Below are 288,358 nucleotides of genomic sequence, written 5' to 3' on the forward strand. Positions count from 1 at the left end.
ATCCCATGGAGGAGCCCAGATAATACAAATAAAGTGATAAAGTTAATAGGATTCCAAAAGTGACTCTCCCCAAAGATCAGTGACAAGCAAAGTCAATTGGTTGATTCAATGAAGATCACACGTAAACCTCAGGACCATGGATGTCCAGTTCTCAGCAATTAATCAAGTCCAGCTTTATCTGGTGAAATAAAATGCCTAAGCAGCATTGTTTATTGATTATATATAAAAAAAGACTAAAAGTAAACAATATAGAGTCATAATCACTTTAATTAAATTTCACCTTAATTAAACTCTTTATTGCATCACGAACAGAAGGTTATTCGATAATCACCTTTTTATAAAATATATCGGTCTTCAAGCTCAAAGGGCAGGCAGTGGTACCCACTAAAGTTTCATTGGTTTAAACACACTTGGAATTAATGTGAAGATATGGCAACAGTTTATTACACGATTATTATTTTTAATATCGTATTCTAACATTGATACCATATTTTCCTATTTGAATTATATTTCAACTTTAAAATTGTCCAATACATATTACATCCGTGCACTGTAATAATACTATGATATGTGAAATTATAGAATATACTGTTTCCAACATTCAGGATACACGGTATAAGAATGTGAGAAGTATCACCATGATACATATCTATGGAAAAAAATTTAGGTCATCTAAAGTGATTTACACATCCCATGCATTTAAAGCTGTATTCAGTTTGCATTTACTCATGACAATAAAAGGGTTTGGAGTACCCTGAATATTAAGTTTATTTTCTAGCTCTCTTAAGGACTCCGTGTAAAACAGCATTGAAATGTGTTTCCTCTGAACTTACACCACTCGGGATAACGATGCTAAGAAAAACAGGAGCTGAACCATTAGCCAAATCCAAATGGGATGGTGAGGTATACTGAGAAAATATCCCAGAACAGATCCTAATTGGTCCACTTCTAGTTTCACTTCATTTTTATTTGATTTCTCATAATAGTTTATTGTCAAACTCTAGTTATACGGTAAATAAACACCAGCACATCTGTAGTGCTGAGTCCAGGAAACGGATTTCTGATTGGATTCCTCAGGGACCATCAACTACTACTCTCTATGCCACATATTACAGATTATATATATTCCCAAGTTCGTTCTTTTCTTGAGCTCAGAGCTGCTTTGGTTATTATTCACTTTTTGCAGCAACAATTTATAACAAGTTGGCTTATTTTTTTCCCTCAGAAAGTCTAATTTCATTTAGAAACCAGCAAGAAGAAAACTATTATTCATAAAGGAGGAAAAAATTAAATCATCTCAATGATATCTATCCTTGGTACCTTACATATTCTTATGACATTACATTTTAATGGTAGCTTGAGAAATTCCTCTGCTATATGAACCCGCAAGATTCATCTCAGGATGGAGGGAAAGTTTGGTGGTAAAACAGTATGTTCTTCTAACTCCCTTTGGAGTTAGAAAGAAGCAAAGGTGTATCTTTTTTGGAAAGGGAGTATTCTTCTTAGGTTTGGAATGGTCAACATTTCTGGAATCTATGCCATAAGGACTTTTGATAGGCATTTCTGGGTTTTTTTTTTTTTGGTCACACCGTGCTGCATGTGGGATCTTAATTCCCTGTCCAGGGATTGAACCCACACTCCCTGCACTGGGAATGTTGAGTCTTAATCATTGGACTGCCTGGGAAGTCCCAGGCATTACTTATACTCATGTATAAATCTACGTACCAGAAAAGACCCCCCCCCACTCCTCACAGTAATCAGAGTTAAAATGCCACAATTTTTTTCAAAATAGACCTATAAGAACATCGCGTGGAAGTTTATGAATGCAAAGTGAGCTTCTTACTTCTAGAGACATTTCAGAAATAGATTCCATCAAGCCTTTATGCATCTTAGGAAGAATGAGTGAGACAGGTAGTTTGCAAGGAAACAAATCCATGTTCACATTCCAGGAAAAAACAAAACAAAACAACACCTTAAGAAAGGAGCCATGTGCAGGCTTCAATGTGTAAAAGACTAAGAAGCTTGCAATGCAGCTTCGTCTGCAGTGGCAGGTACCAACTGTGGTGGTTTTGCCCCCAACGGGATATTGGTGATGCTGGAGACATTCTGGGGACCTCAGCTCTCATCTGGGGCGGCGGACACTGGCATACTGTTTATCACCCGACAAGGCACAGGGCAGCCGGCCTCAAAACAGAATGATCCAGCCCCAAAGGTCAACCGTGCTGAGGTTTGCGAGCTCCTCACTTGCTCGAGGAGAAGCACGTACCAGAGACAAGGAGCAGAAAATCCGCCGCTGCCACACTGTAAAGGACATCTGGAATCACACATCACAACTGTCGTCACCTTGATCAATCACGTGGCTGGCTTACAGGTCACTGGCTTGGCCTTCGCCACCAGACAAGTATCATGGCAGCACTTTTCCCTAAATATGGATGAACCATAGCAAATGAGCCACGCTGGGTTTCAGGGCATCATTCTGTAAAATGAGAAAGCTGTCACTACTAGTAGTGTAATAGGGTGTAATGGTGTGATTTAAGTTATAGTAAATACTCACTGACAAAGTGACGTGAGGCAAAAGCACTTTCCTCATAAATCAGTGTCTTTCCTAGAAAATGCCTCCAATACTTTTGTGGCAAGATTTTTTAAAAGTTAGTGATACACACATACATACATGTATAACATAAGCAAATACAACCTGTTTAAATGTGAATATAAAGAGATGGATAGATAGATAGATAGAGAGACAGAAGGACATAGATAGATGATAGATCATAGCTATATAGATAAACAGATGGACGGATGCATAGATGATAGATGACAGAATGATAGATAGGTTGATAGATGAATGTATGATAGATACAGATAGATAGACAGACAGACAGATAGATATAGATGAGGGATGGATGGATACATGGATGATAGATAGATAGATAGATAGATACCTAGATAGATAGACAGATGGATAGATGATAGATAGAGATGGATGGATGGATAGATAGATGATAGATAGATAATAGATAGATAGACAAACAGACATATAGATGATGGATGGATAGATAGACAGATAGATAATAGATAGATATGAATAGATGAAAGATTTATAGATTTGATGGATGGTACATAGATCTAACAGATTAATGATAGGTGGATGGATAGATAGATGATAGAAGGACGGATAGATAGCTGGATAGGTAAAAAGAATGACAGATATAGGTATGGTTTTGGCTCAGAATGCCCTATTCTGTATTTTTTGTATATCAATATTCAATTATTAAGGAAAAAACGTAATTTAATGTTTCTTCCTCCCAAGACTTACTTTTATATACTTTTTTCTTTACATTTAGTTGTTTTTACTAATCTATTTAAACTGAAGAAGAGTTGATTTACAACACGATATTCGTTTCAGGTGTACAACATGGTGATTCGCTATTTTTATAGCTTATACTCCGTTTAGAGTATTATCCAATAACGGCTCTATTCCCTGTGCTGTTATTTTTATACACTTTGACAAACTACTGATGGACGCTTCCTGTAAGTTTCCAACAATTAAACTCCATCGCTCTCTGCAACCTGAAATGCGTTCTAGTGGATTCTGGGTGTTTCCGTCTCTGAGAAGTCGTTTCTGAATGCCACTTCATTTGACACAAGGGAAAAGTACATTTTAAGAATCCTGTGTCAGAGAAACGACTGAGAAGGCATCTTGGTGATGTGCTTTAGGGGCACTCTGACCTGATTTCTACCTGTAAACTTAGAAACGCCACAGCGCTTCTCCCCGGAGGTTTTTAAGAAAGTTGCAGAGCTGCGTGATGGTATCTGATTCCAGCATCCCTCCCTGAAGTATTTTCAGCGTCCACTGCTTTATGTGGTTTGTTTGAAAAACAAGCCCCTTGATAATGTGTGGAGAGAGACTGAGTGAGATGCCTGTATTCTGCATGTTTCCAAAGAGCATGTATTAGTACGTTCATCTTTTTGTCATGGGTGGCAGTGTGGGTGTATGTTAATCCTCAAAGAAGTTTCACTTGTGAAAGGCAGGTCTGTCTTGAATAAATGCCCTCTGGTGCGGAATTTCTCAAAGCGCGGGGAAGTGAATGGGCAGTGAGCTGTCACAGGTGACCTACCAGGTCAGAATCTGCCTCTCACAAGATCCCCGTGGGGTCCCCAGACATGATCGTTCGGAAACACGGCTCTGAAAATATCCTGCACCCATCTCCTGTGTTAGATCTCAGCTTTGTGGTCAGAACAAATACTCAGGTGTCCTGGTTGTCAAAACTCTGAAACAGAACTTCCCTGGTGGGGCAGTGGTGAAGAATCTGCCTGCCAATGCAGGGGACACAGGTTTGAGCCCTGGTCTGGGAAGATCCCACATGCCGCGGAGCAACTAATCCCATGTGCCACAACTACTGAGCCTGTGCTCTAGAGCCCTCGAGCCACAACTACTGAGCCCACGTGCCACAACTGCTGAAGCCTGCGCACCTAGAGCCCATGCTCTGCAACAAGAGAAGCCATCACAATGAAAAGCCTGTGCACCGCAATGAAGACCCAACACAGCCAATAAATAAATAAATAAATTTATAAAAAACAGAGAAACAAAATCCAACTCTGAAACACACCTAGGTGCGTTGATGACTAGCTCAGTGCTGGCACTTTCCTTAGCTTTCCAGCTGTCTCTTACCACGGCAGGCTGAATAGCACCGTTCCTCCCTCAGAGATGAACTCTCTATTCAGTAATTAAAAGGACTAATCAATCACCCAAGTCAGACTGTCCAGAAACTGCCAAAATACTAAGTCTGGATGATCTAGATAAGGTCCACAAACATCCAGGACAGAGGGAAAAACCGCCAAGGTTCAGAATTTGCTCAGGCTAAGGAAACCGTGTATCCGGAAGGACGGTGGGTGCGTTTGGAACTTAGATGCATGGTGCTGACTGCTATAAGCCATCAAGGCAGAATCTGGAAACCAGACTAGCAACGGAATAAGTGAACAGCAGACAGTGAACCACTCTCACCCGGGAATGATGGGGAAGCTGCGGGTGACATACGAGGCTTCCTTCTTCCACAAGTAAGGGGACAAGGGCTGTGATCTCCCTTGGAGACGTTCTGAAGGACATCCTCCGCATCGGTCACCCCCCACCCCCATGTGCCGGCAACCCGGGGCCCTGTGAGGCAGTCTCCCTGGCTATTGGGATTTCGGGTCCTAGTGCATCAGTGATTTGTGCTTACCTGAAAAGATGAATCCTCCTATTAACCCGGCTCCAGTGATTTCCACCTGAACTATTCATTTTGCTTGGCTGCCTGGTTTGTTTTTTGGTTTATCTAAAGCAATAAACTAAAGACAGGACTGGATAAAAGTCTGTCTAGTTTGTGAAAGGTCCTATGTTATACGTGTGAGGATACAGTGTTCAGAGGAATGTTATTTCCTCTGTATCACATGTTAAAAATGAAATTCCAGGTCCAAAGAATATATTGATACATAGAGATATATCATATATAAATATACATATAATTATAATATATATGCTTATCCATTGTATATATACTATACGTAATATATAGTATAACTATCATTAATATATATTATGTATTTTATGATGGTACATTATGTAGTATAATATTTAGTAATATTATATATGTTATACATAATAAATATAAATATAGATATGATAATCTAGACAGATTTTTATCCTGACATTATATATAGAAATCTAGGAAGATTTTTATATATAACATATACTGTACTATACATTATATATATATAATAACTAACATATATACTGTTACATACAATCTATAATAACATAATATATAATAAAACAAATAACTGTGATATATATAGTACCATTTAATTATATATAATACATAATATACAATAGTACTATATAATTATAATTTTATCAAGCTTTTTATTTTCTGACCACAACGATATAAAACTAGAAATCAATTATAGAAAGAAAAATGGGCAAAGGACAAACGTAGAGACAGAACAGTATGCTACTTAAAAAAAAATGTGTTAGGGAAGAAATCAAAGAGGAAATCAGAAGATACCTCGAGACAAATAAAAATGGAAACACAGCTTTCCAAAATCTATGAGATGCAGCAAAAGCACTTCTAAGAGAATAGTTTATACTGACATGGATCTTCCTCAAGAAACAAGAAAAATCTCAAATAAACACCTAACCTAACACTTAAAAAGAATTAGAAAGAGAAGAACAAACCAAACCCCAAGTCAAGAGAAGGAAGGAAATAAGAAAGATTAGAAAGGAAATAAACAGACAAAAAAAAAATGGAAAAGATCAATGAAACCACCACCTGGTTTTCTGAAAAGATAACCAGAATTGATAAACCTTTCACCAGGCTCACTAAGAAAAGAGAGGGGACCCACATGAAGAAAATAAGAAATAAAAGGGAGGAATAACCACTGATACCACAGAGATGCAACAGTTCATAAGAAAATACTACGCACAGCTGTATGCCAACACACTCGACAACTTAGAAGAAATGGACAAATTTCTAGAAACGTACAATCTTCCAAGACCACAGCAGGAAGAAATAGACCATCTTAGGCCAATCACCAGCAGTGAAATTGAATTTGTTATACACACACACACACACAAAACTAATAAAAAAGAAACAAACAAAACCAAAATCACCAAACAAAAGTCCGGGAATGGATAGCTTCACAGGGAAAACGTACAAAGAAGAGCCAATACCTTTCCTCAAACTCTTCCCAAAAAATGGAAGAGAAAGGAATATTTCCAAATTCATTCCACAAGGCCAACATTACCCTGATTCCAAACTCAGACAAAGACACTACAGAAAAAAAAAAGGAAAAAAAAGAAAAAAAAAAACAGAAAAAAAGAAAATTACAGGCCAATATTTTTGATGAACATGGATGCAAAAGTCCTCAACGAAATATCAGCAATCCAAATCCAATGATATATAAAAAGGATCATAAAATTACAAACTTCCACACTCCCATCTCTTCACCTACCACACCAAAGCAGGCATCACTCCCTAGCACTTCAATGCACATAATATATATTTCATTTATTTGACGTATGGCCGTGGCTTCCACAGGGATGCCTATGGTGGCAGAAATTAGTCTGTTTCCTTCAGTGGTCACCAGGGACTGGCACATAGGGGAGTTCAGTAAAATACACATACAATGTAGCATTACTTACGTTTCTTTCGTGTATGCACAATGCTGTGAAGCCACCACCTCCACCTAGTTCAAGAACATTTTCCTCCCCTCCAAAGAATATGCTGCACCCTTTAATAGCAGCTTTTCATTCCCTCCTCCCTGCAGCCCCTGACAACCACAAATCTACCTTCTGGCCCTGTGCATTTTCTGACTCTGGACACCTTACACAAGTGGAATCAGGGACGTCCCTGGTGGTGCAGTGGTTAAGAATCCGCCTGCCAGGGCAGGGGACACGGGTTCGAGCCCTGGTCTGGTAAGATCCCACATGCCTCAGAGCAACTAAGCCCGTGCACCACAACTAGTGAGCCTGTGTGCTGCAACTACTGAAGCCTGGGTGCCTAGGGCCCATGCTCTGCAACAAGAGAAGCCACCGCACTGAGAAGCCCGCACACAGCAACAAAGAGTAGCCCCCATTCACCACAACTAGAGAAAGCCTGCGTGCAGCAAGGAAGACCTAACACAGCCAAAATTAAACAAACAAACAAACAAATAAGTAAATTTATTTAAAAAATAATAAATGGAATCATACAATATGTGGTCTTATCCCATCAGCCCCCTCCTAGGTATATGCCCAAGAGAACTGAAAACAGGCGTTCAAGCAAGAACAGGTGTGCTTCTGTTCACAGCAGCACTGTTCACAATAGCCTACAGGTGGAAACACCCAACCGTGCATCAAAGGATGAGCGGATAAATGTGGCCCATCCGTATGACGGAATATTATTCCGGAACTCTGATTTCCCACTGGGAGTTTTATTTTCATTGTTCTAATTTCCCTCCACAGAAGGACATCAAGTGCATTCGATGGAGTGAAGTTTATCTTTTGGTCTAAAGGCTCTGGGATTTGAGGAGCCCGGTTTTGTTTTTTAATTTATTTATCTATTGGCTGCGCTGGGTCTTCGTTGCCGCACACGGGCTCTCTCTAGTTGTGGCGAGCGGGGGCTACTCTTCATTGCGGTGCGTGGGCTTCTCACTGTAGTGGCTTCTCTTGGTGCAAAGCACGGGCCCCAGGCACGCAGGCTTCAGTAGTTGCGACACACGGGCTCAGTAGTTGTGGCTCGCAGTCTTAGTTGCTCCGTGGCATGTGGGATCTTCCCAGACCAGGGCTCGAACCCGTGTCCCCTGCATTGGCAGGTGGATTCTTAACCACTGCGCCACCAGGGAAGTGCAAGGAGCTCTGTTTAGAGTGGAGACAACTTTGCCGGGAGATAAGCTGGCAGAGATGGGAGGATGCTGGCTCCAAGAGCAGTTTCTCCCTGATGCTGCCTCTCGATGCTGGAGTGGAGAGATCTGTGCGGTCCTGGCTGGGGCTGCCAGCGGTGGCCTGCCAGGGGACGCTGGGTTATGATACAAGAGGACTTTTTTTGGATGTGCTGGTTTGGGGGCGGGAGCTGTGAGAGACAGCTTTCCAAAACCTATTCACAGTACCTTCCTTTCTCAAGGGGGTGCCTCCTGGGGGAATAAAATGCATTTATGGTCATCAGTTCTTACATCTTGATAGCCAAGAATGGACATAGAAGGCGAAAAATAGCCAAAATTGGGTGTTGTGTGTGTGTGGTGTAACCAACTCAATTTTTGTTACTATTTTAAGGATTATGTGCACCTTATTTTACAGAAGAGATTTATTTAACTTCTGCAGGAAAATATATCTCTAGACATAGAAATGCATCACAAGCATGGTTATTTGTATCATTTCTCCATTAACTTGAACACTTTAGAAGTAACAGGCGCACAAGTTTTGTTATTTCTGCTACAATAAAGTAGAAACATCCCAGAGCAAGTGGAAACATATCTCTAAGGGATGCAACACTGAATCACATTATTTACTTCCTCTGGCAAGAATTGCTTTATTCATTCATTTAAACTTATTTGTGCTGGGGTAAACTTTCCACAGAAGTATCTTACATCAAATACACAGTGTACTAAAGGAAATGACTGCAGTACAACTTTAGACAAAGACTTTTCTTAGGAAGCGATTTAAGAAAAGGTTTCTCAGAGTTGGCACAACATTGTAAATCTACTGTATTTCAAAAAAATAAATAAATAAAAGAGGTTTCTCAAGATACATCCAGAGAGGAAAATGACTTGTCCACATTGGATGATTTTCTTGAGAGAGCCCAGCTGCCTAAATACATTGTGAAAGAAGAAACAACGGTTTCCCCCAAATTTTTAGCATCAAATTCATTTTGCATGCAGGTGAGCATAGAATTTATTGGAAATAATCTGTACACAAGTTTTTTTGTATCAATACTTCGCTAGTCAGAGACGTGTGGACTAGAATAATGAACTAGAAAGAAAACACCTGAACATCGTGTCACAAAGCTCGGTGTCCTACTCAGCCCTGCAGAGAAGTAAGAATGTGCAGCCTTAAAAAACTTGCCCTCTGATAAGAAAGACCAAACCCGAGAGGCAAAATAACCAGGCATTTGAGGAAAGAGGAGTCTAAGAAATTAAAAATAATTTAGAGGGAAAGGGAAGTTATGAGCATTCAGAATCTGAAAAATGGTGGTATTTTATTCTTAGCTTTTTTTGCCCAGCTTTTAGATGCATAACAAAAATGGATTTTTTGTCACTATCACAGTAATGGTGTTTGAGGCACCTGTAAATTTATTTATACTATGGTCATTTAAGTGCTTATACAATAAGGCTCTGAACGTAGGAACATGCATTTTTATTCGGTTTGCATTTACTTTACTTAAAACTTATTCTATTTTGAAAACTAAATGATTCTATATAAAGGTCTAATGCATGCACACACATCAATATGTCTATGCATGAAATTATGTCAAATAAAAGCTTTTGGGTACACTGCTCAAAATGAAACTTGTTCAAAATTCACATGTTATTGTGAACACAATTACTATTACTAGTGCTATATTTTTATATGTGAGTTGTAGATCTGTTTCAACTTTGGGCTCTCAGATTGTAGATCCTGTCATGAATTGGACTCTCTGGGTTCAAACAGTCATCCTATGAACCTGGGAAAATAACTAGGCATTTGGGGCTACACGTCTGCTATTTGTAAAATGCAGAAAAGAGGGATGCCTGCTTCCATGTGGTAGGTGCAGAGACAAAAGCAGAAAATTTTGGTTAAACAGAACAGGGTCTGGCAGGTGACACCTCTTTTAAAAACCAGAGCCAGTGAGAGAGGTCAAATGTGTTTCTTTTTGAGAGATCAGTTAATAAGACCTGGGGAGTGAACTCGTGTGAGTTACACAAAGGGTGCCAGGGCTAAAACTATTGGTGTGTCACAGGTAAATATAACTGCAGATCTGATAAGCCTGAGTATAAAAGGACACTTCACCTAAACCAATACAAATGCATCTCATAAGTACAGTAAATAGCAAGATGAAAATAAGCCCTATGTAGAAACGGGTAAACAGAAGTGACTTAGCGAATATGCCCATTATGTTAAAAAAATTTCAACTGCAGCTGAAATGGTGTCTGAAACGCTTCCTGAGAATTCAACTCTTTTATGTCCAATTTGTGAATTCACTTTGAAGAACAGATGGGTTTTTAAAAAATTTTTATTGAAATATAGTTGATTTACGATGTTGTATGAGTTTCAGGTGTGCAGCAAAGTGATTTAGTTACACATGTATATTCTTTTTTAGATTCTTTCCCATTATAGGTTACTACAAATTATTGAGTAGAGTTCCCTGTGCTGTACAGTAGGGCCTTGTTGGTGATCTATTTTACATATAGTCGTGTGTGTATGTTAATCCCAAACTCCTCATTTATCCCTACCCCATCTTCCCCTTTGGTAACCATGTTTGTTTTCTATGTTGGTGAGTCTGTTTCTGTTTTGTATATAGATTCCTTTGTATCATTTTTAAAGATTCCACATATAAGTGATATCATATGACATTTGTCTCTGTCCATCTGTCTTCACTTAGTATGATCATCTCTAGGTCCATCCTTGTTGCTGCAAATGGCATTACTTCCTTCTTTTTATGGCTGAGTAATATTCCATTGTATATATGTACCACATCTTCTTTGTCTGTTCCTCTGTTGATGGACATCGAGGTTGCTTCTGTGTCTTGGCTACTGTAAATAGTGCTGCTGTGAACATAGGGGTGTTGTGTGTCTTTTTGGATTATGGTTTTCTCTGGATATTTGCTCAGGAGTGGAATTGCTGGGTCACATGGTAGCTCTATTTTTAGTTTCTTGTGGCACCTCCACACTGGTCTCCACAGTGGCTGCACCAATTTACATTCCCACCCACAATGCAGCAGGGTTCCCTTTTCTCCACAAGATGGGTTTTGTTTTGCACTGGTGACCAAGCAGGTATTTCTCACCTGGCTGTAGGGACACCAGTCAGCATGCACCTATCTTTTGACTTGTGAATGTACAGAACATCTAAGGAACCAGTGGGCCAGGACAATGGAACCAGATAACCACATTAGAAGTATGTAAGATAAGACATCACTACATAAATGAATTTTACTCTTATTTTAAAACATGACAAGAAGTTGTAGCACATGCTGGTATCACCAATCTTACCTGTTGTAAAAAGCTCTGGACTAAGAAACAATCCACTTGGATGCACCTGTTAATTAATCTACCTGTTAATAATTCATGTCAACATTGCTAATTTACATTTACAATATATGTTATATTTTGTAGACATGAGCCCATACTTCAGCATCTTTCTTACAATTGTTTCAAATCAGTGTCTTGCTTCCGTCAAAGCCTCTCTACCCTGAATGCCTCTGACTCTGGAGTTCCCAGCCTCTCTGTTCATCAAGAAGCAGGCCTGGGAATTCCCTGCGGTCCAGTGGTTAGCACTCCGCGCTGTCATTGCTGGGGAGCTAAGATCCCACAAGTCACGCAGCTCGGCCAAAAAAAAAAGAAAGAAAGAAAGAAGAAAAGAAAAAAGAAGGAAGAAGGAAGAAAGGAGAGGGCGGCGGGGGGGGGGGGGGGGAGGGGGGGAGGGGAGGGGGAGGGAGAGGGAGAGGGAGAAGGTGAAGGAGAAGAAGAAGGGCTTATCCCAGCATATCTGTGATTCCAGGGGGGCCTGGTATTCCTTTCCTGCTGCTCTTCAAGTAACTGAAATCCTCAAGTTGTGTGTCATCTTAAGGCTTTCAGTTTCCAGCACAATTTTACAGGCTTGTTGCAAGGACATTATCAAACTAGAACCCACATCCGTCCTTCTGTATTCCCTCCTAAGAATGCCCTTGGAGATCTTTGAATTTCCCTTTTTAAAAATAATGAAGTAATTAATTTAATTGATTTTTAAAAAGTTTTTTGGCTGCATCGGGTCTTCGTTGCTGCCCATGGGCTTTCTGTCGTTGCGGAGAGCGGGGGTTTTGGGGAGGGGGTGCTCCTCTTCCTTGCGGAGAGAGTGCTCCTCTTCCTTGCAGGGCGTAGGCTTCTCATTGTGGTGGCTTCTCTTGTTGCAGAGCACGGGCTCTAGGCGCACCGGCTTCAGTAGCTGTGGCGCACGGGCTTCGTTGCTCCGTGGCATGTGGGATCTTCCTGGACCAGGGATGGAACCTGTGTCCCCTATATTGGCAGGTGGATTCTTAACCACTGCACCACCAGGGAGACCCTGAATGTCCTAATTATTTGTGTGTTAATTTAGTTGCTGATGTCTGTAGAAGTTGTAAAAGTTGCTCTGGGAAAGAGAGTTTGTGGGAAGAGCCATCACGTTTGCATGAGACAGTGGTCCACATCGTTGATCGACTGATTGATTGATTGATTGATTGCTGGATGAGAGAGGCCTTACCCATTTTCACGCTGAGCACTTCTGCTGGTCTGTGGGCTTTCTTTACAGGAAAAGTGCGTGTTACTGCACTTGCTCATAACAAAACGTTACTTCGCTTCGTAATAATAAGGGTTATTTCGCGTCATCACAGGGACACCTACCTTCACTGAAATAGATACCGGATTGCAAACGGCTGCAAGGGAGAGTTCTTCTCGCCTGGAAAGGAGCTGCGTGTGCTCCTGTTGTGATTCTCAGTGAACGACATTATGCTCAAACCGTTGCATGCAAAAACAATTCAATGTGTTTCATTTAACTCTGCTTGAATTTATTTTTTCCCCTCCTGTTACCGTTTTCCCTGGTGGCTTTAGACATTCTCCACCTTCCTAATCTCGTATGACTAGGAGACGCAGAGTAGATGAGCTAACTTAAACGCATTTGACGATAATTTCAATAATGCAATTGATAAAGTTATTATTATTAATCCAGGTTACCTATGCTGATGTTTTTTAAAGTGGCTAAATGGACTTCAGGCATACATCCTCATCTGTGTGACCCCTTTTCCTTTCCAGGCCTGGTCTTCCTCATGGTGTTATCAGAATCAACACAAATGCATTAGAGAATTATTACTTCCATGACACCGAGAGGCGAGTATTTCTTTGCACCAATTAAATTGAACCACAGATTAGTTGCTTTGGGAAATAAGGGTTTTCAAATGCTTTGGATATGGCTGAAGATCCTTGAAGCAACTTTTAAGGATTCAGAATTCAGAGACTAAGTTTAATTAATTATGTTTTCCTGATGTCTATTTTTCTGGAGGGCCCACTGACTTCAAGTCAATTTTTAAAAAGATGAAGCGCATTTCTTTATAAATTATTTCAAATGAATTCTGGATATAGATGAAGCAAACATAAATTATTAAATTTATTATAATGATAACATGATTTTATATTTTTTTATTTAATTTTTATTTCCATTTAAGTCTTTTTAATTGTTGCATACATTTTTCTTACTTAACCCAATGTTTTTATTAGAGGTACATCTATTACTTGGATAGTTGTATGTAAACAATTATGTGGCACTTTAAACTTCAAAATATGTTTTGATTTAATGAATATATATTTTTTATATATATTATGCCACATATATATCCACTTTATATATGTATATGCCTTTTGTGTGTATATTATACATAATATATAGTTATTTATATATTATATTAACATATTTAATACAATATTCTAGGTACATTAATAATATTTATCATATAAAATAATTATAACATTTAATACATAGTTGTAATACTTAATATTGAATAAATGTGATATTTAATATGTAATAAAGTATACAATATACCAATATTGAATCATTTATTATACCAATATTTAGGACTTAAATATAAGTCCTAAAAATAGATCTGCATTCTTTTATTTTTAAGATTTTTTTTTGATGTGGACCATTTTTTAAAGTCTTTTATTGAATTTGTCACAGTATTGCTTCTGTTCTAAGTTTTGGAGTTTTTTTTTTTTTTTTTGGCCTCAAGACCTGTGGGATCCCAGCTCCCCGACCAGGGATCAAACCTGCACCCCCTGTACTGGAAGCTGAAGACCTAACCACTGGACGCCCAGGGATATCCCTAGATCTGCATTCGTGATGATGGTGAGGAAGATTTATTTTTATCAACAGTGAGCTCTGCTCAAGGGCATCAAAGCTGGTATCTTAGGGGAGGTAACAAGAAGAGGTACAGCTCGTATCATACACAAGTGACAACAGAGCCAGCCTCGCTTACACTGTAGCCAAGAAGACGGCTGGAGAGACCTGCATTTCCCCATCAGAACCCTTTAATGGTGTGCTTTACCGGGGTCTGGATTTAGTCCCCACTGCAGGTGATGACTCGCGGAGAATAAGACTTGCACACAGTTGGAGAGATGGCTTCATGAGATGGTGAGTGATCACGCAGAGAGGTTTGAGGACAATTTCGGGAATTTAAAGGGCCGCTCGGTGGGCGGTGGGAATAGTCAGAGGGCATGGGTGTAAGAGTGCGTGGGACAGGGACTTCCTAGATGGCACAGTGGTGAGGAATCCGCTTGCCAATGCAGGGGACATGGGTTTGAACCCTGCCCTGGGAAGATTCCACATGCCACGGAGGAGCTAAGCCCGTGAGCCACAACAATTGAGCCTGTGCTCTAGAGCCCGTGAGCCACAACTACTGAGCCCATGTGCAGCAACTATTGAAGCCCACGCGCCTAGGGCCAGTGCTCCACAACAAGAGAAGCGACTATAATGAGGAGCCTGCGCACCACAGGGAAGAGTGGCCCCCACTCACCGCAACTAGAGAAAGCCTGTGTGCAGCAACCAAGACCCAATGCAGCCAATAAATAAATAAAATAAATAAATAAATTAAAAAAAAAAAAAAAAAAAAGAGTGCGTGGGACAGGATGGCTGGGTCCTGGCTCTGCTTCTGTAAGACATTCCTGCCAACACCAGCGAGGCAAGCTCACCTGCCTTGTCCCACCCTCACGACCTCATCTGAACCTAATCTGGACCAAAGACTCCACCTCCAAATACTATCCCACTAGGGGTTAGGGCTTCAACACATGAAATCTCAGAGGATACACCCATTTAGTCCATAACAGGACTGTAACAGAATAATATGAGAGGGACACACCCATTTAGTCCACAACAGGGCTGTAAGTCATCTCAAGACTGTGGCCTTTTCAAAGAAATTAGTTATTGGCACTCATTTTCTGTGCATCTGCTGCCCTAGACTTGGGCTTGATTCCAAGATGAAGGTCATTTCCACGATGGCTTCGTGCACCTCCGACGCTACCTGAGATAGCGGAGTATCCACGGCAGGCCCTTTGCTAACAAGGGCAGAGTGAAAGGAGAGAGAGTCCCACGGCACAAACGCATTTCAAGCGAATGTACTGGTGTCCCATTTACAAACATTCCACTGGCCAAAGCAGGCTGCATGGCCAAACTCAACATCCAAAAACATGTCTCAACATCAGAAAAAGAGTGCATGTTTGCTGGATAACATTTCTAGGCTCGCACCATTCCTTAGATTCTTACAAAAGTGAAGGTCTTGGATGCATCTGAGGTTTTCTTTCATACAGGAAGGAGATAGTGTATTATATATTAAATGTTAAACTATGTATTAAATGGTAAGTTATTTTATATAATAAATACTGTTACAGAGAATATTAGGTTAAATATATTAATATACTATATAAATAACTATATATTATATACAGTATACACACAAAAGGCATATACATATACAAAGTGTATTGTACAAAATATATGGATGTATATATACATATATATGTATTTGCATGTGTGTATATATTTTTTCTGCATATTTGCCTTTTATATATACATATATAAAGTATATATAAAAGGCATATATAAAGTATATATCTATAAAGCTGCATTGGGTCTTTGTTGCTGCACATGGGCTTTCTCTAGTTGCAGCTAGTGGGGGCCACTCTTCATTGTGGTGCGCGGGCTTCCCAGTGTGGTGGCTTCTCTTGTTGCGAACACAGGCTCCAGGCACGCGGGCTTCAGTAGTTGTGGCACTCGGGCTCAGTAGTTGCGGCTCACAGGCTCTAGAGCCCAGGCTCAGTATTTGTGGTGCATGGGCTTGGTTGCTCCATGGCATGTGGGATCTTCCCCGACCAGGGATGGAACCCATGTCCCCTGCATTGGCAGGCGGATTCTTAACCACTACGCCACCAGGGAAGCCCTAAAAGGTTGGTTTTAAAGCGACATCCAGGAGCATTAAATCATAGCCATGTTTTAAAAGCTAAGCCTGGGGCTGCTTTAGACTATCAGCGTGTTTACTCCTATAAAACAGGCAACGACAAAAGCAAACCCCCTTTTAAAGTTTACATAGTAGTTTCATTTGGAAGAGCAGTAGGAGATTGCAGGGCGTTCGGATTTCCTCCTCATATAGAGACAGCACTTAACATGTGTGCCTTTGACTCTCTCCGGGGGGTACCCAGAAGACATCAACCCCACTAGCAATCCAAAACTGTTTTCCTATTTGCCTTCCACGAATACTGCCAAAAATCCATTATATGTAATCTTGCAAATTACTGACACAAGATGGAAGGAGTTCTTGAATGTCTGAACTTTCTCACAAGTTCAGCAACCTTCCCCAAAAGCCGATGGAAAAAAATTGTGATACGTTTTTTAATTCTGCATGCAGGATGTACGTCTTAAATACGTCTGGTTATCATAAGCACTTAAAAATCCTTAATAATAGATATTGTTTGCAGGGCATACATGTGAACTGAGAGACAGGGAGCTGGAATGGTCAAGGTATTATTCAGAATACCATACTCAATGGGGTCCTTTCTGAACTGCAAAGGACAGCATCTGTGGACACATAAGACATCCTCAGAAATCAGTATACATCCCTTAATGACCAACGTTTGAATGAAAAAGTCCCTGTGGGTCAAAATTTTCAGAATTCAAATAGGGTGGAGAGAAAATTGCAACAGTAAAATGTTAGAAATGTAGCAAACTGTTTAGTACTTTTGTCAACTCATCATTATGAGAAAACGGATACTTGACAAGTCTAATTTGCAGGACTGTTAAACCCAGGTAAGTGTTTTCCATTTTTCAGTTATAAGAAAAGCACATAGGAAATATTCTGCTAATAGATAACTATTATCTACTGCATAGGTTAGTTGTAGTTGTACGCGTTTTCAGTTATTATGAAGGTAAAAAAATAGGACATCCCAGCAAGGCATTTTACTCAGAAGTGAACTGATTATAACTGAAGGATTTCTGAGAACACCAAATGTCTGACAGAGCTAACAGAAGCATTTCTATAATCTCGAAGCAACACTGAAATAGTTCTGCTTCACAGGTTACCAAAATGGATGAGGTCTTTAAAAAAAAATAATGGGAGGAAACCAGTATAGTGATGGTCACCTTAATCTCCATCTTTGAACACAGCCTCCAAAAAATGCAGTCTGAAAACAATAGCTGGAACAGAAACCCCAAGTAAAATTAACCAAAACCCATGCCTGCCACTTAACTACACAAGAGAAGAGTATAAACTTCAAATAAACCGTAAGAAGAAAAATGCAAAAAAAAAAAACCCACCACCAACAACAAAAAAACAAAACCCAAAACAGAAAACAATATCTCAAAGATCTATTTCTTAAGCTCCCACCATATCTCCAAAAATATCTTTTTCAGAGAACTAGGGGTTCTAGACGCAGTGCACGGAAATGAGAACAGAAATAACAAGCAAAGACTGACCTAATGTCCTCCTAAAAATAAGAAATCCACACCAACTGCAGAAACATTCCTAAAGGGTCTAGAATATCAGACCGCTGGTTACAGGTTTGGAAATGGAAGATTTACAGGGTTTACGATGGCAGTCTTGGAAAAGCATCCACTCTTGGGGAGAAATCGGCTGAAAAAAAGGAGTGCAATGCTATCTTTTGAGCACGGAGGTAAAGGGGAATATAAGAAAGAAAGGGACTTTTAGAACCTTGCAAAAAATACTGAAGAACACTCAGTCCTACCCCCAATTACTTAATCTCCTCCACCCACACACAATTAAAAGCCATAATTTGAGGAAATTCAACTTTCCTAGACTCATAGAGAAGGGTCCAACTGAACAAGGAATCTTAGAAACCGTATCCGTATCATTCAGGAAAGACCCAGCAAAAAGCAGGCTTTTCTATACATCTGTGAATTAATTGAAATCACCTCCCCTCAAAACACCGGGAGCAGGATAAAACGTCAACGTAGCACTCCAAATTACTTTGAACATCCAGACTTCTGCTTACTGGACAGGATGGGATTCCGAGGACTGGGTTTACTCTATGGTGACCGAGCAGGGCCTTGTGGGACCTTTCAGGGATAGATCCCCCGCTCCCCAACGGTCTCCACTTACCTCTTGTCTGTAGAAAAACTTTTTTCTCCTAGGCCTTCCCCGAGTTCCAAAGAATAAATTTTCAGAGACGTGAGAAAATGCAGTGAGAAAGGGAAACAGTCAAGCAAGACTAAATAATAATAGTTCAGCCACTGAACAAAGTCAAGGCCCTTTAGTTCCTCCTCAAGGGCTATTGATAACGTGCTGAGCTAGGCCCTTTGAGCTGTTTTGCAGAGACTGAAACCCCCACCAGGTGGGAGACGTTAACCGCATGCTGCCCACCAGCACGCAGACGCCAGACCGGTTGGAACCAGAAGGTTGGTGATGTTCAGAGGAGAGATGTGAACGCTACAAAAAAAGAGAAAAAAAAAAAAAAATCAAATTCAGAAAGGAAATATGTAATATTTGAAATGAAAGGTAAAAAGAAAAAAAACCTGGACATGATTAACAGCCAATGAAACACTGCAGAAGAAAAGACTTGAGAACGTGTAATGCACATGAATGAAAAATTTTCAAGATGAAAAGTAGTGTCCGTGGGTGATGGAACAATTTCAAGCGCCTTAATTTACTCACGTTTGGAGTGTGAAAAGCGGAGAGTGAAAAGGAGACAGAAAACATATACATTTGAAGAAATAAAGTCTATTTTTAAACACTTGCTTAAAAAATTATAAACTAGAGATACAAGAAACTGATTCTGAAGCAGAAGAAACAAGAAATCAGACCAAGGAACAATGCAATATTTGCTCGAGACCCGTGATAAAAATAAAAATCTTAACTGGAGCCGCAGAAAAGAGATGTATGATGTACTAGGAACGAAGTTAGGAAAATAATCATTTTCTAGTCATGAAAAATGTGAGCTGGCACAGACTGGGGTAACAGCTTTTAAAGTCCTGAGGGAGGGACGTCCCCGGTGGCACAGTGGTTAAGAATCCGCCTGCCAATGCAGGGGACACGGGTTCCATCCCTGGTCTGGGAAGATCCCACATACCTCAGAGCAACAAAGCCTGAGCGCCACAGCTACGCAGTCTGTGCTCTAGAGTCCGCGAGCCACAACTACTGACTCCATGTGCTGCAACTACTGAAGCCTGCGCACCTATAGCCCGTGCTCCGCAACAAGAGAAGCCACTGCACTGAGGAGCCGGTGCACCAAAATGAAGAGTAGCCCCCGCTGGCTGTAACTAGAGAAAGCCTGCGCACAGCAACGAAGACCCAGCACAGCCAAAATAAACAATGAAATAAATAAATAAAAATAAATAAATAAAAATATTTTTTAAAAAAAGGAATGTGAGTGAATTTAGAAGAGATCAAATCAGGATGTCAGATACTTTAAAACAAATATTTAGAGGAGATCAAACCAGTGGGTTGCTGCCCACATCAAAGGCTGTTTGAAGAGCCAGCCTCTGCTGCTGAGCAGAAAATAGGAATCTGTTTCTCAAGGGGAATTTTGAGGATATTTTCAATGAGATGGTGCCTCTAAAGGTTCTTGTTTGGGGTAGAAGCTGCAATTAGCTTCACGGCGGGAACCCTAGGGGCTTCCAGAGAAATTCGAGTACTTCCAGACACCAGGAAGCAGAAGTAGCAAAGGAATTAGATTCCTACAGCGTCATCTGTGGCAAAAATCTAATTTTTGAACAAATCTCTAAATGTATGGCATTCTGTTGTATTAAAAACATAGCACCTGCTTTGAGAATCGTTAACTTTGTATTTATTTCAAGTTGCATTATTTTAATCTATGTTGATCATAAAACTCATTATTATAATGTTGCGATTCACTGATACAACAGTATACAGTATTTCATTACATCCTGCAGGTTCTGTCCTTAAAAATTTGGGATTTTTTGGAAAAATTACACGCGTTATGTGAAACCTGTTATATGGATAATAGTTTCCTTTAGAAGTATGAGCTTTGTGACTATATTTACAATTATATAGGATGTTTATGCAATTATGCATTTCAGAGAAGCAGAGAAGAGTGGCTCAAAGAATGCAAAAATATGCGTTATACGCCTTTGTTTAGCAATTGCTGGATAGAAGATACCCCAGAAGATAAGGCCAAGGGTGACGTTGTTAAAATCTCACATTCTGCTTTCCTTTCAAAAAGCTGTACGTGCACTTTTGAGTACCTTCAGGGAGCTGCATGCCTTAGATTTTGTGTTCTATTTTCACCTATAAAGCATCTTAGAGAAGTCGATGAATAGAATTGGTGAATTGATATTGGTTTAAAATCCATCTTCATGTCCAGTGTGGAGGCCTTGAGAAACCGTTGACGTGAATTTTTCCCTCTCATCCATTTCCTGCACACCACTCAGTGACCATATGTCTTTAGGAAGAACGTGACTTGCCCTAAAAAGAGAGGTTATCGTTTATGTCACTGGGATACTGCTTAGCTCATATCCAAAGGGAACAGAATTTAGAGACGAATTCCTAACTGTTAATAACAAAACGTGGGGAGATTTGGAAATGATGAAACAGGACCGTTTTGATAAGTTGCTAAAAACATGCTACTCTGCAAAGAGTTCATACCCCAGATGTCACTAGGAGCTGGGGAGAAGGGGAGACCCCAAGGGCGTTTCAAAGAGTCAATATCAGGGTCATGAACTTCTTAGCCTTATTCCAGGTTTTGGTAAGCAAGATAACTTCTCCAGGCCAGGTATCAGCCACCTTTCTTCCGCAAACGTGAATATTTTCAGCATTTCAGGCCACTTTCAGCTCTTCTGTCATGCCTGTCAGCTCCGCCAGGGTAGCATGGAAGCAGCCTCAGACAACCTGTGAACAAACGTCTGTGTTTCGATAAAAGTTTATTTACAAGTGCAAGTGGTGGGCCGAATGGAGCCCTAGGGCGCCAATTTCTGTTACTCTAAGCCTCATTATTCGACCTGTAAATCTTTCCTCAAAGGAATTCAGTAAGGATAGACCATGAGGGCCTTTTACGTAAAATGCACTGGAAAAAGATCTTTAGATGAATCCAGCTCAGAGGATGGCAGGAACCGCAACGAGGCCTCTGTTCTTCTGATCTGGAACAACCAGTAAACTGAACATTTCTTTAGAAGGCAAGGGTTGGAATACAGGCCACTTTTTCTGACTTTTTCCCCCTGAAGGGAGAAGATGAGCTGTCTCCCCGGAGCTACGGGAAACTATGAAAACTACAAAACTTCATTTGGCATAAACATCTATTCTCCCTGCTGACCTCCAGTCCTGAAAAGAGGATGCTTGGAATAACATCTTGATCAAGCCCAGCAGAGGAAGACCCCCCAACTAGAGAGTTCGGGGACTATTTTTTAAACGGGGAGATCGGCGGGAAATATTGATAGCATTTGGAGGTCTGAGACCTGGAGCTTTCAGCTGGGCCTCTGGAAGGGGGCGTCTGAATGTGGGACAAAGGTTGTGTACAATAGTTTGGAGCTGGTTTGCATCATCGGAGAGCTTTGGGTTGAATCTTGGTGAGGAAAGCGTTGATCTGATAAGCAAGACGGTTCACCCCTTTGAACAATCAGTTATTCTGAGAGGAAGCCTGTTGACCCAGAAGAGTCACCTGAGTTTTGAGTAAATACATCATTCCAAGGTGCCTGAAGGTAAGTATGAAGTTATTTACTGGTCTATAGCCTTCCATAGGCAAGCACTGCCTGGAAGAACTCGAGGTCAGGCTGATGTGGTCTTGGTACCGAATCTCTGGGAGCTGGTATCCCAGTTGCAACCACAGGCTTTAATATTGGCCACAACTGTTTAGATCAGGCGCCAACTTACGGCCCACGTGTTGCTGACTGCTTTTATACATAAAGTTTTATTGAGATACAGCCATACGCATCCCTTTGTGTATTTTCTGTGGTTGAGTTCTTGCTACAAAAGCAGAGGTGAGTGGTTGAGACAGACACCATGTGGCTCCCAGAACTGGTAACACAGACTCTGCCCTGTTATGGACAAAGTTTGGAAATCCTAAAAGGAGCCAATGTTTCCCACAAATACGAGGGGGAGTCCACCATCCTCCACAATACTTTTTATTTTTTAAAAGATATTTGCCAGCTATCTTAATACGTGATGACTGTTTCTCATTTTCTTTGTTTAAAAATTTATTTATTCATTTTTTTTTATTGGCTGCATAGGGTCTTCGCTGCTGCGCACGGGCTTTCTCTAGCTGGGGTGAGCAGGGGCTACTCTTTGTTGAGGTACCCGGGCTTCTCAATGTGGGGACTTCTCTTGCTGCAGAGCACGGGTTCTAGGCGCGTGGGCTCAGTAGTTGTGGTGCAAGGGTTTAGTTGCTCCGTGGCATGTGGGATCTTCCCCGGCCAGGGATCAAACCCGTGTCCCCTGCATTGGCAGGTGGATTCTTTACCACTGTACCACCAGGGAAGTCCCTATTTCTTATTTTCTTAAACTGCTTCTATAAACTCAGGACTGTGGTTTCTCCTTCACCAAACAGCCTCAGATTCTATAGACAGCAAATAAGATATCCTTCCTTCACAAGTCACCTTATGTGGTGGCTATTAAATGAAGTAGGTCCATTTTAAGTGACATGATACCGTATTTTGTACTTTAAAATGATCCAGTCTTCTTGTCCTACCACATAAAGAAATATTACTCAAAAACTGAAATATGTGCATGTAATAGGACATGCCATGGTTGAGATTTATTTTAAATTAAAACAAGGAATAAAAGTAACTTGCACGAGCATATACATTCATGGTTTTAAAATTTCTTTTAAATATATGTGTATATTTATAGTATGTCTATGTATACATGCACATACATGTGTTACATATATGTGTATATAGTCCTTTTTTGATGAAAATACGCAGAACAGATTATATTTTCTTCATTTGCTCGTTAAAGAAATTACAACATCTGTCGCTTCGTCTCAGTTTCCCCTTCACCCCCCGCCCCCTCCCATACCTCGAGTTCTCCAGTCCATTCTCTGTATCTGCATCCTTGTTCTTGTCACTGAGTTCATCAGTACCATTTTTAGATTCCGTATATGTGAGTTAGCATACGAAGCGAGAGAGTAGCACAGATATATATATACTACCAACTGTAAAACAGATAGCCAGTGGGAAGTTGTTGTATAACAAAGGGAGTCCAACTCGAGGATGGAAGATGCCTTAGAGGACTGGGACGGGGAGGGTGGGGGGGACTCGAGGGGGGGGGGAGTCAAGGAAGGGAGGGAATATGGGGATATGTGTATAAAAACAGACGATTGAACTTGGTGTACCCCCCAAAAAATAATAAATAAAAAAAAAGAGTTTTTAACATAGAAACCCCGGTTTTAGACAGCTTTCAAAAGAAAGTTTTCGTTTATTTTAAATTAAACATATATTAACTTAATTTGTAAAATATGTAAGGTATTGTCCTGGATATAAAAACAAGACTAAAAAAAATTAAAAAATCCTTTCCTAATGCTAAAGCAAGTGAATTTTACTATATATAAATAAAAATTTTAAGTGAAAAAAAAAAAGAAATTACAACATCTGGGCTTGTTTTGGTAACAGTAAAATTTCAAAACTGGCTGAAACACAGCATATTTTTTTTTCCATTACGGTTTATCCCATGATATTGAATGTAGTTCCCTGTGCTCTACAGCAGGACCTTGTTGTTTATCGATCCTGTATATATCAGTTTGCATCTGCTAATCCCGAACTCCCCCTCCCTCCCTCCCCCACTCCCCTCCCCGGTGACAGCCACAAGTCTGTTCCGTATGTCTGGGAACACAGCATTTTTAAAGAAAAGTTACTTGAAAATAAAGGCACACGATGTAAGATAGAACCAAAGTGAGAATGAACACAAGGGCAAAATACTTTCAAAATGTGAATTAATTCACAGTCACATTCTGACATTTCTGAGCCAAGTGCCGGTTTATACATTTTCTTGAATATTCTCTATTTTTTAGCTAGAAATTACATACCTTTCAAACCAGATGGTTAGTCATTCTAAGAACTTATAAAGAAATCCTTTCCTCCTACAGACATACTTTCCCTCTAAGAGAAACATCTTCCTCTCATTCATCCCCAAAATATATTCAAGGGATTGATGTTATAATTGTGAAAACGCTAGACAGCAAGGGGAGAAGAGCTGAGAACCTTTCAGAAGTACTTTCATGACCATGAGGTCCGTATGGACAGCACGCATAGAAAAACTGTCTTTCTGAACTAAATTCGGAGTAAAGTGCATTTTGTGCGTGTTTTCCTGGAGTCTCCATCCAATTTAAAGTGGAAGGAAGAGAAAAAAAAAGTGATCCTGCAGATCAAGAGGGAGAACCCCTGGGTCTTTTAAGTGCTGTGATTTCTGAGCACCATTTCCATGCATATCAAATGAAAAACAGTATGAAGACTGTTACGCAAACTACTTTTTTCCCCTTTATTTGCTATGTGCTTGTCTATCATGAGCAGGAGCTGTTTAGAGAATCATACACACTCATCACATACCGCCGAGCCCCTTCCACGTGTCACAGAAAGATACACATTTTTCACACGTGCGGCATCCTGGCTATTCTTTCCTAATGCGTCGCAGGAAAAAAAATATACGTAGTGTTCCATTTGGGCAAGACATTCTTTGGTACCACATGCATATTTTTTCGGGGGGGTGTCAGAGACCGAGTCACTTGTTCATGGATTAAAACACACATTTTATGATCATAAGTCATTTTAAAAGAACACCCAAAATCAATTGCAGAAAATGGGACCTGATTTTCAAATAACAAGTGGTAAGATAACACTACATGATTCTATATAATAACTGTCTTTTCAGAAGGTTAAATGATTTTCAATAAAATATCTAGCACATGTTTGCAGTGGTCCCCAAGCTTTTTGGCACCAGGGACCGTTTTCGTGGAAGGCAGTTTTTCCAAGGACAGGGGCGGGGGGGATGGTTTCAGGATGATTCAAGCACATGACATCTCTTTGCATAACATCTTTATTTCTGTAATTATGACATCAGCTCCACCTCAGATCATCAGGCATTAGATCCCAGGGGTTGGGGACCTCTGTTAGAGGGACAAATAGAGATGGAAAGTGATGGAAAAGCTAGTTATCTGGTTAAAATGACACAGGCGTTGAATGAAATATTTGGGGTGATATTTAATCTCTCAATGTGTCCTTCATTCCACCTGCTTCCTTTCACTTCTCTGTCTTTCCTCACTCCCCTCTCCTTCACTTTCTAACTTCCTTTTTTTTTTTTTTTTTTTTTTTTTGTGGCCACGCTATGACACGTGGGACATTAGCTCCTGGACCAGGGATCGAACCCGTGACCTCTGCATTGGAAGCGCAGAGTCCTAACCACTGGACGGCCAGGGAAGGGAAGCCCCTAATTTCCTTCTTTTCTTAAAATGAAAGCAAGAGGTCTAGCTAATCAAATGTGTCTGATCCAGACTCCTGAGCAAACATGAAACGGCAAGGAGTCAGTATACCGCATCCTTCGTGCTGCCTCTAGGTCATTTCCACAACTTCTTTTAAACCACCTATTGAAATGGTTGGTATTCTTTTCCTCACCGTCTTCTAGCTTGTGAGGTCTCTGAGTGCAAAGAATGAACTTCTTATCCTCAATGCCACCTACACGGTGTGGGAAACATGAGGTGCTCGGCCATGCTTGGTAAGTCAACAAACAAACAGATGCGAATGAATGAATCTTTTTTTAGCAGAGCACTTGGACAATGGTCACAGACCATGCAGAGATGTGGTGTCCTTTGCATTTGGGATGGAGTGTGAGTTAATTTCTCTTGCATGCAGATTCTGGGATGCCAATGCTTATTAAGAGTGGTCTTTTGGGGGACTTCCCTGGTGGCGCAGTGGTTAAGAATCCGCCTGCCAAGGCAGGGGACACAGGTTTGACCCCTGATCCTACATGCCATGGAGCAATTAACCCCATGTGCCACAACTACTGAGCCTGCATTCCACAACTACTGAAGCCCATGTGTCTAGAGCCCATGCTCTGCAACAAGAGAAACCACTGCACAGAGGAGCCCACGCACCGCAATGAAGAGAAGCCCCTACTCGCTGCAACTAGAGCAGAAGGCCCAACGCAGCCAAAAATAAGTAAATAAAAATTTTTTTTAAAAAGTCTATTAAAAACAAAAAGAGTGGTCTTTGGGTCAATACCTGTCAGAAGGAATAGAAAGATACAAGGAAACACATGAAAGGGATGGATGTGGATGGGTGAATGGATAAATGGGTGGATGGAGAGATCACACACACACTCATATGTGGCCCTAAATTCCTGTAGTATTTTGTATCATGTGAAGTATAAATTTGCTCATATAGGCAATATCTAACCATTTTTTAACTTAAAAATATGATCATTTCCTATGAGTCATATGGAGACATGCATCTACATATACCATATATACACATGTACAATACATGATAGAATTATACACATATGCATGGATATATGTAAATATACTCATTAATATTTTTACACATTTTGATTTACATGGAGAGAGAGATATGTACAGAGGCAGAAGTCATAACCAGAATGAAGAGAAACACTCAAATACATAAAGAAAAAATATGTCCTATCAGCAAAAAGATAATTCATTAAAGCACATATTAAAGGGATGTCCCAGGGGGTCCAGTGGGTAGGACTTCATGCTCCCAATGCAGGGGGCCTGGGTTCAACCCCTGGTCGGGGAACTAGATCCCATCGCATGCTGCAACTAAGAGTTCACATGGCACAACTAAGACCCCTCATGCCACAACTAAAAGATTCTGCATGCTGCAACGAAGACCCGATATAGCCTAAATACATAAATAAGTAAATATTTTTTTAAAAAACACCACATATTAAATAATCTGGAGCTCTGTCTACAAACTGATCTTGTGTATCAGGATACATTATTAGTTCTTTTCTAGTATTACATGTAATTTACAGTGTTTCATACAATAGAGGGTAAACAGTTACATTTGAATTTCCAACACACACCAAACTCACACTTTGTATAAGTGCATTCCAACTAGTGCATGAGACATACGTACATGAAAATAAGAGGGTGAGTCACAAATTACCCGCACTCCCGTTATATGAAAACTTCTGTTGGCTGCACTTTCTTATCAGCGCTTTCCGTTCAAGGCTGCTGTCTCCCCAGTCACTGCTGTGCGGGTGAGAACATGTTATATCCATTCATTTGTGACTGCAGTGCCAGCAAATGTGGATGCCCCACTTGTGATGTGCACGGAAGAAGAGCAGCGTGCAGGGATTCATTGTTTGTGGTCTGAGGGTGTGCATGTCCACACTCCTCTGCCCACACTGTCAACACTCTGAAAAAACTTCTTTCTGAGTTTTAAAGCATCCTCCCTAGAGTCCTGATCTTGCTCCATCGGACTTTCACCTGTTTGGTCCCCTGAAAGCAGCCCTACAAGGAAGAAGATTCCCTTCTGATGCAGACGTGAAGACAGTGGTGCATGCGTGGCTCACAGCTCAGCCTAAAACATTTTTAAATGAGGGAACAAGAAAGCTTGTTGACAGATGGACACAGGGTATTGAAAAGCAAGGAGATTATGTTGAAAAATGATGTATTTGTCTTTTCTAAAAGTTAATTAAAATAAATTCTACAGCCAGCGTGCGGATAATTTTTGACTCACCCGCGTACATTTGGTGATTACTGGAGATTCAAATTTAACAGGGTTTGATGTAGTTTATTTGCATACTCCAGTACCCTTCTGCAGAAGGGAGGTGGGTCCTGTACATGTTTAGAAAGTAGGACCACGTCAAATAAGTAAGACATCTTCCAGTGGCTCTATGAGTGGAAATACAGTTACGATGATATCCAGAGACATTTAGGACAGAGAAATAAGTTTCAAAAGTCTTCATACCCTGGATGGGGGTTACCCTATCTGTGTGTGTGAGGGTGCTGGTTCCAAGAAACGTGTTTAAGAAATGCTAGACAGGGACTTCCCTGGTGGTTAAGAACCCGCCTGCCAATGCAGGGGACAGAGTTTCGATCCCTAATCTGGGAAGGTTCCACATGCCTCGAAGCAACTAAGCCTGCAAGATGCAACTACTGAGCCCACGTGCCACAACTACTGAAGCCCACACGTGCCTAGAGCCCATGCTCCGCCAGAAGAGAAGCCACTGCACTGAGAAGCCCATGCACCGCAGTGAAGAGTAGCCTCCGCGTGCAGCAACGAAGACCCAACACAGCCAATAAATAATAAATTTTCAAAAATGCTAAATGGTGTCCCTGTTATCTGTCAGCTGGGCTCACTTTTGTTCTGAGTGCAGGTGACCACAGGCTGCATGTCAGAAACACTGTGATAGCAAACATGCTTCTTCTTCCAAATACTCAGAAATGGAGCACAAGTAAACTGCAGGGTGCACCTGGCCCTTCCAGTCTACTCCTATGCGCTCATTCACCTGCAGCAAGGTAGATGCTGCAAACGGAACATAGCCTCGAATATTAATTACGATGGGATTGTCTCCCATGCTCAGTAAATAGGGCAATGGTTTTTCCAGGTGTAGGCATGATTAATTATAGCAGCAGAGAAGAACGCTTCGGTGTATCACAAGGTTCTTGGAAAACACGCTGCCGTGTGACACCCGTTCTCCGGAGGCAAAAGGAAATGCAGAGAAGAGGAATTGGAGGTGCTGAAGGGAAAAGAACGTTCCTTGGAAAAACACTGCATGAGTGGCTGGCCTTTGGAGGAGAGTCTTCCTAACTCGTTTGCATGTCCTCTTCACACTTTTATAAACAATACAAAAAGTATGCACATCTTCTACGGTAATTTTTGCTTTTAGCTTTGTTACAATTGCGTGAAATACAAGAAGCACAATAAGAATCCAAACCGAACTCTTTGTGTGCATTTATGTCATGATCTGATGTTAGCTTACCTTGAATACTTTAAACTAAATAAAGGTCTATTTATCTCTCTACCTCTATCGATCCATCTATCATCTTGTAAACTCATATTAAACGATACTCCCAAAACACCCTCTTGCAGATCAAAACACTAAATTTAACAAATGTTTGACTTTAAATAGAATGTGCTCATTTTCTATAAACAGAAAGTAAAAAGTGTTTTATTTTTGTGTACACTTTTACTACTTTGACGTAATTTACTAGTACTAGAAGCAAAATGTCAATACATTTGAACCTCTAATAAGCATTCGTTTTTATTTCTTTGCAACCAGAATTCCATTCTTATGTATAAAACGAGTATTTAAGGTGCAAACTGAAAGAGTGTTTTGACCCTTCAATACTGATTTTTGTTGTAGACTCCAACTTTGAAATCATTTCTGATTTGACAAAGGTTTCAATAATTTTAAAATAATTTTCATCCTATGAAACATGATTTTCCTATCTCAACATAGGAAACTGTTGGGTTACATATATTGGTGGTCTTTGAAATCTGTGTGTGTAAAGACTCATTTTCGCATTATCCCACCTATACGTTCACTTAATAAAAACCAAGTGAGCAAAGCAGTGGCTTCTGAGTTTTCTGAATATATTTTCATGGTGCTATTCTGTGTGCAGAATCATACTATCTCTATTTAATCATAAATCAGGAGCTTCCCTGGCGATGCAGTGGTTAAGACTCCGAGATCCCAGTGCAGCGGACCTGGGTTCAATTCCTGGTCAGGGAAATAGATCCCACATACAGCAGGTAAGGGACTGCACGCCGCAGCTAAGGATCCCCCCGCAGCTAAGGATCCCATGTGCTGCAATGAAGATCCCGCATGCCGCAACTAAGACCCAGCACAAACACATTTTTTAATATTTATTAAATATTTAATATTTGTTTTAAAAAAAAAAACACTCAACCAGACTACACACCCTAGGAACGATCTGAAGTGACAGCCAAGAATGAATTAACATGAAAGCAGCTGTAATCACAGATAGATGCGGAACCCGGTGTCGGGAGGGGGCCGCAGGGGCACGCTGACATGCCCTGCGTGTTTCATAAAGAAGTCTAAAAGTAACTTACTGAGGGGAATTTCCAGGTGAGTGAAGAGCGGGACTTTAAAAGACACAAAGAAGGTCTCTCACAGGTTTCAGGAGCGATGTCATCCTCATTTTTCAGACGGAGAACCTGAGAGAGAGCTGTGTCTTTGGAGCCACTGCGAACACCTCACACGTGAATCCACAGCTAGTCTGCATTTTAATCCCAAGTTCCAACAAAAATCACGCATCATTTGATATTCCCAGAGAGACCAGACTCAAATTATGCCAATCTCAGGTAGAGACAGAGAATTAAAGTGATCGTTTGTGATAGTCTTACGCGATGATAGGATGTGGCTTAACTAACACCTGCTACTGTTATTGGTCTGGTTCTTGATTAGATACAAATGTCTTTGAGAAAAAGGTTATTTTTTTTTACCAACATAATTTTTATTTATTTATTTTTAAATTTTTATTGAAGGATAGTTGATGTACAATGTTGTGTTAGTTTCAGTGAATCAGTTATACATACACATCTATCCACTCTTTTTTAGATTCTTTCCCCATAAAGGTCATTACAGAGTATTGAGTAGAGTTCCCTGTGCTCTACAGTAGGTCCTTATTAGTTATCTATTTTACATATAGTCGTGTGTATATGTCAGTCCCAATCTCCCAGTTTATCCCTCCTCCCCCTTATCCCCTGGTAACCATGTTTGTTTTCTACATCTGTGACACTGTTTCTGTTTTGTAGATAAGTTCATTTGTACCTTTTTTTTTAAGATTCCACATATAAGTGATATCATGATATTTGTTTTTCTCTGTCTGTATTACTTCACTTAGTACAACAATTTCTTGGTCCATCCACACTGCTGCAAATGGCATTATTCCATTCTTTTTTATGGCTGAGTAATATTCCATTGTGTATCTGCACCACATCTTCTGTATCCATTCTTCTGTTGAAGGACATGTAGGTTGCTTCCACATCTTGGCTACTGTAAATAGTGCTGCTATGAACACTGGGGTAGATCTATCTTTCCAAATTAGAGTTTTCTCCAGATATATGCCCAGGAGTGGGATTGCAGGATCATATGGTAGCTCTATTTTTAGTTTTTTAAGAACTATTCACCATAATGACTGTAAGGAAAAGGTTATTTTTATTTCATTAATCTACTTAGTCTAAACAGCTGGAGTAGATTCTGGCCAATCGTATGCACATAATTAACATTTACTGAAGGGATGGAAATGGTCTTGTGACATCAGTTTTCCAAAGTTTCACCACCAGAAGAAATACTGACGTCCACATGGGAAGATCTCTCTATTAACATTGGAGATCACGTGCTCACTCCCTGGGAAGGGCTGGGGGACAGAACTAGAATTACTGGAAACAACACAATTCCCCTGCGTAAGCTTGCTCACAGGATACAGCAGGTCTTGCCATATTAATACGTGCTGACCTTCACAAATGTGACTTTCAAACATCCTCCCGTCTCCTTCCAAGAGAAGACGGGTCAGACTCGCCATCTGTCATGTTTGCAAACTTCATCCATTGATAGGAGATGTATGAAGGGACAGGAATTTATAGGAGATAAGGAGGGATTCAGTTTAGATGCTTTTCTATTTCCATCACGAGGGCTTCAGCGTTGTTACCTAACAAATGATTACAGGCTGTGGTTTCGTTGGAGAAATAGAATTGGTTATTTCTCATGATTAAGAATTCGAAGAATGGAATAATTTTCTAGTGCTTCTGAACCAGGTATAAAAGTTCTCAGTTTTCCATCTCATTCTCCACAGTGGTTTCTTCTCTTTTTCTTTCTTTCTTTTTTTAAATAAATAAATTTGTTTATTTATTTATTGGCTGCATTGGGTCTTCGTTGCTGCATGCAGGCTTTCTATAGTTGGGGCAAGTGGGGGGCTACTCTTCGTTGTGGTGTGTGGGCTTCTCATTGTGGTGGCTTGTCTTGTTGTGGAGCACAGGCTCCAGGCATGTGGGCTTCAGTGGTTGTGGCATGTGGGCTCAATAGTTGTGGCTCACGGGCTGTAGAGTGCAGGCTCAGTAGTTGTGATGCACAGGCTTAGTTGCTCCAAGGCATGTGGGATCTTCCTGGCCTAGGGATCGAACCCGTCTCCCCTGCATTGGCAGGCAGATTCTTTTTTTTTTTTTAAGCTCTTTATTGGAATATAATTGCTTTACACTGTTGTGCCAGTTTTTGAGGTACAGCAAAATGAATCAGCTGTATTTACACATATATCCCCACATCCTCTCCCTCCCAGGACTCCCTCCCACCCTCCCTATCCCACCCCTCTCGGTTATCACCCATCATCAAGTTGATCACCCTGTGTTATGCACCAGCTTCCCACTAGCTATCTATTTTACATTTGGTCGTGTGCATATGTCAGTGCTACTCCCTCACATCATCCCAGTTTCCCCTTCACCCCCCACCCCACCCCATGTCCTCAAGTCCGTTCTCTACACCTACATATTTATTCTTGTCCTGTCACTGGGTTCATCAGTACCATTTTTTTAGATTCCATATATATGCTTTAGCCTACAGTATTTGTTCTTCTCTTTCTGGCTTACTTCACTCTGTATGACAGACTCTAGGTCCATCCACCTCACTACAAATAACTCAATTTCATTCCTTTTCATGGCTGAGTAATATTCCATTGTATATATGTGCCACATCTTCTTTATCCATTCACCTGTTGATGGACACTTAGGTTGCTTCCGTGTCCTGGCTATTGTTAATAGTGTGCGCAGGCAGATTCTTAACCACTGTGCCATCAGGGAAGACCCAGGGGTTCTTTTCCTACTTTTCCAAACTGTACTCACTTTTCTCTACCAATTATCGAGTTGATGCTAGCCTGGTTTCTTATATCCATCATCGATAGACAGCCAACAAGCCCCAAGAATGGTTTTGACTCTGAAATATTTCTCTGTAATTATTGCTGTGGGTTCCTTTAGCTACCATACTTTTTTCTTCTGATGGATCTTTTTGTTTGTATATGAAAAAAAAGACTATAATTACTTGATCTATGGAAGTTTCCCTGTGAAAAACATATTGTAAATGTGAATTCCCAGGGAGAGAAGGCAGGAAGACTGGGAAATAAGCATGTATGTACCATCTTAAATCTCCAAATTAGGATGAAATACGGCAATTTTTTACTTGTCTTGAGGGATACATTTGTCTGGCTAAGTTAATTAAGCTAACCCCTCAGCACATCGGCTGTCAAGGAAGAAATGAGAGGGAACTTGTCTGAAGCATCCAAGTATTTGAAAAAACACTGAGAAACAAATTCTCTTTTCCTGAGTGTCCAACTTTTGCAGAGATTATTGTTGGGGTTTTATAAGGCACAGCAGAAGCTACATTCTGAACAAAATGGCTCAAACACTGGTTATGTGTTAACCAAAAGCATTGATCAGTGACACCTTGAATACTCCTCTGCGTGCTAACTCTTTTTTTTTTTAACATAGTCATTTTGTATATTTCTATTTAGTCGTCATAATGTTTTCAATAACTGGCATTCCATGGTACCTTGAAAATTCAAGCCTACGTATGATGCGTGAGGAGTCGGCTTCACAGATGGTGAGGACAGAAGAGCCACAATGACATGTCAGTAGAACACGTACTACTTGCCTTACTTGAAAAATAGAAACCTCCTCTCAAATCGTGAAGGGGAGGTCAAATGTGACCCCGCTTATCGTTCTCGCTGCACAGAACACAGCCATGGCTTCTGACTTCTGTGATGATAGAGTTCCAGGGATCCCTTTGGTCCGAACATGATTTGGTTCCTATTTTACGTCATTTTCTTCCACACCCTCTGCACCTCACAGCCACGCCACGGTCATCCTATTTGTGTTTCTAGATCCAGCCTGGTGCAGCGACTCTCAGCTTGGGCACAGTTTCTGTGCACTTTCCAGTGTTTCTCCCACCTTCCAAATGTTGCCTTCTCTTCCTGACTCAAGCGCAACATCAATTACCTCCTAAAAGGCTTCACCTGTCTATGCTATTTAAATTAGACCTCTTGCATCCCTCTCTCAGCACTTCCTCTCTGTGCTGGGCAAAATTTATGGCTTTGCCAAATTACATGTTTAAGCATTTCCTGATTTTCTTGTGTTTTATGGTTAAAATCCACAAGATTGCCACCCATAAGGGCACAAGCCTTCCCTATTTTTAAAAAATATATTTTATTGAAGTATAGTTGATTTACAATGTTGTGTTAATTTCTGGTATACAGCAAAGTGATTCAGTTATATATATATATATATATATATATTCTTTGTTATATTTTTTGCATGATTTTTTATCACAAGATTTTTTTAAGAACTTTTATTGAGATACAAATTGACATACAATAAACTGCATATATTTAAAATGTACAATTTGATATTTTTTTCTTATTAGTAATGTATATATGGCAATCCCAATCTCCCAGTTCATTCCCCCCCAACCCTCCCCGCCTTCCCCCCTTGGTGTCCATATGTTTGTTCTCTACATCTGTGTCTCCATTTCTGCCCTGCAAGCTGGTTGATTTGTACCATTTTTCTATATTCTGCATATATGCGTTACTATGCAATATTTGTTTTTCTCTTTCTGACTCACTTCACTCTGTATGACAGTCTCTAGGTCCATCCATGTCTCTACAAATGTCTCAATTTCATTCCTTTTTTACGGCTGAGTAGTATTCCATTGCATATAGGTACCACATCATCTTTATCCATTCATCTGTCGATGGACACTTAGGTTGTTTCCATGTCCTGGCTATTGTAAATAGTGCTGCAGTGAACATTGGGTGCATGTATCTTTTCAAATCAGAGTTTTGTCTGGATATATGCCCAGGAGGGGGATAAGCCTTGCTATCTTGGGCCTGTTGCAAATGCAGCCCCAGAACACACGTTGAATGATGGATGTTTTACACACAAACGCACATACATACATATATATATATATGTGTGTGTGTTTTTTACCTAATTATACATATATTAACACATATAGACATTATATATGCATATATGCAGGCAAGGAAATACGAGTGTGTCTATATATATACACATACACTCACACTCATAGGTACACACTGCTATTTTCTCTGATGTTCATAATCCATTACTGTACCTGTTTTATTTGGTGCTCAAATTTCCCCAGAACGGGAGCTCCTTTAGTACAGCTCCTATGTCTTTCCGAGAAGTTCTTCTACTATCTTTGAGCACCTTCTTACTTTTTTTGGCATTTGGAGATAACCCAGGTTCATCTTAACATCTCCCAGCCCTGCAATCAGCCGTATCTGTAAGGCCTGGTTCCTTGAGTGAGGCTTGATGGTATTAGAAAGTCACATATGGGTAGAAGGTTTGCTCACACGGGCACAAGATTTGTTACTGGGTGTCTTGCTTCTTCGTTCTTTGAGTGAATAGACATAGGCAATATATGTACGTACACATGCATCAGTCTTCACGTGCCTGGGGTTACACACACACACACACACACACACACACGCACACACACAGAGTGACTTGCACATGCGTACTTTAGGAATCATTATTTTACAATGATATCATCAATTGCAAGCTGTTCCCATAGGGACCTTATGTTCCTGCCCCTGAATTTCTTCCACTGTGAGAACCCTCACTCTCAACATCAGCACGTCTTCAGTTTTCCTTCTGAATTATCTTCATAACGAACAGTGCCCCATCCACCGGCACCCTACGTGAGTGTGTACACACACACACTACAATTTTCACAAGGTGCCATTTGTATAATTGACACGTACATTTTGCTTGGGATTTTCTCCTGAATAAAATGGGTGGGGATTTTCCCACTGTTTTCCGCAAACAGGGATGGATGTCACTTCCTCCTAGGATAAGTCGGATTTCAGAGAGACTCAGGAGTGAGAGCATATCGAACGACAAGAAGAAGGTTTACAGACGCTTTGTGAAGCTTTATTCTGAGCTGCCTGTATGATGCTAGAAGCCAGAGCCCATTCTTCTAATCCGTACTTGGTAGGAGTAAACACACAGACATGTACGTTATAGAAAGCAGAAGATGTGTTTTATAGTGTCCAGGCAGCTTCGCCAAATGACAATAAATCGTTCCTCTTTTAATACTATTTCATTAAAATACAGGATGGCACCTTTACGTCAATGTATGTTGGTTTTTCTTTTTTTTAACTGAAAGTTTTATGCCTGCTTTCTTAGGAATACATTTGTAACTTTTAACCACATTTTTTTCCCCTCTAAAGTCATTCAAAATATAAAATGGAGACACGGGGTGAAAGGAGAGTGATGGAAAGCGTTCTCCAAGCTCCCCGCCACCCTGGAGAGCAGTAAAGAGGTAGAAAGGCCGTGATTTGTAGTATAGACTTATTTCCCAGGACGCTCACCACCGAGCTCGACAACCTCTTCACAGGATGGATAGACGGGCCGGGCTCAGGACCCGGCCGTGTGTTTGTCAAGCGTGTAAAATAAGGTGTCGCCGCTCTCCGTATTTCCTACCTATATCCTTTACGTTCTGCTCCCATACGATGCTCCCCCAGGAGCCATTCCTTCCTGGAGAATGGTTGGCCGTGGAAGAGGCGAGGCTGTTAAGTGAGCGCTGTAATCACGCCCGCTGTGCCTACCTGCCATCTTTCTGAAAATCAGAGCACCCCTACGTGGGCGGGAGACACCTGCTTTGTTTTCCACCCGTAAAAGAAATAGGAAAGAGATGGGAAGGATGCGACGTCCTGCATGTGGTCCATGCTGCCTTCACTGAAACGGGCTCCATCGGCCCGGGTGCCTGGAATCCCTCACTCTCTGTTGGGGAATAATCTGCAGTATTATCAATCTCTTACAGCCCAAAACAGTGCATCAGGCTGGAGAGGTGCCCTTCTCGGAGAGAGGGCGGGCGGAGAGAAAGGTGAAGAGGCAGAAGACCCCCAGGTCATCAGCTACAGCAAGGTCTCAGGAAGCACAGGGCTTTTTTGGTTTGCTATTAAAACAATGTATATTCTTCTTTCGTTCAACCTGAAATCGCATGACACTTCTGAGGTTTTCTATTGTCATCTGCCATGGTGACCAAGATTCTCGAAAGTGGTTACTTACTGTTAAATTTTTTTTTTTAACTTTTGTGGAAATATCATTGATTTACAAGGTTGCGTGAGTTTCAAGTGTACAGCATAGTGATTCAGTTCCACGTATGTTGGACGGACGTTTCACAGAGACACAGCAGCTGAAGTGAATCCACGACCTTTCCCTAGAAACCCCCTAGTCCCCTGCCCTGTTATTCTTTAGCCAAGACCCTGTGTAGAAGCAGAGCGTCCTACTGCAAACCGAGAAAGCATGACAAGTAAATTATCATGGCTTCTACTCAGAAATATACCAGGTTCATATTAATAAAACAGGAAAATAAATATAGAATGAGGACAGGAAGGAAGGCAGGATGGAAGGAAGGAAGGATGGGAAGGAGGGAGGGAGAGAGGAAGGAAGGAAAGAAGGGAAGAAAGAAAGAAAACAAGCAAACTTGTAGGAGGCAAAAGAAAGGAAGCAGGAGGAAACATCATTTTGTCAGAATGTGAAATAATACTTCAAAGTCATTTGGGATGACACAACTAAATGAAATAAATGATAACCTCTTTGAACATCTCAATGGGATCTGAAAAGGAATGGAAATACTACAGTAGATGAGGAAAGAACTGAAACACACACACACACACACACACACACACACACACACACAGAAAAATTGGAGAGAAAAGCAGTGACATTATAAAAATGAAATGAATATTGAGAGCAACAGACCACAGATCAGAGATACTTAAAGGAGTTAGCCTTCTATATTCTAAGCTACGTGAAATAAAGAACTCAACTTCAAAATACGGTAGATCAAAAAATGATAGCGGCCTCAGGACAGAAAACATTGAATTTATGCAGAATTTAGAATCAATTGATAAGAGATTATGGATGCATGGCTTTTTATCAGTGATCGAGTGACCTAAACGGTAACAAAGCCCGAAAGACCCTGGGGCAAGTCACAGAGATGGAAATATTTTGTATTCTGAGCTGTCATCCTTCAACTGTAAATGTCAGGGAAAGATATTTCCAAACATAGGAGACCTTGGAAAGTATAAAGGAGCTCCCCCCCACCTTTTTTTTTTTAAAGAGAAAGGGAATTCGAATCCAGCAGGTCAAGTGCATGAATTTTAAATTCCAATTCACCATGTATCCCGAATGGTAAAAAGCACGGAGGCAGGTGTTTTTTGTGCATAATTTCTTTGTTATGCAAATGCAAAATAGGGAGATGACTATCATATTACTCCAGAGCAGAGGTGGATGGGGAAAGAGTGTCAGGTACAGGGTGAAACACATCTCTTTATCCCTCTTCTCAGAGGAAGGAAGTGGACGTTGAAAAGATGACGTGTGATGAGAGAGATTTATGGATATTACTCAAGCGTTTGTAGGAATCACTAGAGAAACTAGAAATAATAAAATAGTGAAAGTGAGGAAGACATGAATAAGGTAGGATGATAATTATTTTTCAAATGTCCAAATGTTTGTGAATGGGAATCCACGTCAGGCTTATGTGGATAAAACAAGAAATGATTTTGAAGATATTTAAAGTTAATAGTAATCAACTTTTATTTATTTTTTGGCTGTACCGTGCGGCTTGCAGGATCTTAGTTCCCCGACCAGGGATCAAACCCAGGACCCTGGCAGTGAAAGCTCAGAGTCCTAACAACTGGACCACCAAGGAAGTCCCAAAATTAACCCCCATTAAAGTTTAAGCATAGGTGATGTAAATTCCATGTTTGGGAAGGAAAATAAGCCACACACACAGCAAAGGGAGAAGACCTCCACTAATTGTCATGTAAACACAAAATCAAATATTCAAAGTGAAAACCAGTCTTCTTTTGGTGGGTGACTGTCAATTTTGGATAAGGAGGTTCCCCCCACAACCTGTAAGTTTCCCTTAAGATTAACTGTACTTTTTGGTTGAGAATCTTCCTGCCAATGCAGGGGACACGGATTCGAGCCCTGGTACAGGAAGATCCCACATGCAGCAGAGCAACGAAGCCCGTGCGCCACAACTACTAAGCCTGTGCTCTAGATCTCGCGAGCCACAGCTATTGAGCCCATGTGCTGCAACTACTGAAGCCTGTGTACCTAGAGCCCATGCTCTGCAACAAGAGAAGCCACCACAATGAGAAGCCCATGCACAGCAACGAAGAGTAGCCCCCGCTCGCCACAACTAGAGAAAGACAGGGTGCAGCAACGAAGACCAAATGCAGCCAAAAAAAAAAAAAAAAAAAAAAATGAACTGTACTTTTAAAAGTTGAATTTCAGTACAAATAAGGGTGGGGGTGAAGGTAGAGGATTTCAGTGCTATTTGGAAGAAGGAAACGGACCTGCCTGATGCAGGAGGAGAGAAAAAGGCACAAGTTTGAAGTCCCTCTTTTGGGAGGTCCGGCGTAAACAGCAAAAGCGGATCCCCAGAACACGGTAAAGACACAGAATGATCATTTCTAAAAGACAATCGCTATAAAGGTTTGTGTTTTCTCTCTATTTTATAGAGTGAATTTTTTGTCTTCTCAACATTCACATGTTGAAGCTGTGGCCCTCGATGGGATGGTGTTTGCAGATGGGGCCTTGGGAGGGGTGATTGGGGGGAGTGATTAGGGTTAGGTGAGGTCATGAGGGGTGGGATTAGTGTCCTTGTAAGAAGAGACCCCAGGGAGCGAGCTTTCTCTGTCCATCATGTGAGGATACAGTGAGAAGGCGGCCATCTGTTACCCAGAAGAGAGTCCTCGCCAGAACCCAGCCCTGACGGCACCCTGACCTCAGATGTCCAGCCTCCAGAACTGTGAGAAATAAACGTCTGTTGTTTACAAGCCGTCCAGTCTATTGTAATATTTTACAGCCGTGCAATCTGACTAAGACAACCTTCATACGAAATAACTGGCCTACTGTCAAAGAGGAAGTCAGCATTTCAGTTTTATTTATTGTTGTTTTTTTTTAAAATTTATTTTATTAAAGTATAGTTGATTTACAGTGTTGTGTTAATTTCCACTGCACAGCAAAGTGACTGAGTTACACATATATGCACATTCTTTTTCATATTCTTTTCCATGACGGTTTATCACAGCCTATTGAATATAGTTCCCTGGGCTCTGCAGTAGGACCTTGCTGTGTATCCATCCTATGTGTACTAGTCTGCATCTGCTAGTCCCAAACTCCCAGTGCCTCCCCCCCCCACGCCCTCCCACTTGGCAACCACAGGTCCGTTCTTTACGTCTGTGAGGCTGTCTTGGTTTCGTAGATAAGTCAGTATTTTAAAGACAAAGAGTCTGCTCTATTATCAGTAATAGGATTTGTAAATAGGTGAGAAATACTATATCTTTTCTAGAGAAGATCAGTGCTTTTGTCTTGGGGGAAAAAGAGGTCAATCAGAAAAGAAAAAAAAAGAACTGTTTTAGAAATGCATCATCTAAATGTAAAGTTATTCCCAAATGAAGTAGAAGCTGTGAAGACGGAGAGCATTTAAACTTTGTTGCCGCCACAGATGTAGAAATCTTGCTGATTGTAGAGACACAAAACGCAGTTGTGGCAATGTAATTGATTTTGAAGTTTAAACAGCAATAATGATACAAATGTACAAATACTCTCACTGATTTTTGCTTTTGGAATCATCCAAATCATGGGAAACAGGATAATTGATGCAGATCTAATATAAGGTCCACGACTTGAGGCTAGAAGAGTATGAATACTGTTGACGGAAATTAAAATGCAGAAATGATAAGGAAAAAGCAGGGGAGGTGTTAGAAGAGAGACTGCAGAGGAAAGCAGGAAGGAAGTAAATTTTGTAATATGCAAGTTAATTGATGCATGATATATAAGAAACGTGAAACACAGATGCAATTATTTTCAGGGAAAATAAAAATCACGCAAATAATAATAGATGACATACAAAGTATTATCGTCTAATTATTGAGGATAGTGTCAGTGAGATTCTTAAAAAGGCCCAAGTGTAAATGTTTTGTCCTCTACACTTTATATAATGTATCAGATCAGGCTCTCCCAATGCTACACAAGCTGCTTTATACTGTATATCAAGAAAGAAACGTTTTCAGAAACAGAATCACAGACGTAGAAAACAAACTTACGGCTCCCTGGGGGTAAGGTGGGGGGACGGATGAATTGGGAGATTGGGACGGACATATACACACGACTATATATAAAACAGATAACTAATAAGGACCTACTCTACAGCACAGGGATCTCTACTCAATACTCTGTAATGACCTACATGGGGAAGAACTGAAAAAGAGTGAATATATTACATATATATAAAATATATTGTATATGTATTATGATAATATATTACCATATATTATGAATATATGAATATGTGTATAACTGATTCACTTTGCTGTACACCTGCAACTAACACAGCACTGTAAATCAACTCTACTCCAATAAAAATTTTAAAAAGATAATAATAAAATAAGAAAGAAAACTTTTAAAGCATTATTTTTCTGGATTTGACATAATTGAATACCAATGCCTATAGATTAAAATCATTGACGATTAATGAGGCAAGATTTCTACAATAACAGGTAGATCGCAGGAGGAACATTAATAATATTTTTCATGACCTGATGAGGCTGATCCCAATAATTCCAAGATGCTTTCACGTTAGAAAGTGATGTGTATGTGTGTGCATTTGTGAGTAGAAGTACAAATGATGATTTTTCCCCAGGTAGGAAAATTAAACAGCAGTGAAACCAAAAGGGTTTTGAATATATGGGCAAAATGGTGACGTGGGTGGTGGCGTGAGTTGCTTAAGAGATGGGGAATGCACTCAGGACCTAGTGGAAGAGGAGAAGTTTAGAGTTTCCAGAGGCTGGTGGTGTGCTGGGGCCAGGAGTGGGAGGGACCGTGGATGGGGCTGTGGGATCGCGTGGCTTCAGGTGGGTCCCCTAGGCTGCTGATGCTTCTGGAGAAGATGCGGTCCCTGAGCAGAGTCGGGGAGGACCATCCGTGCACAGGCTGCTACTTCTAGTAGCAGCGTTAGGGCTACATCACGTCTCTGCCTGGGAAGGCACCGCAGAAAGGCTGCGCTTTGTCAATAAACCTGCTCTGGGAATCACAGCAGCTGTGTTTCCTTACATCTCAGGCTAGGAAGACCCTCACTGATTTCAGTCTGGCTGTTTCGATAGAGGTGAAAGCTGCTTATTATTTGTTTGCTTTTTTTCTTCTCTTTCCACGTGAATCAACTATTTGTCTCTTAATGTTACCTGTCTCCCACAAGCAGCAGCAAGAAACAAAAGAGAGAAAAACCCGTAACGCTTTCTCCTTTGAGTACGCTGAAACCCTGAAAAGTATTTCACGAAAACACTGTATTGAATAAACTCATCAATATAAATAACTTGGAATAACGTTTTCAGAGGAGAACTTAAGTCTCATTGAGGACTTTTGGTAGCTGAAAATATATACCGCAGAGACCTATGGGGATAACAGCGTTGTCCACAGAGCACGCTGGACTCGAGATACAATAGGAAATTGATTTTCTCAACTCAAAACAAAATAATGTTGTTACACCCTGGCATTTTCCGAAAGTTATTGCTATGGAGATCCTGGGCTTTTCCCACTTCGTAAGTGAGGGAGAAAATAGAATACGAGGCGGAAAAAGAATATATGTAAGGATCTTTCTTTAAAAATCAAATACTAAGCATGTATCTTAAAAAAAATCAACATGAAATTCCCATATCATACAAGGTACTCATTTAAAATATATAATTTAACTTTTTTTTTAGCTTATTCACAGAGATGTGCAACCACCACAATTCACTTTAGAATATTTTCATTTCTCCAAAAAGAAATCTTGTACCCATCAAATTACTCCCCATTCGTCTTTGTCTCCCAGCCCCTGGAAACCCCGAATCTACCTTCTCTCTCTAGGTTTGCCTATTTTGCATATTTTCTGTGAATGGAATCACACATCACGTAGTCTTTTGTGACTGGCTTCTTTCACTTGGCATGTTTTCAAGGTTCATCTGTATTGTAGCCCGTGTCACTACTTTACTCTTTTTATGATCATATAATACGATTATATGGACAGAGAAGATTTTGTTTATCTATTCACCCATCCATGGATATTTGGATGGCTTCCATTTCTGTGGCTACAAACAGCACTGCTCTGAACGTCCGCGGACAAGCTCTAACGTGGAGATGTGTTCTCATATATGACTTGGAGTGGAATCGTGACAACACAGCAAACGTGCATCGTGAAAGACCGGCGTTCAACTTTATTTCAAAGAAAATGCACGACTGTTTGTGGGTTTGTGTACAAGTCTCCCTACAGCAGAGCCTAGTTCCCATCAAGTCCACACAGGACATGGCGCCCTACGTCCCTTGGTTTCTATCAGTCCCACACGTGCTGTGTATTCAGAACCTCTGGACTCCTGTGTTTCCAATTCCAGGTAAGACTTGTGTTTCTAAACCTCCACTCTTTCTTGGTTATGGACCGAATGCCTTTTGTGAAAAGCCAGTGCAGGACTTTTCCTCAGCTCCTGGCCAAAGCAGTTTCTTCATTCTCAACACTGATGTCTCCTTTTAATTTTCTTTTCAGTCTTCATGAATATCTCAGAATGTGCAAGGGAGAAAAAAAATCAGAGTGCTAGAGCAGAGGGAAATCCTCAAATTCCTCCCTTCCAAGGATCTAAAGTTTCCTTACTCCCTACCCCATCACGTCTGAAATTAGCGGTATTTCTTTCACTTAACTTCAGAACTCACTGATTGAAAAGCATGGGAGACTCTTACATGTTCTTTGTTCAGTCCACCCACTCTTGCGGTTAATGAAAATCTTACAATGGGAATAATTTAAAAGGGAATTGATTTGTATAGTCTTCTGATGCTCACTGGAATTTACGGCTGGTAGTAGAAAAAGAAAAAAAAAAGATTGGAATGTAGCCACAAGAGGAGAAAGATCTGATCTATTTATATCATCCTAGGATTTGTCTCCCGCCCTCTGGAGCCTGTATCCTACCATGACCTCCAAAATTCTCGCCTATGAGTATGACGCTGGGCAGGGTATGGGGTCTGAGGGTGGTTTTGGGTATCTGCACAGTTCTTATCTCTTAAGAGTATATTATGGGACCTCCCTGGGGGTGCAGTGCTTAAGAAAGTGCCTGACAGTGCAGGGGACACGGGTTCGAGCCCTGGCCAGGAAGATCCCACGTGCTGTGGAGCAACTAAGGTCGTGCACCACAACTACTGAGCCCATGTGCCACAACTAGTGAGCGCAAGTGCCACAACCACTGAGACCACGTGCCACAATGACTGAAGCCCGCACACCTAGAGCCCATGGTGTGCAACAAGAGAAGCAACTGCACCGAGCAGCCCACGCTCGCTGCAACTAGAGAAAGCCTGCATGCAACCCAACACAGCCAATAAATAAATAATTAATTAATGAAAAGAAATTTTAAAAATCTCTTAAGAAAAAGACTGTATTATGCCAGAGAGTGAGAAATATATGTCTATTGTTTAAGGCATCCAGTCGGTGGTTGCTTTGTTACGACAGCCCTACCAAACAGAAGCAGTTACTTACAGCTTAAAGAATCCGGTCACAGTAAGAAACACAAATTGATTATGGGACGAAACCCCAGATTATTTCCAAGACCAGATATCTACGCGGTACATTTCAGCATTTGCCAATACTGTTGTGCCGGGGATGTTGGGTGGAGAAGAGCCAACCTGGAGAGCTGCAATGCTATTGCTATTTAGGTAAAGATTATGGCTTCTGGGAAAGAACCAGGTGGCTAATACAGAAGGACCCCACTGGATGGGTCAAACACAAACACAAACTCAGTGTTGACACCTGCCACGAGGCTCATACTGGCACCTGGTATTCATAATAGATTAAGACCTTGGCCTTGAGAAGAGGGAGCTTACAGGACCCTTTATATTTTCATTGCATTGGAATTCAGCTTACCTGAACTGCCTAATCATCAGTGCTCATGCTAGTGTCTGAAGACGTATGCCTCCTACAAATTCATCCCACCACCAAACACTCATGGAGTGTATACATTCTGACGGCATCTGTGCCACCGATACTGCAATGGTACCTAGGAGTCTTTTGTCCCCACGAAACACATAGAAAGGAAAAGAGAATTTTATCACTACAGAAAGTGTAATACAGGGCTTCCCTGGGGGCACAGCGGTTAAGAATCCACCTGCCCATGCAGGGGACACCGGTTCGAGTCTTTGTCTGGGAAGATCCCGCATGCCACGGAGCAACTGAGCCCGTGCACCACAACGACTGAACCCGCGCTCCAGAGCCTGTGAACCACAACTAATGAGCCCACGTGCCACAAATACTGAAGCCCATGCGCCTAGAGCCCGTGCTCCACAACAAAAGAAGCCACCACAATGAGGAGCCCGTGCACCTCAACAGAGTAGCCCCCGCTCGCCACAGCTAGAAGAAGACCGTGCGCAGCAACAAAGACCCAACACAGCCAAAAATAAATAAATAAATGAACAAATAAATTAATTTATGTTAAAAAAAAGAAAGTGTAATACAACTTTGATGAATGCCAGTAGGTATGATTTCTCCTACAACTTACTCCCTCATATGCCGAGGACCCATTTCAACAAGCTAGAGAAAAGAATTAAACTCCATCTGGTCCCTGCTGCCCATGGATACGTCACGTGTCCGGGGGCTGTTTCTTTGTGGTTCACCGTCTCATCCATACGGTTCTTCGGCTCTTACCAGATAACCTGTGTCCATGCTGAGTACGGAATAGACGTTTGCCAAGCGGGAATCATTCCGCTCTCTCGGGTTGAGGAACGGCAGCACAGGTACCTTCCTTGCTCACACAACCTGCGGACCACGCCTCTGATTTCTCCGCCAGGCTCTGCAAAACCCTTGTGTGTACAAGCAGCCTGCCTCCCTCCCAGGGGATGGGTCCCTCAGGATTGTCACACTCGGCATGACACGCACCCTAATTTCCCAGAGTCGTAGGCTCGTTGGAGAAACATACAAATTAGAAAGAGAATTAATGTTCTGACTGATGAGAAGAATCTGGAGTTCATGCACAGCTAGAAAATAGCCTTCTGCCTGCTCTGCTTCTGTAAAACCTGCTCGCTGCACTAGAGTGAGGACAAAATCCTTTAACAATCAACTGGAACCTAAAAGATGATCAGATAAGTCTGGAATGTTCTGTTCCTGCCCCAGCTTGCCTTTGTTTGAAAACCCTTTGCATGTAACCCCTAGCAACGCCCTTGCTGTGTAATCACCTGTAACCTATGGAAACTGAGTAGCCAATCAATTAACGCCAACTGTAGCCAATCAATTAATGCCAACTGTAGCCAATCAATCAAGGCCAACTGTAGCCAATCAATGAATGCCAACTGTCGCTATATGTCTTAACCTATATAAGGAGAGAATTCACCTGGAACAGGGCCCAGAATTTTGGAGCGTTATCTCGTCTGGGTCTGCAGGCTCAATAAACATGAGTTCTCCAACCCTCCGAGTGTGGTGCTTGGTTTCTCATGGGATCGATTTCTGCAACATGAAAATTGTCTTTCTTCCTGGTCTGCAACAAAAATTTCCTGAGCCTGGAAAGCTTAGTACCTGAGACCTCTTTAAATGAGAAAATGAAAACCTAAATATTTAATGTCCTGCCCCCGAGGAAATAAAAAGTGGAATCTTATAGAATGATAGAGGGCTAGAGGGTGCGCAGGGAGAGGAGAAATGGGAAAGTCCACTGAGGTGAGGGACCACTTGAGATCTGAAGAATGATGGATGGATGTTACTCAAAGGTGGAGGAGGAAGAGGATTTCCAGCGGGGGGGGACACAGTACACTTGCAAGGAGAAATTGTAAAATGTACACATGAAATTCAATAGAGTGGATGTAATTGGGTGTGTGGACGGAGAAGAAAGAGAACGGGTTATGGAAACACATGGCAAAAAGCAATAAAATAAAATAAAACAAGAGAGGCGGGGCTTCTATTGGTTACGGATGGTGATACCAAGCCATGAACTGAGAAGAAGAATTGATTCAAATAAAGACTGAAAGTTTCTAAGCAACAGAATATTTCATTTGTAGTTCGTCTTCCTATGTATCTTTCCTCCCTCCCTTCCTTCCTTCCTCCCTCCCTCCTTTCCTTCCTATTTTCCTCTATCTATCTACCTTTCTATCTACCTACTTACCTATTTTTCCATCCACCCAACCACCCACCCATCCATCCATCCATCCATCCATCCATCTATCCATCTACCCACCCACCTATCCATCCCATCCATCTTTTCTTCCATCTATTATCTATCTATCATTCATCTATCTATTTATCTATCTAATCTTTCTATCTACCTATCTACCTACTTACCTATTTTTCCATCCACCCAACCACCCACCCATCCATCCATCCATTCCTCTATCTATCTATCTATCTATCTATCTATCTATCTATCATCTATCTATCTACCTACCTATCATCTATCCATCCATCCATCCATCTATCCATCTATCCACCCACCCATCCATCCCACCCATCCTTTTTTCTATATCTATCTATCTACCTATCATCTATCATCTATCTATCTATCTATCTATCTATCTATCTATCTATCTATCTATCTACCTATCTATCATCTGTCTATATCTGTCTATATGTCTATAATTTATCTAGATCATTAGATCAATGAATGAATGCATGGATAGATGAATAAGTGAATGGATAGATGGAAACACAGACATATCATAGAGATAATCATACATATTTAATATGAATTATGTGCACAAAATAAGGGAGTTGACAAGCAAAGGAGGTGTTATGCAATTCCAACCCTCAGCCATTGGTCAAGTTGTCAACTGTACCCAACCCACTCTTCTTCAAAAAGTGGGGAATGATGGGAACATTCCAAAGGGGAGAAAAAAGAATCTAGTCCCCTGGTGGCAGTGGTGATGGTGAAGGATGATGTACTCACACTTAACATCCATGTCAAACCTCTATGATGTATCCCTCTGTGTTGCTGAACCCAGAAATACAACGTATCTTCTCTATTTCCCTTGCAGATAAAGATTATGCATGCAACTCAGATACTTTTTTTTTTTACCTTTGTAAACTTTTTCGATGACATGGCATGCGTTCATAAAAACGGCTTAAAAATAAATGAACAGCTTTCCGAAGGAGGCAAAACACAGAAGCACCACCCTGTCAAGAAATAGCAACATTGCCAGCAGCTGGATGCGCTCCCCAGCACTTTCTCCATTTGCCCTGGAGGGAACCTCTATCCTGAATTTCATAACAATCACTTCCTTGTTCTTTTCTACACTTTTATGCCTAAGCGTGCACATTTTGGATTTCCTATAAAGGGGCACGTGGCGTATGTATTGTTTTGTTTCTGGCTTCTTTTACTCAGTATTACACACATCCTCCCAGATATTCCGCGTGTAATAGGGAAGGACAAATGTGACGCTACATTGGATCTGTTTCTTTTACTTTAAACTTTGTCTTCTATTGCTTTTTGTTACAACTTAAGAATGTTGCCTATAGCCTGAAATATACAGGATAACCTATTCTCAAGGTTTAAAGGTATAACACTTTCTCACTCTTTTACAGATAAAAAGTTACAGAACAGAATAACACTGGTCTTGCTGGAGGTTTATAGGAACATCACAACTTAAACTACGAGGACAGTTGCAAAAACAAAGGATTCCTGCACCAAGAAGTCTGCAGCAACCAACTACACCCCATGCCCTTTCAGTCTAAAAGAAGCCTGAATTCTGACTTGGGCAAGATGCTTCTTTGGGACAGTAGTCCATCATCTTCTCAGTATGCTGCCTTTCCGAACAAAGTGGCTATTCCCTGTCCCGACAACATATCTCTTGAGTCTGGCCGGTCATGCAATGAGCAGTACAAGCTTGGACGTGGTAACACAAATACCTTATAGCTCACTTCCCCCTCTGTTGTCTAATATTTTATTCTATGAACACACCACGCTGGGTGGATCCATGCTACTGCTGGAAGATGGGATGGATCAATCCCACTTGCAGCTCTTTCAAACAATGTGGCCGTGAACGTTGTTCATCATAGCATCTGGTTCACAGGATTTCTGGGACATGATGTGACGTAGGCTTGGCTGGTTGAATGCTGTCTTCAGGAGGCAGACGTTACATTGCTTCTGCGGTTTCTCACTGGAAGACTCAAACACAGAGTGTTTGCATTACGTTTTCCATGCCTCAGCATTCCAGAGTACAGTTCTCAGCTCTGAGGGCTATGGGCACTGCTGCCAAGTATTTGTTTTGGTTGGTGCAGAGCTAGCTGGACGGGGGGCCAGGATATAAGATTTGCAGTCATGGGCACAGGGAGTCAAAGGATTGGAGGAGAAGATCTCGTTGGACTCAGATGACCCTAAATTCCCTGAACTCCCAAACCCAACTGAATTGCAGTTGATCCTCCAAACTGCCTGTCCTTTCCACGTGATGAGGTAATCCTTCTTGCTGGTAAACACTGCAGGACCACGCTGGGTGCAGTCGCTTTGCAAAAGAAACCCCATTCTCATCATGCTGCACCCCTAAAAGAGCAACAGCCGCTAGACACATGATTAAAATCAGATCACAGGGTTTCCCTGGTGGTGCAGTGGTTAAGAATCCACCTGCCAATAGAACTACAATCTGTCATACAGAGTGAAGTAAGTCAGAAAGAGAAGGACAAATATTGTATGCTAACTCACATATACGGAATCTAAAAATGGTACTGATGAACTCAGTGACAAGAACAAGGACGCAGATACAGAAAATGGACTGGAGAACTCGAGGTATGGGAGGGGGCAGGGGGTGAAGGGGAAACTGAGATGAAGTGAGAGAGTAGCACAGACATATATATACTACCAACTGTAAAATAGATAGTCAGTGGGAAGTTGTTGTATAACAAAGGGAGTTGAACTCGAGGATGGAAGATGCCTTAGAGGACTGGGGCGGGGAGGGTGGGGGGGACTCGAGGGGGGGGAGTCAAGGAAGGGAGGGAATATGGGGATATGTGTATAAAAACAGATGATTGAACTTGGTGTACCCCCCCAAAAAAAAATAAATAAATAAAAATAAAGAATCCACCTGCCAGTGCAGGGGACATGGGTTCGAACCCTGGGCCAGGAAGATCCCACATGCTGCGGAGCAGCTAAGCCCGTACGTCACAACCACTGAGCCCATGTGCCACAACTACTGAAGCCTGTGCACCTAGAGCCCGTACTTTGCAGCAAGAGAAGCCACTGCAATGAGAAGCCTGTGCACCACAATGAAGAGTGGCCCCCAGTCGCCGCACATAGAAAAAGCCTGTGCACAGTAACAAAGATCCAACACAGCCAGTAGGTAAAAAATATAAAAATAAATAAATTTATTTAAAAAAATCAGATCACAGTTTGCCACAGGAGGACAAGTACAAAGAGCCAACCAGGAAGAAACAACATACAGACCAAAGAAATAGGATGAATTTATAACTATACAAACCATGACCTTCCATTTCGAGAAAAACAAACCACACATTTCAATACTCTAAATAGGTAAATCCACTGAAGACAGAACTGAAGAGTGCTGGCAAAGTAAAAAAAAAAAGTACTCTTTGTAAGGATGATAGGGAGGATGTGCAAACTTTCCCTATTTAAGAGGGTGTGGAGAAAAGGGAGCCGTCCTGCACTGTGGGTGGGAATGTAAACTGGTGCAGCCACTGTGGAGAACAGTGTGCAAGATTCCTCAAATAACTAACAATAGAGTTACTATGGGATCCAGCAATCCCACTCCTGGGCATATGTTGGGAAAAACAAAAACGCTAATTCCAAAAGATACACGCACCCCTGTGTTCACAGCACCACTGCTCAGAATAGCCAAGACATGGAAGCAATCTACGTGTCCACTGAAAGATGAACAGATAAAGATGTGGTACATATATACAGCGGAATATTAGCCATAAAAAAAAATGAAATAATGCCATTTGCAGCAGCATGGATGGACCTAGAGATGATCATACTGAGAGAAGCTGTCAGAAAGAGAAAGACAAACACCATATGATATCACTTATATGTGGAACAAAAATGTGACACAAATGAACTTAATTACAAAACAGAAATAGGCTCAAAGGCATGGAAAACTAACATATGGTTCCCAAAGGGGAAAGTGGGGGGGAGGGGTAAATGAGGAGTTTGGGATGAACAGATACACACGACTATGTATAAAAGAGATAAACAACAAGGATACACTGTATAGCACAGGAAATTATAAACATTATCTTGCAATAACTTATAATGGAGTATAATCTGGAAAAAAAATGGAATCACTATGCTTTACACCTGAAACTAACACAGTATTTAAAAATCAGCTACGAGTTCCCTAGTGGCACAGTGGTTAAGAATCTGCCTGCCAATGCAGGGAACATCGGTTTGAGCCCTGGTCCAGTAAGGTCTCACATGCTGTGGAGCAACTAAGCCCGTGCACCACAACTACTGAACCCAAGTGCCACAACTACTGAGCCCAAGTGCCACAACTACTGAGCCCACGTGCTACAACTACTGAAGCCCAAGCGCCTAGAGCCCGTGCTCTGCAACAAGAGAAGCTACTGCATTGAGAAGCCCGTGCACCGCAACAAAGAGTAGCCCCTGCTCTCCACAACTAGAGAAAGCCCGCATGCAGCAGCAAAGACCCAACACAGACAAAAATAAAAATAAAAAATTAATTAATTTAAAAAAAATCAGCTACACTTCAGTAAGGCACAAACAAACCAACCAAGAAACAACCCTTTCCCTATTTAACCCAAGTTAGATCTCATCCATGATGTAGGATCTTTGGGGCGTGTTTAAAATTCTTTTTAATTTTAATTAAAGGCAAAATCAGAACCATATACCCACATATACATGCATTCGGACTTATGTAATTCCACAAGTGCACAACACGAGGAAATTCACATGAAAAATGTCAAGTGAAATAGTGGCATGAGGGTTCTGTCCCAATATCATTGTAATGTGGCCCAAATGATGAGTTTTATTTATTTTTATTCATCAATTTATTTTTTGAATCTTTATTGGAGTATCATTGCTTTACAGTATTGTGCTAGTTTCTGCTGTACACCAAAGTGAATCAGCTGTATGTACACATATATCCCCATATCCCCTCCCTCTTGAGTCTCCCTCCCACCCTCCCCATCCCACCCCTCTGGGTCGTCACAGTGAGAAATCTTAAACCGAGAGGTTGTTTGTCCAGCCCGAAGGAGAATTTTTACTGTAAAACGCTGAGCTCTGAAACACAAAGATGATGTCACGACCCGCAAACCACGGTCTGTCGAGGCGGAGGGGGAGATGGGGGGCGCGGTGGGTGTGCACGTCCTGGCGTGAGGCATCCTTGTCTGGGGCTGGGTTGGGGGGTGAGAAAACAACTGTCTCCCCCTCCTTCCTAAGGATGCACAGAAACATTTGGGGGGACGTGAGCACTTTGGAATTTCACACACCATTGTGTCCAATGATGCCTGCACCCCAAGGCAACGGGGGTTCGGCGGGTGGGACGACGAAACCTGCGGCATGGCCCTTTAGGTAAAAGCCATCTGCCACTCCTTCCACCCTGGGCTTCGCTGTGGCTTGGAACTCAGTTGGATGGAAATGAAGACGGAATCACGTGCTCTATGAGGCAACAGAGTTCTGCTGATAGCACATTTCACTCCATCAATTTAGGGTTCATCCCCCCCACTTTTTCTTATACGTGAGTAAGAGTTGGAGGTAGGATAAAACCTATGTAAAAACTCAGAGCTGAGAAATCGTTGACAGGCTGCATACCAGAGTATACGTTTGTTTGTTTGTTTTTAAATAATTTATTGGCTGCATTGGGTATTCGTTGCTGCGCGCAGGCTTTCTCTAGTGGCAAGCAGGGGCTACTCTTCGCTGTGGTGCATGGGCCTCTTATTGCAGTGGTTTCTCTTGTTGCTGAGTACAGGCTCTAGGTGTGCAGGCTTCAGTAGTTGTGGCATGTGGGCTCAGTAGTTGTGGCTCTTGGGCTCTAGAGCGCAGACTCCGTAGTTGTGGCACACGGGCTTCGTTGCTCCGAGGCATGTGGGATCTTCCCGGACCAGGGATCGAACCCATGTCCCCTGCATTGGCAGGCGGATTCTTAACCACTGAGCAACCAGGGAAGCCCCTGTTTTTGTTTTTGTTTTTTAATTGTTGTAGTTTTGCTGCTTAGTGGATCTCCAGAACTTTTTCATCTTCCATAACTGAAGCTTTCCCCAACACCCTCTCGTCCCCTCCTGGCAACCGCCGCTCTGCTCTCTGCTTCTATGAGTCTGGTTAGTCTAGATTCCACATGGAAGTGACATAACACAGTACTTGTCTTTCTGTGTCTGGCCTATATCACTTAGCCCCATGTCCCTAATGTCCATCCACGTTGCTGAAAATTGCAAAATTTCCTTTGTCAAAGGCTGAATAAAATTCCTCTGTGTGTGTGTGTGTGTGTGTGTGTGTGTGTGTGTGTGTGTGTTACATAGCATCTTCTTCTTTACCCATTTGCCTGTTGATGGGCACTCGGGTTCTTTCTGTATCTTGGCTACTGAATAACGGTGCAATGAACATGGGTGTTCATACCTCTCTGACATATTGATTTCGGTTCCTTGAAATATAATCACAGGGATCAATGATTCCCAACTCACTAAAAACAGCGCTCCTACCAGCTTCCTGCTAAACGTGGATGCTTGCGCCTTCCTTGGTTTTTGAATAATTTTTTCATAATTTTATAATTTGGATATTTTATATAAAGTATAATTTTTTCTGATATTGGATAATTTACAAATTTGCATCACTATAATTTATATATTTTCTAATTTTAAATTTATATATTTTATAATTTTAATTGTATATTTTGTAATTCTTATTATATTGCATTATTTTTGCTTTTCATCCATGGACACGCTGACAGACGCCTGCACTCAGAAACCCTGTTTACATGAATGTCCCTGAGAGTTTTGTAAAATGAAAGGGTTTTATACTGCTGGCATGTAGGTTTCTAATAATCTGGCTTAATTTTTTTAAAAGGCAATCAACCATCCATCTCTTTTCTGATGTTGCCTTCATTCTCCTTTTAGGAGAAAGGCATAACAGAATGTAGAAATGTCCTATAATCCTGATAAAATGTTTATAACATGAATCACAAGTTCCCAGCTACTGAGCGGGGGACTATACTGGCCCAAGGATCCTCAGAATATACTGGAGATTTCATTAGCTACTTGAAGCACATGGAGTCGTCATTTCTGACCTGCAAGAATGGCAGTTTCATGATTCAACCCATTATAGTCTCAGGAAATGTGAATAATACAATAGATAAAAGAAAATGTATTTCTAATCTTAGTTTTATCAAACCAAACCGTGGCTCCTCATTGCAACAAATATCTGTTTCAAAACATTTTTCCAGAACGGGCTTTACAGATGCTCCTGGCGTTTCCAACCCAACAGTTAACAAATTGGGACGCTACCTACAATGTATTTCTTTTCCCTACGCTTTTTGAAGGATGTAGCATGAAGAGCAATGCTTTACATGCTGCCTTTATAAGCAACTGTATAAGCACCTTTGCAAGGATTTTATTCTACCTATAAGTATAAAATTCACTTGCTAACTTGCAAGTGAAATATTTAAACCCTGAGCAGGTATAAGCAAATGCAGCTACATTTTTCCTTTGTAACTTGCTATCATGTATAAAAATAACGTTTTAGTTATTTGGCATCTAATAGCCCAGAGCCATCTTGCGAAATGGCAAACCAATTACCTTGGCAAACCAATTACCTCGACAAAGCGTGGCATACTTAATTTACGACATTACTCTCTGATTACTGAAGTTTACCCATGGATGTAAATGCTTATGCAAACTACACTTGTGTACGTTTGTTTCACCCGCAGGGAAACGAGGTTGTATCTTTACTAGGGATCCTGAAAAATATCTTAACACCTTATGTTCGGGATGTTTAATCAGACTCTGTCGCTAAGAGACTCAGCAACAAGCATGATGGAAACATATTTTGACCCAAAGAAAATTTAATTATATGCTGCATGGAAATAGATGATGTCTGCATCCACGGAAACTGAAAACTGCTTGTTTACTACGTTGTCTTGCAATGTTTTTGGACAGATAGGCACAAATTGGACGTTCACGGTTCACCTTTCAATGTGGGTCTCCTGTCCAGTCTGGTGAGTCTAAACTGCAAGCAGGAATAAAGCAGGGTAAGATCTATCCCTCTGCAAATGGAATTTGGGGCTGGAAATAAGAGCATTTCAGTATGCCAAGCTGTGGTTCCCTATGACATCCTTTCCAAGGCAAAATATTTGATCCTTTGACAGGACGGGCCAGGTTTCTCTTCAGAGGAGACTGCAGAAGAGGAAGAAAAATAGGTTTGTCCTTTCAGTTTCAAGAGTTATAAATGAAGCAGTGGCCCACAAGACAGATGAACAAGCTTGAGAGTTTTGTTTCCATCAAGTAATTTTGGTGTTTTTCTTTTCTTTTATTAAATCAAGTCCCAAAAGATAGAGAGCCTTGTCCATATTTAATCACGACATTTGTTTGCGTCATCCCTACTCTCTGGGGGCCCGTAGAGTAATTGTCCTGGCCGAGCTCTGGGGATATTGGTTCTTAGATCTGATCCTCAAAGTAATGAGAGAGGGTCATTTCTTAAAGGGCCCTTGGAATGAAACGTTGCTATACTTTTCTTATTTCTTAGGAGCAAACCATGGACCTCATATATAAATCCAGAAACTTCTACGTGTGATCACATTCAGTACTTGTCATTTTTGCTACAGAAGCTGGATGTTGGATTGGGTTTTTTTTTTTTTTTTTCATGTTTTGGCTCATTTACTGAATGTAATTCTTTTTTTTTTTTCTGACCCTGTCTTCTGATTTCAGTTCTACTCAGATGATACCCCAATAGTGTAAGATCACGTTAATCTGTAAAAGATATATTTATAGCCATGTGTCCAAACAGGCATAACAGAGATTACTACTGGGATACACTCTTTTCTAGAATTTGTTAGATTCTCATTTGGATTGAACTCCTGGACTTGTGTGTGTGTATATATGTGTGTGTGTGTGTTATATAACAAGACTATATTAGACTTCTATATATATGTGGATGTCTATATATAGAGAAAAAAATACATATTAGACATATATATATAATACAAACACTAGAAATGTATATATCAGAATATATATACTAGAACATGCATATGATATATATACTAGAATATATATGAGAACATATATATGATATATAATAGGATAAATAATATATATATAAAACAAGTGTTTTATATATATAACAAGACTATATTAGACTTCTATATACATATAGACGTCTATATATATAGAACAATATACATTATTAGACTATATTAGACATACAAATATAACACAAACACTAGAAATGTATATATTAGAATATATATACTAGAACATGTATATGATATATATACTACAATATATATGAGAACATATATATGATATATAATAGGATAAATAATATATATATAAAACAAGTGTTATATATATAACAAGACTATATTAGACGTCTATATACATATAGACGTCTATATATAGAGAACAATATACATATATTAGACTATATTAGACATATAAATATAACACAAACACTAGAAACGTATATATTAGAATATATATACTAGAACATGTATATGATATATATACTAGAATATATATGAGAACATATATATGATATATACATAATAGAATATATATATAAAAACATGTATATAATATGTATCTATACTAGGATATATACACAATGACGTATATATATATACTAGACTGTATATATAAGAAAAAATATATGAACGTATATCAATATATATGCATATATATTTATTATATACAATAAAAGTATACACACAAATATTAACCTATGTTCAGCTATGTGTACATATTCATATATACTTGTAGATATGTGTATAAAATTATAATTATATGCATAAATTATATACAAACAAGATAATACTTGTGTGTGTCTGTCTGTCAATAAACAGAACCATCTGTAGTGATGACAGGCGATCGTTTTAGACACCACTGGGGTTTAAGTAATAACTATTAGTATGTGGGAAAATGACTCTTTAAAGATCTATATTCTAGACTGAGCTTGTTTATTACTGCAAGTGTAGTTAATGACTGTGTTTTCTTATCTCCAAATCTCTGATAGCCATAAGTTAAAACATTTCTTCACTGAGGACACAGAGATGCAAAGCAATTGAGACTAATGCACGATCCCCAGAGGCAGTTTCAAAAATCAACGTGCAGGACAGCTTGGTGGCGCAGTGGTTGAGAATCCACCTGCCAGTGCAGGGGACGCAAGTTCGAGCCCTGGTCCGGGAAGATCCCACATGCTGTGAAGCCACTAAGCCCGTGCGACGACTGAGCTTGTGCTCTAGAGGCCACACGCCACAACTAATGAGCCCACGTGCCACAACTACTGAAGCCCATGTGCCTGGAACCCATGCCCTGCAACAAGAGAAGCCACCGCAGTGAGAAGCCCGTGCACCACAAGGAAGAGTAGCCCCCGCTCGCCACAACTAGAGAAAGCCCACGCACAGCAACAAAGACCCAATGCAGTCTAAATAAAAAATTCTTAACAAAAGACAAAAGAAAGGAAAGGGGAAGAATGGAAAGACCAGGAACGAGACCAAAACGTCTTGGTGAAAACGGAGCAGATCCCCAGGTCACAACCACATCCTTGCAGGGAGAGGCACCTGGGAGCCATTCTCAGCTTTCACAGCTCACAGATTTTATGAAGAAAGAACCACTTTTCTTCACTGAGTCCTAACAAAAACCAAGCCCTCTCCACACCCCGGGGGCTCAGTGGGTGTGGAGGCTACTGCAGGCATCTCCCTGTCTGAACACCCGGGAAGACAGGGAGGAGGGTCCTGTTTCTCTCCCTTTTACAGACAAGGACCAGGCACTAAGGAGGGAGGGCCCAGGGAGGGCCCAGCCCAGGGGCACAGTCTTAGGAAGCCGAGAACTTAAACTCCAGAAGCCAGGCCGCAGGACCTGTGCTTCAAACCACACCTGCAACCAGCTTGTGCAAGGTGATGCGGCGAAAACACACACACAGACACGCACACACGTGTTCTCAGGTCCAGAGAGCGCCAGCTGGGTCTTGAAGGTGCACGCATGTGCAGGAGTTATTTTAGGAAAAAAAGAACTCCTGTTTGATTGTAAACAAAGTTATTGGATTTTCAGTGGGAAATAGAAGCATATTGAAATGCATGTGTATATATAAATATATAAATGTGTAATGTATATATAAAAAGCATAGGCATACATGTATAGATATTTATATGTAAATATGTGTAAGTATATAAATATCCATACAGGGACCGCCGAGGTGGTCCAGTGGTTAGGACTCCATGCTCTCACTCCCAAGGGCCTGGGTTCGACCCCTGCTTGGGGAACTAAGATCCCACAAGCTGCTGCAGTGCAGCCCAAAAAAGAAAAAAAAAAACCATCTACATGTCTGTTTCATATGTACACATTACTTATACTTCGATGCTTCTATTTTCCATTGAAAACACTGTAGACGTAACATTGAAAATAATACAGGGGACTCCTAGCTGGCGCAGTGGTTGAGAATCCGCCTGCCCGTGCAGGGGACATGGGTTCGAGCCCTGGTCCGGGAAGATCTCACATGCCGTGGAGCAACGAAGCCCCTGCGCCACAACTATTGAGCCTACGCTCTAGAGCCCTTGAGCCACAGCTATTGAGCCCAGGTGCTGCAACTACTGAAGCCCACTCACCTAGAGCCCATGCTCCTCAACAAGAGAAGCCTTGGCAGTGAGGAGCCTGTGCACCGCAATGAAGAGTAGCCCTCGCTCACTGCAACTAGAGAAAGCCCGTGTGCAGCAATGAAGACCCAATGCAACCAATAAATAAATACATTAATTAATTAATTAAAAAAAATGACAATTCTCTACAAAAAGGGAAACATTCTCAAAAAAAAAGAGAAAATAATACATAACTAATGCAACATTGTAAAGGAACTATACTTCCAAGAAAACTAAGGGGAAAAAGAAAAAAAAAACCCTGTGAGATAACACATTCCTGCTGTTACAAGCCAAAAAAAAAAAAATACAGAAATATTTTTCCTAAAATAACATATATATGTATATATACACGATATGCACATATATAAATAAGCATATGCGTAAGTGTATATATTTACATATGTATACATTTATATAAATCTATACACACAGGAACCTGTTTATATATGTACATTCTGATACCGTGTGTATGAATAGTCTGACACTTCAGCTCAATGGCTGCCAGAATCCTCCAAGAATGGTTTACTTAGCAGACACACACATTGGCCCTTAGGAAGAGCCCACTCTGTGCGGGTGACGTGTCCACAACCAGGTGTCGGCAGATGCAGGACGTGACCTCCATCTTCAGCCGTCTGCAGCCAAGCACAAGCTCACGGTCCACACGGTATTTCAGGGAGTTTTGAAACAGGGCAAGCAGAAGGCCTGCACAGCTGCATCTTGGGGACTCAGAGGTGCTTCCCAGGGGACCATGACGTGGAAGCAGAGGTGAAAGGACAGAGAGAACGTGGCCGGGGCCACAGCCTGGGATGACGCGGAGCAGGGCAGTCACCTTTAGGTACCAGGTTTTTCGCGTCTCTAAGACTTCCTTGGGGACCTTTCCCAGGGACTCTATGTCCTCATCACATACACGTTCTCCTTTTCTTTCCTGACATCCTCATCAGCTGCATCACAGCCTTTTTAATGTCGTTGTCTAGGAATTCCATGGTCTCCGACATTTCTTGGTTGGTTCGCTTGTGAATGTCACCCCAGGGGCCCCACCTGCCGAGCTCTCCCCAGACGCTCCCTCTGTCTCCACGGCCCATGGAGGAGACCGGTCAGGCTTCGGGCTTTCTCCCTCAGCACCAGGCTTGCAAACTGCTCCCCGGCCGTTCACTGGGGCCATCGTAGGGACCGTCTCCTCCTTCTCCGGTCCCTTGGGGACCCGAGATCTGAGAACAGCTCTTCCTCATCTTCCGTCTGTTTGTGCGGTGTTTATGGGAGGAGACGCTTTCCCTTGTAGTTGCCACCAGAGATGGAGTCTGCAAATAAAGTTCTCCAGAGCTGAGAAAGGACCTCCTTCAGCTCTGGCTGAGTCCTGAATCGTGCATGCATCGGGTGAAATGAACTACCAGAGAGCAGAAGAATGCAGGAGTCCGGAAGTTCACACGTGGCTGGAAGAGTTTGCCTTGCTACCCACCCAGGAAGTCAAATCGGTATAACGAACACATGCATCTATATCTCAGGACGACTTATAACAGCCGATAAATGAAGTCGTATGGACCAGTGGCATAAATTAATGCACTGCTTTCATCACTAAGAAAAATCCAGCTAAGAAAAGAAAAAGTGCAGTGCTTTTCCATCTCTGGTGGGTGTTCCTTCTCTTAAGAGGACAGAAGAGCCATTTTGCACAGTGGCTCAGTCTGGGGACCGCAGTACTGCTAAATGTCACCTAGAGATACACCCGAAAGGGATACGTGTGTCATGAAATTCATGGTAAGGATGCATGCTGGCTTTAGGAGGAGTGAGGAAAGGTGAGTATTTATGTGCTAGAGCTGCCATAACAAAGGACCATGAATTGAGAGGCTAAAACAATAGACATTCGAGACTTCCCTGGTGCAGCAGTGCTTAAGAATCCGCCTGCCAATGCAGGGGACACAGGTTCGAACCCTGGGCCGGGAAGATCCCACATGCCAAGGAGCAACTAAGCACGTGTGCCACAACTATTGAGTCTGCATGCCACAACTACTGAACCTGTGCCACAACTACTGAAGCCCATGAGCTTAAAGCCTGTGCTCCACAATAAGAGAAGCCACCACGAGAAGCCAGCACACTGCAACAGAGTAGCTCCCTGCTCACCGACTGCAACTAGAGAAAGCCCATGTACAGCAACGAACACCCAATGCAGCCAATAAATAAATAAAATAAAAATAGTTTAAAAAAAAAGTCCCCCCTCTGAAAAAATATAATTTTTTTTAAAAAAGGGAAGAAAACAACAGATATTCAATCCTCCCAATCCTGGAGGCTGGAATCTGAGACCCAGGTGTCAGCAGGCTGGCTCCTCCTGAGGCCTCTCTCCTGGGCGTGTAGACGGCCGTCTCCTCCCTGTGTCCTCACACGGTCATCCTCTGTGTGTGTCTGTGTCCTGATCGAGTCCTATAATATAGGACACCCATCTGATGGGATCAGGACGCACCCTAGTGAGCTCATTTTACCTTAATCTCCTCTTTAAAAGACCCCGTCTCCAAATGTAGACACAATGGGAGTCAAGGCTTCCACATATGAATTTTGGAGGAACATAACTTAGTCTGTAACAGAGAGCAATAGATGGATGGGGATATTTAGATTTTTTAAAAACACATTCCTCTGCAAAGCTACCGTCACTATGATGCATACAGAATGTCAAGTAACCAAAATGTCCCATCCAAAAACTGCTGTGTAATATGCGCAGATTATAAATCCATCAATGTTCCCGGCAGCGGACGCTATGAACCATGGACCCATCTGCTTGGGTAAATAAAACTGCAAGTTACTCTGACAGAAATAAGTAAAAACGTTGCTTCATATTTTCTTTCTTTATTTTCATGCCACAAATAGAAAACTTTTTAAATGAATTGAATATCAATATGTAAAAATCAAACTCCCAGATCTTACCAAAAATTAAAGACAATGCCTTAGGGAAAAGGAAGAAATTATGAAGCAAGTGAGAAAAATCCCAATCAGTGAAGAAAAGGATGGATAAGTTTAAATTCATACATGTTGTTTCCTGCTTCATATTTTCTGAAACATCTACTTTTATCTGGCCATAATTTACTGAATAAAAAGGTACTTCTGGTTACACATTTGAGGAGCAGACTATCAACGCAGTATCCGCTGTATTTGCTGATATGTGCGTGAATGAATGTGCCCACTGATACAGAATCACACACAACACTTACAGCTCGATTCTGACTTGTCTCTCAATTTTATGTCTTCCAGGCTTCCTCCTGAACAAGATCACCAGGACAAAAGTTTATTGCAAGGGTCAGTTCAAATGGTCACTGGGTTCTTCAGCTTTTCTGCCGCCCATGTCAATGAGTCTGGAGCTGGCTCTACACTGCTTGCAGAGCTGGTTCTGTCTGTGCGGTCCCTGGCCATCTGCCCAGATGATGCTGTAACTTGGAGACGGCCTTCTCTCACCACTCCTCACGCCTCTTTAATACATCCCTGGTATTTGTATTTTTCAAGCATACGTCCCTCGATGAAAGCTTGCAGTCTGCCCTTTGATGTAACCTAGGGTGTATCAGGTGCGCCTGTGAGAGGCTAGGACAGCAGGTGCGCTGGGATGTACTACTGCAGAAGAAGAGCATCTAATTGCCTCACAAGTAAGAAAGCTGCAGGGTCCTCTCTGAGTAAATTCAGAGAGATGTCTGCAGGTGATAAAGCCACTGCCTTTCTCCAGTTTGAGAGGGAGCAGGTAGGTGCTGCCTCACCAGCCTGCTTTAGGGGCTCTTGACAAGGACACAAGCCTAGTAATAAAGATTCTGCAGCAGGAACCCCCTCAGTCCTCCCTTCAGCTCAGGACGCACCTAGCGATGGGTAGACGGCTGGGTTCCCCACATGCCTACAATTCTGCCAAGACCCCAGGCAACATGCAGATCGTTCACAGGATGACTCCTACACATCTGTTCCCCGTCCGAACGTTTTCCGGCTTAAAGATGTAGCATTTTTTAATGCATAAATCAGAGAGGTGGCCTTGAAACTCTGTCAAGGTGGTATGTATATTTGAGTGCATTTAGTAGCCAAAGAAGACATTCAATCTTCATGCCGTGTCTGCTGCTGGAGATATGGGTTTCTGGGGCTGTGATGTGCTCCCTGTGATGGACTGGGTGTAAAGTAACCTACTGCACCGAGAAAACATAATAGACGGAGCGATAAATAGGTTCCTGATGGATAGATAGATAGGTAGATAGATAGATAGATAGATAGACAGATAGATAGATAGAAGATAGAGATGATGGATGGATGATAGATAGAAGATAGATAGGTAGATAGACAGAGAGATGAGTGGATAGACTGACGGGTAGATAGATAAATAGATGATAGATATGATAAGGAGATGGATGGATAGATAGATGATAGATGGATAAATAGAAAATGGATAGGTAGAGAGATGGATGAATGGGTAGGTGGATGAATGGAGAGAAAGATAATAGATAATAGATGATAGGTGGCAGACAGACTGATTGACAGATAGATGATAGATAGATGGATATAGGTAGATAGATGATAGGTGATAGATAGTTGATAGATACATAGATGATAGATGATACATTGATAGATGACTGATAGATAGATACATATTTGGCTGCTTAAGAACCCTCTGATTTTGAAGCTAATTTATTTCCCAAACTAAGTTAGAAATAAGCATTTTACAGAACAATGGGCGGCACATGTTAATTGCTCCCTCTGGGAGGGATGATGGGTTACCCCGCGGAGTGGCAGTGGGAGCATCTCAATGCACGGAGAGCCTGTTTACGGGGCGATCAGGACCCTTTTGTATGAGTCAGAACCTGCATTAATTACCTGACACCTTTGGGTGTCTCTGTGATCAATGTATCATCTATCCTCCGTCATCTATATTTATCTATCATCTATCTATCTATCTATCATCTATATATCTATCATCGATCTATCATCTATATCTATTTATCATCTATCAACTATATATCTATCATCGATCTATCATCTATATCTATCATCTATATATCTATCATTGATCTATCTATCATCTATACCTATCTATCTATCTATCTATCTATCTATCTATCTATCCATCCACCCATCCATCCATCCATCCATCTATCTACCTACCTACCTACCTACCTACCTACCAGTTCTCCACAGCTTCCCATCCTCTCTAAAATAGGGGACTGGTGTTCAGTGTGTCCTGAAGTCCATTCCTGCCTTGAACTATGTACAGTCTGGCACTTTTGTGCTCATCTACTGGGAGAATGAGGCACGGAAAGGCCAAGCTCGGTCTTCAATGTTCTGGACACACATGTTCTCAAATGTAAGGGAGCTGGCCCAGTGTTACAATGCAAGCGATAACCTCCTCCTTATCTTCACAGATGTGAACAGTGTAACGCTTATAAAGACAGCATCCTGGTTGTGGTAATAGTCACAATGGACGCATGTCTTCGTAAGAAAGGGTTTGGGTCTCTTAAATCCATGGTTTTCAGAAGGGGACTGTGAAGCCCAAACTCTGTATCCTAGAATGTTCCCCTTTATGAGACAGATAGCACGATGTCATTTCTTCTGTGTTGCTGAGGTTAATTGGCCTCTGCCAGTAGGCGTATTTGCACTAATCATTGCCGCAAAGTGAGAAACTAAAATGTGTACAAAAATACACCTAAGACCATGAAGACATAATGGATCTTTTATGAGAACAACATTAAGTGTTTATAACTCCATCAATGAAAACGAGAAGTTACACAGTTGAATTCTCACTGGGGCAAGTCTTACAAGACTTTATAAGAGCACGGCATCTTGTGATGGTCAGTTGTTTTGGTTTTTTTTGAATTTTATTTTAATTTTTTAAGCTCTTTGTAGGAATATAATTGCTTTACATGGTTGTGCCAGTTTTAACTGTACAACAAAGTGAATCAGCTGCATCTACACATGTATCCCCATATCCCCTCCCTCCCACAACTCCTTCCCACCCTCCCCATCCCAGCCCTCTAAGTCATCACCCATCATTGAGGTGATCTCCCTGTGTTATGCAGCGGCTTCCCACTAGCCATCTATTTTACATTGGGTAGTGTGTCTATGTCAATGCTACTCTCTCACTTCATCCCAGCTTCCCCTTCCCCCATCCTGTGTCCTCAAGTCCGTTCTCTACGTCTGCGTCTTTATTCTCGCCCTGTCACTGGGTTCTTCAGTACCATTTTTTTTAGATTCCATATATATGTGTTAGCATATGGTGTTTGTTTTTCTCTTTCTGCCTTCCTTCACTTTGTATGACAGACTCTAGGTCCATCCACTTCACTACAAGTAACTCAGTTTCATTCTTTTTTATGTCTGAGTAATATTCCATTGTGTATCTGTGCCATGTCTTCCTTATCCATTCATGATGGTCAGTTTTATGTGTCAGTGTGGCTAGACTACGGTGCCCAATTGTTTGGTCAGCCACCCATCTAGATGTTGCCGTGAAGATACTTTTTAATGCGGTTGGTGGACTCGAGTCTAGCACATTATCCTTCATGATGTGCGTGGGTTTCATCTCATCAGTTGAACACCTGAAGAGCAAAGACTGAGGTTTCCCCAAGAAAAAGCAACTGTACCTTAGCTCTACTGCAGCGCCCCCTGCAGCCCTGCTCACAGGTTTTGAAGTTGAGTGCCCCCATGATCCCACAAACCGATTCCTTAAAGTAAATATACATATTTCCTGCTGGTTCTGTTTCTCTGGAGAATCTTGATTAATGTACACTTTTTGACAAATACACATTTATACGACATTCAGGTACTCGTGAATAACCATGAATGACAGTAGGATGAATCTTGGCAAACATGACCTGGTATCTCAGAGAACATGGCCTTCTTTATTTGCAAATTTATTTCATATTCCATTTCTGATCTTCTGAAACTCAGCAACCAGGAGTTTTATGCTTACAACGTGCATATTGTATGATATGCATCTCTAGAAAAACATGCATATCATCACTGACCAACTCCTCCGCTGTCTTAACCTTTGACACTTAAAAAGCACAAATGCATTCGGTAAGATTTCTGTTGGGAAAGGATGAGCTTCCGGGGACCAAAGCAAGACATTTGGAGAAGTACTGTTTTTCAGGGAAACCTGTTTCGCTGATTCAAGAAGTATAGAACAGACTTGAGGACACGGCGGGGAGAGGGGGAGTGGGGAAGCTGGGACGAAGTGAGACAGTAGCACTGACATATACACATGACCAAGTGTAAAATAGATGGCTAGTGGGAAGCTGCTGCATAACACAGGGAGATCAACTTGATGATGGGTGAAGGCCTAGAGGGCTGGGATGGGGAAGGTGGGAAGGAGTCACGGGAGGGAGGGGATATGGGGATATATGTGTAGATACAGCTGATTCACTTTGTTGTACAGCAGAAACTGGCACAACCGTGTAAAGCAATTATATTCCAATAAAGAGCTTAAAAAAAAAAGAAGTGACCACAAAGAGGGCCATCAATGTGTTAGTGAGGGTTCTCTGGAGATGCAGAACCTGTAGGATGTGTAGGATATAAATACAGATGATACAGATGTAGGTGTAGGTGCAGGTGTAGGCGTAGGAATAGGTAGAGACATATAAGTGTAGATTTATTACAAGAAATTGGCTCATGTGATCACATGAGGCTGAACATCGTCATGTGATCATGGAGGCTGTGGTAGACAAACTGGAGGCGCACAGGGGCTGGCGGTATAAGTTCCAGTCTGAAGGCTCGAGAGCCAAGAAGAGTGGATGTTTCCGTTGGATGCTGAGAGCAAGAAGAGCCTGATGTCCTAGCTCAGCCAGCCAGGCAAGACGAGTTCCCTCTTACTCAACCCCTTTCGACTTTCAGGCCTTCAACGGGCGGGATGAGGCCCACCCACACGGGGGAAGGGCACTCTGCTCCACTCATTCTGCCAACTCCGATGCTGCTCTCGTTCAGAGCCTCCCTTACAGACACACCCAGACTCCTGTTCGGTCACATACGCAGGCACCCTGTCGCCCAGCCAAGTTGACACTTAAAAGTAAACATCACTTTTAGATTCCGTATATGTGAGTTAGCATACAATATTTGTCCTTCTCTTCTGACTTACTTCACTCTGTATGACAGACTGTAGTTCTATCCACCTCATGACATATAGCTCCATCTCATCCCTTTTTATAGCTGAGTCATATTCCATTGTATATATATGCCACATCTTCTGTATCCATTCATTTGTTGATGGGCATTTCGGTTGCTTCCATGTCCTGGCTATTGTAAAGAGTGCTGCAATAAACATTATGGTACAAGTACTGATGAACTCAGTGACAAGAACAAGGAAGCAGATACAGAGAATGGACTGGAGAACTCGAGGTATGGGAGGGGGCGGGGGGTGAAGGGGAAACTGAGACGAAGCGAGAGAGTACCACAGACATATATATACTACCAACTGTAAAAGAGTCCGTGGGAAGTTGTTGTATAACAAAGGGAGTCCAACTCGAGGATGGAAGATGCCTTAGAGGACTGGGGCAGGGAGGGTGGGGGGGACTCGAGGGGGGGGGCGTCAAGGAAGGGAGGGAATATGGGGATATGTGTATAAAAACAGTTGATTGAACCTGGTGTACCCCCCAAAAAATAAAAAAAAAAATAAATTAATTAATTAATTAAAAAAAAAAGAGTAAAAAAAAAAAAAAAGTAAACATCACACGGGTCCTAGAAATGTTTGCCTTCCTGAGACTTTTTCTCCATGAAGCAAACAAACCAATGCCAAGAGGGAGGGGGTTGGGGAAGGGATGGGGTGGGAGGCTGGGGTGAGCAGATGCAAACTATTATCTGTAGGATGGATACACGACAAGGTCCTCCCGGAGAGCACAGGGGACTCTATTCAATATCCTGTGATACACCAGCACGGGAAAGAATATTTTTAAAACAAGAAACACAAACAAAGAAGCTCACTCACGGATTATTTTTTAAAACTCTTTCGCAGAATCTCTCCCTTTGACGTGGCTATTTGGTATTTGATTATATCTCAGATACTGTGAAGCTGCGTGGTAACGTGTAGATTTCTGTCCTGTAGAGAACAAACCCTGAAGTTTACGGGGTGTGTGTATAAACTAGTAATGTTTTTCTAACTTTTTTTTTTTTTTTTTTGGCCACACTGTGCAGCCTTAGCAGTGAAAGCGCACAGTCCTGACCACTGAACCGCCAGGGAATTGCCTCTAAGCTGCTGCTTTTTTTTTTTTTTTTAAGTTTCTTTTTTTAACATGCTCTTCCTGATGGACCACAGAAACATATGTCCCTTAAATGCTCTTGGAACTGGCTTTACCTTTTAAAATAGTCATCCATTATATTAGGAATCTGGGAAAGAGAGTCACGTATGTTCTTTACTTGCATGAGTCAGGTTTTTAGCATTTTAAAAATCAGATTTTGCCATAGGAAATGCCAGGAAGTGAAAGAAAAAAAATCAAAGTTTCCGAGACCCAAATGATGCAAAGGAGAGGGCACTGAAATGGACTTGACACACAAGGGATCAGATATTGACTTTTCAGGGAAGAACATGGACGGGCTATTAAAGATTTAATGACACGGAAGGGTCAGAATGTCCTGCTTCCAGAAAGTTAGCTGTGGCGCAAGGCATGGACTGAGTTACGTATTGGAAGATGAAGCAGGAGACTGGGTTACAAAGCGAGTGTGCTGACCTGGATTTAATTAGGGGAGGGATGAGGGGAGATGTGAGGGGCTCTGCAAAGGAAGATGTAAGACACGTTGAGGGGTTTTTGATACGGTGGGTATATTCGTTTCCTAGCGCTGCAGTAACAAATGCCCCCAAACTGGCTGGGTTACAACAACCGAAATGTATCCTGTCACAGTTCCGGAGACCAGAAGTCTGAAGCGGAGGTGAGGGCAGGGGTGGTTCCTTCTACGTGTGCCTGGGTCCAACGTCCTCTTCTTATAAGGACACCAGCCATGGGATCAGGGCCCCCGCCACGCAGGGTGACCTCATCGTAACACGGGTACCTCGGCCATGATGCTATTTCCTACCAGAGCCACATTCACAGGTACAGTTGACAAACCGTGGATAAATAAGAGGGAATAAGGCATTTGATGCCCTGACCTTTGCAAACGGCTAATTCTGCGTGTCTGTCTGCAATCCAGTTCTTGCTCAAGCGTTTTCTCCTGACACCCCCCTGTAATGTTGAAACGGAGCAGGATCTTGTGGTCCTTCCCCTCCATGTCCTCAGCCTGCCTCCGTCTGTGGAAAAGCTTTAGCCAAAGAATACGTTTAATTAGAGAAGCGAGAAAATGCAGAAATAAAGAAAATACAGTCCAATGAGAGTACATACTAGTTTAGTCATTAGGCAAAGTCAAGGCCCTTTAGTTCCTCTTCAAGGGCCATAGATAATATTCTGAGCCATCTCCTGGGAGCTGTCTTGTAGATCCTGAAACCCCCACCAGGTGGAAGACGTTAACGACGTGATGACCAGACTGTAGCCGTGACGTGAGCTGCCACGGTTCCGAGAACTGGCCTCAAGGAAATGGGAACAAACCCACCCTGGAACTAAAGACTAAGTGTACCTAAAACAATCAAGATGACACTGGTCAGACCACCGATGGCGTGTTTTCCTACCAGCTCCTCGGGGCTGGGGTTCTTAAGCACTTACAGGAAATTCCTGCCCAGAGAAGCAGTTCCCTTTTCTAAGGAAATGCCAGCTCTCTTCTGTGGGACCCTACGTTCCCAGATATCCCTACCTGGCAAGGAAGACTTTTAAAATGAGATGCCTCTACGGAGTCTTCTTCTTTTTTTTTTCAATTAATGAATGAATGAATTTATTGGCTGCCTTGGGTCTTCATTGCTGCACATGGGCTTTTTGTGGCGAGCAGGGGCTACCCTTCACTGTGGTGTGCAGGCTTCTCATGGCGGTGGCTTGCCTTGTTGTGGAGCACGGGCTCTAGGTGTGCAGGCTTCAGTCGTTGCAGCACTCGGGCTCAATAGTTGTGGCTCACGGGCTCCAGAGCGCAGGCTCAGTCGTTGTGGTGCACGGGCTTGGTTGCTCCACGGCATGTGGGATCTTCCTGGAGCAGGGATGGAACCCGTGTCCCCTGCATTGGCAGGTGGATTCTTAACCACTGCGCCACCAGGGATGTCCCTCTACAGAGTCTTAAATCCCAGAAAACTGAAGCAGTTGGGCTCTACCCCCTCGAGTTTACCAGTTAGTAAAGGGTGATCCTTGCAGCCTACAGTGGATGGGGAGAGACCATTGGCTGTTTAACACTGCAAGATATAGGTCCATCAGACAACACTTGCACAGCTGCAAGTCAAGAATGCCCCAAACCAGGAATTCAGTTTGTCTACTTAATGGTAGTTACCACAACTTACAGTGTGGAAACAAAATGATGTATATATTTAAAGTTAACTAGGTAACATTTTGCTTAATCATGAGATTAAAAGAAAATAGTAGATTGGTTACACTATATAGAGTGTATTTGGACCTTGCAATTATCAGGGAGTATTTCTTTGTCAAATTAATAAGCAAAAGTCTTTTAAAAATGGGAATATAAGGCAATATTACTTGTGGATTATTTCACGTCCTAGAATTTTTTTGTTGCTTAATATACAGGCGTATTGAGGGCAGGAGTGGGAAGAAAAATCTCTACCTCACAGTAGTCATGGTTATGGAGTAATAACCTGAATTAAGTAGCTTTTAAAGATAATCGTTGTTTATAACATTATTTAAATTACCAGACATTTGAATGATTTGTGGCAAAAAAAACTTGCGTCTTTTCATTTTCCAAGTTCTTAATTCTCTTGAAACTAAGCAAACAAACCTCCAAGAAAGTGTATACAAGGCCGTTGCATCCCAATGTTCACAGCAGCACTATTTACAACAGCCAAGGCATGGAAGCAACCTAAATGTCCATCGATGGATGAATGGATAAAGAAGATGTGGTGCATACATAAAATGGAATATTACTCGGCCATAAAAAGAAGGAAATGATGCCATTTGCGGCAACATGGCTGCACCTGGAGGTGAGCATACCAAGTGAAGTCAGTCAGACAGAGAAAGACCAATACCATATCATATCACTCATATGTGAACTCTAAAAAAATGATACAAATGAACTTATTTACAAAACAGAAACAGACTCAACAGACATAGAAAACAAACCTATGGTTACCAAAGGGGAAAGGGATAAATTAGGAGTTTGAAATTAACATATACACACTACTGTATATTAAATAGATAAGCAATAAGGATTTACTGTAGAGCACAGGGAACTCGATTCAATACCTTATAGTAACCTATAATGGAAAAGAATCATATAGATAATGACAGATAGATAGATATAGATATAGATATAGATGTGAATCACTTTGCTGTACAGCTGAAAGTAACACAACACTGTAAATCAACTATACTCCAATATAAAATAAAAATTTTAAAAATGCAAAAGCAACAATAAAATTTGAAAAAGTTTTAATCAGAAAGTGATATGTAGAGGATGGGCTTTTTGCAAGTTCTTTCTGGCTGGAGGATGGAGAAATATTTGAAGAGGAGCAGAGAGGCAGAGAAATCAGGTAGAAGGTTAAGAAAGAAAAATCTAAGAAAAAAAAAGGTCGTGAAAATGATGAGAGAAAATCACATGGGTAGACTGGAAAGTGATTACAGGGATGTCACTAAGAGGCACTGGGAAGAGATTAGGGGTCCTGGGAGATGAACTCTCTGGTTGCAGCCAACTGTTGGCTTGAGGGTAGGTTGGTGACTTGACATTGACTAGGGAACCCTGGCGGGAAATGGCCTTGGAGATGATGACACCACCTTCAGACAGAGGGTGTTTAAGGTGTCACAGCTAAGTGATGGTTCAGGCGGGTTGCTGAATTTATCATCATGGACTTAGGAGGGACAGCTCTTGGGGATGTCAACTCGGGAGTCATCACCAACATGGAGACGGTAAGTGACACTGTGGTAGCAGATGGAGATCTCACCGCAGAAGAGATCAAACAGATCACGCCCACTCCCGACTTCTGGACGGAAATGTGAATGTGAACCCACCACCCAGCACACTCTCCTGAATCATGTCAGCACCGCCAAGACCATCTCCACATAACTGTGAGTGTGTGTGTCCGGGCGTGCCCCACGTGGGCACTCTACTTATTTTATCAAAGGGAAGGAGATGTAGCATCATAAAGGGGACAGAACCTTTGCAGCCTAACACAGTTGGATGCAAATCACCAATGAAAACCCAAGACCACACACACTGCCAAGCAAGTGCTAAGAGTTGTAACGTATAGTATCGTTTGCCTGAAAGGTTGAGCAAGTTCAGGGGCAAGAGGGAGAGGGTTGGGGTGGGGTGTGGTGGGTTCACGTCCCAGCTGCACAGTGGCTTGGGTGACTGTGGACAGGTCTGTCCTCTGTTGAACAGATTTACATTCTCCATCTGTAAAATAGAAAGAATTAGGTCTTTCCAGTAGGGCTGATGAGGCATGAATGACTGACATGAAGAGGAAGCAGAGGACAAAAGCTACCTGATATGTCACCTGAGTCCAGAGGACCTGCTCTTCAAGGACAGGGGAGCTGCTTGTAAGGAAGAGGCAGAGCCTTTGAGGATGCTTTGAGGCGGGTAGCTTGCCTTGGCCAGGAAAGCAGCAGAAAGGGGACTGAGCTGAAGTGCAGAATGTAATTTCATACGCACGCACGCTGAACAGTCAATGCCTCACAACAGGGGTATTCATACGGACTGTTCAATAGCCTTGGGTCTACTACATGCATGGAAAGGAAAGATGTGGAGATTGTTGAGAAAGGCAGAATTTCAGCAAGAGATGAGATGGAGCCTAGACACTAAGAATCCCATGTAGTTCGAAAGTCACAGCCAGAGGCAAAAAGAAAACCATCACACACAGGACGGGAGACTCCCTGAGATGTTGCAGACCACAGTTATTTGAGATAAACTGAACTCGTTTAATTTAAAATCCCAGAGAGCAATGATATTGTGGGCGGCCTGCAATGGGCGTCTCTGGTAGCTGGTGCATCTAGTGGAGACCCCCAGGAAATAACTGCTGGGTGGGATGAATCGGGAGACTGGCATTCGCAGAGATACACTATCGATACTATGTATAAAATACACAACTAGTGAGAACTGACTGTACAGCATAAGCAACTCTGCTCCGTGCTCTGGGGTGACCTAAATGGGTAGGAAATCCAAAAAAGAGGGGATGTGTGTGTACGCATAGCTGATGCACTTTGCTGTACAGCAGAAACGAACACAACCTTGTAAAGCGCCTGTACTCCAATAAAATTTAATAAAAAAATCACACGGCTGTTTTAATGGCAGTAGAAGTAGTCCCTGATGTTATCATAAATACTATTATTGATAATTACAGAGAGATACTATTCACCGATAATCTGTACGGTAAGCAGGAAACCCTGCAGTCATTGCAAATATGCTCTTTGGACAATGTATGCGTCTTCTATCAGCCTCTGCTGACTCTTCCAGCACTTTCAGCTGAATTCGGATGTAATATCCACGCACAGTGAGGACACTTGCATTGTGTGGATTTCCCTCTGGCTTAAAACATGCGACCAGAAACACAGATTAATGCACAAAGTCGTGGGTACCATGGAAGCATCCTTCTTCTAGGTTTTTTCATGTTGCTGTCTCCTGTCCCTTAACCGTTTTGTTTTGAGATGCGGAAACATTCACGGCAGGCAGTACAGTGGGATAGAATTGAGCTTCTGTTTAAGAACCAGGGGTCTAATGTCAGGGCCACCCACTGCGTCTTGTGTAACCTTTCAGAAGTGACAAAATGTCTTAGAGCTTTGATTTCTTCGGGTGGAGAGTGAAAAGAAACACTTGGCCAGTGCCATGAATTCAGGGTGAATATTAGCGTGGTACCACATGCAAAGCACTATATTTCTATCAGGAAGATGGGGACCCTGACATCATTTGTCTCACAGAGGCGAGAAGGTCCAAAGCCCTAAGAGGGAGATTTAAATTAGAGTGTGATTTACAGCAACACTTTCCAAAGCTCTCTTCCTATTGACTGTGGTCAAGTGAGGGATGGGTGACTACTTTTTTCTGACTTGGCAAACTCCTCAATCTTCGCTATTTACTCATATTATTATTAACTAAGAATGAGGGCTTTCAGGGACTTCCCTCGTGGTCCAGTGGTTAAGACTCTGTGTTCCCAATGCAGGGGGCCCTGGGTTCGATCCCTGGTCAGCGAACTAGATTCCACATGCCGCAGCTAAGACCCGGCGCACCTAATAAATAAATAAACAAACAAACACTTTTTAAAAAAGAAAAGAAAGACGGATTTCAAATACTAACGTGTAATTTGAGAAAGCCCCAACCCAGAATATTAACTCAAAAATCTCCAAGAGTGCACTTGAGACTTCACTATTTTGTGAAATCCCTTCAAGTAATTCTCACATGCAGGGAAAGTTGAGATTCAGAAAGAAGAGGTTTGGATAGATGCAAATGAGAACTTCATCAAACGCAAGTTCTCTAAAATCAACCTGACCTGTAGACGAAGTGTTTGAGTCCTTACCAGGTATATATAAATCAAGGTCCCTGACTCAAAGCAAGCACTAGAGAGATGAAGATGAAGACAAAGACGAAGATGAAGAAGAAGGAGGAGGAGGAGGAGGAGAAGGAGAAGAAGAGAGAGAGAGAAGGAAGGAAGGAAGAAGGAAGGGAAGAAAGAAAGGAAGAAAGAAAGGAAGAGAAAGAGAGAGAAAGAAAGAAAAGAAAGAAAGAAAGGAAGGAAGAAAGAAAAGGAAAGAAAGAAGGAAAAAAAGAAAAGAAAGATGAAGAGAGAAAAGGAAAGAGAGAAAGAGGAAGGAAAGAAGGAAGAAAATATCTGCAACATTAGAAAGTAAACTTTGTTTGTCATGTGTTGTGTGCCATTGTACATTTTGTAACTTTAGATGTATTGAACTGTCAAGAGACACAGAAGGGAAGAAATACGGCATATGTTCAGCCTTATAAGGGGAAAATTCGTGACATTTTCCAGGTTGGGGCCATTAAAGCGATTTTTGTGAGGGAAGGCTTCTGGAACAGAGTCCAGATGGCTCCGTGGCTGGTGGAGTTATTAATGGGACAGAGATATTTTTCTAACGTCGTTACATTGCATAGTTGTCGATGTTCCTTAAGAGGAAAAAGTGCCCCAAGGTTCCTTTAACACTATTAATGATGAAGGTTTTAGCAGCCATAATTAAATTCCAACATAAATCTCATTGTTAATCTAACGAAACAGAAGATTTGGGGCCAAAAAAAAAAATCCGCTGGAAATAATTTAAGATGACAAAGTGAATTTCCATATAATATTTAAGGGCTTTAGAAGCATGCATATAAAAATCAAATTTCCATTAAATTAGCAGGTGTTGCCTGCCTATTATTTGTGCAAAAAATAACCCTTCATATTTGGTCATTTAAAGTTGGCCAAAGTCTGCTGAAATTAATGTTATTATTTCGAGTTCATAAAGAAAACTGAGAATTAAATGTATTAGGCTTTTGATCAAGGTAATGCTGTTAGGTACAGTGTAATCACATGATTCACATATCATTGGGAAGCAAGGTTGTGAAAATCTCCCATAAATGTCCTTTGTCCTTTCTTATCACCCATGAAATATATGTGACATATGTTTTGGGGATTACACTCTGTATAACAGAAATCTGCACACAGATGTTTAAGCACCGTGAAGAAAAAAAGAAAGTAGGTATTTGCAAATGCTTGGTCATTTAAAATATTCCTCTTAAGTCACCCATTCTCATCAGACACATAAATACTGCTCTCTGAGGTATGTGAGCATCTCATGGTGGCCAAAGAGAGGGAGGGTGACGTTTGGATCTAGTGTGATTTTTCCTGCAGTCGGCAGGACAATTGTGAGACTGAGCTGACCAGGATACACAAAAGTACGACAGCAAGTAGGGTGCTGACAGGTTCTTCTAGACCAAACTGGAACAGTTGGGGACATATTGGTACAGACCGCCTTAAACACTGTGTTCACTTTTTAAAATACAATTAACTTGGAATTTATTCAGTGTACCCAGTTGCAAGAGCTGTCACGAACGCCCACGTGTGTTTGGCCAACAGGGAGATGGGCACGGGTGTCATTTGGTGCTGGTATTCTTGGGGGGTGGGGGGTGGGGAGGACAGACCTGCACCCCATCCTTGGAGAAGCCAGGTGTACGGTCACAGCACAGCTGGCCCATAATCAATTTCAGCGGCACCTGCTGTCACCGCCACGGTGTCTAGTGCAATAACATGTGCGCTAAAGGAACCGGAATATTTTTATTTCAATATTCCTACCACGTCCAACCAGACCACCCAGTCTTAAGAAGGCTTAATCGCGGATCCAAAAAGATCCAGGAGGCAGCATCCAGCAGTTTTGTGGTTCTTTAATCAACGTTGCGACTAATTGCAAATCAGGATATTCTTTTCAAGAGGAGAAACTCCAAATGTGTATTTTAATCAACATTGCAATTAATTGCAAATCAGAATTTTCCTTTTCGAAGGAGAGACTCCGAAACTTTTCTTTTAATCAACAGTGCAATTAATTGCACACCAGATTTTGTTTTTTAAATTTGTGGCCGTGCCGGGAGGCCTGCGGTGGGGTCTTAGTTCCCCATCCAGGGATCAAACCTGTGCCCCCCCGCAGTGCAAGCACAGAGCCCTAACCACTGCTCCTCCAGGGAGGTCCCCAGAATTTTCTTCTTAAAAGGAGACACTGCAACATTTATTTGATTGTATTCAATGCTAATTGATCTCTCACCTGCCTTGCTTACCCATCTCCAAAACCTCACCACATTTAAGGAGCTGTGAAGTCCAAGTATTTACAAACCCAGGTGATTCCAGTGCCACAGAAATTGGGGGCTGGGGTGGGGGAGGTTAAGGGCCTTAAAGCATGGCGGGCTTCACCTAAGAAAAGGTACCATAACGACGTGAAAAGATTTATTGATTCCTCGAAGCTAGACGCTGGAGAGGAATGCGTCAGTTAAGGCAAAGATAAATATTTGGGTTGGGTGACTGACGGGATGCACTTGGCTTTGGGGCGAGGCCCGGCCCTGCCCGGCTGCTGTCTGGCGCCACTGTAGGTGCCCTGCGGTGTTTGCTCGCTCACTGCCCGTCTGTCCATGGACCGAATCGAAACATAAATGGAGTATTAAGGACGCGGAGGCAGCTGAGCCGCGGCCAGCATCGCCCTCGGAGTCCAGGGAGCAGCCGGGACGTGGGGGAGAGGATGCGGAGATGCTGGGAGAGCAGACGATGCCCTTGGCAAGGCACCTCCCGAGAGGGAGGCGAGGAATGATTTACAGCGCTCGGCTGCCTTGGCAAGGCGAGGACCGAGCAGGTTTGCGAGGGGAGGGTTGGAATTAGGAGGAGGCTCTTGCAATACGAGCAAGCCCTAAAAATAACTCCAGGTGGGAGAAAAAAAGAGAGCAACCTCTGAGGCCTATTTCCTGCTTCGGCGGAGGCCCGGCTGGGGGAACTGGAGTGCTGGTTTTGTAACAAAAGACATCTTATTAAATCACACGAGGGCTGGCGTGTGGCTGTCTGCAGGTGCATGCCTGGCGGAGCTGCAGGTCCCCACCGGAGCCGCGCGGGTCGTTAGGAAAAGTCAGCCCGTATTTGAGGACAAGTCTGCTGCACACAGATGTCTCACCTCCTGGTGGTCGCTGAGGGTTTGTCTTTCTTGGGTCTTTGGAATAAGAGCTAGAAAGCCTTCTTTGCAAAAGCCTCTTTATTTTTTTTAAAAAAGAAATCGGTGGCATGCATGAAAAGTGCAAAAGGCAGATCAAGATGCTTAAATATAAATGCCTCCTGGGGATATTCAAAGGCAGGCTTCTGAGATGCTGGGCCTGCAGGCTGTTCTCTTCCAGGGGCAGGTGTGCCTCGGAGGACGCTCTTCACCTTTGCTTTATCAAAGCCCATGGCACTGCCTGGCGGGGAGGGAGGGACCGCGCCCCTCCACTTCAGGCTGCCCAACCCCCCGTGATAAATCAGGTCACCCCACTGCCTGTAAAGGGAGTGAGGCACACATGTTCACTTTCAGGATTTCTCCTTATGATCTGATGACATTACAAAGCAAGAGGTACCTGTGGACCAGGTTTGAATAATTCTATCCTTGTCATCTGATCCCCCTCAGGCTGCTTTAATAGCATCTTAAGCCGAAAATGATTGAATTGACGGCAGAAAATAGAATCCGAGGAAGAGGTTTTTTTTTGTGACCTTGAAAACACGAAAAGATTGGTCTTTGGCTTTGGTAGGAGATTGCTTCTTCTTGAGGAATGAGAGGACTCCCAGCTTTAGATGCCCAACTAGAGGCGGATGAGATGGTTGTGACTTCGCTGTGGAGAATTTGCATTTTCAGGTCAGTTTCAGGTCACCACGACCGAGGACCTCCTAAAAATGAAATTCCAGGTGAACACCAGGGCGCAAACACGTTTGCGATTTCCAAGAGATAAATATTTGACGAGTGCATCCCTTCCAAACCCTCGGGATGAGTGAAGAAAAAAGGGTATGGAGAACAGGGTAAATGAGCAGAGCAGTGCTGATTAGGATGGACTGCACATGGTCCACCCTAACGCTGGTTCCTCTTCCAGCGAAACCTTGGACAGAACATGGAAAGCAATGGCATGAGGACTCTTAAAAGTAAGGAATAAGGAAGGTACAGGAGAAGGAAACTGAAACTCAAAGAATAGCCAGGCAGCAACGGACTTGAGGTGCTTCTCCTGGGCTTGCGGCTAGCCGGATGCCCAGAGCCATGCAGCCCACTGGACAGAAAAAGCACCAAGGAAACCTTTTTGTGTGTGTGTCAGACTCCCAGAGAGAGGGATCCTGCAGGTCACAGGGCACAGCTCACAGCTCTGTGCTGGCCTCCCTCCAGCCAGCTCTAGGGACAGAGCTTTGGCACAAACAGTGGTGACAGTGGTTGCAGCTCTGCCCCCAGGCTGGCTCCCCGTGCCCCTCTGTCCAGGGAACACCTCCCTGTGGAAACGAAGGGACAGCCTGTGGAAGGTAAAACCCTGGCTTTTCAGCTGGGGCACCAGGAAAAGGGGTCCCTGGGAGCCAAAGATTGTTGGCAAAATCCAGTAGAGGGAGAGATTGGAGTAAGGGATGCTTTGACACTGTGTGTGATGCCCTCAGCTGGTCCGCAGCCCTGCTTATGTGGAGGGATTGACATCAACAGAGCAAAGGCTTTAACCATTGTAGCAGGTGGAGGCTACCACCCAGAAACCAGACTGGCCCTTTGGAGGTACTCATGGAGGACAGACTAGAAAATAGCGGAGCGCAGTCTTGGAAAACTAAAGTTAACTGCAGCCCCTAAAGGCAAGTTAGAATTTGTGATTTCAAAGTAACAACAACAACAAAACCCATACAATGGAATATTACTCAGCCATAAAAAAGAACAAAATCATGCCATTTGCAGCAACAAGGATGGACCTAGAGATGATTATACTAAGTGCAGTCAGTCAGACAGAGAAAGACAAATATCTTATGATATCACTTATATGTGGAATCTTAAAAAAAAAGGGTACAAATGAACTTATTTACAAAACAGAAGTAGAGTCACAGGTGTAGAAAACAAATTTACGGCTCGCAGCAGGTGAGAGGGAGGGGAGGGATAAGCTGGGAGATTGGGATTGACATATACACACAACTGTGTATAAAACAGATAACTAAGGACCTGCTGTATAGCACAAGGAACTCTACTCAACACCCTGCAATGACCTAAATGGGAAAAGAATCTAAAAAAGAGTGGGTATAGGTATGCATATAATTTGAGTCACTTTGCCGTACTCCTGACGCTAGTATAACATTGTAAATCAGCTATACTCCAATAAAAGTTTTTAAAAAATAAGTAAAGAGCATAGTATGTAAGTTATGCTCTATGAATAAGTTCCAGGAATCCTCTGTAAAACACTGTGTCTGCAGTGACCAACACCGTTCTGTACACTCAGAAATTTGTGAAGCGAGTAGATCTCCTGTGAAGTGTTCTTACCACACACACACACACAATCATAAAAAAACCAGAAAACCTTGGAAAATCTTCTTTAAAGTTCTGAAGGAAAATGACTGTCAAAGCAGAACCTCCATGTATCAAAAAAAAAAAGAAAAGAAAAGAAATGAAGCCGAAATAGACATTTCAATTCAAGAAAAACTGCAATAATTTGTCTCCAGGATCTACTTTTTAAAAGACATGCGAAAAGAAGTTCTTCAGAGGGAAGAGAAACAGGAACAGAGGGAAGTGTGGAATTGTCAGAAATGAAGAAAGAGAAACGGGAAGACTAGTTACCTGGACGCATATGAGGCTGCGTCAAAAATTATCTGCAGTCTGGCTGTAGAATTTAATTAACTTTTAGAAAAGACAAATACATCATTTTTGCCTTTCAATACACCTTGTCCATCTGTCAACAAGCTTTCCTGTTCCCTCAGTAAAAAATGTCTCAGGCTGAGCTGCGAGCCATACATGCACCGCTGTCTTCACTTCATCAGAAGTGAATCTTCATCCTCGTAGGGCTGCTTTCAGGGGACCAAACAGTTGAAAGTCCGATGGAGCAACATCAGGACTGTAGGTAGGAGCTTTAAAATCTCAAAACGAAGTTTTTGCAGAGTGTCGACAGGGTGGGCAGACGTGTGCGGACGTGCAAACCCTCGGACCACAAACAACGGATCCCTGCACGCTGCTCTTCTTCCGTGCACATCACAGGTGGGGCATCCATGTTTGCTCTCACTGCAGTTACAAATGAACGGAGGTAACACATTCACACCCACACAGCAGTGACGGGGGAGACGGCAGCCTTGAACGGAAAGCACTGATAAGACTGTGCAGCTGACGGAAGTTTTCATATAACCGGAGTGTGGGTAATTTTTGACTCACCCACGAATAATAGATCATTTTCCTCCTCTTAAGTTCCTGGCAGTAAAGAAGACTGTTGAAAGTAAAACAAAAACAACATTGTCTGAACGTTTTAAAAAACAGTCTTCCCTCAGGATCCACAGGAGCTTGATTCCAGGGCCCCCTCAGATACCAAAATCTGCGGTTGCCCTTGTATAAAACGGCCTAGTATTTGTAGATAACCTACACACATCCTCCCGCATACACTTGAAATAAGTCATCTCCAGATGCCTTCTAACACCGGATACAATGTAAATGCTACGTAAACAGTTGTAAAGACAATGTAAATGATATATAAATCACTGCTGCAGGGCAGCACATTTAAAGTTTTTTTGGGGAAACTTTGGAAAAATCTTTTTCTGAACCTTTTCGATCTGCGATGGTTTTACATTTGTGGATGTGGAACCCGCTGATATGGGGTGGGGCTGGCTATCAACTTTAGCGCTCAGACTGGTTTTATGTTCACAGCAAAATTGAGCAGAAGGTACAGAAATTCCCCCACAAACCGCCGCCCCTACACATGCTCAGCTGCCCCCACTATCCACATCCCCCCGCCAGGTGCGGCATCTGTTACATCAGGGAACCTACGCGGACCCATCTTCATCACCCAGAGCCTGTAGTGTCCATGAGGGTTCACTCTTGCCGCTGCATATCCTATAGGTTTTGACAAATGTGCAGTGACAGGTATACATCATTATCGCATCATGCAGTGTATTTTCTGGGCCTTAAAAAACTTCCCTGCTCTGCTGATTTACCCCTCCCTCCCCACTACCGCCCAGCCATCCACGATATTTAACTGTCTCCGTAGCTTTGCCTTTTCCAAGATGTCATAGACTTAGAACCATACCGTAATTAGCCCTTTCAGATTGGCTTCTTTCACTTAATAATATGCATTTAAGGTTCTTCCATGTCTGTCCATAGCTTGATAGCTCATCTCTTTATAGCTGAATGTTATTCCTCTGTCTGGATGGACCACAGTTCATTAAGCCATCAACTGCTGAAGGACATCTTGGTTGCTTCCAAGTTTTGACAACTGGGGATAAAACTCCTATAAACATCTCTGTTCACTTTTGTTTTTACTCTAATATAATATACGTCCTTGCATGTTAGTAAAAGTATTTGAATTCTGAAATGCTTGTGAAGCCGACTGCACCAGTATTTCTGATTCCTGATGTCCATTACTCCCATTTTTTTCTTCCTTTCATTAAAACTTTTTTTTAATGTTTTGCACAAAATTTGAAATAAATTTCCCATTAGACTGATTACAACCGGAATTCACTAGATCCGAGGTCTCTTTGCCTCTGTGAATGAAAAGAATTCATTCGTATTTTGTTTGCAGAATTCTTTTGCACTAACTGCAAATCCTTACTCTTGCTTGGAATTCTGTATTTCTGTATGAACACTCGCCAAGCCAGGGGTGTGTGTGTGTGTGTGTGTGTGTGTGTGTGTGTGTGTGTGTGTGTGTTTCTGCTTATGTCTGAGTGTTAATGGAAGTAGAATGTTAATATGTGACCGTAATTAATCTTTATCATCTAAATCAAGGCTGCCTTTTTAACTTTCTGTGATGATAGAAATGTTTTATATCTACTCTATCTAATAAGGTGGTCACCAGGCACAAGTGAGTACTTGACATGTGGCTTCTTGAAGTGAAGAACTGAACATTTAATTTAATTTAATTTAAATTGATTTGTATTTAAATTTAAGTAGCCATACACAGAGAATAGCTATCATATTAGACAACATAGCCCTACAGAATACTCCTGTTCACTCACTGTCACATTTCCTATACTAGCTGTTTGCATTCCAATCACAAAGTAAAATATCACATAGCATTTTCTAGCATAAAACTTTAGAAAAATTTGCTGAAAATAGAAATATTTCATGGAAAACATTGTAGATATTATACATGGCATCAGATACAAAGATTTTCTTCTGCCACTGGGCACAGGAGTGCAATAATTATGAACTATGTATCTAGTGGCTTTGTACAAAATCATGTAATTAACATTTTTATATACCTACACATCAATAACTTATTTTTTATTGAAGTATAGTTGATTTACAATGTTGTGTTAACTACTGCTGTGCAGCAAAGTGATTCAGTTACATACACATATATATATTCTTTTTTATATTCTTTTCCATGATGGTTTATCACAGGATATTGAATATAGTTCCCTGTGCTCTACAGTAGGACCTTGTTGTGGATCCATCCTATAGATACTAGTTTGCATCTGTTAATCCCAAACTCTCACTCCATCCCTTCCCTACGCCCTTCCTTGGCAACCACACGTCTGTTCTCTATGTCTGTGAGTCTGTTTCTGTTTTGTAGACAAGTTCCTTTGTGTCATATTTTAGATTCCACGCATAAGTGATATTACAGATTTGCCTTTCTCTTTCTGACTTACTTCACTTAGTATGATGGTCTCTAGTTCCATTCATGAATTACTTAAATTTGAATGAAAAATATATTTTTTAAAAAATTTGAGTTCAAAATATTTCGTCTTATTTTTCTTTTCAGTGTCTGTTTTGAAATAAACTTGTCATTGATATGATTTCCTTGTAACGTTAATATTATTATACCAGTAATCTATTAATATCAATATATCATGATTTATATCTTATAATTTATATAATATGCACATATACTATGTTGATGTTATATGATTTCAGTATTATGTTCATAACGCAGCAAAATGTATTTAATAGTGTATGACATCTCCAGGAAAAAGGAGCAGAAAGGTTAAGGGCAATGAAACGTCATTTTCTTCGAGCCAGCAATAAGTTGGGCGTCACACACTGCCTAGAGGTGATGTTCTTTTTCTCTTCAAGGTCATGAAGTATCTCACCAGCAGCAGCATCAGAGATCCAAGCATGTGCACGATGTGGTATGAAATGAGACGTTCGTAGATCGCTCCATCAATTAGGTCTACTCCAAAAGGTCCTCGATATTTGGTCATATTCAGTCCTGTCCAAAACACCCATAAGACATTTGGACCACGCCAAAACGTCCTTGGTATTCGCTCCTGTCCAAAACCATCTGGCGTCAACCAAAGATGCTGATGGGCGTTTTGGATAGAACCAGATATCCAGGACCTTTCGGTGTGGACCAGATGTTTGCGGACCAAACATCTCATGCCCCAAATATATTACCAAATGTCCAAATGTCTGGTGGACTTTTTAGAGCCAGAGCCAAATGTCTACTAACCTGTGAGAGATGCAAAGAACTGAGCCCTTCATCAGAACTCCTGAGTCAGACTGCGGGCTTAGGAAGTGGTAGATTAATAATAGCAGGTAAAGTTGGTAGGATTAGTGTAAAATGTCAACGGTCTTAGGAGCTCTGCAACTTCGCACACCAGGGAGGTGCCGTTCGTTATGTGTCTGGACATCATGAAATTCACTGAGACCAAGATAATGCAGCCAGGAGAGAAGTAGGATTCACAAAAGGGTGGGGTGCTAAGATTCTCGGCCACTCGCCACTTCCTATCCTTTAGTCTTTCAAGTGAAAATTGAGCCTTGGGCAATTCCACTAGAATAATCTATTTCTCCTCACATACAAATCAGGCGTGATTATGCTGAAGTCGGAACAGAGTGTGCAGATAATCATTTGAATTGAGCACGGAATAATGGTCCTTGATTAGCAATACATTGAACCAAATGTGGCGGGTGGGGAGGGGAAATCAGAGGGCTTCTCTGTTCCTTTTTATGTCTCGAATACTTGAAATTTGGTTAAATGGCGCATTTGTTCAAATGAGCCCAGTAAATAACCCATTTGACTCAAGATCCTTTTTACTGAAGAAATCTTTCACATTGCACAAATCAGTACGAGGGCATCAGCTGAGGTCTGGTGAGAAAGAAGATGGAATATTGAATTTTTAATTTATCACACCGTCCTCCTACTATTTTCTCATATTTTATAGCTGAGCCATTTTCAAAGCCTTATTAGGACCTGAAGTTACCTACCCATCTTTTGTCTAAATCGATTGTCAATGGAGTCCTGTAAATACTTAGAAACAGCAAATTGTGAGCTGCAGTGTTAATGCCTTGTGTTTATTCATTTTTGAAAGAACGTCAATGCATGTGGTGTAATCGAAGCACTAATTGTTCAAGTATTCGCAGGATCTGGAAATGTTTCCTTCACATACATCTTAAATACGTTAGAATTCCATAGGGGGATGAAGCTATATAATTTGGGGGGGGTTTAACGTATATTTATTTGGGGACTTAATATTTACTTGCAATGTCACCCACGATGCTGGAGGATGTTTGTCCCGTATCTGTCCCTCCAGTAGACCCTACAGGATGGCTCTCTGCATGTCGTCGGGAGATGCACGAATGTCACCCATGCTCTTTGCTGGCAAAGGGCGTTGTTCCTGTAGAGGACAAGACCACTAGGGAGAAGAGGTAAGATGTTCTACAACACATGTCAAAGGCAGGGGAACCATGCTGACATTGGTTCTCCAAGGAGGGAAAGGATGTCTTCTGATGGGGGATAGACCTGGGGCAGATACACCTGGCTGGAGAATAAAGGAAGAGTGAGAATCCCCTTTCTAAATGAAGGAAAGTGGACTCTCCAGTAGAGCAGAATCAGCTACGGAGGACTTTGAAAGCCAGGCTGCTGATTGTATAGGCATGGAAAGCAGTGGTGAGAGAGCTGATTTTCATTCAGTAAGGATGACTTGAAATAGGTATTGATTATATACAGAAATTAATTTATTGTGCCCCTACTAGGTGTTGTAAAGAATGTTATTTTTAAGGGAAAAAAGAGAAAAAGAAGAAGAGCCGTCAACAAGTGAACTTATTTACAAAACAGAAACAGAGTCACAGACATAGAGAACAGACCTGTGGTTGCCAGGGTGGAAAGCGGGTGAAGGATAAATTGGGAGATTGGGGTTGACATATACACACAACTATATATAAAATAGATAAACTAATACGGACCTACTGTACAGCACAGGGAACTCTACTCAATACTCTGTAATGGCCTATATGAGAAAAGAGTCTAAAAGAGAGTGGATAGATGTACAACTGATTCAATTTGCCGTACACCTGAAACTAACATAACATTGTAAAGCAATTACACACCAAAAAAAATACTTTTAAAAAAGTTAGACAAGTACAAAAATCCATAATTCCAACTCTTCTAATTATACCTGTTATTTTTCTTTTTGTTATCATGGCTTTTGTAAATCACCTTAAATTCTTTTTGAAAAGACCTTTGGTTTAACTGGATGAAAGTGTTTACAACATGATGAAAATTGATGAGTGCTGGAACAAAACCAAAAACAAAGCAAACAAAAAAAAACCGAAACACAACGTCAGTGACGTTAGAATAGGGACAACAGTGGAGGCCAGAGAAGTGTTCTCTTCTTAGATGATGCTAATTGTGCTTATGTGTCTAGAATGCAGTTACAGATAACATATTGGCAAATAAAGTAAATGATTACTTAGTTACCAAAAAAAAACAAAAAACAAAAAAAACAAAAACAGAATGGTGTTTGCCAGTAAAATGAGAGCTTTCAAAGAAACCCATGTCGTACAACACTGCAAAATATAATGATCATTGGGGCGCACTGGGAGGAAAGGAAAATTGAGCTAGAAATAGACTATGGAATATTACACCACTTTAGGGAGAATTTTGATTTTTTTTCCACAAAAATAGCTTAAAATAGCACATGGAACTGGATAGCATTTTTAAAAGCCAAGAGAGAGGCACAGTGATGACTACTGCCTGGTGCCTTTTAGAACTCCTCAGTCCTAAAGGAGGGCGACATCATTTTCCTAATCGTCCTGCAATAGGGTTCTTGGCCACGTGAATATATAGAAATTCTCTATGCAAGAGAAGGGTCCTCTTTACATACTTTTTCAGAGGCTAATCTTCCCAAATCTGCATTTTGCAGCTAAGCAGAAAAGAGTCATTTGTCTTCTGCATGGGAACCCTTCATTTTGTCACCTCTCCCCACCTCCAGCCCTGAAAATTTTCTTCACGATTTTAACATTCCAAAGTGACCTCTGTTCTCTGAAAAATATCCTAATTCTTTCACTCATTCCTGCAGAGAGAATCAGCCCATCTCCTATTTCTGAGGAAAGCACGAGCTTTGTAAATGTCTCAGTGACAAGGCTCAGAAAAAAAATTGGAAACAAAAATACACATTTTACCTTAAAAAAAGCAAAACTTTAAAAAAGCAAAATTTGTGTTGTGTACTTTTACCACCATGAAACATCTATTTAAAATTACATATACTTATATGTATACAGATGTGTGTATGTATGTCTGTACATGTATATACAACTTAATAGAGATAAAAACATCAATTATGATATGTTATAAAGGAATGAAAGTTTCATTTAAATATTGAAGTAGAACTGCTTTTCAAAAAAGCACCAGGGCTTTATTAAATTCATTTGATACTATGTATAAAATAGATAACTAATGAGAACCTACTGTACAGCACATGGAACTCTACTCAGTGCTCTCTGGTGACCTAAATGGGAAGGAAATCCAAAAAAGAGGGGATATATGTATATGCGTAGCTGATTCATTTTGCTGTACGTTAGAAACTAACATAACATTGCAAAGCAACTATACTCCAATAAAAATTGATTAGAAAAAAATAAAGCACCAGGGATGAAATGTTGCAGAGTGAAAAACACAGTGTATCCCCTAAGCTTCAGTGGAAGGGACGGAATCCCCTTGCACATGTCCCCAGCAGCTCCTGACTGAATGCAGGGAAACTGGAGCCTAGAGCTTGGAGGGACAGCACGAAAGAGGCCCTGCAGGTCACACTAAAACTTCTGGGCTCAGGGTTCCTGGACAGGACCACCAGTGGTGACGTTGCTACAGCCCCTGAGCTGGGACTGGCCCTGGCACTGGTTGTTCCAGAGGACAGGAGTGTCCTGAACTTGCACGCCTGCAGAAGAAGACAGGATGCTTGAGGAGGTCTCCACCAAGCTTCTCTCTCCATGTTCAAGTAATGGGAGCAGCTATTCTTCACCCAGACCCCCAGCTAGAAAGAAAGCAGGGAGACGGGACGTTGAGCTTTCCTGCCTCGGTGGCACAGAAGGACGGCCCGCACGGAGGGAGGGGCAGACTGTCTGTGCAGGGTAAGCTCGGACACAGAGAGTCCTCACCAGTCCTTACACAGGGAAGCCCATCATCCTCCAGGCTCTGCACCCAGCCCAGCGTGGGGCCCCCTGCTCTCTCCTCAACCCCGCTTCAATGGGTGGTAATGACGTGACAGTAGGCTGCGACCCATGTAACATAGATAGGGCAACACACAAGCACACACACATAAACCACCAGGAGAGAACCAACACATGGGTACCAAGTCCAGTTCTCACAGTTGCCTTGAGGTCCCTCCAGCAATCATGCCCCGCCCCGTGCCCTCAGCCTCTTCTGAGTCTCCAACTGTTGGAGCGACCCACTGAGGCACACCAGAAACCTCTGCTGGCTCTGACTGGGTTAGGTTGTTCTAATGGTCCACCTGCTTTTCTACGAGGTGTGGCAGCATTAGGACTTACGCATCGGTTCCCAGTGGCCGTGGCAGCCTTATATCAACTGGGGTCATCGGGGTTGGTAATCCCCACCTTTATCAGTTCTGCAGGGAAACAGAGCCAGGAAGCTATATCTATGTACTCAACATATCTACCTATCTACCTTTCTATCTAAGTCTATGTACCCAAATATCTCTCTATCATCCATTATTTATCCATATCTATCTATACATCTGTATCTGTATAGATCTCTATCTATGGCTCTATCGATTTATCATCTATTTATAATCTATATATATTGATCTATCTATATGTATCATCTACCTATCATCTATCAATCATCTATCTGTCATCTATATATCATCTATCTATCTATCTATCTATCTATCTATCTACCTACCTATTCCATCCATCCATCTACCCATCATCTGTCTAGATCTATCTATCCATCTGTCTAGATCTATGTATTCATATATCTCTTTATCATCTGTTATTTATCTATATCTATCCATCAGTATCTATATAGATCTCTATCTATAGTTCTATCGATCTATCATCTATCTATTTATATCTACTGATCTATCTATGTGTGTCTATCTACCTGTCATCTCTCAATGTATCTCTCAAATCTCAAGGGCTTGGCTCAAGCAATTTGCAGAGGATGGCAGGTCTGAAATCTGTAAGGACAAGACTCCAGGCTGGAATGGTGGAGGCTGTAGTCTTGAGGAAGAAGTTCTTCTTTCTCAAAGAAACATAAATTTTTGCTTTTAAGCCTTTTCAGCCGATTGGATGACTCCTGCTCCACATTAAAAGAACTGGATTGAGTTAAAGCTAACTGACTGCAGCTGTTACCCACCTGTGCAGTGTAATGTCACAAGAATATGCAGATTAGTCGTTGACTGGATAACTGGGTACCAGAGCCTAGCCAGGTGGACAGCTAAGACTGGCCCTTATACCACCACCCTCAGTAACCTTCCCTTCTCTACTCTGCTTGCACACAGACACGAGAAACTTAACATCACCAGGATTTCCAGATCGATGTGATCTTTTTGGTGCCAAGAACGTAAAGATTTCTTATTTTTGCCTCTATATTCTTGTTTGTGTTTTCAACTATGGCCTCTCTTTATTCTCTTTGATGAAACCAACATCATGTTATCTTCTCAAATTGAATTTATCTCGTAAAAGCAAGGTAAAGTTACATGATTATTTACCCTGTTCATATAAAAATTACTCAGTAAAAGGAAACTGCTAATAAAAAAACTATTTTGCTAACTCTTTCACTACGTAAATTCTAAATAAATAACATATGCAAAAGCTTTGCTCAAAAAGAAAAAAAAAACTTTAGCAGACTGTCCAGTAAGTAATTAATGTTGATTGCAGAATTGCAAACACCACTGCTTCTAAAAATATATTTATTTTATTCTTTCATTGCTTAGTAGGAAAAAATGATGATGGTCTACAAAATACTTGAAAGTAAAGAAATTCCACAACACTAAAATATATACTCTGTATTTTTCATTTGTTCCAGAAAGTAGTCAGTGATTTTCAGTTTGGTCCTTTTTGGAATACAAGTCATCATTTCTTTCAATCAAGCCAATTCATTTTTCGTAAGACTACCTTGTGAAATTGCAAGAAAAAGATTCCTCTAACTAGATTGGAAGGAGCATTCTGTTGCACTCAGAAAACGATTTACACTGTCCTGAGGAATAGCAGTGGGCCAAAAATGATGTCCATTAAATTTCTGTACTATTACAAGTCCAAATAAAGGGACAACATAAAGGCTTCAGTTGTATTTTATGAAATATGTGCAAATACATATATCTCAAGTGGAACACCATTCCAATACTGGAGAGAGTGGATCAAAACCTTACCATGCTGAAAATGGCAAAGCTAAAATTTGGAATTATGAGAAAGTGCAAAACTTATATAAAATTATGAAATAGAGAATGAGCGATCAATGACTATTACCTCATAAGCCACACAAACTGGAGAAGATATTGGTCACATTGTTCCAATAGTTTCAACCTCAGCAAACAAAAGAAACTGCTTCTGTTCAACAGTCCATTCATCTAGATATTCCTGTTATCCAGCTCATCAAAAAAGATATAAAGTGTTTCTTTAACAATAAGATTTGAAAAGTAGGCAATGGGTAATCACAATTCCAAAACTATTTTAATTTAATTTTTAAAGAAATTATTAAAAATGTAAACCTATTGGTTGGAATTGTAGGAAGGATTTGATTCACTGGTTTCCAGCCTGTCCCACTTTCAGGTAGTAATATATATGTCTGTGGACAGTGTATTTGTTTCAGTTTTACGTAGGTAGTATTTTAGGATCAGTTTCTCCCATCTGTAAATGTTTTCCAGCTCATATCTGTAATTTGCGTTGTTCTCAACTTAACGATAGTGTTTTCCCCACTTGTTAAAAATATGTTATACCTGACACAGCAGCAGAACACACGGCTGCAAGTGTTCAATGATGTTTAAAGAGGGTAAAGTGATACGTAGAAAATAAATACCCGGGCTTCCCTGATGGTATAGGGGTTAAGAATCCACCTGCCAATGCAGGGGACATGGGTTCCAGCCCTGGTCCGGGAAGATCCCACATGCCTTGCAGCAATGAAGCCCGTGAGCCACAGATACTGACACCTGCATGCCTAGAGCCTGTGCTCCACAACAAGAGAAGCCACCGCACTGAGAAGCCCGCGCACCATAACGAAGAGTAGCCCCTGGTCACCACAACTAGAGAAAGCCCGCGTGCACAACAAAGACCCAACACAGCCAATAAATACATAAATAAATAAATAAATAAATAAATAAATAAATAAATAAAATTAAAAAACAAAACAACAAGAAAAACAACTTCACTAATAAAAAAAAAAGAAAGAAAAGAAATACTGAAAAGACTCATTTGTTCTCCTCTCACAGGTTCCTCCACCCCATGAATCAGAGTTGTGATTGAACGTGTTCTAACCACCACCCCTGCAGCCAGATCAACAGCAATCATGACTTTCAGCTTGACAGAAAGTTAACCTTTAGCTCGTTAGCAAGCCTCCCAGCAGCCATTTCATTCTTGAAGATAAACCTAAACAATGTGTCACGTAGTCATAGACAATAATACAAAAATGTGATATTTTTAAATGTCATGGGGACTTCCCTGGTGGCGCAGTGGTTAAGAATCCGCCTGCCAATGCAGGGGACACGGGTTCGAGCCCTTGTCCGGTAAGATCCCACATGCCTTGGAGCAACTAAGCCTGTGCGCCACAACTACTGAGCCTGCGCTCTGCAGCCCATAAGCCACAACTATTGAGCCCATGTGCTGCAATTTCTGAAGCCCATGCGCCTAGAGCCCGTGCTCTGAAACAAAAGAAGCCACCGCAATGAGGAGCCTGTGCAATGCAACTAGAGAAAGCCCATGTGCAACAACAAAGACCTAACACAGCCAATAAATAAATAAATAAATAATTTTAAAAAATGTGGAGAGCACAGGCATGATGTTGAAAGACCAGGTGAACTTGTCCTGCTTCTATCCGTACGGATCTCTTGTTTGTGACTAGAATATTTGATAGGTAACACACATGCATAGTATGCAAGACTACAGGGCCTTGACTACATAATCCTTATATGAAGAAATATGGTTGTTTTCTTTACAAGAATTAAAGCAGCAGGAACTCTCATTCATTGCTGGTGGGAATGCAAACTCGTCCGGTCATTTTGCAAGGTATTTCGGCTGCTTTTTACAAAACTAAACAAACTTTAACCGTAACATCCAGGAATCAAAATCCTTGGAATTTACCCAAACTTATGTTCACACAAAACCTGTACCTGAATGTTTATAGTAGCTTTATTTTTCTTAATTTTTAAAAAAGATTTATTTTTATTTATTTATTTATGGCCATGTTGGGTCTTTGCTGCTGAGCACAGGCTTTCTCTAGTTGCGGCGAGCGGGAGCCACTCTTCATGGCGGTGCGCTGGCTTCTCAGTGCGGTGGCTTCTCCTGTTGCGGAGCACGGGCTCTAGGCGTGCGGGCTTCAGTAGTTTTGGCACGTGGGCTCAGTAGTTGTGCCTCATGGGCTCTAGAGAGCAGGCTCAGTAGTTGTGGTACACAGGCTTAGTTGCTCCGCAGCATCTGGGATCTTCCCAGCCCAGGGGTGGAACCCGTGTCCCCTGCATTGGCAGGCGGATTCTTAACCACCGTGCCGCCAGGGAAGCCCCAATGGCTTTAATCGTAACCGTCAAAACTTAGAATCAACCAAGATATCCTCTGCTGGGTGGATGGATAAGTAAACTGTGGTCCATCCAGACAAGCGAATGTTATTCAGCACTGAAAAGAAATGAACTCGCAACCCATGGAAAGACGCGGAGGAAGCCTAAAAGCATATCACCAAGCAAAGGAAACCAATGCGAAAAGGCTACACGCTGTATGGTTGTAACTCTATGACATTCTGAAGGCAAAACTATGGAGACAGTAGAAGGACCAGTGGTTGTCAGGGTGTTAGGAGGGGGAGGTGTGAAGGGTGAATGGGGGAGCACAGAGGGTTTTCAGGGCCGTGGAACTACTCTGTATGATGCTCTGGTAGTGGGTCCATGTCTTTGTACACGTGCCCAAACCCGCAGCACGTCCAACACCAAGAGAAACCCCTGTTCTAAACGATGGACTGTGGTGACGACGTGTCAATGCAGGTTCATCAATTATAAGAAACGTACCACCTGGTGGGGATGTTCATAACAGGCGAGGCTGTGCATGCACTGGGGCAGGGGGTAAATGCGACACTTCTGTACTTTCCGCCCAATTTTGCTGTGAACCTGAAAGGGCTCTAAAACAATAAGGTCTTTAAAAATAGTCACAGATCATTTCTTGGAAGACGAGAATTACAAACTCATTGCTGATTACAAACTCATTGCTGTGGCACGATTTCTGGGCGTTTTCTGACTCAGACGGGAGAGATGCTGTGCGGTCTTGTCTTTTAGCAACTCATCCTTTTTGTGCTTTACCAATAAGAGCTGTGTTAGGACAAGTGACAGGCAGAGGCGAATACAGCTGAGAAACTGTGAAGGCAAAGGAATAACTCGTTCTTATTTAAAGCAACACATGCTTTCTTAACATTTGATATAAAGAAAAGTGCGGAAGGGCATACACATGTATGTTCACTGTAAGCACAATGTTAAAATTTGTATTTTCCTTTACACATAGATGGATAGAGATACATAGATCGGTAGGTAGGTAGGTAGGTAGATAGATATAGAAGGATGGATGGGTGGAAGGATGGATGGATGTGTGGCTGGGTAGGCAGATTGATGAATAGATACATAGATGATAGATAGATAGATAGATAGATAGATAGATAGACAGATAGAACTGATGGGTAAATAAATAGAAAGAAAGATGAATGGATAGATAGATGATAGATATGGACAGATGAAAGACTGGTAGATTTGATAGATGTTAAAGAGATGATAGAAGGAATGGGTAGATGATCGATAGAGATAGATGATAGATGATAGATATAGATAGATTGATGATAGATAGATAACAGATAGACACATTATAGAGGGATAGATTTTTATATATAGGCTGCATACACATGTATATCTGTTTAAAGTAATACTGTATAAACTATATCTTGCCTGGTTTTCACAGTACAATGCCATAAATCCTGTCTACACTTCAATGTATAGGTAGCTGGTGCTTCTAGAAGGTTGTCCCCTCACATCCTTGAACTTGTCTCCTGCATGGGTCTGTCCCTTTCCCCACCTCTAGACTCTTGTTCCTGGTTCCACATCCCAGGTGACAGCAACGCTCACGCCCTCTGCTTTCAGGTAGCTCTTTCTGCAACCTGCCCCCACCCCCGTTTCAGGGTCACCCCCTCTCTGAGCCTGCTCTGAAGAACCTTTGATTTCCAGGCCATTTCCAACCCTGTGGGTCTGTCTGTCCTGGCCCCCCGCTGGGTCTCCTCTCCTCCTTACACAGCATCCACTGCAAGGTGACTCGTGTGTTTACAGCCTCAACTTACCTCCCCTTCCTGGGGTCCAGCTGAACCAAGAAAACTCAGGAAAAAGAAACTGGGACGAAACAGAACAAAACACAGCTCTGGGTAAATCTACCCTTTCTGTGGACTTGGTTCCTTGAAGCCACACAGCTGGAGACCAAACCACCTTCACGAGTGGTCTCGTCACACGCTGGTGACCTGAGTCTGTCCTGACATCTTCTGCTTTCCTGCTGGTGACAGTCTGTGACCTCTCTTGTGTTCCGCCCCAAATGGAGCCCCTAAACGTGTGATTTTTGGGGCCTCTTCTCTCCTTAACTGTGTACGGACATCTGCCCAGAGTCTCTCCCTTTCTCTCTCTTTCTCTCCTTTCTCTCTCTCTTTTCTCTCTCTCATTCTCTCTTGCCCTCTTACATTTGTCACCAATTATATTTATGAATATCTCCACCCCGCCAAATCCTTTCTGCCCCACGACCCCGAAGGGAAGTGCCTCTCCTGTTGCAAGTTGCCGGCAGTATCAATGGTGAAGGAACGGAGAAGCTAAGTCTTCCTCAAACACGATACAACGCTAATTTTCGTTCATTGGTCACACTTCATTTGATGCATACACCGTGCTGAAACTTTGTATTTTAAAAGCTGTGGCTAAATGACATCTGAGAAATTGGAGGGCGTTACAATCACAGGGCAGGTCTGGAGTCACTGGAAACAGTGGCTGCTCACCTGGTGAAAGACTGCCCGCCCCCCGGCCCCAGAGGCATTTGGCAATGTCTTCAGGCAGTTTTCCTTGTCAGAGCTGGGGTCGGGGAGCTCCTGGCATCTGATGGGTAGAGACCCGGGATGCTACCCCACACCCCACAGTGCATAGGACGCCCCCCCACCTCCCACAACCACAGAGAATTAGGTAGATCCATATATCAGTAGTGCGGAGGCTGAGAAACCTTTGTCCCAGTAAAGGGTTAGAACTAATTTTATGCTGAATCGTTTGACAGGGACGTTTTTTCCCTTGGCTTTATGCTTCCATCACCCATCAGTTGTTGGTGTTTTAAGCACAGTTGTATTCTCTAATTGGACGTTCACACTCTAGGGCCTCCCCATCGTTGAGGACACTGGAAATGTGTCACAGGAGAGCCCTGGGGTGTTTGATCGTCCAAATACGGCAGCTGGACGAACCATCTCCTTCTCACCACTCTGTGCCTTCTGGTTTCTCTAATTTTGTGGGACTATATGGAGGGGAGATGTTTTGATACGATGTCTGTGAGATGGGCTTCTCTCTGCAGTTCATCTGTATAAAGTGGGTAGAATGTGTTCATCTTTGCCCTGGTCCCCAGGGGAAACTGACTGGAATTTTCCTCAGTTCTCCTGCGCTGGAAATGGTCAATTTTGTTGGAGACCATAAGACCACAAAACAATCAAAATTACGTCTCAGGCTGATGGTTTAGGGCTTCCTTTAAGTGTCCAAAGTTCTCTCGTGATTCCCTGGTTCAGCTCACTCATGTGAGAGGCCGTCTGGGGGTGCAGGGGTGACGTTCTACTTGGAAGTCAACAGTTTTTTGTTTGTTTTCATTTTTTTGTTGTTGTTGGAGTGTAGTTGATTTACAATGTTTTGTTAGTTTCAGGTGTACAGCAAAGTGAGTCAATTATACATACATATATATCCGCTCTTTTTTAGATTCTTTTCCCATATAGGTCATTACAGAGTATTGAGTAGATTTCTCTGTGCTGTATGGTAGGTCCTTATTAGTTATCTGTTTTATATATAGTTGTGTGTGTATGTCAGTCCCAGTCTCCCAGTTCATTCCTCCCCCTGCCTTATCCCCTGGTAACCATAGGTTTGTTTTCTACGTCTGTGACTCTATTTCTGCTTCGTAGATAAGCTGGAAATCAAGTTTTGATTGTTTATTCAGTTCCTCTCAGCAATCAAGTGGAAATGGAAGCCATGCAACGTGTCCACAGGTAAGAGACGGGGATTTTAGACAGTTTTTAGATGTCAAAAAGGGCACATGTGTGATATTTTATTTAATTGTATCAATTATCATTTAATACGCAATTAAATGATATTAAGTGTGTTTGTAATATGTTTATGTTCACATGTGACGTCATACCAATTAAAGCTGATTCCTTCTCGTTCTCTCAGTATATATTACTGTAATTAGAGCTAGAATAGTTTCTATATTATCATACTTCCCGATTTGAGTTCAATTAAAATGTCCTAGTAAGAAAAAACTAATTTTCTTAGAAATAATCTCCAATCAATTATTATTCAGTGAGAGCTTATGCCTGCTTTATTTAACTGGAGAAAAAGAATTTAAACAAATGAGTTCTGGGCAAACTTGCTTCTTTCAAAATTGAGTCTCCTGATCACATTTATTAAATAACTGAAGGTATTGAAGAGAGTATGCAGTTATCAAATTTAACCTGAGAAACTCACCACTCTGATACTAACACTTAGAAGCTGTATTTTAAGAAGAACTAAATTAGGGACGTCCCCGGTGGAACAGTGGATAGGACTCCGTGCTCCCCAATGCAGGGGGCCCGGGTTTCATCCCTGGTCAGGGAACTAGATTCCACATGCATGCTGCAACTAAGAGTTCACATGCCACAATGAAGGAGCCCGCATGCCACAACTAAGGATCTGCCTGCTGCAACTAAGGAGCCCGCCTGCCGCAACTAAGACCCAGAGCAACCAAATAACTAAATAAATACTTAAAAGAAAGAGAAAAAATAATGTAGTCATGCTATATATAACTAAATAAATACTTAAAAGAAAAAGAAAAAATAATGTAGTCGTGCTATATATTTTTGAATGCTTCTTCCCATTTCCGTATGAGATGTGTTTTTTTTTTAAGTTTCTTATTTTTAACCTCATAATTGATGACGATAGACAGAGTGCTGTGTCTCTTACGGGGATATGTGTATAAAAACAGATGATTGAACTTGGTGTACCCCCCCAAAAAATAATAAATAAATTATCCTCTTCAAAAAAAAAAAAAAAAAAAAGAAGAGGAACCAGAACTTAAAAAAAAAATTAATTAAAATAAATTCTACAGCCAGGGTGCAGATAATTTTTGACTTATTCCTGTATATTCATGGATTTATATGTGTGTGTGTGTGTGTGTGTGTGTGTGTGTGTTCACCCATTGGGAAGGTTTATTTTACATGTGAACTAGCCTGGCTGACCGGGTGCCCAGATATTTGGTAAAACGTGATTCTGGGTGTGCCCGTGAGGGCATGTGTGGATGACATGAGCATCTCAGTCAGTGAGCTGAGTACAGCGGATGGCTGTGCCCCTCGTGGGTGGGCCTCATCTAATCAGTTGAAGGTTATGGGACTCCAAGGTCAAATAAGAAATAATGTTCTCAAATATATGGACACCAAGTGGGGAAAGTGGGGGACAAGGAGGAGATGAATTGGGAGATTGGGATTGCCATATACACATTACTAATAAGAAAAAAGTATCAAATTGTACACTTTATTGTATGTTGATTGTATCTCAATAAAAGTTCTTAAAGAAAAAAAACAACAAAGAAATAATGTTCTCTGCTCGTCTGACTGTCTTCCAGCTGGCTCACTCATCTTCTCTGGCCTCCTGACTCTGAACTGTACTGGGAACTATTTCACTGGCTCTCCTGGGTCTCAGCCTTTGGACTCTGACCAGAACTATTCCATCAGCTTTCCAGCATCTCCAGCTGGCTGACTAGAGATCTCAGGACCCCTCTGTTCCCCTAACACACGAATCCATTCCTTACGGTAGGTAAATCTATGTAGCTGTATCTACAGCTAAACCTATGCATCTAACATATCCTATTGGTCCTTTTTCTCAGCATGTCTTTGACCAATGCAAGTGCATTGTTCATCTTTGAAACAGTGTGAAGGGGCTGGTCTATAACCTCTAACAATACAGATACAAAGATATATAGATATAAATGATACAGTACACATATCTATCTTATTGGTCCTCATTCCCTGGAGAACCCAGACTAATACGTTGAGTGTTTATTTCTATCATAATACACGATGGCTGGCATTCTATTCATATTTATGAATATTAAGACTAACAAGGTAGTGTCTTCAAAACTGAATAGACTCACCCCTAGGTTATGTGCCTGATAAGTAACTAAAAGCCCATAAAAACCCCAAGCACAATTTAGATTATTTATTCTATTTTATTCCTACCAATGTGAAATGTAAAAGTATCCATTTTATAATATAATTAAAAAAATAAGGTTTGGGGGGGCGGGGGGTGAAGGGGAAGCTGAGACAAAGCGAGAGAGAAGCACAGACATATATATACTACCAACTGTAAAAGAGATAGCCAGTGGGAAGTTGTATAACAAAGGGCGTTCAACTCGAGGATGGAAGATGCCTTAGAGGACTGGGACGGGGAGGGTGGGGGGGACTCGAGGTGGGGGGAGTCGAGGGAGGGAGGGAATATGGGGATATGTGTATAAAAACAGATGATTGAACTTGGTGTACCCCCCCCAAAAAAAATGCTATGCCAGTGGTAGCATTGTAAGTAAGAAGAAGGTTTTTCAAATTTTCAAAACTCAGCTTGGGTTTTAAAATGTGAGCTTTCTTAGCTCACCAAGGGTTTGTTTACAGAACATGTACAAACTGTGGGTGGACTAGTGTGAAATTAAATTCCAGCGAGGGTCTACTAGTTGTATTCTATCCACCACAAATTAATATAGAACAATCGAGAAGCACAGAATCATAACTATAAAGGACTTTGATTGACTCATAGATTTTCCATTGCTTAAAGAAAAGTAAAACTTTCTTTAAAAGCTGAAATATATTTCTTACCCAATCTCTCCCACCTTCAACCCAGGAGAACAAAGAGAAATCCAGCATGTTGCAAAAACATCTAACACATCAACAGAATTTTCAAGTAAATGTCTTAACCATTTCCTTTTCCAGCTCAATGAAAGTAATAACTTTTCTGCGGCATTTTTCATCGAACATAAAGTGTTTTTTTTCCCATTTTATTGAAGATGAAATGGGAATTCTTGAATACTATTGTGAAGAGCACTATTGCAACGTGTACCAAAAACCTGTTCAACTGCTCATATATTTAACCAAGTAATTCCAATGCTGTCAATCTAGGATAAACTACTGTGAATTTTGGAAAAAACAATATTAAAAACCAGACTTACTCCTAATGCTTTCAGTGGGTGCAGGAGGTGACAGAAAGAAAGGTAAAACTTTAAAAGCGGAATGAGAAGGAGTTTTGTATGTAAAGTTTGCCATGACCACTTCACAGAGCAGCTTCAGACCATTCAACTGACGCATAATTCCAGAGAAAATAGTTTTGTTTTTAACCTAAAGCGGTTAAAATCAGGATGGGTACTGATACAGATAAAGTGTATACAGGTGTATAAAACAACATGACATACATATTTAGCTATGTTTAAAAGTTACCAGGTGAATTCACAGATGTGTCATGAATCATTTTTTACTGATTGATGACAGATGGGTAATTCTGAGAATATATCTTAATTTTTCCCACTTCTCATGAAAACCCACTGTCTTTGGTTTAAGCCTCTGCTCTCATTCATCCTAACTTGTGTCTCTCCTGTTGGTTTCCCCATTTCTATTTTTATCCCCCTTACTAATACAAATAACATTGTTTTACTTTCAGGTGTATAATATAAGGAGTCGATACTTGTGTATATTGCAAAATCATTTGTATATACTGCTCAAGGATCACCACCCTAACTAGATATCCCTTACCTTACCACACACAGTCACCAATATTTTTTTGTCTTGTGATGAGAACTTAAGGTCTCCTCTCAGAAATTTTCAAATATGCAATATGTTATTCAGAATAAGTCTACGCATAAATGCATAGCAATGGAGTAGAAAGTGTAACTTGATAACTTATACTTTATCAAGGGAGGGATAAATGGGGAGATAAGGGTTGACTAAAATGGGTAACGAATAAGGACCTACTGGACACCACAGGGAACTCTGCTCAAAACTGTGTGATGGTCTATATGGGAAAAGAATCCAGAAAAGAGCGGATGTATGTATATGTATAACTGATTTGCTTTGCTGTACACCTGAAACGAACACAACACTGTATGTAAATCGACTATACTCCAATAAAAATTTTTTTAAAAATTACACTTTTGCCCCAACATTAATTAGAACAGATATATCACTAAGAAACACTGCATTCTCAAAGTGGTGTAATAACATGAGTGCGGAAAATAAAAGGTTTCTATGTATTTGTGAAGCTTCACTACTTAGATCAAGAGTCAGCATTTTTTTTGTCTCTAAAGGTCCAGATATTAATTTTTTTTGGATTTGTGGGCTCTACAGTCTCTCTTGAAACTACAGTACTCAACACTGCTGTTGTATCACAAAGGAGGGGTAGAAAATAGTGAGTGAATGGCCATGACTCTTCTCAATCATTTTATTGACAAAAATCGGTGGGAAGATGGCTTTGGCCCATGGGATGTGTGGTTTAGACTATTTCCCTTATCTTTGGGTTTTGGGGGGTGACTTTCATATCTGAAACACATAAGATGCCTAGCTGTGAACACTGTCTTCAAAATAAAGTACAATAAGGATAAGATATTTGCTTACACAAAAATTCAACAGATGCAATATGAAATATTTAAGATTCCCATAGATAGTAAATTTTAATCCCAGACAGCTCTACATCCAGGCTGTCAGAGCACTTGTAAAGCGTTCAAGCATGATTTCCTGTCTTTAGATTTTATTGTTATTTTTTATTTTAATGTTTTTTAAATTTATTTATTTATTGGCTGCGTTGGGTCTTTGTTGCTGCACATGGGCTTTCTCTAGTTGCAAGGAGCAGGGGCTACACTCCGTTGCCGGACAGGGGCTTAGTTGCTCCACGGCATGTGGGATCTTCCTGGACCAGGGACGGACCCCGTGTCCCCTGCATTGGCAGGCAGATGCTTAAGCACTGCGCCACCAGGAAAGTCCCTGTCTTTAGATTTTAAATCTGACCTGCCTGCATCTCAGCCTCCTGGCAGAGAAGACCAACACATTTGCCTTCTGGTGATGCCATAGAAATGGTCTTCAGAACAGAGTCCTGGCATCCGTAAGCAGCTGTAAGTCAGGATGCAGTGGAGGACAGAGTGGGTCCCTGAAAGCAGATGCGCTGTGGGGTGGGTCCTTTGAGACGTTGTCACTGAACATGTAGCACCCCCATTGACCATGTTTGGGGGGACGCTGCAATTCATTAGGTCTGTGTGGGGCTCTGGGATTTATGTGGTTGAATTACTCTAGCCAAGAAAAGCCAAAACACCAAAAAAGGGCTCCTTTGTGTTTATAAATCCACACGCCTCTCCTAGGTCAGTTCTATTCCTGAGTGCTCTGCCTTTATTGTTTCCTGACCGGAATCGTCGTTTGTGTTTATATGTCAGCACATGTCATGAAGGCGAGGCTCACTCACGTGTGTTGTTAACGCACGGTATTTGGGGGGGTCACGGTCTGAGTGACTGGGATGCTTACGGGGTGGGGCAGACTAACATACGCCTGCAAGGTGTTCGTGGTCAGGCAGCTAAACAAACACAGGCTGTTCATTTTGGGATTTTCTTGGTTAACAAAACTCCAGGTTGTGGGCTTCCCTGGTGGCGAAGTGGTTAAGAACCCACCTACCAATGCAAGGGACACGGGTTCCATCCCTGGTCCGGGAAGATCCCACATGCCGCGGAGCAATGAAGCCCGTGCGCCACAACTGCTGAACCTGCGTGGTGCAACTACTGAAGCCCAAGTGCCTAGAGCCCTTGCTCCGCAACAAGAGAAGCCACCTCAATAAGAAGCCCATGCACTGCAATGAAGAGTATCCCCTGCTCTCTGCAACTAGAGAAAGCCCGCGCGCAGCAACAAAGACCCAACACAGCCAATAAGTAAATAAGTAAATACAATCAAAAAACAAACAAACAAACTCAAGATGGTGTTCACTCATCACCTGTGACCCGTCTCCTGGAAATTCATTTCCAAAATAACTGATTCTCAGGGGATAGTTTTAATGAATTTCTTGCTGGTTTAATGCATAAAATGACAGAGAACCCAGTATTATACACAACACGAGCCCTCAGCATAGCTTGAGGTGTGCTGTGGGTTCTCACATTGTGGTTAACAAAGCCTTGTGCTGACAAATTGTGTGACCAGTTATATGGCCTGACCTAACAGGGAACTTCACACCCATTTTTATATGTGTGTGTGTGTGTGTGTTATTTTAATTGAAGTATAGTTGATTTATGCTGTTGTGTTAGTTTCAGGCTTACAGAAAAGTGATTCAGATATATATCATCTGTACACACACACAAACATATATGTATATATATATAATTTTTCAGGTTCTTTTCTCTTATAGGTTATTACAGGATATTGAATATAGTTCCCTGTGCTATATGCAGTAGGTCCTTGTTCTTTACCTATTTTATATATAGTCGTGTGTATCTGTTAATCCCAAACTACTAGATTACTCCAGATATTTCTTTATGGAAGGCTGCATTATGCTTACAATCTAATTTGCATTCAGGACAGGGACATGGTTTTCCATTGATGGTTTTTCCGACCGGGGCATCAAAAGGTAGGGCTGAGCTTTCAGTTGACAAAGATTCCCCCAAAGCTACTCAGGGCCCAGAAGCCCTGCCGTGTTATAACCTATGAGGTCAACTATGCCACACTCGTAAGTTAACATGTTTGATACTCATAAAAATACCCCTGCCTTTAAAACATGTGAGAGACCCTATTTTTCTTACTTTATAGCCATTCCCTAACTGGCATGTCTGCCCCTCAAAAATCTAGCCCCGCTGAAATTAAAGGTTTGTTTACAGGGAGACAAATGATGCCTGATATTTATTATAATTATATGCTTATAAGCCTAGAATACTTATATGCATAATATATAATATTCCATTTTATGCATTACTTATCAATCACAATGCAACTGTTTTATGAACACAGGACGTGTATTTGCTTTATAAAGACAACTGTTAGACCTTGGTGTTCAAGTGTGTACCTTGGTGTTGAAACTTGGAAAAACCTTTAAAACTCAAAATACAGGAGTCATAAAGTAATGATAAATTTGATTAAGATGGTTTTCTAATAGTCTTCTTTTATAATTTTAAGATATTTATTTATTTTTTGAGATCTTTATTGGAGTATAATTGCTTTACAATGCTGTGTTAGTTTCTGCTGTAAAACAAAGTGAATCAGCTGTATGTACACATATATCCCCATATCCCCTCCCTCTTGAGCCTCCCTCCCACCCTCCCCATCCCACCCCTCTAGGTCATCACCAAGCATCGAGCTGATCTCCCTGTGCTCTGCAGCAGCTTCCCACTAGCCATCTGTTTTACATTTGCTAGTGTGTATATGTCAGTGCTACTCTCTCACTACGTCCCAGCTTTCCCTTCCCCACTGTGTCCTCAAGTCCGTTCTCTGCATCTGCATCTTTACTCTTTCCCTGCCACTGGCTTCATCAGTACTATATTTTTAGATTCCATATATATATATGTTAGCATATGATATTTTTCTCTTTCTGACTTACTTCACTCTGTATGACAGACTCTAGGTCCATCCACCTCACAAGATTTGTAATAGTCTTTATAGCAAAAATATAAATAAGCAAAGCAAGAAAAATCTGGGGAAATGTTTGCATATCACATCACGAAGGGCTAATATTCCAAATACATAAATATCTCCTAAAAATATGTATGTGCCTATAAAAATCCAGAAAAGCAATAGGAAACAAGGATAATGCAAATAAACAAGGCGTTCACAAAAAGTGAAGTATCAATTATTATTAGTCATATAAAATGTGTAAAATTCATCCACGAAAAGCGGTATTATGAATTAAAAGTACACTAAGCTGACTGTGACTTCCTCTTCTACTAGCACATCTGAAATGTCCTCCTGCTTTTCCAGTGGGTCTATAACTTACTACAACTGAATTTTAGCAAAGGAGGCTTTTAAAATGTCTGTGAATATACCAGATGCATCTCCAGAAACCCTGTTTCTAGGAATAGCACATCCACATGTTTATGGAAAAGGTGCACACGGTAAAATTACTGCTGCATTTTTTATATGGAATCTGATGCTTACATCAATCATTCCCCCTGTGTGGTAAGCAGGAAATCTCCATTTTCATAAAATACCATATTTAAGAATTGCTCTCTGTAGCATTATGACAAGAGGCTCAGGATATACTGCTAAGTTAAACAAATTCAAAAAATTTTAAAGGTCAGTAGAAGGAAGTATGGGACAGTAAGACATCTTTGGGGCAAAGAAGTGTGGGGCACGCCCACCTGTGTTTGGAGTCGCTTACCTTTGCAGAGGGAAGGTTGTGATGGATTCACAAGACACTAACATCAGTGTGGTTCTCCGTCTCTGAGTCAGGGTTTCAGGGGGACCGAGGGTCCCATCATGTGGCGGTAAACTGAGGCGACCTGAAGGGCCGTGGTGCAAAGATACTTGGAGGAAGGCTTCTAGAAAACCAGGAAGAGGTAGGGAGATTAGTGACAAAAGGAAGGTCTGGAAACCAGAAGGTGAGAGAGAGAGAGAGAGAGAAAAGTCTCTGCAGGACATGGCTGCAGAGAGATAGAGGAGCATGGAACAGTGGTGCGGAAGGGATGTCTCAACTTTCTACTCTCCCCAACCCTCTGGTACCCATCAGGCAAAAGCCAATCAGAAAGCAGACAGCAGGGAAGCCCTCTGAGCTGGGCCAGAGAGGAGGCTCCAGCAGCTCAGAACAGGTGCAGAAGGAGGGAGCTTGCATCTCAAGGAACCAACAGAAAGGGCAGGACACGTTGGGTCGGGAGATAGGATGCGGAATTAGGGGAGGGTGCGGGAGCCAGAGTTTTCACTGCAGGACAGGTCCACGTCCCTTCCGTTTGTAAAGCACTTATGTACTCCCTACTCACAAGGCACTCACAATGGCCCGCAGAAGCATCTCTCGTTAAACCGACTGTATGTTCACTGTTTTTATCCAGTGCTTAGCACCAGCATGTTGCAGGTTTAACCACGTGAAAGTGTTTCCCCCCTGAAACAAAATTAGCAACTGCACAGGGTGCGCAGTCCTGCAGAAGACTTTACATCCTCTGAACCAGCCTTGTCACAGCCAAGGCTTTCTTCCAAACAGGTTTGCTGTCGTGCAGAAACTGCCCTCAGGCAAACCCATGGGAAACCACTTACTTTTCTTTAATTGGGTTCATCCTTTTCCAGAGACTGTTATTCAATATCAAAGTCATTATTCTGTTTTACGCACAGAAAATGCGGGCTGAAACTGTATTTATATATTATCACCATTTACGGGGGATACAGTGGCCACTATGGGGTTTTTTTATCATCTATTAATGCATATATGCGGAATATAGAAAAATGGTACCAATCAACCGGTTTGCAAGGCAGAAACAGAGACACAGATGTAGAGAACAAACACATGGGCACCAAGTGGGGAAAGCGGGAGTGGGGGAGTGGGGGGGATGAACTGAGAGATTGGGATTGCCATACATACATTACCAGTAAGAAAAAAACAATATCAAGTTGTATGCTTTAAATATATGCAGTTTATTGTACATCAATTGTATCTCAACAAAGCTTCTTAAAGGAAAAAAAGACAAAATACAGGCAGTTAATAAAAAGTGGTTTCATATAGATGATCAATTTCCAAGGCTATTCTTGCTTGATACATATTTAACTCTGTTTCGCAGAAGCATATTTGACTAACTCAGAACCTGGAACAATAATGAGAACGCTAAGCTCTATTCCCTAAGCAAGAGCGGCAGAGAACATACTTTTGAGTAGTCTTTGTTCAGCGGGGATTTACTGCTGATGGTGACGTGATGAAGAAACTAAGGTGACCAAGATCCATGTCCGCATTCTGCTGCAAATATCTCCGTGCAGTAGTCACAAACATGTTGTGAAAGCATGATCAAAAATACTTTTTTCCTCCACACCACTGAGTGGACGCTACTCTAAATTCATAATTCTACAAAATGGACCCATTTATGATACAGTGTCGAAACCCAATCTTTTCTAAAGCATTTTATTTCTCTTTGTACGAATTCCCCCAAATTATCCAATTTTAGGACCTGGCGAGGTCTAACTGTTCCCATGATATAGAATTGCATCTACAAATTGCCTTTCACTCTTTTATGGGCATGCCCTGGAAATTAGGAATATTGCATTTCACCTGAGATATTTTTCCAGAGTCGTTGAAAAGGAAAAAATAAAAACCGGTTCTCGATAAAGCGGATGCTATGTTTCCTTAACCAGATTTATTTGAACACAATGGGCTACATTTCTACAGTTGTGAGTCACTACTTGCCATATCTGAAGAAATCCAATAAATGTAATTCAGTCAGGTATGGGGTTTTAAACAGTTCCAGGAGGCAGAAGAGAGAAGCATATAAATTAATGCCCCAAAGACAGTTTTTGATACATTGTGTCATGAATTCATCAGTTTTTCAGCAGGAAGGAAAATCTCTCTAAGGTCTTTAACCATCAGAGACTAGGGAGAGCCTAGTTGTTTAATTCCAGAGTTTGCATATTTCCCCAGCTAATCACAGTGCTCCTGTCATACAAAATAGGTGTATTTTTATGTAGTCCTATTCACCAATCTATGCCTTTATAGAAGGATTTTCTCCCATGCTATCATAAAGGTGTTCTTCAGTGCTTTCTTCTAAAAGTTCAAAGCATCTGCTTTTCACAGTGAGGTTTTACATCCACCTGGGATCTTACTAATCAAAGCAACGTGAAGATCTCCTTTCCACGTTTCTCCTCATAGTGTCAGCGGTGGCAATACTGCTATGTGACATCACGAGGGCCAATGTCTTCCTTCCCTACAGATCTTGGATTTGTTCTGCGTGATGGACGCTCACAGCCGGGTATACCCTCCTCTTCAAATGCCTTTTTTTTTTTTTTTTTTTGCAGCCAGAGATAGTTATGGGATGCGTTTCTGGAAAATGCAAGGTGGCTTCAACTCAGCTGGGCAGGCTTCTGAATAAAACTGCTTTCTTCCTAAAAGCAAGGATCCTTCAGTTATGAGAGATCCTCTCCCCTTTCTTTCTGCCTGTAGGGAGAACATGACTTATTTATGGAAAGTGGTCTTTGGGGAACAGTACAGCTGAAATCCTGGCTTTTAGGATAATGGAGAAGAAAACTGCACGACTTTTCTGAGCGCGTCATCCTGCGTACCTTGAACGTATTATGATGGGAGGAAAATAAAATGCTGTTTGAACAAGCCATTGGTATTGACATCTGTCCAATACAAGCAACAAGTAAATGTTACAAAAACCAGTCTTGCGACCGTGATTTACTTTGTCCTCTGCTGGCTACCTGTCACAGAAACTTTGTAATAAGAAAATCGCCGTATTTCTGAATTTAAGTTCCGTACTTCAGGGTTTTATTTTATCCACCCTGCCCAAGCCCCACAGAGATCGCTGTGTTAGTCTTCGTATCCACGGGCAGGAATTCTAACACGTATCGTGCATTCTTGTTGGTCAGTCTCAGGACATTCTGTTTCCATATACTTTGGGGTATCAATTTGTGAAGACAAGAAAAAAATAAAATGAGTCAGAATTTCCAATCAATTTGGAGGAGAACTGACATCTTTACACGATTGAATCTGCAGATAACAAACCCTGATAGATCTCAATTTATTTAGATTTTTAAAAATTTTTATTATTATTAGTTTTTACTTGATGCGTTGCATCTTTGTTGCTGTGCGTGGGCTTTCTCTAGTTGCAGAGAGCAGGGGCTACTCTTTGTTGCAGTGCACGTGCTTCTTATTGCAGTGGCTTCCCTTGTTGTGAAGCATGGGCTCTAGGCAAGTGGGCTTCAGTGGTTGTGGCAAAGGGGCTAGGTAGTTGTGGTTCGCGGGCTCTAGAGCGCAGGCTCAGTAGTTGTGGCGCACGGGCTTAGTTGCTCCACGGCATGTGGGATCCTCCTGCACCAGGGATGAAACCTGTGTCCCCTGCACTGGCAGGTGGATTCTTAACTACTGCACCACCAGGGAAGCCCAGAGATGTTTTTTAATGTTAATCCTATACTTTTGTTCTGTTTTACATAAAGTTCTTAGGTTTTTTAAAAATTATATTTATTTCTAAGAACACATAGGTTTCTTCCTGTTGGGATTGGGAGCTTTGAACAAGTAACAGTCCCAGTTGGCATTTGGTAATGCTTGTGTAAACTAATGCTACTAATACATGTGCACCGACCTTTTAGAGGGTACACCTTTAAAAATTATTTTCTTCATGAATATATCTACCCCAAATAAGTATATCAGTGGTATCATCTGCCAGTAATAGCTGTTCCCCTCAGCTCCTATTCCATTTCTGCACTGATAGGACATCCAATTCAGTGCAGGATAGAATTGTCACAGTAGACACATTTATCTTGTTATTGATTTACAAGGAATAAGTCTAATATTTCACCATTAAGGTCAATTGTTTTTCTGTACTGTTGTGTTAGTTTCCTTTTATTAAGAAAGTCCCCTTCCCTTCCTACTTTTGTAAGCTCATTTTATCATGGTATTTTGAAGTTTACCAACAAAGTTTTTTTTTTAGTTTATTTATTTTATTTTTATTTATTGGCTGCATTGGGTCTTCATTGCTGCACGCAGGCTTTCTCTAGTTGTGGAGAGTAGGGGCTGCTCTGTTGCGGTGTGTGGGCTTCTCATTGCAGTGAATTCTCTTGTTGTGGAGCTCAAGCTCTAGGCACGGGCTTCAGTAGTTGTGGCTCGTGGCTCAGTAGTTGTGGCTCTCGGGCTCTAGAGCACAGGCTCAGTAGTTGTGGCGCACTGGCTTAGTTGCTCCGCAGCATGTGGGATCTTCCCGGCCCAGGGATCAAACCTGTGTCCACTGCATTTGCAGGTGGATTCTTAACCACTGTGCTACCAGGGTAGCTCCCCAGCTACTTTTTGAATCACATTAAAGGCTCATTTCAGAACTTCTCATAAGCAGAGTGATCGGGTGTGGCAGGAAAAGCATTCTCATTTAGGTAAGGCTTTTGGCAGGATGCACCGACAGGCTCTTTTTGGTTGATTTTGGTAAACCAACACGGAATCTATAGATTTTCATGGAGTGCTGTTCCCTGAAAAATTACCTAAGCAAAATAATTATGAGCGTTTAAAATAGAAATGCTTCAGGAACAAAGTAGCAAACTTTTAAAATAACATATATTCCCCATGCATTGCCTAGAAACAATGTATGTAACACTTTGCACAGAGTGAGCTCTGAAGCAGCTGAGGCGGCATCTAAGTGGAGATGTTGGCTGTCTAGGTCAACTCAATGCCTTATTTTCTTTTTTTTGTTTAAATTGAAGCGTGGTTGATTCACAATGTTGTGCCAATGTCTGCTGTACAGCAAAGTGACTCAGTTATACACATATAGACATTCTTTTCTTTTATTCTTTTCCATGAGGGTTTATCACAGGATACTGAACTGGATGACTTCTTCTTTTGTGCAATCACCTGTATCCTGGAAATTATTGTTACATTTTGATATTGGGAAAGACCTCTGATTTAAAAATATATATATAATTTCTACTGCAAGCTGTTGGACAAATGAGCTACTTAGAATGTTACTACTATTTAGATAGAAGTGATCTGTGAGCATTTTAAAAATGTATTCATTTGTCTTCAGAGGAAATGGTGTGTTTAATCATTGTTCTTCATTTTGTCCTTGTTGTTTTTGTTTAGATTTCCCTCAGAATTGGAGTTAAGAGATTTAGCAAATAAAAATACCGATTGCCTAACTAAATTTGAATCTCGGCTACACAACAAATAACTTGTTAGTGTCTAATGAAATATTCAGAGCGTTGATCTACTGAAATTTTGTTTGTTGTTTGGTTGAAATTTAAATTCATGGGGTGTCCTGTGTTTTATTTGACAGATTTATTCAGGACAAACCACGGGGTGAATTTTGATACATATTTCATGAGTGCTTAAAAATAAAATAAGTAATGTCTTTATGCTTACTTTCAGGTTTTTCAGTAGTTCTGTAAGATCAGAACCATTCATAGATCTCAATAGTTGATATAATGCACACCTTGAATTTACTATTTTGGGTCAGCTACATGTTTCTGAAAGAGGCAGGTAAAGTCTTTCACGTTATTTTGTTCAATTCCCACTGTTCGATTCAATATTCTTGCTTTATTTATCTTGACATCGTAAGTGAGGACAGGCGAGGACAGAACTGCTGTTTCTTCCTATTGAATCATTTTAAATCATTTTAATTCTAATAAATCCTTTCTGTCAAAACCATTATTTTCTTTCGCGCTGATATTCTTCTCATCCTTATCTGCATGGATAGATGCATAGATATTGATCCTTCAGTTAAATTAGGTCTCACCAAGAATTTATTTTTTCCCCTGCTGGGTCATCCCAGTAGCGGCATTTGCTATACTTTCGGTGCTTCTTGTTTTAATACCCCCATAAATTTTTTGATCAAAATATATAACTCTCTTCCTTGTTTCTGACATTTTAGGACTCCTGAAATTGTCAGAGAGGTAAACATATATTAAATGCTCTGTGAAGTCTTAAAGAACCAAAAACTTGTGTGAATGTTTCTTCCCTGCACTTTATGACTCTTACGTGTCCCCTGGACATTTTCACTACAGGCGTCTTACTCTGACACGCAGTCCAGTTTGGGGAAACCTTTCCCACATCTCCCACATGCCATCTTTTGTTTCTGTCTTGAAACTCATACACACTGGCCACTTTCATTCCCATTTTTAGGAATGCAGATCTCCAGAGAGGAGCTGTATTCATCTAGGTCTAAGAGGAAAATAGAACACGGGCCAAGTACTTAGAACTCGCATTTTATTATAGGGATTTGGCTTTGAAAATGGTATTAGAACTGCTGGTGGGAATGTGAGTTGGCACAGCCACTGTGGAGAACAGAACTAAAAATAGGACCACCGTATGACCTAGCAATCCTACTCCTGCGTGTATATCTGGAGAAATCTATAATTCAAAGAGAACTATGCACCCCTATGTTCACAGCAGCACTACTCACAATAGCCAGGACATGGAAGCAACCTAAGTGCCCATCCACAGATGAATGGATCCAGAAGATGTGGTGCAGATATACGATGGAATACTACTCAGCCATAAAAAGGAATAATGCCTTTTGCAGCAACGTGGGTGGACCTAGAGATGATCAGACTAAGTGAAGTCAGACAGAGAAAGACAAATGTCATATGATATCACTTGTAAGTAGAATCTAAAAAGCAATGATACAAATGGACAGATCTACAAAACGGAAAAAGACGCACAGACATAGAGAACAGACCTGTGTTTGCCAAGGGAACGGGGTGGTGGGGTAGGGAAGGATTGGGAGTTTGGGATTAGCAGGTGCAAGCTAGTATATATAGGAAGGATACACAACAAGGTCCTCCTGTAGAGCACAGGGGACTAGACTCGATATTCTGTCATAAACCACAATGGAAAAGAATATGAAAAAGAATATATATATATATGAATTACTTTGTTGTACAGTGGAAACTAACTCAATATTGTAAATCAACTATACTTCAATAAAATAAAAAAAAAAGAAAATCACATTACAATTGTTAGTAGAGCAAGATGAAAAATGAAAGGAGCATGGGAGCCGCACCGTGAAGAAGGGATTGGTACCCACAGGTCAGGAAGATGCTATCCACCCCGGGATGCAGTCCTGAACCCTCGCTTGCTCTATCAGTGATGAATATTTTAGACCTGGTGGTTCCGGAACTGCTAAAGAGGGTCTGCAGTGTCTGATGAGAGCTGGTTTTTAGGATTTGTTTTATTTTTATTTATTTAACTTTCGGCTGGGTTGGGTCTTTGTCGCTGCTAGTGGGCTTTCTCCAGTTGTGGCAAGTGGGGGCTACCCTTCATTGTGGTGGCTTCTCTTGTTGCAGAGCATGGGCTCTCAGGGTGTGTGCGGGCTTCAGTAGTTGTGGCACGAGGGCTCAACAGTTGTGGCTTGCAGGCTCTCGCGCACAGGCTCCGTAGTTGTGGCGCACGGGCTTCGTTGCTCCCTGGCAAGGGGGATCTTCCTGGACCAGGGCTGGAACCTGTGTCCCCTGCACTGGCAGAGGGATTCCTAAGCACTGCGCCACTGGGCAAGTCCCCCTATATGCTTTTAAAGAAGAAAACATGCGTAACGGGGAATCACGCTGACCCTGTCATCGGAGGATCCCGTGCCTTTCTGCAGAAAACAAGCCATCTCTCTTTCCTGAGCGAAACTATCTCAGGGGAGTCCTCATTTTCTTCTTCTCGGTTCTGCAGGAGACTCCTTGACTTTCGCACTAAAATCTCCCATGACCTTTGTGAATCTTTCAGGTATAACAGAGCAGCAATGGTCCTGCGCTGAAGAGTTAGCCGTTACCAAGAAACACATGGGTCGAAAGTTCAGCAAAATTCCTTGCAATGAGAGCACCCACTTTTGTTGTGGTCATTCTTCATATGTGTCCTATTTTTGAGGTTTCTGGTTTGGGGAGGGGCAGGAAACATAGCATAGCACAGCAAGGCAAGTGTCCACTTTAGCCCCTGAGGGCTGAAATAACATAATTACTGTAGGCTGATGTCAAGGGACGTTTTATCCCATGTTATCACGGGTCATAACTGTCATAATTTTTAACTTGCATTTTTTCATGTGACTTTCATGAGTAACCATCTTTGAATTTCAGAGGTATTTCTGCAAAATATACCTGACCATAATTCAAAACTTTTAAGTAACACAACCTGAATTTGGTTACAGCTTCCTATTAATACGTTTACAATTCATATTCTAATTGAAAAATAATAGAATGGAAGAACAAAGTTTTATTCCTAATTGGCAAGGTCGCTGCATATTTTAGCACAGATGGAACTGTAATTATTTTTGAAATTATTATAACAACTAATTTTCTCTTCAAAAGTCTAATTAATTTTTTCTATCCAAAATAGCTTACCAGACTCACTTGTCACATGATTTACATTTTTCCTTGTTAGCAATAATTTAGTCTCAGTCCTAACGATCTTGGAACGCGGGGGTGTTTCTGATATGCATCTAAATTATGTTTATTCAAACTTACATTTACTTTCCAGACTACTCAACTGTCTTACCATGTTATGTTCTTAATCCCTGCCACAGCACTTACTTTTAAGTATCCGGAGATAAATATATAGATAGGTAGAAATATATATATTTCTTTTTTTTTGTTATATGATTTCTTTTTCTTTGAGCTACCATTAAAATCTGGTGTCTGTTGTTTCAACTTGTTTGGAAGCAGAAGTCCTTACTGCAATTGTTAAAAATGCAGATTGTTTACAGATACTTATTATAACAGGAAAATGTATTCCTTTGGAACTGACCATGGGAAAGCATTCTTTCTTCCTGCAATACCTTCCTTTTGTAGAGAGAAACCTGGTTCTCCACATCAGTGAGAGATTTCAGTTTCAGCACCAGTGTACCTTTCCCCCTAAGTCCCTAGGATCCATCTGTGTTAGAATTTTGGTCATCCTTCTGTTAGCCCAAATGCAACTCTATCAAGCATCCTCACCAAGTTCAACAGGTGTGGTGTTACGATGGGCAAAGATGCTGTTCTCCCCGCCTGTGTCTTACCCAAGTCCTACACACCAGCCAGAATAAACACCCTACGTGTACGGTGTGAGTGAAGTACCAAGAAGGGATTTCTCTTGTGTCCACTGCCATTAGAAAGTATCCAAAGTTCTGAGAGAGAGAGAGGAGGGTGCCTTGGAATTCCTTGCATGAGACTGGAGGGAAGGCTGAAGAGAGTCATGGGATTCTAGTTTGTGAAGCTGAGCTGCCGAGCTGAGGGGGAAGGATTTCCCTGGAGTCGTCCCTAAGATTCTCCCAAGCACGTGTTTCTTTTGGGGATGCATGACTAAGGTACATCATGACACCTGCTTCTTACTTCTTGGATGCAAAGATCAGTATGTCATGGATTACCTATCAAAGTAGCAGGTGTCTCTAAACAGCATACAGGGAACTGAGCTGAATTGATTCTTGAAACATTTATGAACTACGTCACATCTACGAAATCTAGCAATTGTTTACACACGTACAGAATAGAGCCCAAGCCATGCTTACTTAAAAAACGATAGCTTTTACTCCAAACTGTGTGTTGGATTTTCCTCCCATTCCTCTATGTCTCGTGCATGTTCATGAATCCTACTGTTGTCTGTGACATTGCACAGGTATGATTTGTAAGATACGAGTGGAAAATAATTCTACTCTGTTTTTAAAAACTATTTATTTATTTGTTTATTTCTTTATTGGCTGTGTTGGGTCTTCGTTGCTGCGCACGGGCTCTCTCTACGTGCGGTGAGCGGAGGCCACTCTCTGCCGCGGTGCACGGGCTTCTCATTGTGGTGGCTTCTCTTGCTGCAGAGCACGGGCTCTAGGCCCACGGGCTTCAGTAATTGTGGCTCGTGGGCTCTAGAGCGCAGGCTCAGTAGTTGTGGCGCACGGGCTTCGTTGCTCCATTTCACGTGGGATCCTCCCCGACCAGGGATCGAGCCCGGGTCCCCTGCGTTGGCAGGCGGATTCTTAACCACTGCGCCACCAGGGAAGCCCAATAATTCCATTCTTTTCCTGCACTGGGTACTCCTTTTGCCGTTAATCGACAATTTGTCTCATAATAAACCGCCCTCCCGCTGTTGGAATCCCAAGAATAAATAATCTCCTGTCCAGAAATAAATGCCCAGGCTCATGCAACAGTCGATCAGGAACTCGGTTCATCTTTAGATCAAGGTGGTCATAAAAATATAATGTTAATATTTCCTGTTGATGCAGGAACGGGGGGGGGGGCACAAAGGCAAAAGTGCCTCAACCCACAGAACCTGTGATGCGTCCCCGGTTTCTCCCCACCCACCCAGCCCCACTCTCTGAGCTCTGACCCTTCTTGAACTGCCTGTCACCACGGCAATCATTTTCTCTTTGGGTTTAGCGCATTTGTTTATTATGATTTTCTTATTGCAGTAAATTGGAGGAAAATATTCCATTTGTCTTCTTTTTACACTTCCCATTGCAAAGAACAGCACTGCACAGGGAATGTTCAAAATGTGCTGGGACTCTGTGGAAATGCTGCCAACGGTATTCACTCATCGAGGTTTAGCACATGTGTGTGCACATGCACAAGAGGAGAACATTTAGCTACGACGGGAATTTTAAACGACAATAAGCTCATGTGAGTTCTGCAGCTCTGTTTCAGTGTCTAATTCTCACCCCGCTCGAGAAATTGACTGAAGTTAATAGAGACAAATTTTTAGTGAGAATTAAGTGTTTTCCCAATTATTTTTGTTGGAAATGCTATCATAATAGACCATCAACAACTAAGAAAAGTATGTGTGAATTCCGTTTCACAAGTCTTAGCCTGAACTATTTTAAAGAGAAAAGTGTTTGACAACAATTCAGGCGAGCCCATTAAAGATCCCACGGGTACAATAAACTGCACTTGTGATTGAGAAAGTCTCACTTGGATGTCCCTGATGGCACAATGGTTACGAATCCACCTGTCGATGCTGGGGACACAGGTTCCATCCCTGATCCCGGAAGATCCCACATGTAATGGAGCAATGAAGCCTGTGAGCCACAGCTACTGAGCCCATGTGCCACAACTACTGAAGCCCACTTGCTGCAACGACTGAAGCCTGGGCAGCTGGAGCCCATGCTCCGCAACAAAGAGAAGCCACTGCAACGAGGAGCCCGTGCACCACAACGAAGAGTAGCCCCCACTTGCTGCAACTAGAGAAAGCCCTCAAGCAGCAACGAAGACCCAATGCAGCCAATAAATAAAAAATAATAAATAAATCAATAAAACTAACCCCCCAAAAAGAAAAACAGTCTCACTGCTAATTAAAGAGAAGCAACTGACATACTGATTTACAGGGAGAAAAATCAGAAGGAGAATCTGCTTGGGAATCTGTATTTGCAGCCTATATATGTTTTAGTCCCATTTTATGTGTCTTTTCAAAATAACAGAGTTAATACTTGTAAAATAGGAGACAACATGATTCCAGGTGCTCGCTAATTCCTAAATAGTTCTTAAATTGGTTATATCTAGACCAGAACTTTAATAATTTCTTGATTTTATTTCACTGAAGTATCGTTAATTTATAATGTGATAGTTTCGGGTGTACAGCAAAGTGACTCGGTTATATATATATGTGTGTCTATATATATTCTTTTCTCAGATTCTTTTCAATTATAGGTTATTACAAGATATTGAGTTCAGTTTCCTGTGCTATCCAGAAGGACCTTGTTGCTTGCCTATTATATATATGTGTGTGTGTGTGTGTGTGCATATAAAATATATAGTGTGTATATGTTAATCCCCGACTCATAATTTATCTTCCCCCCAATAATTTCTTATTTCCAGCAATAAACAATATCACCTGCTGTGACAGTTCTTGACGTGATGTGGAGAATTTAGAACTGAAATACCCATTGTGTTCAGTAAGAACGGGCATGTGACTGATGTAAACATATGACTTGCGGATGCCACATCACGCTAGCTGTGAAGGGAACACGTTACATCCTTTCACTGAGGGGCGCCTTTCAAAGAAGCGACCCGGCAAATCGGGGAGCCTGCTGGGAGCTGACATCACCTCGTATGGACTCTGTAACAAGGACCCCCCCCGCCCCGCAATGCTACATGTAAATTGGACAGGAGTGAGCAGATCTGTAAATCACTAGGTCCTCAGGAGAGATTACACGTTAGACATCGCAAATTATGTTCACTTCGGCTTTTCGTAAAAAACAAACAAACAAAAACGCTGTTAACGCGTGGCAGGGGGTGTTTTCTTTTACAATTATCTCCACGTAGGTGCCAGATTTCACCTGGCCGTGTCCAATTTTCAGAGAATTTACAGCTTTTCCTTTGATATTCTCTGCAGTTCATTAAACAATCTCTTGATATGCGGTCTCTCTCATTCTGACGGCTCTGCTATCCAGATTCTATTAGGAAGAAATACAGCACTCTACCGCAGTGCTTAAAAAGAAACCTTAGGGACGTTCCTGGCGGTCCAGTGGTTAAGACTCCGTGCTCCCAATGCAAGGGGGCCCAGGTTCGATGTCTGGTCAGGGAGCTAGATCCTGCATGCAGGCCGCAACTAAGAGTCTGCATGCCCCCGCTAAGAGCCCACATGCCACAACTAAGAACCTGCACGCCACAGCGAAGATCCCAAGTGCCGCAACTAAGAGCTGCCAGAGCCAAAATAAATAAATAAATATTTTAAAAGACGTTACAAAAGGAAACCTTAAATAATCATCAGTATCTGAGCTGTGGTTTATAATATTTCACCCTTTGCCTCAAGTGTGAGCAGTATATTCCTTGCTGATATTATTTCAGCTCTGAGAGGCCCCTCACTTCTTGCAATTCCCATTGAGAGCCACAGACTTGGGCTTCTGTAAATACTTAGATATGTCTCTAAATTAAAAACACAGATCAAGAAAGTACCCACTTTTCGTAACACACGCTTAAATGATAAGATGACATACCACTCTGGTAAATGTATTATAGCTTAGATTAAAAACATCTCATAGTGTGAGACCATGAATTGTTAAAATATTCATGCAGCTGTAAGCAAAAAAAAAAATCTCCTTTTAGAGAAAAAGGTTTATTTTGTATATAAGCATAAGGATTATGTTTGGGTCTCTCATTGGCTTTGAATGGAAGCCCACTTTGAAATAAATTAATGGTTACTCTTTAGCCCTGGTGTGACCAGCTAGATGTATGAAACAGATAACGCAGGTGAGGGGAATTTAAAAAAATGAACTGGGGCTTCCCTGGTGGTGCAGTGGTTAAGAATCCGCCTGCCAATGCAGGGGACACGGCTTTGAGCCCTGGTCCGGGAAGATCCCACATCTGCAGAGCAACTAAGCCCGTGCACCACAACGACGGAGCCTGTGCTCCAGAGCCTGGGAGCTACAACTACTGAGCCTGCATGCTGCAACTACTGAAGCCTGAGTGCCTAGAGCCCGTGCTCCACAACAAGAGAAGCCACCCCAAGCAGAAGACCACCCACCACAACAAAGAGGAGCCCCCGCTCACCACAACTAGAGAAAGCCCACGTGCAGCAACGAAGACCCAACGCAGCCAATAAATAAATAAATAAATGTATTAAAAAAAAAAAAAAGAATGAACTGTCTAAAACCCAGAGTTTTAAGGAAAGTTTGGGAAGGATGTTAGATTACGTACTGGAGTGAGATTGAAAGGGAAAAACACACAGGAAGAGTGCCTAATTGACAAGAATAATTACGTTTTTTTTTGGGGGGGGGTTATGAGCGTAGAAAAAGAGGCAATGCCATCTAAGACAACAGAAATGCGTAAAATCAATTACAAGCGATTAAATTAGGGGAAAGAAGGTGAAGACCAGGTCAGAAATTCTAAAGGCTGTAGACAAATAAAAATATCACAAATGTAAAAAAATTAATAACCTAAGTGGATTCACAAAATAGCATTTCTGAGAAACATCCCTAAACCAAAGCGATAAAAGCAAAAACTATAATAATAAAGGACATGCAGGAAATACAGTAAATGCACCAATAAATATAGAATTTATAACCATGCATATATGGAAAACATCCTCAGGGACACATTGTGAGCAACATTAAATATTTTAATAAGTTAAACTTGTGGAAGTAAATTTTAGTAAATCTGACCAAAATCTGAGCAGGGTTGTGAGTGATAAAACCAGCAGGCATATGGATAAAGAAAGAGAAAACAGCTCCATCAATCCTTGTTTTATATCCCTAGAATACTTGTGAAAAATAGTTTAAGTATGTGATCAGGAAAATATTCATAAAACACCAATGTGATGTTTGCTGACATTTAATAATCTTAAATTATGAAATCAGACAATAATATAGGATTGCCAAAATCTTAATAGCTCACAAATTAAGAAACATTTCCCTAAATCATCTTATGATCAGATTTCTTACATTAAATTCAGCCGAAAGTTGGAAAACACAGATGTCTATCTTATACCAAATGCTAAATTACATGGCCAAATATGTACTAAGCACAGATGATACAGCTATACGCTTTATTAAAGAAAAATATTGACTATTAGGAAGAATATATTTACTTTAAGAAATTACGACAGGGACCATGTAATAAGTTGTGGGCAAGTGGTACGGATTAAGGTGAAAACTGGAAATCATTACACAGCAACAACAAAAAATAGCAATATTGTATAAGTACAAAAGCTGGTTCCTTGGGGGAAAAAAGAAAAAACCAGAATAGGTTATCATAGTACAGATTTAATAATAAGGAAAAAGTGGGCAAAGTATACAGCGCTAGGAAAGCATTGCAATAGATAAAGGAGAGTTTTCACCCACGTGTAGGTAGAGAACTATAACGTCCAGTCAACAGAAAGAGATGTGAAATGTGATTATCGATTTCCACGGTAAGGGTTTCAACACAAGAGAGTACGAAAGGTAAATTCTCTGTGATCCTGGAAATACCCCAACACGAGCAAACCGAAACAGACGATGTGTTTTATTTAAAGCGAGTGCTCCCTGGTTCATTTGTTTAAATTATCATAAGTTATTACCACAGCTGATGGTGATAAAGTGACTACAGATTAATCACTAATCCATGTTTCTGAATCCATTTTACAGTCACATGGAACCCTACGCTGATCAAACAATTCCTGTCTAAGGAGAGGATATTACTGGAAATTATTGGTGCTTCACTGAAAAAAACTATTATACCAACAAGATGAGGAAGGAGAAAATCCACGTGATGGTAACATGAGAAACGGATAAAGCCATTGGTAAGATGTCAGATGAAATGTGAAAACCCTCTGTAACACTAAAATGAGAAATGATAAAGAGAGTCGGCTCTATATCCAAATATCTATCAAATGCAGATAAAATGTAGAGATGTACGTTACCATCATGATGGTTCAAGGCTGTCTCCTGGGGCTCTGCAGGCTACCCTAAGATACAGAAAACACTGATAAACGTGGGAAAATTAAAGGCCAACGTTCTTCTGGTTTATAAATGAACATATACATATGTCTGTGTTTGCCCCTGTTTCCCTTAATCTGTTAAGGACTGAGGTCTGCAAAATGCCAGAGTTACAAAGAGATTGAATGGGAAAAGACAACATTTATTTACACTGTTGGTGCAATTACAGATTCTTTTTTATTTCCTTTCCTTTTTTCTTCCCTTCCTTCTTTTTTTCTTTCCTTCTTTCCTTCTTTCTTTCTTTCTCTCTCTCTTTCTCTCTCTCTCTCTCTCTCCTTCCTTCCTTCCTTCCTTCTTTCTTTCTTCCTCTCTCTCTTTCTTTCCTTCCTTCCTTCCTTCTTTTGGAAGCTTCTGTGATTTATCTTTGTGTTTTCTATAAGTAAAGACATTAAATGCTTACGCATCTTAAACAAGACTGCAGGAAAGGCCCTAAGGCACTTGTGATTTTGATTCCTCTGCAACAGATTGGCGACAGAGTCTCACACAGAAAGCGACTTAAACTTGGAATGCTGGAGTAGTAGCACGTTGCCTAGAACTGCTACAGAACTCTCACCAAGCTACAGCGTGAAGACCACTCCAGAAGAACCCTAACGTGTGTCCCACGAGAAAACCAGCTTTTTTGGACGCTGGTCGCAGAACATGCATCCACGGTACAAAGAAATTCACGACGGCAAATGTGAAGTAAAAGTGCTACTGTGCCTTCTTCGCACCGGGAGGTGGAGAGGTGGGGGGGGAGGAGGGACAGCCTGCAGTGTCTCCCCCACACAGGTGAGGATGTGGCCAACACTGCGGTCAGAAGATGGTTAAAACCAGCAGGATGCTGCACTGAATTCCAGGGCTGCCGTCACTAAGGACCACAATGCGGTGGGGGGTGGGGGAGTGGGGCTGAGGGCTAAAAGCAACATAAAGTTATCCTCTCACAGTTCTGGAGACCAAAAGACAGAGCAAGGTGTGGGCAGGGATGCTTCCTGCTGAGGCTGTGATGGAGAAAGTGCTTCCTGCCTCTTTCTCAGGTCCTGGTGGATTTCTGGCAGTTCCTGGGGTTTCTTGGCTTGGAGCGGCCTCCCTCCTGTCTGCCTCTGTATTTCCATTCGCAAATCTCTCTCTTTTGACAAGGACACCAGGCGCTGGACGAGCACCCACCCTGATCCAATACGAGCTCATCTTAATTCGATGGTGACTTCCTGACTCTGTTTCAACATAAGGCCAGATTCACAGGTTCCAGAGGTGAGGACGTGAGCATATCTTTTAAGGAGACACAATTGAACTCATGGCACATATTTAAAAAGCTGGGTTTAGACTGAACTCGACTGTGTTTAAATTGGCCGGAAAGCAATGGGGTTGAGCAGGCCGGCCTTGATGGGATGGGACGGATCATTTCGTGAGGTCCAGCTGGAGGCACCGTTGCAGAAAAACCAACTCAACTTTGCACGTACAACGCTTCGATTTTTCAGAAAACTGGTCAATTTATTTACGTTTAGGTAATGTGTTCATTTTTATTTCTTTTCTTTTTTCTTTTTTTGTTTTGTTTTGGTTGCACTGCACGGTATATGGGATCTTAGTTCCCGGATCAGGGATGGAACCCGTGCCCCCCTGCAGTGGAAGCACGGAGTCTTAACCACGGGACCACCCAGAAATTCCCAGAGTGTTCATTTCTAAGTGTTCTCTAGGTTCACATAGAATCAGTTAGTGAAGCCCAATAACTTTGACGGATGACCATGATCAAATATTATATATACACGGAGCAAGGGACACCCCCCTTCTACCACGACAGACATCAGTACGGCCTGCCTTACTTTCCCGACACGCGGGCATCGGGGTGGGAGGGACGCTGCTGACCACAGAAGGGATGACAAGTTGTCAGCTCAGGCTGACATCAAGCTACGCGTTTCCGAAACTCTACTCCCCTCTCGTCTTTGAAAACATAATCTGCAGCTGCTGCAAACTTTCGGGTTCTTTCACGATATTTCAATTTGACTAATTAATATAAACGTTGGCCTTTTCTGTCCATGGACACGCATCGGACCTGTCTAGAATGTACCGTTATGAAATCAAAAGGGATACACGTATGACACGGCTGTTGCACAATTTTGAAATCTTTACGTACTGTATGTTACCAGTGATCCAAGTTTGCTCATTTTTTTTTTTCTTTTTAACTTTTGGCTGCACGGTGCAGCATGGGGGATCTTCGTTCCCCGACCAGGTTTGGAACCCGTGGCCCTTGCAGTGGAAGCTCGGAGTCCTACCCACTGGATGGCCAGGAAAGTCCCCAGGTTGGCTTTTGAGAGTTCCCATCTATGCAGTAGTTTACACAAACACGCCCATTCTCTCGTTCTCAACTCAGGTATTCAAGGGTACTGCGTGGAATCATGTAATCGCCTTTTAAACGCAAGTGTGGGTGGACAGGTACGCTTTCATCCGCAGTCACCTTTGTGTCATTTCCTAGAGAGCACATGCATTCGAACAAGATGGGATGCGGTGTCTTGTAAGCAAAAAAGACAACCTTCGTCCTTCAAACAGTGAGTGTCAATTTCCAAAGTGGACAAAGACTGGAGAAGCTATCTTGTTAATGGCGGAAGGTAGCATAAGTCATTCCAAAATAGGCCCCTTTGGAGTAAGGATTATTTTGAACTGAAGGCAACTGAGAAGAAGCAGACACAAGAAAAAACTTCCTGCCCTCCCCCATTAGCTAAAAGTGGGACATAAATATGCCTGTCTTTGCCAGGAAGGACAATAGGTACTCACCAGAGACAACTTCAGACCCTACTGGCCAGAGGTGGCACCAAAGGAACCCACATAACGAACTTTACTAATTCGAGTTTATCTACCGTCAGTTTACCTTGACCTTGGAAGCCTAAAACCACTTTCTTTGTCCTGGCTTTTCTCCAAAAGTTTTTGTTCTTTGTAAAAGATGCTACATAAACTGGAATTCTAAGCTACCTTGGAGAGTTACTTGTATACCTGATGCAGACACGTGAGTAAATGTGTTTGTTTTTCTCTTGTTAATCTGTCTTTTATTACAAGGGTGTCAGCTAGGAACATCTACTCAAGCCTCTCCCTGGAAAGGTCTTTCACATTTTCACACTGGCAACCAGAAAACATGTCTGAGAGCTGAGAAATAAAAACGTGAAATGGGAGCCTTTTCCTAAGCCCTGCACACAGGATAACCTTTTACATCCATGAAAGGCAGAGATTCTCAGATTTTCGCCAGCCATTCATCAGAGACCCCTTGAGAGCTTGCAAAATCAGAGATTACTGGGTCTCATGGACGGCCCCCCTGAAGCAAAATGGGACTCTTGATGCAGCCAATTTGTAAAACCAAACGTCCAGGGATGAAACCCCTGTGCTACATGAATATTAAATAAATATGAATATTAAATGCGAACAGCCACCACGCACATCTGGGCCCCATAGGTCATAGGAGAGTGAACAGCTCTTGGAAGGCTTTTTTTTTTAAAACTTTGGGGAAACAGTCTTTATAAAGGTCAATGTTGTGAAGACATGTATGCCAGTGACTACAGCTCCCTTGTTTATTTTTCTATCCAAGCATAAAACACTGCAAAGGTACTGTTATATGACCTATTCCTTCTCTCATTAATACAAATAAGAACTAACTGAACAGATTACAATGCTTGCAGAAAACCATAAAGCAGTCATTTTACTCCTACCTGATAGAGAGATTTATCACTGAGATATGCACAAGTATAAGAATCTCACCTTCATCTTCAACACCTAAGCATGAGGTACTTTAATGAGGGCGAGACACTTGTGGTTCCAGACACAATGAATCGGGTACCACTTTTGATACAGTAAGTAAAGAAGTCATGCTTCTGGGCTGATGGCCTTGTTGGTTTGGATGGATCTAAAATCTTGGGGGAGGTCGTGACCAGAGGTTGAGCAATCCAGTATCTGTTGGGCAGATAATGTGTTTCACTTCAGCCCACTGAATACGACTGTCAGCTCTGTCTAGTTCCTTTACTCCTAAAACCCCCAATTTTCTCATATGCATGGTGAAGCTAGTGGTAGGGTATATGTGAAGGGCTTCATTCACTGTTTCACCACTAGCTTAAAAAATTATAGCTCTGATGATGGTTTAAAATTGATGAAAGAGAAAGAAAGAAATAGAAAAAAAGAAAGGAGGGGAGAGAGGGAGGGAGAGAGAGAGACAGAGAGAAAGAGAGGGAGAGAGAGACAGGGAGGGAAGAAAAAAGGAAGGAGGAAGCAGGGAAGGAAGGGAGGGAGGAAGGAAGGAAAGAAAGGGAAAGAAAGAGAGAAGGAAAGAAAGAAAGAAAGAGGAAGAAAGAGAGAGAAAGAAAGAGAGAAAGGGAAAGAGAGAGAAAGAAAAAAGGAAGAAAGAAGGAGGAAGAAATAAGGAAAGAAAGAAAGAGAGAGAAGGAAGGAAAGAAAGAAAGGGAAAGAAAGAAAGGGAAGGAAGGAAAGAAAGAAAGAATGGGAAAGAGAAAGGGAAAGAAAGAAAGAAAGAAAGAAAGAAAGAAAGAAAGAAAGAAAGAAAGAAAGAAAGAAAAAGAAAGAAAGAAGGAAAGAAAGAAAGAAAGAAAGAAAGAAAGAAAGAAAAAGAAAGAAAGAAAGAAAGAAAGAAAGAAGGAAAGAAAGAAAGAAAGAAAGAAAGAAAGAAAGAAAGAAAGAAAAAGAAAGAAAGAAGGAAAGAAAGAAAGAAAGAAAGAAAGAAAGAAAGAAAAAGAAAGAAAGAAAGAAAGAAAGAAGGAAAGAAAGAAAGAAAGAAAGAAAGAAAGAAGGAAAGAAAGAAAGAAAGGAAAGAAAGAAAAGAAAAGAAAGAAAGAAAGAAGGAAAGAAAGAAAGAAAGAAGGAAAGAAAGAAAGAAAGGAAAGAAAGAAAAGAAAAGAAAGGAAGAGAAAATGGCCCACCTAACCTTCACCATGGCAGTGAGTAGAAAGGTTGTGTTGAGAACATTTCATAAGATCTGTCTTCAAAAAAAAAAAAAAAAAAAAAAAGACAAAAGCAGGAGAAATTGTAGGCATATATGCTATTATTATTAGTACCAACATCATTTCACTATGATGCAATATACAGACAGTAAGAGTGTGGTTAAAAGCTCTATACACTTGCTTTAAGAGAACACAAGACAAAAGGATGGACCTGTATTTCTTTCTTTAAAAACATGCAGTTCGTGGCTTCATATGGAAACTGGAGACAAGAGCGTCTGTGACTAAGAGAATGAATCTGTAAAGAGGATTCAGGAAAATTTCATGGAGCTGTTTGATTACAGGTGATCATTATTTGCAGATAGAGGGATGGAAAACCCTCTGGTCATTTTAATTATTCACGTTCCCTGTTCCCCGGAGAGAACACCCTGCCCTGAAGAGTGACAGGATAATGGGAGCTGCTTACATCCAGGTTTACAGCAGCCAATTACAGAAGCCAATGACAGTTCCAAACTGTGTCAACACAGACAGACCGAATTTGATGCCTGTTAATCAGTTACAGAAACAACACCTCCCCCACCCCGGTTTCCAGGACACATTGAAACTGGATGAAGGTACATGAAATGGGCCCTCCGGAAATGGGCTGCTGAACCAACAAAATGCCAACGGAGACCAGCGGTGGGCATTACTTACAATTGTGCTGGTGAGGTACAAAAGGAGCACTCAGTTCTTCAACCTGCTCACTGTCTCTGCGCAGCTCCTATTATCATGTTTCCACAAGTAGACGCCGCTTTAAAAATTCTGACCTAAAAACGAACTACTGTGAGTCCAAAGGGATGACTGCCCTCACCTTAAGTGACCTGGGATCTTATATTTTAAGTAGAGCATCTATGTAGCAGGAAAGCAAAGGGATGACGTAAGGAAAAACAGCTGTGAGGGGCTTCCCTGGTGGCGCAGTGGTTAAGAACCCGCCTGCCAATGCAGGGGACACGGGTTCCATCCCTGGTCCGGGAAGATCCCACATGCCTCGGAGCAACGAAGCCCGTGCGCCACAACGACTGAGCCTGCGCTCTACAGCCCACGAGCCACAACTACTGAGCCCACGTGCCACAACTACTAAAGCCTGCATGCCTAGAAGCCCGTGCTCCACAACAAGCCCACCACAATGAGAGGCTGGTGCACCACAACGGAGAGTAGCCCCCACTGGCTGCAACTAGAGAAAGCCTGTGCGCAGCAACAAAGACCCAACACAGCCAATAAATAAATAAATGAATGAATAAATAAATAAATTTCTTTAAGAAAACAAAAGAGCTGTGAGCAACAAAGCACACGGACTCCTCACACACAAACAGCAAACATTTTCAATGGCAAACGCTAAGACCGATTTTAATTAAAAGAACAAAGTAGAAGAGGATGCCTATGGTCACCATTACTGTTTAACATGGCCTTGGAGATTTTAGCAAATAGTAAAACAAGAACAAATTAGTGGTGCAAACATTGTAAACGAGGAGATGCAGTTTTGTTTTGTTTTTTTTCCTGGTGATATAACCACACACATGGAAAATTCTGAGTGGCACTGACATATACACACGACCAAATGTAAAATAGACGGCTGGTGGGAAGATGCTGCAGAGCACAGGGAGATCAGCTCGATGACGGGTGATGACCTAGAGGGGTGAGATAGAGAAGATGGGATGGAGGCTCAAGAGGAAGGGGATATGGGGATATATGTACACATACAGCTGATTCACTTTGTTGTACAGCAGAAACTAACACAATAGTGTAAAGCAATTCTACTCCAAAAAAGATGTGAAAAAATTAAAGAAGTAAAAAAATAAATATTAGAGTTCATATTAGATTTAGGAAAACTAGCTGGACAGAATTAATTATCTTTGAATAACAACATTTTTCTAGTCCTGGGATTAAAGTGAATATAGGAAAATAGAAATGATTGAAAACGAGAAAATAATATTTTTATTATGTATTGTGAGTAGTATATGGTAAAAGTAACTTCTGATGGAAAAACTAAAACTGAAAATTATTAGCTGTGCGGGTGTGACTCCAGCCACATGCTGTGTGTCTGAGTGTGTGTGTGTCTCTGTACCTGAATCACTTTTCTGTATACCTGAAACTACCGCAATATTGTAAATCAACTATTCCTCAATTTTAAAAAATTAAACACTGAAAAAAAAATTTTAATTAAATAATTTTAAAAAATGGCTTGTGAAGACTGCTGTGAAGGTGCAGAGGGCAGCACACTCATGTCTCTGAGGAAGAGTTCTCCCGCCTTTACACGGCTTGGTCCGTTCGTTTTCAGTCCCGTGACGGTCTAGCTGTCCATTCCTGCCATGAGAAATTCAGGCTCTCTTTGGTGGTTTTACTGGCATACCACGTGACATCAGGGTACCTACCGAGCGTTCTTCTGGCATGGAGCCTGGCCTGAGAGGGTCATTGCGAAGACGTCCAGATGCATATGAGCAACAACAACATCACGTGTGCACCAAGTCTCTCACAAGTGCCCGTCAGTCAACGAACTCGTGGAGCTGATTTCGAAGAGCATCCTCCAACGATGATTTTTTTCTGGGCTCAGTCATCATATCCAGTGTCCACTGTTCTTGCCTCTCAGTGGCTTGCAGAGAGGGCCGTGCAAATTGGGATATTTACAGGGCGGCTGGCTATATCTGCCTCTTGCCATGTCCCAGATTCCCGCGGCATGCTCTCCTTCAGACGCATTTCCAGCTTTCTGAGCCTGAGCATGTACTGTACCTTCCGGAAAGAATGTATTCTTAAATAAGCTGCCTGGCTGCCCTGGTTATGAACCAGGAAAGCAGCGTCACGAGGTCCGTTTTCAGAGACATCACCGACGGCTGCGATAACCACGATCGCACGTAGGTTTTCCAAACGGCCGTGTGCATTCAAAACAGGAACAGAAATGAGCTCCCTGCTGCGGCTGTGGAGGACACCGGGCTCTGTTCTCAGAGCAGCTCGTAGGCTTGATTCGTTTCTGTGCAAAGGGGGGGGCGTAAAGTCAAAACACGAGGTCTGTCCAGAGTCTCTAAATGAAGCCCATCGAGAGACAGAAAGCGAGGGAAATGAAGTGATCAGGTGGGGAATCTTTTAACGTCTATTGCCAAGAGCTAAAAAGGGTGGGGAGGAAGGCGTTAAGAAGAAAAGGCACACGGGAGTGTTGCAGGATTTCTCGGGCGAGGGCTCATAAAAAGTGGACAGCAGCCGCACAACCTCAATCTGTATGTTTCTGTTTTGCTTCCCTCACTGTGCTCTGCTGCCGTGTTCTCAGCGCTGCCCTCTCCCTGTCTCCTTTAAAATGCTGAATTGTTATGTGCACGGAAATGCTGCAGGCAGGGGCGTCGGAAGACAGTGTCATGAAAAAGGGTTCGCACGATGATTTGGCGTTCTGGTGCCGGCTGACGTACTGAAAATGTGAGCCATAGCTTTTGAAACCAAGCTGGTTTCCTCGTCTGGGATTTTGTCCCCGAGCAAAGGATGGGAAAGATTATGGAGACGTGACTTCGTTCTTGTCCAAAATGGGAAGGCTGCTTTTGTTTTCACAGGATGCTCTGACTCCAGGTTTCCAAAGCAGCTGCTTTATCTTCCTGAACTTCCTATGATCCTTTGGAGTCATTTGTCTAATTACGTGATAGAGTTTTGACCTAATCAGGAATACTCTGGTGGTGTTATCAATACTGTGGCCGTAAACCCTTCGAGTTAAAATTATGGTAAACTCACAGATGATTTTTTTTTAATACTTTCTGGCAATTCTTTTAGATTATTGACTTTTCTCCAAACAAGATAGATACAACGTACCTCTACACATTTTCACTGAGAGGGAATGTATCCGTATTAGCACCAGGTGTGTGCGCTTATCACAACTAGGACACAGAGGGCTATATTCCATAAGTCGTTATTACACTTGTGTGTAGAATTTCAACAACATCTGGAGAGATGGGATCTTTCACACCTTCCCCTTTGAAAAAACAATACACGGCATAAATAATGCATAAAACAAAGATCACCAGAGTCACCATCGGGTCAAAATAACCTATGAAAACAACTACGAAACATATTTCATATTCAAAATAAATATTTTTAAAAAGTCTGCTGATTCGAGTATACGTGGGATGCCTTTCCAGTCTATACAGTTGTTTTTAACATTTAAAAACTCTGCTAAATCACTGGGAACTAACTATTTGTGATGGAGAAACTGCAGGGTGGTCCACAGAACCCCACCTCTTGTGGGTCACACTGTCCCCTGTGTGTGAGAACGATGAGCTGGTCTGGCCAACGGAATATAATCAATGTGGTGAGATCACCTCCTTGGGTTAGGTCACCGTCTATGGCACTTGTGACGGGATATGTCTTTTGTGGTGACGTCCCTTACATAGGACTTCACTCTGGACACTTCTCTGTTTGAAGAAGCAAGGACCTATACTGTGATTTTTGATAACAACCTAAGTGAGCTTGGATGCCAATCCCTCCCACATCTTACAACTCCAAGGAAACACGTTCTCACAGCAGCCTATGTCGGCTTGGACGTGGTCCATGCCCAGCCAAGCTTTCAGAAGAGAACACCCCACTCTTACAACTACAATACGTGAATTCTACAGCAGCCTATGTGAGCTTGGACATGGGTCCGTCCCCATACTTGTGGTCTAACATGTTCTCAGTGACAATAAACATACAGTGACAATAGGAATCACGTGCACATAGCTGCCCTTCTGTTTTATGAATTTAATTTCATCACATTATTGACTCTTTCTAGTAAGTAAACTAATGTGTTTACTTCTCTATTTTTTAAGCTCTTTACTGGAGTATAATTGCTTTACACTGTTGTGCCAGTTTCTGCTGTACAACAAACTGAGTGTTTACTTATTTCTTGACAAGACCACACTATTAGAACTGCTAAACATTTTTTTAAAATGAAAGTTCCAGTTTCATATATTCATTCTGAGTTTCAAATTTTATACTTCTTCTCACAAATTTTAGAATAGCTTATCAATTTCTACCAAAAAGATGTATATTTTCTTTGGGATCATACTGAATCTAGCTGAATAAACACCTATCATTTTTAACAGTATGGAGTTTGCTCATTTACATATATTCTTCCTTCATTTGTTTTTGTTCTACAAACTTTAGACAATATTTTGGTCTTTCTCCCCACAAACTCTGTATGTACTGGGTATAATCTTAGCTGATGAAGAAAATATTTCAGACATCAAACGTTCAGACATTAAAAACTGACTCATTTTAATTCACACCAATTTGCATAAGTAAAGCCCCCGAATTCCCCACTCACTGCCGTCCACCACATATTACCAATTTCCTGATATTGTTGCACATTCTTCCCATCTATAGTTTTAAAACATTTCATGTTTAGGTATCTTAAAGCATATTTATTTGATTTCCAACCGGACACAAAATATATCATCCTCTGCATATATTGACATGTATTTTTGCTACTTACTCTTTGACTCAAACCTGTGCCTGTGAGCTTTATTCTACTTGGCAAAGGTAAACCTAGTTTGCTCTGTTAATGGTGTATGTGATTCCATTTTGTGACTAAACTGCAGTTTATTTTACCCATTCCTCTGTGTATTTAGGTGCATATTTAGGCTGCTTCCAGTTTTTCACTGTTTCAAAACCAGAACGAAATACTCATCTTCGCTGTGAGAGAGGATTTAAAGATGGACGTTATATTTCTGGGTGGGTAATACAATCGATGGTAAAAGGCGTGATCCTGCTACTTCCTGGGAAAGCTTAGATGCAGGAAGAAAATCGTAGGTCCAGTAGAGGATCTATACATACGGACGCATTTTAAAAAATTAATTAGTTAATGTATTTATTGGCTGTGTTGGGTCTTTGTTGCTGTGTGCAGGCTTTCTCTAGTTGTGGCGAGTGGGGGCTACTCGTCATTGTGGTGCATAGGCTTCTCATGGCAGTGGCTTCTCCTGTTGCAGCATGTGCTCTATGTGGGTGGGCTTCAGTAGTTGTGGCACGTGGGCTCAGTAGTTGCAGCACGAGGGCTCAATAGTCGTGGCCCTTGGGCCCTAGAGCGCAGGCTCAGTAGTTGTGGTGCACGGGCTTTGCTGCTCCCCGGCATGTGGGATCTTCCCGGACCAGGGCTCGAACCTGTGTCCCCTGCATTGGCAGGTGGATTCTTAACCACTGCGCCACCACGGAAGTCCCCATATGGACATGTATGCACGTGTGCCTAGAACCTTCCTCCTGGAAAACTGTTATTTTGGTACCACTTCACTGCACTGTCCTCCCGATTTCTAGACTAAATGAATTAGGAGAAACGGTCAAATATTTAAATTTTAGGGATATTGTCCACCCTTTTGATTTCATTGATATTCACTACATGGCAAATACTTCCTTTACTCAAAGTACTCTCTGAGTGTCTTCAGGCTATATGTGCAACCTAAGTTTTATGGCAATGAATTTGATGATAATTGTCACATGAAACTCCCCCACCCCCATAGTGTGTATTAAGTTATTTTTCCCATGGCAATCATATTTTGCACAAACACTGACGTCTACCATGTTATGTGCTATAACGTTTCTCCATTACGCCTCCCTTTTTATAATCGTGAGAGGATTAACTACAACGTTTGCTCTTGTTATCACGCTGCGCACAGAGTTTTTGCCATTTTAAATGTTATAAAAATTTTCCGCATTTATGCCTGTTTTATAATTCACTGTGAATAAAAGAGCAAATCAAATATTTCTGCCATGGCAGTGGGAAATTCAAAGATTTTTCTTATAGTATGATTTCTATCCTCCCCACCACATCCCCTGGACATACAACAAAATGAATCGTCTTGGTATTTCATAGAAAATTTTCAAAGAAAAAAACCGGGAAGCCGCCCAGTGGATCAACTGTTATTCTTTTCAGGCTTGGGCTTTTGCCAAAAAAAAAAAAAAAATCGTTGTAATAGATAAATAGCACAATAGCCTTTCAAGTCATTCACCTCCACGTCAGGTTTCAAGACATAGAAGACGTGTGAGCAGTTGCAGGGGTGCCCTGAGATTTATGCCATCCACGCTGCTCTTGTGTGTGTAGCCTCTCATCTTGGTTGACACCACGCACCTGAGCTCAGGATCTGCCCACAGCAGTCTGCATACATCACAGGGGAAAACCCTTGTTCCTACTGAAGCATCTCTAAGATGAAGCCCGTCCTGGGGTCTGCAGGATGAAGATGTCTGAGGTTTTTGTCTGCACTGTGTGCCTTTGCTTTCCTGCTTCCTTAGGCATAATTCCTGTGTACCCGATTTCACACAAGAAGCACAGTGCCTGTTCCTTTGCACAGGTGGGATGTTTTGGTCTCCATTACTCAATACCACTAGAACTTGTGGCCAACTCTGCTTGTCTTTAGAAACAGACTCCCCAAAACCCCTCTTACTGCACCTAAGTGAGACACATTCTGTACCTGGTCCATGGGACATTTAATTTGGGGCTGAACTCAGACACTTTAATTTTTTTTTTACATGATTTTTCTATCAGTTCTCCAAAATTCAGAATATGCAACTAATGTATCATTTAGTGAAGTACCATAGAAAATGAATTTCTTCCGAAAAAATGACATATTCTCTTCACCAGACAATAAAAATTACATACTCCTACACAGCTCCATTTTTGCATTAGCTGCAACAAAACTAAAAAAAATAATCTATATTCCATAACAAATTATTGCAATGAAAGACTATTCTATATTCTGTAGTTGCTTTTATGCTGATGTTGTTTTAGTTACCCTGTCTTAAAACTATGGCTAACTGTATAAACCACATCCCTCTGGATGTCTCTCTATATGTAGAAATATATACTCTCTATCTCTCTCTGTTTCTCTTTCACGCTGTTTAAATATATACATATGTGTGTGTACATATATTTTCTATTATTCTCTCTGTGTGTGTATATATTATACACATACACATATATACTCTCAGTGAGAGAGAGGCAGAAGCAGAGATTTCCATGTATTTATAGTATAAATCAATACACACATTTACAAATATAAATCAATACACACATGCATATATAAATAAATATACACATGTGTGTATCATTTCATTGTGTGTAGGTAAAAATGGATGTGCGTGTATTACTTGCTGGAGTTTTTGTTACATTCTGTTTTAAAGGACATTTATCTCTTTTCCAATGAAGGTTTTGGAAGGGTCAAATAACTTATGAACGATCATTTCGCCTTGTTAATACCAACCACTTCCCAGGTGATCTTTTTTCCACTTCTGTTTTGCCCAATTCCTTTACGGTTATCTTCAAACTCTCTGCCATGGTCATGAATTCCTGGGACATTCCCCTATTTTTAGATAACTATGAGCATTGTCCAACGTGTGATTTCTCCATAAAATACACACTACAGGGTGATGACTCTACCTCCTTACATATCTTTACTTGAAACAAACAAAACAAAAAGCTTAGCCAGATGTGATGTGATTTACCATTGAAACTCATTGACGAGAGTCTGCCAACACGAGTTGGACCTATTAATATGTTTCTCTTTTTTCCCAATTGAGTTAATTAATGACTAAACGGATTAATCGATTGAATGTATTTGCTCACTGGCTGTCATTCACATACCACTTTTCCATATTTTAGCAAAGAGTTCCAAGGTAACAGAATTTTTCTGCAAATGAAAAGGAAATTGGGTCTTTTTAAAAATTATAAAGAGAAAAGTCCATTTTTAATAAAATTACAGGTGATCGCATTGCTCAACTGTAATACCATCCACAGCAGAATTCACAACAGAACATGTCAATATAGTTCTGTGATAGCTATCAACACTTCAAAGAATGCACATCATGTGACAAAGATGCAATATTTTAACAGGGATGCCTTTATAATTGGAAGAGATGGAAAGTAATGCATTTGCGTTGGTTTTTTTCTTTCCTTTTTTTTCTTTTTATTTATCTTTTTAATTTGCTGGTAGTGTTTCACAGTAAAATTTTAGGGTTATTTATCTTGGCGAGGTAAGGTTATTTCATTCAAATCAAAGTCTCTGTTTATATATAGTCTTCATATCCAAGGATATAACCGATGCTTTTGCTGTTTGATGTAGTGATTGATATACATTGTGAACGTACTGTTGCTACACAGTGTCATATGCAACATAAACTTTGTAGCCTAACCCTTTTCTGATCATCACTCCTCACCCTCACAAGAGCAGGATCCCTAATATTGTTTTCCTTGCTTATTTTTGGAGAGGGTTTTTTTGTTTTGTTTTGACAATGCAGCATTTTGATAGATGCTACAAGAAACTGTCCGTGATAGGCCTAAAGCATCAGTATTAGCAACTCTGCATCCACACTGCTCTCTCCCTACAGATTCAAGACACCCAGACTGGAATGGTGTCTTCCACGAAATGAGAGCAGGCAGGTTCTTTTTTGAGTTTAGCCTCTGCTTATTGGTTTTCTAACGTACCCCTCCTCACCCTAAACCCCACAAGGTTCCAGGTAACTCCCCTTGTCTCCCAGGGTAAGTCCACATGGACAAGAGCTTTCCCAGCTCTGGGTGACAGGCAGGAGTACGTGGCAACTCATTCTAGAGGAGACTTTCCAAACAACTTTTCCCTTTCGGCTGCTGGATTTTCCAGGCCCGTACGGCGTGTCCGATCCCTCGCTGGGGTTAGAGAAAATCTTTTCCCACATTGTACTCAGCTGAAACTATGAGATCTGGCCCCTCAGGAGTCAGCACCTCGTGTTTCTACCAACTGCCCCATTTGGAGGCTGGGGGTTTCCATCCCCCAACTCTATCCACAAACACCAAGATTTCTGTCTCCTCAACCTTAGCAGGCATTCAAGTCACCTGGGGAGTTTGTTATACATGCAGGTACATGCCTGTCATTCCCTAATATTCCAGACCAGCGAGTGTGGGGTGGAGCTAGGGAACTGCATCCTTAAAAGCCTTCAGGTGATCCTGATGGAAGTCATCAATCAACCACCATTCTCCACTCACTCCAGAGCTCTGAAAACCAACACTGACCAATACACACTCAAAAATCACCATATGCCATTGTCTAGATGAACACCTCAGTGCTTGAAAGTAGCAATCCAGTTTTCATAGGTAATGGTGGACTATTTCTCATGGTCTGTGAGTGTAGCTTAAATCAAAGGGATTTTGGTATCTTCCACTTTTCAGTAAAGTTTTTATATCTTTAAAAGTACATTTGGGGACTTCCTAGGTGGCTCAGTGGTTAAGAATCCACCTGTCAATGCAGGGGACGTGGGTTCAATTCCTGCTCCAGGAAGATCCCACATGCCATGGAGCCACTACGCCCTGTGCCACAGCTACTGAGCCCGTGAGCCACAACTACTGAGCCCATATGCCACAACTACTGAAGCCCGTGCTCCTGGAGCCTGCGCTCCTCAACAAGAGAAGCCACCGCAATGAGAAGCCTGTGCACTGCAATGAAGAGTAGCCCCCACTTGCTGCAACTAGAGAAAGCCCGCCTGTAGCAATGAAGACCCAACGCAGCCAATAAATAAATAAATAAATAAATTTAAAAAAATAAAGGTACATCTGGGATGAAGATGATTCTGATAATCTCACACATGGGTTGAGTACAGAGAATGTTCTGGATACTAGACTGACATCATCCCTGTGTCCCGGGACGATGCAAGAAGATGGGAAACAGCAGTGTCTCATCTTCCCTCTGGCTGACGAGTTTGCACTGCTCTAGACATCACATCCGTCCTTTTTGAGAACTTCCACAGTCATACGTATCAATATGTGGCAGAATGGAAAAACTAACTGTAGACCCTCACGAAGATAACCCGTATAGCTGCACAGAAAGAACTCTTGCTACATCACAGCCGTACATATGAAAGATTTTGTATGAAAGAGTCACAGCATTTAACTTGAAATTCACACCATTTCACTTCCATAGAAGTGTTTATCCTTGCTCCCTCCAAAATCAACCATTGAGAAAATTAAAAATGATGGGCAAAGAAATACTCTTTGATAGTCATATCTGAAAGCCAATGGGAAGCCAAGGTTATCACTTTTCACTCAATAATTAGAAGCTGTTGATATTCTTTATATTAAAGGTGTGGTATCTGCAATTTCACCAGAACGGTAGCAATGAATTTTCCAAGACAGAAGTAGCACACGACCTCTTCGCTATTTATATTTTAAAATTCTGTATGATTGCAGAAAACCAGGAGGAAAGTTGCTGCAGACTGAATTTGTTCCAGGAAACCTAATTAAGCCTGATGGAAAGCTGTGGTATACGTTTTCTTTTTAATAATGGGACCAATTAGCCACTGATATTAAATCCCTCATCACTCCTCTAAAGAATAATTAGAGAGGAAACATTATAACATAAACGAGACATTTGTTTTGACTGAGATTGACACCGCTGTATTTTAAGACCATGCCCTGTTCTGCATCACTGACATACAGCCTGACTAACACCCCATAAAAGGATTTTAGTCAATCACATTTCCACGCTACCCGGACTGCAAGAAAACAGTTTCCTTGAATGATGTCTGGATGTCTACATTTCTGGAAATGTATCTTTTAGATCTGTAGCTTAACACAGGTATATTCTTTAAGGAATCGAAATCATAATTCAGCTAATAATTAACTCGCTGCATTAGCTACCTCGATGGCAAACCCCACGAGAATCAAAGTGAAAAAAAATCTTCTCAATCGCTTTTATTTACCTAAGCAAACTTTTGCATAATTTATTTCCCCAGAGCATTTATATGCATATGTGATATATGTATTATGCAGATATGCATATAAATACATATTTACACACATCTACCTGGCAATAGCAATATAACCAGGTTAACTATTTCTAATGGTTACCTGGGATTCCATGAAGACATTGAAATGTATGTAAGCATCGAGTTACATTTTCCTGGGAAACTACACATTGGGTTTCTTTCTGCTTGCAATTCATATTAGCGTTTAACTATCTCTTTTCCTAAACTCATAATGACGTTTCCAAAAAAAAGTTTGCTTTGGACTTCCTAGGCGGCACAATGGGTAAGAATCCGCCTGCCAATGCAGGGGACATGGGTTTGAGCCCTGCCCCAGGAAGATACCACATGCCGCGGAGCAACGAAGCCCGTGCGCCACAACTATTGAGCCTGTGCTCTAGAGCTCGTGAGCCACAACTATTGAGCCCATGCGCCGCAACTACTGAAGCCCACGCACCTAGAGCCCGTGCTCTGCAACAAGAAAGGCCACCACAATGAGAAGCCTGTGCACCACAACAAAGAGTAGCCCCCCTCGCCGCAACTAGAGAAAGCCCGTGTGCAGCAACGAAGACCCAACACAGCCAATTAAATAAATAAATTCATAAAAAAAGTTTGTTTTAGCTATGTCTATCTAAACATTTCTTTTAGTCTTTTAGATAAAATTTCCTCTTTTTAAAAATATCTCAATAGTACCATACTGGCAAATAATTATTGCTTTAACCAGCTTGATTTAGATTATTCCTGCTGTTATAACAGAAAACCACAGACTGGGTGGCTTATAAACCACAGATATTTATTTTTCACAGTTCTGGCAGCTGGAAGTCTAAGGTCAAGTCACTGACGTATCCAGTGTCTAGGGAGGGGGTTCCCTTCCCGGTTCATAGGGGACGCCTTCTCACTGCACCCTCCCATGCAGAAGAGGGGAGGGAGCTCTCTAGGGTCTCTATCTTTTTAAAAAAAATTATCTTTATTGGAGTATAACTGATTTACAGTATTGTGTTAGTTTCCGCTGTACAACACAGTGAATCAGCTGTGTGTATACGTATATCCCCATCTCCCCTCCCTGTTGAGCCTCCCTCCCCCCCTCCCTATCCCACCCCTCTAGGTCGTCACCCATCATCGAGCTGATCTCCCTGTGTTATACAGCAACTTCCCACTAAGCCATCTATTTTACGTTTGGTGGTGTGTGTATGTCAATGCTACTCTCTCACTACGTCCCAGCCTCCCCTTCCCCACCCCCCGTGTCTTCAAGGCAATTCTCTACGTCTGCATCTCTATTCCTGCCCTGCCACTGGGTTCATCAGTACCGTTTTTTAGATTCCATATATATGAGTTAGCTTACGGTATTTGTTTTTCTCTTTCTGATTTACTTCGCTCTGTATGACAGACTCTAGGTCCATCCACCTCACTACAAATAGCTCAATTTCATTCCTTGTCATGGCTGAGTAATATTCCATTGTATATATGGGCCACATCTTCTTTATCCATTCATCTGTCGATGCACAGTTATGTTGCTTCCATGTCCTGGCTACTCTTTTACAAGGGCACTAATCCTATTCATGTGAGCTCCACCCTCATGACCTAATCACCACCCAACCACCCCACTTCCTGGTATCATCACTTCGGGGGCTAGGATTTTAACATGCATTTTGGGGAGACACATATTCAGTCCACAACACAGCTGTTTTTAAATATCCACATGAGGGAATGTCAGTTGGTGCAGCCACTATGGAGAACAGTATGGAGGTTCCTTAAAAAACTAAAATAGAGCTACCATGTGACCCAGCAATGCCACTCCTGGGCATATATCCAGACAAAAGTATAATTCAAGAAGATACATGCACCCCTATGTTCACAGCAGCACTATGTACAATAGTGAGGACATGGAAGCAACCTAAATGTCTATCAACAGATGAATGGATAAGGAAGATGTGGTACATGTATACAATGGAATATTAGCCATAAAAAAGAATGAAATAATGCCATTTGCAACAACATGGATGGACCTAGAGATGATCGTACTAACTGAAGAAAGTCAGACCGAGCAAGACAGATCCCATCTGATATCACTTATATGTGGAATCTAAAATACGACACAAATGAACTTATGTACAGAAACAGAAACAGACTCACAGACATAGAGAACCGACGTGCGGTTGCCAAGGGGCAGGGGGTCGGGGAGGGATGGAGTGGGAGTTTGGGATGAGCAGATGCAAATTATATGCAGGATGAATAAGCAACAAGGTCCTACTGCAGAGCACAGGGAACTGTATTCAATACCCTGTGATAAATCGTCATGGAAAAGAATACGAAAAAGAATGCATGTATATGTATAATTGAGTGACTCTGCTGTACAGGAGAAATTAAAACAACACTGTAAATCAACTATACCTCAAAAATAGATTTTTAAAAATACACACATGATTACGCTTCATTTAATTTTAAAAAGTTACACTTTTTATTTTTTTTTACACTTTTTAAAATGGTGATGAAAAGCTTTGCCAAGCAGTTTTTTAATTGGAGTATAATTGCTTTACAATATTGTGTTAGTTTCTGTCGTACAGCATAGTGAATCAGCTGTATGTGTACCTGGATGCCAAATGGTTTTGTGGAATAAATCAGAGCCATTTTGTCAGATGGCTTCTCACCTCCTAGTTTTATTTCTAACAACCAAAAATAACAATTAACATACCTCACATGAAGGGATAGTGTCAGAATTACTAATAATAGAAACAGAATTGTCTGGCTTATGTGAGGAACAAAGCTAACTATTTAATAAATTATAATGCCCAAGTAAATTAAGGAAAAAACAAACAAACAGAAGTTGAGCTCTTAAAGGTTCATCTGTAAAGACAAATATTTGTAAAGCCCAAGAACAATGAAATTAAATGGCTAACACAATCATAATTTTATTATGAGAAATCTACACTCTCAAGGGAAACACTTTTCTAGCATCTTTTAACCCAGCAGGACTGTACAATGGCTGTGAGACCCTCTCTTCAAGGGGGAACCTTCACCAGATTATTTTATATGGAAAATATCCCAAGTTAAGCCACAAGAACAGACTGATCTGTGTTCTATCAATGCCTACCTGCAGTGAGACCAACGCTCTGATTTCCGTCAATGAGAACATTTATAAAGACACTGAACTTGTGCTAGGTTATAATTATGGATGAACTTACAACAAGGAACCGCTTTCTATTGCAAAGCGCTTTCAGAAGTCACAAAAGACTTTTGGTTGGTTCATTCTTCACCTTGTACACTGGCATCAGGTGGGCTTCAGAAATCAGATTCCCCTTTGGTAACGATAAGTCTACTTTCAATATCCATAAGTCTTCTTCTGTTTTGTGAATAAGTTCATTTGTATCATTAAAAAAATGAGATTCCACACGAGTGATATCATACGATATTTGTCTTTCTCTGTCTGAGTTGGTTACCAAAGGGGAAACGTGAGAGAGTAGGGGGGAGAGATAAATGAGGAGCTTGGGATGAACACACACACTATTGTATATAAGATAACAAACATATGGACACCAAGTGGGGAAAGTGGGGAGGGTTGGGGGGGAATGAACTGAGAGATTGTACGCTCTAAATATATGCAGTTTATTGTATGTTAACTGTATCTCAATAAAAGTTCTAAAAAAAAAAAGATGGATAACCAAGAAGGTCCTACTGCATACCACAGGGGATTCTGTTCAATATTATGTAACAACCTAAATGGGAAAAGAATTTGAAAAATAGATACATGCACATGTATCACTGAGTCACTTTGCTGTACAGCTGAAACTAATGCAACATTGTAAATCAACGCGACTCCAGTATAAAATAAAAAAATAAAAAAACAAGAAATGAAAGATTTACGAAGACTCGCCGTGTGGTTGACGCTGATGACAGCCGATGTCCGAGGGGGTCTCCTGGGGGCCTGGGACCGGCTTGTAGCTCCAGGCATCCTCTCACGCACCTATCAAGCGTCTCTTCGTGGTGCCCTCCTGTGCTCGGCGGACATCCACCGGCGCCCCTCTGGTGACATCTCTGGGCCTGGGTTGCCTCTGCCTCTATTTGCTGCCTGATAAGGCCTGCTGTTCTCCCCCTCGCGGTAATGAACACTGTGTTGTTGCCAAGGCGACTGTGTGTGGGGCGACGCAACACGGCAGCCTCCGCTTTGCTTGGTCAGAACCTACAGAAATCTGGGCGGAGGATGTCACGGGTCTCTGTCCTCTCCAGTCTGCACAAACTCAAGCTGGCCTGTCCACTCGCCCCTGAACTGACCTTCTTTCTTCATGTTTTCAAACCCTCATACCTTTCTGTCATTTTATACATTGGGCCTCCTCTTCGGACCAACACTGTGCCTGCGACACACCTCCCCGCTTAGGATCAGTCCTTTCTTGAAAAGCATCAGTTAAGCCTGTATCCTTATTATATTTCAGTTTGCTTCTAAGATACTGGACTGCTCCCACTGAGGCAGGGTTAACTAAATTTGGGAGAAAAAATGCAATCTTATCATTTCACAAAAAAGATGACTAAAAACACTATCCCCGTGGCTAAAACGTAGGAGTGTAAGATAATTCTATCTGACTGTGCTTTGTGGATTAGTATGAACGTTCATTTATTTTATCAAGCTTACTTAAGGCAACTATTTTTTAAGGTGTTAATTACTGTCAACCTAAAATGTATCTCTAGTTGTCATCAGAGAAGACTTGATAAAGAGGTTTAAAAAGTGATGGTAAAACACAGAGTAGAGGGCTCATCCTGGTTTCCACAACTGAATGTGCATTATAATGGCCAACCATTGGGACCTCCCTGGTGGTGCAGTGGTTAAGAATTTGTCTGCCAATGCAAGGGACTCAGAGCCTTGGTCTGGGAAGATCCCACATGCCGCGGAGCAACTAAGCCTGTGCACCACAACTACTGAAACCCACGTGCCTAGAGCCCATGCTCCGCATCAAGAGAAGCCACCGCAATGAGAAACCCATGTACCACAACGAAGAGTAGCCCCTGCTGGCCACAACTAGAGAAAGCCCGCGTGCAGTAATGAAGACCCAACACAGCCAAAAAGAATGAAAAGAAAAAAAAATGCCCAACCTTTCCGTGGACCTAAACCCCACTTTCTGTATCCAAAATGAAGGCTTAGATTAAACAGTAGAGGCTTGGTAATGAAATGATGGTAGGACCCTAGCTACAGTTGTCTACATGACATAAGGCAAACGATTTAACTCTTATTTGTACACCCGCTTCCCATTAAATTGGCCAGTTTTTTGATTAATAGACCAGCTTGACTATATATTGATTTCAAGTAGATGAGATAAATGGTAATAAAATAGCAGAAACAGAGTAACATGTTAGAGGCATGGACTTGCAATGAGTCAGGTAACTTCTACTTGTCATGGTTTTGCAGGGACCCCACACAGGGATATTTTACGGTCATAATTTTGCAGGGACCCCACACAGGGATATTTTATGGTCGTGTCTTTCAAGTGACATGCTCTTGAACTCAGATGACAGGAGAGGCAGCAAACAGGACCGAGTAGGTCTATCTGAGGGAGACAGACCATCTCTGTTTTACACTGCTCTTGGTGAAGGCGTGAAGAATTCCCAGGAAACTTATGTGGCAGCAATAGAGAAGGATCCCTCAGGAGAAACCATGAAGTGGGAAGTGTGGTGAATTTAAGGAATGAAGAACATATTTTGAGATATAACACTATCCGGAGTCTGTCCATATGTGTGTTTGGAGAGACTGTATATACTATATATATATATATGGTATACTATATATAATAGTAATAATATACATATTATTATTATAAAACACCTGCTGCAGAGCACAGGGAGATTAGCTCGGTGCTTTGTGACAACCTACAGGGGTGGGATGGGGAGGGTGGGAGGGAGGCTCAGGAGGGAGGGGCGATGGGGATGTATGTGTACACACAGCTGATTCACTTTGTTGTACAGCAGAAACTGGCACAACAGTGTACAGCAGTTATACTCCAACAGAGATGTATTTAAAAAAAAAAAAAGACCTGTATGTGTTGGGGTAAATTTAGGTTAGAAAGCATCTCTGTCCAGAGGGAGTGTCTGTCTCAAAATAAGCATCTGATTTAGGTCATGTGGTTAGAACTGTAGAAGCAAAATTTTGGTGCACAAAGGAGAGTGAGAAAACCAGTGTTCAAGATGTTTGAGGACCCCAAATGTCCTATATGTGCACACCCGAGTGTGTCTGTGTATTTGTGTGAGAGAGAGAGAGAGAGGAACTGAGATTGAGAGAATGTAGCATTCTTTTGAAACTAAAATATACCAAAACACACTTCAACAAATATCGTGTATTTTATATCCATATCATTTATCTAAAATAGAACTTGAAAGATTCAAAACCTATTTTTTCTAGAACGTCAGGTCTGCAGTCCCTGGTGGAAAAGTTGCAGTGGATTTTCCATTGCCACTAAGTGTAATTGTAATCCTCCTATATTCAGAAACACGGTAACTGAGCAAGAGATCTTCACAGACATTGGGTGTGACGTAGGTTTGCACTCATTTTCTATTTTTTCCTTTCTTTGCTATGGAGTCATTTAAATAGTGGCCCCAGGTCAAAGATCCCTGTAAACTGCAGAGACTTTAAAACACTCTGAATAAATTAAGGACCAAGTATCAGAGTTAGAACCTAAAGGTAACCTTTGTTTGTTTGTTTGTTTGTTTTTTCAGAACAATGTCACCCTTGATCCTCCACCTGGGAAATAACTGTTCTACTTAAGAAGGAAGGCTAGGGACATCCCTGGTGGCGCAGTGGTTAAGAATCCACCTGCCAATGTAGGGGACATGGGTTCAATCCCTGGGCCAGGAAGATCCCACAGGCCCTGGAGCAACTAAACCCGTGAGCCACAACTATTGAGCCCATGTGCCGCAACTACTGAAGCCCACACACCTAGAGCCCGTGCTCTGCAACAAGAGAAGCCACTTCAGTGAGGAGCCCATGCACCACAATGAAGAGTAGCCCCCACTCACTGCAAAGAAAGAAAGCCCGTGTGCAGCAACGAAGGCCCAATGCAGCCAATAAATAAATGAATAAATAAAAACAATATTTTAAAAAAAGAGAATGAAGGCTAATGGGAGCTTCCCTGGTGGTGCAGTGGTTAAGAATCCGTCTGCCAATGCAGAGGACACAGGTTCGAGCCCTGGTCCAGGAAGATCCCACATGCCGTGGAGCAACAAAGCCCGTGCGCCACAACTACTGAGCCTGCACTCTAGAGCCTGTGAGCCACAACTACTGAAGCCCATGCACCTAGAGCCTGTGCTCCACAACAAGAGGAGTTCCCCCCACTCGCCACAACTAGAGAAAGCACAGCAACGAAAACCCCACGCAGCCAAAAAAAAGATACATAAATAAACTAATTAATTAAAAAAGAAAGAATGAAAACTAGTACTGGTATTTGGATTATACTAGAAATATGGTTCACAGTGGAAGTTCCAAAGACGCGTTTGACTCTTACACTTGATACAACTCACTGGATACGCACAACGTTTCCATGACTGTCCAGGGAAAGAGCAGTAATACTTCAACAATGTAAGTGGCAAATTTTTAAAAAATGTGTACTTTCATGCTGTGCTGTTTTTAAATTTTAACATCTTCAGTAACATGGAAATGACACATTTGCTGTCAGCTCTCGAGCCGTGTCTGGAAGCATAGCAAAGCCTATGCTCTGTGGCTGATAACATCCATCTGGCTTGAATGCTGCATTCCTGACTTAAGGGGATGCTGACAGATCTTCCTGGGACTCAGAGAAGAATTCCTAAACGATCCAAGAGATGGTGATTTCTGGATGCGGAATGTCTGGCGTCTATCCTCTGTGTCAGCTGCACACAAAATCTTTCACTCCAGCCGGCGAACAATGGTACCCGATTCGTATGCATCTATGATCCAAGCCTGACCTTTGCAGGGAAAGCATCTATCACTTGTGTTTAGCTGGAACAAGGAATAAAACTGGAGAACAAACAAAAATCCACAAGAAAACAGAAACATTATATCAGGCTTTCGGGGGAAATCTATCCAAGGTATGATCTAGTCTACAGTCCCCCCAAAGAATACCCCCAAAGGGGATGTCAGCGCACTGTGGCTACACAACTCTTTACCCTGCTCAGTTATACAATGAGGCTAATAAACGATGCCCTGCGAAGCCATAAACGCTTACCGATGCTAGAGAAACCCAGAAACAGAATGCCAGGTGAGTGTTCCTTGGTTCTAACGGAGATGCTTGGGGAAGGACCTCTCATTTTCAAGGACAGACCATACATCAATATCTCCCTTCAAGTCTATTTAAGACCCAGCTTTTTTTTTTTTTTCTGGGAGGGCTGAGTTTGAACATTGGTTCCAAATGCAGGAAGGGATCCGCCCATATGGAGACCAGACCCAGGCAAGCTGGCCGTTTTCCAACCCGCTTTGCATCTTTTCCCCGGAGAGCTTTTCCAACAAGCTCAGTGCGGATACAAGGCCGGCATGAGGAGGTGGGGGGCAGGGCGTAGCTTCAGGCATCAGAGAAAGAGCCCAGAACCCAGGATCTGGAGAACCCCAGACCATCGGAGGTATGAATGCAAATCCTAACCGTTACACATCAGAGCTGTGCGATGGCAAATCCAAAGACCCAGCCTGCAGACTATGTACACCCACAGCTCCTGCAGGATTCTACCTCAGGCCCACCTCCCAGCCTTGGGAGGGACCCCAGCCTCGTCCACCAGCAGAGTCGGGCAACTGCATTCTCAGAAGCATCGGGTCCCCGGACATGCCATCTCCCATATGCGTAGTCCACGGTGTCTGGGCAGAGAATAACCAATCCGCGTACGACAGGATGTTTAGCACGTACGCACCAGAGGCCAGAAGCATCCGCTCCCAGCTGTGATGACCAAAAAGATCTCCTGTTGCTGCCAAATGTATCCTGGCGGACAGTACCGGCCCCAGACGGAAATCCCTCTCCAAGCCCTCCTCTGGATTCAGTGCACTGTGGTCATCGAGCCCTCACAATGGGATGCCCCCTGCACGGCCGGCCATCCTGATCCCATTCCCATGGTCTGTAAATCGAGACCCTTGGAGAATCAAAGGCCACAGGCTCAGAGCCCCTAAAACTCTAGGAAATCTCAGACCCTAGCACGCCGCTCTGTTAACGGTACTGGGTTGGCACAACAGCATATGTCTAGCCTTGGGGCCTACAGGGTTTCAGCACAGGAAGAATGAAAAACTGAGAAAGGCAGAGACCTGCATGGCAGACCCTTGATCTGCCACCTCCCAGTCAGGATCGAGGACCCCAGACCACACAGAGAGAAAGCAGTGTAGGGACTCGGAAACGGAGCCTGGACGGTGGGGCTCCGGAGGGATGCAGGGTTGGGGGACCTGCGGTGATCATGGGGTGTAGGAATTTGAGTCAATACACCGTAGACCCATCTCACGCTCTCCATATACCATCGGAGTCCTCGGTCCTGGAAGGCGACGTTGTGAATAATTTTGCTCATCCCTAGAGTATACACCAGGATACCAGGGTATTTGCTTTAAAAGATACAGTTATTTGTACTCCTCTAAACACCACTTCAGTGTTTTCGCGGTTATAGACCGGTCCAACCCAGTGGAAAACTTTTAAGCACCTCTTTAAACACTGGGGGATAGAGAGTTCTCTCTTAACCTCTCCGCATGTTTGTGAGAGATATTTTGTTGAAGAGTCTTGAGAAAGCACACTCTGTTCTCTCAAGCACTGGTGAATGCTTGGCAGAAAATAAATCTCCTCATTCTCATTCTGGGGGTGTAAAGCTCCCTTGATTGGAAACCTTGAGGCATCCCGGGACTCCCTGGGGAAATCAGGAACCACGGCGGCAGCTCTGAAGCCAGAACCGCGGGCTGAAAACCAGACACAGGATGGGCATCACTTGTGCAAATGCACCCAGAATCATCTTAAAGGACGGCTGCAGGATTTTTAAGATGCTGATGATAAAATTACCCTCCTCTGACTTACGGTTGCTGCCTTTGTTCAGGAATTCCGAAAATATAATTTATCAGGCGATTTTGCTCCGTAAGAATGGAGTCAAAGTGTTTATTTTTGGTGTAAAACATAATGAAGATGACAGTGATTGTGTGTGTGTGTGTATTTCTTACATAAAATAAAATTATATACATAACTGCATGTGTGGACATATATATACATACTGTATGTATATACTATAATATATAGTATACTATAATTAATATAGTATATTATAAAATATATATAATGTATCAATGCATAGTACATGTAACATACAGTATGTATGATATATATTGTTTCAATATATATTGTGCTATTATATTGTATATTTTATATAAAGTATATTATATATATCATACATATGTTATATGTATAGACATGTTTTTATATATATATATATTTTTTGCTGCATTGGGTCTTTGTTGCTGTGCATGGGCTTTCTCTAGTTGTGGCGAGTGGGGGCTACTCTTTACTGTGGTGCACGGGCTTCTCAGTGAGGTGGCTTCTCTTGTTGAGGAGCACAGGCTCCAGGCATGCAGGCTTCAGTAGTTGTGGCACATGGGCTCAACAGTTGTCGCTCACAGGCTCTAGAGCTCAGGCTCCGTAGCTGTGGCGCACAGGCTCAGTTGCTCCGCGGCATGTGGGATCTTCCCAGCCCAGGGATGGAACCCGTGTCCCCTGCATTGGCAGGAAGATTCTTAACCCCTGCGCCACCAGGGAAGTCCCTACACATGTACATATGTGTTAGAGGATGCCGACAGTATATAAGTAGTCATTATATATCTTTGCTCTTATTTACTTAATTGAGTCAGGCTGCTTGAGTGGATTCGGGGTGGAAGGGACTTTGTGATTCTTTGTGGACGTCACGATGGTACCTGGGATGGCAAATCCAGTGGTTGTGTTTCCCGCCCCAGCTTGATGGCCTTGGGTGAGCTCACTGGCTTTGTGCGTGTGTGAGTGTGGGGGTGACTGGGTATCTTAGTGCATCACTGTGCCTCTGTGTGTGTGAGAGAGAGTGTGTGTATCTTAGTATGTGAATGTGTGTGCCTTTGTGTGTGTGAGTGTGTGTCTGAGCGTGAGGATGTGAGCACATGCCGTTGAACCTATTAATATAAAACACAGAATTCACAACACCCGCTTCGGAGTGCTGCAGAGAAGTTATCAGTTAACCTATAGAGAATACACCACTTAACCCATGGGATTTTTGCAAAGGTTTCCTGGCTGTCAAGCACTTAAAAATCATTAGCTCTTTTTCCCACTGTTGTCAAGTTCTGTGCTGAAAGGCGGAGTCCGATTCACCAGTGTAACCCCGAGGGTACCCACCTGTCTGCACACACTCACACAGTGCGTAACTGGAGGAGCGCACCCAGTGATGGCTGGATGTGGGGGTTACTGGGACAACGCAGAGCTTTTAAACTAAAGCAGCATCCCAACTATGATGAGGAACCAGAGCCAGGCCAACGCTCACGCCAAAACTGGAGGGATGTTCCAATAAAGAGCTTAAAAAAGCAAACAAACCCTGAAGGCATGTTACATCAGACTGGCAGGAGCCAAAGTGGAACAGCCTGAGCTGGCAGTACACGGCCGGAGAGACACCCGCTCGTGCTTCATGGAGAGAGGGCACAGGCTGGCACCAGCCGTGTGGGACACGACTGGGAAGACCTGTCCAGTCGACAAGGGCGCGCGGCCGCTGGACCAACCATCTTCCCGTGGTCACTGCACCCTCAAGATCCACTTGCACCTGTGTGAGGGCACGGGCTTCAGGACACGCCACCTCGACACAGGGCACTGGGGCACACGGAGGGGTTGAAGGTGAAGGCATGGGAGAAGTGGCAGGTGCAGGAAGGACCTCCCCTGAAGCAGGTGGGGAGAGCCTTGGAAGGAGGAGGGGAGGTGCCGTCCCTACACGTGCAGGAAAAGAGCAACCTCATCCCCCAGGTGCAGGGGGCCAGAGAGGAACCCTAAGGAGCAGACCTGCTGCCTCTCCTAGAGATTGTCCTCCCAAGTGAAGGAAGTCAGACAGAGAAAGACAAGCACCATATGCTATCACGTATACGTGGAATCTAAAATACGACACACATGAACTTATCTGCAAGACGGAAACAGATTCACAGACACAGAGGACAGACTTATGGTTACCAAAGTGGGGGACGTGGGGGAGGGATAGATTAGGAGTTTGGGATGAACAGATACACACGACTATGTATAAAATAGATAACCAACAAGGACCTACTGTATAGCACAGGGAACTCTACTTAATGTCTTATAATAATCTATGAAAAAAGTATCTGAAAAAAAAATATATATATATAAAACTGGATCCCTTTCCTGTACACCTAAAACTAACACAACACTGTAAATGAACACTACTTCAATGAAAAGAAAACGCTCTGGCTTAACTATCTCTTTGGGTCTCCATTTCCTTATGAAGATTCCCCTGCAACATAAACCTGTACATAAATGCGTATGCTTTTCTTTTGTAAATTTGTCTTCTGTTACAGAGACATAGCTCAGAACCCAGAAGGGTAAAAGGAAAAGGACTTTTTTTTCCTCTCTTACAGAAGGGACGTACGTACACGTCTATTTACGGACCTGTTTTCCGTAGTGGCAAGAGACTGGAAACAACCTCTGAGGATTAAGCTAAACCATGCAACACTATGGAGGCGTTAAGAAGAAAAAGAAAAATCCCCTTACGAAGACCTTCCAGATGAACAATAACTTGGGGAGTAAAAAAGTGCAGATCTGCTACATTTTGAATGAACCGGAGGAATCAAAGTGCTTATAGACATTCCCACATTTACAAATATGTCTGTGTTTATTCTATTTGCACGCATATTTATATTTGATTGTAAGCGTAAAAAAACAATGGAACAATATACAAAAATGTACCAGATTACCTAACAGGGTCAGCAAGGCTGGTTGTGTGCGACACATACAGGAGCTAAGCTTATCCATGTATATCTGTTTATACATTTGTTTTAAAATTTTGAAACATGAAAGTATCACCTATTAAAATAAAATTTTAAATGATAATGTAGTTTACGGAGCCATTCAAGCTTAATGATTTTTATTGGATGTTGGTAATTTTAGATTTGAGTTCTATTAAAAAGATAGGAAGGGATTTCCCTGGTGGTGCAGTGGTTAAGAATCTGCCTGCCAACGCAGGGGACACGGGTTCCATCCCCGGGCCTGGAAGATCCCACATGCCGGGGAGCAACTAAGCCCGTGCGCCACAACTGCTGAGCCTGTGCTCTAGAGCCCGTGAGCCACAACTATTGAGCCTGTGTGCCGCAATTACTGAAGCCTGCACACTTAGAGCCCATGCTCTGCAACAAGAGAAGCAACTGCACTAACAAGCAAAGAAGGCCCAATGCAGCCTAAAAAAAAAAAATAGGAAGAATTAGTAGCATAGACATATATATACTAACAACTGTAAAATAGATAGCCAGTGGAAAGTTGTTGTATAACAAAGGGAGATCAACTCGATGATGGGTGATGCCTTAGAGGGCCGGGACAGGGAGTGGGGGGGGGGGGGGGGGAGTCGCGGGAGAGAGGGAATATGGGGATATGTGTATAAATACAGCTGATTGACTTTGGTGTACCTCCAAAACTGGTACAAGAGTGTAAAGCAATTATATTCCAATAAAGAGCTAAAAAAAAAAAGTAATGCTTCCACTTTAGATATATGTAAGTATTATTGCCAGGAAATGTTTCTGGGTATAACATTTCATAAGTAGAGAATGTGGGAAATTAGCAATGATTTCCATACCTTACACTTCTCCAATTTACCTTCATGTAACTGTGAGACTGAAATCTGATAAATTATTTTAAAAAATTAATCTATGCAAGCAAATGTTTACTAAGCAATGACTCTTATCATCAGGCTTTTTGTGGATGAGACAATCACGTGTGAGGTTCTTTAAAATTCACTCCCAAGGACGTCACTGAGTGAACGTTTCCTTATGTAATTTGAAAATAAGATTTACAAAGAGATTGCCAATGGCTTCGATGAAGAAGAGTTTCATGATATTTTACAGAAAGGCCCATTCTATGAACTGGGTTATTCTGGTTTGTTAATCATGTTTTAAAAAGCGTGACCGTTTATGTCAAAACCACACCTTTTGTACAAACAGCTAAAATGCATGTTTTTCTGAAATAATAAAGATGCACATCTTCATTCCATTTTGTACTCCATGATCACTAGGTTTTTGGTTTCGATGTTGGCTAGTAGTCTTTGTACAGAATTTCATTCAAGAAATGCGATGTTTGGGGACTTCTCTGGGGGTCCAGTGGTTAAGACTTTGCCTTCCAACGCAAGGCGTGTGGGTTCGATCCCTGGTTGGGGAGCTAAGATCCCACAGGCCTCGTAGCCAAAAATCCAAAACATAAAAGAGAAGTGATACTATAATAAACTTAATAAAGACTTTAAAAAACGGTGTACATCCAAAAAAATCTCTAAAAAACCCCCCCAGAAAACAAAAAACGTTATGTTTGTCTGAGACTGAGTGGTCACAATTTTGCGGGCATTACTGAACATTTGCACCCAATATGCAAGAGGACATCTGCTCAATACTGAGAACATTTGCTGTGAAATGAATCAAATTCCTTCTAGATCACTGGTGGGAAAAATCGTGTTCTTTCTCTTTTTTTGTTGAAAGAACACATTATACCCAAGAATACATTTTATCCAAGTGAACCACACTTACACACAAAATTTCAACTGACAAGTATAAAGTGCTCTGGACTTTTTACACAATGAAAATGCAGGCAAAAGGACCAGATAAAGACACAGAAAATCATCAGAGACTCAGAAACCAGCTCTCACCTCTCCCCAGCGGCCACACTTCCCACACGGTAAACACTGCCTTGACGGCTAGCAAGATTGATGAGTTTCCCATTCGCTTTGAACTTTGTATCAATGGAACGCTTGAGAACCGTCAGGATGAGGACATCACTTGAGAGCTTGTTAGAAAGAAGGGACCAGAGGTGACACCCCACCCCGGCAGAATTAGAATCTGCGTTCTACCAGGTTGCCCTGCGGACTTGCTTTCCTCTCAACCTGTGATTAGTGCTGACTTCGGACTTGAGGACACGGGGGCTGGGGGGGGTGAAGGGGAAGCTGGGACGAAGAGAGAGAGTAGCATCGATGTATATACACCACCAAATGTAAAATAGCCTGTGGCAAGCAGCAGGGAGATCAAGTCGAGGATGGGTGAGGACTTAGGGGGCCGGGATAGGGAGGGTGGGAGGGAGGGGATATGGGGACATATGTATACGTACCTCTGATTCACTTCGTTGTACAGCAGCAACTGGCCCAGTAGTGTAAAGCAATTATACTCCAATAAAGAGCTTAAAAAAAAAATAAACCACCCACTTCTTCCTGTTCCAATCATTCTTCCTCATGACTAGGTGGTCCCCACATACTAATGATACCCAGCAGGATCCTGTTGGGGTTCTTGGGCACAGAAGCCTTTCTGTGTCCCCCATTTGTTGATGACAGGAAACAGGCTTCATTCAGCCTCCATGACCTTCCCTGAGTGTCCAACGTCAGGTTCAAACAGGTGCTCATCGGGGAAGGGAGGGGACGCGGAGACCAAGGAGGAGCAGTCAGGAAACAGTAGTGCAGCCTTGGGCGGGGGGTCCTGGTTCCCCCTTAAGGGATGCACAGAACAGCATCTTTGAGCTGTTTTGCAGACGCTGAAACCCCCACCAGCCGGGAGAAGTTCACTGCACGCTGCCCACAAGCACGGAGACCCCAGACCGGTTGGAACCAGAAGGTTGGTGATACCGACTCCTGATGACCTCACCACCAGCCAATCAGAAGAAGGTCCACGGGCCGACCATGCTCTCATTGCACCATGACTATAAAACTCCTCACTGCCCCTCCAGGTCAAGACACAAAGCGTTGAGGGCAGAGCCCCCGGGGGCCCCCTCTGCCCGGCAAAGCAATAAAGCTATTCTTTTCTCCTTCCCCCAAAACTCTTTGTTTTTGAGATTCAATTTGGTGTCCGGGGACAGAGGGCAGATCCGGCTTAACGAATGGACCATCTGTGAAAGAAGGGATTCCGCCTCCTTGCTGCCCCTCCCCGCCCTGCCCGGTTCACATATATCACACTGTCTTCTGGACGGTGGTAAAACATGCTTTGCACAGGTTACGTCCTAAAAAATGCTCAAACGCTTTCATAACTCCCTGCTATAACCCTGATGTAGACAGCTAAGGATGTGTGAAAGGCTAAGGGTGTATGAAGGAATGAAGCAATAATTAGTTTGCTCAATACAAGATACTTAGGGGCTTTTGTGGTAGCACGGGCTTCTCATTGCGGTGGCTCCTCTTGTGGAGCACGGGCTCTAGGCGCGTGGGCTTCAGTAGTTGTGGCACATGGGCTCAGTAGCTGTGACGCACGGACTTAGTTGCTCTGTGGCATGTGGGATCTTCCCGGAGCAGGGATGGAACCCGTCTCCTGCACTGGCAGGCGGATTCCTAACCACCGTGCCACCAGGGACGTCCCAACTCATTTCTTATATGTGTGTGTGTATACATATATATGTGGGTTAAGGTACATGGAAGAGTTCGTAACATTGGCCTTTCGCCTCTTTTTCCAGAAACTCAAACATGCAGATTGTACTCTGGTCAGGTGGAGATGTTTCGTTTGTTTGCTTAACATTTATATTATTGCCTGTGGCCTGTGTTCCACTGAATGCTTCTCACCCAAATTGCTGTTTATGGGTAAAGAAGGTCTCAGAATATTAATGAGGGAACTTCATCTTTAAAGAAGAAAATATCTAGTTTGACCTGAAAAATGTGAAAGATGGAAAAAAAAAAACTTCCTCTGGATAAAAATGCTTGACATATGAACGTGCAATAGGTTTATTACAGATATTAAATTATTCAACATAAAGATAATAATTTATTAATGACCTTTAGGAATATCACTATAATCATTTCTGAATTTGGTCTAAGTACAAACCGTACAATTGGACATGAGCGCTGTATTTTAACTTTTACTTTACTAGGCTTGTTACCGGGTCCAAGCACGTTCTACTTGCCGCACGACAGGCCAATGCACCGGAGACGAGGTGTTGAGGTGAGGAAGACGGCTTTACTTGGAAAGTCGCCCTACTGAGAAGACGGTAGACGCGTGTCTCCAAAAAAACACCCCATCTTATGAGGGTCTGGATGCCAGTTTCTTTTATAGAATCAGAGAGGGAGAGGCAGCAGGGGAAGTAAAGGAAAAAAGGGTTATCTGTCTTGCAAAACCTCTCCCGGAATGACTAGCCTTGGGGAAGGGATGTGTTAGTTTCACAGGTGGGCAGGGTTCCTGGAGGCAGGCCATTGCGTATGATGAAAGCCAAGAAAAACAAAGGTTAAAGTCAAAGAAACAGATCCAATATGCAGTCCGATTCAGCTCTTCCCTGTTGCAGGCTCTGATACGAAAATAAATAGTATGGTTATATTTGGAGTACTCTATTCTCAATCTCCGTGGAATAGACTGTTTTAAACACGGATCCAACCCATTCAACACCGAATAATTTTTAAAAGCGTTCATTTTCTGTCAAGAACAGTGAGAATGCCTTACTAACTTTACTGGGTTTATCCACCCCAAATCAAGTCTTCAACCAGACGTATATATATATTTTCACACTCACCCGTACACCTCATGTCTGTCAAACTTTCCTGTATATTGCAGGCCTTGTTTTACACTCCGCGTGCCTCTTGCCACCAGCGGTTTATTTGGAGAAATGTAATGTATATTGCAATCCATTTCCTTCAAGACATGAGGGTAAGTTGGCATTCAAATCACAATAGCCGCTGTGCATGTCCCTTGGTTTTTCATTCCACTCTTAAGGGCTTGGGGGGCAGAATGCCCAGGATGAAGAATTTCCAGTTGTCTTTCCAGGTGCAAAGTTTAGCCATATTTCTATCAGGTTGTCTTTTGAGATGCAAAGGTTAGCCATATTCTTAGCATTCCTGGAGCAACCAAATTCACATCCGATAGGGATTTGCCAAAGGTAAGGCAGGCAGGGAAAGCAGATGCTATCAGGTCGCTCTCTGGGTGTAGAGAGGCCTGAAGGTCTCCCCTCTGAAGAGGAGCCTCGTGAAACATCACCGCGGTCCTCTGTGCCCTCGTGGTTGTCAGGGAGACGGGATGAGGAGGAAAGGGATTCACAGGGACCGAGCCGAGAGTCAAAGGTCCGGCTGTGGGTGTGCCGACCAGAGCCACGCCCTTGCGCGACTGGAGGTACCTTCCCCGCGTTCACAGTGACATGAGGGACATCTGGCTGTCACAGTGGGTTTATCATCTTACTCTAAAAAAATGAATAGGCTTTATTCTTTGCCGCGGCATGAGGGTTGCAGAAAACTTGTGCAGAGAGTACAGAGATTTACGACAGCCTCTCTCCCGAGACCCACGTTTCTCCAATCATTAGCACCTTGCACTAGGGTGGTGCATCTGTTACAACCGATCAGCCTGAAAGAAATGCAGAACCTAAAAGTGGAGAATTATGTTTTACTGGGGAGATCTGCCGAGGACGTAAGCCTGCGAGGCAGCTTCTCAGGTCGCTCTGAGGGACTGCTTCCAAGAGGTAACGGAAGACGCAGGATGTTATAGGGGTTTTTGCAACCAAGACCAGGTAGGACATCAAAAGACTCCTGTTGATTGAAGAAAATCAGACATCTCAAGTGAGTGAATTCAGTACCTTTCTATGTACGAGAAGATGCAGGATGTCTGGGCTCGTTGAAGTCACTCCTTTGATACGCACCTCAGCTACCTGGGGCCAGTGTCCTGTTTTTCTCCACCCTGAGTCCCTTCAGGGGGCACCGTTGGGGCGGTTGCAGTGACTGAGGGCTTGGTGGCATCAACATCCTTTGTTGACTGAGATGACAGCTGAGATTCTTCATCCACACACTTTTTTTTTTAATTGCTGAGTTTTGAGCATTCTTTATGTATTCTAGATACTAGTCCTGCTTTGGATGAGGAGTTAGCAAACTTTTTCTCCCAGTAGGTGGTTTGTCTTTCCACTGTCTTCACAGCAGGTTTCAAGTAGCAAACACTTCTAATTTTCATGCGACTACATTATCATTTTTTCCCCTTCGTGGATTTTTCTGGTTTTGGGGTCAACGCACAACGCGTAGCCTAGCTCTGGATTCCAAAACGGTTCTCCTATGTTTTTCTTAAAAAAAAAAAACAAAAAACACTTTTACATTTGAGTCTATGATCAACTTTGAGGTGATTTTTGTACAAGATCTGCAGTTGACGTTTTGTGTTTGTTTGCTGCCTGTGTTTGGATGTCCAATTGCACCAAAACCATTTGTTGAGACGCTGTCTTTTCCCCGTTACACTGCTTTTGCAAGCCTGTCATGAAGCAGTTGACGTCTGGGCCGTGTGGCTGTGTTTCGGGGTTCACGGCTGTGCTCCACTGAGCTCTGTGTGTCCCTCCACAAGTACGTCGCACTGTCTTGGTTACTATGGGAATATGGAGAGACTTTTTATAAGATGGCATGACACGTCTGACTTCATGCTTCTTTTTCAAAGAGTTTCAACAATGCTAGGCCCTTTGCCTTTCCATATACATTTTATAAGAAGCTTGTATATGACTACAAAAAAAAAATCTCACTGGGATTTTGATAGGAATTGTATTAAAAAACTACCAATCACTTTGGGGAGAACCTGACTCTGGTGTCTTTGGGTGTCAGGGCTGGCAGGGTAGAAGGGTGCTACCCACCTCCAGCCATGTATTGTTGTCAGAACTCCACATCGATCCCCTTTTCTGATGGTGTTGGACTTCTCCAGGTAGCAAAGCATGGTCACCTGAGCCACCATCCTTTGTTGCAAGGATGGAGGTTGGGAAACCCCAGGTCTGCATATTCTTCTTCCGTTGGGCAGGGTATCCAAAGACACCTACTGCTATGCCCTTCCCCAGCTCTGAGATCCTAAACCAGCTCGCCTTCTGCTGTTTTTTTGCCTTTCAGACTTCTCCTTTTCTTGTTTCTTGCACTATTTCTAGGGCTTATAGTTGCACTTAGTGGAGACGCGTGGGGAGAGAGGAGTCAAAACCATCTTCTCTGCACAGGAAGTAACACTGTTCATATTACTGCAAAGTGCACTATTACATCAAATTAAACATTTCTTTTTTGTTTGTTTTAAATCTTTCTGTTTTCTTCCTTCCTTCCCTTCTTCCTTCCTCCTTTCCTTCCTCCCTCCTTTCTTTCTTGCTTGCTTGCTTGCTTAGTTAGTTTTTGTGCTGGGTCTTAGTTGCAGCATGGGAGATCTTCCTTGCACCACGCAGGATCTTCATTACCGCACACACGCTTCTTAGTTGTGGCATGTAAACTCTTAGTTGCAGCATGCTTGTGGGATCTAGTTCCCTGACCAGGTATAGAACCCGGGCCCCCTGCATTGGGAGCACAGAGTCTTACTCACTGCGCCTCCAGGGAAGTCCCTTATTAAACATTTCAATCCTACTTGCAGCATCGGTGTGAAAAAGAAATTCTAGTCCTTACAGATAGAAGAAAACTAGTCATCTATAACCAGACATGAAGTGATTGACTTGGTTTTTTCACATCCAGGTCATAAATCAAATACAGTATACAAGTTTTCACTAGGCTGGTAAATATTTAGCAACTGCCTATAGAGGAAGAAGTCTGATTTGTAGCAGCCCCTAGTTATCTGATGTAAATATCCCCCTTGTTGACCATTTGAAGCTACCTAAGTGACATCCAGCAGCTCAGTAAATTCTCGAAAATGTGGTCATCAGCTCTCTCAAGCCCCCAGCACCCCAGCAAGTCTACACCAAAAACACAGGCGAGCTTGTGTCATGGGAAAATACTGAAGTGGGTCTAAATGCCATGACATAATAAATAGCATTCAGGGCTTTCAGAGTTGCAGGGACCTTTGAAGATTTTATTTTATTTTTTTAAATTTTTATTGGAATACAGTTGATTTACCCTGTTGTGTTAATTTCAGGTGTACAGCAAAGTGAATCATTTATACCGACATATACACATTGTTTCCTTTAACTTTTTATTTTATATTGGAGTACAGTCGAGTTACAATGTTGCGTGAGTTCCAGGCATACAGCAGAGTGAATCAGCTATACACATACATGTATCTACTCCTCTGAAGATTTTAAACACATCATCTCTTATCGACATACAATGAGCATCTTTCAAATACCCTGAGAATGGGTGACTCTCCCCTTGTCAGGAACGAAGGCTCACTTCTCTCCTCTTTCTTTACATAGATGTGTTTCTCTAGGTAGCATCACCAGAAAATGAAATAAAACCATCATCTGGAATTTTTGTGAGTATGTGAGTCACAGAGATTTGATTCTTACTGGTGTCACTGACGGACACATGTAGGAAAAAAAGATATTATCTCCTGAGACACTGCGAGTTTGACATCAGAATCTCAGTCTCTGCATCGTACCGCTTGGCACGACAGTGCTTTATACAGACATACCCTGTGGCTGGAGGAGAAAGAAGTACCATGTGCTTCTGTCAAATTAATTTTTGTAGGTACTTTTAGACGACTCTCGCCTGTAAATATGTAGTCTGAATATCTTTCACGTCTGACACTGTTGTTGCTATAACCTTTTTTTAATTTTTAAATTTACTTTATTGAAGTATAGTTGATTTCCAATGTTGTGTTAATGTCTGCTGTGCAGCAAAGTGATTCAGTTATATACATACATATTCTTTTTCATATTCTTTTCCATGATGGTTTCTCACAGGATATCGAATACAGTTCCCTGTGCTCCACAGTAGGACCTTGCTGTTCATGCATCCTATTGAAACTTTAATTGATGTTCCTTTTTTTGGGTGAAAAGTTATCCTTTTCTCTATAAGTACGCTACCATGATCAAAGGTTGGCTTGTTTTTAATTTGTAAACAGTCTCACCGATTCAAGTTGAAGTGTCTTCAGCATGTCTGTGGATCACAGGTTGGACCTTTAACCCCCGAGGGGATGGCATTTGGAGAAGGGGCACTTCAGAGGTGATTAGGGTTAGGTGAGGTCATGACGGTGGACACCTCATAATGGGATGAGCATCCTTCTAAGAAAAAAACACCAGAAAGCTTGCCGTCTCTTCCTCTCTCTGCCATGTGAGGATGTGGCAAGAAGTCAGCTGCCTGCAAGTTAGGAAGAGAAATCTCACCAGAACCCCACTCTGCTGGCAGCCTGATCTCAGACTTCCAGCTGCCACAGCTGTGAGAAAATGCATTTCTGTCCTTTAAACCACTGTGTCTGTGCAACGTTGTGACAGCAGCCTGAGTTCACTGGTACAGTGTCATAACCCTGATTTGTGTATGACTCAGAGGAAGATAGTTCTGGTAGCGAAAACTCATCAGTGCAGTGAGTGTGGGAGATGCACGGGAAAGAAGGAACACACTGCCGGGTGGTAATGCACTGATTCACGTCTGCCTGCCCTTGCCTGCAACAAGCTCACGAGATGTGGACAGAAAACAAAATGATACAAAAAGCAAAAGCGTTCAGTGCCAATGCCTTCCTTTCTTCTAAGCTCCCTGACTTCTGAAGAAGGTCTCTGCCTTTGGGGACCCCGCATTCCACCGCCCACTGTGCACAGCTGTCTTTGACCATGGATGGAATATGCACGGTCTGCTTCCGTTAGGTGTCTGCCCCACGAGTAGAATTTGAAATATCCGAGGGCAGGGATCTCATGTTTCAATGATATGTTCTTAGCATCCAGGGAAAGCCTTACACGTCGTAGAACGTTAATATATATTCGTGACCGAAGGAATAAGATGCAAGAATACGATAAAGGGTGTCATCTCGCCTACGGTGAGGGACTGTTTACGAAACTCATGCCCTGTTTTCTGTATTTCTCCTGTTCACTGCCCATGCCACACTCTGTTCTGCAGCCGTGAACCCCTCTCCTGTTACAGGTGGTAGGAACAAGCCTGCCTGTCGCCCACTGTAAGGCGGGCCTCTATCTTCCTTCAGAAACAGGACATACATTCTCATAGAAAAACAAGCGTGCAAGACACGTTACATTAGATGCCTTAGCAACATGATGTACGTTCAAATGCTACCTTCGCCTTTTCGTCTCTAATAAGACTAATTTTCCTCCTTCAGAGACATTATGTAAATATGACGTTTTCCCCTTGGATTTGGCTTCGGGATGCATTTTGACTGGATACGTTTCTCATTTTGTGGGAGAGGACACACGGGACCCCGGCCATTGACAGCTGGAGTCAATATCTAATTACCAGCCGAGTATTCGAGGCAGTGAGCAGAGGGGGAGCTCCGATCACTGCTTTCTAAGGAAATGCCAAGGGTAGATTCAACACCGCCTTGGTCATTAATGTTGTCAGTCATTTGCATGTTCCTGTTTATAAGGATTTCTCCCCCTGTAAATCTGTGACTAATTTTCCTACACATCAGCAACTTGTAAATGATCATTTTGTAAAAGAATCTGATACCAACACCAGCCCCCAGGAGCAAGCTTGTGTATGGAAACAGAGAGAGGGCGGTTAGTGACATTTGACTTTAGAGTAATCAAAACACTATTCAATCCTTTGTGAAATTGTAGTTTATCATTCGTTTGTATCTGTAAGTGATTGTAAAAAATATTACCTGTATTTTTTTGTGGTTATGTACAACTTTATGCTTTGAAGCCTGTATCTGTGAATTTGCAACTGAAGTGTATTTTGCCAGTGATTTCTGAATGAGCTGAACAAAGTTTCTGCTGCAGCATGCCAAAACAAAAAAACACAAAACACAAAACTATTCAAGGAAGGAAGGGTTTTAAAAGAATGGTGGAGGCTTCCTTGGTGGCCCAGTGGTTAAGAATCCACCTGCCAATGCAGGGGACACAGGTTCGAACCCTGGTCCAGGAAGATCCCACATGCCGCGGAGCAACTAAGCACATGTGCCACAACTACTAAGCCTGCGCTCTAGAGCCTGTGAGCCACAACTACTGAGCCCAAGTGCAGCAACTACTGAAGCCTGAGCGCCTAGAGCCCGTGCTCAGCAACCAGAGAAGCCCATGCGATGAGAAACCCATGCACCACAAGGAAGAGTAGCCCCAGATCTCCACAACTAGAGAAAGCCCACGCAGCAATGAAGACCCAACACAGCCAATAAATAAATAAACAAAGTTTTAAAAAAAAGAAAAAAGAAAAAAGAATGTTGATATCACTGTGTACCAGCCGCACAACTAAAACTCACCTGCCAAAAAGATACCCTCTTTTTTTTTCTATTACAACTGAAGTTTGGTTTTTAGCCTCCACACCACCGATCAGCTGGAAATGTATTTCTGTTGATTCCCGATCTCGCACTAACCAGGTTGTTTAGGGTTTTTGCAGATGGTTGTGGAGGAGGGGCAGGGTACACAAGGAAGGGCCATCTTGCCTTTGGCGTTACCTTTGCCCAGGAGTTATTCCTCGAAATGTGCCAACTCCCGTCTGGTCTTCGGGGTGGGGCTGTGCTGAGCTCTGCTGTGGAGTTGTTGTTTTTTTTTAAGAACTTTTATTGAGATACAGTTAACATACAATAAATTGCATATATTTAGACCGTACAATTTGGTATCCCAATCTCCCAATTCATTGCCCCCCGCAACCCTCCCCACTTTCCCCACTTGGTGTCCAAATGTTTGTTCTCTACATCTGTGTCTCTATTTCTGCCTTGCAAACTGGTTGATTTGTACCAATTTTTTTTTTTTTAGTCCCTTTGGGTTAAACTCATCCGTTGCCACTTTCCGTGTGCTCCCAGTGGGTGGAACCATTGCTACGGTTTGCGCCATGCTGGGTCAGAGTCCACGCCAAAGACACCCTGCATCCGTCTGCCTAGACACGCCATAGCTGTTGTTCTACCTGCGAGGGCTACGGCCACAAGGAACTCTAGGATGTCGGAATTTCCCATGAGCTTCTGAGATCTGGGTACAGGAGAGGAGAGAACTGATTCGGTCTGGAGGGCCCAGAGCAAGGCTGCTAACCAGGAAGATTAATATTTAAGCTTTCCTAGTAGCCCCTCCGACTCACCCATCACCCTGTAGTCTCTGGGATCTCTATTCCACTGAAAAGTGAAAACACATGCAGTTTTGACCTGTATTCGTTCAACCCATGTGGCTATTCTGGGAACATGAAACTCAGCAGCCCTGAAGTGACGTTTCTGTACCTTGTATTCTGTGAATTAATGACTTCTGTAAATTCAGAGAATGGGTACAGATTTTTTTTTTTATTATTTTGTAAAATTTATTTATTTTATTTTTTATTTACTGGCTGCACTGGGTCTTCATTGCTGTGCACAGGCTTTCTCTCGTTGTGGCGAGTGGGGGCTACTCTTCATCGCAGTGCGAGGTCTTCTCATTGCCGTGGCTTCTCTCGTTGTGGAGCAGGGCTCTAGGTGCACGGGCTTCAGTAGCTGCAGTTCGAGGGCTCACTAGTGGCTTGCAGGCACTAGAGCGCAGGCTCAGTAGTTGTGGAACATGGGCTCAGCAGTTGTGGCACATGGGCTTCGCTGCTCCAAGGCATGTGGGATCTTCCCGGACCAGGGCTTGAACCCGTGTCCCCTGCGTTGGCAGATGGATTCTTAATCACTGCGCCCCCAGGGAAGCCCTGGGCACAGATGTATAAAACTGATTGGAGCAGGGCACATCACCTCAGGAAACATGAGTGGAAGGATAGAAGAGAAAATCACCACGGCTGTTTAGTCAAAATGATACCGTGTCCCACCAGGCTTGCACTGAAGGTCACCTTGGTGAATCCCACTTCAATCTGCATAGTTTCCAGAATAGAAACCCTTCATCCTCTTTTCTTGAAATTCCATGTCAATTCCTGGCTTCTCCAAAAAGATCTACCTGAAGCATTCTGTTGTTTTCTGTGCACACGGTGTTCTAGGTTAACCTGCATTAAATGTCTACACTCATGGTACCAGCATTTGTGGGGACATCTACTGCCATGTCCTCCCACCAGCCTTCTGTGGACCGCAGTTTCTGCCACCCGTGTGGCTATTTCAGTAGCTACTGTGTTCCTACAACGTCACAGCCCCCTTGACCACACAGTTTGTTGACCCCAGGGTGAGCACCTAATTCGAGCTGCACTATTCCACCCCATTCAACTGGGCCATGAGACAACTTTCTCTGATGTGGTAAACTGGAAGCAGTTTGGGCCATTATCTCTTTTGTGTTCACTGGGATTCCAGCAAAGTGAGAGTGAGAGAAATAAAATGTCCTTACTTGGTGCTCCCTCCAGGGTGAAGTAGTCCAGAAAGAGATGAGAAATAGGAAACCATTTAGAATCCACAAAAACCCTACACGCTTCTCAGCCTTCTGGTCACCCTTGTTCCTCACCATGTCTTGGAAACTACTAAATCTTTGAGTCACAACTCTAAGAACTGTAGATCTTTATCTATGTAACGTATCATTGGTAGCATTTTAAAAAGAACAGATATTGGTCTTCTAATTACAATTCTTTGAGAAGGTTAACACACAACACTGGAAGTCCTCCAGTTCACAGTTCTCAATAATTACCTGGTTTGGCTATGCCTCAGGCATGTCTGCGTGGGCCAAGTGGATCTGCCCTCAGTGACGGCAATGTCATGGTTTTTATCAGACTGGCCAAAAATGCCATCTAAAGGATAATGTACGTTTTCTGTAACATATCCTTCCAGAAATGCGTGCATAGGTAATTTAAAGATGTACATTCTCCTGAGATATGATCCATGTGGTGAATACTCAGGAATAGATCATTTAAAACATACTCTTCATCAATTACTGAGCTAATTCTTTTTTTAATTAATTAATTATTTTTATTTATGGGCTGTGTTGGGTCTTTGTGTCTTCACAGGGGCTTTCTCTAGTTGTGGTGAGCAGGGGCTACTTTTTGTTGTGGTGCGTGGGCTTCTCATTGAGGTGGCTTCTCTTGTTGTGGAGCATGGGTTCTAGGTGCATAGGCTTCAGTAGTTGTGGCATGTGGGCTCAGTAGTTGTGGCGCACGGGCTTAGTTGCTCCGAGGCATGTGGGATCTTCCCAGAGCAGGGATGGAACCCATGTCCCCTGCATTGGCAGGTGGATTCTCAACCACTGTGCTACCTGGGGAGCCCTCAAATAAAATAATTGGAAAGAATCATGCTAAGAAATCAATACCCTGGCCATATATATGCTAAGCTTCTTTAAAAAAAAAGGGCAATGAATCATTAACATTTATAATATAATATCACTCTCTGTGATGTTGCAGGTGAAATAATCTTATAGAAATGGAGAGTTTAAACTTTTATATTTCTCCACAGTGCAATGTCATTGTCATATATCTATGGGACAGCTTCAATAAAAAAAAATCTTGTCAATGGGATCAGGTTTCCAAATTTCTAATGAAATGTAAACCAGTTATAAATAGTTCACAAAATTTGTTTTTGGTTATACGGCATTTTGGTTCTGAAAAAGAAACATACATGTTACCGGTGAATGAGGAATTTCCCAAGAGTGCAGGGGACATTAGGGACTTCCCTGGTGACACGGTGGTTAATAATCCACCTGACTATGCAGGGGACACAGGTTCGATCCCTGGTCCAGGAACATCCCACATGCCTCAGAGCAACAAAGCCCGTGCGCCACAACTGCTGAGCCTGCACTCTAGAGCCTGTGAGCAGCAACTGTTGAGTCCACATGCCACAACTACTGAAGCCCATGTGCCTAGAGCCCATGCTCCACAACAAGAGAAGCCACTGAAATGAGAAGTCCGTGCACTGCAATGAAGAGTAGCCCCCGCTCACCACAACTAGAGAAAGCCCGTGTGCAGCAATGAAGACCCAATGCAGCCAAAAATAAAGAAATAAATAATAAATAAATAATATATATATTTTTAAAAAGAGTGCGGGGGACATTAATCTCACTTTTGAAAAGAAGACTCGGTAGTCATAATGTGTTAACTGCTAAAAAAAAATGATCTTATAGTGACCATAAATACATCGTCACAAGGATGCTTTTTTTTCTTATCACGGTTAAGGTTTTCCCTGATCATTCACGATGCTATCATGAGGAGACCCTGCATTTGTTGTTTTATTGCTCACAAATTACCACAGGGATTTCCCTGGTGGTGCAGCTGTTAAGACTCCGTGCTGCCAATGCAGGGGGCCCGGGTTCAGTCTCTGGCCCGGGAACTAGATCCCGCACGCGTGCGGTAACTAAGAGCCTGCGCGCCGCAACCAAGCCCCGCGGCAGCCAAATAAATAAATCGTTTTTAAAAATTAGCACAAACGTCGCGGCTAGAATCAAGCCCCAGGTCCGAGCTCACAGTTGCGTAAGCCATACGTCAGGTACAGCGTGAGTGTCTTCTGCTCAGATCTCACGCTCTGAAATGAAGGTGCTGGCCTGTTCTCGTCTCCAGCAAAGAGTCCTCTTCCAAGCTTAAGTGGTTGTGGTGACATTCAGTTCCTCGTGGTTGTGGGGATCACGTCCCCATCTCCTTGCTGGCTTTCCCTGAGGGGCTGTGCTCAGCTCCCAGGGGCCACCAGCCTTCCTGGTTGTGTGCGATCTTCCCAGACCGCCAAGGAGACTCTCCCTCTGGTGGAACTCCTTTCATGCTTTGAGTCTCTCTTGCAGAGAAGGATGCTGTCCTTTTGAGAGTCTAACCTGATTAAGGCCGGGCCCCTCAAGGAGGATCTCTGTCTGTTGAAGTCAACTGGTGACACAGCCTAATCACGGCAGTGACATTTACAGAAGTTTTCATGTAACGAGTGTGGGTAATTTTTGACTCGCCCTTGTGCAATCCTGTCTACCAGAGGACCCTGGGTCTCTCGATCATCTAAATGAACAAAACATACGTGTCATCAGAGTGGAACCGTGAGTTGAAATATCACGCTCTTGGGGGAGATCGACCTGTTAGAATAAGGCCCTGCTCTTAAGAACATCAAGAGGCACGGGACGTTACAAGTGATGACCCAGCCATGATGGAGTATTTTTTTCCTTTCTCAAGACAAGACCCAGAGCGTGGGCTCACCGTCATACTGCTCCCATCCCACAAGCATCTGGGGATGGAGTACTCCTGCCTGTGTGCTGTCACCAAGGATTCATCCACTGCAGTTCACCTCCTGGCAAAGAGAGAGCCCCAGCCCTGGGAATAGCGAATTTGGATATTCTGGGCAGGCGAAGAGACCACGATAAAGTTGATACCTGTATGTCACTCAACTTCCTTACTTTCCTTTTCTTTATAAATGTATTTATTTATTTATTTATTCATTCATTTATTTATTGGCTGCATTGGGTCTTCGTTGCTGTCTGCGGGCTTTCTCTAGTGGTAGCGGGGAGGGGGGCTACTCTTCATTGCAGTGTGTGGGCTTCTCATTGCAGTGGCTTCTCTTGCTGGGCTCTAGGCATGTGGGCTTTAGTAGCCGCCTCGTGTGGGCTCAGCAGTTGTGGCTCTCAGGCTCTAGAGCGCAGGCTCAGCAGTTGCGGTGCGCGAGGCTTAGTTGCTCCGTGGCATGTGGGATCTTCCCGGACCTGTGTCCCCTGCATGGGCAGGCAGATTCTTTTCTTTTCTTTTTTTTTTTACACTCAACTGGCAGGCAGATTCTTAACCACTGCACCACCAGGTGAGTCCCTCAACTTCCTTCTTTGTCCTTTTCTTTCATCAAACAATCCCATTTCCTTTTGAGAATCAAGGTATTTAGACTGCTCAATGTGGTGGATGAAGAAAATTACATTCATTTCCCTGAACCTACTTTGGGGTTGAAACTGGAGAGTGGGGTGACAGGAACGTCCCCAAACATTTAGTCACTCTTGTCCTGGTGACTCACACCACATCTACTCTGGAACTTGGGAAGGAAATCACCTTGCTGATTACGCTTCCTGAAACTAGTTAGCTGCAGCAGGTAGAAAAGTCAGCCAGGTCGATGCAGGTAAAGAGAGGGCCTGAGGTGGACCCCTATCCTACGCAAGTATTCTTCAGCTCTCATGACATATGCAGGAAACGGCAGAAACTCTCAAGACCATGACTGTAGAACTAAGACGTTAAGAGTTGAGAGTCAGAGAGCCTAAAGCGTTCCTCTAGTTCCATACGAAGCCATTCCACAGGTGAACAACATTGGCAGGACGGGCAGCTCCAGCTCCAGGGTCAGGTGGAGGACGGTGCTGAATCCCAGAGGACCACAAAATCAGTAAAAGCCAAACAGATGGTCTGCACTGGTAGAACTCCAAGTCCTACAGAGCGGCTTCTATGTTGTCAGTGCCTACAGGACAGACATGAAATACCACCAAGACTGCAGATAACAGAGATGTAGCCACAGAGCAGACAACCCGATTCTAGATAATATCTCCAAGGCGTGTCTACAGTACTATAAATACTATCTAAGGCTATGCTTTGCAAGAGCTTGTTACATCTGTGCTTTGTAAAGGAATTGTGTATAATGGCATGAATACTGTTATCTCAGACCTCTATACTACTTCCTCGCAAAGCAGATGTTCCTATTTGGAAGTTCTATTTTGTATACATTCTATTTTAATGTTCTGGGCCAACTTGCACAATACCCAAAATGTAACCAAATATCAATTCTGCTTGAGACAATAAACGGACCTTCCAAATGCCATTAAAAAAGAAAACAAAAAAGAAAAAGAAAAAAGGAAAAGAAAAAAGAAAAAGAAAAAAAAATTACATTCAGAAGCCAGAAAAAAAAATCAATGAAACAAAATGTTGTGGGAATTAGCCATTTAAAATCCTTTACCCGAATGGGGCTTCAGGGCACGGCCACGGCAAAGGAGAGCCACTGCATTTGACATTATGCCCCAGCTAGCAGCACTTAGAGAAATGAAGCCGTAACATAAAAAGTCACTTCACAGTAGGCATGGACGTGGCAGCCCTTACTAGTACTAAACCATTCCCTCTGGAAACCTGAACATGCCTGTAGGGATGAAACATGTTCACGCACATAAAATCTACCCTGATGTTTGCTATTTTTCCTTTCAATAACTCAGTTGCAAAGAGGTGGAATAAGCATAGTTCACTGGTATCACTGATCTATGTTTTATTTTCCTTTATCCATCCATTATTCACCCATCCATCTAGTCATTCATCCATCCACCCACTCATCCATCCATCCATCCATCCATCCATCCATCCACCCATCCAGCTATTCATCCATCCATCCATCCATCCATCCATCCATGTATTCATTCATTTTTAACAATACAATGGGCTTCCCTGGTAGCACAGTGGTTAAGAATCCACCTGCCAATGCAGGGGACATGGGTTAGATTCCTTGTCCAGGAAGATCCCACTTGCTGTGGAGCAACTAAGCCTGTGTGCCGCAACTACCAAGCCTGTGCTCTAGAGCCCGAGAGCCACGACTAATGAGCCCAAGCTCTGCAACTACTGAAGCCCGTGTGCCTAGAGCCCTTGCTCTGCAATGAGAAGCCACCAAAATTAGGAGCCCTTGCACCACAATGAAGAGTAGCTCTCACTCACCACAACTATAGAAAGCCCGTGCACAGCCACAAAGACCCAACGCAGCCAATAAATAAATAGATTTATAAAGAAAAAAAACCCCAATATAATAATTATCTATGTGCCCAGAAGCCAAAGAAAGAATGAGAATATTACCAACCACTTGGATCAATCTACAAGCTATTTTCCTAAGAGGCCGATATCTTGAATTTTTGTTGAACATTTCCTTTATTTAAATTTAATCTTGTAAAGTTATATACTGCTATATAAACCATTATTGATGTCACTTGGTTTTGTGTTGAAACAAACAAAAAAAATGGAATCATGGGTTAGAGAGACTTTTGAAGCTTTTTTTTTTTTACAGCTATCTATTAAGGTGTTAAGACCCACTGGCATGGTTTTGTGCAGCTAGTTTTTCCACTTTCTTCCTGTATAATATTTCATTATTGTTTCACGATAATGCCACTGTAATGAGGGATCTAACAGGAATTTAGATTTGTTTTATTGCATGCCAAAGCACAATGGACCCTAGCTCAGTATGCAGGGCCATTTTTCACTAAATACTTAAATCTCCACATGCTGCCTGGGAGATTCGGTTTTCCCTCTGTGTGTAATGAGGGTTGCACCTGTCGGATACGATTAAGCCAGTTGCTATTCAGTTGTGGTGATTCACGGGAGCCCGAAACCCAAAGGAGACCATACACCAGTAAAATAAAACCATCCTAACATCTTTTCAAACCCCCAGAGTTTCGAAATACTCTGGTAATTCAAGGCAACATTACATTAACAGAGATCCAGCAAAGTTCTTAACATGATTATTCACTGTGGATGATTCTTCATTTCATCTTTCGTTAGTGGGGAGAAAATATATGTTCAGTACAGGATGAAATAGTTCCTTGTGATGTTGCTGAAATTCCCCAAACATATTTTCCTTCCTACTTAATAAAGTTATTGAGAGTTTGGACTTCCACTGTGCCTTTTACCTAAGATAAATCATCTTAACATTAGCAATTGCATTTCTCTGAAAAATGTTTCTTCTTACCTTTCTGGAAAAGAGAAGTGTTGCCAGTATTGAAAGCTCAGAACACCCATTTCCAAATATATTACATATTCGCCTAAAGGAGAAGAACAGAGTCTAATTAACATGGTTTAGGTAATTGGGGGATCATATAGTCTGCAATAAATCAATTCTTTTTCAATAACCTCACTTCTTTTCTCTCATGCATGGGGGTGGCTCTGGAGAGTGTTGACAGGGAAAGACCACGTTTGTAAGAAGAATGTAATTTGTACAAGCTGTTTAATGACAGAAAAGCAAAGCAGAAAGAGGGTCAGTGAAGCACAGGGATATGGCCACATTCCTTGTAGCAGAGGGAACAGAGAACACATCTTCTAAGCCCAAGAATTTCAGCAACAGGTGCTGCCTGTGATCTGAAGTCTCCCCCCGTGCCTCATGACAGTATCAACAAGAGGAGGACATTGCCCTCCATCCTGCCAGGCTCTTCTGTCTGGTCTTGAAGAGGAAAATTAGAAACTTGCACTCAGCTAAAAATAACTCCATGTTTGTTCTGCTTTTGTAAAATATGCCTGCTGCACCGAGAAAAACAGGATGACCTAGCAATCCAATGGAACCATAAGATGTTTTGCTAAAAATGGAATGTTCTGCACCTGCTCTTGTAAGTTTCTGTTTGGAAACTTCTGTGCTCTGTAAACCAAGTAACCAATCTAGCAATGCTAACTGTAACCACGTGCACTGACCCCTATAAAAGTAAAGCTCACCCTGAGCTCGGGGCCTGGAACTTTGGAGCGTTAGCTCGTCTGGGGCTGCTGGCTTAATAAACCTGAGTTCTCCAACCCTCTGAGTGTGGTGCTTGGTTTCTTGATAGACCGATTTATGCAACACAACCACATAGAACTGAATTCTGGAAAAAAAGAAAAAACAAATGAACCAGAAGGGGTTTACCCCAGTGCCTCCACGTGGTAGCCCAGCTCAGCCGACACCTGGAGTGTGAGACGTGGGCAGAGAACCCAAACACCCTGCACTGGGCTTCGGACATACTTAATTATAAGCCAGTGAAGGTGTACTGGTTTAAGTCACTCTGTCTGTGGCAACAGGATGCAAGGAATTTGGAGAGAAAGAAAGTAGTCAAGAACCAGTTTGTTTGTAAAGCAGAACTAGAGACACAGACGTAGAGAACAAACGTATGGACACCAAGGGGCAAAAGCCTGGGGTGGGGGGAGGGATGAATTGGGAGATTGGGGTTGACATATATACACTAATATGTACAAAATAGACAACTAATAAAAAAACCTTAAAAAAAGGTAGTCAAGGACATTGGGGTCACAGACACGGAAGCATAGACTGTGCGTGGATTAATCTGCCTTCTCATCCTGACGCACATTTTATTTCCTAGTTTACAGACACCTCCAATTTGCACGGAAAATGGGTGTCGTAGGACCTCTGGGTCAACCATCTTCTGTTTCCTATCTCACCAAGCTCAGGAAAAACACCAGACATCACCTTTTATAGTCCTGAGGAGTAACACAGTATAAGTTAAAGATCATCATAGCAACTGATAGATAAGATGTGAGAAGTAACTACGAAAATAGCAAGAAACGAAGACTTATCCCTCCGTGGTTCATGGCCTGCATTTTCCCTCTTCTCTCTCTTCCCCACCTCCCTCTATTTTCTTTCTCTTCCTTCTCTTATTCTCTTCTCTGGTTTTATATCTTTCTCTCTCAATGGAGAATATGCCCTGGTCACTGAATCTGAGAAACGTGGCCAATTGTAGGTATCGATAAACATTTTTATATCAGGGAAGATGGGGTGAGTGTAGGGGATGGGACAGCAAGAAAGTGGAAGGAAAGATGGAAGGAAGGATGGAGGAAGGAAGGAAGATACATTCTTGGTAATTCAATAGAACAGAATAAAAATGAGGTAGATGATAGAAAAATGGCTGATAGGGATTTCCCTGGTGCTGCAGGGGTTAAGAATCTGCCTGCCAATGCAGGGGACACAGGTTCTATCCCTGGGCCAGGAAGATCCCACATGCCTCAGAGCAACCAAGCCCATGTGCCACAACTACTGAGCCTGTGCTGCGGAGCCCGTGAGCCACAACTACTGAGCCCATGTGCCACAACTACTGAAGCCTGTGTGCCTAGAGCCAGTGCTCCACAACAAGAGATGCCACTGCAGTGAGAAGACCACGCACCACAATGAAGAGTAGACCCCACTCTGCGCAACTAGAGAAAGCCCGTGCGCAGCAATGAAGAACCAATGCAGCCAAAAATACATAAATTTATTATAAAAAAAAAAGAAAAATGGCTGACAGTTTGAAAATAGATATGATAGGTCTACCTAGAGAGATGATAGATAAGAGATGTATGTAGAAGAGAAACAAACAATAAACAGTCCCTAAAGATAGGAAAGTAAATAAGCAATAATAGGACCAGCGTCACATTGGATCTGAATAACAGGTACATCATCCTCAAGTGAAGATGGTCGGAATGCAGCCTGAGTCCTTTCTACAAGGACACCAGGGTCTGAGATGGTCCGGAAGTGAGGAATATCTTCCACTCTAAAGTGTTTATGTCTTAAAGGTGGTTTCCTCTTAAGAAGCCCTGGCTCCCTTAGCAGCAACCACAAGGGATCCAGAAGATTCTCTGTTTCCACACGTGGGTTCTTGGTAAAGGAATTGAGAATGGCCCTTGGCCTGGCTGCCTGCATCCTTGTGCTCCTAAATTCTGTGGCAACAAATATTTTAGTTTCTGTGCCCTCACCCCCTCCCATACAAGCCATCCAGAATGCTGGTCCCCTGGAGACCTCTGGGCACTTCCGTTGGCCAAAGATCATTTCTTCAATTATATACAGAACCGTCCGGATTTCTCCCACTACACTGACTCTTGTGGGTGGTTGAGATAACGCGTAGTTGGGCCTCATTGTGTCTCTTACATTTTAGACACCCATGGTTCCTATGAAAGTGTGCGGGCTGCAGAATAATTCCTATCTTCATGGATTCTCACTTGTCCTAAGGTTTTTTTGTTTTTGTTTTTTAATTTATTTATTGGCTGTGTTGGGTCTTTGGTGCTGCACGCGGGCTTTCTCTAGTTGGGGCGAGCGGGGGCTACCCTTTGCCACGGTGCGCGGGCTTCTCATTGCTTTGGCTTCTTTTGTTGCCAAGCACAGGCTCTAGGCACGTGGGCTTCAGTAGTTGAGGCACATGGGCTCACTAATTGTGGCTTATGGGCTCTAGAGCACAGGCTCAGTAGTTGTGGCACACAGGCCCAGTTGTTCCACAGCATGTGGGATCTTCCTGGACCAGGGATCAAACCCGTGTCCCCTGCATTGGCAGGAGAATTCTTAACCACTGTGCCACCAGGGAAGTCCTGAAGTTCTTAAGTATTTTCAAATGTCTTCCCTACTTTTAATTCTATGTCAACTCTCCTTAAACGTCCAGTTCTTTTTCCACCCCAACATTGGGATCTGACCCAACTATTGTCGTGAGAAATGGGTCTTCAGTGGGGTCTTACAGAGCCCTTCTTTGTATCAATAAGTCTAGGATGTAATTAAATGGCAGTTCATCTAATGTAACAGGTCTGCGGTCATTTCAGGAACTAGTCCCCATCAGCACCATTAAATACCTTTCTCAATTATGGGTGATGACTTAGAGGGGTGGGATAGGGAGGGTTGGAGGGAGTCGTGGGAGGGAGGGGATATGGGGATATATGTATACATACAGGTGATTCACTGTGTTGTACAGCAAAAACTGGCACAACAGCGTAAAGCAATTATACACCAATAAAGAGCTTAAAAAAATACCCTTTCTCCATGGGTATACAAATACATACACACAAGAGCTCTATTATAGACGGTGATTTTGTGCAACATGGGGAGTGCGTTCTAACGATTCCTCATAGGATGTGATACCCTTTGGCACAAAAGTTTAAACATCCATCTTCAAAGAAAACATACTTGTACATCTATGGAGAGCTGATTCTGAGTTGAAACATTAAAACTCTGCTGTGTAAAGCACCAGGAGAAAAGTTCACACACCCACTTTGACAATTATTCTTCGAGCCTATTAAAGCATTTAGTGGCACTTACAGGGTGAGGATTTGAATAAAGATTTCCCAAGAAGGGCTCAATGCCATCTTTTCATAGAGTATAGAATATAAACACCTTATTACGGTCTGGCCAGGAATTAAATTTATTTTCTTAGCTTCTACGCTAAAGGATAATCACCATCTTCTCAAGAAAATGAAGTATAGACTCTTGAGGGTCTTGTGTAACATAATCTATAGCAACTACCTGTGTCTGTGCTTTTCAACGTGGACCCAGCCGTTCTCCAACAAGTACCTCACACTCATCAAATCCTAGGAAGAATTTTTTTTTAAAGATTTATTTTCGTTATTTATTTATTTTATTTTTGGCTGCATTGCTGTGCAGGCTTTCTCTAGCTGTGGTGAGCGCGGGCTACTCTTTGTTGTGGTGTGCAGGCTTCTCATTGCGGTGGCTTCTCTTGTTTTGGAGCACGGTCTCTAGGCGTGTGGGCTTCAGTAGTTGCAGCCTGTGGGCTCAGTAGTTGTGGTTTGCGGGCTCTAGAGTGCAAGCTCAGTAGTTGTGGCACACGGGCTTAGTTGCTCCGTGGCACATGGGGTCTTCCCAGCCCAGGGCTAGAACCCATGTCGCCTGCAATGGCAGGTGGATTCTTAACCACTGTGTCACCAGGGAAGCCCCTAGGTAGAATTTTTTAAAGCTGTTCCTACACAAATAGGACATCCAGAAAGCCACTGCCACAACCCTTCTTTAGAAAATCACTTAGTTGTTTGCTTCAAGGAGGGATGATGTCTAAGTATCAAAGTGCTTACAATCTACAGGTTCTGCAATTCTTGATTAAAAATAAATCAGAAGTATAGTGATACATTAAAGGTGGTTCTTTGAATTAAACAGTGGTGCTGTTGACCCAAACTTAGAAGACAGGAGATGTCCTTTTTTTCCCCTCTTGATGTGGTAATGAGTTTGCGTTAAAGACATAATTCCCACAGCTTTCCCCCTGCATTTCCCTCTATACGGCAAACACTAAAATTGTTTCAGCAACAGAATAAAGCCCACTCCTATTATCCCAAGTGGTTGGTCTCATCAAAGCCAGAGGTATGCAGACCCTATAGAAAGAAAAGGCCAGTACCAAAGATAATCGTTAGGGAAACATAAAGCATCCACAACAGAGCAGAAATACCCCATCAGTCAGAGGCGGATGTAGTTCAATAATTCCTCAATGATTGGGAAGAAATACATTGACCTCATCCCTTGATTTGTCTACAACAGTCTACGGTTGTGTGACCATTCCAGTTGTATGCTCAGGGGTCTCTGGAATGGGTCAGATACCCACACACTGCAATTTCTTCTTAATAAACATATCCAGGATTTATATTCAGTAATGTGGACTTGAGCATACACAGTGCGTTTATGTATAATGCAGAAGTTGCAACTAAGTAGGAGGATTTTTCATGCATAATTAAAAGCAGATCTAAGTCAGAGAAAGACAAATATGATGTCACTTATACGCAGAATCTTAAAAAAAAATACAAATGAGCTTATTTACAAAATGCAAACAGACTTACAAACATAGAAAACAAACTTCTAGCTTCCAAAGGTGAAAGGAGGGGTGGGGATATAGAACAGGAGTTTGAGATTAGCAAATACACACCACTATATATAAAATAGATCACCAACAAGGACCTACTGTATAGCACAGGGAACTCTACTCAATATCTTGTAATAATGAATAACGTAAAAGAACCTGAATGTGTATATACGTGTGTGTGTGTGTATGTGTGTGTAACTAAATCACTATGCTGTACACCTGAAATATTGTAAATCAACTATACTTCAGTTAAAAAAAAAGTGACCTACAGTGTGGTTGTGAATCCTAAAAGCTCGGTTGGAGAATCTGGTGTGTACGTAATAGACACCTGTTTAAAGCAGGCATGACTCCATCCCCACTCTTGGGTGTAGAAGACACACAGCGAAATGATTTCACTGTGCACACTGAGTCACCTCATCAAGCTCATCCTATGAAATAGCGAAGATCTAGAGTTTATTCTTCCTCACAAGTACAGCAACAGAAAGACGGTAGCTGTTAAAGATATTATATATCTTATCACTTATCATCAATGATTTAGAACTGAAAGTAGCAAGAAGGAGTGGTCCCTACTTTCAATTACTAGATGAGGAGCTCTACTTTCTCGTACAAACATCATTTTTACATTCATCAGAGGCTAGGGAACAAGTCCTAACAAGCAGGCATGTGTAGAATACAGCGATTAACTTATAATTTTATGAAGCTCTTCACGGCAGTCTTCAAAATAGTAGGCACTGAATCACTTATGCATGTTAACTAATTAAACAGCCTATTCCATCTTTCATATATAAACGTCCAGACAAAACTAAACAGTGTGTTAAGACTTGTACACATCACCTAAGATGTGAAAAGTAGACAGATGGCTTTTGTTCAGTCTTTTTTTGGACCCCGCCTGTTCTAAGCAACTGAGAATCTACTGTCTATTGAGTAGAGGCTGTGCCCCTGACAAAACCTTAGACGTTTGTTCTCCATGTAGCATTGCTTTTGAAAGGAAGGCATTGTCACAAGCTGATTTGGGGCAGAAAATGATGATTTCACATATGCTAAAAGAACCCCCCATGTCCTCTCCCATCCATTCAAACCCCTGCTAATGCAAGAGCCCAAGCCTGCGATTGAGGGAGACTCCTTGAACATTGTTGTACAATTCCCTTTTCTTAGGATCTTGGGTCACTTTGTGATCTTTTTTTATTGTTAATTTCTTTAAAAAATTTTTTTATTGAAATATAGTTGATTTACAGTGTTGTTAGGTTCAGGTGTATAGCAAAGTGATTCAGTTATACATACATATATACACACACATATATAAATAAAATATACATGTTCTTTTTTTATATTCTCTTCCATTACAGGTTATTACAAGATATTGAGTAGAGTTCCCTGTGCTCTACAGTAGGTCCTTGCTGGTTACCTATTTTATATATAGTAGTTTATATCTGCTAATCCCAAACTCCTAATTTATCCTACCCGCTCTTACCCCTTTGGTAACCACAAGTTTATTTTCTCCCTCTGCAAGTCTATTTCTGTTCCCTAAATAAGTTCATTTGTATCATTTTTTTAGTTTCCACATATAAGCGACATCACATGACATCTGTCTCTCAAATGTACCTACTTACTTTTTAAAAAAAGTTAAAAAATTTTTTTTGCCTGTGTTTGTCCTTGTTGCAGCGCATGGGCTTTCTCCAGTTGTGATGTGCGGGGGCTACTCTTTGGTGCGCTGTGCTGGCTTCTCATTGCGGTGGCTTCTCTTGGTGTGGAGCACGGGCTCTAGGCACGTGGGTTTCAGCAATTGTGGCATGTGGGCTCAGTAGTTGTGGCGTGTGGGCTCAATAGTTGTGGCTCGTAGTCTCCAGAGCACAGGCTCAGTAGTTGTGGCTCACGAGCTTAGTTGCTCCATGGCATGCGGGATCTTCCCAGACCAGGGATGGAACCCGTGTCCCCTGCATTGGCAGGCAGGTTCTTAACTACTGTGCCACCAGGGGAGCCCAGTACCTACTTACTTTGCAGAGCATTGGTTTTTGTTTTTTTTTTAAAGCTCTTAATTGGAATATAATTGCTTCACTCTTGTACCAGTTTTTGAGGTACACAAAAGTGAATCAGCTGTATTTACACACAGATCCCCATATCCCCTCCCTCCCACGACTCCCCCTTACACTCCCCATCCCGGCCCTCTAAGGCATCACCCATCATCGAGTTGATCTCCCTTTGCTATACAGCAACTTCCCCCTAGCTATCTATTTTACAGTTGGTAGTGTGTATATGTCTATGTTACTCTCTCACTTCGTCTCAGCTTCCCCTTCGCCCCCCGCCCCCCCCAACCTCGTGTCTTCCAGTCCATTCTCTGCATCTGCATCCTTATTTTTGTCTTGTCACTGGGTTCATCAGTACCATTTTTAAATTCTGTATATATCAGTTAGCATACAATATTTGTTTTTCTCTTTCTGGCTTACTTCACTCTATATGACAGACTCTAGGTCTATCCACCTCATTACATACAGCTCCATTTCATTTCTTTTTATAGCTGAGTAATATTCCATTGTATATATGTGCCACATCTTCTTTATCCATTCATCTGTTGATGGGCATTTAGGTTGCTTCCATGTCCTTGCTTTTGTAAATAGTGCTGCAATGAACATTATGATACATGTTTCTTTTTGGATTATGGTTTTCTCTGGGTACATGCCCAGTAGTGGGATTACTGGATCATATGGTAGTTCTATTTTTAGTTTTTTAAGGAGCCTCCAAACTATTTTCCATAGTGACTGTACCAATTTACATTCCCACAAACAGTGCAGGAGAGTTCCCTTTTCTCCACACCCTCTCCAACATTTGTTGTTTCTAGATTTTGTGATGATGGCCATTCTGACTGGTGTGAGGTGATACCTCATTGTGACTTTGACTTGCATTTCTCTGATGGTTAGTGATGTTGAGCATCTTTTCATGTGTTTGTTGGCCATCTGTATGTCTTCTTTGGAGAAATATATATTTAGGCCTTCCGCCCATTTGTGGATTGGGTCATTTGCTTTTTTGGTATTGAGCTTCATGAGCTGCTTGTATATTTTGGAGATTAATCCTTTGTTTTTTGCTTCGTTGGCAAGTATTTTCTCCCATTCTGAGACTTGCCTTCTTGTCTTGTTTATGGTTTCTTTCACTGTGCAAAAGCTTTTAAGTTTCATTAGGTCCCATTTGTTTATTTATGATTTTATTTCCATTATTCTAGGAGGTGGGTCAAAAAGGATCTTGCTTTGATGGATGTCATAGAGTGTTCTGCCTATGTTTCCCTCTAGGAGTTTGATAGTGTCTGGCCTTACATGTAGGTCTTTAATCCACCTTAAGTTTATTTTTGTGTATGGTGTTAGGAAGTGTTCTAATTTCATTGTTTTACATATTGCTGTCCAATTTTCCCAGCACCACTTATTGAAGAGGCTGTCTTTTTTCCATTGTATATTCATGCCTCCTTTGTCAAAGATAAGGTACCCATATGTGCTTGGGCTTACATCTGAGTTCTCTATTCTGTTCCATTGATCTTCCTTTCTATTTTTGTGCCAGTACCATACCATCTTGATCACTGTGGCCTTGTAGTGTAGTTTGAAGTCAGGAAGCCTAATTGCACCAACTCCATCTTTCCTTCTCAAGATTGCTTTAACTATTCAGGGTCTTTTGCATTTCCGTACAAATTCTAAGATTTCTGTTCTAGTTCTGTGAAAAATGCCATTGGTAATTTGATAGGGATTGCATTGAATCTGTAAATTGCTTTGAGTAGTATAGTCATTTTCACAATGTTGATTCTTCCAATCCAAGAACATGGTATGTCCCTCCATCTGTTTCTGTCTTCTTTGTTTTCTTTCATCAGTGTCTTAAAATTTTCTGCATACCCATCTTTTGCCTCCTTAGGTAGGTTTATTCCTAGGTATTTTATTCTTTTGGTTGCAATGGTAAATGGGAGAGTTTCCTTAATTTCTCTTTCTGCTCTTTCATTGTTAGCGTATAGGAATGCAAGCACATTAATTTTGTATCCTGCTACTTTACTAAATTCATCAGTTAGTGCAAACAGTTTTCTGGTAGAGTCTTTCAGGTTTTCTATGTATAATATCATGTCATCTGCAAAGAGTGACAATTTTACTTCTTCTTTTCCAATTTGGATTCCTGTGATTTCTTTTTCTTCTCTGATTGCTGTGGCTAACACTTCCAAAACTATGTTGAATAATAATGGTGAGAGTGGACACCCTTGTCTTGTTCCTGTTCTTAGAGGGAATTCTTTCAGTTTTTCCCCATTTAGAATGATGTTGGCTTTTGGTTTCTCACATATGGCTTTTATTATGTTGAGGTAATTTCCTTCTATGCCCATTTTCTGGAGAGTTTTTTTTATCATAAATGGCTGTTTAATTTTGTCAAAAGCTTTTTCTGCATCTATTGAGATGATCATGTGGTTTTTATCCTTCAATTTGTTGATATGATGTATCACATTGATTGATTTGTGTATATTGAAGAATCCTTGCATCCCAGGCATAAACCCCACTTGGTAATGGTGCATGATTTTTTTAATGTGCTGTTGGATTCTGTTGACTAGTATTTTGTTAAGGATTTTTGCATCTATATTCATCAGTGATATTGGTCTGTAATTTTCTTTTTTTGTGACACCTTTGTCTGGTTTTGGTATCAGGGTGATGGTGGCCTCATAGAATGAGTTTGGGAGTGTTCCCCCTTCTGCTATAATTTGGAAGAGTTTGAGAAGGATTGGTGCTGCCTCTTCTCAAAATGTTTGATAGAATTCGCCTGGGAATCCTTCTGGCCCTGGGCTTTTGTGTGTTGGGAGATTTTTAATCACAGTCTCAACTTCGGTACTTGTGATGGGTCTGTTCATAGTTTCTATTTCTTCCTGGTTCAGTCTTGGAAGATTGTATTTTTCTAAGAATGTATCCATTTCTTCCAGGTTATCCGATTGATTGTCAGATAGTTGCTTGTAGAAGTCTCTCATGATCTTTTGTATTTCTGTGGTGTCTGTTGTTACTTCTCCTTTTTAATTTCTAATTCTGTTGATCTGCATCTTCTCCCTTTTTTTCCTGATGAGTCTGGCTAATAGTTTATCAATTTTGTTTATCTTCTCAAATAACCAGCTTTTAGTTTCATTGATCTTTGCTATTGTTTCCTTCCTTTCTTTTTCATTTATTTCTGATCTGATCTTTATGATTTCTTTCCTTCTGCTCACTTTAGGGTTTCTTTGTTCTTCTTTGTCTAATTGTTTTAGGTGTAAGTTTAGGTTGTTTATTCGATATTTTTCTTATTTCCTAAGGTAGGACTGTATTGCTATAAACGTCCCTCTTAGAACTGCTTTTGCTGTTTCCCATAGGTTTTGAGTTGTTGTGTTTTCATTGTCATTTGTTTCTATATATTTTTTGATTTCCTCTTTGATTTCTTTAATGATTTCTTGGTTGTTTAATAGTGTATTGTTTAGCCTCCATGTGTTTGTAGTTTTTGCATTTTTCTCTTCATTTATTTGGTCTTGTGGGTTTTTTTCCTGCTCCTTTGCCTGCATGGTGTTTCTTTGTTTTCTCAGGGTAGTCCAAACTTCAGAGGTTGCTTGTGCTAGCAATAAAGAGGTTTAAGGAAGGCTGTCCGAGCTGGAGACTAATGTCAGAGTGTTGAGTCAAACAAATGCTAAATCAAGGAAACACAAACATGTATAAGACACACAAACACCAAATCCAATAGAACATGAGGCACTAGAAAGACCTGACAGAAGAACCCCAGTATACTATGAGACATTCAAAGATAAAACCAACAGGAATTCAAAACCAAAACAGAACAAAACAGAAATAAAAGCAAAAACAGACAAACAAACAAATAACACCACACACACACACGAACACAAATCCAGGGAGATATTGGAAGCTAACATCAAATATAATAAAGAGCTAGAGTACCACCAGACAGACTGAAGATTCTCAGAATGAAATCAGACAGTTATACTAAGAACTAAAATAAAGACAAAAACCTAATAATAAATACCAAAGCAATGTGTCACCTGGAGAATAAAGCAAGGAGGCTGAGCAGAGTGATAGTATTGCTTATAAGCATATTAAGATAAAATAAACTAAAAAAGGATAGAAGACAGGGCAACAGAAGAGTGTACTGTGACTGGAAACATGAAAATAAAAAGAAAGAAATAGAAATGTATAAAAGATAGAGGTGGAAAGAAGGCAGGAGAGATACAGTCTGCACTACCAAAAACCTAGGTAGAAATGGAAATAGATAAAAAGGCTAAAAATAAAAATAGAAAAAATAGCAGAAAAAGCATATGTTATAAAACGTGTGGATCTCTTAGGACTAAGATCATAATTAATAAAAAAAAAAAACAAACTAGAACTGACCCCAGAATGCACTAGTTCAATAGAATTGATACTAATATTTCTGTTTCCCTGGGGTCTCAGCTCTAAGTGTCCTTCTACCCACCTTGGGCTTTTTTGTGTTATTCTGCGACCAGCAGAGCTTCCTTTCCTGTTCGTCTGTAGGCGCTGGTGTGCGGTGAGGGCGCGGGTACAGCCGCGGCTCCTTCCCCTGGGCGTGAGCCAGCAGCCGCGCCCCGCCTGGGACACGGGGGCTCAGTTGACCACGGCGGTGCCTGTTGCAGAGGGGTGCCGGCGGCTCAGGCGTGACTACTGTCTCAGAGCTGGGCCTCTCTGCGGGGCTTTTGGCCCTCGGCCGCAGGCACTCCAGGGCAGCCCCGCCCGGGGGCCTTGGTTATCCCTGCGCGCCTTCGCCACGCCCTCCGTGGGGTCCTTCCTCTGCCCGCGCAGGCGCAGAGAGCGAGGCTGCGCTGGCTCCTCCCCCTGCTCGTGGGTCCGCCGCGGGCAGCCGCCATGATGGCCTCGCGGGCCCTCTGCGGTAGGCACCCTTGGCCGCGGATTTCTTCGCTCCTGACCTCTTGGCCCGTCTCCCCACCGCCCACAATGTTCCTCCCCCGGAACCAGCTCTCCGGGTCGCAGGCTCCCGCTCCCGGACCCCCTGCTCAGCCGGGACTCGACGTCTCCGTCCGGGCACTCTGAGCCGCGGCGCGGCCCCTCCGTGTGTTTCTCGCTCCCTCCCGTCTGCCGCAGCTCCGCCGCTTCTCCCTCCTGGGACCGTCATAGATGCCTCCCCACTGACCCAAGGATACTCCCCGTTGGAGAAGGGGCGTCCCCGTCAGAGAAGGGACGTTTCCCGGAATTCAGCAACCTCCCCTCTGTCTCAGATCTCCCCACCCTAGGCTGTGGGACCCGTCCCTTTCTTTTCTTCTCCTCCTCTTCCCCCCTTTTCTTTCTTTCCTCCCTCTGTCCTACCCGGTTACATCGGGATCTTTGCGGTCCTCTCTGGTGTCCGAGGTCGTCTGCTGGTGTTCAGCGGGTTCTCTGTGGGAATTGTTGCGTCTTTTGGTGTATTCCTGATGCATCTGTAGAGAGGGATGCACTCCACGTCCTTCTACTTCACCGCCCTCTTTCTCGCCATACCTCTGTATGTCCGAGCATTGGCTTTTGACTTATGTATATCAGCAATTCTAAATGTATACACCAGTGGAAGGAAGGAAATCTACCTAGATTCAGCTGTGTTGGTTCTGAAGGGATATCCGACACATGTTGTTAGGGCAACGTCAAACATAAAGACCTGGTTATTCGAGGTTTAACCACTGGACACTGCAGTCTCGCTTTCACAAGGCACAAAGTTTGAAAGATCTCACTACCCCTAGTTCAGGTTTAACTCAATCTAAAGCACTGTTAGACGGTTGTCATATTAACAGTGTCCTAACTCCACACTTGTCCTTAAAAATAGGATTTTTGCCTACAGAAAAGCTGGAATAAGACTGAGGTTCGTTGGTTGCTTGCTGATGGATGTTCGTTGCAAAGATGCTGAAGCGATGTTCCCCTCACCTCCACAGCTTGCCGTTGGCTGCAAAGCTCTGCCCACCTGTCAAGACTGGGAAGAGGTTCGTGTCCATCTGCCATGATGCTTCAGTGGTCACCTTTGGCCACTTGCTCCCATGAAGGTAAGCCCCGCTGTGAACGGCGTCAGGTATCTGACTCGTTTCCTTTGCCTTCCGTGCTGGTCTTTTCATAAAATGTGAACTGCTCTTTCAAGGACACAAAGGTAAGATACAAGTACGATTGGATTTCCTGTCTATCCATCCGCCCTTCCAAAATCTCCCAAATCGTTGTTCCTCTCTATAGGTTGTTCATAGCTGTGTGGTGTTTTTGTGTCTATTGTGCACGTGAATTATTTCCCTTCAGGTGTAAAGCAGGGTTTCTGGGCTACAACACTATTGGCATTTGAGGCTGGGTTATTAGTTTTTTCTGCTTTTACTTTTATTTGCATTTTATTTTTTCTGCGCCATTGAGTCCCTGGATGGTAAGTTTTTGTTTCTTCAGTTTCTTCCAGGATATCTTTTTCTCCTGTGCAACCTCCTCTTCTGGTTAAGGAACATCGGTTCGTTTTCATCAAGGATTGTCTCAATGTGGCAGGCCGAGCTCACGTGTGGGTTGATCTGACCATGAACTCTAAGTTCTGTGCTGCATTTTGGGGGCTTTGTACACCTGGCTGTACTCAGTGATCAGAGAATCCACATCTAAGCCCTTAAGCTCAGCACCACTCTCCACATGTGTTATCACGTGCGGTAAAAATTCAGCACTCATTTTGCGTCACCGACCCTGCGTCTAGCCACGCTGGACACACCTACCAACTCCACAGCCGTAATGATGAAATGGCTGTAAAAGGACTTCCTCTGGTCGCTTGGTGTAAAAGGACATCCGTCTGGTACTTGGTGGCTTTCCGGATATGCCTTCTGTAAAAGGACATCCCTCTGGTACTTGGTGGCTTTCCGGATATGCCTACCCTTAATGGCCTGGGCAGTTTCAAGCATGGTCTTCATGTGAACATGTAGATTTGAACCTCTTGATTTGCATGATTTTGTGGGGTTTTCTGGGTCAAGTGGATAGTGGACCATTTTTAGAGGTCCTCTCAAGCCGCTTACTGGAGAAGTGAGGCTGGATCATTCTTTGCTGTGATGGGGGCTGGGTACGCTCTGAGATGTTCAGCAACCTCCCTGGTCTCTACTCCCTGATACCGGTAGCATCCTCTGTTGTGAACAGACATTGCTAAATGGTCGCTGGGCTAGGAGAGCAAAACTGCCGCTCTCAAGATCCTCCGCTGTAGACAGTTCATGGTGCAACCCCCCACCCCTTCAGTAGACCACACGTGTGCTGAGGCTAAGAACGATCTCGTATTTATTTTTCTTTTTTATACATTCTGTAGCTTCATTTTGGTTTGTTTGTTTCTTTAAATACTTATTATTTATTTATTTATTTATCGGCTGCTTTGTGTCTTTGCCGCATGCGGGCTTTCTCTAGTTGCGGACAGCAGGGGCTGCTCTTCATTTCTGTCTGCAGGCTTCTCATTGCAGTGGCTTCTCTTGTTGCAGAGCATGGGCTCTAGGTGCACATGCTTCAGTGTTGCGGCACAGAGGCTCAGTAGTTGTGGCACATGAGTTTAGGTGCTCTGAGGCATATAGGATCCTCCTGGACCAGGGACTGAACGCATGTCCCTACATTGGCAGGCAGATGCTTAACTGCTGTGCCACCTAGGAAGTCCCCTATATCTTAGTTAGACATGAATATACCCAGGGCTGGAGCACAACCTGGCATACCATTAGGTCGTCAATCAATATTTATACATTAAATTGCCTGAATCCAGAGATTAAAAATTCCTTAAGAGAGCAGGAAAGTTTTATATTCCACCACTCCGTTACTTCAAAGGGTGATGGTCTCTAGAGACAAGAACATTTTATAGGTTTCATAGATTCAACCACGGGCATGAAACTTGGAATCCTCATAAATCTTAATTATCACAACATGCAAAGACATACACAGCCTTCACCTCTCAGTCAGAGGCATGGCGTGCATTTTTATTTTGTGACTCAAGATTTGGGAGCAAAAGAGACCAGTTATCACCAAAGATATTTATTTTCCCATTTTCCCATTTTTTCCTTTGTAAATAACTAAACAGTGCATCTTCCAAATACTCTCCCTCTGCATTTATATTTCAGTGCAGTTAAGGCACTGGGTGGAGAATTCAAAGCCCACCCTTCCGGGCTCCCTTAGCTGTGCAATTTGTCTCTCCTGAAGGAGTGTGGGCATACTCATCTTATCGGCACGTGACTGTTCTCCTCAGCGCTTTCCTGCTTACATCAGGATGAGGAGGAAAACGGCCCCGTGAACGCGTGTTCCAGGCGGCTGGTAAATAGTCTCTGCCTTATCCGAAAAGAGAAATCATCTGAAGCTTTTCTCGGGTTCTGTTTGCCTTCTAACAGGTGTCAGTGTCTGCTTCACAGTGTGCTTTTAGCATCACACGGTCAGGCAAGCTTCTGTGTCAGTGCAGATGGGGAAACGCAGAAGTGGATGATGGGCAGATTGGGATAACGCCCACGAGTCTTCAGGAACAGTCCAGTCCTGTACCCGGCAGCAAACACGGGGGTGCATCTGAAGGCTGAGCCACATGGCCGGAGTATTAGAGCAAGTAAAAAAAAAAGTTTCACAATTAGAGGGACCCAAGCAAATGAGGTTCCACTGGCCTGGGCAAATGCTTGGGTTCAATTTCAAGTACCATGAACACTGATAGACCCAGTTGAAATAAAGGAGCGTCTCCTTGGCTCCTGTAGAGGGCATGAGTTATGCTCGAGTGGAAGCAGGGAGACCAGCGCGAAGGCTGATCAAGGAATGGAGGTGAAATGTTGGGGGGTGGGGGAACGTGGGTTCCATTCTGGAAGTAGGGTCCGAGGTACTTGCTGATGGGTGAGATGCACAGGGTCCGGGAGGACATGTAGCTCAGACAACAGAGTGGGATCATTTGCAGAAAGGGCAAAACCTGGGGGACGGAGGGAGGCAGTTCTGTAGGATGACACCCCAAAGCTCCCTTTGGAAGATATTCAGCTGGATACGCCTGTTGATGCGGACATTGAGATAATGTCCACATCTGGAGCTTTTCATAGACGCAGTGGTTCCCAGTGTCTCTGTGCGTGTGCTGTATTTTTAAAATTCTATTTGGATGTAAAAGCAGGTTGTGTTGGTCTTTCTCCAAGGGCTTCCTTTTCATCAGTGGCTCCTATAAAATTGTTTAGAAGAGCACACGGCTTTTGAATAAGTCCCTTCAGTGTCTTATGTCATAAAGGAAATTCAAAGCACAATCAAAATATCCATCCAGAGAGAAACGAATCGATAGGTGTCTGGTATACCTAGGCAGAGGAGTTCTACGTGTCCTTTAAGAGGAAAGGTATAAATTGTTCTGTGGTGATGTGTAATCACAAGACAATGTATATTAGGTGCAGAAACACCATGGATAATAAGCATGGAATGATTTCTGGATTAAGGTTATCCAGAACCAACCAAGAGGTTTATTTTAAGGAATCGCTCACTTGATTAGACAGGCAAACGTGAAACTTGAAGGGCCAACCAGCAGACTGGAAACTCAGGCAGAATTTTCAGTTTGAGGCAGAATTCCTTTTTCTCTAGGATTTCTCAGTTTTTGGTCGTAAGGCATTCACAGATTGGTCGAGGCCCGTGCACATGACGAAGGGTCATCTGTCTTATAGTTGACTGAATATAGATGGGTGAGCTACCAGGGTGAGTCAAAAATTATCCGCACTCTGGCTTTAGAATTTTTTTAGAAAAGATAAATAGATAATTTTTCGAAATAATCTCCTTGCTTTTCAATAAACTTTGTCCATCCGTCAACAAGTTTTCATGTTCCCTCATTAAAAAGTGTTTTAGGCTGAGCTGCAAGCCACGAGTCCACCACTCTCCACTTCTTCATCAGAAGTGAATATTCATCCTCATAGGGCTGCTTTCAGGGCGCCAAACAGCTGAAAGTCGGATGGAGCCAGATAAGCACGATAAGGAGGATGCTTTCACACCTCAAAATGAAGTTTTTGCAGTGTTGACAGTGTGAGCAGAAGGGTGTGGATGTGCATTGTCCTGCAAGATCACAACGCCCTTGGATAGCAGTCCTCTGGTTAACTCCCATGTTTAGGCTTCAGCTCTTCAATAAGCATCTCTATCCATTCATACACACTTCTTCACGACAAAACACTTTCTCCACACTGCGCACAAAGTCTTCCATAAGTAACAGCACCAGGTACACCCTCAGACCACAAAAAACAGTCCCTGCACGCTGCTCTTCTGTGCAGATCACAAGTGGGGCATCCATTTTTGCTCGCACCACAGTTGCAGATAAATTGATGTAACACATTCACACCTGCGCAGTGGGGTGCCAGTAGCCTTGAACAGAAAGTGCTTGATAAGACAGTGAAAACCAACAGAGATTTTCATATAACTGGAGTGCAGATAATTTTTGACTCACCCCAGTACATCTAGAAAATACCTTTATAGCAACATCTAGACGAGTGTTTGACCAAAGGCCTGGGCAACATAGCCTAACCAAGTTTATACACAAAATCAACTGTCAAAGTTCTATATATATTAAAGTGAAAGTGACTGTGTGACCTGTGCACCTGTGCACATATAGGAAGGAAGTAACTTGAATGCCACATAGTTAACTTTTTAACCAATTAAGGGATTTATCTCTGGGATAGAATTGGATTGAGAGGGGATGAAAGACGTCTAACAAAGTCAATATGAAACTGAGGATATTTCACTGGAGTTAGGTCATTGCTAGAAGAAGAAAAAAATGCAAGTTATATTGTGTCCTCACTGTAAAGAAAACATAGTGTTTATATAACCCAAAAGATATGGAACAAACACACAAATAGCAACAAAACCAATTCGATCCTTAATCAAGAAATTAGTTTGGAGACAGAATGTGAAACCTAAAGAACTTTTGCACAGACATTCACACCTACGGTGCGGAGGTGGGCTACAGTCCCAGATTTCATGTTAGTCACCCTCAAACTAAGGAGTTAAGGTCAAACTTTTTGAATAACTTCACCAGCTTTCTTATACATCCAGATGCTTGCTAATCTCAGAATACATGTTAAGTTAAATTATTCATAATGCTAGTTACCATATTGCAAACAAAAAAGTGAATCTAGACCATATATCACTGCAAAGGCAGTATGCATTGCTGCTGCCCTTTTTTTGAGAGAAATTTACAGTAATTAACAAGGGACTCAAAATGGTTCTTTCCAGAGACTCTGTAATTCCACTCCTAGGATTTTATCCTTAGAAATGTGTCCAGGAGGACCGTTGCCTTTATTACAGGAGACGGTTCATAGCCTTTTGAATTTTTGAGCTGCTAAACCTAATCTAATAGCCCAATTATAAATAAATCAATTAAAGAAGTGTTGCATGATGTGATTTTTTTTCTTTTTTTAAATTTATTTATTTATTTTTTTTATTGAAGCATGATATGATTTTTAAGGGGAAAAAACTCTGGTACGAAGCATTTATTGTGGTTCCAATTATGTAAATATGTACAAATATGTAGCAACAGGGAGACAGAGGAAAATTTAAGGGATAAAAAGAGATGGATTAGAAAAGATAAATGCATTAAAGGAAGACTGAAAAATATCTACATTCTCATAGAAACCAGACACAAAAGTCCTCTCTCTTTCATTTCCATATTTCTTTCCTCTCGTGCTGATGGGCTCAATTCGCCTCTGTCCACCACGGTGATAAATTCCAGGACTCTGGATGGGGCTGAGCAGGGAGAGTCCACATGTTAGGTTGCCTCTTCTTCAAGGTTGTGGGTTGTCAACCAGTGTGACCTTTATTCTAAAAGTGATCAGTCCTGGACTCTGCCAGGAGTTCTGGTCTCCTCTCTACTTCTCTGAAAGCTCAGATTCAAGAGTGAAGCCGTCTGATCATTGGAAGATCCCTGCTTTTTAAATTCTTGAAAACCAGTAGGTACACAGTCTCTAGGGCTGGAGAGTCTAGAGCTAGAGAGTGCACGGTCATAGGCTGGCCGTGATGAATGTTTGTACTTTATTATCTTTTTTCTTATCAGAGTATAGATGATTTAGAATGTTGTCTTAATTTGTGCTGTACAGCAAAGTGACTCAGTGATACATATATAGGTACATTGTTTTTCATATTCTTTTCCATGATGGTTTATTACAGGATATTGAATAGAGTTCCCTGTGCTCTACAGGAGGACCTTGTTGTGTATCCATCCTATAGATAATACTTTGCATCTGCTAATCCCAACCTCCCAGTCCATCCCTCTCTCAACCCACTCCCCCTTGGCAACCACCAGTCTTCTCTGTGTCTATGAGTCTGTTTCTGTTTTGTAAATAAGATTCATTTGTATCATTGTTTTAGATTCCACCTGTAAGTGATACCATATAGCTGTCTTTCTCTGTCTGACTGACTTCACTTAGTGTGATCATCTCTAGGTCCGTCCATGTTGCTGCCAATGGCATGATTTCATTCTTCTTTAGGGCTGAGTAGTATTCCACTGTATATATGCACCACATCTTCCTTATGTGCTGGATATTCTTTCTTACTAGCTTTTCTTCTCCCAAATTGGCTATTTTCATAGTGCAGGGTCCAGAGCTTCCGTGCCAGTGGAAGGGCGTGTTTTCTCTCTCTTGCTTTTGTCACATTTTCCTCTTTGACCCCTGGGCTGGATAGCATACTTGGATTTAGTGTCCCTACCCGCTCCGGAGCCCGTGACATGGAGAAACACGTCCTGCCAAGCGCCTGTCCCTGCCAAGCGTCTGTCCATCCACCTGCATCTGCCACTGCTACTGCTTGAGTGGGGATGATGAGTGATGTGTGTGTGAAATTAAAACAGGGGCTTAAGAAACATCGGGGGGGTCTTGAGAAGAGGCTGCAGGGCAGCTGGAGGCGGAATAAACTTAGGGTTGTAAATAATTTTGAAATAAGAGGGTTTGAAGGAACAGACTGGTTTATCCTGAGGACATAGGTGCTTGGATCTTAACCCCACTTCATACACAAAAACAAATACTAGATGACTTAAACATCTGTATCTCTCCATTATCTTTCTATCTATATCTACATACCTGTCCATCATCTGTTCCATTATCTTTCATCTATATTATCGTCTATTTATCATCTATCTATATCTATCACCTGACTATTATTTGTATCTATCACCTACAAAAGTGAATACTGGATTACTCAAACATCTACATCTATTTATCATCTATCAATTTCATCCATTATGTATATTATCTTTCATCTATCATCTATCTATATTATCTATTTATCATCTACCTATATCATCTCTTTATATCTCTGTCATCTGTCTATGTGATATATTTAAAAATTACAAGAAATTTTACATATTTTAAAAACAAATTCGATTTTTCAGAGTATCAGCTAGCAAAATCCATTTGAATATCAGGTTGGGACACATAACAATTAAGCCTTTATTATGGGGGAAAAACAGCATTATGAACAGAGTGAAACGACAAACTAAAGATTTGGAGACTGTGTTTTCCAAAAGCATAATTAAACGTGCGCTAAGTAAGGATGATTAACTCATTAAATTAGGATCTACTTATATCCTTTGGCACATGGTGAATCCTTTTAGGAGACTAAGGGAGGTCTCTCCGCACTGGAAACATACTCAGAAGTTACGGTGATAACGTACAGGGGTGTTATATACTCACAGGGTGGGCATACGGCTCGGTGGGGACAGACTCAGCCTTCTGGCTACAATGTTGAAGTCTCCCTCCGGCCATGGACCAGCCCTGTGAGCCTGGGTCACTTTCTTCATCCACGTTTGCCTCCTTTTCCTCATGTGCAAGTGAAGCTCATAGGAACAGCCCTCCTTCACCTGACGGAGTGGGACGGAAAATGAGACGTGTTGGCTTCTGTGTCTAGACCAGGGTCATCATTCCATGCGGGGCGGAAGCACAGAGAGGAGTGCAGTCCTAGGACTGGAGGTATCTCTGTACCCATCTCTCTGTCTACATACACAGTCGTGGATAAAGAACCTTTGAAAGGTTTTGTGAGAAACTCAGTGAAGAATCTGGGCCACCAGAGCAAGCTCACCTGGGAAAGGGTTGATCTCCTTTAAGACATTTAGATGATGCTGCGCTAGATAAAAACACTGCCACGTAGAATGCATGGTACTTGAAAACATAATTAACACAGTTATTGCTGAACTTCAAGCAGTTTTAATGTTTGCTGTGCCGTTCAAAGTTATCAGACGTGTGCTTGTGCTAAAATTGCTAAGAAATGAGAAAAAGATGAAGAGTAGGACTGGGAACTTTCTTCAGGGCAATTTAGTTATAAAAGAGATGGATCCTCCAAGCTTGTGTCGTCATGAGATGCTGTTATACGACAGAGGAAAAAGCCCATCCTAGCTTTAAAGGAGACTGAGGACACTGACGGGGACTCTTGGCTTGTATTCAGATGTTCGCAGTCTGTCTTGCACGAGAACACTCATTTGACATAAATTCGAAGACGTAAATTTTGTTTTAAACCATCAGGAGGGAAACATAATCCCATTTATTTTTTTATTTTTATTTTTTTAAGAACTTTTATTGAGATGCAGTTAACGTACAATAAACTGCGTATATTTAAAGTGTACAATTTGGTATCCCCAACTCCCAGTTCATCGTAATTCCATTTAAAAAGAAAGAAAGCATGCCCCAGTCTTCGGGGCACCTCAGTTTATTTTTGCTTACCCTTTAAAGATTCTATATTGTGTTGAAAGAAGGCTTTGAAAAAACAAAAACCAGAAATCAGTTGGATTATTCATTTTTACAAAACATATTATGGTTGGTTTATAGGACTTCACAGTCCCTGGCAGTAATACATCAGAGTCATGACGCAAAACTATTCGAACAGAGAGAGATTGCATTATTAGGCAACTTGGTGAAGAGCTTTTCATACTATTATTGATACAATAAAGGAAACCCAATGCAGTGGTTTAAGTAGAGTCGTCGTTTAGTCAAAACAATACACAATGGGTAAAATTGCAGTATTGGAACTCGTTTTGTAATTCATTTTCTAAATCATTTGTTTTGGAAAATGAAGCCAGATTTTTGTATAGTCAGATCCTACAGAATGGGTTAAAAAATCAGGCTCATTTTGGGGAATTCCCCAGCGGTCCATTGGTTAGGACTGCCCTCTCACTGCCAAGAGCCCAGGTTCAATCCTTGGTTGGGGAACTAAGATCCCACAAGCCATGCAGTGCGTCCAAAAAGAAAAAAAAAAAATCGGACTTGTTCTATTTTGAGTACTATTTTAAAGGGAAAATGTTGCTATGATGTCCAGTGCAGGGATATGTGAATGTAAACACAGCTTATACAGCTGCTATTCCAGTGCTGAGGTAGGTTGTGCTTGGCAGACACGCAAACAATGCAAACCACGGACAAATACACAAATACGTTCTTACAGGTCTTTTACAGTCTGATTCTATTTTTCTTTTTTTTTTGACTATATCAGGTCTTCGTTGAGGCACGTAGGATCTTCGTTGCAGCACGTGGGCTTCTCTCTAGTTGTGGCATGAGGGTTTTCTCTATCTAGTGGTGCATAGGCTTTAGGGCACGTGGGCTCTGTAGTTTGCTGCACTCAGGCTCTCTAGTTGAGGCGCAAGAGCTCAGTAGTTGTGGTGCGCGGGCTTAGTTGCCCCGTGGCATGTGGGATCTTTGTTCCCCGATCAGGGATCGAACCCCATCCCCTGCATTGCAAGGCGGATTCTTTACCACTGGACCACCTGGGAAGCCCCTTGATTCTATTTTTTAAAAGAACATTATTTGCCGAGTTCTATGATAATCTTATGACACTTGAATACCAAAAAGAAAATACAGGTACTCCAAAGAAATTTCCTGCATTCAGTTCCTTCACCCAGGTCATTCCTATGGCAAAAAGCTGCCCACACCCCAGAAAAATCATTTTTGCTTCTCTAGCATGCCTAAGTTTTTTGTCTGTTACTGCACTTCGCAGACACTGCATTTTTTTTTTCCTACAAATTCAGGGTTTGGGGCAGCTCTGCGTTGAGCGAGTGTATTGGCACCATTTTTCTGACAGCATTTGCTCACTTTGTGTCTCTGGGTCACGTGTGGGTGCTCCTCACATCTCAAACTTTCTCACTATTTGTCTATTTGTGATGGGGATCTGTGATCAGTGACCTGTGGTTTTGCAGAAAGGTTATGACTCAGATCAGGACTCATTGCAGGCACAGATGATGGTTTGCATTTTTCAGCAATAAAGTATTTTTTAATTTTATAAGCATTGTTTTTTTATTTTATTTTATTTTTTTATTTTTTTATAAGTTTTTTTTAAAATTTTTTTGGGGGTACAAGTTCAATCATCTGTTTTTATACACATATCCCCGTATGCCCTCCCTTCCTTGACTGCCCCCCTCCTCGAGTCCCCCCCACCCTCCCCGCCCCAGTCCTCTAAGACATCTTCCATCCTCGAGTTGGACTCCCTTTGTTATACAACAACTTCCCACTGGTTATCTATTTTACAGTTGATAGTATATATATGTCTGTGCTACTCTCTCGCTTCGTCTCAGCTTCCCCTTCACCCCCCGCCCCCTCCCAAACCTCGAGTTCTCCAGTCCATTCTCTGCATCTGCATCCTTGTTCTTGTCACTGAGTTCATCAGTACCATTTTTAGATTCCGTATATGTGAGTTAGCATACAATATTTGTCCTTCTCTTTCTGACTTACTTCACTCTGTATGACAGACTGTAGTTCTATCCACCTCATTACATATAGCTCCATCTCATCCCTTTTTATAGCTGAGTAATATTCCATTGTATATATGTGCCACATCTTCTGTATCCATTCATTTGTTGATGGGCATTTAGGTTGCTTCCATGTCCTGGCTATTGTAAATAGTGCTGCAGTAAACATTATGGTACATGTTTCTTTTGGGATTATGGTTTTCTTTGGGTATATGCCCAGTAGTGGGATTACTGGATCCTATGGTAGTACTATTTGTAGTTTTTTAAGGAACCTCCAAATTGCTTTCCATAGTGGCTGTACCAACTTACATTCCCACCAACAGTGCAGGAGAGTTCCCTTTTCTCCACACCCTCTCCAACATTTGTTGTTTCCAGATTTTGTGATGATGGCCATTCTGACGGGTGTGAGGTGATCCCTCATTGTGGCTTTGACTTGCATTTCTCTGATGATGAGTGATGTTGAGCATCTTTTCATGTGTTTGTTGGCCATCTGGATGTCTTCTTTGGAGAAATGTCTGTTTAGGTCTTCCGGCCATTTGTGGATTGGGTTATTTGCTTTTTTGGTATGAAGCTGCATGAGCTGCTTGTATATTTTGGAGGTTAATCCTTTGTCCGTTGTTTCATAGGCAATTATTTTTTCCCATTCTGAGGGGTGCCTTCTAGTCTTGTTTATGGTTTCTTTTGCTGTGCAAAAGCTGTTAAGTTTCATGAGGTCCCATTTGTTTATTCTTGATTTTATTTCCATGATTCCAGGAGGTGGGTCCAAAAGGATCTTTCTTTGATGTATGTTATAGCGTGTTCTGCCTATGTTTTCCTCTAGGAGTTTGATAGTGTCTGGCCTTACATGTAGGTCTTTAATCCATTTGGAGTTTATTTTTGTGTATGGTGTTAGGACGTGTTCTCATTTCATTCTTTTACATGTTGCTGTCCAATTTTCCCAGCACCACTTATTGAAGAGGCTGTCTTTTTTCCTTTGTATATTCGTGCCTCCTTTGTCAAAGATAAGGTGCCCGTATGTGTTTGGGCTTACTTCTGAGTTCTCTATTCTATTCCATTGATCTTCCTTTCTATTTTTGTGCCAGTACCATACTGTCTTGATCACTATGGCCTTGTAGTATAGTTTGAAGTCAGGAAGCCTGATTCCACCAACTCCATTTTTCCTTCTCAAGATTGCTTTGGCTATTTGGGGTCTTTTGCGTTTCCATACAAATTGTAAGATTTCTTGTTCTAGTTCTGTGAGAACTGCCATTGGTAATTTGATCAGGATTGCATTGAATCTGTAAATTGCTTTGGGTAGTACAGTCATTTTCGCGATGTTGATTCTTCCAATCCAGGAACATGGTATGTCCCTCCATCTGTTTGTGTCGTCTTTGATTTCTTTCATCAATGTCTTAAAGTTTTCTGCATACAGATCTTTTGCCTCCTTAGGCAGGTTTATTCCTAGGTATTTGATTCTTTTGGTTGCAATGGTGAATGGGAGAGTTTCCTTAATTTCTCTTTCTGCTCTTCCATTGTTAGTGTATAGGAATGCAAGAGATTTCTGTGCATTAATTTTGTATCCTGCTACTTTACTAAACTCATCAATTAGTGCTAGCATTTTTCTGGTAGAGTCTTTCAGGTTTTCTATATATAATATCATGTCATCTGCAAAGCGTGACAATTTTACTTCTTCTTTTCCAGTTTGGATTCCTTTTATTTCTTTTTCTTCTCTGATTGCTGTGGCTAACACTTCCAAAAGTATGTTGACTAATAATGGTGAGAGTGGACACCCTTGTCTTGTTCCTGTTCTTAGAGGGAATTCTTCCAGTTAAGCATTGTTTTTTAATAGACAATGCTATTACACACTTAATAGACTACAGCCTAGTGTATACCTAACTGTTATATGCACTGGGAAAGCAAAACATTCCTGTGACTCTCTTTGTTGTGATATGTGGTTTATTGTATGTCCAAGGTGTATGCCTGTCTTAGGCTGATAGATGGGCATGGCTGCCTGGCCAAAGATGTAACTTTGCAGTTGAAAATAACAAAGTTATTAGAAGCCTGGGTCCATGCATGGCTCTAGCAATCAACCTGCAAAATTGAGAGACAAGCTTTTCTGTTAGAGCTTTTGCCTGTTTAGATTTTCATATTACAGCACCGCACCTTTTTGGCTGAATACTACATCCTGAGTGATTTATGTTACGCTGTCTTTCTTCATGGAAAGTCTAGTCATTTCACTCTACTATTCCACAATACAATTTTGAAGGCATTTTTACTTCCCGTATATTTTTGGATGGGAAAATATGTAACTTTATGATGTTCCTAAAAGTTTTCTTATGATATGATAATTATTTAAGGGTGAAGCTGTCCCTCTGAAGGCTTCTGGAGGCAAATAAAGTAGCATTCATGATTTCTCATGCTTGCTTATATACGTGTGCAAGGATAGTCCTTCAGTTTTTTTTTTTTTTTTAATTAGAAAGTCAAGAAGTTCATGTTTCATTACAGAGACATGGTAAAATACTTGGAAGATCACCAAACTGAAATCAGAACCGTTTGACTCCTAGCTCTGAAGACTTGGGGCTAATTAATGTCTTCCATTCATAGTTTTTATATATGGAATAAAATGATGCCAAAATATGAAAAAATGTGGAACAAATACACAACATAGTGAACTTGCTACTTATGAGCCTGGGGTCTTTCTTCAGCTCCTCCAATGTAACATAAAGAAGTTTTTGTTGTTTTATCTCCACAGAAAGTAAAATCAATTAAGTGATATTTTATTCTCACCTCACCTGTTAAGTGGTTTTTGTTTTGTTAATAAAGGGGTTTTTATTCAAAAGACAACTTTGAACAGCTCTGTTTTATTTTGATGAGTGGAATTTGTTTTTAAAAAATTTAGTTAATTGAAGTATAGTTGATTTAAGTGTTGTGTTAATTGCTACTGTACGGCAAAGTGAGTCAGTTATACGTGTGTGTGTGTGTGTGTATAATACATTCTTTTTTGTATTCTTTTCCATTATGGTTTATTACAGAATATTAAATGTAATTCCCTGTGCTCTACAATAGGACCTTGTTGTGTATCTATTCTATATATAATAGTTTGCATCTGCTAATCCCAGACCCGCATTCATTCTTTCCCCCACCCCAACCCCTGCTTGGCAACCACAACTCCATTCTCTATGTCTGTGAGTCTGTTTCTGTTTCATAGGTAAGTTCATTTGTGTCATATTTTAGATTCCACATATAAGTGATAGCATATGATATTTGTCTTTCTCTGTCTGACTTAGTTCACTTAGTTTAATAATCTGTAGGCCCATCCATATTGGTGCAAATGGCATTATTTCATTCTTTTTTATGGCTGAGTAATATTCCATTGTATGTATGTACCACATTTTCTTTATCCATTCATCTGTCGATGGACATTTAGGTTGCTTCCATGTCTTGGCTGTCATAAATAGTGCTGCTTTGAACATTGGGGTGCATGTGTCATTTTGAATTATAATTTTTTCCAGATATATGCCCAGGAGTGGGATTGCTAGATCATATAATAGTTCTATTTTTCGTTTTGTAAGGAACCTCCATGCTGTTCTCCATAGTGGCTGCACCAATTTTACATTCCCACCCACAGTGTAGGAGGGTTCCCTTTCCTCCACACCCTCTCCAGCATTTTCAACTGTTAAGTATTTGTGTGGTGAGGCAGAAACAGAAAGCTGTGTTGGAAGATGATTTTAAATGAAATCATCAAGGCTCTAATTTTTATCAGAAACTAAGGAATAACTTATTTTTCAGTATGAAAAATATATAGGTGTTTATACTGAATTATTCATTTTACATAAAATACATATAGATTTCTATTGGTTTTCCTTTACTTCTAATTATGTGAATTTCCTTTGCGAGAACCGTTTTATTCCCAACATGCACAAACTTGAAAATAGCTGTTTTTGATTTGCATTTTGCGTAAATGTTTCTGATCACAAATGTGGGACACTTTGAATCATCGCCCTTGCCTATTTCAATTTCCATACGTGTCAAATCCAGTGCGTTGCAGACATGAAATCGGTGAGAAGAGTTGATCAGTGATGTATATATTTTACAAAAATTGATAATTTCAACTTATCGAGCATTAAAAATAAAAAGTATTCCACATCAAAATACAACTCACTATTCATCACATCCTAAAAAAAATACACTAAACTTGTGACCATAGACAATTTATTGTTTCTGAACATTTAAAGACATTCCTCTTGTTTTCTCTGTAAGAGTTTAATCAACTAATTCCTCTATCTTTTACTGGGAATATCAGATTTCTTGCTTTCATGATATAATGTCAAATCCTCCATTTACAATCGTGTCACATTTTTATTGATTTATTAATTGCTTTTCTTGTGGACTTTTAATGAATTTAATATTGAAGCTCATCCTACAAAACTTTTTTCTACATATAGACAATTTGTAAACATTTTATATAAATCGTTTATCAAATTGTATGCTGTATCTAAAAATGTCAGTATATCATCATCCCAGTTTTAAAACTTTTGTCACTTATTTTATGGAATGTCAAACCGTGCCCCTCTGAAAGTACCAGTCTGCTGAGGTAGGGTAAGGTTGTCATGATGGGATGGGAAGTATCGAACGCTCTACATTGACCCTGCCTGGTGATGTATATGCAGCAGTAATGCAAAGGGGGGGACTTGCATGCAGGTGTGTGTATTTCTAATTTTCCAATAGGCTTATAAAGGAGATGACTTTTTTGTGGGATAAATGCATATAGTGCAGCATAGTAATTATTTCCATTTCTCAGTAAAATGCTATTCCTTTGAAACCCAGCAAACATTGTAAGAACCCCCTCAAAGCCGTCTGTGTCTATATTAGCAGAAATCATCTACAGGTTTTCTTCTCTAGAATTCAAAGCATAGCAAATATAAAAGATACAGCTTCATCAAAGTGTAAGATGAATGCCCAGCAGTTTTCTGGGTACAGAGTTGACTTGGGCAAGTCTGGGCAAAGGGATCAGTGAAAAAACAGAGAATAATACAATTAGACATAGGTGTAAAGATGTTTGCAAAAATAGTGCTAGTTTTCCACTGGGAACTACCAAACGTGATGTATGTATCTTTCAAGTACGAGATAAATTTGTCTACCATCTTTCATGCCTCCATTTCAGAACATTCAAAATGCATGAGGCGTAAAAAATATACAGAGCTTGGAAAATTAATAAGGGATCAGAATGTTTCTTTCTGAAGGTTTTCTCTCTTCAGATACCCAGCCACCTCTGGCAACATATGTATGCGATAAACTGGGTTCAAAAGGAATAAGGAATGTAACCTGCAGGAAACTGAGATATTGAAAGTTCATATTTACTCTATAGAGCAGATGCCTGAGCTCAGATTCTCTGACCTCAGAGACGCATGTCATCCCACTTAGAAAGCGTATGTTGGGACTCCTCTGGTAGCGCAGTGGTTAAGAATCCACCTGCCAGTGCAGGGGACATGGGTTCCATCCCTGGTCCAGGAAGATCCCACATGCCGTGGAGCAACTTAGCCCGTGAGCCAGCCACAACTACTGAGCCCCACATGCCGCAATTACTGAAGCCTTTGCCTAGAGCCTGTGCTCCACAACAAGAGAAGCCACCACAAGGAGAAGCCCACACACCACAATGAAGAGTAGCCCCCTATCCCCACAAATAGAGAAAGCCCACACGCAGCAACTAAGACCCAACTTAGCTAATCGATCAATCAGTTAATTAATTAATTAGAAAAAAGTGTATGTTTACCAGTGACTCTGAGGAATCAAAATTATATATAATATATAGAATCATATTACAGAATTATCATCTTTTACCAAAAAATTTCTGCATATCAAAGGTACAAATTAGACAGCTAGAGGCAAGAACCGTCCTGACCATGAAAGCAAGAAAGCACTGTTACTGAGTCCAAGTTTGTACTGCTCTCTGTAAGACAGGCCAGTAAGTGGGGAAATGAGGTGTTGGGGCAGGGAATAGCAACTTTATTCAGAAAGCCAGCAGCCCAAGAAGATGGCAGACTAATGTCCCAGAGAAGCATCTTAACCAAGTCAGAATTCAGGCTTCTTTGATACTAAAAGGGGAGGGGGGTGTGGTTGGTTGGGGCACACTTCTTTGTGTTCCAGTCCTTTTTTCTTGCAGCTGTCCTTTGCAGGTCAGGTCACAATGTTCCTAGAAACCTCCAACAAGCAAGTGTTATTCTTTGTCCTGCAACTTTCTTTAAGAAAATAAATTTATTTATTTATTGGCTGTGTTGGGTCTTTGTTGCTGCACATGGGATTTCTCTAGTTGTGGAGAGTGGGGGCTTCTCTTTGTTGCATTGCATGGGCTTCTCACTGCAGTGGCTTCTCTTGTTGTGGAGCATGGGCTCAGGATCTAGATGCGTGGGCTTCAGTAGTTGAGGCATGTAGGCCCAATAGTTGCGGCTCGAGGGCTCTAGATCTCATACTCAGTAGTTGTGGCGCACGGGCTTGGTTGCTCTGAGGCATGTGGGATCTTCCAAGACCAGGGCTCGAACCCGTGTCCCCTGCAGTGGCAGGCGGATTCCTAACCACTGCGCCACCAGGGAAGCCATGTTCTGCAACTTTTTGTCTCTATAGGAATGGAAAAGTGTTACACCTTTAAAGGTCAGAGCCTTGAGAATGGGCTGTCCTGTATATTTCAGGCTACAGGCAACATTTTTTAACTCGAAGCCAAACTAATAGAATACAAAGGTTAAAGTAAAAGAAACAGAAGCAATATGGAGTCAGATTTGTTCGTCCCTGTTACAGCATTTTCGTGAAGATTCTGTCGTTTTAAAAAAATTTTATTGGCTTATCATTGATTTAGGATGTTGTGTTCGTTTCAGGTGTACAGCAAAGTGAGTCAGTTATTCATATACATATATCCACTCTTTTTCAGATTATTTTCCGCTATAGGTCACTACAGGATATTGAGTAGAGTTCCCTGTGCTGTACAGTAGGTCCTTGCTTCTTATCTATTTTATATACAGTAGTGTGTATATGTCAATCCCCATCTCCTATTTTATCACTTCCCCCCGCCATGTTTCCTCTTTGGCAACTGTAAGTTTGATTTTGAGATCTGTGGAGACTTGACCATGAAGGAGATTAGATTGGTTTTAGGAAGAATGCTTTTGCTCTAATGCTGAAAACATCCCAGACCAGCTACAGCAAGTTAACGAAATCTCTATCCAGGGCTATATGTAAACAAGGGAGGTGCCTACTTAATGCAGATTGAGGGTTCTCTACCTGTCAGCTGCATCACAAATATACTGCATTTAACCTTCTCCAACATCGTCTGAACTTGTAACCTGGCAACTTTTAGAAAGTCCCAAAGCTGGTAATCACTAGCCTAAGATTTTACACACAGGTGAAGCAATCCCCCAAACCCGTCATTCTCAGCTTAGAAACATCAGGGAATGAAATACTGGTCCACTTCCTGAGATTCCAATCGAGAATGGAGATGCTTTGAGTCTCTGCCAACCCCGTGTCACCCAAGCAGTTTAAGGAAGGACTGCCATGACTTCAATAAGTAGAAGTTTGAATCAAGAGTTTATCGAGTGACACAAAGAAATGAGAAAACCATCTCTCAAAGAGAAAATTATTCAAGGTTAATTTACAGGGTTCTCTATAATTATCCTCTTATTTTTGTTTTCATCTATAAACTAAACCAGGAATAACTCAGGTTGTGATAAACACTTCCAATATAACAGGATAGAATTTACTTGTGCAGGTCATACTGACCTTATTCAAACATGAATATATAGAATAACCATTTGTATAGAAAGACATCAATGAAATCATCTGTGGGTTTATTTTCATTTACCTTTTGTCATTTCACTTACTTTATTTTTATTTATTTTTAAAAATTTTTTCCTTATTGGAGTATAATTGCTTTACAATGTTGTGCCAGTTTCTGCTGTACAACAAAGTGAATCAGCTGTATGTGTACATATATCCCCATATCCCCTCCCTCTTGAGCTTCCCTCCCATCTTCTCTATCTCACCCCCCTATCGTCACAAAGCATCCAACTGGTCACCAACATCTAATTATTTTAATTCATCACTTAAAATAGTGGTTCAACCTTACATAGTTTACAGCATATGACACCCCTGATTGAATGATTTCTGCATAAAAGAAGCTTTGTTACTAACCCATCATATTAGAGTTCAAGCTTAAATATTCTCCCTAAAACTTTGTTTTCAGTGACAAGGTGCCCCATACATTAAACGGACAGATTCTTTCAATCCAGCAGCAAATGTTGTTTTCCTTGCCCCAGTGAAAAATGAACTTCACGAGATTCCTGGGTTAACAAGAGAGATTGGGTCCGTATACGTCCCCTACTGCAAACTCTGTGGTCATAGTCTGTGTGGTATATGATGCAGTAGCATCCCCAGATAATTTTCTCAGGATGCAATTTGCATTTTTGCATTGATTTAAAGACTCAAATATTAAAGACTCATAAATTAATGAAGACCTTCTAAGTTAATTGTGTCAGAATCAAGTCCTTAGGTAGAACCTCTCTGCTCGGGAAATGCGATCATTTGGCAAAGACTGAGAGTGAGAACACCATCCTGCTCTCACTATGTTTAAGAATTTTCATTTGACTTCAGGGTGAAAGGAAAAAATTAACTCTACTACAGAGGATTCAACAAAAGCCATTGGATAAAATGAGCCTTGCTTTTTCCTTGGTGTGTTTTTTTTTTTTTCATTTATTTTACTGAAGTATAGTTGATTTACAAGGTTGTTTTAATTGCTGTACAGCCAGGTGACTCAGTTATACATATATGTACATTCTTTTTTATATTCTTTTCCATGATGGTTTCTCAGAGGATATTGAATACAGTTCCCTGTGCTGTACAGTAGGACCTTGCTGTTTACCCATCCTATAGATACTAGTTTGCATCTACTAAACTCAAAATCCCATTCCATCCCTCCCTGACCTCCCCCGGTCCTTGGTAACCACAAATCTGTATCTTTTTGAGTCTGTTTCTGTTTCCTAGATAAGCTCATTTGTATCCTTTTTTTATTTTTTAATTTTAATTTTTACTTTTTAAAAATTTATTTCATTTTTATTTTTTGGCTGCATTGGGTCTTCGTTGCTGCTTGCCGGCTTTCTCTACTTGCGGAGAGCAGGGCCTACTCTTCATTGCGGTGCACAGGCTTCTCATTGCGATGGCTTCTCTTGTTGCAGAGCACAGGCTCTAGGTGCCCTGGCTTCAGTAGTTATGGCACGTGGGCTCAGTAGTTGTGGTGCATAGGCTTAGTTGCTCTGCAGCATGTGGGATCTTCCCAGACCAGGGCTAGAACCCATGTCCCCTGAATTGGCACATGGATTTTTAACCACTGCCCCACCAGGGAAGCCCGTGTGATTTTTCTTTTCCCTCATTCTTTCTCTTTTAGTCCATGCTCCTTGGTTTGTTTCTCTCCTTCTCCATTTGTCAATGTCCCCACCTAGTATCTTCCATTTCACACACCAGATCATCAGTCATAGCAACTCCAAATAATGACAACACCAGGCTTCCCAAATCGACAGAGGTGTCAGGTGACGTTCTCACTGCCCTCACCTCCTCCCCCATCTGCCATTATTCCCAGCTTCACGCCTGTGTTTCACATGCTTCCTTCTTAGGAATAATTCTTTGTGAGGCTCCTGATATCAGGGAGCAATGTCTGTACTCACTTTTTCTGTTGTTTCCATTTTCACCTGCATTTTGTCCTCTTAAGAGACTCTGAGGCACACATGTGCAAGCCTGTTTTCACTGTGTATTTACCCGATTTCTTTGTGATTGAACCCTCTTCCTTCTGTGCTCCCTTCTTTCTCTTTCTCCTTCTCAAGATGGTGGGGTAGCTCCAACTCCTTCTGAATCATGACGTTTGTCTTACCTTGCCTGCCTCCCCCCCCCCCCCCCCCCAGTATTCTTTTCTAATGCCGTACATTCAACTCCCTTTTCTGAAAGCCTCTCCCAGCCTTCTGTCTTCCACCCAGAGCTTCCTCAACATCCACATTGCCTTCCAGACGGCTAAACGTTGTCGTGTCTCTTTGGATATCTGATAGCGTCTCAAACTGGAAACCTCAGTTGTGATGTCCATGGGCTTTCTGAAAATTAGACTTGATGTACAATATTATGAGAGTTTCAGGTGTACGGCATAGTGACTGAATATCTTACACATTAGCATCCAGGTAAAGTTACTGTAAATTATTGGCTATATTCCCTGTGTTCTGCACTGCATCCTTGTATCTTATCTCGTATGTAGTAGCTTGTATGTATGGCCTTTCTTCAGCGGAGCAGAGCGAATTTGTTTTATAGTTTATTTAGAGACCATGGCACCAATTAACTGGGAGACATCATTTCTCATAAATTAGAAATATAGATTAGGGCATCTATTGAAAGGGAACTTCATCTTCTAATATTAAATCTAGGCTTTATGATCTCCCAGGGACCTGTCAGTGTGTGTGTTTCTCCCCATTTTTACAGGGCATTAGCCGCAGCCTTAAGAACCATTAAATATGTTTTCACAGCACAAAATGCTTAGAGCCTCAATAAAATGAACACGTTAAAAATAAAATTTGAAAATCATTGCAAATGTGCCTAACGAAGACACGTGTATTGAGAGGGTCATCAAGAGAAGTGTTCACATGGTTTCAGAGTAAATAAAAACCCAGTATCGGGATTCCCTTTTTAATTAAAGTGGAGTTTAAGAATATTTCAAAACGCACTATTTATTCCACATTTTTAAGTGTTAGATGCTTTCCCCCTGTTTATGAGAATAAGCCGCAAGATAAAGGAGGAATTCTCATTATAACATATAACACTTGAGAATTTTTCTCTGAACTTATTCATAATTTATGCATAATTCCCTTGGATTTTATTTTCCAAGGACTTTTATTCGCAATCAGTCAATACCCTTTTGTAGAAAGTTTGATCCTGAAATGTCTGAGAATCTACAACATATTTTTGATAAAATCCGATTCAAAGGAGAACATCTCATTATTATTTGTAACAAAATGCTTTACATCGGACGGATGGAACTGCAGCTGGCTTCCTGAGGGCAGGTCTACATGTGTTGTCATGCAGTTGGAAATGAAAAAGATCCCAATTCTGTGCTCAGTGGTAGACCTGGTTATCAGGACAGTGTTACGGTCTGGCGCCCTCAGTGTACAGAGATAAAATCTCCTCATTCCTAGGTCTACCTTTCTTGGGAGCAGAGTTACATTTCATCTAGAACATTTTTCACTTCCTCACTTTGCAGGCTTGGAGTGAAAAACCCATGAGGTCTTCCCCTTCTATTTTCACTTAGTCATAGACTGTGAGTGTATGTAGACTTTGCAGTTCTAGCATGTTATAGTTATAGGACAACTGAACCCAAGGAGATGTGACCACAGACCAAGGGTCTAGTGTTGACAAAGAGAAAACTTACCTGCCTTGTTTCAAGAGCGTCTCTGGGTGGGCTTGACTGCAGTGAAATCCCCAGGATTTCAGTGCTGTCCGGGGTAGAGTGCCAGGTCTGGTGGCCCATCACATCATGGTGGGTAGCTTCCAGTACATGGCAATGCACGTCCAAGAAAATTAATGTGGTGTCCCAATACTTCAGCCTAGCACTGAAGAGTAAAACCGCACCAGCTTGGTTAGAGTTCCAAATACCCAGTATCTTCCTAGAGGCCATTAAAGGTCAGGTTTTAAAATGTACTGGACCCTCTTCATTGAACTATTTTAATCAGGCTAGAGTGGCAGTATATTTTTAGGCAGTGGGGTCTGTTCCTTCCCCAAATGATGTGAAAGACCGTGGCTGTATTAGAAATTGGTGTAGTAAGAGCAATACAGCTTCAGGGATTGTCTTACTGTTTTCTTTAATAAATATATTTTCCACATCGGCTGCTCTGAGCTGAGTTTGTGGAAATTTTTTCCCATTCTTTGCAAGTACATATTTTTTGGATGAGTTCAAAAAGATTTGACTAGGCACTGACCTCTGAATGTGGTGATACAATATAGCTGACCTGGGCTTACCACCCAGTGTCAGTTGCTGATGGAGAATTGTAAGGATCTGAGCATCACATACTTTGCAGGAAGCATACGTGATGGAAATCAAATGGAAACCAAGATAGTGGTATATCTGATATGTAAAATAACTCATAAAAAACTCGCAAGACATTTGGGGAAAACAAAACCAAACCCAGTTAATAAACACCAAGCATAGCAAGTTCCCAATTGAAGTTGAAAGTTTTTAGTAAAAGGATTAATATCCCTCTGTTTACAAATTTCTCAATCTTTCTCCCAATTTTATTCACATTAACTTTATTTTATTTTTTTGGCTCTCAGTTCTCGAGATTTACTTATATACTTTGCAAAGTCAGTGTCCTTGAACTGTTGAAATGTATTTGTAATCTGTTTCAATAAGAATGTGGACACTTAGAAAATCAGATTATTTCTGGGTTTGCAAGAGCAGTTAGTAATCGTCCAATCTAAGTGTCTTCCTCCTAGTTCAACCATTTTTCCAACGTTCCAGCAAATCACTGTCCAGCCTATGCCTGTATGTCTCCAGGCTGAGGGGATACAATGCCTTGAAAAAAACAAACTTGAATGTAAACCTTTTACCAAAATGTGACTAGAAGGGTAAAACTGTTATAACAGAAGAATGTTGTACCCATATTCAAGATTACGAAAAGCCCACCATCACTTTCCCTCTCCTTAATTGAACATAGAATTAATGTTTCATTGCCGCTTTAAGTTCCACAACAGTTTTCACATATATTTAATCCAGCTATGGTCACAAAGTTAAAACATGAAAATATCCAACAGTAAAGAAATGGGCAATATGGGTGGATCCATTTATCTTAGGGCATTAAGTAAGTTGACCTATATTGTAGTGAGTATTACAGCTTCATCCCTTCCTGTGTTTGAACGACACTCCATTGAATGGATAGACTGCATTTTGTTTATCTGTTCATCTGCTGATGTACGTTTGCATTACTTCAACCTTTCACTATTACGAATACTAATTTTGTGATCATCTACCTACATGCATTTGTTTAAATATTCCTTTGCAATTCTCTAGGGGTCTGGATACCCAGGACTGGAATTGCTAGGTTAGGTCATTTTCTCCTGACCGTTGAAGGCTATGTTTTGTATTTCAAGACACACAAACATGATTTCCACGAGCACACATCAACTCACATTTTGAATGACATTCTTTCTCAGTATCAAAATGACGGATGCTTTAAAATAATCATTTTATCCTGCATACAATATACATAGAAAGAGGGCTTCTGACAATATGAGCAAAATGTATTTTGATGTCGAGATTTATTTGGTGTTATCAATATATTCCAACCAAAGTTGCCATCAAAGCCAGATCAAGTTATAAATTCCCTTCAACATATGAAGGACAGCACATTAAAAATGACCCAGGAATTTTTAATTAATTAATTTTTTGGCCGCGTTGGGTCTTTGTTGCTGCACACGGGCTTTCTCCAGTTGTGGTGAGCAGGGGCTACTCTGTTGCGGTGCGTGGGCTTCTCACTGTGGTGGCTTCTCTTGTTGTGGAGCACGGGCTCTAGGCACATGGGCGTCAGTAGCTGTGGCACATGGGCTCAGTCGTTGTGGCTCACAGACTCTAGAGCGCAGATTCAGTAGTTGTGGTGCATGAGCTTGGTTGCTCCGCAGCATGTGGGATCTTCCAGGACCAGGGCTCGAACCTGTGTCCCCTGCATTGGCAGGTGGATTCCTAACCACTGCGCCACCAGGGAAGTCCTGAACCAAGGATTTTAAACCAATGTTGAGGTGGAATCTATGGCATGCATGTGACACTCATGGCAATTACCACGTTACTGTCTTACTAACAAGTATTAGAAGTCTTCAGAAGTCTACACGTGACGTGTCCTTTCTGTAACACTGAAAGTATGGGAAGACTGAACTGTTTGTGGATTGACACATTTATTTAAATGTCTACAAGTTTAATGTAGGGTATCTTTTTTGTTGCCCTAGTAAAATACATTAACTTGCTACAAAGATCTAGAAAAAATGTTCACTGAACTACAGTTGAAAATCGCGGCCTGCGCATTAATGAAAATCCCAGGTCCCAGTTTTTTATTTTTATTTTTTTAAGAAAGGAAACGCCTCAGGGACAAATGAAGATGGAGAGCGTGTCTTGAAGCCCCTGCAGAAAGCCCTCCTCCTCAGACGCACAGATACGTCTTCTACTCAGGACATCCTAAATCAGGGAATAGGGCAGTTTAAGGAGTCCCCGACTGGTCCACAGTTCTGTGTTTTTCCGTTGCGTGCATTTGTTTGCATAGCACAGTGAAGCAGCAGGACTGTATAATTACCACCATCTTTCTTTGAGAAGATTAATATGCACTCACCTGCATGGATTCAGTGAAGCAGAAAAGACCCCAGTGGAGAAATATTTCTTTTGTGTGTAGCAAACCTCAAACCTAGTTTAAACCTTGAAACACCAACGTGTCATTTATCTCACCGTTCTCTGACTATCAGCGATTAAGGTACCAGGTAAAAATATGCGATTGGAAGGGGTTTCTAAACACTTGGTGGAAGTTGGCTCACCTACACCTGTCTGCTATTTTGGAGACTGCAAACTTCTCATCAATTTCCATTTTCTTCCAGAAGAACTGGACCTAATTGTTTGTGGAAAATAACCAATGTGTTGCACGTTTCCCCTTTGTAGATTTTATTCGTCCATTATTTTATAAGCAAGTTTCACTTTCTTTATTTTTCTCATAAAAATGAGCACATTTGGATGGGATTTGTAATGCAAGATCTATTTTGAACTAAGTGAAAATGAAAACAAAACACATTACCATTTGGGGTGGGCAGGAAAAGAAACAAAAATTGGTCTTAGGATGCTTGCATTAGTAGAATCTCAGAAAATATCTAAGCTTCTGATTTAAAAGCCAGGAAAATAGGAGCAAATTAAATACAAAATAAATGGAAGAATTTATAATGAAGAGAACAAAAACCAGTGAGATACAAAACTGCTAAACGGTGAATGAAACCAATGTAATCGAAAGCTGGTCCTTTAGAAAGTTCAATAAAACTGATTAACTTCTGGCCATCTGGTCAGGAGAAAATAAAGAGATAAGACACAAATAAATAAAGTAGGGGCACTGCTAAGGGCTTCATAAATATTGATGTAATAATTAGTGAATGTTATAAACAAGTTAATAACAATACATCTGACAACTTAGAAATTCAGTGAACAAATCATATTAAAGATGCAAATACTAAAACTCACACAAGGGAAAAAAATGACTTATATAGGCCTGTGTATATTTAACAAATATAATTTGCAGTAAAAAATAGCTTCCAAAGAAAACCTGAAGAAGAAATGACTTATGGGGTGAATTATAAAAAGAAAATTTATGGAATAAAAATACTGAATGCATGCAAAATCCTGTAGAAAATACAAGTGAAAATGCTGTCTAAGTCACTTTAGGAGGCTTCTACTATCTCAACATAAAAAAGACATTGTGGGCTTCCCTGGTTGCACAGTGGTTAAGAATCCACCTGCCTATGCAGGGGACACAGGTTTGATCTCTGGTCCAGGAAGATATCATGTGCCTCAGAGCAACTAAGCCTGTGCACCCCAACTACTGAGCCTGTGCTCTAGAGCCTGCAAGCCACAACTACTGAGCCCACGTGCCACAACTACTGAAGCCCCTGTGCCTACAGCCCATGCTCCACAACAAGAGAAGCCATCGCAATGAGAAGCCCGTGCACCGCAATGAAGAGTAGCCCCTGCTTTCCATGACTAGAGAAAGCCCGTGCGTAGCAATGAAGACCCAACACAACCAATAAATAAATATATAAATTTATAAAAAAGAAAGACATTGTAAAGAAACTAAATGAACCTGATAAATCTAGGTGTAAAAATCCTTAACGAAACAATAGTAAATAGAGCATATCGATGTATAAAAATGATCATATATCTTGGCCAAGTTTTAAACATAGGAATATATGGTTAGTTTAATACTCAGTAAGCGATCAGGATAAGTCAACATATTAATAGAATAAAAAAGGAAACTCATAGTGATAAGAGTAAGAAAATTTTGCTAGGAATAACTGAAACAGAAGAATGCAGTTGACAAAACTCACATATAAAAGCTAAAAGTATACTTTTTCTGTATGAAATATGATAATTGGTGACTTTCAGTTAGGAGAAGATGTCCTAGGTGTAGGACATAAACTACGGAGAGTATAAAGGAAAACTGTAAATTGTATTTCGTTAATATTTAAAGTTTCCATTTTTAAAAAGACTTCAGAATGTGATGTTCATCCACAAATTGGGAGAAAGAATTCACAAAATAAATAAAGGGTTTTTTTGAAAAAAAAATTCCTTCAGCAGGTTATGTAAGGAACACTCACATGTGAGCAAGAATGTCTACCCACTGGTCAGTGGATGGTCGTGTTTCTGTGAGATGGGTCATTTCTCTCCAAAAAAACCAAACTACAAAGTTTCACAACTTGAATGCCTCTCAAAAACTTTCACCTCAGTGAAAGAAGCCGGCAGAAAAGGAAGATTCCATGTCGATGAATTTTTCGAGAGAAATGAGTGACTTGGAGGACCCCAGGAGCCGTCTCGGGGGAGGATGGGGTGAGGGTGGGGGTTCACTGCTGTGGGACACCTGGAAATGTAGAGGGTATTGAAATGGTTCCCGTCTTGGTTGTGACGAGTTTCATATTTACATATATCTCTGAGTCTATCAAGTGCTATGATTTCTCACTGTGAATTTTTAGTGTGGATTTTATTATCCATCTGTCATTCAGTAATGAAGATGGTTTAAAAAAAATTTAGAAGACAGCACAGATCAGGTGGGGAGGGGGTGTCTGTTGAACACGCTCAGTTTGAAGAAACCTCCTTGGAGGCAGATCCCACTTGTCTCTATGGGAAGGGTGATATCCTAAAGATTCCTGGATTCTAGCTGTGCTGTGGGGCTGCCACCCAGGGGGAGTGCCAGCTGACAGGTTGAAGGACAAAATCAGGCAGAAAACTGTATGTCTGTCACACCCACCCCAAATTTATGCATTTATTCTCCCAACCAACTCCATTTCCTAACAGGAAAGGAAAAGTATCTCCTATCTTTATAGCAACCTTGACCCTAGCATTTTCATCTCCCTCTTTATCTTGAGCTATAATGGATTTTTAAAATATATTTAGGAATTTTAACTGAACCACTTCTCCCTAAACTCAAGAAGAAAGAAGAGATGAGGGGGAAACATGTTAGCTTGTCGTGCCATGTGTATAGAAGAGTTCTCTTTTCGTTGAACTAAGAGGCTCTTAAAAATTAAGCCTGGTTAGTGGGACTTCCCTGGTGGCGCAGTGGTTAAGAATCTGCCTGCCAATGCAGGGGACATGGGTTTGATCCCTGGTCCTGGAATATCCCACATGCCCCGGAGCAACTAAACCTGTGTGCCACAAATACTGAGCCCACATGCCTAGAGCCCGTACTCACCAACAAGAGAAGCCACCGCAACGAGAAGTCCACGCACCGCAACGAAGACCCAACACAGCCAATAAATTAATTAATTAATTAAAAAAATTAAGGCTGATTAGCCAATACCATTTTAAAAAAAGAACTAGAAGATTACTTCACACGGTGTAAGTACTCTTATACCTTGGGAGGTCCAGGGAAATTGCTTCCACTGGGATTTCATCAACAGGATGCGAAATAGAAACGTCGCAGTTTTTGCAATTCTTTTCAAACTTATAAGTCCAATACGGAAATCTAAGCACTGAGGCATGGTTTTAAGACTCAGAGGGAATGTCATTGCGTTCAGATTCCACTTCTAGCCTTGATTTTCAACTTGGTTATTGAACAGTGCATGTCCAAGCACTGAATTTGGTAAATAAGAAAAATAATAATACGACCATAGTAAGAGTGGACCTCAGGGTCTTTGGGGAATTAAAACTGAGACATGTCATCTGTCCTCTTTCATTCATTTTAGACTTAAAAATAAGAGGGACATTAACGGAACCTATGTAATGAGCTCAATGGTCATTATGTGAAACTTGGTTAAAGGGATGGCATTGATATATTACATTTTATGGTTTCAGTGGTCCTTGGAATCCTAGTCATTTCTTTGAAAGATTGTCCTCTGTAAAGTAGCTGTGGGTGAGATTGCTTGAAAGGTCAGGGATGCTAAGAGATATCCGTGTTATCCCAGTTAGACCACAACAAAGAAGTCAGATAGGCTCTTTTTAAATTTTTTGTTTTTTTCAAAAGCTCAACTCTCAGTCAAAGAAAGAAAGCTTAAATGATCGCTTAAGGTAGATAGCAGTGAACAGGAGGATTGCAAAAGGAAAATATATTGCATTTCGGTTGTTCAAGTTTGTAAGGAAAAGATAAGGTTAGCCAAGAAGCAGAATGAGATAACGCCAACAAAAGTTGGCTGTGGAAATAAAAGGCTCTTTGATACAGGCCTTCCATTAGACAGAAAAGGAAATCTGAGCCCCCATCCCCACCCCACTCCCCCCCAAAAAAAACCAGGAAGAATGTTAAATCAGCATCCATCCTCAGATCCCGACAGCTGAATGCAGTCTCCCCTGTTCAGACACAGTGGTGAGATTTATTAGAATGTTGGTCCTCCATTAGAAGAAATGTATTATCAAACAAATGTAAATTTGGAAGTGAGAACAGAGGATAAAAAAACTCCAACTCATAATTTCTGAGTGAGGGTTTTGTCTGCGTGTTTCCGTAAGAGCAGAATTCTTTGGTGAACGCAGGTCACCTCAGAGTGGAAACCCTCCACCCCATCTTTACTGCTGCGAGCTGAGCTCCTGTGACTCAGTTCTTGGAGTAACCGGAAATGCCCTGGGACAACGTGCAGGACATCCTTCCTGAAACAGAAAGTGTGTTCCTTCTTCGTTTTCCCTGGCACCTTAAAGATGAAGTTTCCCAACCCGTTCCCTAGTGGGTAGCAAATGCTAATGGGAAAGTAGCGTATAATTTTCTCTAGACTTTTCTAGCATGGCCTAAAAGAATGTGCCAGTAAAATAAAATTACAGTGTTCCACTTTAGAATTAAAGGCTTCCTATGACAAGATTTCTTCTACTTAATATGCTTCCTTAAAAAACATTCTGTTCACCAATTCTAAATCTCTATGAAAAGTTAAAATCCCAACTGTCATGTTTAGGTAGATATGGTGTATCTATGCCACTATGCTTGATATTGGGAACATTACTGTTTTTAAGAAGAGGTAAAGGATGCTATTGTAGAATGTCTCCACCTGTGCTACAAAAATAAAAGCTTTGTTTGGTTTGAATGTGTTAGTTGAAACCGCTGTTAAAAGTGAAGTGTTTCTCACTTGCCTACTCATGTAAGAGTTCCAGGCACAGTTGAAGTCATACTACCAAGCACTGACAGGTTAAAAACAAACAAACAAAAAAAAAACAATGAACATTATGAAGTTTTGATGACAAATTAAAAAACATAAATGAACCTGTGTTACCATATTCATAGACTTAATATGGAAACAACTTTTAGATATGTTCAGTGTATTTTTAAGGCAGGCAAATTTAAATAACTATAGAGGAATTTATTCAGTTCACTTAAATAGTCTGTTGAGTGTTACAATAATTGAAGTTTTTTTAAAATAAATTTTGCTTGAAATTTTAGATAACTGAAAGAAAATTTTACTAACTTTCAGTAAATACTTAAAATGAGTTGAAATACACATAAATATAGAAATAGGTCTTGGGGCTATATTTAAAGGGATCATTAATAATTTTGGTAACATTCTGCTACATACACTATGTTTTTATCCAATTATTTGATTAGGTTCATTGTATTTTGTTTAAATTTCACGGGGTAAAGACAGATTCTTGTAGTTGTAATGATAAGTACGATCTCTCAACCATTTGGCAGAAAAAGAAACAAAGTAATCCGATAAGAGTGTTATGTATGAAACCATAAAAGAAAGAATAATGGGAATTCCCTGGCTGTCCAGTGGGTTGGGCTCTAAGCTTCCAATGCCAGAGGCCTGGGTTCAATCCCTGGTCAGGGAACTAAGATCCCACAAGTTGCGGGGCAGGGCAAAAAAATAGAAAAGAACACAGAATATTGAGAGGAATAGACAGGCAAATAATAACTACAGCAAAGTCTGTTTTTTTTCCCCTTCCAAACACTGAACACAGAAGTGGAAATAGCATAAGCATTTATATTTTTGAATTTAGTTACACTTGTATGATTTTAACCACCACTCTGAGATATATTTGTGAGTGCAAAATAAAATGGAACTTCTCAGCACTACTGACAATTTTTAAAATCCCAGCACACTGTCAAAATCGCCACCACTTTTTGTTTGCAATTGTTTCTTTTTTTTCTCCAGATTTTTGTGTTTATCAGTGCAAATTAAAATAAAGCAATCTCAGTAGAAATGGTTTATTACAATGTTATCTTAGAGAGGCTTATTCCTCAAAATGTACTAAAAGATGTCCAAATCGTGCGAATGATCAACCTCAATGGCTTCCTCTGCATCCAGCTTTGTTTCTCCATGTCCTTCCTGTGATTCATCAAGAGAGGCCAGGGCCTCATGTGTGTCACTTGCAAAAGTCTCTCGTGATGTATCATCATCTTCTTGAAAATTTAGGCTTTTAATAGCTTGTTTCATCTTTTTTCCCAACACCTGTGTTCTTCTCTTCCTAGCAGCCTTTTTATTTTCATATTCCTTTTGATTTTCAATGTAGAAAATGTCCTTAATTTGTTCCTCACTGATACTAGGAGTGTTTTTCAGAAGATTCAAGAAAACGCCACCTGGTGTTCTTCTTCGACTACCATTCATTATAAAAAGGCCACCATTTTGTTCAACTTCAGCAGTTTCCATCAGAAGCTCAATTGCCTTTTTGTTCCCAATTATCCTCACTACTCGGGCTATCAAATGTTTCTTTGGTTCCTGTAACCTGAAAGAAATTTCATCAGCCACTTTCTCTTGAGAATCGTCCTCTGTGATCTCGTATCGGCCTTTATAGTTCATTTCTAGTCTGTCTCCTAGTCTGTCTTTGACAGGTCGTTTCCTTTTGAGATGACCTTGCCCATTTTCCTCCTCCTTTGATTCCATTTTTTTGCCGTCATGCATATATTCATCTAGCTCTTTGTCTAATTCTTTTGTATGTTCTTGAGATTCCCTCTTAAGTTTCTTGGCAAGCAAGTAATTGTAGGTCTCGGATTGTCTGCTTCTATCAATAGTGCCCTCCATTCCCAAGATACCAAGTTCAGTGGCCAATGCATCTTGATTCTGTTCCTGCAGCACAGCACCCCATATGTTGTTAACCTTCTTCCCACCAGCACGAGACGAGTTCTGGCTGCTCTGGCCAAACTGAAAAGGCTCTGGTTTGGGAGGAGTGTTAAAACATTTCTGTCGTTTGCGTTTCCAGAGAGAGCTATCATCATCTGAATCCGAAAAACTCTCTTCACTTGAATCCACACTTTTAACAGGCCGATAATGTGATACTGGAGCACACACCGTTGCAGTACCCTGGAAGGGCCTCACTGCAGTCCCCACCTAGTGCTTTCGGCACCTGCGGCGGCCTGTCGCTGGGTGCCACCGTCATGTCGGAATCCGAGTCGGAAAGCTGCCCATCTTCCATGTCGCCGGCCTCCTGCGCCATCTTCGCGCGGCGCGGCGGTCCGCGAGAGCACTTCCGGCGGAGCGGCGGGCGGGTCTGGCGGGCGGGGGCCCGCTCGGCTCCCTGCAATTGTTTCTTTACTGCTGTCATAAAATGGATAATATATGAAGTCATCCTAAGAGACAGATCCTTGGCCGTTTCTGTTTTAAGTCTCTATTGCTAGACAGCAATTCCGACCAGTGTCGAAAAGTATTACTTTCTGAATCGATTCCAAATTCTGGCAAGAGACAGTAAAAGGAGATTTTATGACCCATTTTTTTGTCATAGCAGTGCTTTATACAATTAGGCTTATTTTTAAGTTTTTTCATTTACATATTTAACTCTTTTCATGAAAACACTACTTGATCCTAGTAAAAAATCATCATCAGTGTCTCATTTCAGGAGCAGAGGTTATAAAATATGCTAATCTCTTCACATGGAGACTGACCTTTGGTGTGCAATGACTGTCATGTGACTGCTGTTCCAACTGGCATAATTGGAGGAAAAGGACCCTTCTTTACTCCGGAAAGTAATTGAACTCTTAACATGTGTAAAAAGTGACATTGTATGTGTGTTGTACCAACCCTCTAGGTTAGCTCCCAAAGTCCCCGGTGTCTCCTGGCACTTTCTGTTTCATGCCCCAGTGCAATGACCTCTGTACATTTATTGGGGTTGATCTGTGAGGTGAGTGCAGTAAGGTATTTGTTTCATTGGTTTCTCACCAATTTCAATGAGACGGCAGAAGAAAGACGATGTGTAAACCTGAGGTCAGATTGATAGAAATGCTCCATCTCAACAACAGAGAGAAAACAAAGACAGAAAACAAATGAAGAAATGGAGCCTTAGGAATCTGTAGGAAAATATCAAATTCTTTTGAAAGAGACATAGGATGGAGCAGAAATGGCAGTAAACTTCTTCATTTTGTGAAAGATATATTAATAATTCAAGAAATATGAAACCCTAATAAGATTGAAGAAAAGGAAACTTAGACACATAACAGTAAACTATTAACATCCAAAGATAAAAACAAAACAAAAACATTAAACAGAGAAAAATGAGTCCTTATATAGAGTTGACCTGGGTGGAGGATGGACCATGCCTGAAAGTTTTCAAACATTTGTTACTTTCCTAAGTTTGCTTGGGTTTGCTTTCTCTTCTTGTGGGTTATAACATTATTAAAGTCAGATAGATAGATAGGCAGACACGTAGACAGATGTAGATGATGGATGGATGGATGGATGGATGGATGGATGGATGAATGGAAGGATGAGAGATATAGGTAGATAAATAGATGATAGATGGATAGATAAATATGTAGCTAGATGGATAATAGATGATTAATTAGATAGGTGGGTAGATATTGATCTATGATATGTAGATAATTAGATAATAAATGACTATGATAGATGATAGATAGATCGATGTATATCCTTTGTGAGTCATTTTGTTTGACTGCTTCATCATAGCAGAACCCCATCAAAACACACACATACAAATAAGGTATGAGTGATCCTTACGTGCCTACAAATATTCTGAGTATCACTAACAAATTTAAAGTACCATGGGGGTGCTATCAACCCCACCTCACTGCTCACATATAAAGTTAAAAAGTCAAACACAAAGATCCTCAAGAATCTGGAGCGACTAGATCTCTCATACATGAGTGTATCACGGAAGGACCACATCGGAAAACTGTTTCTCACAAAGTCAAACACACTGGTCTTACAGTCCTGCAATTTCACTCTTGCACATGTACTCCACATCAGTGCAAATATGTTCACACAAAGACCTGCTTGTGACGTATAGCACATCCATGCAAAATAGCCCCCAAAGAGAAAAAAATAAATCTGAATCCTTATCGACTGGGGAGCAGATAAACGGATTGTAGTGTAGCCACGGGATGGAATACTCCGTTATAAACGAACACAAAGCAAACGAACGACGCACACACACCTGGTTGAATCCTGAAAGCGTTATGCCGAGCGAAATAACTAGACACAAGAGCAACATGACATTTTATATTTTGGTCAAGTCTGTTTGTCAATGATTCCATTCCTACCACATTCTACAAAAAACAGCAGTGATGAAAACCCATCAGTAGTTGCCAGAGGCTGGGGGCTGGGGGAGCGTCGTCTGCAAAAGCCCGTGAGCCCGTGTTTAAGGGTGTAGGAAATGTTCTTTATGTACATTGTGGTCCCGAATTAGTTAACTAAAAGCTCCCACTTTGTACTTTTTAAAAAATATTTCTTTATTGGAGTATAATTGCTTTACAGTGTTGTGCCTGTTTCTGCTGTACAAAAAAGTGAATCAGCTGTATGTGTACATATATCCCCATAGCCCCTCCCTCCTGTGGCTCCTTCCCACCCTCCCCATCCCACCCCTCCAGGTCATCACAAAGCATCGAGTTGATCTCCCTATGTTATGCAGCAGCTTACCACTAGCCATCTATTTTACATTTGGTGGTGTGTATATGTCAGTGGTACTCTCTCACTACATCCCACATTGTACTTTTAAAAGAGATTGGACTTTGTGTGCACTAAAATCTTGATTAGTTATATTTTCAGGAAAATCATTTTTGTTGTTATTATGAGAACACCAGTGTAGAACAATTAACAATTAATGGTCTTTATGTAGTTAGTACTGGGCTTTTGAATGGGAAGCTTCAACATAAATTTTCCCAATAGTACTCACGATTCTTTGCCACCAGTTTTCATGTAAACAGTCCACTAAGCTTCCTGACTGTGTGGCCTCTTTGAATTCAAGATTCACATTTTCCAGTTCAGAATACTGAGGACATCTTCTCAAGAGTGTACCTGCTTAATTTAGATTCCCTCTAGCCACCCCCATCCTCCACTTTTTCCCTTTCTTGCAAAGTTTGAAGAAACTTCGGCTTTTTTTTAATTAAAAAATATTTTATTTTCTTATTTTTTGGTTGCCTCAGGTCTTAGTTGTGGCAAGCTGGGTCTTCCATTGTGGCGCGCAGGCTCCAGGGTGCATGGGCTCTATAGTTGAGGCGGGTGGGCTCTGTAGTTGTGGCACGCAGGTTCCAGAGCATGCAGACTCTGTAGTTTGTGGTACGAGGGTTCTCTAGTTGAGGCACACAGGCTTAGTTGCCCTGTGGCATGTGGGATCTCAGATCCCCAAGCAGAGATCGAGCCCGCATCCCCTGCATTGGAAGGCGGATTCTTTGCCACTGGACCACCAGGGAAGTCCCAGACTTCGGGATTTAAATAACCTCTGATGGATAACAGAGTCTGCTGAATGCACATTGCACAATGCCTCTGGCCAGACTCACCATATGGGAAAAAGAAATACAGTGACTTGAAATTCCCATCACTTACAAGCAGCACTTGGGTTATTTAAAGAACATTGTTTGCTTAGTCATATTTCTAAACAACTGTCATCAAAGTCGTATGTGGAGAACAGAATGTCACGAAACAGTGCAAAATTATCTGGGACTTCACCATAGCCCACTTTCCTGAGGGACGTGCGTTTGACCCAGTGGACATCTCTGTTGATTTCAGTGTCATTTATGGAGAATAGCGTTGTCTGTATAGGAATTTTTGTTAGAATATCCTAAGGATAGCAAGTCACATACCAACCATTTGACTTTAAAAAAAAAAATTTATTCATTCTTGGCTGTGTTGGGTCTTAGTTGTGGCACTTGGGATCTGCGTTGAGGTATGTGGGATCTTTTTGTTGTGGGCTCTTTAGAGTGGTGCGTGAGCTTCTGTCTAATTGTGGCATGCAGGTTTTATTGTTTTTGTTTTTTTCCTGTCTCTCTAGCTGTGGCGCACAGCCTCCAAGGGCATGCAGGCTCTATAGTTTGTGGCACACAGGCTCTCTAGTTGAGGTGCACAAGCTCAGTAGTTGTGACACATGGGCTTAGTTGCCCAGCAGCATGTGGGATCTTAGTTCCCTGACCAGGGATGGAACCCATGTCCTCTGCATCGGAAGGCGACTTCTTTACTACTGGACCACCAGGGAAGCCCCTCAACAATTTGACTTTTAACCTCCGTATTGATCAGGGTTCTCCTATCTGTCTATCTGGCTGTCTGTTTATCTATATTTATAAATATATATGTAAACACAGAGATATGTTTTATCTGAAGGAGTTTGCTAACATGATTGCAGAGATTAACAAACCTGAAATCTGTCAGATAGACCAGCAGCAGGCCAGAGACACAACAGTTAATATTTCAGCTCAAGTCTGAAGTCGGTCTGGAGATTTCCCTTTTCTGCAGGGGACCTCAGTCTTTTTTCATTTAGACCTTCACCTGATTAGATGTGGCCCACCCACATGATGTAGGGCAGTCTGCTTTATTCAGAGTCTTATTTAAATGTGAATCTCATCTTTAAAAGACTACATTCACAGGAACATCAAAACTAGTGTTTGGCCAAATATCTGAGTACCCTGGGAACAGGTACAATTAACCCTCACAACCACTGTACCAAACATTTGCTGAAATTCATTTACAAAGAATCAGAGGTAGTTTCAACAAATTCTGTGAATGGAGATCAAATGTGTCTAACTTTTAATGAGATGGAGACTTTATTATTACTTATTATTGCTCTGTTGACCTCTTAATACTTCCTACTCTGGTCGAAACATTCTTTTAATTATTGAGTAGGAGAAAATCAGATACTAGACCTACCGGAATACGGAAGTGTGTAGATGGAAGTCCATTGCTTGGTCACTATGTAACCTGGGTCCATTATGTCAGGTCACTTTATGAACATTATTTGACCTAATATAAAAAACACACTCAGATGGGGTTGGAAGCATAAGGTATATATGGAAAGGTATATATAGAAGAAACAAAGTTACAGTGGAGTGTGTATTATGCCAAGTTTTATTACACGTGGATCAGAGGAGTGCAAAGCAAACATTCCTTAAAATATTGTCTCATGTGGCATCAGGCTTCCCCGTTATATTAATATTGATTTGTTGCATTTTTTTCCCCACACACGCATCATCATTATAAACAGAGGAAATAAATAAATACAAGGAAATCTCAAACCATCATATAATTTAAGCTTCTGCTGTCAAGTAATTATAAGGCAAAAAAGTCCATGTAACACACCTTGAACAGTGCATAGCACCGCACAGGTTTTACTGGTATTCTTTTTTTTTTTCTTTTTTTGGTGCGTGGGCTGTGTTGGGTCTTTGTTGCTGTGCACGGGCTTTCTCTAGTTGCGGTGCAGTGGCTTCTCTTGTTGCGGCACATGGGCTTCAGTAGTTGTGTCTCTCAGGCCCTAGACGGCGGGCTCAGTAGTTGTGGTGCACGGGCTTAGTTGCTCTGCGGCATGTGGGATCTTCCCAGACTGAGGATCGAACCCCTGTCCCCTGCATTGGCAGACGGATTTTTTAACCACAACGCCACCAGCGAAGTACTGGTATTCTTTCATAAACATAATTTTTTGAGCTTCGCAGACATTTTTGCTTCCAAAGCTGTGTTGAGTCTTTCCAGCAGTGTTCCTCGGCTTACACATTCCAGGAGAATACCGGAAATCAGAAAGCTTCTGTCATTTTGTGTTCTCATGCTAGCTTCTTTAAATCTTGCTCAAGAGGCCAGAATGCAAACATTTATTGCTCAAGGATTATCCTTATTTGCCCTTGCACAGAAATAAATCTCCAATTTTAAGAAGCGTCTGCGTTCTATCCTGCATTTGATTCGCTGATGGTATTTACTTTTAATTTTGTGTTCTGGGGTAGGAGCGTTGCTACCCGCGTGTTTGTAGTCCTACATTCGCCATTCTAGCACGATTCTGTTTACTTGCAGATATCTGCAAGTTACATAATCCGTTTCATGCATCTCTTTCTGTTTGGACTCTGTATTTATCCTCCCGCTTGAAGTTGTAGATTTAAGTGATTTTCATCTCACAATACAGCTATCTTGTGTTAAAACCAGAGCTTTTGGTTTATTAAAAAAATTACTACGGCTGGAAGTGAAGTGTAAAGTTGAATACAAGAGCTAAGTATTTGCCAAAATTTCTATATAAATTTGAATTTGCTTCACTGAGTCAGCTGGGTTAACAAAATTAAAATTATGAAATAACCTCCTAAAGAAAAACTATAGTTTTCAAGCGTGTTAGTTTCCTGGGGTCTGCTGTAGCAAAATGTGACACCTTGGGTTGCCGGAAAGAACCCAGTTCCCTCACAGTTCCGGAAACCAGAAGTCTGAAATCAGAATGTGGTTAGAGCTGACCCTAACCCTAACCTTCTGAGACGTTGGGTGGAGTCTTTTCTCGCCTCTTCTCGCTGCGGGAGATGGTAGGAGACAGTTGGTATCCCTTGGCTTGTAAGTGCTTCACTTCAATCACATAACATTGTCCCCGTCTGCATATCTGTGTCCAAGTCTCTGCTTTTTATAAACACAGCAGACATACCACTTTTTACAGCCCACCCAGGGGCCTTCCCTGGTGGCACAGTGGTTAAGAATCCGCCTGCCCATGCAGGGGACACGGGCTCCATCCCTGGTCTGGGAAGATCCCACATGCTGTGGAGCCACGAAGCCTGTGCACCCCAACTACCGAGCCCACACCCCGCAACTACTGAAGCCCGTGTACCTAGAGCCTGTGCTCTGCTGCAAGAGAAGCCACGGCAGTGAGACACACGTGCACTGCAATGAGGAGAGCCCCCGTTTGTCACAACTAGAGAAAGCGTCCGTGCAGTAATGAGGACCCAGTGCAGCCAAAAATAAAGAAATAAATAATAAAAATAAAGCTTTTTAAAAAAAAATATGAAAGTTTAAAAAAAAAGCCCATCCAAAGGGCTCATCTTAACGTGATCACCTCTTTGAAGACTTTATTCCCAAATAAGGTCACATCCTCAGCGCCGGGGGTTTGAATCTCAACATATCTTTATGGAAGACACACTTGAACCCATAACATTAAGAAGCTGACCTTTAAAAAGAAAAAAAAAAAGAAGCTGACCTTCGTCACCTGCCAGATTTTTATTGAACCCGATATTCACCTCTTGCCATAGGATGACTTTGAGGAGCAGCTATTTCGGTAAAATGCACTGGTGCTAAAAGTAGTCACCCAATATTGAACCAAACTCTTGCACGAAAACCTGTAATGCAAGAGTGTGGAAATGTTTTCTCCTCTTCAGCCTTTCATGAGCAAGTGTGAGGTTGCCCTCCATAGACATGTTGGAATTCTGACTACTTGGCAGGTCCTTTGCACAAATTTGTGAGATTTCAAAAAAACTGACGCTGTTTCCCAACATCAGCTTGGTCTTCGCATTTCTTGTCCAAATATCCTTTCAGGAGAGATGGTAAATTTGGTTACTCCTGGCACAAGGCATCAGTTTGAGAAGAAGGATTTTTCTCAACTACTTGATAACTCTCATTTTCCTCTCTGTACTCCCTCTGTTTCAGCAGCTTCCAAAACTGCTGAGTGTAATACCATCTGCAAGGTCAGGGTTCTCAACAGTGGCCCTGTGAATATTGTGGACAGATTAATTGTTTGTTTGCAGGGTGCGTTCCCTGCAGTGTAGAGTGTTTGTAGCAGCAGCCCTGCTTCTTCTCACTAGAAGCCAGTACCACCCAACCCCTGAACCGTGACCATAGGAAGTGGTCAAATCCCTGTGTCCATCGACAGAAGAATGAATAAAGAAGATGTGGTACATGTACAGAATGGAATATTACTTAGCCATAAAAAGAATGAAACAATGTGATTTGCAGCAATATGGATGGACCTAGAGATTGCCATACTGAATGAAGTAAGTCAAAGACAAACATCATATGATATTGCTAGCATGTGGAATCTAAAAAATGATACAAATGAACTTATTTACAAAACATAAAAGAGACTCACATGCATAGAAAATAAACTTATAGTTACCAAAGGGGAAAGGTGTGGAGGGATAAACCAGGAGGTTCAGAGGAACATGTATACACTACTATATATAAAATAGATAAACAACAAGGACCTACTATATAGCACAGGGAACTCTAGTCAATATTTTTTAATGACCTCTATGGGAAAAGAATCTCAAAAAAGTTATACATATGTGTATGTATAACTGAATCACTTGGCTGTACACCTGAAGCCAACAGAATATTGTAAATCGACGGCACTTCCATTAAAAATTTAAAAATAAATAAAATTGTACTAATAGAAAAATTGTATAAAAATCATGATTGTTTCAGAAGCACTATGATAATTGCTACATCAGCTCTCTCTTCCAAAATGGACATCAGGGGTGGTAGCCATTAATAAGTACTCAAAACTATTTACTGAATTCTTTTTTTAATATAAATTTATGTATTTATTGGCTGCATTGGGTCTTCATTGCTGCATGCAGCTTTCTCTAGTTGTAGAGAGTGGGGGCCAGTCTTCGTTGCAGTGCATGGTGTTGGCTTCAGTAGCTGTGGCACGCAGGCTCAGTAGTTGTGGTGCACGGGCTTAGTTGCTCCACGGTATGTGGGATCTTCCCGGCCCAGGGATCGAACCTGTGTGCCCTGCACTGGCAGGCAGATTCGTAACCACTGCGCCACCAGGGAAGTCCCTAGTGAATTCTTAAGAGTTGCAGCTATTCATGAAACTCCTAGTATGCTACACACTTTTCTAAGCACTTTTTGAAAATCAATATTTATTTCATTGAAGTATAATTGATTTACAATGTTGTATTAACTTCTGCTGCAAAGTGATTCAGTTATATGTATATATGCGTTCTTTTCTTTATATTTTCCACTATGTTTTATCATAGGATATTGAATATAGTTCTCTGTAAGCACTTTCAAATGTAGTACTTCATTTCATCTTCAGAGTAGCAGTGCGACAAGCCTATTTTCCATTTAGCGGGGTGAGAAAACAAGCCAGACTTCTGTGTTCATTTTCCGTATTGCCGAGTTTCTTTCCGGGCTTGGTTTTCAAGTTCCCGCTTGCTGGTCCCTGAGCAGAACCTGATCCCGTTGAATTAGCCTTGAGCGCTGCACATATGAGCAGGGAAGGTGGTGTTCCAATGCTTGTGTGGGAGAAGCAGTGAAGTCATGCCCTGAACCCAATTCTTTCAGGCTACAATTCTCCCCTTGTATCAGAGGCCATTTGAGAGATGCATTAACTTTTTTTAGGCCATTAAGGAATTTTATGGCAAATGACTGCAGTCGTGTCCCAAATGGTCACCTGGTGGCCTCATCCAGTGAATGCAGCTTCCAGAATTACCTCCTCCACCGGCACCCCTGGGGAGCACTTGGAGTGAGCAGCTATTACAGCCCGATTGCAGGGAGGGTACAGGCATCTCTGCCCCCCTTACTGCAGGTTGGGTCAGGTCCCACACGGAGGCAGCCAGGGTCTGTGGGTCCAGCAGAGAGCTGATTCTGCTACGGACAGACAGGTGGAGAGAGGATACTTCCTCTGCCCTGGGTCACAGCATCACTGCCCGTCCAACTATTGTGTGCATTCACACCCTGTGTTCTCTTGGGCAGGAGGGCATGGCAGAATAAAATTATGTGCCCACCAACTCTGGTAGCATCGTGAAACCCACATGAATAATGAGATGGTGTCCCATTGGAATTCAGAGACTCCATCATTCAGAATACCTAAAAGATGTATTTCAGAAAAGATAAAGAGTAATATCCTTAGGTGACCGTCTCCCCACAGTTATACCCACAAACACAGACCCCTCTCCTCCTTGATCAGTTTTTGACTTTGAAACTGTGCTCTTCCCTTTATCCAGTAATTGCTTTTATCAGCACCTTTGCTTTTCTTATGGCAGGGATGGCGCTAAAAGTCAGTCATTGTTGGCACCCCTGACTCCTTCCTGCAGGATTACCAATGGTTCTCTTGTATGAACTAGTTTTAATTAACACTGCAAGGACTTCCCTCATTGCGCTGTGGTTAAGAATCCGCCTACCAATGCAGGGCACACAGGTTCAAGCCTTGGTCCGGGAAGATCCCACATGCTACGGAGCAACTAAGCCCGTGTGCCACAACCACTGAGCCTGCGCTCTAAAGCCCACGAGCCACAACTGCTGAGCCCACGGGCCACAACTACTGAAGCATATGTGCCTAGAGCCCGTGCTCCACAGCAAGAGAAGCCACTGCAGTGAGAAGCCCTTGCACCGCAATGAAGAGGAACCCCCGCTCCTCGCCAACTAGAGAAAGCCCACGCTTAGCAACAAAGACCCAAAGCAGCCAAAAATAAGTACTAGATAAGTAAACAGCACTGCAGGTTTTTTTTTTTTTTTTTCATTAAAGTGGGTGGATGCAATCCTACAAAGAAATCTGCATGCGGGATTCTTCCATTCGGTGTCAATCCCTAGTCCCCAGGTAGCCACTAACCTGAGTTTTAACACAAAAGCATTGTTGTGCCTGTTTTTACATTTTATAAAATTGGAACATTACCAACTATGCTTTTTTCTAAGTGAATTCTTTCACCATGTTGGTAAGACTCATCCATGTTGTTTTACACAGTTGGATATAAAATACAGAATTCCACTGTATGAATTTACTGCTGTATTTTCCACTCTAATATTGATGGGATTGTCTGCTGTTTTCTGTGTCTGATTTTTTTCTGGTATGTGGCTTTTTGAACACGTCCTGCTACAGCACATTGTTAGGGATGCTTCCTGGTAAATGGGTGTATTTCTAGGGGGTATATATTAAAGGGTGGGATTGCTAGATGTGTAAGAAAAGATTTCACAAAGTGGCTGCACCAAGTTAGTCTTCTCTAGTTGTGTAAGAAAGTTTCACTTTCTCTACAATCTCACTGACAGGTGGTACTTCCTGCCATTTTATCCTTAGTCTTTTGGTAAGAATATAGTAGTTACATTGTGTTTTAAGTTCCATTATCTCCATGACAAGTAATGCGGAGAACCTGTTCATATATTTTTTTGTTGGCATTTGAGTTTCCACATTTACATGGAATGCCTGTCTTTTCATGGGTTTTTAATAGGAGGGATAGATGCATAGATAGATGAAAGCTAGGTGATGTTATATAGATAGATAATAGGTAGATAAATAGATGATAGATGGATAGATAATAGAATGACAGGAAGGAAGGAAGGATGGAAGGAAAGAAGGGAGGGAGGAAGGAAGGAAGAAAAAAATCCTTTCTTGGACATATCTGTTCAACATATTTTCCCACTTCGTGGGCTGCATTTTCCCTCTTGTAATGGTGTCTTTGATACATGGAAGAGATTCATTTTATTTCAGTGCCATTCATCAGCATTTCCCGCCATGGTTCTCATTATTGCGGTCTATGTAAAGACCCTTGCCCAATCCATGTCATGAAGATATGTCCGGTTTTCTCCTAAAACCATCACTATTTTATATTGTGCATTTGGGTATGCGAGTAGAATGAATTTATGGGAAAGACGTTAAATGGTAGCAGAGATGCTTATTCCTCCATAGGGGTGTCCCGTGGGACGAGCACACATTTATTTTGAAGACCGTATTCCTTTTTGCAGTTTGCTGTCAAAGTGGTCACAGGTCTGGTGTCGTAGGTTGGATCTGATTCTCTCTGTTGTATTTCATCAGTCAGTTAGTTTACATGTGTGGCAATAAAACACCACTGAATCGTAGAACCTTAGAGAGAGCTGGTAGTGTATATCTTTTAGTACTGTCCTGAAGTTTCAAGATATCTTAGGCATGCATCTTCTTCTATTTTTTTTCATTCATTTATTTATTTATTTTTGGCTGCATTGGGTCTTTGTTGCTGCACACCATCTTTCTTTAGTTGTGATGAGCGGGGGCTACTCTTCATTGTGGTGCATGGGCTTCTCATTGCGGTGGCTTCTCTTGTTGCGGAGCACAGGCTCTAGGTGCGTGGGCTTCAGTAGTTGCAGCGAGTGGACTCAGTAGTTGTGGTTCGTGGGCTCTAGAGCGCAGGCTCAGTAGTTGTGGCGCATGGGCTTCGTTGCTCTGCGGCATGTGGGATCTTCCTGGACCGGGCATGGAACCCGTGTCCCCTGCATTGGCAAGCAGATTCTTAACCACTGAGCCTCCAGGGAAGCCCTGCATCTTCTTTTATATTTCCGTATGAGTTTTGCCATCAGTGTACCAGGATATATTTAATAAACTTGAGATGTTTTAAAACATGGTTGAGGCTAACTCTATACACGTGGGGGAGAAATATCCCAATTCATGAACAGGATAAATTTCTCCGTTAATTTAGATTTCTTTTTCTCATAATGGTGTTTTGCACTTTACAATGTAAATGGCTAGTATACCTCAGATGTATTTTCAAGTATTTGGTATTGTTTCATTATTAAATTTGGTTTTCTGTCATATGGAAATTGACGTTTTCATATTGCTTTATGTCCAGATGTCTTGCCAGATTAGCTTATTATTTCTAATGGTATATATGCAATCAAAATTTGCTTTACAAACTTCAAATTAAAAAAAAACTCTAGTACAGTGATAAATAGAAATAATAAAATATGGTAACAGATATCTTTTTCTCAAATATTTATGGAAAAGCTTTAATAAGAAATTATTAAGAATAATTTTAGCTATACAGATATTGGAAATATGCTTTGTCTGAGGAGGAAGTTTACTTACATTCACAGTTAAGGGTTTTATTAGAAATCAGTGATGGATATTATCAAGTGCTTTATTTCCATCTCTTAAGAAGATTACATATATATTTCTTCTGTTGTGTGCAGAATTATGTTACAGATTTTAAAGTGTTAAATTTGCCTTGCATTCCTCAGATAAATCCTACTTCAGCAAGTTGCATTGCTCCTTGTATATGCCCCTGGATTTAGTTTGCTAATATTTGTCTATAATATCCCTCTCTGCAAGAGGGAAATTTTATTTAGTGCCATTTTCAGATTTGGTATTAAAATCATGAAGTCCTCCTAAAATAGCTGGGAAAGTTTTTTCTCTCTTTATCTTATCTGCAATTTTTTAAATGTTGAGTTAGTTCTTCATAAAATACCAGAGTAATTCACTACTGTATTCATTGGGTGGGGAGTTTCTTTTGTGAAAGATTTAAAAATAGTGTATAATTGAAAAGTTAATAAGGGTTGAGTTTCTATTCTTCAATTGTCAATTTTTGTAATTTGTAAAAAGCATTGGTCCGTGTCATCTAAATTTTCAATTCAGTTAGCATAAATTTACATATGGTATTCTTTCACTATATCCTTCATGCTACTGGTATGTATAAAGAGGTTGCCTCTGGTGTTTTTTTTTTAATTAGTTTATTATTTTGGGGGGAGTACACCAAGTTCAGTCATCTGTTTTTATACACATATTCCCGTATTCCCTCCCTCCCTCAACTCCCCCCCTACCCTCCCTCGAGTCCTGCCCACCCTCCCCGTCCCAGTCCTCTAAGGCATCTTCCATCCTCGAGTTGGACTCCCTTTGTTATACAACAACTTCCCACTGGCTATCTATTTTACAGTTGGTGGTATATATATGTCTATGCTACTCTCTCGCTTCGTCTCAGCTTCCCCTTCACCCCCCGCCCCCCCCAAACCTCGAGTTCTCCAGTCCATTCTCTGCATCTGCGTCCTTGTTCTTGTCTTGTCACTGAGTTCATCAGTACCATTTTTAGATTCCGTATATGTGAGTTAGCATACAATATTTGTCTTTCTCTTTCTGACTTACTTCACTCTGTATGACAAACTCTGGGTCTGTCCACCTCATTACATATAGCTCCATCTCATCCCTTTTTATAGCTGAGTCATATTCCATTGTATATATATGCCACGTCTTCTTTATCCATTCATCTGTTGATGGGCATTTAGGTTGCTTCCATGTCCTGGCTATTGTAAAGAGTGCTGCAGTAAACATTATGGTACATGTTTCTTTTGGGATTATGGTTTTCTTTGGGTATATGCCCAGTAGTGGGATTACTGGATCATATGGTAGTTCTATTTGTAGTTTTTTAAGGAACCTCCAAATTGCTTTCCATAGTGGCTGTACCAACTTACATTCCCACCAACAGTGCAGGAGAGTTCCCTTTTCTCCACACCCTCTCCAACATTTGTTGTTTCCAGATTTTGTGATGATGGCCATTCTGACGGGTGTGAGGTGATACCTCATTGTGGCTTTGACATGCATTTCTCTAATGATGAGTGATGTTGAGCATCTTTTCATGTGTTTGTTGGCCATCTGGATGTCTTCTTTGGAGAAATGTCTGTTTAGGTCTTCCGCCCATTTGTGGATTGGGTTATTTGCTTTTTTGGTATTGAGCTGCATGAGCTGCTTGTATATTTTGGAGGTTAATCCTTTGTTGTTTCGTAGGCAACTAGTTTCTCCCATTCTGAGGGTTGCCTTCTAGTCTTGTTCATGGTTTCTTTCGCTGCGCAAAAGCTTTTAAGTTTCATTAGGTCCCATTTGTTTATTCTTGATGTTATTTCCATGATTCCAGGAGGTGGGTCCAAAAGGATCTTTCTTTGATGTATGTTATAGAGTGTTCTGCCTGTGTTTTCCTCTAGGAGTTTGATAGTGTCTGGCCTTACATGTAGGTCTTTAATCCATTTGGAGTTTATTTTTGTGTATGGTGTTAGGAAGTGTTCTATGCCTCTGGTGTTTTATTTTAGTAATGGTGTCATCTTTTATTTTGGTGTGGTTTCATGAGAGGTTTATAAATTACATGATTCTTTGCAAAAAATAAGAAAACAGATTTCCTCTATTTATTTTACTGTTTTCTCTTTCTTTTAGAAGTGCCTCCTCAGAATTATGTATGCAATCTTTAGATTATACTTGCTGTTTTGTTTTGGGGTGTTTTTGTTTGTTTTGTCACACGAGTGAGAAAGGAAACTCAAAAAATGTTTTTCAGTCTGTCTCCTTTTCTGACATATATGCTAGTGTCAGTATATTTTGAACAAATTCAGTTTGGAGCTCCATAACATTTGCTTTCATACATTGTATGTTTTTTTTTTTTTGTGATATAGTTCAGTTTTTTCTAATTTACATTGTGATTTCTTCTTTGATCAGCACATTATTTGGAAATGCATGCTTCCTTTACAAATAATTGAAAATTTATTGTAATTTTCTTGTTGGTATTTAACCTAATTTTACTGAGACTATAGAACATACACTACAAAAATCAGTGTATCAACTTGAATTACGTTCTTCCATATTTCTCATATCACGTGATTGTTCCAAATATACTTCATTCTATTTTATTTATTCATTTACTTATTTATGGCTGCATTGGGCCTTTGTTGCTGCATGCAGGCTTTCTCTAGTTGCAGTGAGCAGGGGCCACTCTTCCTTTTGCTGCGCGGCCTTCTCATTGTGGTGGCTTCTCTTGTTGCAGAGCTGGGGCTCTAGGCACACAGGCTTCAGTAGTTGCAGCACGTGTGCTCAGTAGTTGTGGCTCTCGGGCTCTAGAGCTCAGGCTCAGTCGTTGTGGTGCACGGGCTTAGCTGCTCCGTAGCATGTGTGCTCTTCCCCACTCAGGGCTGAACTTGTATCCCCTGCATTGGCAGTTGGTTTCTCAACCACTGTGCCAACCAGGGAAGTCCTCCACACATACATTGAAAGAATGCATACTTTGTATTTTTGGTTGAATCAGTTTGACGGATTTTGTTAAGATGTCGTTGAAACTCTCTATATCTTTACTAGTTTTCTTTTCCCCCATAAATTTCTATCCGTTTCTGTGATTGTTGTGTTAAAATCAGCCACTCTGATTGTGGATATCCCTGCCTTTTCCTTTATTTTTGCCAATTTGTATTTTTTGGAACTTTTGTCAGTGAGATGCATATGAATTGGGATAGGTTTGTCTCTACCGGATGGGTCATTTTTCTTTGTAGAATCTCATTTAACCCACAATTCTGTGCTCAAGCCTGCCTAGTCTGAGGGGAGAATCATTGCTACTTTGGTTACTGTTTGCATGCCATACTTTTTTCCGGTTTCTCTACTTCGGCTGTTGTTACTCTTAAATACCTCAGACATGGGCATAGTGGGGAGCAGGTAACCGGATTTTGTTTTTTTTTTAATCGTCTAGAACTATTTTCTTTTAATAGAGATTTGAATATTTAGATCATAAATATGCAGTGTCATTACTGCTGTATTGAAGCTAAACATGCTGTATTCTTAACAGGGAGGTTTTTCTGGTGCCTCTGTTATCTTCGTTCTTCTTCAGTACCGTACCTTCTATCACGAATTTTCCTTTGTTAATATTCTTATTTCCTAGCCATCTATTAGCTTGTTACACGGGCTTCTTTTTTTTTCCTCTTCCACCATTCCCAATTTGATATAATTGAGATTAAAATATCCTTTCTTTCCTTATTGAAGGCAATATGAGTGAGTAATTTTCCTTACTTTCCTGAGCTTGCAAGGTCACTTGCACTTAATTCACTGCAATCTATTCTACTACTATATATTTTAAAAATTGAGATTTGAGTCATATACCATAAAAATCACTCCTTTATCCACTAGAAGTCACTGCCCACCCCCCATCCCCCATCCTCCATCCCCTGGCAACCACGAATCTACTTTCTTCACCATGGAGGCCTCCTTCTAGGCTTTTTTTTTTTTTTTTTAATGCTGCATTGGGTCTTCATTGCAGTGCGCGGGCTTTTCAGTGCAGTGGCTTCTGTTGTTGCAGAGCACGGGCTCTAGGCACACAGCCTTCAGTAGTTGTACCATGTGGGCTCAATAGTTGTGGCTCGCGGGATTTAGAGCGCAGGCTCAGTAGTTGTGGCTCAGGGGCTTAGTTGCTCCAGGGCATGTGGGATCTTCCTGGACCAGGGATGGAACCTGTGTCCCCTGCACTGGCAGGCAGGTTTTTTTTTAAGCTCTTTATTGGAATGTAATTGCTTTACACTCTTGTACCAGCTTATGAGGTACACCAAAGTGAATCAGCTGTATTTATACACAGATCCCCACAACCCCTCCCTCCCATGACCCACCCCCACCCTTCCCATCCCAGCCCTCTAAGGCATCATGCATCATCGAGTTGATCTCCCTTTGTTATACAGCAACTTCCCCCTAGCTATCTATTTTACAGTTGGAAGTGTATCTATGTCTATGCTACTCTCTCACTTCGTCCCAGCTTCCCCTTCGCCCCCGCCCCGCTCCCCCTAACCCTGTGTCCTCCAGTCCATTCACTGCATCTGCATCCTTATTTTTGTCCTGTCACTGGGTTCATCAGTACCATTTTTTTTTTTTTAGATTCCGTATATATGAGTTAACATACAATATTTGTTTTTCTCTTTCTGGCTTACTTCACTCTGTATGACAGACTCTAGGTCTACCCACCACATTACATATAGCTCCATTTCATTCCTTTTTATGGCTGACTAACATTCCATCGTATATATGTGCCACATCTTTATCCATTCATCTGTTGATGGGCATTTAGGTTGCTTCCGTATCCTGGCTACTGTAAATAGAGCTGCAATGAACATTATGGTACATGTTTCTTTTTGGATCATGGTTTTCTCTGGGTATATGCCCAGCAGTGGGATTACTGGATCCTATGGTAGTACTATTTGTAGTTTTTTAAGGAACCTCCAAACTGTTTTCCATAGTGGCTGTACCAACTTACATTCCCACCAACAGTGCAGGAGAGTTCCCTTTTCTCCACACCCTCTCCAACATTTATTGTTTCTAGATTTTGTGATGATGGCCATTCTGATGGGTGTGAGGTGATACCTCATTGTGGCTTTGACTTGCATTTCTCTGGTGATTAGTGATGTTGAGCTTCTTTTCATGTGTTTGTTGGCCATCTGTATGTCTTCTTTGGAGAAATGTCTGTTTAGGTCTTCGCCCATTTGTGGATTGAGTTATTTGCTTTTTTGGTATTAAGCTGCATGAGCTGCTTGTATATTTTGGAGATTAATCCTTTGTTTGTTGCTTCATTGGCCAGTATTTTCTCCCATTCTGAGGGTTGCCTTCTTGTCTTGTTTATGGTTTCCTTCGCTGTGCAAAAGCTTTTAAGTTTCATGAGGTCCCATTCGTTTATTCTTGATTTTATTTCCCTGATTCTAGGAGGTGGGTCCAAAAGGATCTTGCTTTGATGTATGTCATAGAATGTTCTGCCTATGTTTTCCTCTAGGAGTTTTATAGTGTCTGGCCTTACATGTAGGTTTTAATCCATTTTGAGTTTATTTTTGTGTATGGTGTTAGGAAGTGTTCTAATTTCATTCTTTTCCATGTAGGTGTCCAATATTCCCAGCACCACTTATTGAAGAGGCTCTCTTTTTTTCCATTGTATAGTCTTGCCTCCTTTGTCAAAGATAAGGTGTCCATATGTGCTTGGGCTTACCTCTGGGTTCTCTATTCTGTTCCATTGATCTTCCTTTCTGTTTTTGTGCCAGTACCATACTCTCTTGATCACTGTGGCCTTGTCGTGTAGTTTGAAGTGGCAGGCAGATTATTAAGTATTGTGGCACCAGGGAAGTCCTTAAGCACTTCTTACAAGCAGAGTCATACAAGGCGTGGTCTCACCTTTCTTCCTCCATTTACCATAAGGTTTTCAAGGTCCATCCTCATGTATCTGTACTTGGTTCTTGTTTATAGCTGAATCATATTCCATTGTGCACACAGACCACCCATTCTCTCTGCATTCTTCTGTGGATGGACATGCATTGTTTCCATTTTCTGGCTGGTTGGAATGACGCCGCTGTGACCATGTGTGATTCCGTATGTGGGTGGACTTCCCTTTGTGGGTGGACACTTCCATTTTTCTTGCAATGACTTTGCTCAGTTATGTGCTTATTGCGTGGAAAGCTAGTTCCGAGCTTTCGTAGCCTCAAGATGAGCATTGGGCGTGGCAGCAGTATTCGGAATGACTGTTGGGACCAAAACACCTATATCCAACATAAATACATTTATTGTAAAAATAGACGTGTCCTGCTACTCATTGAGCTGGGCTTTTCAAGTCTCTTTCTATAAACGAGTCATTCTGCATTTTCCTTTCCCATCTAAATTCATGTATATTTCCTGATAAACATGTTTCTCTGTGTGCTGTATTTGGTAGTATCATGAAGGGCATTTTGTTTTTCATTTTATGATTAGATTATTATAATCATGACTATAATTGTTCATATATATTGCTACACATAGAAATATATGACGTCTACTATATATTACTAAATACTATCATATGCTTATCGATTATGCGAATTCACGTTAATTATGTATCCATTATATTATATATTCATATCTGTTCATTAGAATTCATATTCAATTAAAAAAGGATTTTTTACAAATCATTTTATATTTTTTAGGAACCTTCAATTTTTATTGTTCAAAGTGCTTGGTCTCTAAGGGTTAACGAAATATATCAGTCAGAGGTGAATATGACATAGTTTCTCTTGTCACATACGTGAGGCAAGATTTCTTGAATTAATGAACTCAGCCTCATTGGTACGTGATAGACCTCCAGTAAATTCCCAGAAATACAGATACAGTCTTGAGAGAAGTGTGTAGTACATGATTCACATACAAAGGTATGTGTCCTGCTGTCCCACTCATGAAATTCTATGAAGGTCCATCAGATATGTAAATAAAAATTTCCACATTTATTTATGTGTGAATATAATCATACGCACGTCTCTCTAGATATTTTTGTTTGAATATTTTGATTAGGTAATGTTTAATATATTTTATGGAAAAAGAAAAGGCAGATCAGTAATTAAACTCATACCTCTTTTAGATGCAAAAGTGACCCCTTTGAACACCCACAGTTGTGGACCTTATTGAATATAATTAACTGAGTGCCACAATTAACCACACCCATGATAGGCTCAAAGAGAGCTGGGCTCCATCCTAAGTGTCTCCATGTTCTGTGCTCATTTCTACTTCGTCGTTCACTTCCAAACCGCCACATGTTTAAAAGAAGAAAAAAGTAGCATGCTTCTATTTTATCTTTTCATTGTAGCCTACATCTTTTGTCTCTGTTTCTGATACCAACTGACTTCTTATGTCATCCTCCTGTTGTCATGAAACTAGGGGGGTTTAATAAATATAGTCATCGCTTCCATTAGAAATCATCCCAGCTGTACATAAATTGACATTGGTCCTTTCAACTTGAATATATTTAATACGAAATGATTATTGTGGGTAATTTATATCCACATTAGATTAACCGTCACCATTCTTTCTTCACACGTCTCTAATGAGGTGTGCCTTTCAGGTTGTGGAAAAAAATGGTCTGTACGCCCTGATTAGAAATGTACATCCTGATTATAAATCAAGTCTCATGGAATGAGCTACTTTATGCTGCATCGATAAGTCAGGTTCCCTGGGGATCAATTAGGATATGATCTGTCTCAGTAGCGGGTCCTGATTTATAGAATATCAATGCGAAATCAAAAGTAAGCATATGGTAATAATTAAAATGTTGAAAGTGTTTAATAATTCCTCATTTTCATTGTGATAATGCTTTCCCTAGAAATGCCCCTTCAGCTCGGAGCTCAGCACCATGCTTGCTTTTGTAAACTTTCATCCTGAAAAGAAGGTTAAAGCAGACATCCCCCAAATGGATCCTGGAACATGTTCATAGAAACGATTGTAGGTTTTAGATAAATGATAAAGGACTAAAATCCTCTCTTAACTTAATTGGCAGAGGACATATGGTTACAACCGGAAATTCCTCCTGCTGTGTTCACTGCTTTCCGTTCTTTATTTTCTCCTTACCACAAGTCGGAGAAAGAAGTTTAATTTTAAAATGGCATGGACAATTTTACTTTCTTTCCAACAACTTTCTCTCTCTCTGAACCATCAGTTCATTCCCTGCCCTGCTCATTTAAATCATGTTTATAGGCTACTTAAAAGTTATCACAGGGACTTCCCTGGTGGCACAGTGGTTAAGAATCTGCCTGCCACGGGTTCAACCCGTAGTTGGGGAAGATCCCACACACTGCGGAACAGCTCAGCCCGTGCGACACAACTGCGGAAGCCCACGCACCTAGAGCCCATGCTCTGCAACAAGAGAAGCCACTGCAGTGAGAAGCCCGCGCACCGCAACAAAGAGTAGCCCCTGCTCACTGCCACTAGAGAAAGCCCGTGCACAGCAATGAAGACCCAGTGCAGAAAAAAAAAAAAAATATCGCAATGCATTGCTGTTCAAAAGATACACAACAGCCTAAAACAGAGGTTCCAATGTTCTTGGTTTCGATTAGATGGAAGAAGTCCCTGCACTTTGAGGCAGGTGCTGTTACAACATTTCTGGGTGTTGATGAAAGTTGTGTGGCAGGAGGTGAAGACTCGAGGCATTCGGAAGCTTGGAAAACTTTCTCTTCAATTTATTATATATTTTTTAATTATGGGAAAATACACACAACGCTTACCATCTTGGCCATTTCTCCGTGTACAGGCCAGTGCTATCAAACACATTCTTAATTGTTGTGTAACCATCACTCTGCCATCCATCTCCTGAACTCTTGTCATGGTACAGAAATGAAACTCTGTCCCCATTACACACTAACCGCCTTTCCCCTTGCCCTGGGAATCCCCCCTCGTCTGTGTGAACCCATCCCCTTTCTCAGCTCCTGAAACCGCCCTCTCCTGACTTCCTCCGACCACACGCTGGGCACGTCTGTCTTTTGAGGGTCACCCCTGCTGGTCTTCCTGTCAGTCCTCTATGTGCTGCCATCGTCCTTTGTGGCCCAGCGCTGCAGTCGCTCTCTCTTTGCCTCTGCACAGTCGGGTCTGCTTGCTTCAGCACTGCCTCTTGGCAGCTTTAGTGGGTTGAATACGGTCCCTTTAAGTCCATGTCCGCCCAAAACATCAGAATGGGACCTTATTTGTATCAGGGTCTTACACATTGATTTCATTGAAGCCCTTGAGAGGAAATCATTCTCAGTTTATCATGAACCCTAAATCCAATGACTGGGGTTCTTGTGTGAAGAGAGACCCAGATACAGAGAAGAAGCCACATGAAGACAGAGGCTGATATGGGAAGGATGTGGCCAGAAGCCCTGGGGCGTCCGGAGCCACCAGAAACTGAAAGAGACACGGTGTATTTCACCAAAGGTCAAAGCAATAGAAGACCTCAAAGTGAAATCTCTGAATAAGGATCTAAGTTTTGTGTTTTTATTGTCACTTGTGTTTAGTAACTGTGTATTGACTAATTACACCTTAGATTCATATTTAATTGGAGTATATGTGATTTTCCTAGTTGTATATTAGGTTGATCTATATTCTGCATATTAATTCTTTTATGAAACATGGTACAAATTATTTTTTCAAACTGTAATTTGTATCATAATGTTTTTAAAGTCTATCATAATGAAATTTTAAACACTGATATAGTCAGATCCGTTGGTTTATTCCTTTTTGGCTTTTGGTTCTGTTTCTTTTGAGGAAGAACTTCCATCATCGAACACTACCTAAGCTTTCATTTAGTATTTTTCTATAATAGTTGTTTGATATTAGTTCTTTAAATTATTAAGTGTTTATTGCTGTGTATGACATGGGGTGTGGTTCTAACTCAATTGTGTTTCTTCCAATTTTCCGCTAATTATTGATTAAGCAATCGATAATTTCTCAAATTTGAAATTCTCTCTTAAAGTGAGTTTCTTTAAACAAGTTGACTGCTTTACTCCATTCTGTTTTATTTGTTGATTTTGGTATAGCTGTACCCCAAAACAATAAATACCATAATTTTGTAGAGGTACATAGTTGATAATTGACTTAAATAAAATATTGTTTCTGTCAAAAAAAAAATGCATAGGATGACACAGCAACACAGGCAGCTCCTGATAACTAGACTTCAAAGCAAAAAGCTGGAAGGAACCTTCTCGGAAACGGGGAGGGGATATTTCAACATTGGGCGAAGGCTGCTTCACCCCACTTTGGAAGACGTTCAGCTCTGTGTGGGGTTCATCTCTGCCTGTGCCCGGACCTTTTATTCTCCTTGTAATTTTGCACATGTGTGTTGACACAGAAGCCCTGAGAATACCTACCCCCAGACTGTGTATGTGATCCAGAGGTGCTCTTGGCCGTTTGACTGCTGAACACTGCAGCTTCAGTGGGGGGAGACGCCTCTCTCGGTGTGGGGTGAGCTAAGCTCTCGTAAAGCCTGGCTCGTTAGTGGTGGCTGTTTCAGGGAGTGCTGGTGATTACCCTACAGGAACACATCTGCGGAAAGCCATGATGCTCTCGTAGGGAATTCCCTGTCATCATTCGGAAACCCGCCACACAGCCAGAAAATGGCCATTTCCAAAAAAACCAAAACAGAAAAAAAACCAATACCCCAAAAAACATCCCACTCATCTTACTTCAGTAAATACCACACACATACAGGACTGAACCAGGGATCTATTTGCCAAACCACTGGCTCATCTCAAGCTTATGTTTTTAAAACTATTAGACATATGCATATAACATTGCAGCCAGTTATCTCCCAGGCTGAATGCCAGTTCACTGTTTTCATCATTCAGTGATCATCATTCAAAAAAAAAAAGTGCTTGCCCTTTTATATACTACACACACACGTACAGATATACTATATACTGCTTGCAGGCAGATACTCAGTGCCAGAAATAACCCTGACGGGAAAACAGAGCTCATGCCTTACGCATAGGCTCTGGGTTATGTTCTTTGGGACACTCACAAGAAGAGACGTGGCCTTGCTCCTTTGCAGAGCCATGCCAGACTGTTAGAACCCAAATGATTTTTGGTAGAACCACCGCAAACACTGAGCCAAAAGCGAGCATTGAGGGTTGGACAGTTGTCAGAAAAGCAGGGGATGAAGTCATGATGCTAAGATGATAGATGGACCGGGAAGAGGTAGCACACTCTTCTCCTTAAAAATATCCAAAAGGAGAACAAAATATCTTATAATGACGTCAGAGGATACACGGATATACTTCCGTGATGACGTTACCTGGACAGTAATTTAAAAATGTGGGAAGGCACTAGATGTCACGTAGGAACACAGCAGAACGAAAAGTCCAGCAGGCTCACGGTTTCCCCGGATGTGGGCTTGGTTTCAAAGACCACAATGAGCCAAGTGCTGTTTGCCTGACCTTGAAAAAAATCACATCGCTGCTTCCTCGTGTGGAAAAACGGGAGAAACAGTCATACCTTGCAGTGCTGATCGATGATTTAGTAGAACACCTCACCCAGTGTGTAGCAAATTGTCAGTTATATGTGGCCATCCCTGTTCTTTAGGCCTACTAAATATCGTGTAGACATAAAAGAAGACATTGTCAGAAAGTAAAGGTTCCAGGGGAAGTGGACGTGCGTGAAGAGGGTCTAGAATTTTTAATGTGAGAGCAAGTCCCTGTCAACTGATGCATCTATAGGCTGTGGGAGAAACTGTGTTTCCTAAAGTTCCTATTGGATAGAAGTTTTACAACCTGATAAAACTCTATGCTGGCCATCCATTTAGGTTTGAGCTGACCTGAACACTTGGACTGGAACTAAGAAGGCCTGAACTCCTTTCCTGATGCTGCTCCTTCTTAGAGTGGAGAGTCAGGACGTGAGTTGCATGGTCTGGACATCAGATAGATATAGGTCTCCCCATTGGGGACCGTTGCTCACCCCATTCCCGTGGGCATCCCTTCTCTTTTGGTTTCTTAGGTAGCGTTCTCCTTTGCTCCTTTTTTAGCTTATTTCCTCTCAGGGTTGTTGGATGTCTCCTTTATGTTTTCTTGATTTCCTGCAGCATGAGTCTTCCTAATTCCTCTACCAAGAGTTGAGATGTAAGCGCTGCAGCGTGCTCACTGTTTTCTCCAAACTTCCTTAAACTGATTCAAGACACCGCTTTTCCACCTGTCCTGGTAGCAGAGGCGTCCCGTCTCAGCCTTCTCCTTTACTGTTCTCTCCGATTCAGATTCTGACTTCTGACTACTTACTGAATCCTTCCCTTGTTCTGTATCCTCACAATGACTCTGCTCATTTTCTCCGTTCCATTATTCAGCTCGAACTATCATGACAATCCGTGCTCGCGTGCTAGAGCTGCTGTGACAAAGTGTCACAAACTGTATGGCTTTCGCCAACAGACGTATCCTCTCCCGTGTCTGGAGGACAGTGTCGGTAGGGCTGCAGTCCCTCTGGAGGTTCTAGGGGAGCATCCTTCCTGACCTCTTCCAGCTTCCGGGGGGCTGCTGGCAGTCTGGAGCTTGGGCTCCCTCTCCCCAGCCTCTGCGGCTGTCAGCACCTGGCCTCCTCTACCGCGTGTGTCTTTCCCCGCTTCTTCTTCTCTTCTTACGAGAACACCAGTCACGTGGGATTAGAGATTCCCCTACTCCTATAGGAACTCAATTTATCTCTTTATTCCAAGGGTGAGTCAAAAATTACCTACACTCCAGTTATATTAAAACTTCTATAAATTCTACGGAGTGAGGATAATTTTTGACTCACCCTCGTATGTCTTCAAAGACCACATTTCTAAAGAAAGTCATATTCACAGGGACGAGGGGGTTAGAACTTCTATCTATTTTTGAGGGACACAGTTCAACCTATAACAAATAGATAAACTGCTATCGTTCACTATGTTTTCTCCAACTTTTACCTCATTATCCAACACATCTCCAAGAAAGTATCTTTCTTAAAAAACAAACAAACAAAAAAACCCCTCATGGTTCAAGTTTTTTTTAACCAGCCCCCATAATATATCACTGTTTAGTCCTGACTCAAGAAATTCTTTTTTTCCTTTTTCTAGTGACGTATAGTTACATTACAATGCTGTGTTAATTTCTGCTGTACAGCAAAGTGATTCAGTTATATGTATGTGTGTGTGTATATATATATATATATATACATATACAGTCTTTTTTTCATATTCTTTTCCATGATGGTTTATCACAGGATATTGAATATAGTTCCCTGTGCTCTGCAGTAGGACCTTGCTGTCTATCCACCCTATAGATAGTAGCTTACATCTGCTAACCCCAGTCTCCCACTCCATACCTCCCCCACATGCCTCCTTCTTGGCACCCACCAGTCTGTTCTCTATGTCCGTGATTCTGTTTGTTCCATAGATAAGTTCATTTGTGTCTTATTTCAGATTCCACATATAAGTGATATCATAGGATATTTGTCTTTCTCTGTCTGACTTACTTCACTTAGTATGATCATCTCTGGGCCCATCCATGTTGCTGCAAATGGCATTATTTCATTCCTTTTTATGGCTGAGTCATATTCCACTGTATAGACGTACCACCTCTTCTTTATCCATTCCTCTGTCAGTGAACACTTTGGCAACCTGATTTTCCTCTTGGTTTCCACCTGGTATGTCCTTGTCGATTGGAGGGGACAGTCAGACATGAGGAAAACAAGAAAACGTTTTGAGACTGAAGACGAGAAAGGAGAGAAATGATTCAAACCTGGGCGCTGATGAATAAGTATGGTGTGACGTAAGACGTTTTCACCTGGGAGTGCTTTTAACGTTTCTTACACACCAATTAAACTGGTCTTCCTTTCTGAGAAGATCTGAGATGAATGCCAATCACCTTACCTGGATAAACTTGATGTGTGAAGAAACTGTGTGTTTAGTTTCAACTTGGGGACATACGGAATTATTGGAGTAAAATGCATGCGTGTTTTTAACTGTGGTCAGTATTGGAAGATCATCGATCAGCATCTGCAGTGATTTACATTCTCACCAAGTATCTATGAGAGGCTTTCAACATCACTCATGAATGTGGTGAGTGCTGTCCGACTTTGTCATCTTCTCCAATCGAATGAGTCAGTGTTTTCATTTTAATTGACATTTCTCTTAGTAAGTGTCACACTAACATTTTCATACATTAAGTAGCATTTTTGTGAATGATCTATCTTTTATATTTTTTTCTTATTTGGCTTTTCTGTGGGGCTCGTTGTTCATTTGTACGTGTATATATTAAAGTTCACTTCATGTATTTAAAAAAAATTCAGTCTTTAATGACTTTTCCTTGTACCTTTGGAGTTTGTTTATGGTCTTTTCCCATGCAGTGCATAAAATGTAGTTGGACATATCAATCTTTGGTTTTTTTTTTAATTTTTTTTTTGCTGTGGGCCATTTTTAAAGTCGTCATTGAATTTGTTACGATATTGCTTCTGTTTTATGTTGTGGTTTTTTTGACGCCAAGGCGTGTGGGATCTTAGCTCCCCAGCCCAGGATTGATCCCTTGGCCCCCTGCATTGGAAGGCAAAGTCTTAACCACTGGACCGCCAGGGAACTCCCTATATCAGTGTTTTAAAAATCATTTAATTCAGTGCTATAAAAACATTAATCACTCAGATTATTCAATCAGAAAGTTTCCAGCTATTCTTCTGATAATGTATTGGTTTTCCTTTTTCCTTGGAAATATGTGATTCATGAGAATCTCTCTACCCATAGATTGATCGTTGGACAGATATAGAGAGTGATGTGGGAGGAATCACTTTTTCTTCCCAAGAGATTATTTTTTTAAGCTCTTTATTGGAATATAATTGCTTTACACAGTTGTGCCAGTTTTTGAGGTACACCAAAGTGAATCACCTGTATCTATACATATATCCCCATATCCAAGCGATTATTTATTTGCCATTAAAGACATTCAAATTTTAGGAAGTCCTTCATCACCTGCCAGCCTGTTTTATACTTTGGCTGTAGATGCCTGGATTCTCTATCTTGTGTTACCTGTCCATCAAACTATGCCTATAACAGAAGCAACTCTATTCATTTGCCTTTATATCAAATTCCATCTGCTTTGAAAGTACTAGAGTTCTCCAAAAATTGTATTTGAGAAAATTTTAGAAAAGTAATGATGTACAGGAGAGAATATTTAAAAAAAAAAGTCATAATTGATAGGCAGGGATCATTGCAAGTGACATTTTAATTGCATTTAATTTCTGCACACACCTCAGGTGCATTAAAATGTTGGCATATGTACATAACACAGTTGAACACTCTATTCCCTCGTATTTAAGTCTAACAGTCCTGAGACAATACCTTTTTGATCACATGACTCATACTAATAATGTACAATGATGTGACACGGAGAGCCTTTTTTTCATAGGTTTTTCACCAAAAAAACCTACAAATAATTTTGACGAATCATATTGTCAAATGATTTTTGACAAATCATACTGTCACACAGACTTTATTGGTGTGATGTATCAAGACTCTGGTACCAGGCTAAAGCTAGCTATACTTTCTGAGTAAAATTTTTACTCTCCTTTGTTCTAGAAGAACTTTATTGCATCGGAGGTATTTGTTTATCCAGATTTTCAGCGTCTTGGTCCAATCACATCTGGCTCGGTGCTTTTGGTGAGGGCAATCCTTTGGTCACAGGTTTAATTTAATCAGAGGCCAATGGTTTATATAACGTTATGTTTTTCTTGAATCAATGTTATGCATACTTTTGATATTCTGTAATTTACTGGAGACCCTGAAATGGGTTCATTGAGAAACGTTGCTAAGGTTTCAATTTATAACAAATTCGGAACCCATCTGTTTTTTTCTATCATATGAATATTTTGCATACTTCAATAATCATTCAGAAATCATGGGTGTGGGGGAGGGGTATTTCCCTTCCTCCCTCTCTCCTTCCTTCCTCTCTCTCTCTTTCTCTTTCTTTTCCTTCCTTCCTTCCAGTGCAACAGGATAACTTTTCCTCACCAGCACCTTCTGCAGTATACATGCTACCATCCATTCATTTCCTCTGCCACAAATTTTACCTATGAACAAGGTAAAGTTGTGACAAGCTACCTAGTAAATCCACGAGGAGGCATAGATTTTAACCCCAACACTGTGTTGCTGGGAGGTTTTACACCCTTAACCTGTGGATGCTCGAATTCCCAAATATTAGAGGCGTTTACTCGCGTGCGTCATTGGCATCACGTATGGTCTCCGGCCTCGTTCTGAGTGTCCACAAAGCTTGTGACATGAGACTGGGATCCATCATGTCATGGGTTACGTGAATAGAACATGTATCGGATACCTGGTTGCAAAAGATCTCATTGCTACGTTGCTTCTGTCTCAGACTCTTTCCATCTGCAGAGAGAGTTTCTCGGAAACACTCTTTATCCAGCACAGAGAGCTGCAAGCTGGCCTTGGTTGCCATGACGTCTTCCCTTTGGCTCGACAGGGCCCGTGACCTTCAAGAATGGTCCAGTCTCGTGAAGCATCCTAGCACATGTGGAAGCAAAAGCCCCTCCTTGCTTTTACCTACAAGATACAAGAGCTCATTTTTGCATTTCTCAGAGACATAGGGATAAGATACAATTTGGATGCACCTGCTCGGCTTACAGATGCTTTGACCCAGAGGCCTTTGCCCTTCACACGAGCTTGCTGACTCTGATCTCACCGCTACCAACCTAGCACTTGGAATTCTTTCTTGTTCCAGGAGGCTAAATCTCAAGGAGTAAAACTGTCTGCATCATTCTGCCCTTATTAATTACAAGCGCCAAATTTGTCTTTTTTCACATTGATTCAACAGAGATTTGTGACTGCCAACCTGTGTCGTCGCACACGTCTATGCGCTTCCATTCAGCCACAGACAAAACACGTATAGGCAACATCCGGACGGTTATATTCTCTGTACTCTATCCTCCTGTTGGTTTTCTCTCTTTCTTTTCCTATTTTTCTTCCCTGAGTGGATGTCACCAAGTATCACGTCTTTAAATAGTGTGTAGGTAATCATTAGTCTTCTGTTTAGAAGTCTGTTCTCAAATCCAGGCTGTCAGTCCACTGTCTCCTCCATTACTTTGTTTCCTTGGTAGGTAGCTATTCTGCATTCAACACATCAGAAGTCAAACTGTATCTCACTTCACATCTGCTGTGTTTCTGTGCTTGCTTTTTCCTTCCCTTCCCTTCCGTTCCCTTCCCTTCTTCCTTCCTTCCTTCCTTTCTTTCTTTCTTTCTTTCCTTTCTTTCTTTCCTTCTTTCTTTCTTTCTTTCTTTCTTTTTCTTCTTTCTTTCTTTCTTTCTTTCTTTCTTTCTCTCTCTCTCTCTCTCTCTCTTTCCTTCCTTCCATATTGAAGTATAGTTGATTAACAATCTTGTGTTAGTTTCAAGTGTACAGCAAAGTGATTTGCTTATACATATACACTCATCTGTTCTTTTTCAAATTCTTTTCCCACTTAGGATGTTACAAGATATTGCATACAATTACCTGTGCTATACAGTAGGACCTTATTGTTTATCTATTTTGTATATCGTGCTGTGTATCTGATACTCCCAAACTCCTCATTTATCCCTCTCCCCCCTTTCCGCTTTGGTAACCATACGTTTGTTTTCTATGTCTGTGAGTCTGTTTCAGTTTTGTAACTAAGTTCATTTGTATCATTTTTTAAGATTCCACATATAAGTGATATCATATGGTATCTGTCTTTCTCTGTCTGACTGACTTCACTTAGTATGATCGTCTCCAGGCCAATCCATGTTGCTGCAAATGGCATTATTTCATTCTTTTTACAGCTGAGTAATATTCCATTGTATAGCTGCACCAATCTTCTTTATCCATTCATCTGTTGATGGGCACTTAGGTTGCTTCCACGTCTTGGAAGGAAAACTCGCAAACTCATTCTACGAGGCCACCATCAGCCCGATACCAAAACCAGACAAAAATACCAGAAAAAAAAAAGAAAATTACAGGTTAGTATCACTGATGAACATAGATGCAAAAATCCCCTGTGCTGTCTTATTTCTGTATTTCAGCGACTCAGGCAGAATATCCTGGGGTCTTTGTTGATCTCTCTTTTTCTTCTGCCTTCTGCATCCTGTTATCCACACCCCCAAGGCATAGCCAGGACAGATCCCCTTTTGCTTTACTTTGGTAGAACCATCCGTCAGTTCCAGCCTCTCTCTCTCTCTTTTCTCTTTCCAAGTTTTGTTCTCAACACCATGGCCAGGGTTACTGTTGGGGAAACAGAAGCCATCTGTGTCTGTCCTTTCTTAGAATGTTGCCACGACTCACTTTTTATGTGGAGTCACAGCCAAAGTCCTCTGAATGACCACAGGGCCGATGTCATCTGGTCCATCTTGTCTGTGAACCTACATTACTAGCCACTGCATTCCAGCCAGACTGACCACCTAGCTGTGACTCCAGTATGCCTGCAGGGTTTACACCTCTGGGCTTTACCCTAACTAGTTCTTTCCCCTGAAACATCACCCCTTTAAATAGAAGCTGACTCAACTTCCTCACCTCTTAAGGCTCTGATCAAACATCACATTTTCAAAGAGTCCTGTCCTAATCATCCTATTTAAAATCCAATACCTCCCCATCCTTACATTTCTAATGATTTATACCCTGCTCTGTCTATATTTTTTGCCCACAACTCTCATCTCCTTCTAAGATCAGAGATAAATCACTTATTATACCCTGTGTCTGCTCACTCAAAAATAATTTCCATAAGTGCAGGGGGTTTGTCAATTTTTTTCTTCCTCCTCTGATGTGACCCTAACAGCTAGAAAAATGTCTAGAATATAGACATTGTCCTTTAAATGGTATTGAATGAATAAAAGAATTTAATCAAAAGGCATTTAATTTAGGCAAATGGTCAGGATAAATATAAAATTCTTCCCTGCAATGACTGTCTCAGGAGTCTGTAGAGCAGCTCGTTAAAGAAAGTAGTGTCTCGATGTAGTAACAGATAAGTTATCTACTCTCATAAAAATTAAAATTTATCTTTAAAAATATAAAAATATTTTGCTGAAAAACAGTGACTACTTACTCAGTTATAGCTAAGTATTCTTACAAACATTAAGAGTATTACACAGATTTTGTACATTTTGGTATAAACAGAAAAGTCTAATCTTGATATATAATTGTGAGTTTTAGAGTGAGGACCTATATCAAAAATATATTGAATGAAAATCGCTTTACTTTCATTACCTACTTTGTTGACTTTCTTTACCTACTTTGGGGAAATTTTTTTTTTCTGATGTGTTGGGTCTTCTTTGCTGTGTGCAGGCTTTCTCTAGTTGCTACAAGTGGGGGCTACTCTTCCTTGTGGTGTATGAGCTTCTCATTGTGGTGGCTTCTCTTGTTGCGGAGCACGGGCTCTAGGCACTTGGGCTTCAGGAATTGCGGCACATGGGCTCAGTAGTTGTGGCTCCTGGGCTGTAGAGTGCAGGCTCAGTAGTTGTGGCTCACGGGCTTTGTTACTCCACGGCATGTGGGATCCTCCTGGACCAGGGATCAAACCCGTGTCCCCTGCATTGGCAGGCGGATTCGTAACCACTGAGTCACCAGGGAAGGCCCTGGGGACAAATTTTGTCAGTCATGTGCTTTCAGTATCCACTACCACTTGATGAATAACTTGTCTTTTTACTGAATAATACCTTTTGGTGAACAGATGTTTTAAACTGTAATGTAGTCTTCTGTAATTAATATTTTTATTTATGTTTAGTATACCCATGTTTGGGGTAACAAATTATATTCAAATGCATGCCATTTGGAAAAGACATGCCTTAAGCGAAATTATACAGGAAGTTTATATACAGGAACCATTTAGACTTCAGAGATACTGTGTTTTTTACAAATTGAAGGTTTGTGTCACCCCTACTTCGAGCAAGTCTATCAGCACCATTTTTCCAACAGCGTTTGCTCATTTCATGTCTCTATGTTACATTTTGGTAATTCTCCCAGTATTTCAAGTTTTTCCTTATGATTCTATTTCTTACAGTATCTGTGATCAGTGATTTTTTTTTCTATACATCTTTATTGGCGTATAATTGCTTTACAATGTTGTGTTAGTTTCTGCTGCACAACAAAGTGAATCAGCTATATGTATACGTATATCCCCATATCCCCTCCCTCTTGAGCCTCCCTCCCGCCCTCCCCATCCCACCCCTCTAGGTCATCACCCATCATCTAGTTGATCTCCCTGTGCTCTGCAGCAGCTTCCACTAGTCATCTGTTTTACATTTGGTCGTGTGTACATGTCAGTGCTACTCTCTCACTACGTCCCAGCCTCCCCTTCCCCCGCTCTGTCCTCAAGTCCGTTCTCTACGTCTGCATCTCTATTCCTGCCCTGACACTGGGTTCAGATCCATGATCTTTGATGTCACTACTATGATTCACTGAAGGCTCAGAGGATGGTTAGCATTTTTCAGCAATAAAGTATTTTTTAATTAATTACTGTACCTTGTTTTTAGACACAGTGCGGTGCACACTTAGTAGACAACAGAGCTAACATCACTCTTATGTTACTGGGAAACCAGAAAAATTGTGTGACTTGCTTATGTCAGTATGTGCTTTAGTGCATAGGTCTGGAACCAAACCTGCAGTAACTCCGGGGTTTGACTGTATATATAGTTATACATAGATGTCTTTGTCAGTCAATTGATAGATATAATATAGATAAAGATATAGCTATCAATATATATCTCCTCCTAGATCAGTCTATCAGAGAGATAATTGGTGTACCATTAGAACAAGGTAAATGCAATCCAACATGAAAAGGATTGATAACAGACAAAGAAGGATATTTTATGCTGATTTATGAAAACCTCGGGAATAACTAAAAGAAGTAAAGTTTTAAAGGTCAAATAATTACCGGGAGAAATTCAAAATCTACAATAATACTTAAATACCAAAAAGTCAAAGAGTGACTAAGGGTGTAAAGACGTTGACAAGCATAATAAATGAACACGTTGTAAGGGTCATGTTTTATTGTAAATAAACCTGTATTATACCAACTGACCAGGTTCTCGTCTCTGTGCCTGCAATATACTCACACCATGTACATCAGGTTTACTAAACCTAACGTAATAAAAAGCAAACGAGAAACCCAATCTACCTGACAACCTTCTCATTTGGATTCTAAACCTGCGCTTGTAAATACTCCATCATTTAAAGTGTAAATCGAAAGAGACAACATGAAAAGCACTGTAAATGAAAGTGTGTGAGACGAATATCAAAATGTATTCTTTAGACCCAAGAAAGCTTTTTTTTAACTGGATTCAGCCACAACCTGTGAAGCTAGGGAAAATAAAATAAAATAAATGCAATACATAAGAAATAATAGGATAGCAAGATGTCCTAACAACATCAACGCCATCCGTGGATGTATGGCTTTTAAAAAAATGTGGTCTATAGGTACAAAGGAATAGTATTCATCCTTAAAAAGATGGAAATGCTACAACACAAGACAGCATGGATAAACTTGGAGGACTTTATATTCAGTGAAATAAATCAGTCACAGAGAGACAGACACTGCCTGGTTTCACTTCTTTAAGGATGTAAAATAGTCAAACTCATAGACACAAAGAATAGAACTGGTTGCCAGGGCCTGGAAGGAGGGGGAAAAGGGTTTTACAAATCAGCCCGTTTAAAATCTCATTCACGCAGGGTGAGTAAGGTGAAGGGAATCTGATGTACAACATTGTGTCGGCAGATAGCAGTACTGTGCTGTACACTGAAACATCTGTTTAGGTGGTAGATCTCAAGTTAAACATCCACCCCAAGATAAATAAGGAATTAAAAAGAAAGGAGGACACCTGAAACTAACAATAGCATTATAAGTCAACTGTACTTCAATAAGAAAAAGAGCACAAAAAATCAACATACTCTATTATATCACCCACAAGAGTGATTTGAATAGAAAAGACAAATTAAATTTCCCCTGAAGCAAGTCTTTCTTTATAAAAACAAATTAAAAAGTGACTTCACTCTTCAAAAGATGTCCCCCCCTTCCAGAAATCATTCACATCATATTTCTTTTAAATAGTGAATTCTAAATAAAAATTGTGATAAACTTTTTTAAAGCCAGAAAAGGAAAGAAAGTTAATTTTATTTCACAAGATGTGTTGAAACTGCAGTGTCTTAAAGAATAATCACTTCTATGTTTTTAAAGAATTGATAGAAAATGTAGATTCTAAATAAAATTACATAACCCTGGGGGGGGGAAATTAACTCAAAATGGGTCATCAACTTAAATGGAGAGCATAAAACTATAATCTTTTAAGAAAAAATGTAGGAGAACATCATCTGTATCTAGAGTTTGGCAAAGTTGACACGGAAAGCTCTCATTAGAGAAGCAATTTGTAAATTGCATTTCATCAGCATTAAAAACCTTTACTCTTGGGCTTCCCTAGTGGTGCAGGAGTTAAGAATCCACCTGCCAATGCAGGGGACACAGGTTCCATCCCTGGTCAGGGAAGATCCCACATGCTGCGGAGCAGCTAAGCCCGTGCGCCACAACTACAGAGCCCCCATGCTGCAGCTACTGAAGCTCATGCTCCCAGAGCCCGTGCTCCGCAATAAGAGAAACCAACAATGAGAAACCCGCGCACCACAGTGAAGAGTAGCCCCCACTCGCCACAACTAGAGAAAACCCGCACGCAGCAACGAAGACCCAACACAGCCAAAAGACAAACAAAAACAGACACCTTTGCTTTGCAGAAGTTGGTATCCCAGCCTATCTGTATTATGATGTATCTGCACGACTCATGAAGCAGTACTTTGGCATTTGAAGAGGGATTCATATTAGATAAAAATACACGTTGATAATGCTTGGGGAACTATTGGAGTGTAACTTATGTGCTCAGAGAAAAAGAGTGAAATTCTTTAAAATCCTCAAATACAAACAGAAGACTGAAACAGAGAGAAATAAAAACAAAAGACCCAAATGCAATAAACGGAGTGATTACAACTATCTTAGATATTAATCCAACTATATCAATTATTGCTTTAAGTGTTAATGTTTTAAACACAGTGATTAAAAGACAGATGGTAACAGCGTATTTAATTTTCTTTTAAAGGACACATTTATCTTGTCTACAGGAAACCCATTTTAAAGAAAATCAGAGATAGGTTAAAACAAAGATAGGTCGTGTCTATACTAATCAAAAGACACATTAATTTCAGACTTCAGCACAAGGGAAATTATTAAGGGGAAGAACATGTAAAAGGGGATGATGCTTCTTGAAGACTCATCAGTCCTAAACGTGTATCCACCAAACACCAGCGTATAAAAATACATGAGGTCAAAACTTACAGAGCTGAAAGTGGAAATCGAGAAATTCAGTCTTCTAGTTGCAGCGTTCCCCTTACCTGCATCAATAACTCATGGATTGAGCAGGTAAAAAATCAGTAAGAACATCGCTGAACTACACAGCCATATCAATCAACTTGATCTCATTGACGTTTACAGAATACCCCATCCAACAATAGCAGAAGACACGTTCTTCTCAGGTTCACGTGGACTTGGGAACACATGCTGGGTCATGAAATGTAACGTACCCACAGCAAAAGAATAGAAATCATACAAAGTATATCCCCAGCCCCCGCGGAACTGAATTAGAAATCAAGAACGGAAAGATAGATGAAGAGTCTCCAAATCAGTGGAAATTAAGTAACACAGTCCTGGATAACAAATGGGAAAAAAAAATACAGCTTATTGAAACCTGTACAGTACAGTGAAAGCCGTGCTTCATGGAAATTCTACAGCATGAAATGCATATATTAGAAGACAAGAAAGATGTGAAAAGAGTAACCTAAGTGTTTGTCTTAGGAAAGCAGAGAAGGAAGGTGAATTTGGATCTAAAGCACACTGAAGAAAAACAGTTATATCCATTAGAGCAGAGATTAATAAAGTAAAAAACAGAAAACCCATAGGAAAACATCAACAGCACAGACAACAGGTATTTGAAAAGATCAGTTATGAAATCATCTGCATATTGTCCGCGGGTGTATATGTAAACCGACAATTTGATGGGAATTGTTCCTTATTTAAATTTCAAAAAACTATGCAAGGATAATTGAATAGTGTTTGTCTAGAAAGTTAAAATTAGGAAACTAATAAAAGAAATGCATTCCTGAGGAATTGGAACAATTATCGGAGCTGTTACAAAACGAAGGGAACCGAGCAAGAAACATTATATTGGTTAAAATGACCACATTATTGTAAAGTTGTCTATAATTTAGGGGGGCATGGGGAATGGGACTAACCTGTACTGAATAATCAAGGTTTTGTAATCATATCTCATTTAACATTCACATAATTCCTTTGAGATAACTAGCTTTCTCACATTTTCCTAGAGGTGGAGTAATTAAAGCTCAGAGAATTGGTCTTCAATAGTTTATCATCCGCTGAAGAGAGAGTCAGGCTTGAATGTGTTCACTGGACTTTAAAAAGTTCCTGCTCTTTGGCACTGCAACTTTCTCATTTTACATTCATAAAGCAAGTAAAATGCATCCCAGGGAGAGTTATTCCATAGAAATAAAATATTACCCTGAGCATCATTTGAGTAGATATCACTAGGAGATCTATTTCTGCACCCCAGCAAATGACCCATCATAACCGTGATTTGTAGATCTTGTTATAAAACCTCCCAATAAAAATGCCTATGTAGGTATTCAATCCATGTCACCAGGAATTCATTAGCTTGTTTCACCAACGTAAGCAAATCGAGGAGGAAAGCTTCATATCAAAGGGTTTAGGAGATCACAGGACGCTACTTGCAGGGCTGAGCAGAGAGTTACAAAGCCTAAAAGAGGAGCCGGGAGGAGGTGGGGAGTTAGAACCTGGGTCCTAAGAAAGGATGGTGTAGGAGATTTGTGAGAGGCTGGGAGTTTTCAGAGGAAAAAAAATTCAAGGTGTAACTCTTTTCACTTCACTTTGGATCTCTCATGAGGAATATGCTGAGATCTAAGGGCACACAGCCGTCCTCAATATGACACGGTCACGGGCACCCACTTCAGCTTTAAATTTAAGTAAGGGAGGCGGAATGCCCCCATACATCTATTAGTATCAGACGCTACGTTTGTCTTGGTTCTTTTCTGCTAGCTCGGGTGATGCCGTGACCCTTTTATTTTAATTTTCAGTGTGCAGTCTATGATTATTTCATTTCTTCCAAATATCACGTATACTTTGTTGAAAGAAAACATCCCTTTTATTTTTCTTCTATCTTCCTCCATCCCTCCCTCCCTCTCTCCCTTACAAAATTCAACTCAGAAATTAAAAACAAACAAACAAATACTAATAGAATCCACTCCATTAGCAGAGAAACACATAAAACAACCCTATCACCTTGCAGTCTCGGAGCAGACTTAAATACAGAGAGAGGATGAAGAAAACAGTGATTCACTCTACCTGAGAGCTCACGAAAGGCTGCCTGGAAGAGGAGGCATGTGACCTAGAATTGGAAGAAAAATTTGCTTCCCACCAGGTACATTTTTAAAAAGGGTGGGAACGTCCAGGCTAAATGACCACGTGTGCTTGGGGTAGTGTATACTGTTGGATGATACAGGAAGCTCAAATAAGGAAGGATCTAGAAATAGCGTGGCAGAAACAGAAGCTGATGGCCAGGCTCTACGGGGCTCATGTCCTGTTTTGTAGGCAACAGGAATCGTAGAGGAGAAACATGACTGTCCTACTTAGAAAATGTTGAAGAATCATTTCAGGTGTGAGGACCACGCTTTGAGAGCCACTGAACAGCAAGGTGACATCACCAAGAGGGTGCCACCAAGAGGGCATGTCTTTTTTTTTTAAATATGTATTTTATTATAATTTATTTGAAGTCTAGTTAATTTACAATGTTGTGTTAGTTTCCAGTGTACAGCAAAGTGATTCATATATATACTGAATACACACATATAGCAATATATATGAATATATATATATATATATGCATTTTCTTCTTTTCCGTCTTGGTTTATTACAGGATATTGAATCTAGTTCCCTGTGATACAAAGTAAATCCTTGTGGTTTAATCCATTTTATACATAGTCCTGTGTATATGTTAATCCCTAACTCCTAATTTATCCCTCTCCCCACCTTCTCCTTTGGGGACCATAAGTTTGTTTTCTGTGTCCGTGAGTCTGTTTCTGTTTCTTACCTTAGTTCATTTGTATTATTTTTTTATTCATTTATTTTTTTTTAATTTTTATTGGAGTAGAGTTGCTTTACAGTGTTGTGTTAGTTTCTGCCGTACAGGAAAATGAATCAGCCATATATACAGATAGATCCACTCTTTTCTAGATTCTTTTCCCACATCTTCTTTATCCATTCATGTGTGGATGGACAGTTGGTGTGCTTCCATGTCCTGGCTATTGTGAATAGAGCTGCAGTGAACATGGGGGCGCATATATCTCTTCGTGTAAGAGTTTTCTCCAGATCATTTGAACAGCTGTGCAGGGCTCAGATTTCACGAGAGGCGAAAACAGAGATACACAACCAGATAGGAGCTTTCTTCTGTCATCCAGCCTCCGTCCCAGTTGCAATTCAGCCTACAGTCAATCTTGGGACTTGAGGGGAAGGACACGTAACAGGGATGTCAGAGGCTGGGTTTCGTATTTGGTTGCCTTAAATCACAATGATCTCAGCTACAGCTTGACCTTTCCTTTCCTGCCTGCCTTTATCAAGGAAGCTTCTGCTTCTAGGACTTCCAACGGCTAAAAATGCCTACCAGTGTTCTGACTACTCACCCACATCTCTCTCCCATCTCCAGATTCACTCACAGTCTTGGTGCCACCAGAATGGCCTTTTGATTCCTTCATGCCTTTATCTAAATATCTGTGCCCATCTTAAGTAAAACTGCATCTCTCTCTGTCAGCTGGTGCATCCCTTTTCTTACACTTTGTCCTTTGTACACGGGTGAGTCAAAAGTTATCTGCACTCTGGTTATATTGAAACTAAATTGTACAGCCAGAGTGCGGATAATTTTTGACTCACCCTCATATATCATTTTCACTTTTCACTTTTTCTTTTCTTTCTTATTTTTTTAAATAAATTTATTTATTTTATTTGTTTATTGGCTGCCTGAGGTCTTTGTTGCTGTGCACGGGATTTTTCTAGTTGTGGCGAACAGGGGCTACTCTTCGTTGTGGTGTGTGGGCTCCTCATTGTAATGGCTTCTCTTGTTGCAGAGCATGGGCTCTAGGCGCGTGGGCTTCAGTGATTGTGGCACGTGGGCTCAATCGTTGTGACTTACAGGCTCTAGAGCAGAGGCTCAGTAGTTGTGGTGCATGGGCTTAGTTGCTCTGCGGCATGTGGGATCCTCCTGGCCCAGGGCTCGAACCCGTGTCCCCTGCATTGGCAGGCGGATTCTTAACCACTGCGCCACCAGGGAAATCCCCTTCTCGCTTTTTAAGCTATCAAACATTTTGCTTCTGTATGTTATTCATTTCCTGCCTTCCTCATCAAAATGGATAGTTAATAATGGTAGAAGTTTTTAAAATTTCTGTTAATATTTTGTTCACTCCTGTTTTCCACGTGTTTTAATGACCAATAGACAAAGAGTATACACTCACTAAATGATTATTAAGATGGGAGAAGACTGAAGGGGAGGTTTTTGCAGGCAGTACTTTGAAACTTGAACTGCAGCATTTGTTTCATTTTTTTCCCACCGATTTCAGGTCCCAAGAAGGGTGGATGACGGGCAACGCCCTAACAGATGACTTTGGATGCCTTTCTCCAGAGCATCCCCAAACCTGAGTCTCTCCTGGGTCACATAGGTTCTGCCCCTGCCTTTGTCCAATGACTGACTTGGCATAAAGTTGAATTCTAATATATACACTGGTGTTTCGTTCCCCACGGTGTAATCAAAGACTGTGTGCATTTTAAAAGCACATCAAAGAACAATGAGATTCAGAAAATCAGTAGCAAATGAAGAATCACTACCAGTTGTCTGATTTCTTTCCACAGATGTCTGTGGTTCTTCATATCCAGAAGTTGCACTGTGTCCTTCCCTTACTTTATTTTATTTATTTTATTTTATTTTATTTTATTTTTGGAGTTAAAAATGCAAATAGTTGTGTTATATTGAAAAGCTTGAGGGACACCATAGGCTAAAGAAAATAGAATGAGACCAGCCAGAATTTCACTTTCCAGAAAGGCTGGTTGAGTGGCCAGGGTCCATGCCGGTGTCAAGAAAACATGCCACAGTGTGCAAGGTGCAGAACTGCTGATGAGTGGTATACCAGATGACAGCACAGCTGTAATTCTGTGCACTGTGGGAATCCACACTCTTTACATAAATAATAAGCAGAATTTTTAAAAAAATATTTATTTGAGTTTTTTGGCTGTGTTGGGTCTTCCTTGCTTCAAGAGGGCTTTCTCAAGTTGTGGCAAGAGGGGGCTACTCTTCAGTCTGGTGCGAAAGTTTCTCGTTGCAGTGGCTTCTCTTGTTGCAGCGCATGGGCTCTAGGCATGCGGGCTTCAGCAGTTGTGGCACCTGGACTCAGTAATTCTGACTTGTGGGCTCTAGAGCACAGGCTCCGTCGTTGTGGCACACGGGCTTCGTTGCTCCGCGGCATGTGGGATCTTCCTAGACCACGGATGGAACCCGTGTCCCCTGCATTGGCACGAGGATTCTGAACCACTGCGCCTCCAGGGACGTCTCAGGTTTTATTTTCGTGATCCAGCAAGAGGTAGGCTTTCTGAAAAATGCATTTTGTAAAACAGATATGGGACAGGGCAAGGGACACACACAGCGGTTGCTAAGAGCTCTGTCGGATGGGCGTTCCCTTCGGCCGTGGCATTATTTCTGAAGGAGAAGACCTGACGCTGGGCTGCAGAGGCACCGTAAAGGTGGGGAAAGCTGGGTTATAAGACTTCGATCCTTACATTAAGACTCACTCACGGTAGAGCCGTGCTGAGAAGCAAAGATTTCTAACCAAGGGGCAAGGTTCCAGGCCTGATGGGGAAGGGTTCATACTGACATTTGCAGGATTTTTTATGTTTTAACCCCACTCACCCCATCCCTGCCCCCGATCCATGTTAAGTATCCACATGTAGAACTATTAAGGAATTGGATTAGTAGTTCTAGAAGTGGTTTGTTACTGTGCAAGTTTGGGGGGGGTGGTAACATTGCAAAATAATCCACTGAGTAAGTGATATGTTATAAGAAATCATGTAACTCTGTAGCATACACGGAAAACCGCAAAGCGGGTTGAAGTATCCACGCATCAGTGCCGAAAAGGAATGCTGTTAGGGGCGATTGTCCTGGTGCCAGAGCAGTGGTTTCGGCATCTCCCTTTGAATCTCCCATGGGCTTCGTCTTCTTTTACGTTCTGCGTGAATTCACGCAGGTCCGAACATTCAGCTCCGGCTGTCATTGCTGAGTGCTGAGATGCCTGCATCCTTCATCTGTCTGTCTGCAGCCAAGAAAAACTTTGTTCTGAGAAATGCAACCGTGTTTACTTTTATTACTGAAGTATAGTTGCTGTACAGTGTTTTATAAGTTGCAGGTGTACAGTACAGGGATTCACAGTTTTTAAAGGTGAATTACTCCTTTTACAGTTATTATACAATATGGGCTATGTCCCTGCGCTGTACAATATATCCTTGTAGCTTATTGTATACTTAAGAGTTTATATCTCTTAATTCCCTCCCCCTATCTTGCCCCTCCCCCCTTGCCTCTCCCGACGGGGAACCACTAGTTTGTTCTCTATATCTGTGAGTCCGCTTCTTTTTTTTTTTTTGACATATTCACTAGTTTGTTGCATTTTTTAGATTCCATATGTAAGTGATGTCGTACACTATTTTTCTTTCTCTGACTTACTTCACGTACTCTAATGCTCTCCAAGTCCATCCATATTGCTGTAAATGGGAAAATTTCCTCGGTTTCACGGCTGAGTAGTTTTCCGTTGCACTACATCTTCTTTATCCATTCATCTGTTGACGGGCACTTTAACACTTCTATGTAATGCATATTGAAAAGAACATAATTTTTATGTACATCAATTTATAAGTTTCCTGAACAAGAATTAAAATTAAAAGAACAGCTATTCATCATGTCTCAGTGCTGGAGACCAGGCAACGGAGATCAAGGAGTCTCAGAGCTATGCTCCCTCTGAAGGCTGCAGGGGAGGGTCCTTCCTGCCTCTTCCAGCTTCTGGGGGCTCCAGGCGGCCCTGGGCTTGTGGCCTCCTCCCTCCCGTCTCTGCCTTGGTCTTCACATGGCTTCTCCTCTGTGTCTGTGTCTCCTCTTCTGTGTCTTATAAGAACGCTGTCAATGGATGTAGGGCCACCCTCATGCAGGGGGACCTCATCTCAGACCGTTCACTTCATCACCTCTGCAAAGACCCTGTTTCCTAATAAGGTCCCATTCTGAGGACAAGGTGTCTCAGGGCTGAGCTCCCTCCAGACGCTCCAGTGGAGGGTCCTACCTGCCTCTTCCAGCTTCTGGGGGCTCCATGCGTCCCTGGACCTGTGGCCACATCCCCCCCATCCCTGCCTCCATCTTGACGTGGCTTCTCCTCTGTGTCTGTGTCTCCTCCTCTGTCTCTTATAAGGATGCTTGGGGCGGGGGGGGGGAAGATTATCTTGAGTTATCCCTGTGGACTCCAAATCCAATGACAAGAGCACTTATAGGAAATAGGAGAGAAGGGAATTTAGGCCTCACCTGTTTTCCGAGTAAAGCCACATTCAGTGGTTCTGGGTATTACAACATAGGCCTATCCATCTGTGGCCACCACTCAACAAATTACAACATATGTTAGAGGGCAGAATGGTCAGTCAATCGTGGGGAGTCTACCATCAACTCAAGGAATAGCCCCCCCATCAGGACAAGTACATCTTTTCTCTCCCATCCTAGCATCTCACCTGTAACTGTTGTGATCCACTTTCCAATGTCTGTCCACAGTCCTGGGTCATTTACACCATCAAATTAGGGTGTCATGTTTCATCTGTCACGGAAAAGCCGATTGAAACTATTATTTTCTTTATTTTCCCTTTACTTCAGTGCACAATGCTCAGCTTCTCTTTGCATCCTATGACAAGAACGAAATATTAAATTGGGACCATCACTTCCATAACAGGAGCCTTGTGGTATGATTTGAAGGATAGTACAATTCTGGATCAAGCTACACAGTAATAACACTATCAAAGTAAATTCTAGGAAGGAACAGTGAAGAAAATGTGATGGTCCAATGTTGACTCAATCATGCAAGCAGAAATAATAGGATATACAAGGGTGAGTCAAAAATTATCCGCACTCTGGCTTTAGAATTTTTTAGAAGAGATAAATACATCATTTTTTGACATAATCTCCTTGCTTTTCAATACACTTTGTCCATCCATCAACAAGCTTTCATGTTCCCTCATTAGAAAATATTCTCGGCTCAGCTGTGTGCCACGTGTGCACCACTCTCTTCACGTCTTCATCAGAAGTGAATCTTCATCCTCATAGGCTGCTTTCAGGGGACCAAACAGGTGAAAGTCTGATAGAGCAAGATTAGGACTGTAGGGAGGATGCTTTAACACCTCAAAATGATGTTTCTGCAGAGTGTCGACAGTGTGGGCAGACGTGTGTGGACGTGCATTGTCACGCAAGATCACAAGGCCCTTGGATAGCAGTCCTCTGCGTTTCATCCATGGACGTGGACAGGGCGTCCGGCTCCTTCTTGGTGGCTAACACTTGTGCGACCTCCCTTGAACTTCTATCCATTTATACACTCTTCTTCACGACAAAACACCTTCTCCACACTGCGCACAAAGTCTTTGATAAATAACAGCACCCGGTACACCCTCAGGCCACAAAAAATGAATCCCTGCACGCTGCTCTTGTTTTGTGCACATCACAAGTGGGGCATCCATGTTTGCTAGCACCACAGTTACAAATGAATGGATGTAACACATTCACACCTGCACAGCAGTGACTTGGGGAGCCAGTAGCGCTTGAACAGAAAGTGCTGATAAGACCGTGCGGCCAACAGAAGTTTTCATATAACTGGAGTGCGGATAATTTTTGACTCACCCTCACATGTATAAAGAAGTGTAGCTTTAGTGTTGTAGACAAAAAGCCTGTGTCTCCCCACAGTTCGTATGTTGTAACCCTGTCCCTTAATGGAATGGTATTTGGAGGTGGTGTCTCTGGGAGGTAATTGGGTTTAGATTAGGTCATAATGGTGGAGACCTCATGATGGAATTAGTGCCTTATAAGAAGGCACACCAGCTCAGCACCACATGAGGACACAATGAGAAGGCCCAAAGGGAGTCCTCATCAGATACTGAATCACCTGGCATCTTGACCTTGGACCTCAAGAGCTGTGAGACATCAATTTCTCTTGTTGAGAAATTAGCCAGTTCATGCCAGTTTGTTACAACAGCCCAAGTTGATGAAGACAGTTAGGAGTTGGCTTATATGATCATGGAGATGGTTAGATACATCCAGAACCTATAGGACAGGCCATGAGGAAGGGCAGGCTGGGGCTCTCAGGCATGAGCAGAAGCTGCTTTCCAAGCGTGAAATGTCGTCTTTCTCTTGAAGCTTCAATTTTATTGTTAAATCCTTTCACCTGATAGAATCTGCACCCCTCCCCGCTCCAGATTTGCCTGGGCTAATCTCCCTTAGTTAAAGTCAACTGATAATGCACTTTGATCATATCCACTAAATACCTTCATGGCAACACCTAGATGAGTGTTTGATTGGAAAATTCGAGACTGTTGGGAAAGTTTGAGCTGTAGCCTCCTTGACTCACAAAGCTGACCATTGCAGGACTCTGAGGAAGGTACTTATTCTTCGGTAACTGCAAATCCAATGAGGGCTGAAGAGGAATCAGTACCACTAGCTCCTCTGGGAAAGACCCAGAAGTTACATTTGGATGAAGTGTGAAATCAGACAGGAGTGGTGGACAAATGATGTGCTTGTCATGAGAAAGATCTCCTTGGACACACGTCATAATATCCCAAACATTCAGCTCCCCCCGATGCATAGTCCAAGTGCAGTAGAGTCACTTTGGGGTGATTTCTGCTGAGTCTCTGTCTTAACATGCTTGCGGTTGCTTAAACAAAATACCACAGACTGGGTGGCTTAAAGAATGGAAATTTACATCCGACAGTTCTGGAGGCTGGATGTCCAAGAGCAAGGTCCTGGCTGGTTTAATTCCTGGTGAGGGTTCTCTTCTTGGTTGGCAGACAACCATCTTCCCTCCGCGTCCCCACATGGCAGAGAGAGAGAAAGCTCCAGTCTCTCTCTTCCTCCTCTTATAAGGGCACTAGTCCCATCGTGAATCTTAATGACCTCATCTAAACCTGATTGCTTCCTGTAGGGACCATCTCCTGGTGGTATCCCTTTGGTGCTGAGGGCGTCCACAAGGGAGCTTGGAGGGGACACAGACATGCAGTCCGTGGCATCCTGCAAAGCTGCACCTCCTTCTTCCACAGCATGTGTCTCCTGGGCTTCAGCCATGGTTTCACAGCTTGCATGCTGCCGTGTCCTGCTTCTAGTGGTTTCTGAAATGCAGCTGGTAACCTCTCTTGGACTTTAGTCACCACCAGTGAGCCCATTCCTCATGAAAGTATTGACATCCCAATTTATTTTATTTACCCCTCAGGTGACTGTTTTCGCCACTAAAGTAATTCCTTGAAGCCACGAATAGTTGAGTTAGTCTCACCAACTTGACTGACTCTCTGGAGCAAGGTATTAACTTGCCTTATTTTTTATTGATGAATCACTGTTTTTTATAACTCTTGGTCAGGTTCAGAAATCATCCTGTCCCCCTAGTTACACAAATTAGGAAAAAGGCACCATGATGACAGGGCAAGTGGAGGGTTGTGTGAGGTTCCTATAGCATAGTAGATCTTCCTGTGTGGGGGGTACCTATGTACTTGGTCATCTGTGTGTCCACCATGAAATGAGCATTTCATCCTTCCAGGGAATATTTTCATTTCAACAAGAGCAGGGGCTTCCTAGGTGGCGCAGGAGTTAAGAATCCGCCTGCCAATGCAGAGGTCACGGGTTCGATCCCTGCTCCAGGAAGATCCCACATGCTGTGGAGCAACTAAGCCCGTGTGCCATTAAAAAAAAAAAACCAAAAAAAAGAACAAGAGCAATTACTCTGAAGAAGGAATGCCTGGCCAAAAAAAAAAAAAAAAAAAAAAGTCTAGTCTTTCCATATTAACTCCCGAGGGCTGCCTGGCAGTTTTCCATTTAGGATGTTAGGTTTCTGTACTATGGAATGACCTCATGAGAATCTGCTCGATGAAAACATGGTCTACCCAAGTATTTAGCAATTTTTAAGATAAAAGTTAGGCAAATGAGAGTTGTCTTACGTATGTTCTATTGTGTAATAGAATCTGAATATAGGGTATATATTCTCTATAGCTATATCATATATATTACATACACATTCTTTAGCTGTATATATATATATCCTGTACAGCTATATGTATCTATGTCCTGCATACATATATTTTACATATAGAATATATATGAATATTAATCTATATCTAATAACTAATAGATATGGTAGATAGATATGATAGGTAGGTAGGTAAGTGGATGGATAGATAGAGAAAGAAAGATATAAAGAAAAAAACAGACAGACTGATTCAGGATCACAGGTTAAATATTTACATTGTACCTTCAAAATCAGTGTTAGTTCAGATACTAAAATCCAGAGCTGGCTTTGGTATACAAAGAATCAAGTAAACAGATGTGAAAAGAATTTCATTCCGGACACATAATTATAGAGGGACTTGGTCTGCAATCCACCAACTAACACCACAAAGTTTTAAAACACACCGTGGAAGAATCCCAGTAGCACCTGTTTTATATGCTGGTGGCATTTCTGGGGGGCCGTCGTGTGTAGTTTCAGGCTTTGCTATCCGCTCTCTCTGTCTCTTCATGTGCAGGGATTTGGGAATTGTCAAAAACTGTGCTGTTTCTACTAGGGTCAGAGTCCCACAGTGCCATTCCAGTTTTAATGAAAGCATCACATCATCTTGGTTTTAACACTGGACATGAAATATGAACTGGGCAGCTAGCACAGAACAATTACTGAGAAATGAGAATTTGTATCTGCTGTGTTCAGTGAAAAGTGTGGTCTCACAGAGCTTCGTCTTACAGAGGTGTTTACGACCCGGTTCACACCTGGAAATAGCATGGATGTGAGGATTCATGAGTGCATTTTTTTAAAATTTGTTGATTGATTTATTTATTGACTGTGTTGGGTCTTCATTGCTGTGCACAGGCTTTCTCTAGTTGTGGCGAGGGGGGGCTACTCGTTTCTGTGCACGGGCTTCTCATTGTGGTGGCTTCTCTTGTTGTGGAGCACAGGCTCTAGGCGTGTGGGCTTCAGTCGTTGTGGCGCACGGGCTCAGGGCTGTGGCTCGGGGGCTCTAGAGCGCAGGCTCCGTCGTTGTGGCGCACGGGCTTCGTTGCTCCGCGGCATGTGGGATCTTCCCGGAGCAGGGATGGAACCCGTGTCCCCTGCATTGGCAGGTGGATTCTTAACCCCTGTGCCTCCAGGGACGTCCCCAAGAGTGCATTTTTCTTGTCCATCTTTAAGAACTTATACTCCTTGCTTTGGGGACATCTCTGTAAACGTGTGCGTGCATTTACAAGCTTAGAGAGAGACAATTCCTTTTCACGGAGCAGAAGTTTGAAATTCTTTCATTTTGGCCCTTTGACCATAATTCAAATTCTCCGTTACAAATGCATATACTATAAAATTCCTTTACAGCGGTGACCTAGATTCTGTTGGCTTTATAAACCTTTTTCTAATACACTGCTTGGTACATCAAAGGAAACTTTGTATCTGTGCATGGATTAATGTTCATAAAGTCACAACTAGAAACACAGATCATTGCCTCTGTTCAGTAAAAAGTGTGTCACAGCCTTTTTGAAGGATGCAGGAAATCCCCTATTGAGCTGCAAACACATAGAGATACTGGATTTAGAACTTTCTAAACCAATACTGGCCTCAAAAACAAGAAAGGGAAATTCCAAATGCCAGTGTGAAAGAAAAAATCCAATAACACAGACTACACTGTTGGTGGGGGTGGGAGCCGAAATGTTTTTGTGAAAAAACAAATTACATGTAAAGAAATAAAGACATATCATTTCAGTTAATGCTGGATTACAGGACACCAGAGGTATCTTAAAAGAGTTGCATGGAAAGAAACACCAAGAAACAATTTTATAGGAAATTAAAATATTGTTCCTGATTGAGGAGCCAATAAAATATTTTCTGGCATGCAAACATTCAAGCCCATGCTACCTGGGACTCTGGTAAATAAAATTTCCAGAGAATATAGGTGGCCATGCCCAGATATTGTGCATTTAGTTCCAGACCACCACAGTAAAACAAATACCACAAAAAAGTGAGTCGCACCAATTTTTTAATTTCGTAGTACTTATAAAAGTTTTGTTTGCACTATACTATAGTCTATTAAGTGTGCAGTAGCAATATATCTAAAAAAAATAGGGGACCTCCCTGGTGGCCCAGTGGTTAAGAATCTGCCTGCCAATGCAGGGGACACGGATTTGATCCCTAGTTCCGGAAGATCCCACATGCCACGGAGCAACTATGCCCATGAGCCACAACTAGTGAGCCCACGTGCCACAGCTATTGAAGCCCACGTGCCTAGAGCCTGTGCTCCACAACAAGAGAAGCCACTGCAATCAGAAGCCTGCGCACCACAACGAAGAGTAGCCCCCTCTCGCTGCAACTAGAGAAACCCAATGTGCAGCAATGAAGACCCAACACAGCCAAAAACTAAAATAAATAGATTTTAAAAATATATTACATACCTTAATTTTAAAATGTTCTATTGGTAAAAAAAAATGCTAAATACCATCTGACAATACAGGGTTGTCACAAAATTTCAATTTGTGTAAAAAACTACAATTATCTGTAAAGAAGAAGAAAGGGCTATGATATGTTACAATACATGATACAGAAGTGTGCCTGTAGGCTTCAAGAACTTGACAGTCAGACCAAGAAACAAAATAAACAGTAGTGTACAAAGCCATTCTGAGCCACCGTCAGATAACTGCCATAGTCAAAATAATTGTTTAATTTTGTGGAATGTGCAAAATCTTTGGACTTAAAATCCTAGAAAACCACGCATGGAAGATGGGAGGTGAAGATAACAGTTACAGTATTTTAAGACCCTTGAGTCTTTCAGGAGGAGGTTAAAGCTATCAATTCACCATATCTATTTTGTATACGTGTATTAAAATTTTAGGGTTAACCACTAAAGAATAGAAAATGAAAGTCAAATTGCAAACCGATTGAGGGGAAACATACTAATCAAAATGTCGTCAATCCAAAAGGAGGCAATAAAAGAGAGAGGAATAAAAAGGAAAACACAAAAGGGAAATAAAAACGTCATGTTATAGAAAAAATGAAATGACAAAATGAACAATACGTATATAAGTGGTAAAAAATGGAAAGTAAGGGGATTACTCTCAGCAGTTAAAATGAACACACTCGGTATGTGAGTCAATGTTTTGTGAAAATGAGTCAGTGCAGAATGATACATTTATCTGAATGTAAAAAACAAAAACAAAATAACCCACAAAAATACTATATAGAATGCACGGGTGTGTGTATCAGCAATAACCCTGTATTCCCTTGAATGAAAAAACATTCATCAAAAGTGTTGTCTAGCAAGCAAGGCTGACAGATTTGCTGCTAGGATAATGGATACGTCATGTAACATTTTTTAAAAAAAATAAACAGTTGAAGGAAAATTTTATGTTTAAATCTATTCATGCTGGATGGTGGCTTCCAAGTTGGCCCGGGGGAGTTGTGAAAACTTCCTGGGTTTTGAGATTGTTACAGAAATTGAAGCATATCTTTAACTCTTAGTGCATTAGTCATTTCTGGAAACCCAAGGTTCTTTGAAAAAAATACTAGAGTGTGGGCATATATCCAGAGAAAACCATAGTTTGAAAAGACACAGGCACCCCAGTGTTCACAGCAGCACTGTTTACAGCAGCCAGGATATGGACACAGCCTAAGTGCCCATCAACAGAGGAATGGGTAAAGAAGATGTGGTGCCGATATGCGATGGGTATTACTCAGCCATAGAAAGGAATGAAATAGTGCCATTTGCAGCCACATGGATGGACCTAGAGAGGATCATACTCAGTGAAGTAAGTCAGACAGAGAAAGGCAAATACCATAGGATATCACTCATATGTGGAATCTAAAAAAAATGATACAAACGAACTTATTTACGGAACAGAAATAGAATCACAGGCATGGAAAACAAACAAACTTATGGTTACCCATGGGGAAAGGAGGGGTCAGGGGTAAGTTTGCAGTTTGGGATTAACAGATACACACTCCTATGTATAAAATACCTAGGACCTACTGTAGAGCACAGGGAACTATATTCAATATTCTGTAAGAACCTATAGGAGGAAAGAATCAGAAAATACATATATATTTGTGTATGTAACTGAATCACTTTGCTGTACACCCAAAACTAACGTGATATTGCAAATCAACTATACTTCAATTTAAAAAATAATAATAAAGCAGAGTATTCCATTAAAAAAAAAAGACTGCTAGAGGAGATCAGTAACTTTCCTGACGGTTGAGGGAAGGGCTCCATGAGGGCCAGTTGAACGGCGTTGGCTGTGTCCTCTGCCATCTTCCTTCCCTGGAAACCACGGGAACTCCTGGTGACCATGAGGGCCCATAAATCCTCATGTGAGGGGGACGGGGTGGGGGGGTGTAGCTGTGAGACTAGGTTTATGACGTCATGTCCTTTATTACATCATCCCCTGTGGGCTGGCATCACTGCCTGGCTCTTCCCCTGCCCTGAGCAAAACACTTCTCTCTCTGCTTTGAGAATCCACAAGGCATGGTTCCGTAAAGGTGGCTCCGGGGAGGTAGAACTCAGTTTCATTTCTTTTCTTTTCTTTTTTTTTTTTAGTTGAAATATAGTTGATTTACAGTGTTGTTTTCGTTTCAGGAATACCACAAAGCAATTTTTATACATATATACATTCGTCTTCATTTTCTTTTCCATGATGGTTTCTGACAGGATATTGAATATGGTTCCCTGTGCTCTGCGGTACGACCTTGTTGTGTATCCATCCTGCATACGAGGGTGAGCCAAAAATTATCCACACTCTGAAGCATTTACAGACATTTTCGTGTAACTGGAGTGCAGATAATTTTTGACTCACCCTCGTATAATAGCTTGCATCTGCTCATCCCAAACTCCCACTCCATCCCTCCCACACCCCCTTGGCAACCACACATCTGTTCTCTACATCTCTGAGTCTGTTTCTGTTTCATAGATAAGTTTATTCCCATCATATTTTAGATTCCATATGTAAGTGATATATGATCTTTGTCTTTGTCTGACTGAGTGTGGTAATCTCTACATCCATGCATGCTGCTTCAAATGTCAACATTTCATTCTTTTTTTATGGCTAATGTTCCCTTGTATACATGTACCACATCTTCTTTATCCATTCCTCTGTTGATGGACACTTAGGTTGCGTCCATATCCTGGCTGTTGTACATAGTGCTGCTATGAACATTGGGGTGCATGTGTCTTTTTGAATTAGAGTTTTCTGCAGATATGTGCCCAGTGGGGGGGATTGCTGGATCATATGGTAGCTCTATGTTTAGTTTTTTCAAGGCACCTCCATCCTGTTTTCCACAGTGGCTGTATCAATTTATATTCCCACCAACACTGCAGGAGGGTTCCATTTTCTCCACACCCTCTCCAGCATTTATTGTTTGTAGACTTTTTGATGATGGCCATTCTGACCACTGCATGGTGACACCTCATTGTAGTTTTGATTTGCAGTTCTCTAATAATTAGCGATGTTGAGCATCTTTTCATGTGCCTGTTAGACATCTGTATGTCTTCATTGGAGAAATGTCTATTTCGGTCTTCAGCCCTTTTCTTCATTGGACTTTTTTGTTGTTTGTTTTTGAGTTGTATGAGCTGTTTGTGTATGTGGGGAATTAAGCCCCTGTCAGTCGCATCCTTTGAAAATATTTTCTCCCAGACCATAGGTTGTCTTTTCGTTTTGTTGATGGTTTCCTTTGCTGTGCAAAAGCTTTTACGTTTGATCCGGTCCCATTTGCAAAGCTGAGTTTCTAACTCATTATGCTGGCGAGTTTCTTTCAAAGGAGGGCTAAAGAGAACACAATTTACTGTGGTGCTGAGAGGCTAAGAAAATAGAGGGAACTGATTTAAGAAAAAAAAAAAACCTATTATATGAAGAGGGATTAGGTATAAAAGCCTAATAAACGTTGGAGGATGTAACATCATAGACTGAAAATACGTGTAATTCAAAAGAACATAAGTAAGGGACTAAGTGAAATCAATAATCTGTAATACACCAAAAGGCCAAGTGGTAATAAAAACAGTTTCATTAGGAAGAACTGATATATTTTTAGAACCTCTTGTTCATTTTTTTTTTCTTTTTTATTGAAGGATCGCTAATATTCAGTGAAGTGCAGAAACATGAAGGGGCTGGAATCATGACTTGTTTACTAACTGCACAGATGCACAGTTAATCTGGGGCAGTATATCTGGAAATTATAGAGACTTTGTTTCTTAACATTCTGTTTTTTTTTTTTATTTTGGCTGCGTTGGGTCTTCGTTGCTGCACACGGTGTTCTCTAGTTGTGGCGAGCGGGGGTTACTCTTCATTGCGTGCCTTCTCTTGTTTCAGAGCACGGGCTCTAGGTGTGCAGGCTTCAGTAGTTGTGGCTCGCAGCCTCTAGAGCGCAGGCTCAGTCGTTGTGGTGCACGGGCTTAGCTGCTCTGCGGCATGTGGGATCTTCCCGGACCAGGGATGGAACCTGTGTCCCCTGCATTGGCAGGCGGATTCTTAACCACTGCGCCACCAGGGACATCCCTACAGAGACTTTTTTGTTTCATATTTGAGTGAACCGAATTCAGTGATATGGATTTATGAATGTGTTTCAGCTATTATTTAATTCTGAATTAAATCCTAGTGGGGCTCCAACAGCTTCTTTCAGTGACATTTAAAAAAAGCGTTCAACTCTCCTTAAGCCACCTTTACATAAGTACTACCTTCTTCATGGGAAACCAAATCCCATAATGCTTATTACGGAGAGAATTGCATTTGCTTTTGAATTTTGTTGAACCACACACTTAAAGTGCGTTTAAAATTAGAATGTGATGTAAATGAAAAACCAGGGGGAAAATAGCTCTGGAATGAGACTGTCAGTGAAGATGTTCCTCTTGTAATTTTATTTCCACCGCTGAAAAAAATATAAGCATATTCTAAACCTATTTCAATATATGAGCAGTTTTAATTTTGATACCGGAAGACTAGCTAGTTTTGGCACAAGCAAAAAGGCAGGGAGAGTTGATTTTAGAAAGTAAGACTCTATATAAATCCTGGAATGTACCTGAGTCCCTGTAAGGGATGGTATGCATTCGTCTTCAACATGGAAATTTACAAAATAACACAGCTTCATGCTGGTCCCCTAAAGTCACCAGCTACCTTGACCAGGACATAAAGGGGACAGGACTTGCGGGCCTTTCATTGGAATTACAAGTCCTTCATTCAGCCTCAGCCATGGCTTTTCTGCAGTCTTCACAGGAGCTGGAAGAACAGACAAAAGCAAAGGAATTCTGAGGCTCAAATTAGAGAACGATGGAAGACATTCAAAACGCACTATCCTTGTCCACACACCATCAACACATTAACACCGATGTCTAAAAAGTAGTATCTCTGGAGAAGTGCCGAAATTAGATATAGCCCACAAAATTTGGAGAAGTTCAACGTTAGAATCCTATAACATTTTAAGTTTGATGGTATCTCCTATAATTGTTACTTTTGGGGTCCGTTTCCTGAGCTGCAAAGAACATCGATTCAAAACTTTAGGTGCCATCCTGTGTGGTTTCATTCTCAGCAAGTCGGTGAACATTTTTTTTCTTTTAATCAGACGTTGTCCTTCTTTTAAAAAACCTTATTTTTATGTGTATTATCTGTGTGGGGAGTAGCTGTCAGAAATGAGTCCGTTTACAAACAGCGCTAGTATGTGTCTGCTTAAAGGAATTTGGAAAACCGGAGCTGCTTCGCTTTGCTTTCCCATACGAGTCATCTCCCGCCCTTCCGTTTCTTAACCTTTCTGATGTCCATATCCTTCCCACAAAGCCTGATTATTGTGCTTCAGAATAAGAACTGGGTAGAGAGACTCATAAAGGCTTGATCTTTGGGGCTAGTCTGATCAACGGCTAGAACCCTTGTTCAGGCCTTTTTCATGTATGTGACTTGAGGATGCATGGTCCTTTACTTTTCTCTTGGGTATGCTGGAAACAACCGTGGTTTCCAACCTGCAAAAGAGTTGTGAGAATTAAGTTTCTAACTGATTTGCCCAAAGCCTGGAATATATCTTCCATAATTGGTGCAAATTCTCATTATTTCTTATGTTGATGATTTTTTAAAATCATGGTTGCGCTAATGTATGTAATGGAAAACGTACTCTTTTTTTGGACCGTTCTGCAAGTTTTGCTAAAAACACAGCCATCAAACTTACAACATAATCGGTACATAAAGCAGTTCCTGGCACTTCCCTGGTGGTCCAGTGGTTAAGAATCCCTGCTTCCAATGCAGGGGACGCGGGTTTGATCGCTAGTGGGGGAGCTAAGATCCTGTATGCCGTGTGGTGTGGCTTTAAAAAAAAAAAGCCTCCTTCATGGTCCACCCATTACCCATCCCTCAAGCCCTGGGACCCGCTGGTCTGTTCTCTGCCCTTACAGTGTCTTTTCCAGAATGTTCTATAACTGGATGAAACGGAGCGCATCCTGTTGAGAGTAGCATCTTTCACTTAGATGGACTCATGTGAAGTTCACGCTGGTTGTTAGAGATCTCAGTACAGTAAGTCCCCTACGTAAGACCCTTCAAGTTGCAAACGTTCAAAGATGCAAATGTGAGTTCCATCCATGTCAGGTGTGAGTGAAACCGCAGCTCGCCCTCCGTCTCCTATAGCCGACGACCCTTCAGCTCTACTGTCTCCCACCTCCTCTCCCTCCTCCGTCAGGAACTCTTCTTGCCTGTTCTCTCAATGCCAGCCCCTGGATGCCAGCGGTTATACTGCACTACTTTGCTTTTCAGGTACTGTACTATAAGATTAAAAATGTATTCTTTATTTTTTGTGGTTTTTTTTTTTACACATTATTATATTTTTACATATAAACCTATGACAGTACAGTGCTATCTGGCCGATTGTGTGAGTTGGGTACCTAGGCTAAATTTGTTGGGCTTACGAACAAATTGGACTTAGGAACATGCTCTCGGAACGGGAGTCATTCATAGGCAGGGGACTTCCTATACTTCATGTCTTTTTTATTGCTGTTATTATTTTATCTGTTCCCTTTATACATGTCCTACAGTCCTACCGTCTGCTCACCTGTCACCTGCTGGAGGACATCTGGGTTATTTTTTCATGATTACAAAGAAAGCCATGATCAATACCCATCGACAGGTTTTTGAATGAGCGTAAGTGTTTTTTGTTTTGTTTTGTTTTGTTTTATTCTTAGGTCAATGCCTAGGAGGGCCATTTCTGCTTCACATGCTAATTGGACATCTAGTTTTAGAAGAAGCCACCAAAACATTTCCCAGAGTGGCTGTACGATTCCCCAGTCTCACCAGCAGTCTGTAGTGTTCCCTGTTACTCTGCCACCCTTAGAATTGTCAGGGTTTTGTCGCCCCCCACCTCCTCCTCCTCCTCCTTCTCCCCCTCCTCCTCTTCCTTCTTCCTCTTCTTCTTCTTCTCTGCCTCCTCCTCCTTCTTCTCCTTTTTTTGGTATATTGATTATATTTCAGAACTTCCTTTCTGTGTATCGTAGCATCTCCCCATGTTTATGGTTTTAATTTGCATCTCCCTGATGACCAAAGGTGATGCTCATCTTTTCAAGGGTGTATGTGCTACGCGTCACCTTCGGGGAAGTATCTGTTCAAACCACATGCGCGTTCTTCTCAGATTGTTTACTGCGTATATTGGGGCTGTTCGCTTTCTTACTGGAGAGTTTTCAACCCAGACTCTCTAATGTGCATACAATTTTTTTAATTGAAGTATAGTTAATTTATAATATTGTGTTAGTTTCACATGTACAGCATAGTGATTCAGTTATATCATCTTTCTCAGATTCTTTCCTTACAGGTTATTACAAAATGTTGAGTAGCGTTCCCTGTGCTACACAGTAGGTCCTTGCTGGTGATCTGTTTTACATGTAGTAGTGTGTGCGTGTTAATCACTTTCTATTTACGGAAAGCTTGTCATAGAGCACCCAGAGACTCCCAGTGCCCCTCACCCACTTGCCTCCAACATTAACATCCTCCACTCTAGGGTGCATTTGTCAACAGTAAGAAATGACCTTGGTGGGGGCTTCCCTGGGGGCGCAGTGGTTAAGAATTTGCCTGCCAATGCAGGGGACACGGGTTCGAGCCCTGGTCCGAGAAGATCCCACATGCCGTGGAGCAGCTAAGCCCGTGCACCACAACTACTGAGCTTGTGCTCTAGAGCCCGTGAGCCACAACTAGTGAGCCCATGTGCCACAGCTACTGAAGCCCACGCACCTAGAGCCAATGCTCCACAACAAGAGAAGCCACCGCAATGAGGAGCCTGTGCACTGCAACGAAGAGTAGCCCCCGCTTGCCACAACTAGAGAAAGCCCGTGCGCAGCAGCGAAGACCCAACACAGCCGATACATAGATCAATAAATTTAAAAGAAATGACGCTGGTACCTCATGATTAACCACCAGACATTTACCAGATTCCAGCAGTTTTCCTCTTCATATCCTCTCCTCCCCCCTTGTTGTTCCAGGATCCCATATAGGATATCCCGTGGCATTTAGTGTCACGTGGCCACAGTTTCTCCTCCGCTGTGGCCATTTCAAACCCTTGCTTACTCTTTTATGACCTTGACAGTCTTGAGGACCGCCCAGATATCAGTCATTTTTATCAACATGGGGAAGCAGATAGAAGCCACCTTACATGTAATTTGTCATGCATCCAGCATTGAAGATAGAAGAAGAGCGTTCAGACGGAGCTGAAAGTTATCTACATTTTTTTTTCTATTTAGGGCATCGTACAAACTCGGCATACCTTGAATCAATAAATGAAGGAGCGAATGAGTGAGTGACTGGTCTCATGCCTATAACATTGCATGTGGGAGAAAAAGAGGACCCTGCAGTATTTAATAATATATATGTGTGTGTGTGTGCTCAATATATCGTTAATGAATGAAGGAGTGAATGTTCTAATGCCTATAATATTGTGTGTGGGAGAAAAATGGGGCTGGTATGACGTGCAGGGCTGTCCATAATCAGTACATCTGAAAACTTAACCGATGCCTCGCAAACATCCCTGGGCGTGTTGTTTTTTCCCGGGTCTCACCTGACGGTGTTCATTGTACACATTGATCTCTCGTGGGTGAAACTCTGCTTCTGTGCCCCCTGCCTCTGTCCTTTCTCGCTGGTGTTTCACGTTTTAACGCACAGGAACTAAAAATTCTGTTCACCTCACTTGAAGGGTCTTTTGACTGAATTAGGCTAAATCCATCTGTTTTTGTCTGGATCCGACTTGCCACCTGAAGCGTCCTGTCCCCCACCCAAACTCTGCATCGCACACAAGGGTGCATTTCTCCACCAAACCTCCGCCTGCTGTCTCTCCTTCAGTCTCCTTCCGTAGCATGCACCTTCTCGGAAACCCAGGTCCGTCATCAAACACCTGTCTGCGGGCACCCGACCCAGAGAACAGATACCTAGGATGCAGACAACATCCTAGGTCACAGGATGAGAAAAAAAACAGTTCACAAAATGCGGTTTCAGCACCCCAGGTAAAAGGAGTGCTTCATGAGGCAGTCTCCCCAGGCAGCTGGAGCTGCAGGTGGTTAAAGCAGAGCAGAGCCTTTAGGAGGTGGGACTGCGGGGTGGTCCCCGGGAGAGGCCAGATTTTAAGGATGAACCTTAAATACCTGAGAGCAACCAACCCAGGTCAGGTCTCAGCGCTCAAATCAACACCGCCACCCGCTGGCCGCCCTGGGGAACTGCATGCGTCGTGGAGCCATCCCGGGGAGGTTTGGCAGAGGTGCCTTGAATCATCACAGCTATTTCTGTCCATGCAGCGCTGCTTTCCGATGATGTGTCCCGCGCCATGCACGCCGTAAACACAGTGCCTGCAGAAAGACACCTCACCCCCTGGGTGAGGATGGATCTCACCTTCCTGCCTGGGGATGCATTCACATGCTTGGACGTTTCTGCGTGTGGGGGGAGAGGGGGTATTTGAAAGGGGGTTTTAAATATCCCATTTCCAAGGGTGCATTTCAGAGCAAGTCAGTAAGCCTCTGAGGGCATTCGGTACCTCTAGGTAGCCCAGATATCCATCAGCTAGGAAAGATGTCCCTTTGCAGCTATGCCCGAGCACCCGAGAGCAGCTCTGGAAACCTCATTGCTTTAGGATCTAGGCGGCAACATTTCCAGTTTTGCTTCTGTGAATGCCAGCTGCTTGCTAGGGGGCAAGCCACCCGTAGCTGGGTCCTTTTCCCCTTTGTGGAAAGGGTCATGGGCTGTGAGTCCTCTAAGGGAGGTAGCCAGTAAAATTTCTGCTTTTCTCTCTCTGCTGGGGAATAATTATGGCAGATTAAATCAGTGCCGAAAGGCACGTTGGGCTGTGCCATGGACCTCTGTAGGTACAGTTCAAAGCTCCTGCTTCATTGGGAATAATCGTACATGATGACATGAAGAGATAAATATTAGTAATTTTCTGTATTGTAGACAATTTGCTAAGTAAATCATGCTCATTGGACCAACTTAACTTCATTAAAAAAAAAATACCAATGGTTCATTGAACATCAAACGCTCCCAGAACTTTCTTGCTAACTAAAAAAACATTTCCCATAGAATAGCACAGAGTTCACTGGGTCAGGTAATGTTATGTTCATTTGAGCTGTGAATTCTAAAATGAACATAAAATTGCCTGACCCAGTTCTTAAAACGTACTGATAAGACAACAAAGGAAGGAGAAAGAAATTAAACGAAATATCCAACAGCTATGTACCGGTGCGGGAATCTATAAAAGTCAACGCTCAGACTCTCTTATGTGGGTGTAAAATAGAGGATGTAGAATGAGAGCGCTTTTAGCCTGATTCTGTTTTTTGTGAGCTGCAAGATCAGGGGCACTTGTCTTTTCTCACCCCCATACCCAGATCTTTCTAACAGAAAGCCATACCAGTGGAAAGGAGTTGGAGGGCAGAGTAAATGAAATAGTAAGCGGTGAAAATGTCTTTAAGTCTGTAACGTGCTATAGAGGACTATTGACATGAAATTACTACATTAGGCACACAGGAGGCTGGGATGTACACAGTCTCAAGGAAATTACTTATCAAGCACCTTATACATCCAACAAACAAGGGTTATCAAATACGAACAAGAAGTGGTTTAGTCCTTTACAAAGCATTTTAGGTATGTTAAATCCGTATATCCATCACAAGAAAGACTGGTACCCATCCGACATCCTGTCCATCAGTGGGTACTGGACAGATAGGAAAACATTATCCAATTAAAACAACTATAAATGGTTGAAATTTGATATGTGCCCCTCTGCAAGATTTTATAATACCTGGGATAAGGTTAGCGATCTTTTTTATTCCCCCCATAGAGAAACACTCCTGTAAAATCCTGAAATTACATTACAGGCCCCCAAATGGGTTCTCTCCTGCTTCCAAATGCCTCACCGAGTGAGTCAGCATTTTACCCTGCTCAGACGTTTGCAAAGGTCTCACCATATTCTTGCAAGCTGTGCTCTCGCCGTGTTAACCTCGGCAAAGCAGGTTCCCAGAGTGAAGAGCTCACCTTCAATCTTGGCAGCGTAATATATTTTAGGTATCCCTACTTAATCACCAGATAGCGGAGGAAGGAAAAACAGAGGGCTGAGGCCATTCTGATCTTCAGCGAGCAGGGCAGGAGAAAGCAATGCTCTTTACCCCCGTCTTCGAGTGGGGTCCAAGGTGTCCAAGTAATAACAACAGTCACATTTGTCAGTTGTCCCCAAGGTCCCCCAAAACTCACCATCCTCGTTTCAAATCGGCTGGGCTCGGGGCATTTTCAGAGGTCTGTTTTTCCCATATTGACTGCAGTGGAAATGGGCACCCCTGTCATTCATTTATTATTAGGATGTCTCCTTTTTTTTTTTTTTTTTTTTCTTTTTCTACTTTGTTTGTTTTTTGGTCTGCCTCTTTATACTATGGTCCTCAAGATGGCTCTGATATCCTGGTGTTAAACTTCACAGGTGTTTAATACATGTTTGATGAATAACTAACCAGAGGAAGGAGTGAATAAAGGGAGAGGAAAATAGCTGAGAAATTAAAATGGAATGAATTTGGTGAAATTCACTTCTCCCTTTGCTTTCTTACCCAGATGTATGACGATTATTCGTTGACTTCATCCAGACTGATTTCAGAGCTATCCTGATAGAGGGGCAATGCAATTCGATCCATCCTTAGGGAGAGCAATTGAAAAATTTTTAAAAACCGTTCTTGTCCTACTTAACCTTGGATATAAAGATCACTCTTTTTCATAAAGGGTTTGCAATAAAGGTAATAGCCCATTCTAGTGGGTGGGGAGGGAAAATTCCGAGGGACTCTTTCACAGGCAGAGCTATGATAAAGCATGCCTTCTGGGCATCATTTCTTTTTCTTTTTTTTTCTAGAACAACGTGAAATGGATGATTCTCAGTAGAAGGGACTTTGGGAAAATATAAAGCTCAAATTCTGCATTTCCTGCTACTCGCAGTTGAATTATTCAGCCCAGCCCAGGCAACCACAGTGGGGTGGACTGCAATCATTGACATTAATTTCGTTCGTCTGTAGCTCAAGATAATGAATCCCGGCGCACATCATTATGAAGTGTGCCTGGTCACAGAAAACCCAGAAACCACAAACCATCAGCCACACGTGCGTACTGTAAGCAGGCAAATCAGGAATCTACTTTCACAGTGACGTGCGCTTCTTAACCAGCCTCTTTTACATCCTCGGAAGGTGGGAGGCCTGCAAAACGCCACGTCGCTTCTTGCTGATGAATCAGCTTTGAAAGAGTTTTACCTGCTAGGTAGTAACTGTCTGGTTTTGCTCTTCTTTTTTAAGATTAATGTATAGCTGATGTGCAATATTATGTAAGCTTCAGGTGTGCAATGTAGTGAATCACTATTTTAAAGCTTATATTCCATTTATAGTTACTATAGAATATTGGCTGATTTTCCCCATGCTGTACAATAGATCCTTGCAGCTTATTCTATACGTAATGGTTTGTACCTCCCAGTCTCTCACCCCTGTGTTGCACGCCCTACCCACTTTTACTGGTAGCCACTAGTTCCTTCTCTGTATCTGTGAGTCTGCGTCTTTTTCTGTTATGTTCACTAGTTTGTTCTGTCTTTTAGATTCCGCAGGTAAGTGATATCACACCGCATTTGTCTTTTCTGCTGACTGACTTCACTGAGTATGACAATCTCCCCGGTCCATCCGTGTTACTGCAGATGGCACTTTTTCATTTTAGATTCCATATATAAGTGATATATTTGTCTTTCTCTGTCTGACTTACTCCACTTAGTGTGGTAATCTCTACATCCATCCATGTTGCTGCAAATGTCAACATTTCATTCCTTTTTATGGCTGAGGAATATTCCCTTGTGTATCTGCACCACATCTTCTTTACCCATTCCTCTGTCGATGGACACTTAGGTTGCTTCCATGTCTTGGCTATTGTAAATAGTGCTGCTGTGAACATTAGGGTCCATGTATCTTTCATAACCAGAAGTGACTCAGACAGGAGACACAACCTCCCAGACCGCAAGAGTGTCCCCGTAAAAAGCACAAACTAGCCACAGATACCCCGTTCACAGCAACTTGTATATATTATTAAAATCATATGTCATCATCAAACACAACACATATGTCACCTCCACCTCCCAGGATAACAGACGGGCGAAGTTTGCTTTTATTTTTCAAGTGTCACCTTAGACCACCTGTCTGGCATAATTTAGCCCCACCCAGGACCCCAACCCAAGTTCATCTCCTTCTACACAGGCCAAGTTCTCAGGACTGGAGTAGTATTGAAAGAGGTCGTATTTCAGGAAACTATTCCCATAGATAGGCAAATTCAATTATACATCAGTAGAAGGGGGAAAAAATACCAAAGCTAGTGTCACTAAGAATCCTTTCAGTATTAATAAAAGTGCATATTTAGGGAGGGGAGATCTGTATGTGTATAGCTGATTCATTTCATTGCACAGCGGAGGCTAACACAACATTGTAAAGCAGCCGTACTCCAGTAAAAACTAATTTAAAAAATTAGAAAATAAAATAAATATCTCATTAAAAATGCATATTCGTTTCAATGGTAATACATGGGAAATATATGTAATTCAGCTAACGGACATCAAAAATGTTCATGAAGATGTGTAATGATTCTTACAGGTGCATTGTCAAATAAAACTGACGGAGATCATGGGCTTGTGGATGTCTTTTCACATGGAATTGAGGACACGTGCCTCAGTATTCTCTAGTGGGATTTGCCCATCAAGCTTCTGCTTGTCTTTACCTTAAAATGAGAAGCTGTAGTCCATTCAGGGGAAAAATCAATGAAGAAACCATCAGCAATTTGAAAAGATCAAGGATGTATCACAAGTACAAAGGAGACTGCATTTTAAAAAAGAATGGGCTTGGGACTCTATCAAAGAGGTCTCACTGGCAAGAATTAGCCATTTGAGATAGAAATAAGTTTTGTTTTGTACCAATAAGAATTGGAATACAGGACAAGAGTTGTAGGAATACAGCATGTGGGCTTCAGTAGTTGTGTCACAGGGACTCAATTGTTGTGGCACACAGGCTCTAGGGCACAGGCTCAGTAGTTGTGGCGCACGGACTTAGTTGCTCCGCGTCATGTGGGATCTTCCGGGACCAGGGCTCGAACCTGTGTTCCCTGCATTGGTAGGGGGATTCTTAGCCACTGCACCACCAGGGAAGTCCCATAAAATAGATTTAAAATAAACATATTACTGATTAAAATAAGACCATCCATCCACTCATTCCTTGTAACAAATATTTATTGATGACCTGCTAGTGGCCATATAATGGCAATAGGAAAGGATATGTTAGTATAAATCCCTTGCATTCTTAAGGGAATAATAACAAAGTGAGAAAATTAGCTGCAGTGCTGGAGGGAACTTCAAAGGCTACCAGAGTTTATTTTGCTTTATTCATAGGGTTGCTACAGAGAAATATAACTGTCATCAATTAGCCAGTCAATCAGATGATATGACCTCAGCTTCTGTGACACTCCAGAAAACTCAGACAACGTTTAATAAATACTGCATTTAGTCACAAATATTGCCCAGGGTCGGTGAGTCAATGGAAACCTGATTCGCGAATTGAATAATGTCGATTTTGTTCGATTTTTAGGTAGAGTCCCTACAAATGTAAAGGGTGGGGGGGCTGTGACAGAAGGTCAGGTGAGTGGATGTGTATATCTCAGTGTGTGTTGAAGTTTTGTTGGACGTGCAGTACTGGTGAAAAGAAGCTGAATGATGCGAGGTGATGGCCAGACACGGCGATGCCAGGAACGGTAGCATGGGGGTGATACAGTATTTCTCATGCAATCCAGGGTATGACCATGGAAGAGAGTCCATGAAAACAAGGTCCTTCAGGACAAGGAGAACAACTCATGGGTAAAAATAAAAGCAAAGGGCCAGGGACTTCCCTGGCGGCACAGTGGGTAGGCATCTGCCTGCCAATGCAGGGGACACAGGTTTGAGCCCTGCTCCAGGAAGACCCCACATGCCTTGAAGCAACTAAGCCTGTGCACCACAACTATTGAGCCTGTGCTTTAGAGCCTGTGAGCCACAACTATTGAGCCCATGTGCTGCAACTGCTGAAGCCCATGCGCCTAGAGCCTGTGCTCCACAACAAGAGAAGCCACAGCAACGAGGAGCCTGCACACCACAATGAAGAGTAGCCCCAGCTCACCCCAACTAAAGAAAGCCCACACACAGCAAAGAAGACCCAACACAGCCAATAAATAAATAAATAAATAAATAAATAAATAAATAAATTTATTTATTTAAAAAAAAAAGCAAAGGGCCATGTTGCATGTGAGGAGAGCAAATCAGGAGTTAACACAGTCAAGGAAATTGAGACAGAGACCTGGGTGTTAGTTGATGATTGTACAAGGGTGATGGTGAGACCTGGTCTGTAGGTAGATAATTGTACAAGGGTGATTCTGAGACCTGATCTGGAGGTAGATGATTATACAAGTATGTTGGTTGAACAATTTAGGTTGCTGTGCTTGACATTCAAAACTGGGTGTTTTCAGGTGGAGAAATGAATAGTCTGGTAGCATCTCAAAGAAACAAAGAGGACACATCCCCTCCTGACTACACAGAATGAGGGATGAGAAGAAAAATAGTGCACGTCTTTCTATGCTGCACCAAACCGTCCACAGACGTACAGCAGGCGTTGGTAGGAATCTGATCCTTTCTCCTCCGGGTGGAGCCCAGATGGCGGAAGGGACGTTGTCATAGTAGGAACAGGACGGCGCTGACATCCTAAATATTCATTGGCATTCATAGTTCTGGAAATATCACAAAAATAGAATTTATATATTCACGAATAACAGGTATCAGACATTACTCATTTACAGGCTGTGTGTTTGAATACTGGGATTACCATCAAGAAAAGATACTTGAACTCTGTTTTTTTCTTGACATTTTACCAGCCTCATAGAAAGAAAAGATTTTCAACTTAGATGATATAGAGCCTAGCTATGTAGATATCCTATCATAATATCTACATAGCTAGGCTGTGTGTATATATATATATATATAGCTACATAGATATTCTTAATACATATATAATATATGGATATATAATGTATAACCATATATTGTGTATAAATATTATATATATCTTTATATATGTGTGTCTGTGTGTGTATACACACACACAGACACACATACACTATATAGAGAACAGAGTGGACCAGGTGCCTCAGTTCTATCCGTGTGGTGGTCATGACCATGATAGGAAAAATATATCTTTATTGTATAAAACCACTTAGAATTCAGGGTGTGTATCTACATGCAGCTGCTATTTATTCCAGCAAAGATGGTCCTTTTCTGTGTGTTTGAGAAATGTACTAATCTGGTAATGTCCTGGGTCCTTTTATACTTATTTCCTTAATTTTCAGTAAATTCTCAGAAGTGAAGATACAATCAAATTCAGTGTTATAAATCCCTGCTGAAACAAAGCATCATTGTTCTCCTCTGAATTATTTTTCTAGTATCCATATGGCTTCTTAGCACCCATAAATCAATATTATTCTTAAAATACCAACTGTGTTTGTAATGTCCACCAACCCATAGCTGATTTCAGCACCTTAAATAAGTTACATCTCAGTTGTGATAGAGGAAAACAAGGTTTGTAAAGTACATCTGGGGATTCTTTCCTCAGTCTTGAACAATGGGTTAAAGACAAAGAAATAAGGAAATATATAAGCCCAATTTTAGAACCTCCAATATACATGTCAGCAAATTCATGTAGCAAGTTTATTTTCTTTAGTGCTATGTAATTGTCTGATGATATACCAATTTCTGATGTAAAAGCCAGTTTGGGGGCAAGGAAATTGGTCAAGTGAATATATTACTTAACCAAACATCCACTGATGAGATAAATAACAAAAATTGATTTAAAATGGAAAGTTCACATATATTCCAGTGCCCAGGAGATTAAAAAAAGGAATCATGCATTTAAAGGTATTTTATGGGGCAATTATTTTCTAAAGCTTTATTTCTTTCCTTCCCTATTTTAATGAAGAAATAAAGTTCTGTCCTTGAAACTTGGGGGGGTTCATGAATATTCTTCAACTCTTAACCACTGAGAACTCCTTGAATTGAGAATGTTATGAACCGTTGTTGAAATTACGTATTCGAACAGGACAACCACTGATTCTTTCAGTTGTTTATACTGACCTTGCTTTTCCAAGAAAAAATATGTTCCTGTAGAAGGCACAAAATAATCTCTCCTTGACTACAGAAGACCCAATTAGATTTCATTTGTTCAATAAGAATGATAAAGAGAATGTAATTTGCCTTACAAAAGGGGGACCTTCATAATGGTTCCTTTAGGTAGCGTCATAAAACCTCACATTGCATTCTCTCCGAGGGCAAAAATCAACAGGCAAGTATGCTATCACTGTTGTACTTGAAAATGTCATTAGTCACTCGGATATTTTTGGCCACCTCTGAAAGCACGGACAGTCTTCAGTAGAATCAACAAAAATTTATGACATAGTAAACTTGCACTTAACATTTTTTCAGTGTATCTAATTAGATAAGCATATATCATTAAACACTCTGACAATAAATTAGCACTCCAGGAAGATGTGAGGCGAGAACACAAGCCATGGTTCTAATCAGTGAATCATTTTGAAGAAGAGTGAACTCCACCTTCTGCATAAGACATCCTCTAAAAAAATTTGTTTGTTCTTCATTTTAAATTATCTCACAGAGCAAACGGACACCTTAAAAAAAAATAACCTGACACACAAATTAGGTACCTGTTCACTGATTTACAACAGTCAGTGAGAGGATTATTCACTAGCATGATAAATGTAAAGAACCAGAGCATCATGTAGAAAAAATGGAGAAAAAGAAATCAGTGCATGGAAAACTAGTCATTCATTCTGCAGAATTGTTTATTACACTTGCAAAAGGATGAAATAGAAAGGAACTCCAAAGGCGATTATTACTGAGTTTGCATGCTTTGGACACACATGCTGTGATCTTAAAAAGACACATTTGAGAAATCCATGTCTTGAAAATATATATTTGATATACTTTTTTTTTTTTTACTAATTTTTATTAGCGTATGGCTGCTTTACAATGCTGCATGAGCTTCCACTGCACAACAATATTCTTTGAATTTTTACAGATGGTCAGTTAGATATGCTATGAACTGAAGATGTGTTTGCAATAGCAGCCTGTGAAATATGACTTAAATATTCCAAGGGTGCTACAGTGCTTTGAGAAAGTAAATATGGGTGTACAGTTATTCTTAAATTAAGTATTTGACCATGTGTATTTATTATAAAGAACACAGAACACATGAGGTAATTAAACTGTAATTTAAAACGTAAAGAAAAAAAAAAACAGACCAGCAAAGCATAATCTTAACTCATTACTGTTTGCTAACAATTGTAACCAAGTGTTAAACCTTCAGACTTCAAGAAATCAACAATTTATGACATGCTTTGCCCATTTGGAAAACAGTTGGACTGTATCAAATTGAAACGTATGCTAATCACATGATCCTGTAATTTGACTCACAGGCATCTATCAGAGACATGAAAACGTGTCCACACAGAGACTTGTGCATGAATTTATAGCATCTCTTTTAAAATAATTATTTATCGACTGTGTTGTGTCTTTGTTGCTGCGCGTCAGTTTTCTCTAGTTGTGGCAAGCGGGGGCTACTCTTCGTTGCAGTGCGTGGGCTTCTTATTGCGGTGGCTTCGCTTGTGGCAGAACACGGGCTCTACGCACGCGGGCTTCAGTAGTTGCGGTGCTTAGGCTCAGTAGTTGTGGCTCGAGGGCTCTAGAGCACAGGCTCAGTCGTTGTGGCTCACAGGCTTCGTTGCTCCGCGGCATGCGGGATCTTCCTGGACCAGGGCTCGAACCCATGTCCCCTGCACTGGCAGGTGGATTCTTAACCGCTGCACCACCAGGGAAGCCCCATAGCATCTTTATTTAAAATAGAAAAGAGAACCTGGAAACACCATGTATTTATCAAACGCTGAATGCATCCGTTTATTTTGTTTACCCGTTCATGCAGTGAATAGTAGTCATCAGCCAAAAGGAACAAAGCATCAGTACCTGCAGTAGCAGAGGTGGATTTCGAAAAACTCTACACTAAGTGAAGGAATCCACACACCAAGAGCCACTGATACATTCTAGAGAAGGCAGAGCCAGAGGCGCAGTGGATCATTCCCTGCTTGCCTGGGGCTGGGAGGAGGAAGGTCGGGCAGGCTGCAGAGGGGATGGAGAAACTTGTGACCTTGTTCACAGGGTTTTATGTCTTGATTGCGGCAGTGATTACACACAATAATACACTTGACAAAACTCACAGAATTTACACTTTGGAAAGACAGGTGTTACTGTATGTAAATCGTACCTCAACAGCGCTGGAAAATACATCGGTTTTTACACTGAACTTTCATGGTTAACTTTGTGTGTTCTCCCTCCTTCTCTCTAGCTATCTCATCATCTATCAGTCTATCACTTATCTATCTATCTACCTATCTATCTTTCTGTCATCTATCTATCATCTATCTCTATATCAATATTATCTAGCTAGCTAGCTAGCTGTCATCTGTCTCTGTATATCTACATATCTGTCTGTCATCTGTATTTATGTTATCATCTATTATCTATCTGTCTGTATCTACTTAATATCTCTCCACCCATTCATCCATCCATCCATCCATTCATCCATCCCTCTATCTATCTATCATCTATCTATCTATCATCTATCTATCTATCTATCTACTATGTGTCTATCTATCATCATATCTATCTACTATCTATTTATCCATCCATTCTATCTACTGTCCTACCATCCATTCATCCATCCATCCATCCATCCCTGTTCAGCTGAATGTCATGACATGTAAAAAAGGTTTCTGCTTTACCCCCTACACCACGGAGATTCAGGCAGTTTTCAGGCAAGAGCCTGGCCAGTCTTGACTCGGACCTTCACCTACTTAAAACTTCCCAGAACAAATGCGCGAAGTCACCTCCTTGGCTTGTCCAGTTGGTTGCCTGTGTCTTCTCTGAAACCTCTCTTCATATAATAGACTTCAAGGAAGGACTGAGGCTCCTTGTGACATACACAGATGGAGTATTCATGAAGACCCATTTTCCAGAGAGGATGTATCCCTTCCGCCCTCCATCTCATGATTCTTGACCCGATATGAGCCCTGCCGCCGAGCTCTGCAATGCACATGTTTATCTAATGTACCTTATTTCTCTTTTATATATGAAGAAAGATGCTTAAGGAAACTGAGGTACACGCCAAACATCACTTAGCTGGCGATAGTCGGGAATTTCATTAAACCACGGTGCCTGCCCCAACGCGATGAGCTGAGATGTAAAACTGCGTGCATGATATAACCCACAGATGCCACAAAATGCCTGCAAGGTGTCCGTTTCACGCCCATTCCTGCCTCCTGCTAGCAAACATTTTATTCTGTCTGAAAGCAGGGTTGATATTTATTTGTAGCATCTTCTCTTGAAACATGCATTGTTTCCGCGGAGATTATGAAAGAAATGCTATTGAAAATGAATGCTATCTTAGAGTAAAATTTTACTCCACATTCAAGGTCTGCTGGTCTTAGCATATGTGTCTAGGTATATTGAGGATTTTTTGGTTCTGTTGTTTTGTTTTTTCATAATGCAAAGGTTTTACCGATTGCTTCTGAAGCTTGTTGGTATGAAACTGCATTTCTGCAGAAACTCAGTGGTAGGATCCGTTTTCTCTAAATTTTATCACACCCACATTCTGTTGAGGGGTTCAGAATTAAATTGTACAGGTAGGACATAAACCTGAGATATGATTTGCAGAGGAATATATTAGATGTATTTAAATAAAAATAATCACCATCTAATTATTCCACATTGATCTATTTCTTCCCACAAATAGGGTTTAAATGAGCAAGCAGATTTCATCAAAAATTGATCAAAACTTGAATTGATTCTCTTAATTAAGGTGAAGGCTTTTTGTACATTCTAATAAACTTCGAGGTCATTCCTCAAAATCTCTCAAGCACCCGTCCTTCATTTTAACCTGAAATTTAACTACTGGTATTTATTATGAAGGGATCATGTCGTGTTAATAGGCAAATAATTCTTCAATGGGCAGATTTTTTAAACTCATATCACTACTCATTTATTTATAACATCACTCTTTAATGTATTGTGAGTTGCTTAATTCAGAGTTCAGCTGGCAGCTTCTCCAAGAGAGAAAACTGGGCTCTTGAGTAGAAATGCTTGACTGAATCTGAAAGAGTCAGAGACATCCTCACAACAGAAAACGCAGCCACACTGGCCACGACTCTTCACCTAAGTGTGTGTTTGAGGCATTTCTTGCAGGCGTTGCAAGGTATTCCTGCACAGCTTTGGGAAAAGTGATGTCTCTCTCAGGCAGGCAAGGAGGATGCTGCCGTAACCAACGCCCCATCGCTAGAGCCACATCAGCCCAGGTGTATTATCTCATTTATCCTTCCTGCTTTGTGGGTTGACAGCTGGCAAAGAGACTGCTTGTCTTGGTCACCTGGGGAACTCGGGGATACAGTCATATAGCTGTAAAGTCCCGTAAAGTAGTTGCTGTCAATTTTCCAAAGAATTTATCAACAACAGACTAATTATTGAAAACATGAAAGGCATTTTCAGTAGCTGCTCAGACAGAAGGCTGGAGAAGCAAGGATATTAAAGGAAATGAACCAAAACTGACATGTCTTTAGGGAAACAAATGATGAGAGGAATTCTGTAGGGGTCCTGGTGTGTGTGCGGAGGTGGGGTTTGGGAGAACAGTGGAAACCTGAATAGGTTTCATGTCTAATTCACCAGTTTAGTGGGGAGTGCAGTATTCAATTGTGTATCTTCCTCCTTTTCCCTTCTTCACTATATTCTTGATTTAAACACAACAGGATTCAGGTTAATTGCAGAGACAGGTGTCGATTATTTTTTTTTATTATGTCACTTTTTAAGTATTTTTAGTGTATAATGGTAAGTGAAGATTTGTACGGAAATAACATCAACTTATATTTCCACTTGTTATTTGCTGTGTTAATTGTGTTAGGCTCATTAGTTTTGTTAGAATTTGTCAACGAGAGTTGGACTAGGCTTTTTTTTTTTTTTCTTGGAATGTTCACTCAGCTGGATGAAGATATTCAGGTAACAACTACCTGTTAGTTGCATGGCAGTGGTACCTTAGTTCTCTAACATATGGAATGTGTAGGATTATGATGTTGTATGAGAGTGTGTGTGTGTGTACATACTGAAAGCATTTATTGAAGACACCATGAGTGCTTGGAATCACTCCTGCTGAAAGTTACAAGAGTCCATTGTGTTACAGAACGGTCAACGTTTTTTTTTTTTCACGGTTCCTAAAAGAGTCCTTTTTGTTTTCATTTCTAAGAAGTAACCATCGAAATAGAATTGCCAGGCATGACTAGAGAAAAAAAAATTCAAATGCACAGGAACAAACATTTTGAAATGTAAGGTGAAGGACACATTTGTCTAAATAGGTCTCATGGACTATCGTTTACTCAGTAATTATGTCCAATACAGATATTTTTTTAATGTTTTACTTTTTTCTTTTCCCTCTTACACCTGAGTCTCAAAGTCTGGGGAAGGGAAAGTTAACTTGTGGTCCATAAATTATATGAGCAGGAGTGATGGAAACTGACCGTACGCGATGAGGCTTTCCTTCCTTTCCTGGGAGTCTATTCCTGTGTCAGACAGAGCTTCAGAGCTGGAGGTTTGGTGTGCTGTGGTCGATCGTGTGATTGGAACCTTCTGGTGCATCTGAAGAAGGTCGAAGTGTGTGAACATCTGCAGGAGTGACATTCTTTGAACACGCCTCTAGTCTGAGATAGAGATCTAGAGTTTGAAATAGAGACAGAGGCTTGGATATATAGACATATGTATACAGGTCTAAGTGTCTACATCCATTGGTGTCTACGTCTGCATCTGTATGTACCTCATCCACATCTGTGTCATCATCTAAATCTATGTGTCTCTATCTCTGTCTCTCTATATCCTCTGTGTCTGCTTGCAGGTATCTGTGTGTGTGTATATATATATGTATATACACACACACATATATAATATATAATCTACGTCTGTATTTACATATATTTCTCTATATCTATATTATCTACATCTACATCTGTAATATCATCTAGATCTGCATCTACATCTATCTATCTCTCTATCATCTCCCTGTCTATCTACCTACCTACCTATCTCTCTACTTACCTACCTACCTATCTACCTATCCTATCTACTATCTACCTACCTGCCTACCTATCTACCTGCCTACCTACTTATCTCTACCTACCTACCTATGTACCTACCCACCTATCTACCTATATCTATCTATCT

General features: G+C 41.5%; 1 protein-coding gene and 1 long non-coding RNA gene across 2 annotated transcripts; both read right to left on the reverse strand.

Moving 5' to 3' along the window:
- Window positions 1–81,238: 81,238 nt before the first annotated feature.
- LOC130841275 (uncharacterized) lies at window positions 81,239–181,912 on the reverse strand. The gene is made up of 3 exons (XR_009050214.1): window positions 181,874–181,912; window positions 169,828–169,900; window positions 81,239–81,358 (listed from the first exon to the last, which is right to left on the reverse strand). It is a non-coding gene; the product is annotated as an uncharacterized LOC130841275 (long non-coding RNA).
- Window positions 181,913–214,482: 32,570 nt separating this feature from the next.
- On the reverse strand, window positions 214,483–215,687 carry LOC130841265 (phosphorylated adapter RNA export protein-like). Its single transcript, XM_057717329.1, is given in 2 exon segments — window positions 214,483–215,573; window positions 215,575–215,687. Coding segments are annotated over 2 exon segments (1,182 nt in total). The 3' UTR covers window positions 214,483–214,504.
- Between the last annotated feature and the right edge of the window lie 72,671 nt (window positions 215,688–288,358).

Source organism: Hippopotamus amphibius, chromosome X, assembly GCF_030028045.1.
Source record: "Hippopotamus amphibius kiboko isolate mHipAmp2 chromosome X, mHipAmp2.hap2, whole genome shotgun sequence".
Lineage (NCBI taxonomy): Eukaryota > Metazoa > Chordata > Mammalia > Artiodactyla > Hippopotamidae > Hippopotamus > Hippopotamus amphibius.